Source organism: Vicugna pacos, chromosome 17 (genome assembly GCF_048564905.1).
Source record: "Vicugna pacos chromosome 17, VicPac4, whole genome shotgun sequence".
In the NCBI taxonomy this organism is placed as follows: Eukaryota; Metazoa; Chordata; class Mammalia; order Artiodactyla; family Camelidae; genus Vicugna; species Vicugna pacos.
In genome coordinates this window covers 39,540,597-39,828,954 of record NC_133003.1, presented here as the reverse complement: position 1 = coordinate 39,828,954, position 288,358 = coordinate 39,540,597, and the positions used below count along the sequence as shown (strand labels likewise).

At 45.7% G+C, this 288,358-nt stretch overlaps 1 protein-coding gene and 2 long non-coding RNA genes across 3 annotated transcripts; 2 read left to right on the top strand and 1 right to left on the bottom strand.

The window, feature by feature from the left end:
* Window positions 1-10,422: 10,422 nt before the first annotated feature.
* On the top strand, window positions 10,423-81,939 carry RYBP (RING1 and YY1 binding protein). Its single transcript, XM_072941711.1, has 5 exons — window positions 10,423-10,653; window positions 11,405-11,530; window positions 77,045-77,221; window positions 77,316-77,414; window positions 77,856-81,939. The coding sequence occupies exons 1-5, from the start codon at window positions 10,622-10,624 to the stop codon at window positions 78,106-78,108; spliced, it is 687 nt and encodes a 228-aa protein (XP_072797812.1). The 5' UTR covers window positions 10,423-10,621; the 3' UTR covers window positions 78,109-81,939.
* A 59,235-nt stretch (window positions 81,940-141,174) lies between these two features.
* Window positions 141,175-142,967, bottom strand: LOC140686597 (uncharacterized). Its single transcript, XR_012060432.1, has 2 exons — window positions 142,877-142,967; window positions 141,175-141,528 (listed from the first exon to the last, which is right to left on the bottom strand). It is a non-coding gene; the product is annotated as an uncharacterized lncRNA (long non-coding RNA).
* A 1,781-nt stretch (window positions 142,968-144,748) lies between these two features.
* Window positions 144,749-248,210, top strand: LOC140686800 (uncharacterized). Its single transcript, XR_012060730.1, has 5 exons — window positions 144,749-144,964; window positions 230,600-230,781; window positions 240,816-240,982; window positions 241,598-242,118; window positions 248,059-248,210. It is a non-coding gene; the product is annotated as an uncharacterized lncRNA (long non-coding RNA).
* Window positions 248,211-288,358: the final 40,148 nt, after the last annotated feature.

Sequence of the window (288,358 nt, the reverse complement as noted above, 5' to 3'; positions counted from 1 at the left end):
CAGAGGGACAATGACAATCCACCACTGCCCTCCACACCTTCTGTCAGCATCTGCCTAGGTCCCATTTCTCTGGGCCCAAGCGTTCCAGTAGCCAAGGCCTGCCGTGTGCTTTATCCCAGTGTTGTCAGCACCTGGTATCTGGCACACAGTAGGTCCCCATACTGTCAGATCTAAAACTAAAAGTAGGAAGAGAGTGGCCTTTGGAGTCAAGGAGACCTGACTGAGTCCTGCCAACTGCCTTCCTAGTTGTGTGACCTGGAGCCAGTCCCTGCCCCTCTGCCAGTGGGCAGCGGCCACAGGGAGGAAAGGATATGAATGGGGGGGCGGTGAGGGACACGGTGCTTCTTACAGCTCTGGTGTTTCTATGTCCCCTCCTCCCAGCCTTCCCAGACTCCAGCTCGACCTTACCATCTCTCCTCACCCTTCAAGAGGCTCAAACTTCTAGATCAGGTGCCTCTCCTCTGCAAACTCATCTTGTATGTCCAGAGATTTTTGCCCTGACTCCTCCAGGTGGATCATTTCTCTGGCTGCAGTGAATCAACTTCCAGATTCTCGAGTTCCAGGGATTCAATTTGTGATAAAGCTCAAAGAAGTTAAGAGCTCTGGTTGTGCCACGCCTTGGCTGGGGACAGTCGGATGAGTTTCTGAGTCCCAGTTTCCTCATCTGGAAGATGGGAATGATGCTAACTAACTGAACTAGATATTTCAGAGCCTGCCTTCAAATCCCAGCCCTGCCACTTTCCAGATATGCAGCTCAGGGCAAGTGACTTTTGTCTTAGCTTCCTTGTTAATAAAAGAGGCACTATCATGGAACCTACCTCACGGTGTTATTGTGAGCATTCACTCCATTAAAAAACCTAAAGTGTTGAGCACTTGGCCTGCTAACACTCCACGTATGTCAGTTATTAGGATCTCGCAGGTGGCAGGTGGCCTGTCTTCACCTACCCACAAATTCATGACATAGTATTAGTCTGCTTGGGCTGCTGTAACAAAATACTGCAGACTGGGCGGCTTAAACCACAGAAATGTGTTGTCTCACACTGCTGGAGACTGGACATCCAAGATCAAGCTGTGGGCAGGTTTGCTTTGTCTCGAGGGCTCTCTCCTTGGCGTGGAGACAGCCGCCTCCTGGCTGTGACCTCACGTGATCTTTCTTCCGTGTGTGTGTGTGTGCGTGTGTGTGTATGTGTGTGTGTGCGTGTGTGTGTGCGTGTATGTGTATTCCTGATGTCTCTTCCTCCTAAGGACCCTGGTCAGATTGGATTAAGTCCCACATGAATGGGCTCATTTTAGCTTAATCACTGTTTTGTAGGCCCCGTCTCCAAATCCACTCCCATTCTGAGGTACTGGGGGTGAGGGTGTTCCATATGAATTTGAGACAGGGGGACATCATTCAGTCCATGACAGCGTGTAAATAAACCCCACCATTGGATGGATGTTTAACGGCGGGCGAGCCTATTTCTTAATCTAATTCTTAATAAATGAATCCCAGGGCGTTAGGGTTTAGGGAATTTCGCTTGTGGTATAGTAGAGAAACTGTGCTCAGAAAAGCAGGTTTTGAAGCTCGGGCTTAAAACCGGCTCACGGCGTCCGTGGCCTGCCTGAGCCTCAGCGTGCGCCTTCTTCCTGAGGGGGTGGACGGCGGCAGCTCACGGCGGGGTGACTGTGAGGGTCCAGGGCACAGTGCGGGTGAGAGTCCTCCATAGTCCCCACCCCCTCACCAGGTTTTTGCCTCTGACCTAAAAAGACAGAACTAGATTGTTTTGATTCTTCTTCCTTTTTTTTTTTTAAAGCTGAAGTATAGTTGATTTACAATCCCTCAGATGTACAGCAAAGTGAGTCATTTATATACATACATATATAGTCTTTTTCAGATTCTTTTTCATTATAGGTTATTACAAAATATTGAATATAGTTCCCTATGCTGTACAGTAGGCCCTTGTTGGTTATCTTATATGCCTGTTATTCCAAGTCCCCAGTGTACCCCTCCCCTCCGACTTCCCCCTTTCCCCTTTGGTAACCGTAAGTTTGTTTTCTATGTCTAGGAGTCTATTTCTATTTTGTAAATAAGTTCATTTGTGTCATCCTTTTTTTAGATTCCACATATAAGTGATATCCTATGATATTTGTCTTGCTCTACCTGCCTTACTTCACTTACTATGATATTGACTTTCCTTTCCATTCTCAAAATTCTGTGATTCTGATTCTAAGGGTGGAAATTCAACATCAAGAACAAGCTGCTAGGGGAGCAATTCCCGGGCCCGAGGCTCAGTAAACACTGCTGAATCGAGGAAGGAAATGGGCCATCACAGGGAACCCCCTGCTCTGCATCTTCCCGAGGCCCAAACTGCAGCAGTGCTGACGGGCATCCTTCTGTCCCTGGGTTCTGCTGTGCGTGACTTGTCTGCTTTGGCAAGAACTCACAACAATGTGGGCCCATAAATTAGGTGCCAGAGACAGGAAACCTCCTTGTCTTTAAGAGGACCCCAGGATGCTCTGTCAGAGAGGACCACTTGAAATTCCACATCTGCCCAACTGCCTCCAGCTCCCTCTAAAACCGGCTGTTTCTTTTTCAATGAAAGCTGTGCTCTAGAAGCAGAAATGAAGGGATGGGGTTGAGAAGTTAGATGCCGAGTTTGATTTCAAACTGTGTCCCTGACTCAGGGCACATCATTTCACTGACTCAGTTTCTTCATCTATCAAATAGGGTAATGATAGTTCTCACCTCACTGGATCGTATGTGGCTTCAATGGGGTAGCAAGTGTAAAAGTGCTTCTTCTTCATTCCACAAATAACTTTTGAGCTCCTCCTATATGTAGGAACATTTCCTACACTGTCCTAGGCACTAGGGACACAGAATGAAACAAAGCAAAGCCATCATCCTAGGAGAAATTAAATTCTAGTGGAAGGGTCAGGTAAAAACAAATAATACGTCATGGATGACAGATTGTAAAGAAAAATAAAACAGGGTGAAAGGAATGCACTGACTGGGGTCATGACATGTAAGATACCTTAGTCAGGGAGGTCCTGGATGAAGACAGGGCGTTTATCAGACACCTGGACGACACAAGACGTGAACCCATGGGACTATCTGGGGTAAGAACAGGTAGAAAGGCCCCAAGGAATGGCTGGGCTTGGCAGGAAGCTGCAAGAGGCCGGTGTGCCCGGAGCTGGGTTGGGAGTGGGTGAAGTCAACGGGCCTTGAAGATCAGAGTCAAGATTCTGGACTTTAATTTAAATACTCATAAGAAGTCATGAGAGGACTTTGAGCAAGGGGAGTCACTTTGTCAACTACATCTTCAAAAAGGATCTTCTGACTGCTGTTTGGAGAAGAGACCTTAAAGAATCATGGTAATCACCAAGCTGATCGCCAAATATTTCCTGCATCTGCCGGGCACATGGTGGGCTGCGTTTCCTCTTGCTGAGTGGGGCCACAAGACTCTGACCCATGAGCTGCGGGCAGCTGTCATGAGTGTCACTTCCAGGGCCAGCAGAACTCCTTTTCCCTCTGTCTCGGCAACCAGCAATATTAGAGGTGAAGCCCGGGTCCCAGAGGGAGGAGCCAGAGGACAGAGCTGCAGGTGGCCTGCAGTGGGCATGTAGCTTCAGTAAGAAATCTGCCTTGGTCAGGATAGATCATGAAGATCTGGCAGTTGTAACCACAGCATAACCTAACACATCCTAACAGGTGCTGGGAGCAAGAGGGGAAGTGGGCAGCCAGTTAGGAGGCCCGAAGGTGATCCCAGCTTGGATTGGAGTTGACTGCAGTGGAGATGATGAGAAGTGGTTAGATTCAGGATATATACTGAAGGTTAATTGCAAAGGATTTGCCGATGGACGGAAGGGAGGGTATAAGGGAAACAGACGAGTCACGCATGACTCCAAGGATTAAGGCCTGGGTAAGTGGGTGAATTACTGAAAAGAACACTCAAGGAACACAGGATCACCCACAGTGCTAGGCACACAGCAAAACTAGAAAATGCTAGCTCTTGTGGTTACTACTATTAAGGGCGCAGGTAATATGGAATGTTGGGGACCTTTTCAATCCCAAGAGATCAAAAGTCAAATTTATTGAGGCATTATTTATTTAATTTTATTTTATTGGTGCTTCTATTTTGTTAGCTTTCTTTTTTTTTTAATTGAAGTATATAATCAGTTTACAATGTTGTGTCGATTTCTGGTGTACAGCTTAATGTTTTAGTCATACATTTACATACATACATTTGTTTTCATTTTCTTTTTGATTATTGAGGTATAATTTACATGTAGTAAAATTTACTCCTTTTGGTGTATTGATCTGAGTTTTGACAAATGCATTTTGCCTTGTAGCCACATAAACAACTGAGATGTAAATTACTTCCATCACCTGTCCAGTTCCCTTTTGTGGCTCCTCCCTCTGTAGTCAAAAACTCCTCCCACCCCTAACCCCTTGCAACCAGTGATCTGTTCTCCATCCTTGTAGTTTTGCCTTTTGCCTTTTCCAGAATGTCACCTAACTAGACTCACACCCTGTGTGACCTTTGGAGACTGGGTCCTTCCCCTCAGGATAATGCATCTGAGATTCACTAGTGCTGCACGAGTGTGTCAGCTGTTTGTTCCTAGCGCTCTTCCGTGGCGTGGGTGTACTTACCACTCTTTGTTTCTCATTCACCAGCTGAAGGGCCTTTGGGTTGTTTGCCAGTTTTGGTGATTACCCATAAGGCTGCTATAAATATCTCAGTTCAGGTTTTTGTGTGAACATATGTCTTTATTTCACTTGGTAAATTTCCGGAAGATTGCTGGTAAGTGCATGTTTAACTTTGTAAGAAAATGCCAAACCAGCTCCAGAGGGAGCAATCATCTTACACTCCCACTGTGTTGCATGAGGGGGGCTCCACATCCTCCCTGGCACTTGGGAATGTCAGGATTTTTTGATTTAAGCCATTCTCATGTGTAGTGGTATCTCGCTGTGGGTTAATTTGCATTTCCCTAATGAATAATGATGTTGAGTGTCTTTCCACGTGCTCATTAGCCATACAAATATCTTTTTTTGGCAAAATGTCCATTCAGATCTTTTGCTCATGTTTCATTAGGTTGCTTGTTTTTTAATTGTACAGTAAAAGGTCTCCATATATTCTGGATACAATTCCTTTATCAGCTATATGTTTTGCAAACATTTTTCTCCCAGTCTTTGACTTGCTTTTCATTTTCTAGACAGCGTCTTTCAAAGAGCAGACGTTTTTAATTTGGGGGGGGGTGGTTCGGGGAGAGGTAATTAGGTTGGTTTGTTTGTTTGTTTATAGTGTAAAGGAAGGTATTGGGGATTGAACCCAGGACCTCATGCATGCTAAAGCACACACTCTACCATTGAGCTATACCCTCCGTCACCCTCCAAAGTTTTTAATTTTGATGGAGTCCAAGCTACCAACTTTTTCTTTTATGGATCATGTTTTTTTGTTGTATCTAAGGAATCTGGATCTATCCAAGGCTACAAAGATTTTTTTCTGTATTTTCTTCCAGAAGTTTTATAGTTTTAGGTTTTATACTTAGGTCTATGATCTATTTTGAATGAATTTTTGTAAATGGTGTGAGGTATAACCCAGGACAAAACTGACAAAATATTTCCTACCGTGCAAGAAGCAGATCAATGAAAGTTTCTACCTCTGATAAGCACATGCTCAGGTGACATTGTAGCTGGTTGCAAAATCTGGTTAAGGTTCAAACAGATGGTCCTGGAAGCTCCACCTCTTTCTGGCTCCAGGGTTGCTTCTTCAGAAGTTGATCCTATCTTCAGAAATATTCTACAGATATCCCCAGTGATACCAACCCAGGCCTGAGTTTTTCCAGTGAAATGAGCTAGGTTTTCCCCAGTTCCTAGGACACTCCAGCTAGCTGGTTGCTTCAAGAAACAAAGTTGTCTCTTAAACCATTGAAGGAACACTCAGCATAAAGTAGGGCATTAAGTCTTGGCAATTACAATCTCAGTCTTAACCCTCCTAGCTTTTATCCATTTTAGGCAGCTTTTTCAGGCACTGATACTGTTTTCTCTTTCTCTTCCCCTTAATCACACTATCTTGGAAAGTTTCGTGAAAATTATTTAGATTTTGGTGCACGTAAAACATCAAGAATAAAATTGGTGAGGAGGGAGGGTTAGGAAGGCGACACAGATTTGTCAACTTGGGATTTTGTCAACTGAGGATGTTTTAAGCAAGGCAACTACTGTCTACTATTGCTAACATTCCATTTTTAAAAAGGAGCATTTAAGTAACCCAACCCTCTGAGAAAAGAAAAAAATTGGAAGGACGTAATCTCGGAATAAACAATAGTCTTTGCTGAGAACAAACTCATTGGTAATTTACTTGCACGTACAAAAGGATTCATCCATTTACCCCCTTAGTGTTCTCATTTCACTGCAGATTGGCAAAAACCTCACCCCAAACCACATGTGGACTCAGACCATAGGAAAGTGTAACCTGGGTGGGGCGGGGTAAGCCCTCAGGTATTTGGAGAAGGGCTTTTTTCTTTCACTTGTTTGTCTTACCTTTGTTGGGTATTGCTCAAGTTCAAAGTCCCAGTCTTAGTGAGTATTTAGGTTTTCTGCCTGGAGTAGCACTTGCAAATTCACAGGCAGGAGGAAGCTGAGATGATAATGTTCTGGACCCTCCTCTTGACAGCCACCAGTAGTTTTTGCTTCTTTCCTGAGCCAAAGAAAGGAGGGAAGAAGCTCCTGCGAACTGCCCTTCCTGGTCCAACTCTCAAGCCAAGTCCCTGCTCCAAGGGGTCTGCCTCTCCCAGCCGCTCATTCGTGAAGGCAGACCACAGACAGTCTCAGGCAGTCAAAGAGTCTTGGTACAACTATCAGTGGCTTCCGTGGCCCTCCGGATAAAGACTCCACTCCTATCTGAGCCCACCCTGCCACACAGGATCTAGTGGGGGTCGACCTCTCTGGCCTCATCTCTCCTCTCCCACAGGGCTCCTGCCACAGCTCTCCTCCCAAGCTCCAGACCCCTGAATGCTCTTCCTTTCTCTGTTCCGAGGCAATCTCACCTTGCATCCTGTACTTTGTCTTTGCAGCAGCTGTCACAATCATAATTAATTACTCAAATAAAGTCTGCCTTCTCAACTAGAATGTAAACTCCAAAAGATCAGGAATCAAGTCTACCTTGTTCATCTGATCTTCCAGTTCCTGGCATGGGGCATGGCACCTAGACGCTCCTCAATAAATTATTGTTAAGTGAAAGAAATTCTTTTCAACACATGTTTGCCAGGCACTGTTCTAGGCGTTTATATGTAACACTGTGTGTACTTGGGGGAGAGGGGAGACAAAAAGAGAAAAAAATCCTTGCCGTTATAGAGCTTACACTCTTCTGGGCAAAGATCTGGTACAGAAGATAAGTAAACGGCATGGTATGTTGGACGGTGATAAGTGCAAAAGAGAAAAAAGTAAAGCAGTTAAGGGACACATCAGTTGCAGGCTGGTGGATGATATTTTTAGATTTGGTAACCAGGGAAAACTGGTCACTAAGAATGTGACTTTTAAGCAAAGACCTGAAGGAAGTGAGACAGCTGAAAATGTGGTTATCCGGGGAAAGAGCATTCCAAGCATATGGAACAGCAAGTGCAAAGGCCCTGCAGTGGGAGCATGACTTGTTCCTAGAACAGCTAAGAAGCGTGACTGAGGTGGAGTGAATGAGAGAAAAGAAGGCAGAACATCAAAATGTGGTCTTTTAATCTGTCTTGTGTATCCGTGGAATCATTTAGATCAGACATTTCTCGGGGAGTGCTACTAGCCAGCATCTATGCTACAAACATGGGTTTCTCATAGTTTTTAAAGCAGTAGAACACTTCCATCAAATGAAACACGAGATGGAAGTTCAAGGTAGGAAACAGGAGCAGGAGAGGGGCTGTGTGTCAACTTCCACTCATCCCTTCACCCCATACTGGTTCAAGGTGACACCGTGGAAAAAGATTTGTTCCCACCCAGCTCAGGTTGAAAGCACCGCTCTAGAATCATAGTCTGATGCTCTGCCTAGAGCCATGCCCTTCTACCGCACGTTGCTCCAGAAGTAGCCATGTCTGGTTCCTGGAACTACCAGGAGACTTTCAATAGATATTTACCTCCAACATGTGAATTAAGTTAGAGCTTTTACAGTAACAACCACATGGTGATGTGTGGATCTGATATGTTCCTAGAAATTAGTTCTCTATTTGGGAACTTTTTTTTTTCTTAAAACCATTTTTTAAACTTTTTCTTTTTTTGAAAAGGTAAAACAGGTCAAAGATAGGCACACAAAAATATATTAAAAAAGTCAGTCTCCTGTGTATAACTAAATTATCATGTATTTGCTATGGAATTCTACACACTTAAGGAAACAGAAATGAACTACAATATGGGAGAATACCACAAATGTCATGTTGAGCAAAAAGTACCAGCCAGATGCAGATGGTACATACCATATGATCCATGTATATGACATTCACCAACAGGCAAAGTAAATCTTTGGTGACAGAAGTTGAAATAGTGGTTACCCACAGGGTGGGGAGTAACTTCAACGAGAAGATGAAAGTATTCTATATCTTGAACTGGAAAGTGCATGCAGAGGTGTGGTAGATACACATAAAAATTCATGGAGCTGCAAACTAACTTGTGCATTTTACTTTAGGTAAATAAGAATAAAGTCAGTCTCCTTCCCACTACCTGTGGCTCCCAGCTACCCAGCTTCCGTCCCCAGTGGCCACTCCTTCAGCTGGGATTTCTTAATGCCCCTTTTCTCTCAGTACCTTCACCCCAGGGACAGAGTCCTGGGAGCAAGCCAGGCAGACACCAGAGGCCAAGGCTGTGGGCACCGGGCCATGGCTTGTATGCACGCCCCTTGCCTTTCTCTGGCTTCTTTGGCCCTTAGCCCTGTGCCTCCCCCCTCGTCTTCCTCCTGTCCTCTTTGAAGGGTGGCTTGGGAGGTTGCTGACCCTTGCTAAACAGTGTTATCCCTGCTGGCCCTCCAGGGTGTGCCGGCCTAGAAAGGACAGCATGTGCTGATCAAGCTTATCGTTGACACATTCCCTCCCTCTTTTATTCTCTCTCTTCTGATCCCTGGACTGATCCTAGGACTTCTTGCTCCCTGGGCACTCAGTCTCAGAGAGCTTCCCTGGTCTCCTGCCCTGGTATGCTTCCCTTTTATGGGGTGGTCTTGATAACAACCTGCCTTGTGTTTGCATATAAACTGGGGTGGGGGGGCTACCTCAGAGGAAACCGAAGGCCTGTCTTATCTTCCCTCCATACCCTATCCCCACCCCCCACCTTTTAAGCATCATCCTTTGATTCGGTCCCTACCCCCACCCAGGGCTTCAGCCCAGCCAAGTCTTTCATCTTATCGTATGTGGTCCTCCCCTTACCACAATTCCCCATTGCCTGAGGACAGAGGGGCCTGAGTCACGTTCAAGTCACTCTGGCAAGCGTTCTTGGAGCAGGGCAGAAAGTAAAGGGTACTACTTGTTCCTCGCCTCCAAGAAGCTTTTAAAGCCAGGGAAATGGTGCACAACCCAGGCCCAATTGTAATAGTTCTCAACCCAATACTTTGTATCGGTCCTTTCTAAGTGCCAGGCACCGACCTGCATGCTTTCCGTGCATTACGTCTCTGAATTTCCCAAATAACCTAAGGAAGATGTTTTTAGCCTCTTTTTGGAGATGAAGGCGCTGAGACATAAGGTTAAACTGTTGGCATGTGGCCGAAGGGATCTGAACAGCAAGCTCCCTAGGGAAATGCCCTACTTAAGCTCTGGGGGGGGGGGGCTCAGGCAGCAGCTGAGTGTCCGGCCTTGGGGGACATTCAGTTGTGCCACACCCTGTCAGCACACTTCCCTCTTGCGTCAGGGGCCAGGGAAGGGGCTTCGGGGCGGGGTACAGGCTGGAGGCAGGGACTTCACAAGAGGCTGATACAAAGCTCCACGTGGCAGAGGAGCAGAAGCGCGCGGGGGAGCCCGAGCCAAAAGAGGCCCTACCGGCTCCCGGGGCACTGCAAGCCTCGAGGCGTTGCGAGCGTCGCGGCTGTTGCAAGCCCCAGCGGCGCGCGAAAACTGCGCGCAACTACTTCCCTGAGGCGGCTTCGGGGATGGGGGCCGGGCGAAAGCCCCACGGGGCGCCGCGTGGAGCCTGGAGCCCAGCGCCGGCACCCGGGCGCGGCCACGTGCGCCCCGCCGGGCTCGCACGCTCCGCCGCGCCGGGCCGCGGGGCCACCGGCAGGCACGCGCGCTCCCAGCGCGCACACACTCCCGGGCACGCACACCGACGGCCCGGCCCACGTCCGCCCCGCCCCGCCCTTTCCCGCGTCCCGCCCCCGCCCTCGCGGCGCCGGCCGCCGCCTTCCCATTGGCCGCCTGGCGCGTGACGCGAGGCGCCCGGCCCCGCCCCTCGTCAGTCACTCGGCGGAGGCGGCGCTGGCGGGGACTAGTCTCGTCCGGAGACTGGCAGCGGCGGCGGCGGCGGCGGCGGCAGCGGCGACGGCAGGAGCTCGAGCCCCAGCGGCTGAGGGCGGGCGGGCGCGGGGGAGGGAGGGGGGCCGGTCCGCGACGACTCCCCGGACGGCGTTTCTCCTCCGAGCGGCGCCGGGTTCGGCTTTGGGGGGGGCGGGGGTACAGCCCATCCATGACCATGGGCGACAAGAAGAGCCCGACCAGGTACCTGCTCCGAGCTGAGGGGGCGGAAGGGGAGGGAGGACTGGGGGCGGGCGGGGGCCGGCGACGACTAGGCCCCGGAGCCACCCGGGGCGGGGGGAGGCGCTGCTAAGATGGAGATCCGGGGGCGGGGGGAGGCGGCGGCGGCGGGCGGTGGCGGTGGCGGCGGCGGGAGGCGGTGTCGCTCCTGCTCGGGGCCGGCGGCTGTGCGCGCCGCAGCCATGGCGGCTCCTCCTCAGCCGCCCTCCGCCGCCGCCGCCGCCGCCACTCCTCCCAGACAAAGGGAGATTTAACCAGGTGGGGAGGGAGGGAGGGCGCGAGCATGGGAGGGGAGAGGGAAGGAGCCTGCCCACTCCCCGCCGCCGGCCTCGGGCTGCCCCTGCGCGCCCCCTCCAGATCCGGCCCGCGGCTCCCCTCCCGGCCCCCCCAGCCCCACGCTCAAGTCCACAAGTCCGCCCGCTTCCTGCGCCCGCCGCGGCCCTTCCCGGGGCGCCGCCGCCGCCTACTGTGCGAGGCAGCACGGCCCGGGCCCGGAGGCTGCGGGGCGCCGGTGGGGGCGCGCCGTCCCCTCCCCCGGTCCCTCTCCTCGTCCCCGAAAAAGGTGGGTGGGTGGTCGGTCGCCCGAGCGAAGTTTCCAGCGCCTGATTCCTGCGAAAATACGACGCCTCACCAGCGCCTGTTTTGCTGTCTTTCCTCCTTTTTCCTGCTCCCTGACTCTTCCCTCCCCTTTCCCCCACTCCTCACTCCGCCGAAGGCCAAAAAGACAAGCAAAACCTGCCGCAGATGAAGGCTTTTGGGATTGTAGCGTCTGCACCTTCAGAAACAGCGCCGAAGCCTTCAAATGCAGCATCTGCGATGTGAGGAAAGGCACCTCTACCAGGTACTTGAAGATCTGTGTTACCTTTTGTTATAGGACTTTTTTTCTTTTTTTCTTTTTCGAAGTGGGGAAGAAGGTTGTTAGCTCTACTTCTGCCCTCTTTCCAACTTGTTGATTATGGGTTTTTCTGCATTTGGGAGGGGGTGTTGATGTGTGGTTTTGGTTGTGTGTATTTCATGTTGGGTGCAAAGCCTCATGTTCACTGAATGATTTATGGGAGGGAATTTTTCCAGGTTTTGTCTTATTTCAAATAGATACTGAATTTATTTGACGCTTGAATCCTTTGGCTTATTGGTACTGGATCCAAACGTAGTACTTTTGCTATGGATTCTAGGACATTAGACCGTTTATTTTTGCCATGTGTAAAATGTTTTTAATTTGCTTGCTCTGAATTATTTTTCTCTTCTCTGAGAAATGGAGTGGTGGTTGTACGATAATGTGGTGGTTGTGCTTTTCCTGTCCTGAGCTGCAAATGTCTGGTTTTTTTCTTGCACTTGAAAATAAATTCTGGGGTTTGATAAAGAAAGTGCATTTTGGGGAAGACTGAAGGGTCAGTTTGTGTGTGGTTGGGGTTTTTTTTTTCTGATTAACTTATGCAGAGTGGTGATGGAGGACGATTTTTGCAAAGTGTGAAATGAACGGTGTGATTATGTTGGAGTTTTGCTTAAAGCTTTACTATGATGAAAAGAATGTTGAGAAAATTCCTTTTCATTTTGTTGGAGGTACTAAACCTTCGGGTATCAAAACGAGTTGAACTAGATGTACTTGGATGAAATCTCGAAGCTGATTTTTGTAGTTTTCCGGTCATCTTTTGACTTGTATCTGGAATGTGTTTCAGTGATGTTAAGAGTTTGAAGTTATACTATTCTTTATGCCATTTAATGGTCAGACATTGGAGTGTGTGTGTATGTGTGTGTGTTTGAAAGGAACACAGAAAGAGTGAGTTCCTGGTGGATCTTTAAAGTTGGTTGCCAAAAGTCTCATTTCATCAGGTACTTATTTTTTAATTGGTGGTGTTCCAACATGACCGTATAAGTAGTGCTCTGCATTGCTAACTAGGTATTTGTTCTTTGATTAAATGAATGTGTTCTGTTAGGGTTTAGATGCTTTATTTATACCTGGGAGTAAGTAGGGTATTGGGCAACTTGAGAATAACTGGGATGAATTGGTTCAGTGACTGGTGGATCAGTTCTGTGAATTCCACTAACTCTAAATAATGAGACCTTTGAATAAAAATACTCAGGAACTAGAAATATTTCCCCGTAAGTAGTTTTTAAAGTGAACTCATATCAATATTTTCTGTTATCATAGAGCAGAAAGAACACCCATTGGGAGCTTAGTAGATTTTGTTTTGCCGTCTAAAACAGGGAATTCCATCAAATGACATGAACGTTTAGAAATGTATTTGTTATCTAAAGCGGTAGTGATTGTATTTTATTTATGAGTAATGTTTTTTTACGTGTAGAATCCCTCAGAGGCCAAACCTCTTTATTGTGGTTTTGCTTTGAGTGTTACCGTAGATGATGTTCAAGTAAATGACTAGGAAACTCCTAAGAACTTGAGAACTTTACTGATGAAGAGAAACTTAAAGCAAATTTAAGTTTACATCCGATGTATTGCTGGGAAAAATTATCTCATAATAAAATGCATTTCAGTTTCTGCAAGTAGAAAAAAATCTGACTCATCAACTTTTTGGAAGCACGTGGAAGGTTTTGACTTTAAAAACAATATAGATGCTAAAATGTTTTGAGTCACAGATGACAGCAGTGGAATTCAGTTTTTTCAACAAACGTATTATTAATAATGAAAATATTCTATAGTCTGTTCAGGGACAGGATACTCACCTATTTTTGAGAGTCTCCTTGTAATTTTTTGATGTCTGTGGTTGTATAGAATTTGAACAGATTTTAGACATCTGAGGACTTAAAATCTTACCAACTCTTGATATTCTTACATAGCTTAAATTAGCTTCATCTTGGTTATTGTCAGTATTTTGGTGTGTTAGATCTAGAACTCTATAAAAAGACTTTACCCTAGAAGTCATTAATCGGAAGGCAAATAACATTTTGTGTTTCTTATGCAGTGAATGGGCTTCATGTGTAAATTTTGTAGGTTTGTGTTCTATCCAGTGTATTAACTTGGTTAATTTCTGTGTGCTGCTAGTTACTGCTCTGTTTTTTACCTGAACCTTTTTCTTGTAATTTTCTAGGATAATTTTTAAATAATAAAAGGAAGTCTAATCTGTTGACTGGTATAGAAATTGGGTTTTATTGCTCTGAGCTGCTGTTTCATATTTTAACAGCTTTGCTAGTTGGCTAGCCCAGTGGTCATTTGGAGTTTGTTCGTCACTCTTGTCATTGTTTTGCTGTCGTATATCTACCAGTAAAGCAAAGAAGTCAGCTTTGAATTGGTGGCAGTCCAGTAGGACACAGAACTGTGTAGACCCTTTGAGATTAGAATTGATGTTACTCAATTTGATTAGGAAAATATTGCCACTCATCCAAAGAACATTTAATTCCTAGGATGTGAAAGATTCTGCTCGACATGGTTGGGGGGGTGTTAAAAAAGGTTGATAAGACACGTCCAGAAACGACCATAATCCAAGTTATAACGGTTCTAAGAGAGGTATAAGTAAAGTGCTATGGGAAGTCCCAGCACTCAGGGTTGGGCATCAGTTAGAAGGATTTCCCCCTCCCTGCAACTCTTCTGGACAAGGAGAATTGATACCTACAAAATTACCTGCCATCTTTCACTGTTACTGCCATGTGTACTAGATAAATTTAATTCTGCAGGTAGAGTCATGAAAGTAATTTAGAAGGTCTTTTCTTTCTGGAGCAGCATAAAGCAGAATGAAAGATCAGAAGCTCCAAAGGCACGTGTTAAGAGAAGGAGGAGGCTCCACTTCCTAGGCTACTTAGAAGTTCAGGGGGCAGTAGAGATCTCTATTTTGAATGTAGTATCAATTTTATGTTGGGTATCTTTGGTTCTTAAACTTCTTTTTCCATCTACACTGTTCCACGTTCTACCCTTTGCCTGTTATTTTTTTAAATAGTTTTATTGAAGCATAATTTACTTACCATAAACCCCACCAATTGTTCAAGTGTACAATTCAGTGATTTTTAGTAATTTTAAAAAGTTGTACAGCCATCACCACAATCCAGTTTTAGAGCGTGTCCATCACTTTGAATGGTTTCCTTCTGCCTGTTCTGTGGCGTCCTTTTACCCAGTCTTCAGTACTGGAGCCCGGAGGAGGCACCTGCTGCTGGCCGGTTGCCTTCCCACCAGGCTGACGTGCTCTTAAGCCATTCGAGGTAGTAAATAAAGGAGTGCGCATAGAAGCTGGTTGTGGGTGGGGAAGAGACACTATCCTTCCCTAGGTGATAGCTAAAGTAGTATTTCCCAGCCCATTTTGCCAGTCTCCTGAAAGAGGGTGCCAGTTTTTAAAAGGAAAAAAAAGCAAAACAAAAGCACAAATTCACAGATTTACCTAACCGTTGTCCTGTTAAGTTGAAGTTCTTGAGTGTTGGGCAGAGCAACTTCCTAGACTTGGTGATAAATTAAATATACTTTACTTTTGTTCTTATTTCTTTGAATGCAGCGGTCTCTTTAAACATTGCTAAAACATTGCTGCAGCTCTTCTTGATTAGTGGTTCTTTGATAAATAACTGCATGTTGACCTTCCCATACTGCTTAACACTCATTGAAAAATCGGAAAATTTTTGCACTGGGTAATTACCATAGACTTAGAATTTTTCTCAGCTTCATCTCCAGGTTTTTATCATGCTGTTGAGTTGAAATCATGTTTTATTTAATTCCTGTTTATTTGAATACTATCTTCCTGAAAAGTGTACTGTATTTAGAGCTTTTTTTTTAATGGAGGCACTGGGGATTGAACCCAGAACCTAGTGCATGCTAAGCACACACCCTACCACTGAGCTGTACCCTCCCCCCTTGTATTTAGAGCTTTTACAGGAAAATAAAAGTGAGCAGTTTGCTGTAAGATATGTAATAAAAGTGGCTTTAAAGAAAAGTTGGTACTCAGAATATCTACTGGAAAGTTGGTACTCTGTTGATAGCGTATAAAACGTTTTCTTTGTTCAGGAACTCTCTGATTCTTCGCACTTACAGCTGTGGACTTTGTCTCCTCTTAAATTCAGATACCCAAGCATCCCAAAGTCTCTTGAATGGTTTTGGAGTGCTTTAGAAGTGGGAAACACATATTTAGTGAAGCGTGAGTTTTGCTCTTTGCTGAAAGCTTCAGAAGCGCATCATCCGGTGACACTTTTCAGATAGAAAGACTTCCAGAAAGCAGAGGGGGTTCCTAACCTGGAGCGAGGCTAGGCCCTTCCCCACCACGGTGGTTTTGCTCCTTAGGCCATATTGGGTTTACTGAAGTGTTGGTCATTCCTAAAACTTCTCCATAAAATACGTCGAAAATTAGCTGTCTTCCAAATCATCAAACCTTGTCAAACTTTCAGCCTCGAAGCTCGTACAAAAGTGGGAACAGTTTTAAAGATCACTCTTACTCAGAAATGGAGTGATAATTTATTTTGTATTTGCTATTACATTGAACTTAACTGATTTATTGGTACTGACTTGATCTTTTGTATACTGGGTGACCTTAAAGTAAATTACCTGGGTAGTTGTGGTTATTTGACAAGTTTTTATTGAGTATGCAGCCATCTGGGCTCTGGGTGTACAGTGGTGTAAAGACAGACAAGGTCTTTGTTTTCATGGAGCTTGAAATACTATGGAGAGGAAAAGAAAATAAACAAGTGAACAGAAAAATAAGATAATTTCAGCTAGAGACAAGTACTACGAAGAAATTTGAGCAGGATAGGGAACTGTAGAGTGATGAGAGCTGGGTGGAGTGACTGCTTTATAGACATTGTTGAAATGCACACTTGCCTTTTTAGGAAACACTGGTGCTGCTTTCTTATGGAGCAAGGGGACTGTGATTTCTGGAGGTTTTCCTGTGCCAGTTAGCTCATTTGGTTGGGGACAGTTTAGAGTTTGAGCGTTTGTACATAGGCTACTCAACTTGTCTTAGTTGCATGTTGTAGACTAAACTCAGACCAGCTAATGGGTCATTATATCCTATTATAGTTGACCCTTAAACGACTGGGAGGTTAGGGGCGCCAATATCCGCCCTCCTGGGCGCTGTCAAGAATCCATGTAACAATTGTCCCTCAGCATCCTAGGGGCACGTGTACCAGGACCCACCATGGGTTTCCCAGGATACTCAAGTTCCATAGTTGGCCTCTGTACTTGTGGTTCTGTGTCTGTGGATTTAACCAACCACAGATTGTGTAGGACCGTGGTCCATATTTATTGGGGAAAATCTATGTATAAATGGACATGGGCAGTTTAAACCCATGTTGTTCAAACCTCAGCTGTTATTAGGATGGGAGGTTTTGAATGGATTCAGTTGTGTATTGTTTATTCATGCTTTATATATTTATTGTGTGCTTCTGTAGATGCTGAAGAAATTCCAAGTGGCTGTAGTTTACCAAGATAGTTATCAGCACTAACTCAGTTCATCAGTACTTCTGGTAATAGTGGGTCTCCAGATGTCTCCTTCACAAGCTGAACTAAAACATTCTACAATCATTGTGGCTCTCATTTTTCCTTTTGCCCTGTCACCAAAGGAGGCCTTTTCTCTTTGTGGCATCTTCCTTTATACTTCCTATCACTAGCTCCCCGCCTGTGTTTTTTCTTTTTACCTTTGTATTTTTAAGTTAAACTTTTTTAACTCTAGCATGTGTATGGAGAAGTGCACAAATGATAAGGCTTGATAAACTTTCACAAAGTGAGTGCGCCTGTGTAACCAGCATCCAGATTAAGAAACAGCATTACCAGAACCCTAGAAGTCCTTCGGGTGCTCTTACAGCGTCTTCCCCCTACCCCAACGCTGTCCTGACTTCTAACACTGGAGATGAGTTTTGCTTGGTTTTGAACTTCATTTAAGTGGAGTCATACAGTATAGTTTGTACTCTTCGGGATCTGGCTTCTTCCACTCATTGTTATATTTATGAATATCCGTGTTGTGTGTGGTTCTTGTTTCTTTTACTAGTGCTGTTTATCCTAAGACTGTCTTAGAGCTCAACTCTGCATACAGGTCCCTAACACATTCTAGAGATAGGATCTCTCCTCAGCTTCTGGTCATTACCTACACCCTTGAACACAGCTGTCTCCTCCCAGCAACACTGTAAATCCACACACATCATTAGGTGAAAGGAATAAGACCTGGTATGGAGAACTTTCTAGAGTATTTAAACGGAGTAAATAAACTTTTGCCTTTTGTGAGTTGTATTGTTCATCATTTATATTTGACGGCATTGATTAAATTGAAAATTCCTGCTCTTAAGGAATCTAACAGACTTGTTGAAAGGATAAGACAATAAAAAGATAGCCAGTGGTATGAACTGCGTGGTGGGCTTGGAATAATGAGTAGTAGTACTTTTTAGAGGAGATAGAGATGGTCAGTCTAGGAGGGTATGATGAGGAGGGCCTAGCTGAATCTGGAGTTTAAAATAGGCCTTTTTGATTCTTGGATGTAGGATTTATTATGTAGGTTGATACAGGTTCTCTGTCCCTGCCTACCTCCTTTTTAACTGTTTACTCTCTTCAGATGTCATCCATACCTTTCCACTTCTCTTTACAGGTTGGTAATCCCCAGATGCTGTTTACTAACCACTTGTCACCACCCGCATGCACACATACATATGACAGACAGATCCAGCTGGTTCTTGGGCCTCTCCACTTGGGACAACTTAAGTTATGTCCTGGTTCTTCTCATTGCCTCTAGGATAAAGTCCAAATCCGGAGCACCGCAAAGGGCTTCTGATTTGGTCTTTTACCATTTCTGTAGGATTTCTGGAAGCAGCCTGCCACCACCCCATCTGCCCTCCATGCACAGCATGTGTGTTTCATGCCAGACTGCTTGGTGTTTTCCTAACATGGGACCGTGATGTCTCATTTCCATACCATCACACATTTCTTTTCCTCTGGATTTTCTTCTGAAGTGCAGCTCCTTCCTTTTGAGTCCTAGCTGACTCCTATTTGTCCTTCTAGGTGGCTCAGGATGCCTTTCCATCACCTGCAATCATGTATGCTCTTTGTAACACTTGAACTGTTTCTTTATTTGATTGCCTCTGTTATGTGTTCACCTTTTTTGAAGGCAGGACCTTTCTTTTCAAAGCCTTATTTTCTTATGTCTGTTACAATGCTGGGCACCTAGCAGGGGTTCAGTGAATGTATATATAGAGTAGGTGAAGACTGGAAGTTTCAACTGGAGTTGTCTTTAATACTGTTCCAGTTAGGAGTTCTAATACATACTTTTGCATATTGGGGCTAGCATCCTATATGTAAAGTTACTGGATTAGGGGAGATTTGTCTTTATGAAGTGTGTCTTTAAAAAGTAGTTTTCTCATTTTTCTGGCTTTGTTTTCTAAACATGTTCTAGAAATTAAACACATACTTACAGCCTTAGAGGCTGTGGGCCATGCACTTAAAGTACTTTCTGGGATGGTTTTGAGCTTTAGAGCTTTTAGCACACTTACCTACATGACAATAACTGTGAAGATTCTTACTCCCTTTTGGTTGCCCATTTGGTGATTTAAATAGCCAAAAGTCATTTCAAGAAGTCTGGTAATAAAGCGGAGGATAAGTCATGTTGTGCAAAACCAGTTTTGAGGTGTGATAAGGAACTCGATGGGTGTGCTTGTAAGCTGGCACCTAAAGGCAGTTTCAGAATGGCTGCAGAACACTCTGGGTGTTGTTGGAAATGTCATGCTACCTTGGCCATTGTGTTCGGTTGTGCTGTGTTAACATACTCAGCTTGATGGTTGTGCCTTGTACATGGTGTACGTTACTGTTCTATTGAATAAATTGGGTTAATTAGTTCTGTTAAGTTGAAGTCTTGACTCATTTATTTAGCTGTAATTTCAGTTCTGTGCAGTGATTACACAGACTGTGCTGCCAAAGATGAATTCTCAGTAAAGGCAATGCAGATAAACTTCTGTTACTCAGAAATCATAAATACAGATCTTTCTCAACCTAAAATGGGGTTATGCCCAGATAACCCATCATAAGTTGAAAACACCTAAAATTGGAAATGCATTTAATACACCTAACTTGCCTAACATCACAGCTTAGCTTAGTCTAGCTTAAACATGCTCAGGATACTTTTAACAGTAGCCTCCAGTTGGGCAAATCATCAAACAACAAAACCTGTCTTACACTAAAGTGTTAAATATCTCATGTAATGTATTGAAGACTGTACTGAAAAACAGACAGGTTGTCTGGGCACAGAATGGTTGTGTCGGGTATTTGCCTTCGTGGTTGTAATTGGATGGCTTACTGGGACCTGGGGTCTCCTGCCTCTGCCCAGCATCACCAGAGACTATTTATTGTACTACAGATCTCTCGCGCAGGGATAGATCAAAATCCAAAATCTGAAGTGTGGTTCTGCTGACTTTATATCACCTTTTCAAGTCGAAAAATGCTAAATCGAGCCATCTTAAGTCGGGAACTGTCTATAGTTGAAATCACAAAGTAAACGTGAAATTTTTATTTTTAAATGTGAATAGGTTTTTATTCTTCCTCTCCTTTCCTCACTCTGTCATTTTAGAAGATCTATTTAAATGATCTTTTGGTTGGGAAAAGAAACTAGGAAGGGGTATTTGAAAGAAACATCTTAAAACTTGTTCAGAACATTTTCTCTATAATTTAAGAGCATTAGCAATACAATAGAAGGTGACACTTTGATAGCCTTTGGAAGGGACAAGAAATTTAGAGTGATGTTAGGATGCCAGTTGCATCAGTGTATTGGGTCTTAAAACCCACTGTGTGTAGTGCTTTGTCAGAGGGAGAAAACAAACCTGGTGACTGCTCTCTTAAGAACAGGTCAGATGTCTTAATGTAGGCGATGAGTTTTATGCAGTGTTCATTTCTTTTACAAATTTGAAAATTGTTTAATATCATAAGTGCTGCAAGAATATTCAGGGTTGCAAGAAACAGGAATTCACCTCAAACTACCTTAAGTCAAAACAAAACAAAAAGTGAATTTATTGGCCCACATAGCCAGTAATGAAAAGGATACTACTGTCCGAACTCAGAATCAAAGGAAGAACTGCAGGAACCCCAGTCACTTGCCGAATTCCTGGACCATTCTTTGTTGCCTGGAGGTTGAGATACTGTGATTGTGCAGTCCTAACACATCTTCAGGGTTTGTTACTTGAAGGGAGATGGGACACTTAGAACTAGGTCGACAAAAAATAGCTATCATGGTATAGTATCCTGGCTTTGTTACTGGGCTCGTGGTCCTGATATATTCAGTTCTAGTTTCAAACTATAATGAACTCCTTGAATCAGGAGCTCTGTTTGTCTGATATTAAACCAGCACCTTACACATTTTTATCATATATAAATAAAGGAAAAAAAGATTACTAGTGACCATTGGTAAAATTTAAAGATACTGATATTCTGTAGGTTAACTTCCTTTATCGTTATATATGGTCACTGATTCTTTGTCTTTGTTACAAAGGTAATCCTTATTATAAAAAACTTGGGGACAAAACAGAAAAACATAACTAAACAAAGTCCACTGTCATTCAGAATTATTTATTCAGCAATTTATTTATTTGCTGGGTCACAAATATTTGAATAACTGGTTTTCCAGGTGCTTTGTTTTAATATGCTAGTTCATTGAGTTTTCAAAATGATGTAGGTGGTACGTGAATGGGGGAAACCAAGTATGAGGCAGTGTGTGATATGAAACAAATTGAATCTGATTGGAAAGACATACTCTAACCTGTTAGTTTATATGGTTCATTTTGGATTCTTCTAAGAGAAAATTTCTTGTGAACACCTTATGGTCTTAGGATTTTTATTTGTAGACCATAAAACTAAAATCCAGGCTTAGGATTTCTTTTTGGAGTGTTTTAACTTGGGAAAGAATGAAAATGTCACTGAATTCTTAATACTATCTGTAGCATAATTAGTTTTGCCCAAGTCCTTTATTAAAGAACAAATAACTATACAACACGACCCACATTTAATCTTTTTATACTGAGTTTGTTTAAAGTGGTGGTTCTCAAACTTTAGCATGCATCAGAATTACCTGGAAGGCTCGTTGAAACACATGTTTGGGTCCCTTCCCTAGAATTTTTGATTTCGTAGGTCTGGGGTAGCCTGATAATTTGCATTTCTTACAAGTTCCCACGTAATGTTGATGCTGCTCATTGGGGGAGCACTTTGAAAACTACTGATTTAGATGATGTTAAATTCTCCTTTAAAGAGAAGCCAGCTAGGCTTCCTGATGAAACTGAAGATAGTTTCTGATGCTTGTTCTGGAAAAACTATGTCTTGGCTTTTGAAGTGAGTTTAGGGAAAATAAGTGATCATTATTCTAGGAACCAGGTTTTTAATCCAGAGCTGGCATTAAAGATGATTCCTTAATAAATATGTTGTGTGAAGTATAGGAGGATTTATAAGTTGGACAATATCAACTAAACTTGTTTATTTTTTACTTTCTAAAATCAGCCATTATCTTGCATTACCAACATGTGGGTTGAGTTTCAGATAAATTTATTTTGAAAATCTCTCTCTTTACAACATATATTAAGAGAGGCAGAAACAGATCTTACAGTCAGTACACCAACATTGCAGTGAAATGTTGGCAAAGAACACTAACAGGTAGTTATGAAAGAATTACAAACTAAGTCAGGAAACATGAGAAATGTATACAACCTTCCCATTATTCAAATAAATACAAAATAAGATTATGTTTTTTGCAAGTCAGTAATTAAAGATGAAAAAAATTTTTTTAGTGAGGCTGAGAAGTGGGTATTCTCGCTGACCCTTGGTGGGTGGTATGCTAAGTTGACAAAATTTCCAAAGACCATATGGCAGTGTGAAAATTTGTGTAAAAATTTCTGTGTATGTATATTATTACATCATTATTGTTACAAAATATAAAAACTACCTACATACGAATCAGCAAGGAATTGTTAAGAAAAAAGTATGGAGTAGCCATGAATATGCTGCAGCTCTTAAAAATGTGTTGAGATCTCTCATACACTGATGGAATATAAAATGGTACAACTACTCGAGAAAACAATTTGGGCAGTTTTTTACAAAACTTTCCATATGACCTAGGAATTTCATTCCTGAGTATTTATCTCAGAGAAATGAAAACTTACATTCACACAAAATCTCTTCACAAGTGTTCATCGCAGCTTCATTTGTAAGAGCCTAAAACTGGAAAGCAATGTAAAAGTCCTTAAGTATGTGAATGGTGCATCTCTACCACGGAATACTACTCAGCAATTAAAAAGGAACAAACTGTTGATAAATACAACAGCTGGTGTGCATCTCAAGGGCTGAGTGAAAAAAGCCAATCTCTAAAGGTCACATATTGTAGGATGCTATTAACATCCTTGAAATGACAAAATTACAGAGAGAACAGATTAGTGGTTGTCAGGGGTTAGGGTTGGTGGAGGAAGGGAGGGAGGTGGGTGTTTTTATAGGGCTAGAAAGAGGGAGATCTTTGTGGTGATGTAATGGATCTGAATCTTGATTCGGTGATAGTTTCATTAATCTACACATGTGGTAAGATGTCATAGAACTGTTTACACACATTATACCAACATAAATTTCCTGGTTTTGATTCTGTACTATACTCAAGAAGGTGCAATCATTTCTGGGAAATTGGGTGATCGTTATGTGGGACCTTTTACTACCTTTGCAACTTCCTGTGTATCTATAATTGTTTCAAAATAAAAATTTAAGAAAAATTTTAGAAAAAATATATAATAAAGGAAAATGTTCGTGATATATTAGAAAAAAGTTTCAAAATGATAAAAATATGATTCTGCTCTAAGTGATATTTTGTACCATTTCATGTAATATACATACCTAGAATTAATAGCTGATCAAAATAGTAGCTCTGCTTGGAGGGATGATGGCTTTGTGTGTATGTGTGCTTTTCTACAATTTTTTTAGTGTAGATGAATTGGTATCACTTTTGTAGTTGGAAAAAACACTTCACATTTGGAAATTTTTTGCCTTTTTTTTAAAAAAGTTTTTATACAATTTTTAAAGGTTACATTCCATTTACAGTTATTATAAAATATTGGCTATATTCCCTGTATTGTACAGTTTGTCGTAATCTGTTACATCCAATAATTTGTATGTCCCACCTCTATAAAGCCCCTCCCCCCATAACCACTAGTTTAGTTTGTTCTCTGTATCTGAGTGCTGCTTTTTTTTTTGTTATTTTCACTAGTGTGTTGTATTTTTCAGATTCCACATATAAGTGATATACAGTATTTGTCTTTCCCTGTTTGATATATTTCACTTAGCATAATGCCCTCCAAGTCCATCCATGTTGCTGCAAAGTTTTTTTAATGACTGAGTAGTATTCCATGTGTGTGTATGTGCATACCGTATCTTCATTTGTTTATGAAACTTAGGTTGCTTCCATATCTTGGCAATTGTAAATAATGCTGCTGTGAACATTGGGGTGCATGTAACTTCTCGAATTATGATTTTATTTTCTCTGGATATATACCCAGAAATAGAATTGCTGGCTCATATGGTAGTCCTATTTTTAGTTTTTTGAGAAACCTCCATACTGTTTTCCACAGTGACTGCACCAGTATACATTCCCATCAACAGTGTAGGAGTGTTCCCTTTTCTCCACTTCCTCACCAACAATTTGTGTTCTTTTTGGTAATAGCCATTCTGACAAGTGTGAGGTGATATTTCATTGTGGTTTTGCTTTGCATTTGATTGGATGTTGAGCATCTTTTCATGTGCCTATTGGCTATCTGCATTTCCTCTTTGGAAAAATGTCTATTCAGTTCTGCCCACTTTTTAATCAGGTTTTTTTTTGATGTTGAGTTGTATGAGCTATTCATATGTGTAGGATATTAATCCCTTATTGGCCATATCACTTGCAAATGTTTTCTCTCATTTAATAGGTTGTCTTTTCATTTTATCAGTGGTTTCCTTTGCTATGCAAAAGCTTTTAAATTTAATCAGGTCCCATTTGTTTATTTTTGCTTTTTGCTTTAGGAGATGGATCCCAAAATATACTGCTGTAATTTATGTCAAAGAGTGTTGTGCCTATGTTTTCTTCTAGGAATTTCATAGTATCTGGTCTTACATTTAGCTCTTCATTCTATTTTGAGTTTATTTTTTGTATATGGTGTTAGAGAATGTTCTACTAGAAATCATCAATGAATTTGGTAGAGTTGCTGAATGTAAAATTAATACACAGAAATCTGTTGCATTTTTATACACGAACAATGAATATCAGAAAGCAATTAAGAAAGCAGTTTCATTTACCATTACATCAAAAAAAATCTAATAATAAACAATGCTCTAAAACATGTATCTGTAAATTTAAAATTGTTTTGTGCTCTTTGATTTACAAAATTCTGTATTGTGTTCTGAATCATTGTTGTCCAATATAAGTGTTACACATTGCAAGCCACATGTAATTTTAAACATTCTAGTAGCCACAGCACTGAGATATTTTACATTCTTTTTTGTCTTCAAATCTGGTGTGCATTTTACAATTACAGCACAACTCAATTCAGACTAGCCACCTTTAAAGTGCTCGGTAGCTACATGTGGCTGGTAGCTACCATATTGAAGAGTAGAAGCAGTAGTAGATGAGAGTCAGGGCGTTGATGTCAGACCTAACGCCAGCTCTGTCATTTGCTAACCTTGTGACCTTAGGCATGTTACTTTAACTTGTGCTTTAATTTTTCGTTTATGGTTAAGAACTTCTCCATAGGACTATTCTAAGGATTAAATGAGAGTGTATGTAGCATACTTGGCACAAGACCTGGCACAGAATACACACAGTAAACAAATAAATATATAACTTGGTAATGTTGTTATTCCAGTAGATCAAGTATTGGATTAAACAACTAATCATTCTAAATTATGTTATTTTATTACTGTTTTTTTAAATGGAGGTACTGGGGGTTGAATCCAGGACCTTGTGCACGCTAAGCGTGTGCTCTTAACACTGAGCTGTTTCCCTCGCCAACAGCTAATAATTATCAAGGCATGACTGATTTCTTAATAATATTACTAGTGAATAAATATATAAGGAGTGTGTGAGATAATCTTTGTTTTCCAGAATTAAAGATGATATCCTCAAATACGGTATCTATTTGCATAGTACTTCACATTTTGCATGCCAGTTTTATGTCTGTTTTCCCAATGCAATACTCAGAGCAGTCTTAAAGTAGTTATTCCAACTTTCACGGTTGAAGAAACTAAGGCTCAAAAAAGTGAAGTAACTTATTTGATTTCACGCCCAAATAGTAGAATAGAAGAAATAGGAAATTTACTTAATTAAATGGACTGATTAATATGGTACCAATGTGTTTTAACTATGTTCTTTTGATTCTTTTCTTTCCACCTTTCCCATCTCGGGAGAGAACACATCACCCTCCTTTAGGGCCATTTAAATTAGAAGAGGGTGAAAATATTTCAGTTGAATAGGTACCTTGCTCAGAAATGTCCTGCCGCTACTGCCCTAATCAGATCACCTATGATTGTAAAAAGTTTACATGAGCCTGTATAGATAGGTGATTTATATTGCTTGTTGTGATGTTTCCTTCTATAAAGTTGAGTTTCTCATTTTGTCTCTTGGTTAAATATACCCATAAAAGTGGGTTAAGAATATGCTACATACGCTGACTGCTTTGTCAGCGTAATAATCAGGTTCCCTAAAGTGCTGTTCATGGATTGACTTATTCAGAAAATCACACAGTTCTTTGGAAGAACATTGTGTGCCACCATTGAAGTCAGTGGTGAGAGGCAGTGAGTTTGTGAAGGATTGAATCTCCCAAGGCAGTGGTACAGTGGAAGGCAGTTGTCTCCTGGGCAGAGTCAGATGGAGCATATATCATTGGGTGTTTAGTCTCTCTGTTCTAATATGTAGGTTCTGCTTTGACTGTATGCATTGCTGACCTTACTTATGGTTTCTTCTTTAATTAAGAAAATTGAGGAAGTCACAGGACATCTGATTTGTTGTTGGGTACTCTGGGACAAGATGTATGACAGTAAACTATCAGTTCATCTTCACAAGGTAGTTTTGATGTGTATCATTGAAGCATATTTATAATAAGGGGAATTAAATTTTGGTGCTCAGGACAGGAGTGATGAATTGAGGGGTAGGTAGAATGTCCTTTGCCCCTTAGTTTTTTTCTCCTTTTTCAGATTTTTCTGCCACTGCAATTATATTGTGAATACAGGCTTTTAAAATATTATATTGTAAACATTATATGTGTACAGATTTGTGTGCTAGGTGGGAATGTAAAACTGTGGGTTGCAATTAACACTTGAAATTCCCTGAAATTCACAGAACTAGATGATTTCTATGTTTCCTCCAATTCTGAAATACTGCGATTTATGTCAATTTTGGCAGCTTATAATAATAAAAGGACTCAACTATCATGGTCAAATTACTTATCTTAAAATATATAGAAAATAATGTATTTGTAATATCTCACTCTCTAACCCCAAGATATATCACTAGATAAATAATCAGATTCTCTGAATAGGAAAGCTTTATCTATTAAAACTTTCTGGCATTCTCTAGTGTATGTGTAGCTGACTAGTTTCCTTAAGTTATAGTTAATATAAATTCTTACTTAGAAATTCATTATGAGTTAAGAAATCCTTGTCCCTGATTTTCCCAAAGAAGTTAAATTCATTGCAGACTGACCAAAACACTAGATTCAGTTAATGTCCTACGAAGGATCCTTAGTATAAGGCTCCCTGTCAGAACACCTGGTGTGGAAGAGGAGTGTTTTGTAAAGCACAGACAGGTGTAATGTGGCCCTAGGGATATTCTTAGTCTTTGTTGTGTCGTTTAATTAAAAGAATGACTTTGATGCATTTTTTTTTAAGTTTGTATTGGTGAAATAGTTAATACTTGTATCATGCCCTAAGGTAAAGCTTGTTTCTAACAGAACAGGTGTACATTGAACATTTTTCATGCTTAGCGTTTATTGAACAACTGTTTATTGAGTGAGCTTGGTACCGTTAAGTGTAACACAGATCCAGAAAGAGCTTCATCAGCGGTAGCAGGAAGAGCAGTGGGATACAGCGCCTCAAAGGTTTCATCAGGTCTGCACCCAGTACAGTAATAATGCTGAAAAGAGCCAACACTGAATGGGCTTTTAACATGTAGCAGGCAGTGTTAGGCCCACTTCATGCACTATCTCATTTAATGCCTTCAAGGCTCTGATGTATACATAGATATATCCCCATTTAATGGACAGTGCATTGAAGCTTAGAGTTTACATTCCTAACCCAAATTTTAATGGCACAGTTACACTTGAGTTAGTTCTTCCACCTTCACAGGATTTCCTAGTTCTGTTTAGTGTTATCTAAAAGTGGCATGACCGTCTGTACAGCCATTCAGTCTGTATATGTCAATTTAGACTCCCACCCATAGCAGTCAGATACAAAATTCTGTTGATGATTTCTCCTGTATTTCTGTTGTTACTACCTTAGTTTAGGTCCTCATTATTTCATTTTTTATTTCAGTATGAATTTAAATAATCACAAGCCTTGTAACTCAGACCTGCATCTGGTCCATTGCATTAGCTTTGAAACTTGCAGGTGATGTCTTTAGAAAACAGGTAGGTCATGTAGCTTGTCTGCTTAGAATCCTTTGTTGCTCCCTCATTGCCCAAGGAGGTATTGCCTTGTGTCGTTAAATACAAGGTCCACCGTGGTCTGGTTCTGTGCTGCCTACCAGCTCATCCATACCGCGTCTTACCTTGCACCTTCTGGTCGCTTAGTGTTCCCTCAACCTATTCTTTCATGCCACTGTGCTGCCTGAAGATGTGTCTTACTGCTGCTTGGGAAATGCCACTTTCTGCTTCAAGACCCAGCTTATGCCACCTCTTTGGGAAAACCTTCCTTGATTCTTCTGTGATCATTGAAGCACTTCGTGCACATCTCTAGCATAGCATATCATCATTTTGTACTGTAATTGTTCATTGTCCCAAATCTATATTTGAAGCTTTCATGAGTAGGCACAGTGATCTGCTGTTAAGTCTTCAGAGGTAGGGTCTTCTGTGCTGCTGTTTTTATATTCTTAAATGTACCTTTTAGAGGGTAATCTGTTCTCTTAATCTGTTTAAAATCTTGTTTCCTTTTAAAAATAATTGTGTCATATATTGGTTAACCCTCTCTGCAAATGGGTATGTTCATTTAAAAAAAACCCTTGGTAAATGACTTGGAAATACTGCCAACCCTAGTTTATTTCCTCTCTTCAGTTTCTAGTTTTACTCTTTGCATAGTCTATTGTTACTCTTAAGATAGGCCCCTTAATTATCCTCCTTTCAGGTTTATATCTGCTTTTCTGCTTACAGTGAGACAGCAGTTGATTGCAAAATAGAATTATTCTGAAGTAGTGTGTGTTTTAAAAAGTTGATCCTTCTCAGGAGATCTCCTAAAGAGTGCCTTCCTCCTAAATTCCAGTCTGTTCTCTGCTTGCTGGCTTAAGATTTTAGAAACAGAGCTATCTTGAAAGGTTTGTAGAACAGTAACCAGAGGACCCAGGCTCAAGAGTCTGACTTAAAGAGGGAAAGGTGAATTAAATTGATAAGATCATGAAGTCTGTATTTAGAATCAGAGAACCAAGTATCTTTGGGCTGCCTCTACTTCCACTGTGCAAGGTGAAGCAAAAGTAGGAGCCATGAATGCAGAACAACTAGTGCTGGTTTCCAGTCGTCTCGTATGACTTAGCATTTCCTCATCTAACTCCCAAATTCGTTTTAATCATTAGCGTCAACCTTTTTATCACCCCCCCCAAACAAACAAACACCAAATAGCAGACAAACCCAAACCCTGGAATTGATCTAAAAGAAAGGCTTCTGACAAATGGAAGTTGATGTACTTTTCTTTCCTTACCTCTGGCTTTTCAAGACTCAGGGATTCAAAAGTCGGGAAGGAAGTCCCGCCTCTTCCTGTGTCCAGCCTCATGAAAATTTTTAGATGACATGAAGCAAGGAAGAGCTAACTAGATGACTGACCTTTGAGTAAATTCAGCCTGGCTGTGTTTTGTTCCTTTCATATCTTCTCTTGTGCTGGACATAAAAACATTTGGACCAGATATTGGTGTGGAGATAAGAAGAGCAGGGTTACTCTACTGTAGGGAATATGAGAAATAGCACAGTGACCCCAAAATTACATGAAGTTACAAACAAGCTAGATTTATGATCTCTTCAGTCGGCAGGAAAACCACTTTATGCCTTGGTGAAATTCTGGTGGTGCAGATTGTTTCTGAAGAGATGCATGTTATAATTTATAGGGTGTGTTTTGTGTCTGTGTATGTTTTGGTAATGATGGTATTGATACTAAATTTACAGCTAAAATGTCAGGCTCTATTGCCAATTAAAATTACTAGGGATGAGGATAGAGTATCTTATAAGCAAGTAAGAAAATATGGTCTACAAAAGTATGTTCTATTTGTGGCATTTCTAGAATGTCATCAAATGGTACTAAATAACTAGATTTGATCTCCTGACTTTAAAAAATATTAATAGTAAAGGGAAACAAGAAGTTTATACTGTACAGCACAGGGAACTATCTTCAGTATCTTGTAGTAACCAATGGTGAAAAAGAATATGAAAATGAATATATGTTCCTATATGACTGAAGTATTGTGCTGTACACCAGAAATTGATACAACATTGTAAACTGACTGTACTTCAATAAAAATGTATTAAAAAATCAAACAGAAAAACCAGTAAAGGGGGAGGGTACAACTCAGTGGAGGAGAGCTTGCTTAGCATGCACAAGGCCCTGAGTTCAATCCCCAACACCTCCATTAAAATAAATAAACCTAATTACCTGCCCCCCCCTAAAAATGTGTATAAATTTTGTGCACTAATGTGTGATTTCTGTATTAACGCTGTGTGTTACTTAATCCTCTGTACTACTCAAGAAAAACCAGAAAGTATTTTACTGCAGTCAGGGGGGAAAGCACAACATCTTGTCATCTGTGTTTAATTTTTTTCCGTTTTATTAAAATATATTTGGCATGTAGAAAACTTCACAGTTAAAGGGTAAACTGGGAAACCACCACAAACCAGATAATGATTATATCTGTCACTCCTTAAAAGTTTTCTTTTGCCCCTTGGTAATTCCTTTTGCCCCTTTCTATCCTGAGGCAACCACTAATCTTTCTGTCACTACAGATTAGCTTGCATTTTCTTGGCTTTTATATCAGTGTAGTCATGCAGTATCCACTTTTGGGTGTTTTCTTTCAGTTAGCATGCCTATTTTGAGATTCATCCATGCTTATTACTTTTTATTGCTGAATAATATTCCATTATATCTGTATTCTGCTATTTGTTTATTCCTTCACCTGTTGGTGAGTTTCCAGTTTCTGGCTATTACAAATGAAACTACACCTAAACAAATCTTTGTATGGACATATGCTTTTACTTCTCTTGAGTAGGTAGCTAGGAGTGGAAACTTTTTTATAAGTTGCCATACTGGTTTTTCACAGTGGTTATATTATTTTAAATTCCCAAAGCAGTGTATGAGAGTTCTAGTTGCTCCACATCCTTGCCAACCTTGATGTTGTCAGCCTTCAATTTTAAGCTGATAGAAGGCTTCAAATGATCCGTCATTGTGGTTTTAATTTGTGTTTCCCTAATAACTAATGATATGGAGCATATTTTCGTGTCCTTATTTGCCATCTGTATATTTTCTTTTAAGTTTTTTTTTTTTTAATACTTACCCACTTTTAAAGTTGGTTGCTTGACTTACTGAATTGTGAGAGTTCTTTGTTCTAGATTTGGATATATGTTAAAAGTGTAGACTTAACTAATTTTGATGAAGTTTAAATTCTTTCTTTTTCTTTTATTTGTATTTTCTGAGGGGGAGGTAATTAGGTTTCTTCGTTTGATTTCCTCTTGGAGAAGGTACCAGGGATTGAACCTGGGACCTCTTGGGTGCCGAGCATGCGTTCTACCATTTGAGCTGGAGCCTTCCCCCTTATTTTTTCTTTTGTAGTTTTTTGTGTCATATTAAAAGAAATCTTTGCCACACATCATTGACAATCTGGTTTTCTGAGATCTTTACTTCTAGAAGTTTTTTTTTTTAACATTTTTTATTGATTCATAATCATTTTACAGTGTTGTGTCAAATTCCAGTGTTCAGCACAATACTTCTAGAAGTTTTGTAGCTAGAAACCTACATTTAGGTGTTTATGTCTTTCTTTCTTTTTTTTTTTTTTCTGTGCTGCTTCCTCAGTACTTGGTGTTGCCAGTTGTCATTTTGTCTTTTTTTAATAGTTGGTGTAGTAGGTTGTAGTGGTATCTCATTGTAGTTTTAATTTTCGTATCTCTAATGAATTGTGAAAAGCCCCATTTCAACCTACTTATGTACTTCCTTGCTTATGTGGGTTTTATAATTAGGTGTATGATCCATTTTGAATTAATTCTTACATATGGAGAATGATACAGATTGAGACTCCCAATTTTTGCATATGGACATTCCAGTTTTTTCCATTTGTTGAAAGACTTTCTTTTCTCTATTGAATTACAGTGTTATCTTTGTTAAAAATCAAATGTGTGGTTATATTTCTGGACTCTGTTTTGTGGATTCTATGTGTCTGTCCTTTTGGCACATACCACACTGTCTTTAAATACTGTCAGTTTTCAATCTTGGAATCATGAAATCATGAAAACCTGAAATCAGGTAATGTCAGACCTTGAGCTTGGTACAGTTGGCCTGCCATAACTGCGGGTTCCGCATTCGCAGATTAAACCAACCGCAGATAGAAAATATTTGGGAAGAGCCAATTCCAAGCAGTTCCAAAAAGCGAAACTTGGAGCTTGCTCCTCACTGACCGCTCTTAGGGTAGTGTCTACTTTGTATTAGGTAGTATAAGTACTCTAGGGATGATTTAAAATATATGGGAGGATGTGCATAAATTGTATGCAAACACTACACCATTTGTATAAAGAATGAGCATCTGCAGATCTTGGTATCCATGGGGTTTCTGGAACCAGTGTCCTGCAGATAACGAGGGACAACTGTACTTCAGATTCAAAGTTGTTTTGCGTTTGCTAGGCCCTCTGTTTTCTCACATAAATTTTAGAATCAGCTTGTCAATTTCTACAAAACTTGCTGAAATTTTAATGAGATTGCATTAAATCTAGAGATCAGTATTACCCCCAGATCAGTATTGCTGCCCCAAAGCAATAGGACTTTATAATGATAGTAATGCTTTGTGTCTGCACTGTCCAGTATATGGTAATCACTAACAATAGGTGATCATTGACTACTTGAAATGCGGATAGTGAGACTGAGGAAATGAATTTTGAATTTCGTTATGATTTTAATTAAATTCAAATGTAAATAGTTATATCACTAGAGGCTACTTTATTGCGGTAACTCAACTGTAGATTATTTTGAGGAGAATTGAGTTCTTAATAATATTGAGTCTTCCAATGCAGAGATATGATGTATATCCCTCATTTAGGTAAGTCTTCGATTCTCTCATCAGTGTTTTGCAGATTGCAGCATATAGATCTCATACGTATTTTGTTAGATTTATTTCTTTTGATGCAGTTGTAAATGGTACTTTTTCTTTTTTAATTTAAATTTCCAGTTCATTGCTAGTATGTAGAAATAAAATTGATTTTTGCATTTACTTATTTTAGTAATTTGGGGCGATATCTTGGGATTTTCTGCATAGACAATCATGTAAACTGTGAATAAAGATGGTTTTATTTTGTCCTTTCCAGTCTTTCTGCTTTTTGTATATTTGTTTTTCCCCATTATTCCATAGGCCGGGACCACCCAGTACAATGTTGACTAGAAGTCTTAGTTTTCTGGTTTTTTGAAAAGTATGTGTGGATGTTGAATTTTTTAATGCTTTTTTTTTAACTGCAGTTATTGAGATATAGTTGAATCTGTTGACATGGTGAATTATTTTGATTTTTAACATAGCGAATCAACTTTGTGTTCATGGTATAAATCCCATTTGGTATCACGTATTATTATTTTGTGTATTGCTGGATTCAGTGTACTAGGAATTTGTTAAGGAGATTTGGATCTATATTCTTGAGAGAGATTGGTCTATAGTTTTCTCGTGTTGTCTTTGTCTAGTTTTGGTATTCTAATGCTGGCCTTACAACATTGAATTGAAGATTGTTGCTCTTTTTTTTTCTGGAAGAGATTGTGTAGCAGTCTACCTTTCTTAAATTTTTGGTAAAAATTCACCAATTAAGTCGTCTTGGCTTGGAGGGTTTTCTTTTGGTCTTGTTATTTCGATTGTTGAAGGTTTTTAAGGTACAAATCAGTTTGTTAGTAGATGTGGGTGGGTCTATTTATGTTATCTCTTCTTAAGTGAGTTTCGCTTGTTTGGAAAAGTTTCTTGACACATACTTTATCTCAGCAGTCAACCTTAAGGGTAAAGTTGTAATTTTCCCATGTCCTGTTAATGTCTTTAAGACTTACAGTGATGTCTCTTCTTTCATTCTTGATACGGAGAATTTGTATCTTTTTTTTCCTTAATATGCTAACTCCTTTCAAAATTTAAGAAAAAACATCATCCTTCAAACTAGTAGAAAAGAACAAAAGAGTAATATAAAGTATCTATGTACTCACTACCTAATGTTAATAAATATTAACATTTTCCCGCATTATTTGCCTTGGGCGGTTTTAATTAAAATGTTTAAATAGTGAACGTTTAGTAGGGATTTAAATGATGAGTACACCACTGTTACTGAAGCAGGTGTGTATCATTCATGTGCATATTTTCCTAGTTTTATTACATGTTTATATGAATTTGTTATCAGTATAAACCTTTTGTTTTCTTTGTTTGGGAAATCTACCTAAATGATGTACTATATTGTTTTTTTCACTCAGCATTGTTTTGAGATACAGCCATGTTGATACTAGGTCTGGATTGCACATGTTAACTGTTCTGTAGCATTTTATTGGCTAATATACAGCTTATCTTAAGATGGGTTGCTTCTCCTTTTCTTTTGTGTATCTCCTTGTGATAAGTATGGGAGTTGCTGTAGATTAGAGATCTTTAAGTGGAATTGCTGAATCATAGGATATGAGCTGCTTCAATATTAAGAATCACAGTCATTCGTAGGTATCACCAGGGGATTGTTTCTAGGACACTCTGCAGGTACCAAACTCTAACGATACTCGGGTCTCATAAAATGCCATGGTATTTGCATATAAACTGCACACGTCCTTCGTCCTCCCATATACTTTGTCATCTTTAGATTACTTGTAATACCTAATTACAATGTAAATGTTACATAGATAGTTGCTGTCAGGCTGCAAATTCAAGTTTTGCTTCTTGGAACTTTCTGGAATTCTTTTTTCTGTTTCCAGTCATTTCAGTCCACAGTTGGTTGCATCCATGGATGCCAAACCTGCAGATGCAGAGGGCTGACTGTGGATTAAATTGTTCCCCACAGTGATTTTGCCAGCAGCAGAATTCCAGTTTTCCTTCGTATAGACATACCTTGTTTTGTTGTGCTTTGCTTTATTGTGTTTCTACTGTATTTTTTACAAATGGAATGTCTGTGGCAGTTCTATGTCAAACAAGTCTTATCTGTTTTTCCAGCAGCATTTTGTTTTGTGTCTCTGTCACATTTTGGTAATTCTCAGAATATTATGAACTTTTTCATTATTATGGTGATCTGTCATCAGTGATCTCTGATGTCACTACTGCAAAAAGATTACGACTCACTGAAGACTCAGATGATGGTTAGCATTTGTTAGCAATAAAGTATTTTTTTAAAACTATCATATAATTTAATCCTCGTGCTAGGTAAGAACTACTCAATTTCCATTTTACAGGAGAAGACACTGATTTAGAGAGCTATTAAGACACAATTGGAAAAATATTAAGATTTGCAATGAAGTATTTTCTAATTAAGGTGTGTATTTTTTTAGGCATAATGCTTTTTGCACACTTAACAGGCTACAGTATAGTGCAAACATAACTCTTAAGTGCACTGGGAGACCTAAAAGTTTATATAACTTACTTTATTATTGTGTTCTGGAACTGAACCCAGGATATCTCCAAGGTATGTCTGTAATATCAACACTTGGGGTTACCAGATTTACGTTTGAGAAGGGAGAATGGAATTACAGGATGGGAAAGGGTTTTTCATTGTTTTAATTTACATTTCCATTATCAAGAAGGTTAAAGATCTTTTCATGTGTTTGTTAGCTATTTGAAATCTTTCTGTATTTAACTGTGTTGGAATGTTGAGAACGTTTAATCTTCTGAACATGCTTCGCTGAGATATAATTTGAACTTTGGCATTCCTTTCTTTTAGTTCCTTCAGAGTCTCTTCCCCTGTTTTCTGTCCTTTGTCTTTAGTTACCTGTGTAATTCAGAGTGTGAAAAAGACCACAGTGCAAGCCCATTTTGCTTTTCTTCCTATTGTTGTAACTGTCAGGTAATGTTACAGTTTTTCCAGTGACTACCTTACTGCTGCCCCTTTCTTTGAAATGGAGAGGAAGGCTTCCCACCTTCCCAACTCTCCTTTTCCTGGCAACTGACCGTCCCTTCATTTGAAGACTTGATGGTGTAATCAGTAGATCACCAGATTGAAGGGGCTGGGCTTCACTGACCTTTTCAAGTGAGGATAATGGGAAAAGATGGAATCAGACTCACAGAAGACAGGTAGAAGCAGAATGACTGTGTATTGTGATAGTCTTCCCACTAACCAGAATGCTCAGATGTCCTGTCACATGCACTTTGTTACATGTCACGGTGCTAAGAACCCTGGTTAGTGACTTGAACTTGCTTGGTAAACCTGAAATTCATAACAAAAAGTGTGCCTGTTTGTGTGTCTTACAGTTTTAGAGGCATGGCTTATACCACGCTGTAGTAAATACCTTTCTGATAGATAAGATTGTTCTTGTTTCCAGTGAAAATTTTAAATCCACCTCCAGAGATTGTTTTATGTGGTTTGCTATAGAAGTGTTGTAAGGGCTGAATTTCTTTCTTACCTTTTTAGTCTGGTGTTTAAGAGTCAATAGTTAATGATTGATTTTGATCACAGCATTCCTTCTGGTGAGGAGGTTTTTGCCCCATGAAAAAGAATAGTGTATTGCAAGACTTAAACATAATGCAGCCTTGAGAATATGTGATCTATTGGTAGTCCACAGAGGTAGTAATGCAAATATAGTACTTTGATTTTTTTTTAACTTAAAGAAACTATATCTTGAAATAATTATAGATTCACATGCAGTTGTAAGAAATACTACCGAGAAATCTCAGATATTTTTAGCCTGTTTTTCCTGGTGGTAACATTTTTGCATGACTAATAACACATCCAGAATATTAACACTGATATAATCTACAGGCTTCATTGAGATTCCTATAGTTTTACTCTGACCTGTGTGGTGGTGATGGTGGCGGCGGTACGTGTGAGAGAATGCATATTTACTTCTTTGTAGTGTTATTACATGTGTAGCTTGTGTGACTACCACACAGTCAGCATACAGAACAGTCCCATCACAGGAATCCCTCATGCTGCTCGTTTATAGCCAGAATCATGTCCACCACCCCCAGCCTCTCTGGCAACTACTAATCTGTTCTCCATCTCTGTAATTTGGTCATCTCAAGAGTGTTATGTAAATGGAATCATACAGATGAAATCTTTCGAATTTGAATTTTTTCACTTATCCATAATTGCTTTGAGATCCACTCAGGTTGTGTGTATCAGTAGTTCATTCCTTTTTATTACTAAGCGATATTCTGTGGTATGAACATACCACAGTTTTAACATTCACCCACTGAAGGACATTTGGGTTATATACAGTTTTGGTCTGTGAACAAATAGCACTGTTGTAAATGTTTGTGTACAGGTTTTTGTCTGAACATAAGTTTGCTTTTCTCTAGGGTAAATGCCCAAGAGTACAATAGCTCGGCAAAGCATTGAATTTTTTTTTTGACTATATAGATAAGACTGGAATATGTATGCTATGTTAGAAATTTCTAAATATGTTGTTTCCAAAGAGTCTATTGTCTATTAGTAGATAAAGACTAATAAGTGAAAATATTTTAAAAATTAAATTGGCTTCTATATATTAAAAAAGTTAGAGGATTGGGTTCAAGTTAACAGCTTTATTGCATTATAATTTACTATACAGCTCACCTATCAAACAATTCAGTAAGCTTTAGTGAACTTGGGCAGTTGTACTGCCATGACCATAGTCCAACTTTAGAACACATACAGCACCTCTGGAGAGTCCCCTTGTACCTGTTTGCAGTGAGTCCCTGCTCTCCAGGCAACCACTGATAACGTTGTGTTTAGTCTCTATATAAACTTTATGTCAGTGGAATCATGCAGTATGTAGTCTTTTGTGTCTGGCTTCTTTCACTTAGTACAGTGTTTTAGAGGTTTGTCCACCTTGTTTCAATAAAGCTGTGTAGTATTTCGTTGCACGGGTGAATCACATTTTCTCTGTTAACCAGTTGATGGATTAGGATTGTTTCCAGTTGTGGCTGTCATGAACAGTGCTGCTATAAACATTTGTATGGATATGTGTTGTTTCTCTTGAGTAGGTAACCTAGGAGTTGATTGCTGACTTGTACAATCATTGTTTATTCCAAGAAACTGTCAAAGGGCTTTCCATAGCAGTTGTACCATTTAATATTACTACCAACAGCATCGGAGGGTTCCGGTTTCTCTGTGTCCTCACCAGCACTTGGTAGTCCTGTATTTTTGTGCATAGCCTTTTCAGTGAGTGTGTCTTGGAACCTTATTGTGGTTTTAATTTGTAATTCTTGAATGACAAAGAACATCATTTCTTGTGCTTAGTAGCCATTTGTATATGTTTGGTCAAATGTCTATTCAGATATTTTGCCTGTTTTTAAAATAGAGTTGTCTGTCTTTTTAGAATTTTAAGAGTTCTTTCTGTATTTTGAATATATGTCCTTTATCAAATATATGTGCCTTTTCATCTTATTGATGTCTTTTGGAGAGCAAGAGTTTTTAGTGTATCATTTCTTCATACTCTCATAGAAGAATTTTTCTTTTTTTGAGTAAAAGTAGATTTATTTAGAGAGATGTACATGGAGGGGGGGTGCAGGGGGAGTGGTTAAAGTAAAGGTAGATACACACTCCATAGACCGAGTGCAGGCTGTCTCAGAAGGCAAGAGAGAGAGCGCAACCAAGAATACTTTTTAAGAAGGCAATCTTACCAGTGAAAGCATGATATATTCACATTGTGAGCCTATATTATTGTGTTTCTAAATTATACTGTTATTGCCTTGAATCTTTTCTTGATTTTTAGCTTTTTTACCCAGTGATGAAACAACAGCTTACAGTGGCTATGTTTTTGCCCCATAACCTTCTGAATGTGTTATAAATCTTGTGTGAAAAGTTAGGCTTTCATCATTTTACTTTATAGAGAAAAAGTGATAAATAATTCTACCATAGGCCTGTTCAGGACAGTTTCTTGAAGAACAAGTAATTAATCTTGATTGAGATACACGATATATATGTTAAAAATGATGCCAAATGCCATCAGATTTTTATGAGAAATTCAGGCTAGTGGGGAAATCAGTGTCTATTTGACCTCTGTTATATACCCTCCTTCTGTTAAGAATTCAGCAAGAAATAAAAAGGCTTTTATAATTTCTCCTTTTGCAACTTTTTAATATAGACTTCATTCTTGCAACAAGCTTTTAAAAAAACTGCCATCTGGACATTGATTACAACCGTTTATTTCTGGCTTGAGAGGTGTCAAGTTTTTATCTTTTCTCCTGTCATCATATCTCAGTTTTGTCTTTGTTTGACATTGGCTCACTAGTAATAAAGGATTAAAGTGCACAGTAGATACTGAGTAAATCCCCCCCCGCAAAAAAAGAGAAAATTTGGTAAGAATGCAAACTGTACACCTAATTATGGCATTAGATTTGGATTGCTTATCCACTCATCGTCTTCATATGCCAAAGACAGCAGAATGATAACATGTGATTGAAAGTGAACTTCTCAGGTGGATTTCAAGATAGGTACAGGTGGAAGATTATTTGAGGACTTTTCCCACTGCTTTGCATCAACCGTCTGTTAGGAATCTCCACTGTGCGAAACAGTCCTGGGTTTCGGGCAGTGTGTATGGACAGCAAGTCATATAAGTGACTCAGTAGTGAAGATCAGAAATTAGAGGGGCCTGAGATCACTGCTCAGATAGGACACATTGCTATGAACTGAGTGTACCCCTCTTACTTCATATGTATTTTTGCCTGTGAACGTTAAGATTTTTCTTGCTAAGAAGTAAAATGACCTATCTAAACTTGGTGACAAGGTGAGGGGAATGTTGATAAATTGTTGCTTCACTGAAAAGCCTCTTAAATGAGAAAATTCTATGGGGGAGATGTGTGTGGCATAGGAATGTTGGTGGAATACCATGTTAAGTCCTTGTGTGAGATTATTTCCATCAGAGAATTAGCTTTGCCCCCCTTTTTTTGAAGAGTTGTCTCCTTTGGTTTGCATTGTACACAGTTAAGGGGAGATTCGCCTTGTAGATGTGGAGCATCTGCTTCTGCAGACATTTAACTTGATGCGTTTTTTTCCAAAATAGTTGATGCACAGAAGTGAAAATACATAAGCGTTTTAATAAGCATGCTGTAATCTTTTAAACATACTCTCCTGGAGTTTGCCAGATATGTACTCCAAGTACATAGTGGTTTTCAGGCCTTCTCCGGTGATACGTCCTGCTGAGTTAACCACAGACTTCTGGTTAGGCTCCAGTTAGCAAAGCAGCACTGAGCTATAGGCAGTCTGATCCTGTCCCCTTACCAGCCATAGTCTAGTAAACTTAGGGCCTTCCAACTTGATTTAGATGCTTTCCTTCAATTACAAATCTGAATGCATGTTTTGCAAACTGTTGAAGAAATACGGATGGTTAACGAGCAGGTGACTGGACTCAACCTTCTGTCTTTAACTTTCTTCCAAGTGCAATAGTTTTGCTCTCATTGAGTATGTTACCGCTATATGATTAGTAAGATTTTCTTCACAGCATTCAGAGCTGATGATGAATTTTATTTTTCTGTTTTTGAAGCGTATTCTGTAATACACCTGTAGTGTCTTTGGAAGTAAGTAGGGAAGCTATTTTGGGGAGGAATTCTCATTTGACCAGGAAAATTGCACTAATTGATCTCTAGGGCACTCTATCCCATTTAAGCATGAATGTGCATAAAAAGATAAATCTAACAAATCATGGAATCCCATTTGCTGCAATATAGAAAGAATGTTGGCTTATCTTTTTCTGTTTTATTGTTACCATTAGTATAACTGCATAAGGATTGATTTGGAACCCTTCTGAATCTTTTGTGAATGATCAAGAGTGAACCATCCTTACTCTTGCCTCCCTGCAGATCTTGGCCCTTAAAGCTGCCAAGGTGCATATGTAATCCTGGTCACCTATTAAATGATTGCACAGGGCTTGGGAGATCCCTTTTTACGTTCAGTTATAGAGATAAATACTGAGGTGGCTTCTCATCACAGATCTATGAATTGACTGAATTGTTCTTAATTTTTGCTATTTGTTCTAGAATTTAGGCTAAAGTTGATTGCTCATTTTCCTTATATATAAATTGTACTTAAGTTTGTGTTCTGAGTTGTCTGTATAGTTTAGAATATACTTTAAAGTTTCTGAATAGGCCATGGGAAAAGATTTTAAGTAATAACCACGATTAAAACCTGTGGCACAGTGAAAATAAATTACTTTGGCTTGAGCCGAGTAAATTGAGTCTTTTCTTATTCTGAAGGTATAAATGAAATGTTATTAAAGTTGAATTTGTAAAATATCTTATAGAGGTCTTTTTTCTTAAATTTTAAATCAGGCAGAAAGCATTTATTTGGGATCAAAGAATTGCAGTTCAGAGCACACAGATTCAGGTAGCATCCTAAACAGTATCTAGCTAGAGAGTAAAAGTCAGATTTTTTTTTAAAACCTTTATTGTATGATTCCCGTACAGTAAAGTACACGTATTTCAGATGTACAATTTGATGAATTTTGATAGATGTATACACCTGTGAAACCACCACCACAATCAAGATAGCTAGCATTTCCATCACTCTCTAAGAGGTGCAATATTCGAATTCCCAATTTATCCCTTTACTCTATGGTTACCATAAGTTTGTTCTCTATGTCTGTGAGCCTTTTTCTGTTTTGTAGGTAAGTTCATTTGTGCCCCCCCTTTATTAATATTCCACATAAAAGCAGTATCATATGGCATTTTTCTTTCTCTTTCTAGATTACTTCACTTAGAATGACAATCTCCAGGTCTACCCATGTTGCTGCAGATGGCATTATTTTATTCTTTTTTATGACTGAATAGTATTCCATTATATATATGTACCACATCTTTATCCAGTCATCTGTTGATGGACATTTGGGTTGTTTCCATGTCTTGGCTACTGTAAATAGTGCTGCTGTGAACATTGGGGTGTGTGTGTCTTTTTGAATTATATTTTTCTCCAGATACATGCTCAGGAGTGGGATTGCTGGTTTTATTTTTTTAAGGATCTGCCATACTGTCCTCCATAGTGGCTGTACCAATTTATATTCCCACTAACAGTGTAGAAGGGTTTATAGGAGCCTTAAAGATGTAATTCATATTTTATTTTTAACTTTAATTTTCAAAATTTACTGCAAAATTGGATATCTATAAATTAGATGTTCTTAGCACATTAGAGAATATTTCTCCTGATAGTAATTAGTTTCTCTCTGACTAGAACAACAAAGTCATTAGTACAGTAAACAAATCTAAAAGTATTTTCAGGCTTTAAAAAGTCGACGTGGAAATACAACCAGACAAGCTTAGTTATTATAATGTGTGTTCAAGTGACTATTAATGCTGAATTTGAGAAGCATTAATGCTTCTTTCTTATCATCACAATTGTAAATTACTGCTCCATTCTAAAGTCCTTTTTCCTTTTCTTGAAGTGTGATGTGTATCAGTTGTAAAGAGGATGAGCAGTGAACAGAACTGGAGAGTACTTGGAATGACTTGCCCTCTCTGTGGCTTCTGCCTGAGCCCTGTGTGTGACTTCCCTTCTAATCTGTAAAATGAAAGGCTTATATTTAATGTATCGAATGGATCGCAGTAGTGCTACCCAGCTCTAAATCGTCAAATTTGTGGATTATAATTTTTTTTTACCAAGCTTTGTTCTAAATAAGTACATCATCTAAGATGCTTAGCAATTATATTATTTGCAGATACTTTACAGACTTGAAACTCGCATATCTTGTTGCTTTTCCCCCTTTCACCTCTGAAAGAAGACTATGGCAGCAGTGGAAATTCCTTACTGTTGATTAGCTTTCAAATAAGAGCAAGTTGAGTTTTTATACTCTGTGTTCAGTGTTAAAATAACTGCATGGCCAAAGTTCTTAAACCCAACAGTCTTTCTTAACTCGTTCTGAAAAAGAGTTAAGCTCTCTTGCTCTAAGGCTTCCACTGGAGATAGTGAATTACCCTCTCTCCCATGCATTCAGAATCATAGTAGTTTATATGCATATCCATGTCGTTGGGAGACTTGAGAAAATAATCCGTGAAATAATTGTTCATGTTCTGTGGTTCAGTCAGAGAAAAGGCTGCGGACACTGTGTGATATAGTCAATTTTTATGTGAATTTACAAATGCAAAACAAAACCGGGAGCAAAGATGTTCTTTGTGCTTGCGTCACCGCTTGGCATGTGCTTTTGGTTTTCCAGTAACACAGGCACTCAGTGAACACCTACAGGCCTTTCTGTCTGGTGATAATATGCTTTGGCCGAAGTTCCCCACACTTGTTTGTCTCTCCCCTTGTGTATTTTTCTGTCTCCTAGATGTGTTTCCTTTGTTCTCCTGCTTCACTGATTGAAGACCCCCTGGTCAGTTTCCATTACTGATCTCTCAGGGCCAGGAGTTGGGATTCCTTCTTTTGTGTCTCAGTACCTGGTCCCATAACCATCATCCCTCAGATTTAAAAAGTAGTATTTTACAGAATTGTGTCACCAACCCTGTCCCTGTCCATCCCCAGAGGGCAGGGACTGTTAGATGTGTCAACACCTGTTATGTGTTGGTTGAATATGTGTTGGAATGATCCATTTACACTCTCTTGCTCAGTGCAATGATGGGCTTTTATAGTAAGGTTTTACAGTAGTAACAGCAGCAGTGTTTTGGGGTACCAAACTGCGGAACACCTTGATCTGCATGAAGATAGACGCAGAACTATGGCTTCATTAACACCGTGCTCAAACCACCTAACCTGTAACTGCTGTTACTGCCTGACAGGAGCATAAAGGCATTAAAAAACAGCTTAAGTGATGTAAAGACTATAATACATCAAACCCAGGTATGTAATTGGTGGCAGACAACACGCCAGCAGGGTCTTTAAAAAAATAAATAAATATAATAGAGCTTCAAAAGAGGCATGTACACAGAAAACCTAAAATGAGATTGCCTTCGTTGTCATTGTCTAGAAGGTCATTATATTAGGTCAGCACCATCCTTGGGCTTCTCATACTTTTCTCATTTGTGAAATTGTTTGCAGAGAATTGCTGGAGAATGTCTGAGCAAGTGTGTTGAAAGCGAGAAAGCACCAAAATAGAAGTGTGACTGTGAAGTGTTAGTGAAACTGAACAAATTCTAAGTTTAAATTGTTGGGAGGTTTCTAGCTGTCACTTCTTTTTATCAATCAAAGAAGTTAATACATAAGGCCTTGCATATAGTGGATATTCAGTCATTATTTGTTGAGTCAGTGAAACAAGTGAGACTTCAGGACTTAATTAACAAGGTGACACTGTGGATTGAATTGGGGTACAGAAAGAGTGGCCCAGGCAAAAGGTACCTCTGGAGAATGTCTTGACGTGCCAGCGCTACTTGACAGTGGCTTGTGAAGGTAAGAACTTGGATCTGGCTCAGTGCGCATGGGAACTCCTGCTGGTACTTTGAGGAAGCGGGTGGTACAATCAGTGACAGTGAAGGAATGAACACTCCTTGTGATAAGCTGAAGAACAGTGCTCGAGGCCCAGAGGTTTGTAGTAGGTGGCTTAGGTGAGCTGTGCTTCGTTCAGTCTACAGTGGGAGCTGGGATAATAACCGTTTATTGAGGGACCGTTATATGCCGGGCCTGGTACGAAGCACGTTGTAGATGCCTTTATCTTTACAGCAGCCATGGAGACACCTAGTATACTCCCATTTTAAAGAGGAGGATAGACTCCCCCCAGAAATACACTGAGTCAGCATGCTATACACAGGCATTACATAGAAGAGTGGGGGTGGCGGGTTAGAAGTTGTGAAAGGTGCCCTTAACTTGTGGGCCTCTTCAGGCTTTGCCTTTGCAAATTTGGTGGAGAACTAAGATGAAGCTGGGTTTGATTTCTTTGGAAACTCACTTGTTCTTATCCAGATTATTTACTAATTATTATTTAAATAAGTCAAGCCTTTGATCTGTTACTTTGAAGAGCAGAACAAACATTCTTACTGTGATGAAGAATCTTTAACCACTTTGAAAATGCGTATTACCTGTGTTAAAAAGATCATCTGATGAATCAATAGTGATAATGTACTGTAAAAATTCTGTGTTTGGGGAGATAAATGATTACATATATTTGAAAGCAAAACTAAGCTCTATACAGTAATTTAACTTCCCACTTAGTAACTTAACCATTATTAAAAAATGAAGGAAAACTTTTTATCACTCAGGGATTTGGCTGTGTCTGCTGTGTCCCCTTTTTGGACAGATTACATTTTCCCCTCATGTCTTCACACTTCTTTGCCTTATGTAGAGCGTGTAGATTTATGCACAGCAATCCACTTCATTTAAGTTTTCTATTCCTGCATGCACTCCTCCCTTCTAATTGCATTTATTTCTGAAATGCCTTGTATCAGCCTGTCAACTTCCTTCTCAGTAACCCCAGAGATCGGAATCAGGTAGATTCCTATATATCAAGAGTGTTCAGCTCTTCTACAGGAAGGCGCAGTGACCTAGTGCAACAGACTGCTGTTCCTCCTTTGCCTGTTTACTCACCAGTCTGCTGAATGCACTGTTGAGCTTGCATCGAATATTTTATTTTGTTTGTTTCTTTGTATGCCCTGAATATTTTTATTTATAAGTGTAGATTGTAATCTCTGAAAGGGAACTGTAGTGTCTTTCATTTATTTGGCCTTGAGTTTACTCCAGTGTAAACAGGCTCATTAAAAAAAAAAAGTTAGTAAGTAATAGTAGTTTAGTGTTTTTTTTATGTTTTAAGCTACACCTGTTGGATGAAATACTAGAAGTAGAGGAAATGGTTTTGGGAATATTAAATTTCTGAGTTTATAGAAACAACTTTTAAGTTTCACACGAAAAGCAGTATGTTTGTATAAGGTGTCTGATGTATTTACTGTAAAGTAATTTTGATTTAGTTCTGTTGGTCCTAAGATTTATGTTAGGTCAGTATTTTAAACACAAAAACATGCTGTTGGTCTTAATGGTGGTGATGATGGAATAGAACACAGTTCCAAGAATGCAGCCATTGTTAAAAGAAGGACACTTTTAAGTCATCTTTTTTTTTCATAGTGTAACTGTATTTGGGGAAGGAAATAAAAATCCGAAAGGTGTTTTATATTATGCCATCAAAACGCGAAATGGAATGTTCCTATTCCTGGATTTAAAAAACACTTCATGTATGTTTGACACTTAGACATTTGGAGGTTAGAGGCCTTTGCTGAGCAGACATTGTTTTTTATTTCATTAATTCCTTCAAGATTCTCCCCTTAAGACACTTGAAGTTAGGCTGACAGTTCCATGTGTTCATAGTTTAGGCACAGTGCCAGATGTTCAGCCTGTAGCTAACGGAAGTAAAGGTGTTGAGAGCCCCAGTGATCCACCCTTACATCAGCTCTGTGTGTTTTGATCAGTGGAACTGGGGAGAAATTGTGGGCATTAAGTGGGATAGATGATGAAAGGCACTTCTGCCTTTGGTTGTGAGACTCTAAAAAGAAAATGACTTTAAATAATGGTGCCAGCATGATGTGATTGATTTGCAGTTGGCCCAGAATGGAAAGTTCTTGGAGGGAACTGATTCTTCTCATTGTTGTCACCTGTAATTGTTCTTAGACTGGGTTCACTTCTAAAAGTAAAGAAGGTGAAAATTGCATTGCATCTTTTGAGATGATTTTCATTAAACAAATCCTGATTTTTTTTAATGTATAAAACTGCCTGCTTAGTGCTTAAAATCTTCTTTATGCTTTCTATACCTACCTCATACTCAAGAGATAGGCACAGAAAATCCAAAGTTGCCAGTGAAATCTAAAATTACCCATAAGATGCATTTAGTTTTGAATTATTATAAACATTACCTTTGTATATAACCAGTATTCGGGTCTAGAATCCTATTATGACAGATGAAGTAGACGAGCAGTTTTCTTAAATAACAAACACAAGCAGTAACCAAAGTTTCTCTGCTTAAACTCAGGCAGCATTAATAGCTTAAAAGTTGATGTGTATGTGATTTGTATTTGAGTTCTTAAACCTGTTAGATGCTTGTAACTTTATGAGCAGTTTTGAATGCACTCCTTTTTCTCGTTCTTGGGATCCTGCTGTCTGATGTTTTCTGTCATTTTCTCAAAGCTTTTTTGCGTGGAACAGCAAGCAGACACGAATCTAGTGGTTTTCCTTGCCCTGTTCTTTTTCCTATTTTACTGATGATGGAGGTGGTGAGGGCGACGGGCGTGGGGGCTTCTCTTGGACAGAAGTCACTCATCTTCTTGTGTGGTTTATTTGCTAGTTCAACTCCCTGTTTAGACCTAACTCCTTAAGAGCAGGGATCAGCCTGCTTTTACTCACCACTGGATATTTTTAGCATCTAGCACAGTGTTTAAGACAGCATCTGCTGAATGAATGAATAAATGAAAGTGCAGAGTAACTGGACACGTTCCGTTAGTTTGTATGTGTCTGTAGAATCAAATATATACAAGAGCTGATAGGAACTCAGAGCCTTCTGTGGCTAGAGATTCTGAATAGGATATGGGTTTTATCTTTTGAGGATTCTGGAGCCCCATGTGGGCCCTGCCAAGATTGCTCTGGATTTGGGACGGAGAGAAACTGTGCGAGGTATTTGTCCTCCATGGGCTTTGCAGGATGGAAAATAAAGAGTCAGTGTGGAGAAATAGTGGTTTTATTAAGAGTGGTTATTTTTACAGGAATTGTTATCAAATGGTAGCAAAATCTATGGACATAAATAAGGTAGTTATAACTTCTGAGTGGCTTTTTTATTTTTAAGAGATAGGTGTAAGCCACATCTTCTTAAGTTTAAAATTGGCAGACAAACCAATTGTTCATTAAATCTTTGATGTTCATTAATAGCCGATGAGTCATAGGGCACATCTCTAATATTTAAGAATGTATTTTCACATATCTGTGAATATTACTTTCAGAACATTTGTGTGAATTTTATAAGAAAGTTAGTGTTATGGGATAAAAAGAGTAAGACCACTATACCCAGGAGTTAGAAGACACTAAATAAAAGTAAAACCTTGGGCAAATCACTCAGTATCTGCATTTCATTTTTGTCATCTGTAAGACAGAAAAATTGAACTAAATTTTATTAACTGGGTGGAACCAGCAGAACATGGTTACCTACTATTCCTTTTTGTCTGGACTTATCTCACAGCTTAAAAGAAAACACATACTCATACATAAACCAAAGAAAAAAGATAATCATGGTTGGCTTTTCCCCACCTTAAATTCCTGTTTTAGTTGTCCAGTGAATAAAATGCACAGGGATTTACCAGTGTTCTTTGCCAGTGAGCAGCCTTGTAGGACGCCTAAGCCTTAAGCTCACCGGAAGGCGCTGGCAAAGCCGAATATCCATGGTGGCAAAACGAGGACTTCCTGTGATCCTGCTGGTGGGCACCTCTTCTAAAAATTTCCGGGAAAAAAATCATCTCTCATGGCCTGTCCTGTAGAACTTTTGGGGTGCAGTTTAGTAATTGTCCACATACAGGGTGGGATCTCCAAATAAAAATATGAGGCATTCCCCACCACTCCCTCTGCTTGTTCTCCCTAGAAGGGCGTGGTTGACCTGGTTTAAGTGCCTTAATAGTTGTCATGCCTCAGGACTGAGCTCTGCATCTGGTTGCTAGTATGTAGGCCCTTGTCAGAAAGTTCCTCCTCCACCTGATTCTGTTCAGCTTCTCTCAAAAATTGCCCCCCCCAATATATATATGTAAAGTAAAAGAAGATTAGAGAGGCTGAGCAGGCCTTTTGCCTCTCAACTTTCTTCCTTAAGGATCCAACAGCTTTAACCAGAGGCTGTTGCCCATTGATTTTTCAAAAGTACCAGGGAGCCCTGGGAAACTCAGAGCCGACATTTGAATTTCAGTCAACTATAGCGACAGTGTTGTATATTCTTTTTCCTATTGCTAATGTTCTGCTTTTATTTATTTTTTTTTACTAGTATTGATTTTTTTAATATATAAACATTTAATTTGTGATTGAGAAGATTTGTAAGTCATTTCCTCCTTTATGGTACACTATGGAGGTAGAATAATGGTTAGAATTTTTAAAAGTCCTAGACCATCTCATTTAAACATTAGTTTCATTTTCACTCTTTTACTTTGAAACATTTAGACCTTTGCTACCCATCTCTTCAACCGTCATTGAAGTAACATACGTAACAGATTTATTGGTGAGGAGATGATTAGCACAGCATTCATTTCTTAAGAAACTTAAAATGTACGTTTTCTTAAAACATTGAGTTTCCCGAATTTACATAGTATTTCCCGTTTTTAAAGAGTTTTACATCAGCGTGGATTCCCACTACATTCACAACGTTATGCTAAGTATGTCGAAAATATTGAAGACCGTAAACAGTATCTCAGCACGTAGGGTACCTGGATTCACACTGGATCCTCACCTGTCACCAGATGCCCAAGGTAAGATAATGAGGTCTCAGCCCCCAAGCAGGAAACCTTATTAACCAAGTGAGTGCAAGACGTTATGTATCATTGTGTGATGAGTTCCCGGCTGCCCGTTGGTGGCAGATGTAGCTTGAGCCTGTTATTTTTCCTGTGGGGGTTTTCAGGGTCGTTGATGGGCCCACCAGACTGATTTCAAGTGCTGTCAGTGATATTTCCACTTAAAGGACATTTAACAGGAAACCTTTATTGGGGGAAAATGAATTCTACTGAGAAGATTAATGGGTCTATAATTTTAGAGTCAGAGACAAAAAACATTGTCTTAAGGCAGATTAAACAGTGAGATTGGCATTTCCTTTAGAAAACACTTCACTGGCTTCTTAGAAAGAGAATTTTCCTAATACGAGAACCTAAGCAAGTGGGGTATTTCCCAGACCTTAATTTCTCTTCATTGTCCAGCCTCTTTACAGTATATGAACACCTGCTTGCCACCTAATAGCAAATAAAGAGAATTAAATTATTTTAGGCTTATTCATACTTGTTTTGAAGTTTATGTTACAGTTTTTGCCATTCAGAGGATTTAGATGTAAGACACTTTAGCTCCATTGTGTGGAATCTGAATCTCAGAGAAAACAAATGACAGGGCAGAGGTTGAACAGCTAGTCACAGAATGTAAGGGCTAGACTTTGGAGTCCCTGTCGTATTGTTATGAGGGCTAATTTAACATGATTAACCTCATTCCAGGCATCCATTGGTCCCGATAAGTTAAATTTACAGAAATGCATGTTTGTTTGTTTGTTTGTTTTAAAAAATTAGGAAGCCTCTAGCTTGAGAAATTTTAAAGGCAGAGGATGTGATAATGGCAGTAGTTGAAGGTGAATTTTGTGATTCCTTGCTATATGGAGTAACTAGTGTGCCATTTTTACTACTCAAGCCCCCTTTCCCTGTTCTCTAATATCACTCTCTTGTCCCTAATATCCTGACTGAAAACAGACTTGCATTTTTCCTCAGTTTGACAGAAATGTCTGTTTTTGTTCTTAGCACTATGGTGTTAAGATATTGTTAACTTTGGAATGGTAGCCTTGCTCTCTTAAGAAAAAGCAGCTATTCTAGTTACAAGTTTTGTTGCTGTTTTAGTAAGATGCATAATATGCAACCTATGGGAAGTCTCTTGAAGTACAGACACTGGAAGTTTTGGATTTGCATTTATATGAGAGGCCATATACTCTGTAGTCTAGACTTGTGATTGGCAAACTGGCCCGCCACCTGTATTCTGAGCCTGGGAGCTCAGAATGGTTTTATATTTTTAAATGGCCGTTGTTTAAGTGTGTACATAATCTTGATTTTACCTCTTGGCCTACAAAACCTAAAATAGTTACTACTTGACTTTTTACAGAAAAAGTTTGCTGACCCCTGGTCCAAAGGAATACAGTAAATATTGATAATGTTTAAGTTTCTGAAGAGTTGACTGTGAGGTTAGGGTTGGGTTACTTATATTAAGATTCACTTCTGGCTTCCTTGAATTAACCATTATTCCCTCTAGAGTAGATCTGACCAGGCATTTTTCTGTACTTTTAACCTGTTGTCTGTTTAGGAAATGTGGGAAGCATGTGTTTGGGTGTGAACTAGCTATAGCTGTGTAACAGATTATCCCCAAGATAGTAACTTAAAACAAATGTTATCTCATACTTTTTTCTTTCAGTTTTGCTAAGATATAATTGACATATAGCACTGTATAAATTTAATGTATATCATGACTTAACTTAATTATATTGTTAAATGATTATTACCACAGTAAGTTCAGTTAACATCTGTTGCCCTTTCTACCAAAAAAAAAAAAAAAGAGAGAGAGAGAAATAGTATTTTTTCCCTCATGATGAGACTTTTAGGATTTACTCTCTTAGCAGCTTTCATATATACTGTACAGTAGTGATAGTCTTTATGTTGTACATTACATCCCCTGTACTTATTTAATCTTATAACCAGAAGTTTGTGCGTTTTCACCACCTTTATCCAATTCTCAACACCTTTTAAAAAGGTTAGGAATCTTAAGAGTATCTAAGCTGGGTGATTCTGGCTCAGGGTCCCTAATGAGGTAACAAAATGTTGTATGGGGCTGCAGTCATCTGACGGCTTGACTGGGACCCGGAAGATCTGCTTTTCAAGATGACTTCCTTTTGTGACTTTGCTAAAAATCTCAGTTCCTTGCTGGGGTGTTGGCAGGCAAGGCAGGAAGTCTTAGCTGCTCACACCATATGAACCTCTCCTTAAGGCTTTGTAACTGTCCTGAATACCTGACTGCTATCTTCTCCCAGTGGTCCGAGGAAGAGCAAGGAGGAAGCCACGGTGCATGTGCCTGTGAGAGGTGTGTGTACTTGTGTGGGGTGGATTGGGGAGATTGCTAGAGGGCCTGGGTAGGTATGTGTATGTCTGTTTGTCTGAAGGGGTACGTGCTGATGTGTCTGAGATGAGATTGAGACAGAATAACACTGGGATGCTGTTTTATCGAGAAGGGGTAGACTCTTCACTCTCACAGGCAGGTTGAGACTTCATTTGGAGGCCTCCCAGAGTAGCTACATCTCTGCTTTTGGGAGCTGCCTTTGCTGAGAATTGGGATTATTTCGTTACACATAGGCATAAATAGCTTTGTATATACATACATGAATTTTATATGGATGGCTTTTCTGCACAAGCCGGTGGAATTTGTCTCACCCAAGCTCTGTCCCATTTTAATCTGCCCCTATCAACTCATTCAAAGATCTGCTTGAAAGTTTATCGCCAAACTCTCTTAATAGTCACATTTTCATATTGGACCCAGGAGTTTCTGCTTTGAAGGAGACTGAATAAATCTTTGCATAAAGACTTACTTCCTCATGTTAGAACATTCCAAAATATTTCTATTTTGAGAGGATTTTAAAGTACAGATTTGGAATTCAGGGCTGTTGTCCAGTGTATTACAGGAGAAAAGAAAAAACACAACGTCCTATTATTACTAGACATTGGTAATTTATCTTAATCTTTAAGATAATATTTTACAGAAGCTCAGATTTCAAAAAAGAATAAAAACCATTCGTGACAAACTATTTAAAATTTAGTTAGGGAAATTAAATACACAAGCAAAAACTCAATGTAAAAATAGTTAAGCAGTGAGTGGAGAGTATATAGCTCAGTGGTAGAGTTGCACGCTTATCATGCATGATCCTGGGTTCAGTCCCCAGTATCTCCATTAAAAAATAAATAAATAAAAATAAATAAATAAATGTAAAAATTAAAAAAAAATAGATAAGCAAGTGGCACTCATCACTCAGTGTCATTTGGTTTTGGACGTAGTGATGGAGCTGTCTGGGTCCAGCCGCTGGTCAGAAAGCATTTGTCAGGGGCCTGGCCAGGAAAGAGGCCTAGGAGAGCCTCAAATTAAAATTAAAAAAAAAAAAGCAATAATAAAATAAAATAAGCAAGTTAAAAAATCTAAACTCTGTGGCAGTTCTTCTATAATAAAAGGTAATTATGAGCCAGAGTGGAGAGGGAAAGATGGAATGATTCTTGGATATGGATGTTAAATCGCACCCTAATGGGTATACTTCAGTGACTGTATCTGTGGGAAAAAAGGTAGGATGTGTGTGGCCATTTTCAGTCATTTCCAATTAGCTACGTTTTTGGATACTGTTCAAGGCATGATCCAACTTCAGTGCTGAATTTGCAGTTTTCACAGTTGATAAGAAAAAGATCAGACAGCTTGAATGGTAACACCCTGAGATTCTGCAGGTCCCAGATGGAGCCTTAGCCAGTCATCGCTGTTGTTCTTGTCTCTTTTTATATACACTGGTAGTTTCTGGATCAATCCTAACCATGGGCTCTGCAAATCTTCTGAAATTGTATGCTGACATTTTCTTGTGTGTATGTTTTTATCTGAGTAGGAAAATAATTTTTGTCATATTCACGATGGCTCCCAAGAAGGAGCCACTTATCCTCCCAGGTTAAGAACTGCTGAAGAATTTGAGACACAGATAATGTTCTTTCTCTGTTTCCTCAGCACTTAGCACAGTGAATAAATATGTCTCAGAGATACAAGTCTGGAATTTTTCTGGGAAAATTTGCTACTGTAGATGTCCTGTAATTCCCTCCACTAAGCCATGTTTTGCTTCCTTTCTTGGTCCCCAGAACCACAGAATAACAGAGCATTTTAAGGAGAGCACTTTTCCTGGATCATTTTGAAAATTATCTTTTAGGTACTTTTTAAGGATAGACATTCGGTAACCTCTGAAGCTTTCTGAGTGTTAAGGATTAATGAAAGTTAACTATTTCAGATTAAGTGGGGGTGGAAGGGAAGAAATCCAATCTGACCTTAAAACGAGACTATTAAGAATATTTTAAAAATTAATTCAGTTTTATTTTTAAGCATTGTGTCTTTTTGTTGCAGTGGTAACGACTCTAGACAAGTGTTGAGTGATCCAAAGGAGTAAGTCAGATCATGCATGGTTTTGCACCTCTTCTGATATGTCACATTGCCATACTTCAGCCTTGCTGAAATGGTGACATACTAAAATTGTTGTCATCTCAGTTGGTGTTAAAAAGTAGAAGTGTAAAAATTTCCCTTTGACATCTGGTAAGATTAAAAAAACCACATCCCTGTTGGGGCGAAGTAGATGCAAAAGAGTTTCAGTTACGCACTGACCTTCTGTTAAAAGCTGGGAACATTTTTTAGGAGTCTTGGTTAGGCACTTACCTGGTTGTTACTATTTGAAGAGCCATATTAAACCCAGATTCTTGAGAAAATTACTAGTTCTCTCTAAGCTTGTTTACTCATCTGTAAAACAAAGGAATTTTTTCATTATGAAAAAACACATTTACTTTCAAACTAAGTGAAGGAGAGAGAGTATCCAGCGTGCTGCAGCAGCCTCTGCAGGTATTCTCATTTCTTTATCTGCGTTTCTGGGTGGCAGTTACAATCTTCAAGACAGTATGATTACCTGGGAATTGTAACGTGTAAAATGTGTAAACCCGTTACCCTCTTGGTTACTAACTGAAACTTTTATCACAGACACATAGCTTCGCTTCTTTTCTCTTTTCTCTTCTTTTCTCTTCTTTTCTCTTCTTTTCTCTTCTCTTCTCTTTTCCCTCCCCTCCCCTTCCCTTCCCTTCCTTCTTTCTTTCCTTCCTAGAGATAATTAGATTTTTTTTCTTTTTCTTAACGGAGGTACTGGGGGTTGAGCCCAGGACCTCGTGCATGCTAAGCACACGCTCTACCACTGAGCTATACCCACTCCCAGCACTTTCTGAAATTAACTTTTATTATTTAAAAGAAAAAAAGGAAAAAATTAACCACAGCTTCCTTTGGGATAATAGAATACCACTCAGCTCTCCTCCAAAAACACCAGTCTTCATATTTTAATAGTTTGATGATGAGACAGATGGAACACAAAAAGAAAATCCTATGAAACTTAGAAATTCAATGAATATAATAAACAGGGAAAATAAAACCAGAGAAGGTTCTGTGATCAAATAAATGTGAAGTTAATTGAGTAAAACAATGCTATGCAGATTGATTGTAGAGCTTTTCGGTTTTTACTGTTTAGTGTCTGTTGTGGACCTCAAAGGGGATATATGACATATATTTCTCAAATTTATTTTTTTAAGAAGCCTATTTACACATAACCCAACACTGCTTAGTAACTGCTCTATGTTTCTGTAGTCACATTATGACTACAGTCCAAGCTAGGTCTTCAAAAGCTTGAAAATCCTGTTTATTCCTTACAGTCCACTTAAAACCTTCTCTTCCTTAAACATATTTTTCATCACAGCAGCTGGATATATTTTCCCCTTTGCATGAAATTTTGCTAACCTTTATACTTTTGGAGTATTTATCCCACTATCTCATTATGGTCCCTGTCTTTTCACCTTTATTTTGTAACATCTAGTAAGGGGCCAGTTTTGCATTTAGTAGGCCCTTAAAAATGTGTAGACTTGAGCCCCTCCTCCCTGATTAGGAACAAAAGTGAGATAAACAGGCATCTATTTTTCTAAGCACTGTTGATTTCCTCTCTCAGAGATGCAGCAGAATTGGGGCTTCAGGCAAAATTGCGTTGACCATTGGTTTCTCAGAAACTTAGGTGCCCGTGGTAGAGTTTGTCTGTCAGCCCCCATGTCCAGTCTAGTCATTGCAGCCTGTGGAACTTGAACTGTGGATAATGGAATGATCACAGCTCCAAAACCTGAGTGTGGAATTGGCTGTGTGCTGTACCTCCCCCCATAATTGAACCTCTTGCTCTCTTTCTCATTTCCTCTATTTTAAACATGTTAATATTTTCTTAACTTTATGGGATTGTTTAGTTTTGCCAAAACCTGGTCAGCAAGCTGTTCATATTCTTCAGTTCTTGAGAATGTTGAATGAAGCTAATTCTGTTAAAATGTACAACAAACAAGTTAAATTAGTAATTAATGAGTATTATTCAGTTTGTGCTTTTCTAAAAATTCCGAATTGAATTTGCTAGTTCTTTCGGAGAAAATGAGTCATTTGTTGGGTAGGAAATATCTCTTCTGTGATTATTTTAATGGTTAATTTTGATGGCTCCCTCCCTGTATCCCTACCAATCAAAAATATATTTCCTAGCTGCTGTTTGAAGAGAAGGGTTTTGGTCTTGATTTTTTGTACATGTTGTTCCCAAGGGATAATACTTCATACTTATAGAATGAATATGGCTATTGATGAGTTTGTGTCTTCTAGACGTGTTTTCCTTACTAGATTTTATGTTTGGGCTGTGCATTCATATTGAGATAACATGGCTGTGGCTTACTTATTAAGAACAGTTACATAGGGAAGGATGTTTTAAATTTGTTTTTTTATGATTGCTGGCTTTAATGCAGTAGTAACTCATGTAAAAGAACAAGTTTCTTTAAAAGACACTTGGACAAGATCTTGAATTAGTGGTCAAAAATTGAATGCACTGTAATCTGCTTCTGAAACAATTGTGTTCTTAATTCTAATATATTATTTTAAGTGCATTCCAGTTTCTCAGAATGAGGGCTGGGCATGGGTGTGGATGGCTCTTATCTTAACAGCAGGCGCAGTGGACAGCTGCTGGGATAAGAGAGATGGCATAACTATGGGACACTGTCATCTTAGATACCATGAAAACTATAAGCTGTGTACGGCTGCAGCAGCTCTGCACACCTCTTCAGGGAATTTCACTGCGGTGGCTGCCTAAAGTAACCAGAAGAAGGTTAAATTATTTTCTGTGAAGTGTTTAATAAGACGAGGAATACAGAATACAGTTTTTTATAACCTTTAAAATAAAAAAACTGGTGAATTCACTCATAAATCACCAGTGGTGCTCAGTAAATGTAATGTGGCCAATTAAGTCTTGTCTCATTTTTCTTATTGAATGAGTATATAGCATCAACCATCTAAGGCAGATATTGGTATGAAACTTGGGGAAAGTAGTCTTCCAAAGCTTTTAAAAGTTGAATTTGCTTATGGTTACGCATACGGAAGCATGTGTGTGAATGTGAAAACCAAAATAGCTCTTCTATACTTTTCCCTTCAAGCATTTGTTTTGCTGATTCCAACATTTTATCTCAGCTGGATTGAGAAAAATGTAGGACAGGTAATTTCTCTCCTTTAACAGTTGGGAAAACTGAAACTGAAGCCTGTGGTTTTTATGTCATTCTGTAAATTAATAAAAGAACTGGGGGTCAAATTCCATTTTCTTAACACCTATGACTTTTTCACTAGACCAGTTAGGTTCAGATTAAGAGATACAGCAAGCAGATTACTTCCATAAATGTTGCTAGCCTGTAAAATATTATTGTCTGGTTTCAAGTCCATTTATTCCAAACCCCTACAGATTTTCATTCTATCATCCAAAGTGATAAATGTCCCTCCAGCTAACCTTCCTAGCCTTGTCACCAGTCTACTATGTCTACATCTAATGCATTGATTTTTTTTTTAAACAAACTTTTATGTAGTACATCCAGTCTTATTCATCTGGGTCAATTGGGTAATTTTAAAGAATTAGTCTACTAGATTCTTGAAAGTCTGTTTAGCTTAGAGTCAAAATGCTTTTATTTCATTGCTCTGTGCCTAATTAGACAAGTAGTTATCTTTCATTCTTTCCTTTCTGAGTCCTTGTACCTCTATAAGACATTAAGATACTCTCTGGGTGGGTTACCTACCAGGCTTCTGGTTTATTTTTAATTTCTTTTCAGTAGGCACAATTTGAACACAAAAGTAGAAACAACAGTCCCCCTGCCTATCACCCAGCATTGATAGTTACCATATTGGCAAGTTCATTGATCTTCACAAACACTGTGAAAGCTTATTGTTTCTGGTAAGCTGTCAACTGCACTTGTACACAGCGCAGAAAGTTGGCTTAATGTCATTAATCATTGGGGAGTTGCAAGTTAAAGCCACATTGAGATGCTACTGTACCCTCACTAGAATGACTAAAACCAAAAAGAGTGACAGTAGCTAGTGCTGTTGAGGATGTGGAGCAGTTGGAATGCCCATACTTAGCTAGAGGAAACGTGAAACAGTACAGTCACTTTTGGAGAAGTTTGGCAGTTCATAAAAAGTTAAGTATGTACTTGCCATAGGCTTTTTAAGGCAAGAGAAATGAAAGCATGTCCACACAAAGACTTGAATAAGTACATGAATGTTTGTAGCAGCTTTATTCATGAGAACTGAAAATTAGAAACAGCTCAAGTGTCCATCAGCAAGAACATGGGTAAACAAAACACACAGCAACACGAATGAATCTCAGAAAATACTATGCTCAGTGAAAGTAGCCATACACAAAATGAAGTATATGTGCCATCTAATTCCATTTATGTGAAACTCAAGGAAGGACTCATGTAATCCACAGTGACAGACAACAAATCTGTAGTCCCCTGGAGTCGGGAGTGGGGATTGTCTGGAAAGGGACCTTGATTGGCAGTGGTAATTACAGCACTGGATACATTTGTCAAAACAAACCATACTCTTAAAACCATGTGCATTTTGTTGTATGTAACATGTGCCTCCTTCAAATTTATCCCGACTGAACGACCAGTGGATCACTGAGGAAATCAAAGCAGAAATCAAAAAATACCGAGAGACAAATCAAAACCAAAAGCACAAGGGTCCAAAACCTGTGGGACAGAGCAAAAACAGTTCTAAGAGGAAAGTTTGTAGCGATACATGCTTACCTCGGGAAACAAGAAAAATCTCACAACTTAAGCTTAACACCCAGAGCAAGTAGAGAAAGAAGAACAAACAAAACCCAAAGTTAGTGTAAGGAAGAAATCATAAATATCAGAACAGAAATAAATGAAGTAGAAACTAAAAAAAGCAGTGGAAAAGGTCAATGCAACTAAAAGTTGGTTCTTGAAAAGATAAACAAAATTGATAAATCTTTAGCCAGACTCGTCAAGAAAAAAAGGGAGAGGACCCAAATCAGTAAAATCAGAAATGAAAAAGAAGTTAACAGCTGACATCACAGAAATAAAAAGGATCATGAGACGCTCCTACAAGCAACTCTGTGCCAATAAAATGGGCAACCTGGAAGAAATGGACAAACTCTTAGAAAGATACAATCTCCTAGGACTGAGCCAGGAAGAAATAAAAAATATGAATAGACTAACTACCAGTACTGAATTTGAATCAGTGATTAAAAACTCCCAACAAACAAAAGTCCAGGGCCAAACGGCTTTACAGGTGAACTCTACCAAATACTTTGAGAAGAGTTAACACTTATCGTTCTGAAACCATTCCAAAAAATTGCAGAGGAAAGAATGCTTCGGAACTCATTCTGTGAGGTTACTGTCACTCTGATACCAAAACCAGATATAGATATCACAGAAAAAAGAAAATTGCAGGTCATTATCACTGATGAACATAGATGCAAAAATCCTCAACAAAATGCTAGGCAGCGAACTCCTAGCAATACACTGAAAGGGTCATACACTATGATCAAGTGGGATTTATTCCAGGGATGCAAGGATTTTTCAATTTCTGCAAATCAGTCAGTATGATACATCACATTAACAAATTGAAGAATAAAAATCATATGATCATCTCAATAGATGCAGAAAGACTTTTGATAAAATTCAGCATCCATTTATGGTAAAAACTCTCCAGAAAGTGGGTATAGAGGAACATACCTCAACATAATAAAAGCCATTTATGTCAAATCCACAGCTAACATCATACTCAATGGTGAAAGCATTTACTCTAAGGTCAGGGACAAGACAAGGATGCCCACTCTCACCACTTTTATTCCACATGGTTTTGAAAATCCTAGCCACAGAAATTAGAGAAGAAAAAGAAAGAAGTAATCCAAATTGGAAAAGAAGTAAAACTGTCACAGATTGCAGCTGGCATAATACTATACGTATAAAATCCAGAAAATTACTACAGCTCATCAGCGAATTTGGTTAACTTGCTGGATACAAAACTTAATATACAAAAATCTGTTGGCATTTCTATACATTAACAACGAAATAACAGAAAAAGAAACTAAGGAAACACAACAGTTCTGCTTACCATCTGATTAAAATGAATAAAATACCTAGGGGTCAACCTACCTAAGGAGGCAGGAAACCTGTACCCCCAAAACTGTAAGACATTGATGGAAGAAATTGAAGATGGCCAAACAGATGGAAAGATATACCATGTTCTTGGATTGAAAGAATTAATTGTTAAAACGACCGTGCTACTCAAGGCAATCTACAGATTCAGTGCAATCAAGATACCAATGACATTTTCCAGAGAACTAGAATAAATAATGTAAAAATTTTTATGGCAACACAGAAGACCCCAAATAGCCAAAATAATCTAGAGAAAGAAGAATGGAGCTGGAGGAATCACACTCCCTGACTTCAGACTGTACTACAAAGCTACAGCAATCAAAACAGTATGGTACTGGCACAAAAACAGACACACAGATCAATGGAATAGGTTACAAAGCCCAGAAATAAACCCATGCGCTTATGGTCAGTCTACAACAAAGGAGGCAAGACTGTACGGTGGAAAAAAGACCTAAATATAAGACCAGATACTAACTCCTAGAGGAAAACTCTTTGACGTAAATCACAGCAATATTTTTTTTTTCGGATCCATCTTCTAGAGTAATGGGAATAAGCAAAAGTAGACCAGTGGGACCACTTAAACGTAAAAGCTTTCACACAGCAAAGGAAATCATAAACAAAATGAAAAGACAACCTGTGGAATGGGAGAAAATATTTACAAATAATGTGACTAATGAGATCAGTTTCCAAAATATACAAACACTCTTACAGCTTAATATAAAAGCAAACAACCCAATCAAAAATTGGGCAGAAGACCTAAATAGACATTTCTATAAGGAAGACATCCAGATGGCCAGGAGGCACATGAAACAATACTCAGTATTGCTAATTGTTAGAGAAATGCAAATAAAAAACAACATCAGTCAGAATGGCCAACATAAAAAGTCTACAAATAATAAATGCTGAAGAGGGTGTAGAGAAAAAGGAACCCTCTCCTGCACTGGTGGGAATGTAAATTGGTGCAGCCTCTATGGAGAACAGTATGGAGGTTCCTTGAAAAACTAAAAATAAAGTTACCAAATGATCCATCAGTACTACTCCTGGGCATGTATCAGGAGAAAACTCGCGGTTGAAAAGGTACATGCACCCCAATGTTCATAGCAGCACTATTTACAGTAGCTAAAACATGGAAGCAACCTAAGTGGCCATGGACAGATGATTGGATAAAGAAGGTGTGTGTGTGTGTGTGTATAATGGTATATTACTTAGCTGTAAAAAAAGAATTAAATGATGCTATTTGCAGCAACATGGATGGACCTAGAGATTATACTAACTGAAGTCAGAGAAAGACAGATATCTTATACCACTTATGTGGAATCTTTATAAGTTTTCTTTAATTCTGTTAATTTCTTTAAAAGACATGTTTAAAGTAAAGATTAACACTGCATTCTGATGTTTATGACAAATGTAGATGATACTTGTATCTACAGTGACACAAATTATAGGGAGATGTAGCTGAACTATATATATCTTTATTTTTTGTCTGCTATGGTTTTCATTCTGTTGTGGAAAAACCACTTAACATGAGGTCTACTCTCTTAACAAATTAACAAAAAGTGCACTATTACTTATGTGTAGAATCTTAAAAAAATGATATGAATGAACTTATTTACAAACCAGAAATAGATTTCCCCAAAATAGAAAACAAACTATGGTTACCAAAAGGGAAAGGCAGAGTTGGGGGATGGATAAATTAGGAGTTTGGGGTTAACGTCTCCTGTATATAAAATAGATAAATAGTAAGGACCTACTATAGCACAGGGAGCTATATTCAATATCTTGTAATGACCTATAATGAAAAACAATCTGGGAAAGAATATATGTATATAGGTATAACTAAATCACTCTGCTGTACACCTGAAACTAACGCTACACTGAAAGTCAACTACAGTTAAAAAGAAAAAAATTTATCCCAGGCAAAGATTGTCCAAGTCAGCGAACCTGTTAGTCTTTCTGGGCCCCCCAACTCACCTTTTTTTCAGGTGGTTGGATGGTGGGGATTATGCCCCTTAAGCAGGGAGTAACTTTGGAGGTACCACTGTTTTTCAGTTATTTTAGATCTGTGGGAAGAGCTCGATCAAGTTGGGAGGAACAGTAACGTTGTTTTCCTTCACCACAGGCTGTTTACTCTTTGGCACGTGCACTCAGCCTTGGCGCGTACCCTTATTCCTGCGTAAAATAGCTTCAGTTTTCTTCCAGAGTCTGAAATCTTTTCCCTTTCCCTCCGCAGAATGCCAGAAGAATGTATTTTAGATCTTAGAGGACGCTTTTGTCTAACTAGACTCTTCTGTCATTCCACCTGGAACTTTTACCTCTGGCCACAAAATGGTGATCAAATACGTCTTAGGACACAGAAGTAGTCTGTTAATAGATTAGTGAGTACATTCTGAGGAAATGTACTCGGAATATCCAGAGCTCTCACTTCCTTAGATACCACCCAACTCTTGTTACTGGTTATGCTGTCTGAAATACAACACTAAATGGCATAGGATATAAAATGATTTATCACTTTGAGTGACTGACAAGTGTTTTTTTCCTTTAGCTGGACTGTAAAGGTTTTCTGTGAGTACAGTGCTTAGAAATATAAAATAATCCAAGGAACTTTGATCATAAAAACTTCTAGATTTTTTAAGGGAAAAAGGATGAGGGCGGGGGCTGTGAGAACTCATTCTGAAGGAAGAGCTCCTAGTGTATTATTTCAGCAACAAAACAAATGATAGTATGGATTTTAACTTGTAGGATAAGGTAAATATCAATGAGTTCATATTGACAAAAATAATTGAATGAATGAATAAATGAATTTGAAGAGACAGCTCTCACTTAAGGAAGAATTCCAGTTAATAAATGTGGAAGGAAAAAGAGAACTAGAAAATCACCATTAGGCCAAAACAGAACAGTAGCAATATTTGCAAGGTCTGTGTTTGATTGCTAAAGTTAGTGTGTGAAAGTTTGAGGAGAAGCAGCATATTTGTATATATAGTCACAAGATAACTCTTCTGAAGTCTTTTATTTAATAGATAATAACTTTAAGGTGGAGAAACCTGACAGATACCGCCTTACCCAAGTGGTCATGGTTAACATCTCTGGGGGTGAGACTTGGACACATCAGGAACCCCTTGCTGTGATGCACTCAGGAGGACACACATCTTTGCCATGATGTTGTCAAAATATATAACCTCATTCTGATCATAAGAGAGCCCCAGTTGAGAGATATTTCTACAAAATAACTGAGCATTACTCTTCAAAAGTGTCAAGGTTGTCAAAGACAAAGAGACTGAGGAGCTATTATAGGTAGAAGGAGGCTAAACATGTGGACGCCCAGAAGGGAGGCTGAAGGAGAAAAGGACGTTCGTGGGGAAAGTAGTGAGAAAAGTGGCCAGTTTAGTTAACAGTATTGTGCCCGTGTTAGTTTTCTGGTTTTGATGATTATATTTATATGAAATGTTAACATAGAAGGAGCTGGGTAGGGATATATGGGAACTCAGTCCTGTTTTTACAACTCTAAAATTAGTTTAAATTTCTTTTCAGACCTCAAAAAAAAAAAATCTCCGTTGTACCTTTGCAAGCTAGTGAATCAAATTTTCAGCAAATCTTTGAAGAAAGTGCACTTGCAGCATTTTAATTTAAGAAGGAAGAAAAGCCCTTTCAAAGTCATTTTTGGAACATACAGAATCCTTACCTTGTCGGAAGCTTATTATAGGCCATGCAGATTGGCTTCATTTTGATGCCAAAGTCAGATGCTTTGGAGTGGAGTACCAACTTGTAAAGTGCTTGTATCCGAATGATGCAGATACATGCATGTATGCACTGTACCGTCATCCCAGTTTATCTGAGTGTCCCTTTTTAAAAAGCTAAACGTTTAGATAAATCTTTGTAATTGGAGGGCTTGCTGGTAGTGTGAGAATCCCAGGTGATTCTACAGTACTTACTCTAGTGATAATGTGGTTTCTCCAAGGTTAAATAAGTAGACTTAATAATTGTGCAGCGCTTTGAGAAGTCAGTTACTACCCAAAGATCTTTTTTCACTTTGATAGAGAAACAGAAGACCGAGAGCATTCCTAAAGGACTTAGACTTGATTTCCTAAGAATTTTGTGCCGGGTATTTGAAAATATAGGCATTGCAGTACAGAATGTCACAGCACAGCCTGCATTTTTCATACCTGTATGGTTGTAGGTGGGATGTGGTTTTTTTGTATCTGTGTGGAGTGTAGGTGGAATATGTGAAGTAGCTGAATTTGAGGTAAGAAGAAAGGTGAAGAGTTGAGGGGCGTGTATGTGACCTAGTGAAGGAATGGAAGAGAAACCCTTCGTTTGGATGGGCACATCCTTGCCTGGCAGATTCAGACTTGTTTTCAGTCATCATTTGCTGCATCTTTCAATACTGGAAGCTTGCTCTTTCTCTTTTTAATTGGTATACTATTCTTTGTTTTCCTCACTTTCCCTGGCTTCATTTCTTCTTCTCAGGGTTCATTGGGTGGGCCGGGTGGGTTAGTGCAGAGCGCGTAAAGTTGGGATAAACGCCTCTAGCCTTTTTGCTGTTGGACCTTTGGGCTTTTTGGTCCCTTCAAAAACATCACAAAGTTATTAAAAAAATTTTTTTTAAATACCACAAGGTTGTGAGAATTACGAGATGATACATGTAGGGCACTCAACACAGTGTTGCTCCATAGGAAGCATTTCCTCACCTATTAATTTTCTTCAGTTCTAAACTGGGAGCTGTTCGGTCTCTGGGGTAGGTAAATTTTATTCATTGAGAACCTACTATGTCCTAGACTTTTTGCTCCGGCATGGCAGTATCAAAGATGAGTTACAGGGTCCCTCAGTTCTGAGGCCCAGAGAGACTGTTAAATACAAAATTTGAATAGTGTTATGTGACTTGCTGATACAGCATATGGTGTCTGCACCACACTGTACAGAGAACACACATTCTTGCAACCAGCATCAACTGAGCTACTGTTGGGAAACATGTAATTATTTTGAAGCAGTTTGGAGAGCGTAGCATAAAATGTGAAAGGCCAGGACTGCCTCAGAGATGTACATAATCTGGTGGGAAGAGACAGATGAGTAGGTAATGATGTAGAACATGTAAGTGGTGGAGGTGTGTCAGGGTGGTCTGGGAACCCTGAACATCTGGCCATAGACTGTTATTTGTGGGAGAAATTGGAAAAGCAATGGTGTATAAGCCGCTTTAAAGTAGTTGTGAGCTTTGCAGATGAAGTATGAGGAAGGACATTTCAGAAGCTAAGGGATCAGCAGGTAGGCAAATACAGCCAGTGATAAAAGGTGCTGTCTGAAAAAGAGAAGGTGGCTTGAGGCAGAACTCAGGAGCACCCTGGGGTGGTGAGTGTGGAGGGGTGGTGAGCTAGTGGGCAGTGTTGGCACTAACTCGTGAGGAGCCCCACCTATCATGCTCAGAAGTGAAGATGGACTTCTGTGAGCCACAGCCAGTGGCAGAGGTTTTAAGCAGAAAAACAGGCATTGCAACTTACTTGTTTGGACCTTTGGTCCCAGTGGCCTCACGTAAGATAACTAGAGGGAAGACTGAAAATGAGCAGATAGGACATTGTGGAGGGAGAGGTGTGAGCCCTGAACTAGAGCGGAGGATGATGATGGAGATGGAGAAGTGGAGGTGAGGTAGCTGACGTGGGTAGCCCACGTTCTGAGATCCTGTGGCATGTGGAGAACGAAGAAGAGGAGAGGATAAACCCAAGTGTTTCCAGGAAGCTGTTCTGAACATGGCAGCAGTCAGTGTTTGCCCCTGAAAACATCAGATGGCACCCACTATGGTACTGCACTTGACTTCATTTCATCAAACTTATTTGCTTAGGAAAGTTCTTTTGAGAATTTTGCTGAGACAGGAAAAGGAAAGGTACTCACGGGGAAGGGCTGCACAGAATTACCTTTTTTAAAAAAAGAATTACTATTTTATATAGAAATGTTTGCTAAGGTAATGTCCTAAACACCACTTTCTCTGATCCTCCTGAATCGAGTAGATACAATCTACAAAGAATTGATAGTCAGAATTTTTCAACAGATGTTTTCTTTGGCTAAAGTGGATTTTGGTACTTGTATGTCTAATTTCTTAGGCACTGAGATGAGATGTATACTGGGACCCTCCAGGGATATAATATGTGACTAGCATCAGTCCCCTGTAGCCGAGGGTTCCGTGTCTGAGAATTTATTCAAGGTTGGATTGAAACTGTTTTGAAGAAAGGAAAAGAATCACAGAAAGTTTCAAAGAGCGAAACTTGAATTTTCCGTGTGTTGGCAACTATTTAAATAGCATTTAAATTATAATAGGTTAAGTGATCTAGAGAAGATTGTAAAGTATACAGGAAGATGTCCATAGGTTATAAACAAATACTATGTCGTTTTGTATACGGGACCTGAGCATCGCGGATTTTGGTATCCCTGGAGGTCCTGGAACCAGTCCCCCTTGGGTGCCAAGGGATGACTGTATTGATGGCGTATCACAAAATATCCTGGTATTTATTCAAGTTTCTATTCCTGTCAAAAAAATTCTAATTATTTCGCAGTGTTCTGAGAAGTGTTTCATCCACGTGTAGCAGTTATGACCATCGTTTAATTCAAAGGCTTACTGTACTGTTTACATTGCTGTGTGGATCCCTCTTTTCACCTGTGCCACACAGTTTTTCTGTCCCAACACAGCAAAATCATGTCTATTGAGTGAAAGGGATTCTCAAGCTCAGTGCTAGTGTCTCTAGCTGATAGAGTCTTTCAGAGTCTTCACCTTCATTCACATCTAATTTTTTAACCATTTGCAGTAATAAAATACCCTAAAAATTACCTTCCCTTTCTGGAACTAAAGACCACGATTAGCCTGAAGTGCCTGAAGTATAAGATGACATTAGTTGTCAGAGTTCTAATTGTATAGAGACCATCCAATAGTCTTCCCTGAAGCATCTGGTGATAGATCAGACTCGTCTCTTAAACGCAGAAGTTGCTTTACATTTTTACCTTTGTTTTTTCTCCCTAGAATAGGTGCTACATATTAAAATAATGATTTTTTTATATTATTATTTAAGATCTGAGCAAAGATATGTTTCCGACCAAATGTGTGGTGCGTAGCTCTGTAGAGTTACCAAAGACATGTTTAATCAGTGCAACTGATACATCTTATGATGGGTAAATCTATGTGCTGCTGTATACAATGCAGAATTTTATTTAATGAAACTCTTGCAAAATGTTTGGGAGGCTTGATCCCACAACTTAATTTTAAAAAAGGTGGAGGGAGGGTGTAGCTCAAGTGATAGAGCGCATGCTTAACATGCAGGAGGTTCTGGGTTCAATCCCCAATGCCTCCTCTAAAAATAAATAAAATAAATAAACCTAATTACCAACCCCCCTCCAAAAAAACCCCCACACAATATCAGTATATTCAGAGCTCTTAGAACTCTTGTTTCTAAATCCTACCCTCTTATTAGACTGGAGAAAATATTACATGTGTTTTTGGCAGATACCTTTTGATAAAGTTTTGATGGGAGAAATGCTGTTTTTTTGCTAGGCTGCCTTCCCATGTTTGTCCGTATTTCTATTCTCCTATTTTATGTTTTTGTATAGAACAGTGGTTCTCACCTGGGAGTGATTTTGCCACCCAGAGAATTTTTGACAGTGTCTGTCAGAACTTGGGGAGGGAGGTGCTGCTGGCATCTGATTGGGCAGAGGCCAGGGATGCTGCTAAACACCCCTCAGTGCATAAGCACGGCCCCACAGCTAGGAGTTAGCACATCTAAGATAGCAGCAGTGCTTGGTTGAGAAGCCCAGCAGTAGACATCCTTAGGAAGCAATGAGAGGCTTTCGGAAAGTTTTGATTGCCAGTGATTTACGAAACTCATTATAACGTGATAATATGACCATGAACTAGCCTGTTTTTTAGAACTGTTATCTTCTAGTATGTATGTTTTTGTTTTAAGGATTAGATTCAAGGGAATCCTTCTGATTACCTTAATTTAGTCCAACCTTTCAATTTTACAGGTGAGGAAACCAAGACCTGAAGAGGGAAATGATTTGTTAGACTTTGGATTTCTTTGAATTATCTAAATAGTTTTTTTTTTCCCTTTGAAGAATTACTAATTCTTTTGTGTGCTTTGTAAGTGCCCATTTTTGAGCCATGAACTATAATTTCAAAATGGTTAAATGAATTTTAAATGGGATCTCTGATAGCTGTAAAGTAATTTGCAGAGCAGATTGGATTGCTCTAGTATAGTGTTTCTTGGAGAGAGAATGACTTGATTCATCATCAAGTTTATTTGCATCTGAAAATATGGTTTGCTTAGAGATTTGTAGTTTCTGAGATCCCTCTTAAAATTATTGGTGTGATTTATAAGGTAATTGGGGGGGGGATTGGGAGAGATCATTTCCAAATCACTAAGCCAACAGTATACTTAGTAAAATGTACCTCATGCAAACTTGCCTGGACCTTAAGAACAAACACTCTATTTAGTTGTCTTTATTAAATATTGAATACAAGTATCTGAGCTAAAGGATCAGTGAGATCACTTACTAACTCTGTTCTAATGCCTTTTATCAGTAAGGAAACTGAAGTTTGAAGAGAGCATGTAATTCCTCCAAGGTCACTGACTTAGGAGAGGGCTAAGGCATCGCACCTGCTGAGTCCTGTGGTCCGGCTTGTTTGGCAAGAAGCAGCCCAGAAAACACAAGGGACCCTTAACAGAGATCTGGGCCATTGCAATCTAATGCCTTGTATTTTATCAGTTCTTTGGAAAATAAGCATATACCCAGACACATGCAGAGTGCGTAGTACCCTGCCTTGGCGTAGAGTAGGCACCAGGAAAGGTCTGTTTAGTGAATTTGGAAATGTAAGTGAGAATGAAAGGTGGAACTGGAGGAGGAGATGGCACAAGGAATGTTACAACTTTTCTGCTCCTTTACCCAAGGGCGCTTTGGGAAGCGGGATGCTGGCCCGGAGAGGAGGGATTTGGTGCCTGCAGGGGCTTCCTCCTAAGCGAGCTGTGTGTCCACCACTTCTGTGGTCACAGTCCCAAAAGCTGCCGTGACGCTTGTGCTGTCTCAGGTGTAACGGCGGCCCTAAAGCACTGCTCACAGCAGCTCCTCAGTCAGCAGAAGTCTCTTTTCGATCTTACATCAAAGTGTTTTACTGTAGAGTATATTGAAAATAAGGAGTAGCGGTTAGCTATCCTTAAAAAAAGAAATGCAGTTAGCCATCTTCAAAACAGGTCCGTTTTGAAAACAGCTGAGGAAGCATTTTTCTTTTTATGATGCCAACCAGCACATTTTGTCAGTGGGCTTGCTTTTGGGGAAATGCTGTGAGAGATCTACAGGGCGTACTTATTATGAGACATTTACTTAAAATACTTGAATGACCACAACAAAATTCTGATATTTTAGGCACCACAAGGGAGAGGAAATGAAACAGAGCCAGGTTTACAGTCAATGGTTGGAATACTTCAAGCCCACTTCTTGAAAGTTGTTCTTATGTTTACTAAATTTAAAATTTTTCTTTATCTTCAAAACGTTTTCTTGACCTTCATTTGGAGGTGATGCTGCTTTTCATGGTTTGTTTGTTTGTTTGTTTGTTTTTTAAGTTTTCTGAGAGACAATTTAAGCTTGAGGTATTTTAGAAGTTGTCTTCTAAAGAAAGCCTCTACTTTCCTGGCCTGTGATGAAGCAGCAGACTTGCACAGTAAAATAATTGATGTGGTCCTAGGGTAGCAGTTCTCAAACTTACTGGTCAGAGGATCCTTTGCACTCTTTAAAATTATTATGGACCCCAGTAGCTTTTACTCACGTTGGTTATGTCTATAGATGCTTTCTGTATTAGAAATTAAAACTGAGCAGTGTTTTGAACACAATAATATACAGACTTGCAATTCACTAGTTGTCAGAGCAGTGGTGTCATGTGTCGTTTAGTCTTTGGAAAGTGAAAAGGTGAGTAATGTCTTAGAATTATTATGGAGATGATTGTTAGGGAACTAGTTTGGGCCTTATAGACCCTCCTGAAAGTGTCTTTGTATACCCCCAGGGGTCTCTGGGCCATACTCCGAGAACTGGGCTCAGATATCTGTACATTGCTGCACAGAGGTTAGTTATAAGATAGAGGTTTTATTTTCAAGAGTCAGAACCACTTGTAGCCCCTTTTACTTTCTGAATATATGCTCCTCAGTTGCAGAGAAGTTAGAATACAGACAGTTACGGTGCTCAAGTATTTGTTAGATAAGTGTGTTTTCAGGGCGTAAGAGACATTTGAGTACTCAGGAAGACAATTTTAAATCTACAGTAGAACTTTTCAGATTCTGCTGTTTATTAAGTTAAGGAGGCTTATGTTAGTTCTGTTGGAGCCACTTGTCCTAACCAACTTGTGTCTGGTAAGGGTTTGTGTAGTACCACGTATATTGTAAAATGAAATCTGGTAGCCTCCCCTAAAGGCATCTCCTTTTAAAAGGAATATCTGCAAAACCATAGTTCTCCCCAAAATAATGCAGAAAAGCTGGCAGCTTTATCAGTGAGGCTCCTTAGTGTGGCTGTTGCTACCAGGCAGTGTGATTTAACTTCTGGACACTAACTTGTTCCAAGGAGTTCTGTCTCTAGAACCATTTCCTTAGGGCAAGGCTTACCAGCTTCTTTCACTTGTAGATCTTTTCATTTGCCCTCCAGTATCTGAGGAAGGGTGATAGACACAGCTACTGCTGGAAAAAGTAGTGCTCTGGAATGTACGTCACTTTAAAGGGAATTACTCTATCTGCATGTTCTGTCTAAGTGTATGGTGACAAGAGCCAAGTGGCCCTTACCCAAGCTCAGTAGCACAGTCTGGATAAAGTCCAGAGGCTGTCCTTACTCCAGAGTCCAGCTCTTCCTTTCACCTGGGAAGATGACAGAGGGAAAGATACGTGACTTAAAGGGAGTGGCTTTTTTTTTTTTTTTTTTGATAGTGGAGTCAGATTTGAGTAGGAAACCAGTTTTCTGATACGGAGTGGAATAGTTCTTCTGCCATTCAAGGATGCCAGTCGAGGATGTATACTGATGGGTAAAAGTGATCTGGAATAAGAACTGAGACCCCTTTGGGCCACCCAGTGGCTCATTCTAGAAGATGAGCCAAAGGCTTGAGGAATTTCATGAAGACAGGTGTTTACATGAGAAGGGAAAAAACTATTTAGGAGAGAAAAGAACAGCAAGAAGGGAAACTATTTGGGGAGCAGAGGGAATTAAATAATGCCATGTAGTGTATGATCTCAGCAAAGTTAAGTGACAGAGCATTTTAAAGTACCCACATTATAATGGTAATAGGCTTCAATGACGGTCACAAGGCCATGGAGACTCCGTATTAAGCTAGTGCAGCATGACCTGACATTGTGGCAGGAGCAGCTCTGGGGAGGGCTGTGAGTCTTGATCTTTCCAAAGCAGAGCCAGCTAGGTCTGAGTTAAGTTGACATGGGCCTAAACCAGCAAGCTGAAAGGGCACCCTAGTCACTGGGACTAACAGCTGGTACAACAAGGGCTTAAATTTCCTGCTTCAGGGAAGAATTTGATTGGAGCTGTTGTGTGGTTTTGTCTTCTCGTAACTGAACACATGAATATCTGTCCAGCGGTCTGTTAAGATAACCAGTCCTTTAAAATAGTGGCAAAGAAAACACCTAGAAACTCCCTGGGAATTTACTGAACCAGATTATCTGCCGTATTTATTTCCTCGTCTGTCATTCTTCATTGGGCTGGATTGAATCCCATTGGTGATTCTTAGTAATAACTGCATCAAATAGGAAAAGGTGCAGAAAATTTTATGAGATTAAAATCACTTATTGCAAAGCTCTCAACCTAGCATACCAAACTAATAGTCTAGAGAGTCTGTTTCTCTAGGGTCTAGTTGTGAATCCTCTTTTTTTCAAACTGGGAATATTAGTGGCTGTCTAACATACCTTTTAGAATTGCTGAGGATAAAGTGAGGCAATAAGTTAAAATATAAGTTCAGCTGGAAAGGAAAGAGCTCTAGAGGGAGCTTAGTTACTTCATATCTGTTCTGTCTGTGCATTTCTAGATTAAAAAAGTCTTACATCACCTTTAAAGATCTCATGGTCGGTGGTGTTGGAGCTAGAATCCTGACTTCTGTGTTCTCACAGCATTTCTCTGCTTTATTTTTGGTATTTAAAAAATACATAGTGGATCAGGAGTGGGGAGGTAAAATGGACAGAAGACAGGTTGTTCTTGTAGGGCCTTTTTTCTGTACCCCTCACCAAAGCTGGAAGCCATCAAGTTGTGGTTGACAATGTTGGGATGGACAGACTCTGATGCTGGTGACACTTATTGCCTTAGAGGGAACTACAGGCATTACCTGATTTAAAAATGAAATATATTCCACAAATGTATTTGCAGTTTAATTGTTTCAACTCAGAATACATTATTGTATGCAGACCAGTGCAGATGAAGATCAGATTTACTCACATCATTTATGGTTTTAACAAGGTACTTTTGCAAAGAAAAAAAAAGTGCAGTTTATAAAGCATTTGTACACATTTGGCCTGTGCAGTTCTCTGAGGTTGGATCAATTATTCCTATTTCATTTTCAAAATACTTCAGTTGGCAGATGTTATCGAATATTAGCTGTGCAGAGTACTTTGCTACATTCCCAGCTCAGGGAGGGGGTTTCGAGGGCATCAGTAGTACAGAAATTCCGTCATTGTTAGATGGGGGTAAGGCCGACCCAGTGCACGTGTGCAGGATGAACTTTTGAGCATAGAGACAGGAAAATAGGTCCTGTGGAGAAGTCTTCTAATTGGTGTGATCTTTCATAAAGAATCCTGGGCTCCTAATAGGGTAAGCTAAGTGGAAAAGCATTCTCAGAGTGGTTAAATCCTTGAAGTTGCTAATTCTTCAGTTAACAGATTGCCAAGGCAAGGAATTGATTGGGGGGAATGGAAATGGAAAGGCAGTGTCCAAAGAACTCATGTTGACTTGGTGAAGACATTTTGTAAGTTGCAAAGTACTCTTTTTTTTTTTTTAATGGATGAGTTGATTGTCTGATTGCAGAGTCTTCCGAGTATTCTAACTAAAAGTGGAATTCTGCAAGTGGGCAAAATGCGCAAATGATAGTTCAAGAAAAGCTGGACGTAATCAAGGAAAAGAAATGATTTATTATTGTTCTTTGTTGCCTGAACAACAGGAAGATGCTTTTGTCTCATTGCTCATTGTGGGAGCTAAGATGTAAAGCAGCGCGTGAGAAATGATCTCAGAGCCCACATTGTGCTGAACACACAGTGGAATAGGACAGGGTTTGCCCGTGTCCCCACAGTGCCCCTTGTGCACATGTCAGAGCAGTCCAGGAAGATAGCTTGTTTCTTGCTCTCATTTATGTTCATGCATGCTTGAACTCTGCAATTTTTCCTTGTCAGAAATTAACAGTGTCCCTAGATAAAGATTTGCTTCATGTTATAGAATCAGCTCTTCTCTGAAATATTAGCTGTTTAAATGCAAATAGATGGACAAGATTTCCTGATGTCTGATTTTGAAGTTTGACAGCAGATTTTCATTTTTAAACTCTATTGAAATGGCAACAATAAGCTTATAAAATAATTTTAAGATTTTTTTCATTAAAAAATACAGTTTTGAAGAAGAAAACAGAAAAAAAAACTTGTTGGTTGCCAAACATACTCATAAAGAAATCCAGGCGCCCTGTTATATACTGTAGCGTTTCTGGTCCAGTAGGGTTTTTTGCTTGTTTTTGTTGGTGGTGGTTGATTGGCGTCAATTTGAGGCTTAGGCACCAAAACCTATAAGCCATGTGCTTTGATCTAATACTTTCCACTGTATTGTGAAGGCTCTTAATTACCTACTTAAGATATATTATTTGAGAAATTTTATGATTTTGTAGAGCCCAGACTCTCAACTTTGTGTGGAAGGATTGACTTCCTGCAGTATGTTGCCAGTTCTGCCCATTAAAGGAGCAGTTCACAGTGTGTTGTGACACTTAGGACTTCATTAAGTACTGTAAATCTGTGGGAGGTAACTATTTCTCACTGATCAGCAGTGTTAAATATCATGATAAGGGTTCATTCCTTTCAGGAAATGCTGCATAGGCGTTGGAAAACATTCCTGCCAGCTCCTCTCCTCCTGCCCTTGTCTCTTCTCTTAAGGACAGCCGAGTAGGCCTCTTCTTGCGGGGGCGGGGGGGGGCTCGTGTGCGTGGTGGGATTCTCGGCCAGGTGTCTAAGGGACTGTAGCCTGAATTGACCTGGGTCTTTCATCCCTAGTATCCTGTGCCTGAGTCACGTCACCCTCCCTACCCACTGCACAGATCACACACACACACACACACACACACACACACACACACACACACACACGAAACTGATTTGAGGTAAAAAGTTCTGGTACATCTGGGTTAAAAATCCCAGCTTAGCCACTTACTGTGAGCCTTAGACAGGTTTCTTAATCTTTCTGCTTTCAATCATCTCAGTTTGAAAAGTGAAGACGACAATGCCTGCTCTCAAGGATGTGTGCTGAATTTAGCTTCTTAGCGTGCCCGTCCTGTGATGGCTGTGAGACGGTTCTGCCTCTGCTGCTTCCGGGGCAGGTTGGACGGTCTTACCTGGGGAGCCCGGCAGGGCGGGGGCCGGGCGGGAGTGGGGTGCGTGTGGCCCTCCTTTCACAGGAGATCAGAGGGCGTTGACCTGGAAATAAGGAGGGGACGAATGACAAGGGCTGCCGGGGCAGTTCCGACAGTGTGGCATCTTTACTTCCTCTTAGAAGGAGTAGAACGTGTTAGAATGGCTGCTGCCGCCTTTGTTAGAACCTGTGTGAATTCAAGGTTACCTTTCACACGAGGGCGTGTGTGTGTCTGTCTGTCTGTCTGTCTGTTACCGGGACTTAGAGTACTCTCCCCCGTTCCACTAGGGGCACTTCACATCTGCTTGAATCCGTTGCTCAGTGGCAAGCGAGGCCGCTTGCGGTCCAGGCTGAGGTGTCGGTACCTGTGACTGGGTTTCATGCTGCGCCACCCGTCACCAAGGCCTGTGTTTGCTGCCGGCCGACAGGAAACTTGGCCCTTGGTTTGCTCCTTTGTTTTAGGTTTTGTGTTAAAGCCACACTCGCACGGATCCGGCACTGGAACCCTCAGGACAGGCCCAGTGGCTTGCACGCGCGGGCTCGCCTTGATGACGTCATAGGCGTCTGTCCCCGCCTTGTCCTGTATCCTCATCTTTTCAGCCACATCACAGCCCCTCCTAAGAGGTGCTCCAGTACGTGCTTAACTTAGGTTCAGTGTGTCATGTAACTAGCAGCTCTCCTTGTTGGTTTTCCTGCAAAAAAAATTGCAGAATTATTTGAAAAAGAAACTTGGTGGCTTGGTTTTCCATAGGTTGGTTTTTGTTTTTGTTTTTGTTTTTTCCATTTCTGTTCCTCTGCCACTGGCTCTCTCATTGATGAGCCAGACCAAGTCCGTCTGGTTGTTTTTCTCTGGCCAGTGCTCCACTGAGGGGAGTGAGAGGTGCTGTAGGATCTGAAGGGAATCCTTACGTAACGGCGGGCAGTTACTTCACCTCATTAGTGACCCACTTGGATATTTATTTCCTGCGTTGTGCTTAGAGAGCTTATTATATTGTAAACGTCAACCTAGATAGGAATGTCTTTGAAAATTAATAGTGTATAGGAATGGGCATAGGCTTTCCTTTCTCCCTTTTTCATTTGGGTCTGAATGGTAATGCATTGAGAGAAGCTGTTGGCACGACTTACTGTTTGTAAACAGTAGTGTTAAGAGCCAGTGTCAGTTGGAGATTGGCACGGACATAATGGTTGATGGCACAATGAATGTATCACTTGTCTAAGTTTTTTTTATAGTGACTTTCAATCTTCACCCCCTTGGGAGCTACTATGAACCACAGTTACCTTCTATTTATTGCTCTATATGTGTTTTCTATGCCAGTCACAGAGCTGCAGGGGAGCAGATCAAGTCAGAATAATTAGATTGAGGAGTGAATGTCACACTTTTAATTTCATTCTCTTTTCAAGGGATTACCAGTGTCTATTTAATAAAATGAGATTAACGCTCTGCAGCAGAAGTATTTGAAAGCTGTCAGTCAGTATAATCTTGACAGCTGAAAATAAGTAGTGCTCTAACCACTGTTAAATGTTTTATTGGCTGAAATTCTTGACTGCACAGGGCTGTGTGTGTGTGAGTACAGGTGTACACATCATCAGCGGTAGATGTACAGAGTGTGGATATTAAACAAAAGGTTTATGGACTTAACCATACTACCTAGAAATAATATAGAAATAACACCATATAATTTAGCCCTTTTTTGAAATATAGTTGATTTATAATACTGTGTTAGTCTCAGGTGTATAGCAAAGTGATTCAGTTTTATTTTTTTCAGATTACTTTTCTTTATAGATTATTACAAGATACTAACTATTTTTCTCTATGTCATAGAGTAAATCCTTGTTGCTTACCTATTTATATATAGGGTGTGTTATCTGTTAATCCCATGTTCCTAATTTACCACCACCTTCCCTTTCCCCTTTGGTAACCATAAATTTGTCTTCTGTATCTGTGAGTCTCTCGTTTTGTAAATAGATTAATTTGTACTGGTTTTGTTTGTTTTAGATTCCACATATAAGTGACAATATTTGTCTTTCTCTAACTTCACTTAGTGTGGTGTTCTCTAGGTCAGTCCATGTTGCTGCAAGTGACAATAGTTGATTCTTTTTTATGGCTGAGTAGTAGTCCATTGTATAAATATACCACAACTTGTTTACCCAGTCATCTGTCAGTGATTGTTTCCATGCCTTGGCTGTTGTATATAGTGCTACTGTGAACACTGAAGAGCATGTATCTTTTCAAATTAGACTTTCCATCTTTCTAGATATGTGCCCAGGCGTGAGATCGCTGGATCATACGTATAATTTACTTTTGAGTTGCCAGATACTAGTAATAAAAATACCTAAGAAATTATGAGGCCAAAATGTTAAAAACTGAAGAAATTAGTAAAGCAAATGATGATGCTTTTTTTCCTTGAATGTTTTAGAAAACCTCGGATCAACTCCCAGCTGGTGGCACAGCAAGTGGCACAGCAGTACGCCACCCCCCCACCCCCGAAGAAGGAGAAGAAGGAGAAGGTAGAGAAGCAAGACAAAGAGAAACCGGAGAAGGACAAGGAAATTAGTCCTAGTGTTACCAAGAAGAACACCAACAAGAAAACAAAGTAAGATCCTGGGTAACTCAGTACAGTACTATATTATTTTGCAGGTGAATCAGAAATGTGATTGAAATACCTCTTTTTGTATCTCCCCTTTCAGACCAAAGTCTGATATTCTGAAAGATCCTCCTAGTGAAGCAAACAGTATACAGTCTGCAAATGCTACAACAAAGACCAGTGAAACGAATCACACCTCAAGGTATTTGAAACTAGAATGAAGTGCCACGCTGCTGCCCTGATTCACCTGGTCATAGGCAGGCAGGAGCCTGGGGTGGTTTTATGCCTATGGGTTTATAGGCTGAGAAGGGTGTGGGACTGTTAACTTGCAAAATACACGCACATGTACATGAGCTGCTTTTATATCACTGTGGCCAAAACAGGGGAAAGAGAAATTGATCATAATTTTGCAGTGGTCCAAAGCTTTGCTAACTGTTGGTGGCTTCTATTCTTGCTAAGCTTAGCCAGCAGATTTGATACTAAGGGTTGATATGTGTGCTGTTAGTGTGGGTTCATTGCCACAGTGTTATGAAGTCTGTGTGTGTGTGTGTGTGTGTGTGAGAGAGAGAGAGATGTTTGGCCAGGAATCCTTTTTAATCTGTAGCTTATTGAACAGACTGTCCCCCTGTGGTGTCCCTTTCAGGCCCCGGCTGAAAAATGTGGACAGGAGCACTGCACAGCAGTTGGCAGTAACTGTGGGCAACGTCACCGTCATTATCACAGACTTTAAGGAAAAGACTCGCTCCTCCTCGACGTCCTCATCCACAGTGACCTCCAGTGCAGGGTCTGAACAGCAGAACCAGAGCAGCTCGGGCTCAGAGAGCACAGACAAGGGCTCCTCCCGTTCCTCCACGCCAAAGGGCGACATGTCAGCAGTGAATGATGAATCTTTCTGAAATTGCACATGGAATTGTGAAAACTATGAATCAGGGTATGAAATTCACATCCTCCACCTGCCCATGCCGCTTGCATCCCTGGAGAATCTTCTGTGGACATCGACCTCTTAGTGATGCTGCCAGGATGATTTCTGCTTGCCATGGGCATCTGGCCACCAAGGAATTTCGCACCCTGACGATTACTCTTGACACTTTTATGTATTCCATTGTTTTATATGATTTTCCTAACAATCATTTATAATTGGATGTGCTCCTGAATCTACTTTTTATAAAAAAAAAATCTGCTGTGCACAATTTTCCATGTACATTACAACTGGTTTTTTGTTTTTGTTTTGTTGGGGAGGGGGTGGGCTGGGAGGGGGAGGGATCTTTTATTTATTGTGTTCACAGACTCCATCCTTTCAGCATATCCTTTTAAGTTTAGTTCTTCCTTCCAGTTATACTATGTACTATCAGTTTTGATATAACTATATATATATATAAATATAAAATTATATATAAAGGGTTATTTGAAACCAATCCATGGCAACGCTGGTGCTTGATACACTGTGAAGTGAATACAACATTGAACAGTCACAGATCTGGGACAGTCCCTTCTATGAAAGTGCTGAAATTAAATCAAAATCAGTCTTACGTGAAGTATGTTCCAGCCCACATGGGAACTTGACTCTCATCTGTCTAAAGAGTACTGGACGATAGAAAAATATATATTTTTTAAGCAATGTGAGCTCACATTTAAAGACTGCTCCAGATAGCCTGCATTTGCGGTGGAATAACTGACAAATCACAAGCGGTTTAGTTGGGAGGGCTTTGATCGTTCAGAAGTAACTAAACTAGCTCCAGAATGCCAAGTATTCGTGTAAATTACGGTTACATGTTAACATTGCTGTTCTTACATAAGCACTCATGAAAATACGGTATTCTGTAACTCGAATTCCATCCATTTTCCAGACTTCTCCTCATGTCTGAGGTAAATCTATGAAGTGTCTCTTAGTTTTAGGATTAAAACCGTCTAAACTGTTTTTGGTCCATCCAAGAAGCAAACCCCTGTGTCCACTTTGCACGTAACATCGCAGCAGTGGTTTGTGTGATCATTTGAAATTTGTTTGCCTCATGTCTCCTCGTTTCCCTTACCCTACCAGCTCAGTCGCAAAATGTCTTTCTCTTAAAATTTAGCCTTGTCTGTTTGACTGCACAAAGGTTATCAGCCACACAGCCAGTCCCGACATGGAGCTTGTCAGTGTCTGGAGACATTTCCCAAGTCCCCGCCGCGGGAAGGACCTCCGTGGTGAGCGGTTGAAGCGCTGGCAGGCAGGGCTGCAGGGGGGAAGCTCCTGCTTCCTGAGAGTGTGTGATCTCTTTCTTCCTCGACATAAAGACAGCTTGAGTCAACTCAAAAACAAAACAAAACAAAACTTTTTTTCACTTTTTTTTTTTAAACTGTCTTGCAAAAACAATTTAAAAAAAAAAAAACAGGAAAAGGAAAAGGACCACTGGTACGGATCCACCCCTCCTCATTTTTGAAATGTTTTATTTTGTCTTACTTTGTTTGGTTTAGGGTCTGTTGTGTTTGACTTTTACATTCATTCGCTGAATTCATAGACTAAATTTAGAGTCATTTCAAGCACGGGAACTTGATGTCACCTTCCTTTATCTGACCATTCTGTTTAGGGACTTTCTCGGGAGGGCGGCAGGTTGGTAATGAAATACCATATTTTGGTGTGAAAAACCTGGTTTGCTTAAGAATAGAAGTAACTTCTGTCTGTGGAGGCAACGAGTAAAAAGAACAATTAACAGCTTGATTTGAGTAGCCAACAGGAAAGGCTCCTTTCACATTTACATTAAAACTATTCTGTAGTCACTAATGTACCATCATTTAAATTCTGTTCTCAAAGGTGTAGATGATAAAGCAGTGCCATTTGTTGCTGTGGTCCTACTCTCAAATGCACGGACAATGTTCCCCCCTTTTAAAAATACCGCTTGTATCTGGGATGCAAGCTGTGCTTACCTTTTTAAATACATTTTTAAAGTATTTATTAATGAACCAAAGGAAATCAGATGCTTTCTGTAAGCATCAGGCTATATAATACATAGTGATTTGACTATGACTTTTAAATCCACATTTTAATATTAGTGGGGTATTGCAAAGACATTCCTTCTAAAGTTTTAATATTCCTTTTATTAAGGGTCTCAGGGAGGGTAAATTAGTCAGCCATATTTATTTTCCAGAGATGTAAGGAATTGCTAAGTTTTTTAATTAACTTTTTAAAAAAAAAACTTAAAATGCCACCAAACTCGTGGGTTGCACTGCTTTTGGAACCAATAAGTGTTGGTATGCACTTTGTTCAGAAACACTGTGTACTTTTTCAAAATTAGTTTCATGTAAAGTGATTGGACCCCTAGATTAGTGGAAAAAGCTGATTAACCAGCTACTCATAGGCTGCTAATTAATTCATTGCCAGTGTCTTGGTTTTTCAGTTTTGCCTCCATGATAATTCAAGAATAAATTAAAGGATGGGGAAGGGTGAAGGAAGGGAGGATTGCTTTAGAACAGGTGAGATGACGAAATTGCCATTTTGCTAGAAACTGCAGCTCACAGTGGGACTTCTCAGCAATCGGATGGTATTGGGCCCGTTTTTCAGCTGCTGTTGTGAATTCTTTTACGGTAGGTGATAGGGACTTAAGGCTTAATTTCTGAAATGATGACATCCCTCAGGCATGTATTCTGGAAATGGAATTCCTGTAACTCCTGCGTTTGCAGTTTGCCCTACAATTAGTAGGCAGCGCGTAAAACACTAGTGTAGATGATAAAGGTGTATGTTAAAAGAGGACCAGAAATACTTGGTATTCGGCGGCACAGTAAGCAGGTTATGAAAACAAACAAACAAAAAGCACAGTGTTAACACTTGCAAGTTTCCATTTGTTTTAATACCACAGGATCTTTTCGATCTTTCACACTCGTGCGTGCGCACACACAGAGCTTAACTGACCTGCTCTGCTTGAGTCATGCAGTTCGGAAAGGGGAAAAAAAAAAAGGTAAAGACATCTTGACACCCAGAAAATATTTTAAGCAAAATCTTTCAGTTTCAATTTGGATAGTTAAAAACATTGGCAGAAGCTTCTGTGAGTTTAGTTCCACTAAGATGTTTCACCTGCCTTATCAAGACCATTCTCAGTCTACTTTTTTAAGCTACCGTATCTTAAATTATTGAAAATTTATTAATTGCTGAATATATAATAACCTTTGCTTGTATGTAACCGAAAATGGTTTAAGAGCCAACATTTAGAGTATGACAATGGAGCTGAACAGTTTTTAATGCGCAAGCAGTTCTGTTCTTGTGTATGACTTGTAACCTTAATTTACTGTGTAAAGATGGTTACATTATTTCCTTAGCTTTGTTTGTTGGAGACAAATAGAGAATGCTTGTTAAGTATGTCAAAACATAATCTTGTGAATTTTTGTTAATGTATTATACGAGCTATATTTTTCATTTGCCCAGAAAGACAGCTTGTATAACGCTTTTGGAAGTTTCTGCTCTGTAACGTCTTTAGAGCTGACAGTCTGTTAGGTTTGTTTTTTTCTTCATGCTAAAGTGTCAGTTTGGTGGTTTTGTGAACTGGTCAGAGATTCACAGGTCTTAAATGTTTTGGGGAAATTTATATTGGACACTGCTCTTTGTCTAGCAAATAAAAGATGTTAATATATTCCTGTTACTGGCATGTGCACGACTATGTTATTAGAAGCCACTTTATCATTTCCCTGCTTTAAATAGAAATGTCTATTTATGAATTCTGCTTGTAGTTTTTTCACAAATAAAATAGTAAAATTTACATTGAAATCTTTATTTTTGTGTGTGTAGATTTTAACCCGGAGGAAAACAGTTACTTTTTACACTCATTTTTTTTTTTAGCTTGTGTAGTATTTCCAGTGGAATAGGAGGTTAAAAACTTGAATTTTCAAGATACTGAAGTTGATTTGGGTGTCTAAGTCCATGGCTCAGAGATGCAGCAGAAAATATAATTGAACAAGAGAAAAACTGAATTTTGGAAGAAAACGAGCCGGTGTCTCTAGGCGGAACCTTTGAGATAGGTTGCTTAAGGACATGGAGACGATGGCTAACTATGATTAATTCAGTGTATGACTGAAAACCCTCAAAAGAACTGGGTTTTGGCCATCTCCAGTTAGATCAGTTGTGACTCTGAGGTAAAGGAGGTGCACTGTTTAACCTAAAAGCCACACAAACAAAACCAGCTTACTGCCCTGCGCTAGGGAGACTGCCGCCGAGACAGTCAACGTGACCTTCCAGAGATGCGGCAACCATAAGAATGTGGAAACCACTTAAAACACTTGGAGGGTCCATCCCTGATGACTGTTCTTTATCCTGGGTCTGCACTTGAACGAGCACTGAGAGGAAGGGTACATGTGCTGCAGAACCCTGATTTGAAAACGAGTGTGTCCTGGTAAAAGAAAACTTAGCAAATTCTATACTTTTTTGTCCTTGTTTTCAGTATTGAGTCACAATCCAAATCTGGTTCCTCAGGAGTCTTGGAGAGGATTTGGCTGTTGAAGGGCAGGGACCAGATGGTGTCTCTGATGTTTCCAGGGCCCTCAGGCCATCGGCTGTACCCCCACCTCTTAGCTTTCTTTGGCACGCGAGGGGTCCTTAGTGAGGGTCCCCACTGCTGATGGCACTGGTACCACATTTTGAGGAGGATGGAGGCTGCCTCATACACTGATTGGAGGGGTACAGCAAGAGATTGGTCCTTAAAACAGTGAAAGTGGAAAGATGTCTTTTAGGAAGAGTGGATTCCTTCCAGTTGTGAAGATGAGAAGGGAGGTGAAGGAGCCTTCCCTCAAGTCTTCAGCTAAACCTCGCACTTTCAGACCCTGACTGAGGAATACCGTGGCCGGGGTGTGACGGCATCGCGGTAAGAAGCTCTTGCTGAACTGATCTTGTTAAAGGTAGTATGCTGTCTTAAGCCGGAAAGTGCCCAGGCTGAGCTCTGCTTTCCTAGTCCTGAGACACGGAAGCCAGCCAGCCTCTGGGGCAGCGAGGAGGTCAATCCCTGACCTCCCAGCAGTTCTCAAGATCATCTCTGAAACCTTCAAATCACAGCAAGGAAAGCTCCAGAGCCATCCTCGTGTTAGGATTAAAAACTCCTGATCAAGGTCTTTGTTTGTTTGCCAGTCCTCACGAGAAGCCAGGTTCTAACCTGGCTGCCCTTAATGGTGTTTGTCGGGAAAGGACCATCTTCTTCCCGGCAGCCTGGCCTCTGTTAAGCAAGGCAGAAATGGACCACTGAATGCTGCAGCGAAAGCTCTGATTCTTCCAGAAATGATCATAGGCCATGTCTGGAAAGATGGGGAGGGAGCTCAGGTCTGGGGAGACCCTGGAGTGAAGGGAATCCAGATGTGTTCTGCCTGGTCAACCTGCCTTCTTTCCAGGCATCTAACTGCAAGGCTGGAGTGGAGGCTTGCTGTAAGGTATCCAGTGATTGGACGATTCTGTGGTCCCAGTTACACATCTGGTGCTGTCCTTTCCCAAAAATTGCTGTTAGGGATGAGAGTGTGGAGAGAAAGGCACAGGCTCACTCCTCCAGGTGCTTTTGACCTGGACCAGGCAAGTAAGAGCCTAGAGCTCGCGCCGGGCATCACCCAGGGCTCTCGACATACCTTTTTTAAGCTGAATTCAGACTCGGAAACCTCAACACAGCTCTCCAGGTATCCTGACCCCACAGTCCTGTGAGGTGAAACTCATTTGCCCTTCCCAAGCAACTGGGGAACCCTGCAAGGCAGTTTTTAATCAATTCTTCAGTTGTGGAGCACTTCCTGGAGCCATGGGACGTCTGAGCAAAGGTGGGCTGAGAGGCGTGGAAGAATCAGCAAAGAAGAGAACTAAATATCCGACACCAGCTCTCCAAAAGACTCAGGAGCAGATGGGACGGCCCATGCTGAGCACTGTCACTTTAAATGCCAGACCCACTAGCCTGCCAGCCACGATGGGTGTCACCTTGTAGGCCAGACCAGGACCTGCTCAGGCTGTCACACCAGTTCCACCGACCTCAGGGACAAATAACAGGACAGAACACCAAACGGATGTGACTCCCGGAAACAACAGGATGCACCTTTGGAACCAGAGCTGGGTGACTCTCACCTCCACCTGGCTGGGCGACCTTGGGCAAGTCGCCTCCCTGGGTTCATTTTCCTCATCTCTGAAACAAACGTCTTCTGCCTTGTTCTCTGCTCCACGGGGTCGTGGGCCAGCGGCTCAGAGGTTGCTGATAATGGAGAGCAAAACTTTTCCGGAACACTCATTCTAATGCTTCACTGATGTTAACACCCGGAGTGAATGAGAAGGATTTGTTTTGTTTTGTGATTGTCTTATCTTGTTCTTAAATATTTATTTGTCTGTTTTTGTAGCTTTTTTTCTTTCTTTCTTGGCCCAGAGGGAGGAGCAACTGGTTGAAGGCCACATGTAAATAAATCAAGTCAGGTGGCGTTCTTGACAACGGCTTTCAACTTCTGTGTCTATAAACAGTGTTACAATAAATACGGTTTTCATCATTAAAAGTTTGATTTTTTTTAAATGATGTTCACTGCCCTCTTATTATCAAAAAAGAGAAAGTTGAGAGGTTACGGGAGAATTAGAGAGCCGTGTTGTACCTGGCATCACCATGCAGTAGGAGCTTAACAAGTGTCCCTTGCTAGGCTGCACACACACACACACACACACACACACACACACACACTTACACACATGCGCATGTATGTACACATAGACGCTCTTACTTAATTGAGAATAGGACTTTCCATTCATGCGTAAACGTCACAAGTTCCTAGCACAGGGAGGTTTCAGCTACAAACCACTAGATCAGCCACACATACTCTCGTGGAGTGTGAATTCTAGATAAGAACCGTTTTGTCAGCCTGAGTAGTTCAGCGTTCACAGCGGCCCCAGAACGTGGGGAGCTCCATGTATGGGAGAGGCAGATAGATATATTTAACTGTATTCTTTACCTCTTCTCATTTAAAGGAATTTATACCCGTTTGGAGAAGTCTACAGTAGAGTTATCTCATTGCCTAGAATCATTAACAACTTGCCAGAGTGTAAAATATGTGAATTTGCGGTGTTCCCCTCCAGGCAAGACCCTCCAATAAATTACACCATAAAGTTTCCAGCAACTCCTGCTTGAAAGATCATCCTGATGGTGCAGACGAAGGCAGCAGACCAACGGGCTAACACGAGGGAGGATCGCAGCATCTCCCATTCATCGTGCTGTTTGTGGTGGACACACGTGGACCAGCTCACCTGTGAGGCTAGGAATAGATGGGGACCACTTTGGGGGGCTGCTGAGCAGAGGCGGGGCTGCCAGCACCTAGCCGGGCTCACCCCTCTCCTGGAGAACTGGATGAACTGGGAATAGAGACCCATGTGACTGGGAGGTGGTGGGAATGACAGTTCACTCTAGGACCTTGTTTATGTCCCCAGCCTTAGGACAGTTCCTATTTCATTCCGACTCTGTAAACCTGTTCTACTCAACATAAAGGGGCACCATCCTAGCAAAATGGATTCGAGTAGCAAGAACAGCAGCTGTCACTGGTACTGTTTTTAGCGCCTTACGTGTATTATCTCCTGTCATCCTTGCAGGAACACTTGATTACGGCTGAGGTGGGGAAACTGCAGCTCCCAGGGCCACCTCCTTCTCCTCTGCCTGTTTTTGTACAGCCCAGGAGGTAAGAATGGTTTTTTCAGAACAGTATTTGTGACATGCAAAAATTAGGTGAAATTCGAATTTCAGTGTCTGTCAGTAAAGCTTTATCAGCCCACAGCTGTGCCCAGTCATTCGTTTATTGTGTGTGGCTGCTTTCCCTCTGCAACAGCGGAGCGGGGTCATCGCGACAGCGACCATACAGCCCACAGAGCCTGAAATATTGATTATCTGTCCGCCTATAGAAAAAGTGTACTGACCCCTGGAATACACACCTGTCTGTTGCTTCCTCTGAGGTGAGCACTGTCATAGTCCTCAGTGTCTAGAACAGTTACTGTTGGGGTCAGCCTGTTGTGGAATGAAGGAATCACTGCCTGTCTGATTTATGAATGAGGAAACTTGAGCACAGAGAGGTCGAGGAACTTGCCCAAGATCACCCAGCTAGTGAGAGGCAGAATCAGGATTGAAATCAATGCTGCCGAATCCGGAGTCCTGGCTTTTAGTTTTCTAGAGGCTGAATGGGCATCGATCCCAAAAGCATGTTCCTTGGAACACCAGTTAGGCTAGACACCAAGCTGTGGCCAAGTAAGTTTGGTAACTACTGTTTAACATAGAAGCCCTCTTGGAGTTTCACAGTGATCACTAGTATATCAGAGCTCCAAGAAGTCCTTTAAGAAATTAACTTTCTCTAATATGGTGTTTAAACACTTATTTGACCTACCTTCCACCTTCTGATGAAACTCTGGGCAAAGCATTTAGTGAAAAGACTTGTCATTAAGGCATACTCAGTACAACTTGCATCTCTGTGACCATGAGAAAATTACTGAGCCTCTCTGAACCTCAGTTTCTTTCTCTGTAAAGTGGTGAGGTAGCCGTAAGGATTTAGTGAGCTGAGGAGTTCCTGGCTCCTGGTAGATGCTCACAAAGTGTTGGTTCCCTGTTCTGCTCTGGGTAACTCAGGTGTCCTGCCTGCCTGTCACTTCCCATCATAAAGACCACATATGGGTCCTTGCACAGTTGCTTTGCAAAGGGATCGCTCATTTCACGTTAGGTGCCTGTTGATTACAGAGTTGGCACCATTCACAGCCGTTAACAAGAACCCCCACCACTGAAGAGGGAAGGTTCTAGCACCCTAACTGCAGACAAAAAAAAAAAAATCCTCCCGGAGCATTTGGGTACCAACAGCATGGCCGTGGCAGGGGGCCGGCTCTCCGCCTCATGGGTTTGTCCTCGTCACTTTCTGGAGCGGATTTAACAGTGTGCTCTGGCTGTCAGCCACACTCTTGAATCTGCTCTCATCTTAGTCACACTCCTGCTTAAGTGAGTCGTTCTTGACTCCCTGGACACCAGAAGCCTTTCTTCCTGACAGCAGGTGAGATGCTGGCAGCCTTTTGACGTGACCATCCACTTCAGTGCCTGCGAAAATCCCCACGGCCCCGCGGCCCAGACATCTGAAGATTTTGCTTAATAGAGTCGGCTGTCACTGGAGGGAGGTGTGCCTCCGGTGTGGGAGCCCAGCGTGAGGCCAGCTCTGCCCCAGCCCAGCCGGTGACCCGACCCCCATCACTGCCTGCCTGGGAAAGGCTGGCCCTCCCAGAGGGGGCCGAGGGAGGTGACAGGCCACCTGGCACGCAGGAGGTGCCAAATACATAAGGATCAATGCCAGAAGCACAAGGGTGGTGTAATACCACTTCAGTGTGTATTTTAACAATAAAACGCAGGACCTCCAAGAAATTTCAGGTTTTTAGTATCCACTGCTGCTTTGATGAGTGCTTTGTTGAAATGTTTGAGGAAGCCTGCTGTTTTCCAGTCCTGCAACTGCATGGAGCCTGGTTTGGGGAGAGGATGGGGAAGGGGTAGATATGTATTTGGCAAGGCGTGGGCTCCAGGCCCTGCTACACGCAGTTTCTAGCCTCCAGCCGGCGGCAGACACAGCCTCCCGCCCTCTCACATGTGCTGAGCACCTCTTAGAAGCCTGGGACTCAACCACGAGAAAGCCGGCCCGCAGCCCGCCTCCATTCTCAGCTCTTCTCTCCCCCAACAGGAAGCCACCCCCCCACCCCAACAAAGCCCAGCACTAACTCTGCTGCTGTTTGATGGTAAAAGGACACAGTTCCAGGACAGCGGGTAGCCGATACCCTCGCCCCCTTCCCGCCTCCTCCCTACACGGAATTTCAATTCTCCTGGAGAACAGGCTCCCCCGATCCAGGGCCACCAGTTCCACTGGGAGCTTGCACCCCAAGAGGCAGCAGGCCCTGTGGAAGGAGCCCAGATGACTGCCAGTCTCCCACCGTCATGTTGAAAGGCTTGGCATTTTATTTCCCGAGGTTTGTTTGCTTGGCTTGGCTGATTTTCAGTTTGTCAGATACTAGCATGTTTACCCTCTCTTCTGTCCACCCTGAAGTCTTTGCCCGAAAGGAATCCACCCTGGAAATGACAGTCTGATCTGGCCTCCCACTGAACCACCACTGTGGACGGTGCACAAACACGACGGTCCTTACGTCCAGACAACCCTCACCCGTTGTTACAAGCGGCACGGCCAAACTGACTCCAGATCTGTCTGATTAGAAGGGTCACTTGTGAATGTAAGAACAATGACACCTCCCAGTTATGCAGTAGAGACTCTCAGCATCCTTGAATGATGGAAGAGAAGTAAGCATTTTTATAGCTTTGCCTGATTCCTCAAGCTTCCAGCCTGGAACTTGAACGTAATGGCTGGAACTCGGTCATCTTCGGCTATAAGGTCACCTGGAGGCTGGAGGCTGACAACAAAAGCTGACAGGTGGCATCCTGGGGACCCAGCCTGGCCCCTGACCTCCTACAGGTGAGACAGAAACTTCCTTTTTATTTAAGTCACTACGTACCTATTAGTTAGGGGTCTCCAGGGAAAAAGAGCCAATGGGAGATACACAGTGGACACTTGAACAACACGGGAAGTTTAGGGATGGTGACCCTCCCCATTCAGTCCGAAATCCAAGTATGACTCACAGTCAACCCTCCGAATCTGTGGTTCTGCCTCCACGAATACAACCAACCAGGGATTCCACCAAACACAGACCATGTCGTGTCGTAGTATCTATTTATTGGAAAAAAAAATGTCTGAGTGGACCCACGTAGTTCAAGCTGTGCTGTTCAAGGGTCAGCTGTCTATAAATCGATATGTGTATTTATGTATGGCTGTATCTATTTTTCCACTGGGCTATCTGTCTGTCTGTCCAGAGATTTGCTGCATAACCACGGCTCACATGCTTATGGAGAACAGGAAGTCCCACAGTCTGCCGCCTGCCAGCTGGAGAAACAGGAAAGCCAGTGGCTTGATTCAGTCTGGGTCTAAAGGCCTGAGAGTCTGGGGGGCTGGTGGTGTAAATCTCAGTCTAAGTGCATAATGCCTAGAACCTGGAGCTCAGATGGCCGAGGGCAGGAGAAGAAAGATGTCCCAGCTTCAGCAGGGGGAGAGGAAACTGGCCCTTCCTCCACCTTTTTGTCCTATCCAGGCCTCTGTGGGCCGGCCGGTGCCCTCTCACGGTGGTGAGACAGGGTCTCTACTCACTCTACTGATGCAAATTCTAATCTTTTCCAGAAAACCCTCATAGACACACAGACACACAGACACAGCCAGAAATACTGTTTTACCAGCTATCTGGGAATCCCTTAGCTCAGTCAAGGTGACGCATAAAATTTAACCCCCACACACTAGTATTTTGGGGTTTTCTCTTATGCAAAGATGAATTTAATATTAAGTGATAAAAACCGTTTCTGGTGAAACTGACACCCCAGAAAATGTGCTACGTTTCTCCTGCAGCCTCCTGTACCCACTTCTGAGTAGTTTGAGCCCATCTATGGACAGTACCCGGGTCTAAAGTCAGTAGATTTGGGGTGCAGATCTAACCATCATTTCATCACTGGATGACCTTAAGGCCTTCTCCTATGCAATGGGGATGCCTTCCCCACAGGGCTGCTGTATTTAGTCTAACAGACATTTTCTGATTGCCTGCTTTGTGCAAAGTATAGTAATGATTCAGAACTGAATAGAGTCCCTGTCCTTTAATGGAAGATTTCTTCAGTGGTATGTCAGGTCTGACTTAGTTCCTGCTATTGGGAAGTTTTGAAGAAGGCGAGACTGAAATTAGACCTGAAATCAGGGTTACATGAATGGGCTGCAGAGAGTCTGTGAGGTGAATTCCTTGAAATCATTTCAGAAATGTGTGTGTGTGTTTTATTGCAATTGTGCTTTTTTATTGGGAGCAGTATTCAGAGTTTTCATTGGATTCTAGAATGGTTCCATCATCTTTAATTGAAACACCAATTAAGAGAGGAGCCAAGAGCATCCAGATAATTTGGGAACAGCTCTCACTTCTCTTCCTCTGAATGACTTCCCCTTGAAAAATAAAGAATCTGTATTATGCAGAGAATCTAATGGCCAAGTGAGTCAGTGGGGAGCTGTTGGACAGCTTCAAACGGAAGAAATCCCCACCTGAATTAGCACAGCTAGGGCTGTGTTTTGCTGCTGTAACAAGTGACCTCAAACCCCAAAGCTCACAGCAATGAGTGAGTCTCTCCCAGCTCTGCTCCATGTCACCTTTACTCTGGAACCCAGGCTGATGGAGCAGCTTCTCTTGGAGATAGTATTACCATCTTAAGGCAGAAGGGATAGGAAACCATCTGCTTAGAGTTGACACACATCATTGCTGTTCACATTTTATTAGACAAAGAGTCACATAACGACACAGGATAGGGATGTATAGTCATCCCACAATATGAGTATCACAGGGAGAGGCAGCAAATATTTTGAGCATTAATCTACCACACCATTTTCTTGAAATATAAGAATATAAACAGAAATTGACCAAGGACTAGATAGACCTGAATCTAACCTAGCTTCCTCCATTCCAATCCCTTCACTGCCCCGCCCTGTATCCAAGGAGAGGCACTGGACAGAAAAGTCTGGTTTTCCATTCGGGCGGCAGTATAAAAATTGGAAGAAAAAGGAAGCCAGGTGGAGGCACACGGAAGCCTGGGAGAGCCAGGCTGAAGACGATCACAACTTCACTCTCCCAACCTTCTTTTTGCATCTAGTCGGCTACACTCCTCTAAAGTGAAGATTGGGAAATGTTGCTGAAGCTGGGAAGTTGTGTGGTCTAAAGTTCTGGGTAGGAGAAGAGATGAAGTTTCAGTTACACATATAATTCCTTCTCCTGTGGAAGGTCTTTGGATGAGGGAGGTCCACCTCTGTAGCCCTTGACCATGAGTCACCTGTGATGATCCAAAAGCAGAACTCACAGGAAGTGTATGTTTAACAAATGTCTGCCATTAGCCCAAGTGTTAGCACCCTCCCTCCTGGCCTTTATATCAAGATGTTTCAGCACATGCTGGATACTCCGTGGATGTGCCTTCCTCCATGTGCCCACAGTCTAAAGAATCTCCTGGATCAACAAGACATGTTAAGTGTTATGGGCCAACTGTGTTCCCCAAATTCATTTGTTGAATTCCTAACTCTCAGTGTGACTGTTTGGAGATGGGGCCTCTAAAGAGATAATTAAGGTGAAATGAGGTCATAAGAGTGGGATCTGTTAAAAGGATTGGTGCCCTTATAAGAACAGGCAGAGACACCAGAGATCTCTCCCTCACCACCCACAGAGGAGGGGCCACGCAGAGACTCAGCAAGAAGGCAGGTGTCTGCAAGTCAAAGAGAGAGGTCCCATTACAGGCCAGCCCTGCTGGTGTGTGATCTTGGACTTACAGCCTCTAGAACTGTGAAGAAGTAAGTGTCTGTTGTATAAGCCACCCAATTGATAGTATTTTGTTATGCAGCCCTGGCTGACTAATACACTGTGAGAAACAGCAGCCCCACCTTCCAGCCGTGCTTCCCTTCCCTTCCATTTTCCTTTCTTCAGAGGAAACTGTTTTAATTCCTTATTACTATTTCTCTGGTGCTTCTTTCCTTGTCTCATAAGAATCATGCCTAGTATACCTTCCTGTATTTTCCATCTGAAGTGTTATGTCTTGACTTCCACTGTGGAAGATGAGATTTTAGCTCTTTCCTTCTGCCTTTTCTCACCCCACAAATGTAGACTCCTCCTCCACCCCCTGCCCAACTCTTCCTATTGTTACATCATATTTGGTTAGATCAATATTGAATATGTATATAATTTTGTCTAGGATATTACACTGGAGTTCTATGATAAAATTAGGATGACTTCTCTTTTCCTGCACAATTTGTTTTTCTGGAGTTTATAATTATTTTTGTTTGTTTGCTGAGTTTTCTATGCATTTATCACCAATTCAAACACACATGCAGGCTTAGTCAGGGCCTGATCAAACATAGCATTTCACTCAGAGATTTCATCCCCAGAGCTATAAATGAAAGGGCTATTGAAAGAGGTGTGGACAAGGATGAAGAGGCACATTGGGACTTTAGCAACAATGGGAAGCTGTTACCAGGGCCAGGCCAGAAGAGCAAGGGGAGTAGGTAGGTTTCCCGGAGCCCAGGAGGTTTGATGCCATGGAGGAAGGGCTCCCTGAGGGATCTGTGGTTGGGGAGGGATAAGGAAGCTGAACCCGAAATGATAGCATCAAACCCAGCAGGGAGGGGCATGAAAAGAACAAAATGAACATGCCTCCTGTATTCAAAACTTACTGCAAAGCAACAGTAACCAAGATAGTATATAGTACTGGCATTAGGATAGACACATAGAGCAATGCAATAGAACTGAGAGTCTAGAAATAAACCCTCACATTTCTGGTCAATTGATTTTGACAAGAGTGCCAAAACAATTCAAGGAGGAAAGAACAGTCCTGGGTTCAATCCCCAGAACCTCCATTAAAAGAAATAATTAGATAAATAAACCCAATTACCCACCCCCAAAAGAAAAAAGAGAGCGAAAAGACCACCCACAGAATAGGAGAAAATATCTGCAAATTATGTATCTGATAAGGAACATGTGCATAGAATATATAAAGATTGCTTACAATTCAATAATAAAAAGACAATGCATTTAAAATTAGACAGAGGACCCGAATAGACATTTCTTCAAAATATGTATACAAATGGCCAATAAGCTCACAAAAAGTGCTGAACATTGTTAGGTATCAGGGAAATGCAAATCAAAACCATGATGAGATGCACCCGTTAGGATGGCAATAACAAAAAAAGACGGGCAATAATACGTGTTGGTGAGGATGTGGAGAAGTGGGAACCCTCACACACTGCTGATGAGAATGTAAAATGGTGCGGCTGGCAGTTCCTCAAAAGGTTAAACACAGAGTTCCACATAAACCAGCGATTCCTGGCTATGTACCAAAGTAGTGAAAACATAAAAATTTATACACAAATATTCATAGCAGCACTATTTACAATAGCAAATAGTGAAAACAACACAGATATCCATCAGCTGATGAATGGGTGAATAAAATGTGATCTATCTGCACAATTTCCAATGCTGGCAATAAAAAGAAACTAAGTACTGATACGTACGACAACATGGAGGAAACTTGAAAACATTTTTCTAAGTAAAAGAAGCCAGATGAAAAGCTCATCTATTGTATGATTCTATTCATGTGAAATGTCCAAATCTGCTTAGCAAATCTGCTGAGGCAGAAAGTAGATTAGTGGTGGCCTACGGCTGGGCAGAGGGTTGGAGAGAAATGAAGAGTGAGTGATAGAGATGCAGGGTTTCTTTTGAGGTGATGAAAATGTTCTGAAGTTGACTTTAGTGATGCTTGCACCAACTCCATGAGTATACTAAAAACCATTGAATGTTATACTTTAAATGATTGAATTACATGGTATGTGAATTATGTATAAATAACTATATTGTTAAAAACACTAATTTCAACTGTCTTGGCATCTGCATTTTTACTCAAACCCTTTATTAATTTTGGAAGTAGTTGGACTATGCATTATAAATCACTATGGATTTGAAAGGAGATAGCTGGGGCCCTGGACATTGGGTCAGACAAACCAGAGGGGACTCTTATCTAATCTTAAGTGACTTAGCCTCTTTGGGCCTCAGTTTCACAGTCTGTGGAATAAGATTAATAATGAAACCACAGGAAGAAATTTTATGTTTATAGGCAGGGCCCTGTTAAATAGACTATGGGAAACACTAAGATGCTTTTTGCCTGTCTTCCACCCAGGAAGAATGTGTTGGAGGGATGTAGTAAGTCAAACTCCTTTGGTTGCAAGAGACACACAACAGAACAGAACAGAACAGCTTAGGCAAACAAAGGTAATGAACTGGCTTGTATTACTGGGAAATCTGGGATAGCTTCAGGCATAGCTGGATCCAGGAGCTTAACTGATATACTCTCTCTCTTTGCCTTGTTCATTCTATGGTAGTGGTTAAGAGTGAAGACTCTAGAGCCAGACTGCCTGAATTTGAATCTTACTTGTCAGGTGATAAAGGACAAATTATTTAACCTTTCTATGCCTCAGTTTCCTAGTCTGTATAAAATGGGCAGGACGGTAAGAATGCTGACCTCAGAGGAGAGTTGTGGGGATTCAGGGAGGCAGTAAACATAATATGCTTAGAATAGTGCCTGGCATAGTAAATAGGATATAAGTATTTAACTGTTATTATCATTATTATTTATTTTGCAATCCAGGAACACACCATCAGGCAAGAAAGCTGGTTCCTAGAATCTTGGGTACGTATCCCATAGCATAGAATTTTTAAATTTTTTTTCTTTTTGAAAAGAGAGGACCATCTTTACACACTAACTGTAAGTCCCAGGGAATTTGGTTCATGTGCCCATCCTTGACCCAAACAGAGGGATACAGTCTTATGATTGGCCCAGCCATGATACCCGGGGTCTGGGTACCATAATGACAGCCTGGTGAGACCACATGGAGACACATGTTGTTGAAGAGGCCAGAGGAAGCAGCAAGTGACCAGGCAGACAGTAGAGGCAGTGGCCAGTACTGCCCCACTTGCTACGAGGAAGTTTCCAAGCATTGCTGGAGAGAACTGAATTCTGGGAAGGCTACAGTGGTGAGCAGGGAGCTCTTCGGCACAGCTGATGGTGGGGAAGGGGTGAGCCTTGGTGCTAGGAGCCTGCTCTGTGCTGTGCCATTCCAGTTATCGCTGGGAAAGTGAGGCCTTGCAGGCTTCCTTGAGGCTGAGGAATGCCATGTGGTACGAATTACCCACCAAGTAATAGGCCATTTACCTTCCCCAAGGCTGGGAGCAAACAGACCTAATTGGTACAGCCACTGGAATATTGTATGTCTCTCATTGTGGTCCCAGAATTTGAGACCCTCTTACTTTTGCAACCAGGACAACATGTTGAAAAGATGGTGGTCTTCAGTCTAAATGGAAAAAGCAACAAAACCACATTTTAGATGGTTTGGGGGGCGAATTGAAGTGGTTTCTGGTTAATCCCAGCTGCATCAGGCCATCTGAGAGGTCTGCTCCAGCGGGGGGCTGCTAGAATGAGGAAACGATTTTGCTAAGCCAGCCTACGTCTGCACTCCCAAATATGGAGTTCAAGGACTCATCTTGGAGAAAACGAAACAGAAGCTTCCAACAAAGGGTTCTTGGAAGTCGGTTTGTAATTAACCTTTCTGTGTAACATGAGATTTCTCAATTAAATGGAGGGGGGAAAATAGATTCAATTTTAATAATTAACAGATACTTGTAAACAGCAGTTCCAGTGTGCTTTAGAGAGTATTGATCACCGTATGCTGGGGGTGTTAGCTGAGAGCCATGTCTAAACGGATTCCATCTATCTCTTGCCTTTAATTCGGGTTGTCTCGTGTATTTGACAAACGGGCTGCGGCCGACCACACAGCTTCTGGGGCCTGGGGCCCCGTTCCAGTCTCTGCCCTCATTTAATCTGTGACCTCGCCGACTCTTCTCCAAACCATAATTGAATTCCCATTTGATCCGTTTGACCTCAGCTTCCCATGGAGCCGATTCCCCCGCGGACAGAGTGCGCTCTGGGGACGCACGAGACTGCTGGGGTTGCCACCTGTGCCCTCTCCGGCAGGATGTGGCCTCCGGATAAGTCGTATTTGCCCAGAGGGGTGGAAAAACAGTGTTGAATGTGAATGCCCTCCCTGCGGCATTCGTTTGCTAGGACTGCCGCTATAAAGTACCCCAGACCCAGTGGCTTAGCAAGAAATCTCACAGTTCCAGGGCCTGAAAGTCCAAGGTCAGAGTATTTCTTCAGAGCGCTGTGAGGGAAGGATCCGTTCCAGGCCTGTCTCCCTGGCTTGCAGGTGGCCATCTCTCCCTGTGTCTCTTCATGTCATCTTCTCTCAATGTGTGCCAGTCTCTGTGTCCAGATTTCCCCTTTTAATAAGGACACCAGTCATGTTGGACTGGGGCCCACCCTAACATCCTCACTGTAACTCAGTCATCTGCAAGGACTCTCTTCTAATAAGGCCTCAACCTCAGATACTGGGGGCTAAGACTTCAACATGTGAATTTTGAGCGGACACAATTCAACCCAGAACGGATGCCGTGGCGCTTCGTTTGCCATGGTCCTGTCCATCCACTGATGCCTTTTACTGGGTGCCCCTCACTAAGAACATTCCGTCCTGGCTTCTGGATTGTGGCTCTGCCCTCATTTAGAACTTCATTCATTCATGTATTCAATCAAACATAAATAGCGCTTACTTTGAAAGATTGCTGAGAAAATGAAATAACATATTGACATTTTCAGCTTCGTGTCTGATGGATAGCAGGTACTCAACCGTATTTATTCATCCATTCATTTACTGGTGTTTATTAAGCAGCGCCAAATACCAGGAATGGGACTGGGCTAAGCCTGGGTGGTGTCTGCCCTGATGAGCGAAGAGTGAGGTAGAGGAGGCTGACTTGCTCCAGGAGCCATAGCAGAAGTGTGTCAACCAAGTGTGCTCAGTGTGCTGTGACGTGGGGTCCCAGTAAACACAGAGCGAGAGCAGGAGGAGAGAGGCAGGGAGGCACAAAGTGGGCTCCCAGGGGCAGCCCTGCCAAGCCCGCGGCCCAAGGAAAGGCAGACGAGCATCCTCTGAGTGTCCCAGATGATGCTAATGACAGCTTTTCAGCAGAGGGTGATGGAATCAAAGTTGTCCTGAGGGGATCAGGTTGGAATGGGGAGAGAAGGGATTCTGGGAGAGCCCCGGACAAGCTGCAGCAGGTGCCCCTGAGGACAGAGGTGCAGGCTTGGCCTGGAGGGCGGTGGTCGAGACAGGGAGAGGAGGTCGGCTCTGAGAGAGGAGGGGTAGCATTGGTGGGACGTGGGGTTGGGTTCGTGAGGGGATGGAGGGACCAAGGATGGACTGGCCAGCGGAGTGGGGTGGTGGGGTGGCTTCCCTCGGAGAGAATCAAAAGCGTCTGGTTTGTGATGAAATGTTGAATTTGAGGCAGAGGAGCCGAGACTCGATACAGCAGCAAGAGTTACTGTCAACCATTCACTTCTTCATTCCAGGGCTATTAATGGAGTACTTGTCTGCGGCAAACCAAGTGTTGGATGTCAGGGATCCTGCAGTGAACAAGGCGGAGCCTCATGCAATGAACATTCTGACGCAGAGACACACAAAACACACATGAGCACATAGATACAACCATCCCGGACTGTGATAAGGAAATGAGGCCACAAGAGGCCATGGGGAGAGATTAGGGGCACATAAGTTGGAGTGGACAGAAAAGGCTTCTCTGAAGAGGTGACATTTGAGCTAAAGCCTAAAGGTGAAAATCAGTCAGCTATGAAAGAATCTGGGGAAGTTCTCAATGGGCATAGCATGTGCAAAGGCCCGGAGGAGGGAGAGGAAGGCTCAAAATGAGGTCGGAGTGAGAGCCAGGGGCCAGGTCACGTAAGGACTTACATGCTGAAGGAGCGTGTTCCTCATTTCCCCGGGGACGGGGGAAAGCCATTCAAGAAGGCTGTACGCAAGAGAGGGCCAACTTTGAGAAAATCAAAGTGGCATTCCAGGGACCCTGCCCCTATGTTGCCCTTTTTGCTTAACTTAGTTTGAATTGAGTTTTTGTCATTGGCACCCCAAGGGAGTTGATGCACACATTCAGGAAGAAAAATTTTTCTGAGGGGCATGTGCCAGGATCTGACAACAAAATAGTAGCACTGGAAGGGGTGCAGAGCTGAGCTTGGATATAGCATTCATGCTGCTCCCCTTGGAGACTGAGGGGTGCTGAGATCCAGGCTTCATTTATCTGGAAAAGCTGATCTTTCCTCGGTTTTACGCATGGAGGTCTGTGTGCTCTTTTACTAGTGTAGTCCTTGCCTGAAACTGTTTGGAAACCACTGGGCCAAGTGTGTGATGGGGAAGCTTTTACAGAGGGGGGAAACAGAGGCCCGGGGAGATGAGCGAGTGTCTGGGGCCAGAGAGCGGGGAAGAGGTCACTCCAAGAGTGGGACGTGGGTCTGCAGCCCCTTATCGCAGCGCCCTTGCAGTGGCGAAGGCCGCCTGCTGCAGCGGCTGGGGTGGGGGTTTTGCTACGAGGGCAGAAGGCTGTAGTTCCGAGGATGCCTTTCCTGGATGTGGCCAGTGAGGGGCTTGGAGGAGATGTAGCTTTGGATCCATCCCTCCCCAAAGAGGACAAAGCCCATGCATCCAGGACCATGTAGTGAAGCCTAAGATAGGGCTTTGGGGGCAAACGCTTTGGAATCAGAGCTGAGTTCAAGTTCTGGAGCCTCGGAGGGAAACAACGCTCCTTGTTCAGTGCAGTAGCAGAGCAGTGGCTAACTCAGGGCTCGCCGGGCGCGTGCTCAGTGTGCAGCCTCACTGAGTCCTCACTACGTCCTGCCGGGCTGCTGTATATTTTATCTCAGATGAGGAAACTGAGACTCAGACACTTCAAGTGATGTACCCACATCCCACAGCTAGCCGGGGGCCGCTCTGGACTTGAACTCAGCTCTGATTCAGAGCCCGAAGAAGGCTGGACCAGGGGCTAGCTCATCAGTTGGCATTAAAATCCCACCTCATAGTAAATTTCCGATGCAAACAAAGCATGGGAGTTCAGTGCTCTCCCGCTTAATGGAATTGTGACTTTTTTTCCCACCATGGCTCTTTCTCGTGTATCAAAGTTGTAGCAAATGCTGTCGCTGTTTGCACATCTTTGTTTCATTTTTATTTGTGTGATGAATGATCAAAATAAGTAAATTGGCTGTGTAATATGATTTCAAATAACTAAAGCAAAAAACAAAACAAAACAGAGAGAAAAGCTGCCTTGTCATGTTCCAGACTCCTCTTCTCCCAGGTTTAGGCACCTGGGGGCTTCTTTGTCATGAGTATGGACATGCTTATTGCGTGATGTTCCCAAGGCTCAGAGGAGCAGACTCGACATTCAAGCACATCTTTACTCCTCCAGTAATTTAAAAAATTAGTAAAGAGAAAGCTAACATTTATTGAGCTGTTTCACTGCACCAGACACTGTAACTATGTTTTGTATATATTCCCTTGATCAGCTCCCCATAAAGTGAAGGATTAGTACATTGGGGCATCCTTTTACAGATGAGGAAACTAAGGCTGAGAGAGGGCAGATGATTTGCCCAAGGTCACACAGCCAGTAGAGATCCTGAGAGACTCCGGCTGCTGGGTTAAACGATGGTGGCTGCGCCTTTCTGGGTTCCTGGGGCATCTTGGCAGAATACAGACTGGCCACAGTTCAGAGTACTAACTCCCTGAAAGACAGTTTACTTTAAAGAGTAGTGGCCTCACTCCACATAAAACCTCCTAAAGTGTGATAGTCAGGTTTTGCTGTGATATTGCTGCATGACAAACAACTCCCCTAAAATCTCAAGAACTTACAGAAATAGCCATTAATGGATCTTGCTCTTGGGTCTGTGGGCCTTCTGAGGTAGCTCTGCTTTAGGCTTTGGATCTCTGATCAGGTATGTTCCATGTATTTCTTCTTTCTGGAGTAAGTGGTTACCCAGAGGATGTCTTACGGAAAATGGCAGAAGCACAGAAGACCAAGCCAAATGAAGTCTGCCTTCATATGCTAATGTACACTTTGCTGGCCGAAAGCAGTCAAATGGCCACGTACACCATCAGTGTGGATGACGTATGTTCCACTTCTACCAGTCTGATCTGTCACACAAAGGCAGCTCACCACAAGGCCATCTTGCCTTTCCATGAGGATAAGCCTGGAGATTTTTCCAAAGGAACTTTATCAAAGACTGAAGGGAGAAAGAGAGGCTGTAGTGGCTGTCTATTGGTTCTGCTTGCCAAGAATCCATTCTGCTAGTAAGTGATTCCTGCTTTTCGCTGGTGAATCACTTGCCCCATTCTAAGTTTCTGTGATTTGGGAGTGAGAGGTTGCTGTCCTCAGCTGCCAACTGATCCATTTCTGGCCAATGGGACTACTGCATTCTTTTGACCAAATGATTGGTTCTGGACTGGTCATGTGACCCAAGCTGGGCCAACAAACTTGTGCTAGAACTATTAGAACAGTATGTCACATTGCCAGAGAGTTTGTGAAGCAGAGAAGAATTCTGGAGCCTCAGGTAGTCATCTTTGTACCTCTGTGTGCCATAAAGTGAAACTGACCCTGAGGTAAACAAGGCTAAAGGATGAGACAGCATTATGAGAACATTGTTTGAGCACCTGGATTCAGCTGTGCCTGAAAGCCCTAAAGGCTGTAATAAATTCTTTTTTGGGATGGAGGTGGGCTTAAGCTGGTTTAAATTGGATAGCTGTCCCCTGCAACTGAAAACACTTTACGAATTCAGAGCTAGGGCTAAAGGTGGTAGAACTGTTACCGTGTCCAAACTCATTCTGCTTATCTCATGACAGGCCAATAAATCGGGAGACAAGGTATTGGGGCAAGGAATAGCAACTTTATTCAGAAAGCTGGCAGACAGAGAAGATGGCAGACTAACGTCTTGGAGAATCATCTTCCCCAAATCAGAATTAAGGCTTCTAAAAAGGGGAGGGGGTGTGGTTGGTGTTGCCAACTTCTTGCTGTAGGAATTCTTTGTTCTTGCAGCTGTCCATGTGGGTCAGGTCATGGTGCCTCTGTAAAAACCTCTAACAAAACAGATTTTATTTTCTATTCTGCAACTTGTTATCTTTATATAAATGCAAAAGTGTTAATATCCTTAACGGTCAGAGCCTTGAAAATAGGCTCTTCTGTATATTTCAGGCTAAAGGCAACATTCTTTTGCAAACGGTGCAGAGCTAGCAAGACTAAGCCTAGAAAATAGGGCACAGGGTTAAAGCCAAAGGAACAGATCTAATATGGAGTCAGATTTGTTCTTTTCTGTTACAGAACGAGATGGCTACGATCCACCTTGGGTTCAAATCCTAGCCTTGCCACGTAGAGCTGTGTGGTCTTGTTGAGCCTCAGTCTCCTCTGTAAAATGGGAATAGTAACACTCATCTTGATGATTGTCATGCTGGTAAACCGTATGAAATAGATCGTCTGAGTTTGGCAAATTGTAGATACTCAGGGAGTGGCTGATGTTTATTATAACCAGAGGATTCAGAAGCAGACTTCCTATCCTCCCTGGGCCAGTGTCCAGCATCACAGTGTGTTTGCCCACAGATCCCACAAGTCACACGACATCCGTTCCTGTCGCCTGCGGGAGGATGGGGTTGGCTCTGAGCTCTGGCAGGCTGCACCTCCTCCCCCCCTCGCGCGTCCTCCCGGCCCTGCCGCTGGGCCCAGGGGACTCAGCACCTTGGAAGCGCTGCTGTCCCAGCCCCATCGACGGGCCCCAGCTCCGACCCTGGAAGGAGGCCCATCTCATTCCAGAATCGCGGGCCCTTAGAGACAGGGAACTAGTGTAATAGATAAGAACAGATCTGACTCTATATTAGATCTGTTCCTTTAGCTTTAACCACTGTGCCCTGTTTTCTAGGCTTAGTCTTGCTAGCTCTGCACTCATGTAAAGATAACAAGTTGCAAAATAGAGAATAACATTTGTTTTGTTGGAGGTTTTGCAGGAGTACCATGAGCTGGTCCACGTGGACAGCTGCAAGAACAAAGAATTCCTACAGCAAAAAGTTTGCAACAACCAACCACACCCCCTCCCCTGGTTTTTTGTTTTGTTTTGTTTTGTTTTTTGTTTTTTAATAAAAGGAGCCTATATTCTTACTTGAGTAGGATGGTTCTCCATCCTCTTGGTCTGCCGGCTTTCCGAATACAGTCGCTATTCCTTGCCCCAACACCTTGTCTCCTGATTTATTGGCCTGTTGTGCGGTGAGCAGAACGAGTTTGGACTTGGTAACACCAGGAAACCCAGGAATTCCTTCTGCTTTGGTGCAGGGAAGGCTGAGGCTTCAGGGCTCAGAGACAGGGAGCGGCCCACCTAGAATTCAAACTCTGTTCTCTGCCCCCGCCCCCTCCGCCCCCTCCTCCCCCTCAGTTGCTTCCCTGGGGCTGGTGGGAGTTTGTCAGAATTTCCCCACGTGGGGGTCACTGACAATTTTAGGGGCTATGCCACTGAACATTTTTAACTTTAACAGCTTTGTATTTATTTGGGTAATTATCCTCCCACCCCTTCCACATTAGAAAGCCAGGTCCCTGAGGACAGCAGTTCGTGTTTCCAGAGCTTTGAACCGTGCCCAGTACCTAGTGCTGCAGCGATGTTTTGTTGACTGAATCAATGAATACAAAGGTGGAGCGAATGAATTGCCAGCGGTGCTGGTTCTCCTAACTCAGAGATCAAGTTCTCTCTGGAACTCCGTTTGAGGAAGGGCAACGTTAGGTCGTTTTGAAGACAGATACTTGGGGATGAAGAGCAGAGTGTGTGTGGAGGTGGAAAGAGCAGTCAGGTGGAGCCTGGGTGCCTGGATTCAGGCCATGCCAGGTGACTCAGCCCCCGTGTCCCTTCCAGCAAAATATCCTGTGATTCTCTGTGGGCTGAAGCAAGAAAGGAGCCTGCCCTTCCCAGGGTTGGGGGGATTCATTTCCTGTGGCTGTTGTAACAAATGAACCACTACCCGGCTGGCTCACAGCTGTAGAAATGTGCTCTCACCATTCTGCGTGGGAGATAGCCAAAATCAAGGTATGGGCAGGACATGCTCCCTTTGAAGGTCTGGGGAGGGCCCTTCCTCGCTCCTTTCAGCTTCTGGAGGCTCCATGTGCCCTAGGGCATGTGGCCACACCCCTCCAATCTCTTGTCTTCACAGGGTCTTCTCTGTGTCTGTGTCTTCTTTTCTGCTGTCTCAAAAGGACACTTGTCATGGGATTTAGGATCTCCCCCAGTAATCCAGGGTGATTCCCATCTTGAGATCCTTAGTTCCATCTGCCAAGACCCTTTCCGCAAAGCTTCCTGGGTTAGGACATGAACGTATCTTTTTGGTGGCCGAGTTCAACCTATTACACCTGGGGTCGGGACCCTGTTCAGTGCCAACCCCAGTCCTGCAGCGCCACCTTCTCCAGGGAAGCCCAGCTCTGTCTCAGGGGAAGGGAAGGTGACAATCTTGGGGACATTTGGCGGGGTCTGAGTGAGGAGAACCTGCCTCCCTCCTGGGGAGGGGCTATTAGCGGGCACGCACCCTGGGGGCCTCCCTTCTTTGGCCGGCATTTCTGAGGATGGAGGAGAGGGGTTGAGTTGGGCGGATTTGGTCCTGGAAAATTCAGTGAGGTTTGGGGTCTGTTTGTCCCCCTCTCTGGAGTTGTCTAGTGCCTCTGCAGACCTTTATGAATACTGCTTTCTGAATGCTTGAGGGAAGGGAGAAAGAATAGGAGTATGCGCATGAGGAATGTGGGTCATGAGTCCCTCAGGCCTGGACGCCAACGTGCCTGTGCTGCTGTCACTCAGCAGATACTCACAGATCATCCACTGTGTGCCAGGCAGTGGATGCAGCACTGAACCACGCAACGACAGTGCCCGCCTTCCCTCAGCTGGCAGCCTAGAGCAAAAGAGAGAGTAAAGTTGAACCTATAGATGAAACAATGACACAGTATTATCACTGCTGGGAAGGAACTAGATTGGGTGTGGGGCTGGAGAAAAACAGGGGAAGACTTTCAAAGGAAATGAAATTTGAGCTAGGACATATAGCTGGGGAAAAGTAATCCAGCAGGGGGAACAGCATATGCAAATGTCCTGAGGTTAAAAACAGGCCAGCACATTAGATAAATGGGAAAATGTCCAGTGTGTTGGAATGTCGTCCATGAGGGTGAAAGGGGAAGAGCTTGGTAGATGCCAAACCCTGCTGGCTCTGTGGGCTGAGGGAGGAAATTTGGATTTTATTCAAAAGATTTTAAACAGGTTGTATCATGACTTGAGTTAGCTTTTTAAAGTCTCCCTTAAGGGGAATGGGCAGAGAAGAGATGACAGGGCAGGGGTTGGCAACCTTTCTCTGTAAAGGTCCAGACAGTAAATTTTGGGGGCCAGTCTCTGTCATGACTCATCAGCTCTTCTGTGGTATAGCACAAAAGCAGCCAGAAGCAATTTGTAAACAGCCAGGTGTGGCTGTGTTCCAGTAAAACCTGATAAAAATGGCAGCAGCTGGCTTGACCTGTAGGCTCTGGTTTGCTGATTCCTTTTGTAGGGGAGCAAAGGTGGAAATGAGAAGAGCATTGTGGCCCTGAGCAAGTGACTTAACCTCCTTGAGTCTCAGTCTTATCTGTAGAACGGGCGCACCTTGCCTCAACAATCCATGGTGAAATTTCTGAGAATTAAAGGAGAAAAACTGTTGAGCGCAGAGCCTGAACTCATGGTAGGAACTGGGCGCATGGTGGCCACACACTAGTGGCTTCTCATCATCGCATCAAGTGAGGATGGTTGTATGTGTAAAGCAAAGGCTTTAAAACACGGGGTCGGTAGTGTTAACCACACGCTGGTCCTCGTGGTACTTCAGTGGCTGATTGAAATGCTACGGATGGAATGGCACGAACACAGTGTGCCCTTGATGGGAGCCTCCTCTTCAGTCAGGGGACATTCCTTCTGCAAAGTTTCCTCCCTCTTCGTCAGTGCGGGATCAGTCGCCTCCTGCCGTGTCCGCCGCAGCTGACCCTCCTGTCATCCTCCTCCCTCTGTGGGGAGATATCTTTGCAGCCCCTCTGGGCTGCATATGGGGTTTGATGACATCATCCTTGTTTCCACTTTCCTCTAGCTTTTTTCCCCTCTCCCACCAGGGGAGATTTGTAGACCTCTCTTGAGAGAGTCCGGGAGAGCACTTTTACCTGCACCTTCTGCCAGTCCTGGCGGTACAGAGCCACGGGAGAAGCAGAGAGGCTGATGTGGGGCCCTTTCCACCATGTTTCCCCTTGTCGTTGGGGTCATTAGCATGGGCACTGAATTCTGAGAGCAGGTACTTCAGGGGAGGGCGGGGCTCATTTTGAGATACCGCTTGGGGGACCCTGTTGTGAAACCCGGAGAGGTAGAGGCGACAGGGATGCACAGAGAAGCAGGGAATGTGGCCAGGAACACAGGGCAGAAAAATGCATGGTCCCCAAAACTCAGAGAGAGACAGATGACAGACAGATGGACAGATAGATACATAGACAGATGCATCGATACATCAGTGCATCGATAGGTAGATCTAGAGCACATCTTCTCTATGGAATTAAGTTAGAGCCACTCATTCATTTGTCAACTAAGGTTTCACAAGCACCAGTGATATGTCGGGCATTGTCTGGCACTGATGACACAGTGCCAAGTGAAACAGGCATGCTCCCTGCTCTCACGGTACCCTCAGTCTGTTGTGAAATCTAATGCTCTAGGCCAACAGAAACTATTTTTATTCCTCTGGTTATTTCCTAGAGTGAGTCACACAGCAGCCCACAATTACCCCATCATCAGCCAGCAGAAGGCAGAGGGCAGAGCCTGATCACCTGGTATCCACCACGTAAGTGTATTTGAAGAGGATGACGGGCATCGTTGAGCTGAACCATGGAGGTATGGGAGTCAGACCCATGGAGATTTGAGTCCCTAGCTTTGTTACTTGCTAGATGTGGGACCCTGCGCAAGTCATTCTACCTCTCTGAACTTCAGCTGCCCCGTTTGTTCATTTGTTATTGTGGGTGCTGAGGATATGGCAGTGAACAAGGCAGACAAAATCCCAGTCTTAGTGCAATTTCCACTCTAGTTGGAGGAAACAAGACAATACACAAATACATGAATTTCTAATATACCGATTGGTGATGGGTGGAATGGAGAAAGCTAAAGCAGGATAGAGGAATGAGAAGTTCTAGGATGTGGGTAAGCGGTTTCATCTGAGGACGTGAAGGAGGTGAAGGAATGAGCCATATGGATATCTGGGGGAAAAGCACTCCTGGCAATGAAATAAACAAGTGCAAAGGCCCTGAGGCACAAGGGGCTTTCAGATCTGATTAACTTAAGGATCTTGAGATGGGGAGATTATCCTGGTGAGTCCAATGTAATCACAAAGGTCCTTATTAAGAGAGAGGCAGGCGATTGGAGGTGTAGAAAGCAATGTGAAAATGGAAGCAAAGGTTAGAGTGATCAAAGGAAGGGGCCAGAAACCAGGGCACGTAGCTGGCCTCTAGAAACTAGAAATTAGAACCCATTTCTCCACTGAAGACTTCAGAAAGAGTGCAGACCTGCTGACACCTTAATTTCAGCTCTCAGATCTCCAGAACAGTAAGAGAACAAACTTGTGTTGTTTTAAGCCATTGCATTTGTTGCAGTTTCTACCAGCAGCTATAGGAAATGAGTATAAGATGTAGCTCTTTTCTCCTTTTGTGAAATGGAACCGTGAGAGCCCCTGCCTGCGGTGCTATAGACTTAGGGTGGGGGAGGCCAGCAGCCCTGCCCCAGGAGGGAGAGCTGCTCAGAGCCTCCGCTGCTGACCTGGCCAAGGCCAAAGGATCCCTCCCCTAGTGTTCCTGGGAGCCAGGAATGAGGGCCTTCATTCTGCCCCCATCCCTCCCCAACCACTGCCCTGGGGCCTCCTTTCCTGCCCCGTCCTGCTGGAACTCCAGCTCCAGCTCCACTAGCTGGTCTGGGTGCCCCAGATGCTCCACTCTCTCTAGCCTCCAGGCCTTTGCACAGGACTTCTCCTCTGCCCAGAACCCCCAGCTGGCGCAGTCAGTCCCTTGGGTTAGCCCTTGCTGTCTGGGACCACTTCTTGTCCTTCCTCAGTCCCTCCTCCATTAAGTGGAGGTCCCTCTTCTGCATTCTCACCCACCTGGACTTAGCCCTTAGCACACCCTTGGTATTTAAATATTTATTTCCTTCTTTGCTTTCCCCTTTAAGAAGACAAATAAATAGGTCCTATTTATTGGGCCTCCATTGCGTGCCAGTCAGGGCCGCTATGAAGAGCTACAGAGGCCGTGACTGATCAGCTAGGATGTGACTAGCACCTTCTGGAGCTGTGCAAGGCGGCAGCCACTATGCTAAGTGCTCATTAACTCATCACCATGACCTGCGAGGTAAGGCTAAGCCCATTCTGCAGATGAGGAAACAGTTGTGGGGCAGAAGGGACACATTCTCAGCTCTCTGAGAGTTTTTTAAGTATTTATTGAGCATTTTGTCCAGTCCTCTCCATGACTCTGAGATTGATGCTACAGTCACCCCCACTTTGCAGATGGGAAAACTGAGACTCGGGGGAGAAGTCACAGATCCAAGGTCACAGGTCTAGGAACTGGCTGAGCTAGGATTCAAATGCAGGTCTACCCAGCTCCCGAGTCTCAGGTCTTAAGCCTCATGAAGACATGAATGAGGAAGGAATGAGTCAAGAGGTGAACTTCAGTACCTTGGCCGTGACCTTAGGGATGTTTCATTACTTGTTTGTTGTCATTTGCAGCTGTGGGTGGCTCTGAGGGTCCAGTGAGCTCATGTCCTCAGCAGCCCTTTGAGAACAGGGCAGCGGCATTAGTGAGGCAGGGATTTTTCTGGGTTCACACCCAGGTTCTCAGCCTCCTGGGGAAATTCCACCTCTTGGCCCGCCCTGGCTCAGAGGAGAGCCTGGCCTTTTTTCTTGGCCCTGGAGGGCCTGAGTCCCTGGGCCTTCCTGGAAGAGCCCCCCCCCCCCACTCCCCAGGGCTATTCAAGACCACTGGACCCTTGGCTGTTCCCAGGGGAACCCCAGAGAATTTCCTCCTCTTTTTGCCTCCCTGACCATTGGGGGCCAGGCCGCAGTGGCTGTGGTGTCAGGAGCAGCTGGTGTCCCCAGAGAGTCAGTTGGATCCTTCAGGGGCACAGGGGGCATTTCAGGGCAGCTGGGGAGGGCCTGGCCGGGCTCAGTGAAGGGGCTCGTGCCACACTGAGCAGTTGCCTCCCCCTGCTTTGGGGTGAGCTCCCCAGCTTCCCTTGCAAGATCCCCGTTAATCCTAAGACAGCCCCCGTGATAGGAGTATTAATAATCACTAAAGTTCACGTTTCTTGGTTGTTTACTTGGGGCCAGGCCCTGAGCTGCAGTCTTTACCTTGATTATATTTCTTTTCCTCTGGCGACAACCTTATAGAGTAAGAGCCATTGTTGATAATACTCCCTCAGCAGGTGAGAAAACCACACATTCAGTAAGTGGCAGCGACATCCGTGAATCCAAACAGCCTCCTATGAGAAGTATCTCTTTAACAGGAGGAAACTGAGGCTCCGAGAGGTGGAGCGCCTTGCCCAGTGCCGTTAGCTTTGCCCCTGAAAACCTGCTGCCCAGGGCCCTCTGGGAGAGGAAGCCGGGGCGGGAGGTCACCGTTTTCCTGGGCTCTGATGGGGTGGCCCCGGGAGGGCTGTGTTGTGGGAAATGCCCTGGGCCCTGCGGGGCACGGGCCTCTGGTTTCCTCGGCTCTAAGACGGTGGCTGGAACAGAGGTGCGCCTGACACACACAAGCTCCTTCCTAAGGCTTCCTCAGCCCTGCATTACAACGTCTGAATTTTCTAGGGCCGCATCTGGCCCCCATCCAAGCCCAGCAACCGGCAGTCAGTGGGCCCCGCCCCGCCCCCACCTGGCTTCCCTCCTCCCCCTCCCCCACACCAGGCTCCTATAATGGGAGTCCTGTCTGCAAGTTGTTGGCTCAATATTTTTATAAGTCCCCCCAGCTCCCCTTCCCCTCACTACCCCCCCTAATAAAGGAGCTATAAGACTTGAGCCAAAAACGCAGCTCAGAGCACGTGTGCCAGTGACGCAGCCCCTGTGAGGGTGAGGTGGAGAACTTTCCAGCAGGGCCCGGCCCTGGGCAGGGCCTGGTCCTGTTCTCCTCTTCCTGCTGCCGGCTGCTCCACAGAAGCTGCTCTGTCCCCTCAGGCTGGGCCTGCTCCCTGTCGGGCCCTCCAGTGGTTCTGGGACAAGTAGGGACTGTGTTCACCAGCTGACCCGGAGGCAGCCAGCCAGGAAAGTCAGTCAGTCTGTCATGGTCTCACAGTCAGACTCTGACACACAACCAAGGCCACACAGTGAGACAAGGCCACTCACAACTCAAGTCATAGCTGTGGGCAGCTGGTCGCCAGGCCAGCCTCAGGCAGCCAGCCAGTCAGCAGCTAGCCACTGACTCACACAGAAGGACTCGGTTACACCCAGTCACAGCTGTTCACGCCAGGGGTCACAGTCACAGCTCACTGGTCAGTCTGTCACCTAGCTAGTCTCACTCAGCCCGCCAGCCAGCCCGTCAGTCATTGCCTCACAGCCAGGCCTGGTTATACAGTCAGGGCTGCACACTCAGACACGGCCACTCACCGTGTGGGTCACAGCCATGGTCAGCAGGTCTCCTGCCAACCGGTCGATCTCAACCTGTCAGCCTGCCAGCCAGTCAGTCAAGGCAGGGTCAGTCAGCCCACCTCAAAGCAGCCAGCCAGTCACCTAGTGTCACCGCATCATCTGTCATCCAACAGCCCATCAAAGTCAGCCAGCCCACGAGCACACTCCAGTCAGTCAGCTGGTAGGAGACTGCCACCCAGTCAACCGGCCAGTCAGGTGGCACTCAGTCAGCCTAGACCGTCTCATGCAGTCCCCAGCAGGGAAGGTCGCCGGATACTCCCTTTTCAGCGACTGAGTTGGGTAGTCGGTGCCCTCAGCCAGAGCAGTCAGTTGGACACAGTCAGTTCCTGTCTACTGAACAGTCAGTCACTGTGAGTCACAGGCAGCCACCGTCTGTGGCCTGGTCAGTCCCAGCCCTGAGGAAACACCAGCCAGCCAGTCGGTCAGTCTCAGCGAGCTGGGGGGGCAGTCAAGGTGGCCAGCTCAGGCTCTGGGGTGGCAGTCACACATCCCGTCATCCAGTCAGCCTGAAAGAGCTGGTTATCACCCCCAAGTCGGCCACCATCAGTCACTCATCTCACCTCACCAACACCAAGGAGCAGGCAGGTGAATATTAGCAAATCCCTGGCAGAAATCCTAAATCAAACTAAAAACATGCCTTAACTCCCTGCAGCAGTGTCCAGAATGAATGGTCCCCAGTCAGCCTCTGCTCCCGATTCATCAGGAAAGGTGGGGTGAGGAGGGGCAGGTAAGCTGACTGAGGATTCCAGGGAGACCTACTTGTCAGCCAGAGAGGCTGAAGGCCCCTGGGACAGGGCAGGAGACACCTGGGACCGCTTTCTACCCATACCACCAACGTGCTCCGTGAGGGTTTCCTCAGAGCAGGGGCCCCCAGAGCTCTTCCCAGAGGGGGTAGGCGGGAGACAGTGGGAGCATGAGTTCCCCTTGAAATCCCTGGTGCCTCCTTTTCCTCATGCCCCTCCCCCTCCCCTAGTTCTCCACGCCCTCCTCCAGCCTCACCTCCTCCTGCTCTGCCCAAATCAATGCCGAAACCTCCCCCAGTGTTTCAGATTGTGTCCTTGACATCTCATAGTGCCACTCACCTCCCCTGTACACACACACACGTGCACACGCAGACACACGGCCCGCATGCATCGCTCCCTCACGTGCCTCCTCATTTCAGAACATCCTGATCCGAGCAGCCCAGGGTGGAAGTGGGGGGCACTCAGGCCCCCTCTGCGCCCCATCCCTCCCTTTCTGCTCTCCTGGATTCTGCTGCCCAGTGGTGCTCTTGCCGGACCCACTCCTGGCGTGAGCATCAGGGACTTGGATGTGGCTTTTCTGGCCGTAAGGCCTCCCCTTCCCAGCTCTCCCCGAGAGGGCTGAGGAGAAGCCTGGGGGCGGCGTCCCACACGCTGAATTCCTGTGCCCACCCTGGGCTTTCCCTGGAGCTAGGCAGTGGTCCTCATCACGGGGCAAACGCTGGCTCCGGTCCAGCTGGGGAGTCAGCCAGGGTTTCTAAGCCTGAGGGGAGAACTGTTCATCTCAGAGGCGCTGAGGCTGCTTCCTGCTGGAGTGGGGCGTGCTCTGGGCGGAGGGAACTCTCTGGGCTCGCCCCCTTGTTGGCCTGTGACGGCACTGGGCATGCTGGTTAGCTGGCTTTCATAGCCTCAGATCCTCCCTCCTAGGGTCTGGCTGAGCATGAAATTAAGAAAGTATGGAAAGGGGTTAAGGTCCCTGCTGACTTAGCACTAATTTTTTCCAACCAGGCAAACTGACAGTCCAGGCTAAAGAGGCTTCTAGAAGCTTCTTCCTCTCCCTTCTTTCAACTTAGTTCCATACGCACCTGGCCTTGTCATCGATTCCAGTTGCTCAGGGCTTCCTTTGTGCCCAGCGCTACTGGATGGACTGTTGACGTTTCACTCTCGCAGTAACCCCATGAAGTCCATGGTTTTACTGTACCCATTTTTCAGAGGAAGAAACTGAGGTTCCAGGAGTTGGAGTGATTTGCCCAAAGCCAGAATGGTGAGCAGCAGAGCCAGAATTGTCTGACTCTTAAGGCCCAGGGCCACCCCCTCCTTGTACTGAAAGCCGCGTGTGCATCCCGTCCTTGCACCCCCCCAACACCCTGCCCCCTAACATTTCACCCTGGCCTTTCCTTCCCAGGAGGCCTTTCACTCAGCCTCTGTTTCCTTCTGCCTCCCCTCAACCTCACCTTCTTGCTCCCACTCTCTGGGGCTCTGCTCCCCTTCAAGATTTGTTCTTCCTTCTTAAGAAATTGAACTTCTAAATGTGAGGTGAGCACATGACCCGCCTAGGGTAACAGCGACATCCCCCAGCCGACCTTGCTATCCAGTGTGTGAGCCAAAGTTAGGGCAGATAGGCTGCAAAAAGGCCACTTTCCTGTGAACCAAGAGAAGCCACTGCCTCTAAGAAGATGTGGCACCAGGGCCCAGGGCTTGGCGAGTGGCCGGCTCTGTGTGGACTAGAGAAGCAGCCCCATTAGGGCACACAGAGGGGGGCCGGAGTGTGGACTGGGGTTTCAGTCTTCACTCATACCCTTGAAATCTAGTCCTAATGCTGGGGGCCAGTAAGGGGGTTCTGCCCCAGGCATGGGGGTCAGGCAGCATATGAGCGGCTGTGGAGCATTTGCCAGGAGCTGTGTAGGCTGGGACCCCAGGGCTGGCTGTCTTGGGTCCTGTGATGGTCCTTATTTAGCTTTCCCCCATCTCCCCGATCTTCCCCATCGGCTGTTCTTTCCCTGCCCTCTCCCCCTCTCCTTCCCTGCCTCTCAGTTCTCCTCATCTTCACTTCCTCCTCCTCTCCTTTCTGCCCGGTCCCCCTCTCGCCCAGCTTCTCCCCTCTCCCCTCTTCCCTCCTCCACCCTCCTTTCCAGGGTCTTTCTCCCTCTGTAGTTCTTCCATCTCACTCCTGGGCCTGTCAGTTTTCTCTCTCAAGCCTCCGCCTCTGCTTCTCCTCCCTCCCTGGCTCCTTCTCCACCCCTCCCCCCACCCCTTGTTTCCTTTCATCCCCCTCTGGTGAGTCTGCAGCCGTGACCTCAGGTATGCAGGAGCTGTCCCTCTGTCTGTATGTTCTTAAAGATCACCTAACCCCGACTCCAAGCCCGTGTGCTGGTGGGACTGGGAGGCTCCATCTCATCTGTCTCCATCCCCACGGAGTCTTCCCAGCATCTTTCCTACAGGGTTTGCATGCAGAATAGCGCCCCTCGGCCTTTCCCCACCCTGGCCGCCTCATCGTGAAGTCCAGCCCATCCTTTGAAGTCTCCCAGGGCTGCTCCTTCCTAAGCCGCACTGGGGCTGGCATTTGTTGGTGTCAGATGTGGGGGATCAGCTTCCTTAGGGATCCCACGTGGCTGCCAGCATCTGCCCATCCCAGCCCCGCCCACCGCGCTGGGGGTGCTCTGAGCGCTTTCAGACTCCATCCCCTTCTGAGGCAATCGTTCCACTCTCTTCCCTCTGGGAATCCAGCCTAATCTTCTAGATTGTACAGCAGCCGGAGGCTGTCTCCAAGCCCTGCAGTAACCCCAAAGGGCCTGGCTCCCCATGGGGCCACTGTGAACAGCCACAAACAGCTCTCCTTCCCAGCAGCAAAGACAAAACACACACACAGAAACAGAGGTCTCAGTTCAACATCTCCCCAGCCCCTCCCTTCTTTGTGCTCCCACGTCCCACTGTGCATGCCCTTGACCTCCTTTGAGCCTTGCATCCTGACTGGATGGGGGCGGCACACATGTGTCCTACGGGAGGGGGGATGTGTGCAGCAGGAAGCTCCTGTTCACCCAGGTTCCTGTCGGGACCACCACCTTGTCCTCCAGTCTCTCCTGACAGCCCTCACTGGGACAATCGGAGGATTTCAAGACAACTCAAGCTTCTTGGAAAAGACCACTAGGGCCTTTGGAGAAGGGCTGGGTGCTGTGTTTTCCTTGTCTCAGTTACCCCCTCTCCCCCCAGCATCTGCTCCATCTTGTAGTTACCTGATGGGATGTTTGCTGACAACATTTGCTGGCCTAGGGTTGGTGAACTGTTGAGTGGCTATCAGTGGAGGCCGAAGGCACTCAGGAGGCTGGGAGGGGGAGATGACGGCCCCAGGGAGACTTGAGAAACTCTGGTTTGGCTGAGGAATTTGGATATGAGAGGAATGTAGGCAAAGAATAGGCGACACATGGAAGCTCTCGGTTTGTGGGCGGGGGAGGTGGTAGGAGAAAGGCTTCTGGCATCCACATCCCCTCACCATGTGGGTCTTGCTCCACATAACAGGACTCTTCACAGGCCCCAGCTCTGTAGGGGGTGAGGGTTGGATCTTAATCTCTAAACCTTCCCATGAGCAGCAAGTCTGGGGACCCCACCCCGTGCCTCCTGAGATGGGGCTGCCCCGTAGGTGAGCTTTCTGTCAGGCACCCTCTGATGGCCTCCCAACAAACCCCACCCCCAGCAGCTCTGTGGAGGCTTTTCTTTATTTGGATTCATGCTTGGCAGGGATGAGACTTTCTGAGGGGCCACAGGGTGGAAGTCAGCCTCAGAAGCCCTTCATTCCCAGACTGGAGGGGGCTTTGCAAAGACAGTTCCTCCCCTGCTGAGCGCAAACCCACCATTCCTCTCACTTCCAGGTTCCAAGTAGGAGGGCCAGGCCGCAGTGTGAAATGCTCTTAGAGGAATCCTGCTGGGGTGACAAGGCTTGGAAGAAAAAGGCAGATGGTTCCCCACTGCCCTCGGGATGACATCCAAATGGCCTGCCTGCTGGATTCACAAAGGCCATTCTCATGCCTCCTTTGGGCCCTGCTCCAGCCGATGCCCTTGCCACATGCAGCCCATTCCAGCCCCTAGAGCTTCTTCAGTCCTTGGAGCAGGTCTTCTGGCACCCCAAGCTACTCGTCTACAGAGAACACTCTTCCCTCCCATCACCTCTTAGCCAGCTCCTAGGCATCCCTCAGGACTTAGATGTCACTTCCTCCAGGAAGCCTTCCCAGAATGTCTCGGGAGAGAAGCAGTAGAGGATAACTGTTAGGAGTTCAGACAAAGCTGGGTTAGCCTCCCACTTCCTAGCTGTATTAGTTGCCCAGGGCTACTGTGACAGAGTACCACAAACTGAGTGATTCAAACAATTGAAATTTATTGTCACATAAATCTTGATGCTTGAAATCTAAAATTAAGGTGTCAGCAGAGTTGATTCCTCTGAGGCCTGTGAGGGAGAATCTGTTCCCTGCCTCTCCTCTAGCCTGTGGGAGCCTCGAGCATTCCTTGCCTGGCGGATGGCCTTCCTCCGTACCTTAGCATCGTCTTCCCTCTGTGTGATGTCTCTGTGTCCAGGTGTCTCCTTTTTATATGGACACCGGTCCTGCTGAATTAGGGCTCACCCTAACGACCTCATCTTAGTTTAATTACCTCTATAAAAAGCCTATCTCCACTTAAGATCATATTCTGAAGTACTGGGCATTAGGATTTCAACGTATCTTTTGGAGGAGACCCAATTCAACTCATAACACTACTCTATGACCTTGAGTGTGTTACTTACTTTCCCTGAGTCCTTTTTCTCATCTGTCAAACCAGGATTGTGAAAGGGAAAAGCATTGCTCCAGGAGGCTGGGGACTTTGGTTTGAGGCTTAATTCCACTGACCAGCTCTGCGACCTTGGGCAAGTTCCCTTTACCACTCTGAATCAGTTACCTACTGCTGCAAAGTGTTCCCCAGCTTAGTGACTTAAAACAACAGGTATCAGATATTTTGCTTATAAATCTGCCATTTGAGCAGGGTTGAGAGGGGAGAGTTTTTCTCAGTTCCATGTGTTAAAAGCGGAAGCAGCTTGGCTGGGGCTGGAGGAAGAGTTAAGACGACTCATTCACGGGGCCAGCACAGAGATGCCGGCTGTGGGCTCGGCGCTCTGCCAGGACTGGGAGCCAGGGGCCTTGGCTTTTCTTGTGAGCCTCTCCATGGGGCTTCTTGGGCTTCCTTACAGCAATGGTGGCTGGGTTCCAAGAGGGAGCATCCCAGGAGAACCACGTGGAAGATGCATTGCCTTTTACTTTGAAGTCACATAGTGTCATTTCCACCAAAGCCACAAGCCTGCTCAGATCCCAGAGAAGGGAACAGAGATTCTGCCTCTTGCTGGGAGGAGTATCAGAGTCATATCATAAGAAGCATGTGTAAACTGGAGAAGCGGCTGTGGTCAGGTTTGAAAGTAGAGTTGACCACACACTCTTATTGCCCTGTGTACCAGGAGGTACCACTTCCTTCCTAGGCCGTGAGCTGAGGCCATGACACACGTTATCTCACGTAATAATCCTCACAAAAACCTCATACTACAGATGCTACTACCATTCCATTTCACAGATGAGGAAATTGAGGCTCAGGGAGGTAATTTGCCCAAGGCCACTTGGCTAGACCATGGCAGAGTCAGACTCTGCCTCCGAGGCTTCTATAACTCCAGTGGGCATCACCACTCACCGCTTTCCAGAAGCCCCTGCCGGCCCCACACACACTGGGTGGCCCCTGACTTCAGAGCGTACCACGTTCTTGGCCTTATGAATTCTACCTTTTGTGCCCCAGTCTTTTCTCATGCAGGAGAGGCCAGCCGATACAGTAGGGTAAGGCGTGCGAGGTTCTCTGAACCAGCCTTCGGCACATCGTGGATTAAAGCAGCTCTGGTGGACTGAGAACACTGTTTCCACAGGAAAAGGATTGAGGTTCAGCCCACTGCTTTCCAGACACTTCTGGAAACACAGTTGGAAATTACGTCTTATCAAGAGTCACCTGGCTAGATCTGTAGGTAAACGTGTGTGTGGGGGGTGTCATGGGGAGGTATCTTCAGATACAGGGTTTAGAGCCTGATGAATTGGGTCCAAGTCCTGACTGTGCTAGTCCCAGGGCATTGGTTCATAATCAGAGCCCAAAGCAGCTCTCACCACCACCCCGTTTTAGAGATGAAGTGTTGGGCTTCAGAGAGGTGATCTGACTTGCCTGAAGTCACAGAGTGAGTGTGGAAAGAGAGGGATGGGGAGTTGACTCTTGAGCGTGAGCCCTTTGGATCTAAGCTTCTCCGCAGACCATCAGACTGTGAACAGCAGTTGGACGAAGGCTGCTGGGCTGGGGAGGGAGCCTGGGGCAGTGGGGGCGATGGGCCAAGTGCAGCTTGGTGGTCAGGTCCAGCTTCTGCAGGGTCAGGATCCCCACATACCTCGCTGGTGCTGCTTGCTTGTTGTGTCTCCATGGGAAAACACTTAATCTCCCCGACAGTTCACTCCCCTGCCTGAAAAAGGAGGCTGAGAATCGTTGCTTTGCTGGGGGTGGAAAAAGAGAGGATGCGCGTGAGGGTCTTTGCCCAGGACCCGGCACAGGGGATGCTCTCGATAAAGTTGTCTATTTTTATTCATATCCATCCCTCCAGGCACCTGAGTAGAGGCAGGGCCCATGGTAGCGCTCCTTGAAGTCACTTTACGGGCCATACAATGGCAGAAAGGCCAGGAAGACCTGTAACTTACATGAATGAATGGATGGATGGATGGATGAATGAATGAATGAATGTCTTCTGTCTTAGGCTGGGTCCTTTCAGAAGCAGATGCTGAGGCAAAGATTGGAGGGGACCCCAGGAAACACAGGAGAGGTGTTTGGGGGAGAAATGAGAGAGGGGAGGCAAGCAGCCAAGATGGGGTGGGTTAAGGAGCAGGTCACTGCTGTAGGCAAACAAGACGCAGTGCCATTGGGTCCTTAGGAGAATTTCCCCCTTGGGGTGCGAGGAAGTTGGATATTTGAGCCCCACCTCCCAGCTGGCTTTGGTTGAGGCTGCTCCTGGGAGCATTAACAGCATAAACTCTGCATGGCCAGGCTCCCTCCTGAGGCCGGGGCAGCTCCCGTGAGAGCTTGCCTAAGAAGCTGTTGGATGTAGGTGATGCACCTGCAGACTCGGTTAGGGCTCTGGGCTCCGGGCTCCCTGATTCCGGGCGTCCTTCAAAGGCAAAACATGAATCTGTACAGTCTCCCTGTGGCCCTCCGCCCTCCTCTATACTCTGAACGTTCCCCTGGACCGGTGGGTATCTGTCTCACGTGAGCCTTCCTCCCCCCAGCAACTTCTCCAGCTTTATCTCCCCATTGCCTCTAAAGTAGGTCATCCCACCTGAGACTCTGAAGCGTTGGGACAGGCTGGGAAATTGATGGGTAAGACTGGGAGAAGCTGGTTTGCACAAGGGCAGTTAAAGCGTTTTTGGCTCAAGGAGCAGGGAGGTTTCCCACATGGATGTCTGGAGGTTGGGTGCCAACCACTGGCCTGTTGTTTGCCCTCCCTGCCCCCTCCCTGCAGCCCCTCTTCTGGCTCTGAGACCTATGGCAAAAGGGGCTGCGGTGGACACTGGAGTCGCCCTTCTCTGTGGGATGAAGGGGTGGCTGCCTAGCACAGGACGAGGCCTGACGGTCGCACCGCACTTGCTGTTGGGCTTGGATTCTCATCGTGGCTGAGCCACTTTCTGGCCATGACCTTGGACAGGTTACTTTCTTCTCCAGGCTCATTCTTCTGCATCTGTAAAATGGGGCCGTTTCTTCACATCCGCCTCACAGGGCTGACGTGAGCACGACATGAGAAATGATGGAGTGGGGTGAAGAGTGTCTCCCCACTTCGGCCTGGAACTGGGGCTTCTTGGGACGTGTTCTTGGAGGATTTGAGCCTATGAGGATCTTGAGAATCATACGTGCTATTGGCCGTCTTGGCATCGGGGGTATGACTGAGGACCCCTCCAGAGGCACGCTGTGTAATTTGCTGGACCCCTAATTGGTAAACTAAGATAAGGGACTGACCCTTTGTTACAAAATGATTAAGAATTTCAAGATGGTGACAGCAGAGATTAAATGTGGGGCCCTCGTAAATGCAGGACCTATATGTCATGAAGTCATTGGCCCTATACCCCTGCTTTGAATAGCTAGTGAGTACAGATGGGTTTCTCTGTGGCAGGATGAGTATGGGGTAAGTTCCAGGGTCGAGTGGCCTGGGTTCGAATCCTGGATTCACAGCTCTCTAGCTCATGACCCTGAGTCGCTTCTTTAACCCCTCTGAATCTCAGTTTCCTCATCTGCAAAATGGGATGTTGATGGTTCTCGTTTTCTAGAAGTATTGTAAAGTGGAAACAATACGATTCAGGTCAGGTGCTGAGCACAGTGCCTGGCCCATGTACGTGCTAGCAGTACCAGGTCCCTCCGCCCACCCACCTCCCCAGGCCACGGATGCCAAGGAAATGCCAGGTCCCAGCTGTCATTCCCTCTGTGCAGCTCAGCCTGGGTCAGAATCTTGGAGGCTGCAACCTCTCTGCTCAAGGCAGCCCCTCCGTGCCTCCCCACCCCCCAGGCTTTTTAATGAGTTTAGTATTTTCATCAAATCATTCTTCCTACAACACAGGGCTGGGGGAGGCTAAAAATAGCTCCCTGAGTCATGTGACAGCTCCAAATGCGGAGGCTCCCAGCAAAGGTACAGTGCGACTCCCTGTTTCCTAGGAAATGAGAGTCATTGTGATGCCTGACGCCAGGCCGCCGCCAACGCAGCCAGGGCGCTAGCAAAAGCACATTGTTTCCTGTGACATCCCCGCGTGTGACAGGCGGAGGGGGAGGGCACGGGGGAGTCAGACCCCCACAGCTGGCAGATCCCTGGCCTGGTGCCCTCCAATCTGAGCTGGAAGCTATCCCTTGCCTTCAGGAGTTAAAGGGACACCAAGGGAAGAGCTTCCTCACTCCTGGACACTGTGTCCCCATCCCATCCCCCTGGGAGCAGGCAGGGAATGGCTTTGCCAGCAGGAAAGATGGTTCTCTTCTGTTACCAACACTTTCTACCCTTTGTTTCCCTGTCAACATCTTGCAACTAAAGGCATTCTAGTGTTCAGCAATGAGAGTAAACCTCTTGGCAAACATTTCCTCTGGGAATGTTTCCCCACTCTGGGAAATCTTGCTGGGCTCCACCCTGCCCTCCTCCTCCCAGTATAAAATAACTCCCAGTTCCCCTAAACCAGTCTCAAGAAACTTGAGTGCATCCCAGTCACCTGGAGATCTTGTGGACCACTGGATGCTGGTCCCAGCCTGAGCTTCTCATCTAGTAGGTGTGGAGTTGGGATCAAGAATTTGCATTGCTAGCTAGTTCCCACAAGATGCTGGTGCTGTGTTCCAGGGAGCAAACTTTGAGGACCACTGCCCTAGACACTCTGGCCCATATTTTCCCCCAGTCCCTCCTTGCCTTCCTTCTGGGCTCTCACCATGTCCTGTAGCAACCTTACATCCCTTTTAGTCCCCGATGCCCTGGTCCTGCACTCACCCAGCCTTCTGGCCTGGATCTGGCTCTTGGTGCCTGGAGTGCCCTCCCTTCCACTTCTCACTGGCTAACTTCCTCATGCCTTAAGTGTAAATAATAAGAATGGCTGCTTATTGATCAGTAACCATGGATGCCTCCCTCTTCACAACACTATGTGGTAAGCACTGTTATTTCCTCCAGTCTGTGGTAAGAAAACTGACATTCAGATGGCAAGTCATAACCCCAAGTCACAGAGCTAGGAGACAGCTGGGATTCCAGGTGGTCTGAATTTCAATCTCGTAGGTGCGTCATAGCTCACCTGACTCCCTCGGAAGCCTTCTCTAAAGTTTCTGGATGGGATTTTGCACACCTTCTTGGAGCTCTCCTACACTCCTGTGTGTCTGTCAATTCACTAGCACTCTTGTAGAACAGTTCTCTTTTGATGGGTCTGTCTGCTTGCTTGGAATGTTTGTTGCCTAAGGGCATGGACTTTGTCCTAATTCTCACTGCATCCCATGTGCCTGGAACAGGGTCTGGCATTAGTAAGTGCACAATAAATTCTCACTTGCTGACTGACTAACGGTTGCTTTGCTGTTTGTTAAGTGAATGAATAAATGTTTGCTGCCTGATCACTATTAAGTGAATGCATATACAGTAGGTGCCCATTGCTGGAATAAACGAATGAGATAATAAGTTCTTTATACATGTTGGTTGAATGAATGAATATAATGGTAGCTATTAATAAATGCTTGCTGGATATATTGATGAATATATGAATGGCTAGCAGGTGCTCATTAAGTGTCTACTTGCCTGGCTGGGTCAATGAATGGCTTGGCTGGTAGAGGCATGGTTGGGTTCGTTTGGTAGATGGATGGATAGGTAACGTTCAGTGGTAGAAGGAGTGGATAGATAAGTTGGTTGATGGATGGATGAGTGAATAGGTGAAGAGACATGTGGGTGGGTGAGTACGTGGATAGATGGGTGCATGGGTGGGTAGGCTGGTGTATATATAGTTGGATGAATATGTGAGTAGATGCATAAATGGGTGGGTGGGTTGGTGGGTGTATGGTTAGACAAGCAGGTAGGTGGGTTGGTGGGTGGGAGGCAGGCCATGACTTTGGCCTTGTTGGCATGGGGCATGCCCTGTGTGATGCCACTTTGCCAGATACATGCCGCAGAGTAAGTTATTTGTGGAACCCCAGGGCACGTGGAGTCTGCAGCCAGCACGGCAGCCTGAGGGTTCTCTGGGCCACCAGCTATGACTGGGGGGACCAGGCATCTCAGCATCGGGAGCGGGGAACTGTTTTAAATGTCAGGATGTCAGCCAGCCATGAGACCAGGTCTTGACGTTTGTCATGTTCCTGAAGCACTTGTTTTAATGACTAATTATTTTCCCTCTTCTGACATGGCTCCATGGGAGAAGAGCAGGGGTGCTTGGCTGGAAGCTGGGGATGTGAGCTCAGCAACTGAATTCACTAACGAGCCAGAAGTGAATTAACCCTGATCTGCCAGGTGTGGAGCAGAAGCTGGGGGGCCTGACTCCCAGGCCCAGCCAGGTGCCACTCAGCTGGGAGTTCCTTCCAGGGCTGGCAGGCACCTGTGAAGAATTCAGAACATCTAAGCTAAAACCCAGGTGGGCATCTGAAAATCTAGGAAAAGGCCGGTTGTTGGCTGGAAAATTACTAGATTTTGATCTAAATGACATGATTAACCATGTGGTTTTTTAAAAAATACTTACTATGTATGTATTTAGTATACATTATATAAATAAAAGCATTGTATAAGTACTTCACTTGAATTATCTCATTTCATCCTTGCGATGGCCCTTTGAGGTGGACTGTTAATATCATCATCTTTTCCATTTTACAGATGAGGAAATTGAGGGACAGAATTTGTTATAGTGGTTTTAGAACATGCCTGAAGATTCTTTGATGCTCCCTTCAAGAGGTGAAGCCGGGTTCCCTTCCCCTTAAAATATGAACTGGGATTAGCAACCGGATGCTGAAGATGAGAATGAGGTAGAGACCGCTCCTGTGACTTCTGAGACTAGATCAGGATGGTGGTACAGCTTCCTCCTGGCTCTGTCTTTCTTGAGACGTGTGCCTTTGGAGCCCTCAGCTCCATGAAGGAAGTCGGGCTGCCTTGAAGCTGCCGTGCTGGATGGAGAGCCCATGTGGGGAGAACACATCTGCACAGAAGGAGCCCCAAGGACCTCCAGCCTTCCAGTCTCAGCAGCTCTGAGTCTTTCTCACCCTGGGACCAGACAGGTGAGTGAGGAAGCCTTGGAGGTGACTCCATCCCCAGCCCATGTCTGACTTCAGCTGCAAGAATGGTTCTCAGGGAGAACCAACCAGCTGAGCCCAGCCAGCCCCCACACCATGAGCGACCACGATAAAATGAGTATTGTGAAGTTTGGGGTGGTTTTTTATGCAGTCCTGACTGGAGAAATGGTAAAATCAGCTGCCCTGGGTGATCCAGCCGGAGAACGGGGGAGCTGAGATTTGAACCAGACAGGCTGGCTCAGGAGACATACGCTTAACTGGGAAAGTGGTCCAGCCCTGCCTCCATAGTCTTATTTCTTTAATCTACCCATTGCGTGGACTAGTCTCAAACTTGTAGGTTTGGAAGAAGATTGAATTAAACAATTTGTTCAGTGCTTGGAACACAGTCAATTAATCATCTTAGTTAAATTCACTGACTGCATCCTTACAGATACTCAGCCATAAACCTTGCCCTTATCTGCAAATTGCTCTCTTTCTCTCACATCACACACCTAACATGTCTCCAGAGCCACTTGGTGCTACTTTCTTTGGATCCAGAAAGCCATTCCCCCTCCCGTCCTCCCTCCCCCTAATCCCTCTGTTTTACCTAGTGATCCGAGCCCCCACCCTCTCCTGCCTGCCTCACTGCAGCAGCCTCCCAATTATTTACCCTGCCCAGTTCTGGCCCCTTCAGTCTCCTCTCAACAAAACAGCCAGAGAAATTCTGATAAAACTTAAGTCAGACCTCTCACCTCTATCCCAAACCTTCTGGGACCAGCCCATTCTCTCAGCATAAAAAACAAAGTCCTTTCAATGGCCCTCAAGGTGCAACATGATCTGCAACTCCCTCCCTATCAAGTACCTCCCTGATTCATCTCCTGAGATGCCCACTCGGCTCTTGTACTCATTCCAACTACAGGAGCTCTGTGCTCTTCCTAAAACAAACCGGTGCCTCCTGCTTCAGGGCTTTGCATTTGCTGTTCCCTCTGCCTGAATTGCTTTGCCCACTGATGTCCACATGGCTCACTTCTTCACCTCTTTCAGACAATGGCTTAAATGTCATGTTCTTTTTGCGGCCACTCCTCACCACCTGTTTAAAATGGCAGCACCTCTCTCTCCTTCCTTCCTTCCCCTTTTCATTCTTCTCCGTAGCTCCATCACCTTCTAACACTTGAATGTCTTTTTTTCTCATTCCCCTTGTTTTCGTAACTCCCTCCACTAGAGTGTGAGCACACGAGGACAGAGATCTTGGTTCATTTTGGTCGCTGCCCCTGGGAGAGTGCCTGGCATGCAGTAGGTGCTCGATAAATACTTGCCAAATGCCTGAATGAATGCTGTTATTCTCAGGTGGGAAGCTACTGAGCTACTCCAGGTGAGGACAGACTGTGCCCCAGAGGTGAGGGGCTGTGGAGTCTGGTGCAGGGAGGGAGGGGTGGTGGTGAGTCCTGGTGCTCTGGTTCACGAGGGGAGGGGGGGAGATGGCGTATTGGTGCAGGACAAGGGGGCGGTGCTGCAAGGATGTCCAAGTGAGGCCCAGGTAAGTGACAGAAATGAGGACCGGGGGTGTGTGAAAAGTCTGGCATGAGAGCGTCCTGGGAACCCCAGGAGAATGGAGCCCCGAGGGATGGGACAGTGAGAACAAAAAACAGTGGGAATAGAGGCCCTCACTTTAATGTCCATGGGAGCCAGGCTGGTCACATTAGGAAGGAGCATGGCCTGTGGCAAACGGAAGTGCCCACATCACTGCTGGAAGAAAATGCAGCTTCTCTCGCTCCCACTGGCTGGTCACCAGGTAGGAAGACAAGCCTGGGCTTGTTAAGAGCTCCCGGTTTGTTGAGGGAAGCTGGAAATCTGGATTTTTATGTGAAATTTATTGTTGTTTTGGGAGAGTTTTTTCAAGCTTCGTGAAAGTACTATATGGGCCAAAGAATCCACATCTGTGAGCTGGATTCAGCCCATGGGCAGTCAGCTGACAATCTCTGGGGAGAGTGAGGGAAAGGGCCAGGATGGGGGTTGGTCGCAAGGGGTGCTGTCGGGCCGAGGGCCCAGGAGGCTGGTGGGTGTTCTGTAGGCGGTGGGCTGGAGTGTTGAACGTCACAGGAGGGCCCTGGGTCTGAGTACAGAAAGTTGGCCCTCACGACATCACAGGGGGTTTCTCACAGAGCAGGTTTATGGAATGGCAGGGACAGAAGCCAGACTTCACTCGATTTCAGAACCTACTGTTGCTGTACCAAGGGGAGACAGATGGCAGTTTCTTTGCTTCAGACCTGGGCTGCCCCTGGAAGAGAGTGGGGCTGGGACCCACCAGCCAGTGTGAGGCCAGTGTCCCCGCCCACTTGAAGGGCGGCTGAACTGTTGAGGTCTTTCAGAGGCCTCCTGCCACACTGTGAATCACAGTCACTTTGAAATTAAACATTAATGATGCTCAGAAGAAAAGAGTCCGGTTTGTCACTCCCACCCCCAACTCCTGTACCAAGAACAGGTCTGGGGAGGACACCGCATCCCTCCACTGGGAGTTATTGTGAGAGCCTAAAGCAGCATTGCTGCTGGAACTTTCCACGTCGATGGCTGTGTTCTCCATCTGGGCCGCCCAGTAGGTGAGCACTGGCCACAAGTGTCTTCTGAACACGTGAGATGCGTGACTGTGGCTGGGCAGCTGGATCCCTTATTTAATTTAATTTAAGGCAATTTAAATGTAAGTGGCCTCATGGGGTTAGCAGCTGCCCTAGTCTACAGTGCAGGCCTAGAGATTTGGAGGAAGCTGTGTTGGTTATAAGGACAAAGTCTGCTGTCCTCTGCCTCGGTTCTCCTCCTGCGCCTGGAGTAGGGGATGTGAGTAGGAAGCCGGGTTTCCCGGTGGGCGGGGCATTCACGGGGGGCGTGGCTTCCCTCTCATGGGAGTCGGGGGTGGAGAGCCAAGCAGAGGCTGAGCCCGTGTGCCCACCTCCCTCGGCCCCTCCCTTTTCCATTTCTCATCGGCATCCCTGACACTCTGGTCGCCATCAGGCCCAGCAGAGAGCTGGACACTGGCCCCGGGCTCAGCAGAGAAGCCCTTGTGTGTCGTGGGCCTGCGCCTCATGCTTCAGCTCGGTTTCCTGCCCCAGGGCTCTGCCTGCCTGGGCACCAGCCCAACTCATAATAAAAAAGCCACGTTTAGTGTTCTTTCCTGATCTCTCCTGGGAGTTTGTCTTCCAAAGGGACTTTGTGGTACAGAAGTGTGTATGGCCAGCGGGGAGGAGAGAGGGTGGCCCTGGTTTGGCAGGGTTCTAGCATTCCTGAATCCCCAGAATATTTGCGTGTAATTAGGTCTTAAGCCCCTAACAATGGTATTTTCATATTCTTTTCTTGTGGTATTCTAACCAGAAAAAGAGAACTTCATGTATAATATATAAACATATTCCCTGCGTAAAAGATTACAAGAATTCAGAAAGTTTTCCCCACAGGTAAAACTGCCCATGACCATCCTCCCAGTCTTCCTTCTGTATACACACAGACACACATATACACATACATACACACATGTACACACACATACACACAGACACACATATACACAGACGCAGTCACACAGATACACATACAGAGATCCACACGCATACACAGCGACACATACAGACACACAGATATGTGCACGCACAGAAATACACACACAGACACATACAGATGCACACACATGGATACACAGGTGGAGTGTTTTTCCCTCTAAAAGGGATCATACTGAATCTGTTTTTCTGTGACTTTCTTTCCTCACTTACCATATCTTAGGGAATGTTTCTCTATCAGTTGATGGAGACAGGCCCCGTTCCTTTTGACTGCTGCATAGTATTCCACTGTAGCCATGTGGTGTCATTTATTTAATCACTCCCTGTTGATGGGTCTTTCTCTCTAGGTTTCAACAGCACGGCCTCTGCTGCAGCAAACATCCTCACACACACAAGCAGACATGCACACATGTGACAGAGTTGTCCAGACTAGATTACTGTTTAGGATGTGTTCCCTCCTCCCTTACTCCAAACTTTGTGACAGGGCGATGCCTCCTTGTCCCACTGACTTGGCCACAGGCTTGGCCACAGGACGTGCTTTGCCCAGTGGAGCGGGGACAGGGGTGATGGTCGCCTGCGCTGAGCCTAAGCCTTAAGTGGCCTTGAGTGTTTCTGCTTATCCTTCTTGTACCTCTGCCATCACCACAAGAAGGACATTCTCCAGGGAGCCACGGATCCAAGGAGGACAGGAGACATGGCCTGGATCAGTCCAACCCCAGCTGAACTGCAGTTAAGTGAGCTGAAAAATAAAGGCTTATTGTTTTGTGCAGCTCAAATTTCAGGGTTATTACCCAGTAGAAGTTGCCCGACATAGGAGTGAAAACTGGGAGAGCCTTTAGGATCCATCAGAATGTTTCATGGCATGCCCTCTGACCCATGTTTTGCTTCCAGGTGTCCAGCCTTCCGAAACACTCCACGCTGAAACCTATGAACAGTGATCTTTAGGCGGACGCCCACTGGGTAAGAGCCTGTGTCCCCCTCCCATTGAATCGATAGGGCTGTCCAGGCATCGAGCTGTGAAGCCACTTAGCAGCTCATCCTGGGCGCCCATGGCAGGTGGGGAGCCTCTGGTGCTGGCTCCCCTTCTACTCAGAGCGACAGCCCCAGGGCCAGCAGCCCCTACCTTGTGCATGTTTGGGCACCACCTGGCCTGTCAGGGAGACTTGCAGTTTTATCATCTTGGGAGCCTTGTCCCAGCAGGCCCCGCGGCCCCGCACAAGCAGTTCCAACCCCCAGAGGGCTGCCGAGGGCTCAAGATTGGCCGAGAAAACTCATCAGATAGAATGCCTTGGGAAAGAAGAATTTCCCATTGGATTGAAGTTGACTGTTTTCCATTCAGCTTCCAGACAGCCAATCTCTTTTCTCCTAAGAACTGCATTTTTCAGACTCCTTTTATTCCCCTGGTCCTCCAGCGGCCTCTTGGATGGGATCGCAGGATGTCTTCCTTGGGGCGGAGAGATGCTGCAGGCTGCAGCAAGGGGTCTGCTAGCTGGAGTCCTCCTGCCTCCTCCCTCAGCCCCTCGGCAAAGGCCTGGGGAAGAATATTGACTCCACCACAAGAGCCTGTGGACACCTCCGCTGAGAAATTCGTCTTTTGTTGTGGGGGAGCCCAGATAGAATCTTGGAGCTGGGAAATAGATCTGTTTGCTGGCTGTCCCCACTCGCCTCTCGGTCCATCTCTCACTGTTAGCTCAGTGCTGATAATTCTGCCAAGTTGGAACACTCGCTGGGCTTGGCAGTGAATTCAAAGGAGAAGCAGTTTTTCCCCAGCAGAGACTTGTGTGTCCATGGTTATTAGTGGCAGATGCTGTTGCTGGAGTCAGGGCAGCAGGAGTCGAGGCTTCATGCAGGGGGTCGGAGCCATCAGCATCTCATGCTCAGCCGAGGTGATGGGCATCTGGGCATCCACCTGCAGCACCTGCCCCAACAGGGAAAGAACAGCTGAGCCGAGAAAATGGTACTCCTCAGCCATCCTGGACGTCCACAAGCCCGTCCAGAGGGACCTGCTCCACCTTTCCGTATCAGGCTGTGGAGGAAGGTCTTGTTCCATGTCACACTGCCGCCTTGTATTCCACTGTAGATCTGCGATGTGACAGCTGTGATGGGGGAGGAGGCGGCCACTGATTCCATCAGTGTGGGCACAGGGCTGATCGTCCACAGGCTGGTCAGCGACTTGGGAATTGGCAGGTATCACAGAACTCACCTCGGGGCCAGACGCACCCTTCCCTCTGCTGTGGGGAACAGGGAGTACCTCATTTCATCCTCAAAACACTCCTGTGAGGTAGGTAGCATTATCACCATTTTACAGATAAGTTAACTGAGGGACAGAGAAGTTAAGAAACTTGCCCAAGATCACACAGCTAGTAAATAGCTGAGCTGGGATGCAAGCGCAGGCCTGACCCACCCCAAACGCCGCCCCTGTGTAACTACTGCCTCCTTAGATGGCCTGGTTCTTGGGAAATTTGTGACGTCATGCTGTTGATAGGGAAGCTAGGAGAACGCAGCTGTGCCTTAGACCCTGGGCCTCTTAGGGTCCCAGGTATGACAATGACCCTCCCTGCCCACATTTAGCAGCTTTAAGTAGCCAAGGTAGGGCTCTAGTTTCAGTCAGCAGTCTGATCTGTAGCCCATGGCTTTTGGTTTGCTTGCTTTTGCCTAAAATAACCAGATCACTGCAGCTGAAGGAAATCACTCAGCCTGAGTTGCAGAAGCCAACTGCCTCCCTCCTGGACTTGGCCGTCCCGAGGGAAGCTTTGCTTTTCCTTTGCCTGCTCTGGGCTGATCACTGTCAAAGCCAGGATCTTGGACCCCAGTGTCAGCTCTTGTTCCCCTGCAGTCAGACACCCCAGGCCTGATGCGGACAGACCCTGGATGGGGGCACAAATGTTGCCAACTGAGTTCTCCCCAGCCCAGACCTCCTGAAAGCAACCTGGAGCTCGGGGAGGCAGGGCCGGGGGGGCCCTCTGACTGGCAGCTCTTGGCAGATGTGCTGCCTGGGCTCCCGCACGCTCGCTCTCTGCACCCAGCACTTCCAGGCTGGGCCAACACTAATATTTACATTTGAAGGCAAGGCTGCGGCTTGAGGCTGCTTCCCGTCCCCGTGGCTCTCCTGGGCCCAGGAGACGGAATTGCAGAGTGGGGTGTTGGCGACTGCTTGTGTGGGCTGAGTGGGAGCCATGAGATGGTGGGCAGGGAATTAGGCCCAGGGCCTCGAATAACAGAAATAACCATGGTGATCATAATAGCAATTATTTAGAAAGTTCCTACCCTATGTCAGATGCTGAGATAAATCTTTCCCATGCATTTTAATTTTAGTTCTCATCCTCATTCTTTAAGGCAGGCCTGTCATAGTTTTACAAGCTGGAAGACAGAAGTAGCTTGCCCAAGGTCACGCAGCTAGTAAGTAATGAACGGAGGTGGCCAGCTGAGCATCTGGGCCTTGGCGATTCTAAGGCTCAGGGTCTACAGGGGCCAGGGAGTGGAATGTAACAAGTGAAGGCTAGTAAGTGCAAGGCAGTAGGGAGTGGTGGGGACTAGGGTGCACTGGAGGGGAAACCCCTTACTAATTCTCAGCTCAAGCTAGCTGTTGCCACAAGGAAATGTGGACCCAGTGGGGCCAGCTTGTCTGATTTTTAAGAGAAAATCTTGGCATGTTTGTTTCTATAATCGGAGGGGGGAGAATACATATTTATACATCTACAAGTTTTTATTTGAAGTATTCTGATTTTTAAATGTTGGCAACACATTCCTTTTCTTAAAAAAACACAGTAGGAGCCAAGTCAAACATGGCTTCAGGTTCTCACTGCAGAGCCTGGCTTGTTCACTGGGCCCCTTGCTCCTCCACCCAGAAGGCAGGAGTGAGAATTTGGCTCAAAGGCCCACAGTCTGGACGGTCACCCCTGAGCCACCTTTGGGCTGGGTGCCTGGGGGCAGTGTCACCCTTAGACACAGAGACACAGGGCCACCTCCATCCAGCTGGGCCCCTCCCCATGAAGAAGAGGAGGGTCTGCTGGCAAGGGGCCTGCCCACCCAGAGCTTGTATCCCCTCCTCTCGACCAGCCTCTGGGTCCTGGGGACCCCAGAATTCCCTCTCCCAAAGGCCTGTGCCCACTTTGGGGACAGCGAATCTGTTTTCCTTTGCTGTGAAAAACTACCGAAGCTGCATAGTATCTTATTATCACCTCTCGCAGGTCTGGGGCGGGTCTGGGGCCGGCTGGGTCAGCACAGTGGCACGCTCTCAGGTCTTCCTGCCGTCCAGTCCATGGTGGCCGGGGCTGGAATCATCCGGAGGTTCTTACCCACACGTCTGCGGTCCATCTGGCTGTTGGCTGAGGCCTCGGCCGGGGCTGCCAGCCAGCACATCTGCATGTGGCCTCTCCAGGGCCGCTTCCTCCTCATGTGGCGACTGGTGCTCAGAACAGGGGTCCCAAGAGGGAGAACCACCTTTATGATCTAGCCTAGGTGAGACTTCCGCTGTACTTAGCAACAGACGTCTGCCCAGGTTCAGGGGGAGGGATGGCAACTCTCCCCTGTGATGGGGGCAGGGAGGGCAAGATGACATGGTAAGAAGGGCCTGTGGAGTGGGAGGTGCTTCCGTGGCCGTTTTGGAGAGTGCTTTCTGTATCCATCTGCACATTTGTCTTCCCCAGGTGCCTCCGAGGATGGGCCGGCAGCAGGGGAGGCCAAGGGGCGGCTGCAGGGGCTGGAAATGGATGGACAGGCCTGCTGTGCACACGCCAGCCCATGGGGCCCTCTGACCTGCCCTTGTCGGGGGCAGGCTGCCTGGAGGGCAGGGCAGGCCTTCTGGATGTGCTCTGAGGAGTCCCCACCGAGAGCTGCGTGTGGACAAGGCAGAGGCCAGCTCCTGGGGGATCGGAGTGACAGCCCCCGCTGAGCAGGAAGGGCGGAGGGGAGGAGAAGAGAGACAGAGATAAATGACCCCTTGTGTGTCCACCAGCCTCCTGGCCGACCGGGCCTGACTGAGTGTGGGAAGGAGGGTCAGCACTTGGCTTGCCGGGAGTCGTGAGGGATTCCACATGGCGCTTCCTTGCAAGAACTTGGTTTTGCTTGGAGCATGAGACAAAAACATACACAGGCCAGCTACCAAACAATGAAAGGCACTGGGTAAATGTGGGTCAAACTGCGGGCCTTTGTCACTGGTTCTCCAACCTGCCTGCAAATCAAAGTCACCTGGGGGAGCTTGACGACCTAGTGATGCCAGGGCCCTGCTCCACTCCATTCTGAAGCAGGCTCCCCTTGGGGGCCAATGTGTGGGGATTTTTTAAAAACTTATTTTTTATTGAGGTAACATGAGTTTATAACATTATAAAAGTTTCACACGTACAGCCTTCTATGTTTCCTTCTGTAGGCACTACAGCACGCTCGCCGCCAAACGTCGAGTTTCCACGCGTCACCCCGCAGTTGATACCCTTCCCCCGTTCCACCCTCTCCCCTGCGCCTTCCCCTCTTGGTAACCACTCCTCTGTCCTCTGTATCCGTGCCTTTGGTTTGGTTTGTGCATTTATTTTGTTTTGTTTTTCATATGCCAGGTATGAGTGAAATCATGGAGCATTAGTCTTTCTCCATCTGACTTACTTCACTTAGCATCATGCCCTCAAGCTCTTGCATGGGGATTTTTAAAAGCTCTCCAGTGATTCTAATTTGCAGCCAAGTTTGAGCCAGTGGAGACATAGCTGGAGGGGAGAGAGTCCCAGGCTTTAACGAGGGAATGGCTTGAATAGACAGAGAAGGCATCCCAGGCAGGAGGAACAGCTGGAGCAAAAGAGACGGGGTGGGAACGCGCTTTGCAGTATTAGGGAGAAATATCACATGAGGTTGGACACTCTGAGGTACCAGTATTGGTGACAGTGACAGTTAAAAAAAAAAAAAGACTGACGTGCGCCAGACACTGTGTTATGAACTCACTGATTCAACCTCATTTAGTCTTCACTACAACTCTGTGAGGTAGCTATTTTAATTCCCGTTTTACAGATGAGAAAACAGAGGCTCAGACAGACTATCTGATTTGAATGTACCCACATGGTGGTGAGCATGGCAGGGCAGTGTGGAGGGCAGAAGGTGGGAGGTGTGTGTGCAAGAGACAGGAGCCTGTGAGCGAGGGAGCCAGTAGGAATGGTGGGGCAGAGTCCTGGGGGAGGGAGAGCAGCTCTGGTCACAGCTCTGGGGGCCGGAGCAGCCCTGTCCAAGCTGTCTCTCCCTTTCTGCATGGGGTGGGTCTGTTGAGGCCTGGGCAGCCTCCCTGGCCCATGTGGCCTTCCTAAGCATCTCAAGCCTCCTGGCCTTTGCATGTGCTGCTCTCTTTGCCTGGAACTGTCTCGCCATCTTCTCCACCTGTCTCACTGAGCATCCTTCCATGCACAGCCGAGATACCACCTCCAGGAATCAAACAAACTGAGTTTTGAGTTTGAACTCTGAAACTTACTGGTCCTATGTCCTTGGGCAAGTTATTCAATCTCCCCAATGCTCAGTTTCTTCATCTGTAGAGTGAAAAAAGTAAAAATAGTCCTTACCTCAGAGGCTGTTGGGAGGGTTAAACGTTCTCATGCCCATAAAGCTCTTAGCAGAGCAGCACGATCGATCGCTCAGGACTAGCTCCCGAAGTCAGCACCCGGTACCGCCCTGGTGCCTTCACATCTGCATTATAGTTGTTTGTTTCCCTCTTGAGACTGTAAGCTCCCTGTGGGCAGAGGCTGTCCTGGCCTTCCTGGAACCCTGTGCCCAGCATGACGGGAGGGTCCTTGGCAAATGTGGGGACTTCTGGACTTGATCTAGAGGTGACCTGATCTAGGTGTGGTAGAGATTGCTAAGCAGTCACGCCCAAGATGTTACCTCTTCTCTCTTACTTTTTTTTTCATTTTATTCAAAGATTTCTTTCTTTTTAAAATTTATTTATCTTTATTATTTTGGGGGGGAGGTAATTGTGTTTATTTTTAGAGGCGGTATTGGGGATTGAACCCAGGACCTTGTATATGCTAAGCATGTGCTCTGCCACTTGAGCTATACCCTCCCCTTCTCCCTTACTTTTTTTGTTTTTATTGAGTTATAGTCATTTTACAATGTTGTGTCAAATTCCAGTGCAGAGCACAATTTTTCATTTATACATGAACGTACATATATTCATTGTCACTTTTTTTTTTCACTGTGAGCTACCACAAGATCTTGTATCTATTTCCCTGTGCTATACAGTATAATCTTGTTTTTCTATTCTGCATATGGCTGTCAGTATCTACAAATTTTGAAATCCCAGTCTGTCCCTTCCTACCCCCGCCCCCTTGGCAACCACAAGTTTGTATTCTATGTCCATGAGTCTGTTTCTGTTTTGTATTTATGTTCTTTTTAAAATTTTTTTTAGATTCCACATATGAGCGATCTCATATGGTATTTTTCTTTCTCTCTCTGGCTTACTTCACTTAGAATGACATTCTCCAGGAACATCCATGTTGCTGCAAATGGCGTTATATTGTCGGTTTTTATGGCTGAATAGTATTCCATTGTATAAATATACCACAGCTTCTTTATCCAGTCATCTGTTGATGGACATTTAGGCTGTTTCCATGTCCTGGCTATTGTAAGTAGTGCTGCTATGAACATTGGGGTGCAGGTGTCATCCTGAAGTAGGGTTCCTTCTGGATATATGCCTAGGAGTGGGATTTCTGGGTCATATGGTAAATCTATTTCTAGTCTTTTGAGGAATCTCCATACTGTTTTCCACAGTGGCTGCTCCCTTACTTGTTGATGGGAGCACTAAAATATACATTTAAAGGATCACACCTTCCAAACTCTTGCAGCCAAAGTGATCCTGTGATGCAGTCTGACTCATCAGGCTGTCTGAGTTTGGGTTCTCAGAAGCAGAATCTTTAAGGCAAAGATATAAGAGCCAATAGTTTATTTGGAAGATGACTCCTGGAAGGATTCTTATGGAAGCAGAGAAATAAGACTAAGAGAAAAGGCCAAACACAGGTCCTAGAAGTGAGAGAGTTACTGTTAGGGGCAACTGGGGCTCAAGTCGCACCAGGAGCCTCTGAGAGGTAGTGTAGAACAGGCCCCAGGCTTTCCCATCTGCCGGTGGGAAAGCTGGAGTATTTTCTCACCAGCTGCTGTGTGTTATTGGTTGAGGCTGCTCCTGGGCCGCATTAACTCTGGCACTTCAGGCCTGCTCCAGTACCTGAGCAAGCTACTGGAGCCAAAGGAAGTTGCTTGTAGAAGGAAATTCTTGCTGCCTGACTGATGAGTGTGCCGGGGACATGGGAGGGACAGGCACCAACAGTGTCTGTTACAGAAGTGTAAGTGTAAGATGTTGCAAAGGACTTCCTGAAAAGCCCCACAAGGGGCTGATTTAGCTGATAGGGGCTCTTTTGCTCAAGACCTTCCCATTTTCCTCTTGCTTAGAATATAGGTTAATGGCTGGAGCTTTGGCAGCCATATTATGTCCATGAGGAAGAGACCAACAGAACCACAAAGATTGTTCTCTGTTAGAAAACAAATTATTACTAGACATAATGTCATAGAAGGGAAAAAAGCCCCTAAACTTTATAGTTTAAGGTAGCCATTGACATTTGAGTTTCATGTTACTTGCAGTCTAACCCAACCTTAGTTCAATAAATTGTACATGTTTAAAAGTGAATGAGTAAACCCTGGGCGGGGGGGTGGGGGGTAGGGGTAGGGTAGAGAGCACCTTTTGTTTACAGAGATGCCCAGAAGGTTGGACGATATTCCTGGACGATGAGGCTGGATCATGATTATTTTTGCTCATTATTTTATCCTCAGTCTGTGCAGAGGGGACTTGTAATAATTGTTTCCTGAATAGATAAATGGCCAATGTTTCTCAGGGAGGAGAGGGAGCTGCAGATGCTCTAGACAGAATTTATCTGCATTTACATTTATGGAACATCTTTTCATATACCAGATTGTATTCCTTTTTTTTTTTTTTTTTTACTAATGGGGAGAGGGAAGAGTTGGGGAGGGGAAGGAAGGGAGAGCAAATGAGCTAGGATCAAGTATGGGCAGACCTCAGAGACGTGCAGGCTCAGTTCCGAACCACCACAATAATGTGTATGTCACTGTAAAGCGAGTCACATGAAGTTTTCGGTTTCCCAGTGCATACAGAAATGATGTTTACACTCTCCCACAGTCTGTTAAGTGTGCAATAGCATTATGTGTAAAGAAACAATGTACATATCTTAATTTAAAAATAATTTATTGCTAAAAAATTCTAACCATCATCTGAATCTTCAGCGAATTGTAATCTTTTTGTTGATGATGGGGGTGGGGGTGTGGGTTTAAATATTGCTAGAATTACTAAAATGTGACACAGAGGCACGAAGTGAACAGATACTGTTGGAAAAGTGGCGTTGATAGACTTGCTCGATGCAGGGTTGCCACAAACCTTCAATTTGTTTTTTAAAAAGCCCAATATCTGTGAAGTGCAGTAAAGTGAAGCATGATAAAACGAGGTATGCCTGTATTAAAATCAAGTAGGTTAACGTTCTTCTCTCTGAACCTCAGTCTCTTCATCTGTAAAATGGAAATAATAACCATACTAAACTGAAATTTGTTGTAAGGATTGAACGAGATAATGTGTGGCCAGTGATTAGCGGAGTTCCTGGCACATAGTAGGTCCTCAATAGAGGGTACTTTCATTATTGTGGTCCTTGTTATTACTAATGGGTACCTCTCCGGGGCCCTGGGGAAGATAAATATGACATGGTCTTTGTCCTCAGATGCCTGATGATCTGATAGAGGGACTCACTGTATTATAAGGGAGGATATGTAGAATTATTCGCATTTTATGGCTGGGGATATAGACTTGGAGAGGTTCTAAGATGTACCAGAGATCAGCTGAGTGGTTTGTGGAGGGCTCCTCACCAGCACCATGCGGGAACCTGGGAGGAATACAAGAAATGCTGTTACTTTGGGACAAATTCAGCAGAGAAATTCTGTGACTTACCCTTGCACTGAGGACCAACATTTGGGTCCTGGTGTGCTCTGTGACGGCAGCCCCCGCTGCATCTCATGGCACCTGGTTCCCTCAGAGACCTCCAGAGGCCCATTCCAGCTCTGAGCTTGAAAATGCACTTGTTGAAAGGAGTTGAACTGGCATGGAACGACTGAAGGAGGTGTCTTTTAGGAAAGCTGTGGATGGAGATGTCTCCCAAATTTGCATGAGGCGCTTTATTTTCCAGCTTAGTCCCTGAACAAGCTTCTTCATTCTCAGGGCTGTCCCAGTGCTGCCGATGGCGGAGTTACTCTCATCGAGACCACAGACCACGGTGAACTGTCTGTTGGTGGCTGGTCCCACCACCAAGGAGGAAAGAGACTTCCCCTTGTCACCTGGCTGGGAACCTTCCCCAAGTGGGTGAGGATGTTTCTGAAATATTTTTATGGTAATCGATGGCATTATTAAGATTCATTGTGTAAATAATGCTCCTGTTTGGAAGCTCAGGTCTGAAGCACCTCTAACTTCCCTGGAAGTGGCTTCCTTTGAGCATCAGAGCCCTGCCAATTCTCACGGTCTCCATCACAGACTCGTGACCATTGCACTCTCTCAGATAAAGGGACTTTCCTAAGGATGAAGGTCTGGGAGGGGACAAGGACGGGGCAGGGGGGTGGAGAAGCCACTGTCCTCCAGCATCTTGTCCCCTGAGAGATGGTTTTCCTACGGTGACACATACCCACAGGCATAGCTCTACTTTTCGGGAAACAAGTAAACAAAAATCATCCTCTTAAATCTTGACAGAACTCTTTGGAGAGCATGTGGTGAGAGGTGATGTGCTCTTTGCTCGGGGTGTTCCTACCTCGCCTCTTTCATGCTGCCCGGTGAGGTGCGTTTTGTACTTACTGCCTCGGGGAGGGGATGACTCAGCAGAAACTGAGAGCAGAGTGTCAGCTCTTGGCTTTGGAGTTTCAAAAGCTTAGGGCTCAGGGGGATGGGAGGGACTGAGGGCATAAATAATAGATGTGGGAGAAGGGTTGGGAAGAGAGAAGCTTCTGGGCAGGGGGAAGGGAGAGAGATGGAGGGATACAATGAAGGGCAGTGGACATGGGGCCATGTGGGCATGGGGAAGGTGGGGGTACTCAGCTTCCAGGTACTGCCCGGCCCCCTGAGTTGTCAGCCAGGGATGCACCAGGGAGCTCAGTCAGGACCTCCAGACCCTGCATCTTCTTTCTGTGGTCATCATACACCATCAACACACAGAAACTATAAACTAGAGGTGGGTGGGGCCCTGGACACCTGCAGGGGTAATAGTGATGGAACAGACACAGCCCTGTCCCCCGACACCCACCCCAACTGGACTTGCCAGGATGTACCAGCTGGGGTGCCACTGGGCAAACCTCACGGCTCTTAGAAGCTCTTTAGCTTACAGGGCAAGAAGGGAGAGATTGGATGGTGCATGGCTTCATGCACGTCCCTGAGGACCAGCTGTATCTCCACTTTTTCTGTTCCTCTCTGGAAGGCTTAATGGGGTGCAAATCTAAGAGAGAAGCCCCTCTTCCTGCCTCCCTTGCAGAAGCTCTGGGGACTTGGTCTGTTTTCTCAGCCCGACACTTCTCCCCCTGGGGACTCTCCTCCCCAGCCGGCCGCCCCAGGGGTGGAGTCTCCCAACGGCCCTGCCTGGCCCTGCTCCCCACCCCCCACCCAAGTCCACAGGCCTTTTCATTTAGAAAGCTCATCGTTGCAGGAAACAGATGGGAGTAACAAAAATAATAAACAGTGAGAATTTCAAAGGCTCCGGAAGCCTCGAGTCATGATCTCAGGCCTGCAGTTAAAGACTTCCTTTGAGATAAGTCCTGAAAATGATTGTAGCCACTGTTACTTGAGCTCCTGTGATGGTCAGGCAGGTACAGGCCATATCATGAATCGTGAGCAGCTGGACTGGTCTGTAATCCTCACAGTGAGTCCTGCGGAGGGAGGCATTACTGCCTTTTTTTTTTCCCAGATGCAAAAATTGAGTTCAGAGAGCAGGCCATGTGGTTTGCAGGGTCCAGTACAAAATGAAAATGCAATACTCTTGTTCAGAAATGACAAGAATTTGAAGATGGGACATCAGAGCATTAAACCAAGAGCCAGGGCCCTTTGGAGTGTGGGGCTGGGTGTGACAGCACAGGACTCGGGCCCACGAAGCCCAGCCTGTCGGACAGATGAGGCAGCCAACCCCAGAAGACCCAGCTGGAGGGAGGAAACCCAGCTCTCAGTGCAAGGCCTCGGACAGCCTCAAACTGAATTTCGCTGTCTCCTGTCCTTTACTGGCAGGCACCCCACTCTCTCCCCCCCACCCACCACAGCTGACGAAAGCTTGCTTGTGACCCTTATGTCCATGACTTACAAAGAAGAGTCAAAAGCAGAGCCTGACTGGAAGACACGGACACCACACAAATCCTGACGCTGTTCCAAGAAGCCCTTTGGCTTGTGCTGAAATGGAAGGGAAAGAGACGCGGGGCGGGCTCTGCCCCATGCCTGGCCTTCCCCATTCAATTAACTTGACAAGTAAACATTTTGAGACAGATGATTCTCATTTCCAATGCAGTTTGAAAGTCCCTGAGGGCAGGAAGAACATCCAGGCTTACCTACATCAGGAAGTGGTGTCTTCACTCCAATTTATGTGGACTGTATTTTAAGGGACCACTGCAGGCTCATCCCAGGGAGATAAGCCTCCCTGACAGAACACGTATGTATAATACAGGCTTTACAAATGACATTTGATACAATAGCTTAAAACACGTTTATATGAGCGTGTATCTGTATTTTATTCCATGATCACAGCGATTCTCAACTGAGGGAGTGACTTTACCACCCCTCCTTCCGCTGTTGCAGGGGACATTGTCTGGGGACATTTTTGTTGTCACTGCTGGGTGGGGGGAGCAGCCACTGGCTTCTAGTGGGTAGAGGCCAGGGATGCTGTTTGACATCCCATGAAGCACAGAGGCGGCCCCCACAACCAAGAATGATTCAGTCCCAAATGTCAGTCATGCTGAGGTTGGGAAACCCTGGCCAGCAATCATAATCCATTTTGCTGTTTTCAAGGAATGAAATAGATCTCTAAGACTGGAAGCCCAGTTTGTGAAAATCTACCCCCTAGGGAAAAAAGGTTTGAGAGATGCAACCATTATGTAACTAACTGGACCCCAAATCAAGGGTCCACGGAATCTCAGGTAATCCTCACAATAATACCAAGGAGTCTGAACGGTTACCCCCATTTTGCTGATGAAGAAACTGAGGCTCAGAGAAGACAAGTAACTAGGGAAGGACTCCCTGGAGGTTAGAATCACCCAAAGATGCTGCCACAGTCAGGCAGAACAGTGGGGGGGGGGGTTCTTTTGGCCCTAAGGGATCCACTTTTGTCCCTTGGCACCCCACCTGCTTTAGTTACCACACTACCTGGGGCCCCCACTTCTCTGTCTCTGGCTCAGGAAATCCCTGCTCTGCATTTGCTCACAGCAGCTTCTGTTTTTCTTCCTCACATCCACCCCACCTCTAATTCTAAGTGCATTGTATTCATTACATCTGGACTTTGCTTTCAGGGAACCACCTTCCTCCTAGGAGCTTGGGATAAACTGACCCCAGACTCAAGAGTCTGAGGATGGCGCAGGTAAACCAGGTGATAGCAACCAGTGCGTGAAGCTTCTTAGACCACAGTGTTTGCTTTGGGATGATCCAGCCTGAGCCAGTGAGGAGCTCTGAGAGTTTTGCTGCCCTATTGCTACCCAAGAGGACTCAGCCTAAGAGGCTACCAGATAAAATACAGGAGGCTTGATTAAATTCAAATTTCAACTAAAGAATGAATTAAAAAAGAATTTTAAGGATAAGTATATCCCACTAAATGTTTGGGGTATACTTATACTAAAGAACTTAGTAGGATATACTTAGACTAAAAAAGTAATTCTTGTTTATCTTAAATTCAAATTAAATTAACAACCTGTATTTTTTAATACAAATATTTACAATATTATATTAGTTTCAGGTGTACAGCATAGTGATTGTACTCCATGAAAAATTACAACATAATGGCTCTATTTCCCTGTGCTGTACAATATATCCCTGTTGCTTATGTATTTTATACAGAGTAGTTGGTATCTTTTAACCCCATACCCCTCATTTGTCCCTCCCCACTCCTCCCCTCTGGTAACCACAAGTTTGGTTTCCGTATTTGTGAGTCTGTTTGTTTTGTGTCTACATTCATTTGTATTATTTTTAGGTTCCACATATAAGTGATATCATATAGTATTTGACTTTTTCTGCCTGACTTATTTCACTGAGCACAATATTCCCTAGGTCCATCCATACTGCTGCAAATGGCAGTATTTCATTCGTTTTAAAAAATATATTGTCTATATATACCACATCATTATCCATTTGTCTGTTGATGAACTCTTAGCTTGCTTCCATATCCTATAAATTGTAAATGGTGCTGCTGTGAACATTGGGGTGCATGTATCTTTTCGAATTCATGTTTTCATTTTTTTTTCATATGTATAACCAGGAACGGAATTGCTGGATCATACAGTAGTTCTGTTTTCAGTTTTCTGAGGAACCTTCATACTGTTTTGCGTAGTAGCCGCACCAATTTACATTCAAACCAAGACTGTACAAGGAGTCCCTGACACTCTTTTTATTTGCTTAATCTAGCCGCCTATCAGAGGAAGCTAAAGAGGAGATGGCTCGTGGTGACACCCTCTGAGCCCTGAATCAACCTTACCTAAAGCCAGTTATCTATGGACTCACAGCTGCAGAATTGCCAAGGGATTTTCTGGACCTTCTCGACGTCTCGGCCTTACAAAGCTTGGAAAGAAAGCCTCCTAAGGGTGTCCTTGTCCCTCCCAGTGCTCAGTGTCAGGGACAAGAAAGCCTTATTGAATAATAAGTTTCTAGGCTTAGCTCCCTTATAATAAACTGCTTTTTTTTTTTCTTTTGAGCACCTACTATGTACCAGACACTATACTGGGGCTTTCACTTAAATTACTCCCCACTCTTCAAATGTCTTTGAATTAGGTAACATCACACCCATCTCACAGGTGGGAAAACAGAGGTCCGGAAAGGTAGCATCCTTTCTTTTAGAACACAGGCTGAGAAAGTGAGATGTGGAGAACTTGAAACATCCTCACACCTGCAAAGCCTGTCTCTTTACAGCTTGTCACCTCCTTGCCCCGACACCTTGCCTGCCCGGCAGCCCTCTGGAAGGAACCCAGTGTCACCCATGACCCTACCTTCTTCTCTCAGCCCCCGAGGACCCCCTTCATTCCCACCTCCTGCTTGAAACAAGCCTCTGAACATCTGGACACCCTAGGAGGTCATTTCTTTGACAACCCTCACTTAAGGGCTCATGGAAATTCTTGCCCCAACCTCTGTGCTGTGAGTACCCCAGGTACACAGGCTTCTGGAGGCCAGACAGGCTGGTGGCATCTGCTTCTGATTACCCCGAGGAGGGACTGCACCGCCAGCCGCTGGTAACAGGAGCCCCTGGCCTCTGATTTATGACCCATTTGGAATGAAGCCGCAGGAGCAATTACGTGTTGGATGGAGCCTGGCGAGGGGTGAGAGCTTCACCAAGCCAAGAGCGGATCTTGACTGGCTGTGGTCCCTCCCCAGGTGGATGAGAATCACCTAGTGAGTTCCTTCTTATTTATGTAAGTTACCAAGCTCTTATGGACCTGCCCATGTGCCAGGTACTATTTTAAGCGCTTCATGAATATTCATTCAGTTAAATCTCCTTTGGGGGAGATGCTATTAACATCCCATTTTATGGTTGAGAAACTGAGGTCCCCAAAGCATAAGTTGCTGTAGTCACATAGCTGGGAACATGGGCTCAGCTGGGTTTTGAATTCAGGCACCAGGACCCATGCTCCTCACCACAGTGCTACCCACAAACAAATGATCTTAAAAACGTGAAAATAGGACCAGATTCCTGCTTAGAACTGGCAGTGGCTTCCATTCACAGCATAAAATCCAATTTCATAAGCTGTAAGGATCTCTGTGAGCTACCCAATGTTCTCTTTTCTTGCTCACCCAGTTCCAGACCCCTCTGCCTCTTCTGGATTCTTTTTGTTCGTTGAGTTCTTTCTTAAAAAAAGAAATTTGAGATATAATTAATGTAGCATAAAACTTATCCATTGAAAGTGTACAGTGCAATGGTTTTTCCTTTTCTTCGCAGAGTTAACTATGCCCACAATCTAATTTTAGAACATTTTCATCATCCCTAAAAGAAACTTCATCTTCATTTCCAGTCATTCCCATCCTCCCTTCTCCCCAGCCCTCGGCAACCAGTAATCTTGCTGTCTCCCTAGATTTGCCTATTCTGGGTATTTCATATCAGAGAAATCTGACAACATGTGGTCTATTGTGACTGGCTTCTTTCCTTTAGCATCAGGTTTCAAGCTCCAGCTGAGTGTCAGAATCCGGACTTCATTACTTTTTGTGGCCAAACACCATTCTGTTGTATGGATATACCAAGGTTCACTTACCCATTCATCAGCTGGTGGACATTTGTTTGTTTCTACTTTTTGGCTTATGAATAACGCCACTGTGAACATTGGTGTAGTTTGTGAAACTGAGAAGAAAACCAATAATCCGATAGGGTAGTGTGTAGGAAGCAAGAACATTGTGGCTTTTGAGAATGGGCACTTTGGCTGGAAACACGTGGGTTGTGACTACTTCTGAGCTCTGTGACAGTGAGGGATTCATTTTATGTTTTCTGTGCCTCTGTTTTCTCAGCTGTGAAATGGACGTAGCAGTGGTACCTTCCTAACCTGGTGGTTACGAGGGTTGTGTTCTTCAGAGAAACAGAACCAACAGGAGTTTTATATCTGTAAGGAACATGATTCCTTTACATATGTAAGGAATTGGCTCTTGTGATCACAGAGGCTGAGAAGTCTTATGCTCTGCCATCTGGAGACCCAGGAAAGCCAATGGTTCTCAGAAATGGGGGGTCCGATGGTCTAAGTCCCAGTTGAGGACAAGGAAGACCAGTGTCTCAGCTCAGCAGACTGAAAGCCAGTTCCCCCTTGCTTGGCCCTTTAGTTCTATTGAGGCCTTCTAGGGACTGCGTGAGGCCCACCCACACTGGGGAGGGCTGTCTGCTTTACTCAGTCCATTGAATTAAATGCTAATCTCTTCTGCAAACACCCTCACAGGAACACCTAGAAATAATGTTTACTCTGGGCACCCCAGGTCATCAAGTTGACACAGAAAACTAAACGTCATAAATGACGTGTGAAATAATTTATGTTGGTTGTTTTTATGTGGATGAATATAGTGATCAGGAGAGCAGAGAAAAGTGAGGAGGATGGACAGGTAACTCGGCCAGAAGGAAAGGTGAGAGGGAGAAAGCGAAGGCTTCCTGGGGGAGGTGGCATCCAAGCTGGGGCAAGTAAGAGGTAGCTGGGGGAACATGGCATCCCCTCTTCCTCACCTCCAGGTCAGATGGAAGAGCCCAGCCAGGCGGACAGCCATCCCACACCGCAGCCTCCCTGCTGGCAAGTTTGACATTTGAGGGGAAGACTCCTGGGAGAAGAGGCAACACAAGACTGCGGTTAAGCTCAGGGCTCAGGTCAGACCAGGTCACCAAGTGTACAGATCCCCTGGCTTTCCGACTGTCTACCTGGGCGCCCCTGGGCAACATACTGAAACTCTCTGAGCCTCAGTGCCCTTATCTGTAAAAGGGGATGGGTGGTGACAGGACAGACAGCATGGGAGAGTTGTGAGAATTTAGTGAGGTAATGCAGGGAAGCAGTGGGACAGGCTGGGTGGGTGGGGTCAGTGTCAGCTGTCAGACGTGGCTGAATCCCTCGCGTCTACTGTCTTCCCAGAGTGATGACAAAGTTGGCAAGTATTTTAAAATCTGGGGCTACTATTTAAAGAGCTGGAGCAGAGACTGGGACAAGGGGAGTCCAGGTCAGACAGGAGCCCCGCTGTGTGGTCTTGGGAAAGTGAACCAGCCCTGCTGAGCCTGGGGGGGTGGGGGACGGCTGACGGGTGAAGGGGAAATCAGATAAAGAAGGTCAAGCCCTTGCTGCTTCCTGTCTCCCTGGGAATCCCTAAGAACATTCCCCAGCCTCCTCCTCTGCCCTCATCCCTCTCCCGGGGCTTAATTGGGCAGCTGCAGTCACTCAGCACTTAACCTTCTTCCCATCTGCCCTCCAGGGGGAGAATTAACGTTAATCCCCCGGAGCTGCTTCCCTGCTCTGTCGGGGAGCCGGTGAGTGTGGGAAGCCAGGAGCCAGCCCAGCCCGGGCCTCCCAAGTCGCGCAGCCCAGCTCTGGAGCCCAGCATCACGGCCCCTGGTCCTGGAGGACAGCCCTGCAGCCAGTAAGCCCCCGTCCTCTTCACCCCACCTTTGTCTCTCTAGCCCAGCACTGCCCGACAGAAATATAACATGAGCCACCTAAATAATTTTCAATTATCTCGTAGGCATATTTTAAAAAATGAAAAGAACCAGGAAACTTTAATAGCGCACTCTAATTAAGCCAAAGCATTCCAAATGTGATCTTTTCAACATAGAGCCAATATGCACAATTATTAACGAGATACTTTACTTCCAAAAGTGGCGTGCGTTTTACGCTTTCACAGCGCTTCTCAGTTTGGATACTAAGTTTTCATGGGAACACTTGATCTCTATTTAGGTTTCACAGAATTTACAGCTGAAAAAGAAGCTTCACCTACCCAAGTTGTTCTCCACCCAGAGGAAAGTTTTCCAATAATTGAATCAAGTATCTGTCTTTTGATTTAAAAGTAAATTAATTAAAATTAAATAACATGAGCAATTCAGCTCATTAGTCACACTAGCATCACATTGCTAGGGCTCACCTGTGGCCGGTGGCCCCTGTACTGGGTGGTGCAGCTCTGGCTTTTGCACCCGAGTGTCCATAGTGAGGCCGGAAGCCCCGTAAAAATCCGGCAGGGCCCCCAAGCAGAGCCACTACTCTCGTGCTGGCACCAGCCGGTTCCCTGCCCGGGAAGCTCTATCCCACTTTCTGCCTCTGAAACGGCTAACTTACACCTAAAATTCTATTGGTTCCCTGAGCTCACTCCTGATTGGTTACTTCCTTCACTCCTGATTGGTTATTATTCTCACTTCCGATTGGTCCACTTTCCTAACTTCTGATTGGTCCATTTGTAGTACTTCATTTGTATGGAGCTCACTCCTGATTGGTCTATTTCTACAAAGCTTGTTCCTGGTTGGTCAACTTCTGTTATACTTTATTTGCATACGATGTTGCAGAGTGTAAAACTGGCAGCCTATAAAGGCCTGTGTAACCCTACAAACGGGGTCCAGAGCTTGGAGTGTTAACCTGTATGGGCCTGCTGGCGTAATAAACCTGAGTTCTCCTACTCTAGGAGTGCTGCTTGGTCTCTCGCCCGGATCCAGGTTGCTGTTGCGACTGAGCTGTAACATTTTTCGGCAACAATAGCAGCTTCTCAGTGGACTCCCAGCAAAAGCATGTGGAGCCGCAGAGCTAGAAGAGATAGAAACTGCCTGCAGTTTGCTGTGTGTCCTTGGGTAAGTTGCTAGCCCTCTCTGGGCTTTTCTTTTCCCAGATGTCACTCTTTCATTCAAAGAAATTGAATCTTCAAGCTCTGTTGTAGTCTCTGAGAGTGGCCAGGAAGGAGCTCACGGTTTTCCTTTCAGAGTTTCGTCCTAGCCTGGGAGAGGGTAATAATAATAATAAAGGACAGCTAGCACCCATTGTGCCCCTACTGTGTGCCAGGGGCTGTTGGAAACCCTCAACGTTTGCCATCTCCTCTGACCCTCATGGTAACTTTTTGGGGTGGAGGCTACATGACGTGGGAAAACTGAGCTGCACAGAACAGTTAAGAAACTTGCCCAAGGTTGCCCAGCGAGGAAGAGGTGGCTCTGGGATTAAAATCCAGGCTACCTAGCTGTAGTGAGACTGCTTTCATCACCCCATCTGCCTCTAATGAAGAGAGTGGCAGTGATGGGTGCTGGGAAGAGAAATGGGGGCACAGAGCCCACCCTGCCCTCCAGCTCCACAGATGCTCCGTCAAATCCATAGCAGCTTGTCAAGGGCCGGTCCCGCCCTGGCTTTGGGAGGCTAAGGGGGGCCCCGAGGGCAGAGCGTGCTTTGCTAGAGTCTTTGTGGTGGTTCCAGGCTCTGATCTGCCCTGTGGCACTGAGGGGCTGGGCCCCTGAGCTGCCTGGCCCTGCCAGGCAGGTGTGTCACGCAGGCTGGAAGCCGGCGGCCAGCAGCTGCTGGGCTGAGCCGGGCTTGTGCCAGGGACTGCAGTCTGGAGAGCGACCAGCCCCCAGCACGTACTGAGCACAAGTCTCCTTCTTCCCTCGTCCCCTCCTGTTTCTTCCTTCCCGTTTGTTCATCTCCCTCCCCCCCCTCCTTTTCTCAACCCCTCCCTCACTCCTTCCCATCCATCCAGCTGTCCACCCAGTATTTATTGAGGATCTACTGCGTGCCAGACATCGTGTTAAGCTCTGGGGACACTGCGGTGACTTAGTTGCTCCTGTCCTCACATAACACTATGGACACTTAAGATGGTAACCATAAGTAAAACCACAGATCAGCTCGGAAAAGAGATGTGTGCTCTTGGAGAATAACACTGAGATGGACTGTGGGAATTCGATCCTCTTTGTCTATGGAAAGATAACCACAGACAAAGTTAAAAGACAACAGATTGGAAGACCATTTGCGCCCTCTGGGAAGCACAGGGAACCCACATCTGAGTATGGGGCATGCCGGGCAGCGAGCACCACCCCTTCATAGCAGGGCCCACTCTCATCTTTTCTTTCTTGTTTTTTTTTTCTTTTTAAATCTTTTTTCTTTATTGTTTGCTTTATTTTTTGGATTCATCTTCTATTCTACCTAAAATAATAGTGCCCTGGGAGTAGATGAGGGCATTAACTTCCTGGCTCAATGACTCTGAGGTGAGATCCATCAAGAACAAATGTATCATGGGCTCAATTCCCAGGAATTCCAATGTGGAACATAGTAGGTGCTCAGTAAACCTACTATGTAGCTTTAGAATGTAAATTAATGAAAATTAAATAACATGAACTATTCAGCTCATTAATCACAGCTAGTGATTAATCTGTTAATCACTATCCATTCGGTGACAATTTATTGAGCACTTACTGGGCTCCATGGGTTGGTGCTTCAGTGTTGGACAAGAAGGAATTCCTGACCTCATGGGTCTAGAGATGTGTGCGGGTGACAGGACACTAAGCACAGGTGCTTTAGAGTGATGAGTGCGAAGAGGCAGGACAGGTGCTGGGGAGCCTCATGGAGGTCACCTCAGGGCAGACTGGGGGGGACAGGAAGGGACAGTGAGAAGAGTGACACTGGAGAGAGCCCTGAAGCATGGGGAGAAGTTAACTAGATAACAAGGCAGGGGCAGTTGTTCTAGGCAGAGGGAATTGCTTGGAAAATTTTAGTCCTTGATACACACACACACACACACACAGAAACACTGGGCACAAAGTACAGCTGGCCTTCCGTATCTGAGTTTCTCATCCGTGGATTCAACCAACCATGGATTGACTCTGTAGATGCAGAACCCACGGATATGGAGGGCTGACTGTACTCTGCCATTTTATACAAGAAACTTGAGCATCTGCAGATTTTGATATCTAGCAGGGAGAGTCGGGGGTAGTGTTCTGGAACCAATCCCTCTGTGAATACCGAGGGACAAGGGACAACTGTAGTTCCTTCTTGCAGGTTTTTGAATCAGAATCCCAAGAGATGGGAGTGAAGAGGTAAATGGGTCAGATTACAAAGGGTGTAACAAGCTATGCCAAGGAGGTTGGACATTATTCAAAGATCAATGGGAAGCCTTTGAAGAATTGTAAGCCAGAGAGTAGCAATTTCAAATTTGTGTTTTAGAAACATTGTGTTGGCTGCATCCTGAATAACGAAATTGGAGAACCTGGAGATGGAGAGGTCAGTTAAGGTGCTGTTGCCAAAATCCAGGGGAGAACCTACTGTGGCTTAAAACAAGGAAATGGCAGTAGGGATGGAGAGAAATGGATGGAAGTCAAGGTCAAGATAAAGGTGAATGGTCCTTGGTATTCCTTCTTCGGGGCAGGAGGGATCCAAGATGACCCAGCTATGTGGCTTGGACAGTCACGATTGGGGTAGCTGTTAGGGATGGGGACACTAGGTGGGGAACTGTTTGGGAAGAGGAAAGGTTGGATGAGTCTGGTGTCCCTGTGAATCTCCAAATGGAGGTTTTCACGAGGCAGTTTTTTGGGAACTGAGATGGAGATTTAGGCTGCAGATCTAGACATGGGAGGTGCAGGCAGACAGACAAGACTAGAAGCCAAGGAGACTGTGTCACTTGAGGAAAGAAGGGACCAAACACTTGGTAATGGGTTGGGTGTTTGGATCAAGAGCCAGGGGATTCCTGGGTTCTTGTTTGTCACTCGGTAGTTGTATGAGTTGGGGCTGGTCACTCCTCCTTTTTGGGCATCAGACTTTCCATCTATAAAACCCATGAGTTGGATAAGATGGGTGATCTTCCACTGTCCTCAGAGCCCTGGGAGTTTCAGGGAAGTCCGTCAGCAGCCATGGCAGCGGCTGAGGTGGCATTGGGTGATGGTGACTTGGGGCTGCTACCTCCTCTTCAGGCTCAGCAGTTCCGCCTCGATTTGTTTTGTAATTTGGCCGCTGACTCAGTTTTGATTTGAAGCAAGGGCTCCATGAGTCAAGAGAGGTGAATGAGGAGATGGCTTCTCATGTTCCATCTGGCAGAGGGTAGAGTCACACCCAGTTGGGAGTTTCCCTGATTCTAGAAAGAGTAACAGCTCTGTGAGTTGGAGGGAATTAACAACTACAGACCTTCCAGCATCATTCAGTGCTGGTTCCAGATCCAGGGTAAACGCATGATCCCTGCACCCAGGAGGTCCCCTTGGACACATCTAGAGGATTAGCACCACCAGCCCAAGCACTCCAGGGATAACAAATGAGATTCAGCTCAAGTGGCCCTTGAAATTGATGAGAAGGTTGCCTGGAGCTGCTCTGAGAAGGATTCTGAGGCAGTGTCTTGGTGAGGATAAAGTGCTGTGATTGATTGGTAATGTCTGCCCTGGGTGGCAGATGAGTGGTAGTGGTGTGTTTGCTTTGTATCTGCTACTTTGATCTAACCTTCACTCTTAACCAGGACATGATTTCTTTCACCCCTTTCATATTCCCCAGCTGCTCAATTGTACTTCCTCTTCCTTCTCCTCCTCTCGCCGTTGAGGACTTCAAAGGTTCATCCTGGCCCACTTCCCAGTGGACCAGTCACTTCAGGAAACAAATGGGCTACTCTCTGGAGGAAGCCAGATCACTCAATGAGTTCCCATTTCTCCAGAATTAGCTGGTTAGTCATGCTGACCAGGGGCAGTAGGTGGGCTCATGGCCAGGGAAGTACAATGCTTCTTTGCTGAGACCCAGGGTGTGGGCCTTCCTTCTGAAGGTATTCAAGGCCACGTTCAGGAGGCTCTTGAAACCACCCTTGATCCTGTTTGTTGTTTTGTAATGGGGGCCTGCTCGCACTCATGATGAGCGTGAAGGCAGGAGTGAAAAAGAGGCACTCTTTTTCATCTCAGGAAATTCAAAACCTGCCATTATCCTTAGCGTTTAAAAGAAGTAATCTTGATTATGTAAGTAAACCATGTTTCTTGTAGAAAGTTCGAAAAACATGGATAAGCAAAAAGAAGGAAATAAAAACTACCTGTCATCCCAGTACCTTGAGAAGAGTCCTGTTTCATCAAGTTGGTGTGTGTCTGTCTAGACCTCGGCAGCATGCAGACCAGTCCCTCAGAGTAAACGGTGGCTATACCCCGGGGACCCTGCTGTGCCTGGCATTCACCCTCCAGCTGCTGGATCTGTGGTCCTGGAGGTGGGAGGGGGCACACGCCGTGTGGGGCTCAAGCAGCAACTTTTTACCAAGGAGGCTTGGAAACACTTTAATTTTTAACAGCTTGAGCTGGTACTTTATGGATGATACCAGCAGTGTCCATCCTCACTCCTCTGAGGGTGTGATTGGACACATCAGCTGATTGGTGTGATTTGGGTCTCGGATTAAGCATAGGGTTGGTGGGTGGCATTCCCAGACATCATTTCTTGTTTGTATTTGGAGCTTTGTTGCTCCTAGAGGCTGAGCTGGGCCACACATAACCCCTTGTCTTTTAAAATTAATGATACTCCCCCCCACCCCCCACACCACCGCCCTGCCCACAGAGACCAAGGACTTCCCTGGGAGAAAATAATCCAGGATTCTGGCCTTCACTGTGGGACCCAAATGTAAAAACCTTCTCACCTTGTGGGCTTCGCTGGCTTCCATCAAGGCTATATGGTCAGAAAGGACCACAGAACTCTAGATTCTAGATTCCCTTATGAGGGAAGGGAGAGCCTGGACAGAGCCAGGACTCCAAACCCAGGCCCAAGGAGCTGAAGGTGAGGGTTCTTCTGAGTGAGGTTTGAGGCTGATACTGGAACCCACCTTGGCTGAGCAGGGACCCCACAAAGCAGGGGAGCATGTGAAATGCACAGGCTCTCATGCTTTGCACCTCAGCCTATGTTGTTGTAGGGCCCTTCCCAGCTGTGGGAGCCTTCTCACCAGGATCTGAAGGGCCAGCGAGGTCTCCCAGGTGTGAGGTCCAGGTGCGATCAGATTAGGGAGGGCCACATATCCGGCAGCAGCAGCTGCAAGGGGCAGTCTCAAGGGCTGGATTCTCCCCCTCTACCAGGTGGCAGGATATACTGGACTTACTTGACAGGTAGTTTAACTTAGTGGTTAGGAGTACTGCTTGGGTTTAAAGCTCATCTCTACTACTTATTAGCTGTGTGACTTTGGTCACGTGACTTAACCTCTCTGTTCCTCAGTTTTCTCACCTGTCAAGTGGGGGAGACAGTATTAATCTTACAGAGTTATTGTGAGTATTAAGTTAATTAACATATGTAAAATTATATATAACTGATCGTTAGAATTAATTGTTGATGTGTACATACATTTCTGAGTGGTTTTGAAAATGCAGCATTTGAGAAGGGGAACCCTGGGAAAAGCTAGAAGTTCTTATTAATTTGGAAAGTGGGGCTTTGAGCTCCTGTGTTTTTAAGTGAGTGGTTCTCAAACTTGAAAGTGCATCAGGATTGTCCATAATGGCTTGTTAAAACAGGTTGCTGGGTCCTACCTACAGTAGGTCTGGGGCAAGGGCCAAGAATCTGCATTTCTCAAAAGTGCCCAGGTGATACCCAAGCTGGAGGTCCACAGGTGGCACTTGGCGCAGCACTTGGCTTTGAAGTTGTTGCACGTGTGTTTCATTTATTCTCCCAGATGTAAAACTCATCCCATGCTAGTTATGTCTCTCTTTTTACTAAAATGGGGTCTTTCCCAACGTTTGGTAACCAGCTGTAAACTTGACAGGGGCAGAGGCCGTGACCTTACTCCACCGTGTATATGTAGCATCCGATACATAGGAAGTGTATGTTGAAGGGAAGAAAGAAACATGCTCCTTGCACTCAACAATATTCTTGTGTACATTTTTCCCGTTAATAAATATTCTTCCCCAACATTGTTTGGTTGGTTGCATAGTTTTCCCTTGTATGGATGTAAGTGAGGGAACGGCTTAAGCTAGCTGGAACAAAAAGGGGAGATGCATTCTAAGAGGCGGAGTGCCTCAGTGACTGGATCCCTGGACGGGAAGCTAAGAAGCCACGTAATGATCTTTCCCATTGCCTCTCTTCTGCACCTCCCTGCGGCCGTTTGGTTCCTTTTCTTTGGCTTTTGTTGCAACTCTGTCCATGTGACATTCAAGAGGGCTGCCCACACCTCCCAGATCTCTTACAGGTCCTGCCATGTGGCTAGTCAGTCTGTCCCTCTGCCCCTTACTCTGTCTCCTAGTTACCCCAGTTGGGACTCTGATTGGCCCATCTGAGGTCAGGTGCTTACTCCTCATCCAATCAGGGAGAAGGGCCACATTTTTCAAATATGGCTGCCAGGTACTGGGGCTGGGATGGGTACAGTGAAGTGGGTCATGATCATCCCCAGATGATCCGGTCCAATTGCCTTACATTCAGCTCTCCTTCTCTCTACTTAAACCTGATTTCATTTTCAATCTGGTGACCGGGCTTTGGTTTCTGTGGACTTTTCTGGGCTCTGAGCAGGGATTTGACTGACTTAACCCCATCTCCCATTCATTAGTGATAATGACCCCTGGCAATATCTGAGATTTGTCTGGTGTCTTTGAACATTTAATCCATGCAACATGATTTCGAGGGAGGCGGGAGGTTTCACCCAGCAAGGCCTGTTTAGCACTAGCAAGTCTGTTCATGATCTACAATGCAGCTGAAAAAATAAATATAATTAAAAAGATAACTCAGGCCAGCGTTCCCGGAGACTGTTTTACATGGGTGCATAATGAATGCTAAGCTTAGTGCAGCAGTGCCAAAAAGCAAAATAAATTCTTGGAGTTGGTCTGTTTCCTGCCTGCAATACATTTGCTTGTTCCAAACAAATATATTTGTCAATACAACACAATTAGGTAGACTGAGCCAATCAGACCATCAAATATCTGGAGAAGCAGAATGTGGCTTCCATACACCCTGCTAGATGGAGCCAAGGCCTGAGCATATTATGGCCAAATCAGTGATGGCCCAGGCAAGCCTTGCAGCCTTTGCCAGGACAAGTTGTTTCATCTCCCCTGGTTACTGAGAGAATTCAACGTCTTTTTTCTTCTTTCTCAATATTACTTATAACCCTTGAGGCAGCACCCCCTTCCCACCCCCTGCCTGCCCCAAACTTTTAGGTTAATTTGCTTTCTTTTTTTTGCCAGCGGCTAGAAACAGTTGCTGACATGTACAGTTTTTAGGATGAGGGCCTGCCAAAATGGGGTTAATAACGAGTTTTGATAATAATAGCTACCATTTATTACACAGAGGTCAGGCTTTTGGCATCCATGCTTTTTCCTGATCCTCACAACAACCCTGGGATAGGCATTAGTAGTCCCATTTTATAGATGAGGAAACTGAGGCTCAGGGAAGCCAAATGGCTTGCCCAACTCCACACTGCTAGTTAGTAGCTGAACTGAGAGAGCCAAACTCTAGTGTCACTAAGGCCACAGCATTTATTAAAGCTATTGATGTTAAGAGACATAGAACCCAACTCAACTTGGCTTTAAACGATTAGAGGATTGAATGGCTTTTGTGAACTGATAGCCTTCAGTCAAGGCTTAATCCAGCCATTTCACTGATGTCCCCAAGGACCTGGTTTCTCTCTGCTCTGCCTGCCTTCATTCTTAAGCTCCACACCCCTTGGTTGACAGCCCAGTGCTCTGAACTCTTCCCTCGTGGAAGGAAATCACTGCAGCAGATACATCCTTTCAGTCCTCAGCCTGGGGAAGAAAGAACTTCCCTCCTGGGAGCTCCCATGGAAGAGAGAGGAACGTCAACTCTCAGTTTCCGGTTTGGTATCCTGTTTGCTTGACTTGAGTTAGCTGCCCAACCCTGAACTGTCGTGCCTGGCTGAGAGGTGCGACGTGCTGATTGTGGTAGGCTGGAGTTGGGGTGATGTCTCATGCAGGCCACGGGGTTGAGCAGGGGAGGGGGTAGCGTCCTAGAGCAAACCTGGGTGCTGTCATCAGAATAAGGGGAAGGACTTAAAGAGTTAACCAGTTAACTAATCAGAACTGATGTGGCCACAAAGACCCACTAACCATTTGCTACTCTGAGCAAGCTACTGGTTTAACAACACTGGCATAATTTGGGAGCTGCTGGAAAGGCAGATTTTGGGGAACTTCCACTGATGTACTGAATCAGAATATTCATTTTAACAAGACCTTCAAACCTTTAACAAGATTTAGCAGGTTGGGGGACCCTGATTTAGCAGAGTTGTGTAGCAGTGGGACATATTTCTGCGTCAAACACGTGGGGTCCCAGTCTTCGCTACATCACTTAGCTGGGTGACTTCGGGCATGGGGGTGATGCTTCCAACCGTACAACATTGTTGAGGAGAGTAAAGGAAATAACTTTCGTATGGTGCCTGGCATGTGGTGGGTGCTTAATAATCGTAGCTCCCTTTTTCCCACCCCAAATGTTTATAAATGAGGAGCCTGACTCGGGTCGCCGTTGGCCCAAGACACAGAACTGGACCTCGGGTGCCCTGAGCGCTAGCCTGGGTCTTTGCTTTCCTCAGCACAGCAGCGATTCTAAGCCCTGGCTACCCATTGACATCACCTAGGGAGTTAAAAAAATCTCAGTGCGCAGGCATTCTCCCAATTAAAGTCGGTCAGAATCTCTTGGGGGAGACCCAGGCATTAGTACTTTTTCATTCCTGTGGGTCATTCCTATGGGCAGCCAAGGCAGAGAACCAGCACCTCCTGTTTTCTTGCCTCCTAAATTAATTCCACCATAAGAAGGCTCTGCTTTGAACACTTCTGAGTGGCTGGCTGCAAACTCACTGCTGGGTGAGGATTCTTGCTTTTAGACACTGAAGCATGTGCCTCTGGCTGGACTCTGGGAGGGAATGCAGGGGAATTTGTGCTGGCTGGTTCCGGCTCGCACTTCTCAGACATTCAGCAAAGGTTCAGCTTTTGAGCCAGGAAGCCAACCGGCTTGGACCCTTGCCCTTGACTCCACGGATTCTGTGGGGCCGGTGGGAAGCAAAAAGACCATCTCTGCATTGAGCAAGAAGGGAGTAGACCAGACGGTGTGTTTTAGATCCCTTGGCATCTGAGGAAGCCCCCAGATCCTTCTCAGAAACATGTTTTCATTTAACACAATAGGACTAAGGAAAGCAAATGTTTAGAAATATAATTTTCAAGATATTAAAAAGGAAAAAAATTACAATTTAAAATAGATGTGCTTTATTAACACATTAAAAAACAGCTCTTGCAGTGAGTTTAATAACTGCCAGAAGTTCAAAGTGGTGGTGAGCAGGCATAATATTTTGAGATGTCTGTAGCCACTATCCTGCAATGTAAAAGTAGCTGCGATTCCCAGTGGAAACAAATTTGCAAGCACTGCTAATCCTAGTGTGGGATCTTGCCTACACTTACATTGGAGGCAGATGCTGAATTTTGGTTAGGGATCAATGAACATAATGATCTAATTTTTTTCCACCTGAATCTGCTGACCCTATGAATTCTACCCATGGACTTCTGGGGTTCTGTGACCCCAGGTTAAGAACCCTGGGAACAGAAGCTGAAGGCACATCTCTGGCTGCAGCGGTGCTGGAGGGGAGGTGCCCTGCAGGTAACAGCATCGCTTATCTCCATGACAACACCCAGCCCGGTTTCCTGCTAGGTCCCAGATGCTGAGGCTCTGGGGACGGGGGGAGCGCGGAAGGTGTGTGTTCATGAGTTAGGGGTGTAGGAAAGCTTTAGAGGGGAGACTGCCCAGGCTCTCCTCCCGTTTCCATCAGCTCTGTAATCTGGCGCTGCTACTTAACTTCTATGACCTCATTTTCTTTATTTTTTAATTTCATTTTTTTTATTGAGGGTTAGTTGATTTATAATGTTAGTTTGACCTCATTTTCTTAATCTATAAAATAGGGGTCCTAATACTCACTTCGAGCGTTTCTGTGCTAATGAGTAAAAAAATGCCTCATATAGTAGAAGTCAACCTGCCAGTTAAGTCTGCTGGCTGTGTGACCATGGACAGGTCCCTAACCTTTCTGTGCCTCAGTTTCCACCTCTGTAGAAGAGGCTGCTACTAGTGCCTGCCTTACTGTGAGGACACAGTGCCTGGTACCATGGGCGTGTTTAGTAACCTTGACCTTTGTGGCCGTTAGACCAGGGCAGCACACACACCACCCACCATACATAGTGGCTGTTGAGCTGAGGGCCTCAGACATCCCACAGGATCCAAACAGAGTGGCTTTGGAGCCTGCTTCCTTGGCCAGACTTCTTGGCCTGCTTCCTTGGCTGGACCATGTAGGCTACCGGTTGCAAGGGGGCAGCCCTGGAGGATGCTCAGTGACCTTACCTCCTGAGGCACCAGCCTGTCCCTGTGTGGCCGGTGGGGTGGGGTGGGGAGGAGTTTGGTGGAAATCTTGGGCGGGAAATGGGGAGCCACTGCAGACACGCCCTTTCTCCAGTTCTCCCCTCCTTCTCTGCTGGGCTGAGTTTCTTAGGGCTCTGGCCTCTCCCAGTGTCTTGGCCCTGACTCAGCTGGGCCTTGGGGACACCTGGAGCGCTGGCCAGGCCAGACTTCAGCCACAGGGACTGGGTTTCTTAGGAAACACCTCAGCTGTGGGCATCACCCACCCAGCCTCTGTCTGGAGTCTGCATGCATCTGTATCTCTCTGCCTCTCTCCTTTTCCCCCTCCTTCCTTCTCTTTCTCTCTCTCCGCATATGTCTGACTCTATCTTTCCATCTTTTTCTGTTATTATCTCTGTCTCTCTCCTTCTGCCCATTTTTCTCTCCACGTGCCCTATCTCCATCCTGTGCATTTCCATCATCTCATAAACCCCACAGCCCTCTGGTGCGTTCATGCCGACTCCCGCCCATTTGATGTAGGGGCATGGGTTACTGTGGAGGGCAAATGCTTCCTGAAATTTCTATTCACCCCTCCCCCCAATCCCTGCTCTGGAGGCAGAGGCTTGAGAGGCAGAAATGGGATGGAACATGTAGTGTCTGGGGGTCATGAGTGTACAATAAACCTTGGCTCTTAGAACTCCTTGAAGGCAAGACTGTCTGGGCTGCCTTGAATCACCAGTACCTGGCCTAGGCCTGCTCCGTAGCCGATGGTCCGTAAACATTTATTTACACAAACAGAGACAGCGTGAAAGAAAGCAGTATTTTTTATTAGGTAAAATGCACTTATGACAATGTATGGCTATTGGTACCTCTTTGTAGATTTAGATACTGAAATCTGTAGTGAATTCCTCCAACCTCATTTGCTCCTTTAATTCTAACCTTCCCAACCCCCCACCATCGCTGCATCCTCACTTTCCAGAACACTCCAGAATATGCCAAGCTGTTTTTGTGCTTTCGGTTCTCCCTACTCACTCCTACCCCTTCTTCACATTGCCTCCTGGATGTCCCATTCTTCACGAAGCTTCCCTGACGGCCAAGCTGGGTGAGGTTTGCTGCTCCCAAAGTAAGCCACATGCACGCATCCTTCCTCCTCTTCTGTTGATTTGCCCTGCTCCCCACTGGCCTGGAAGCTGCCCGAGAGAAGAGAGTGGGCTTCTCTCCCCAAATCCTGGGCCTTGCACAGAGCCTGGCAGGTACCACACGTCCAAGCAGAGGAGCTGTGTTGTGTTGCGATGCCCGGGAATGCCCAGCCTCTCAGCTCTCGTCCTCCGCTCTCTCTAGTTTTTAGCTGTTAAAAGACAATCCTGTCCAAGAATAAAAAGACCACACAGACTGCAGGCAGTGAAGGCCGGTCTGGGAAGTCACTCCCAGGAACGCCAAGCTGGCTGCCGCCTGCTGCCTGCACAACAGTTCCCTGGCCTTCAACTTGCACTTTTGACATATTGGTTCTCAGCCAGGCTGAGCCCCAGGCAGAGAAATAACTACCTGTTCAGACCAGTGGTTCCGCCCTCACCCCCCATCCCCGCCCCCTGCCACATTTTTTCAATAGGAGGAAGGGAAATGAATGAATTATGAGCTGCGTGTGTTCACAGGCATGCGTTTGTTGGAGAGCTCCCGCCCTTGAAACGTACAATCCCGGTTGCAAATGAAACTCTCCGTCCAGCCCCCACCCCTGTGCTCCGAGGGTTTTCCTAACAGCACCTCTGTGGGCCTCGAGCATCTGCCATGCCTGGGAGGCTGCACATTCCTCCGGTGGCCTCGAGGGGCTTGGAGGAAATCTGCTGGTGGCAGCCCCACTTTGCAGGGGGTGGGAGGGCGTGTCAGAAACACCGATCTTAATCTGCCCATCTCTGCTGGAGCCTCCAGCAGCCCGGAGAGGAGGGGCTGAGATAAAGCCGCAAGAGGCAGGCAGGAGATTACAAGCTGCTGTGTTTATCGCTGGTCTCATAGTCTCCTGTCGTGTGGGCGGGTGGTAGTTAGCCAGCTGGGCGGTGGGGGTGTGAAGAGGCGGGGGACAAGGGCCAGTGCCACCAGCCCTCCAGCCCATCAGGTCCCTGCCTGGGATCACTGGGGCCAGTGGTGATGAGACAAAAATGATCTTGGATTGTGGCTTGAATATTAAGCTTTGTACAGCAGCTCACGCGCCAGTGTTCAAGGCTCAGGAGTGTTAAGTGTTGCTGTGATGACAACAGTGGCCAGCCTTCCCTGTGGGCTTGTTGCCTTCCCGGCTCTCAACTTCGTGTTTTTCGCATGTTGCCCTATAATCCTCACAGTGGGAAATGCTGTAGGTGCTGTTCTGATCCCCGATTTCCAAAGGAGGAAAGTGAGCCTCACTGGATGTCAGGAACCTGCAAAAGTTCTCACAGAAACAGTCAACAGCGGAGGTGGGCTTTGACATTGCATAGTCCAACTTACATGCCTACGCTTTTCCCGGCTGTTCCTTCAAAACGGTGTCGGCCACAACAGACGCTGCTTTTCCAGGCCTCTTCCGACAATTTTGGCAGATTGCCCAGCTCACTTCTCCACTCCAGAGTATACTGTGTCAGCTCACAGAGTTTGGACCCACCTGGACCCTGGCTCTGTTGCTCTTTCCACAAGAAATTCTGTTACACGCATGGATTTTGTGGTTTAGTCATTTTCAGGAAGACGTACAGAGTCCCTGGGATAGGGGAGGGCATTGTGCCCATGATCCAGCCTCCCATTATCTTATTCATCACCTCTGCCCGCTTCCAGGAGCCCAAGCTGTTAGGTAGGGGTCATCGGTTGGGAGCCTGGGACCACACAGGCTGGGATCCAGGGGTCTAAGCCAAGTTGACCCAAATCCCAAGGGACAGAGTAGCATGGAGCAGGCTTGGTCATTTGTGGCCGTCTAACGGCTAGGAGCCCTGTCCCTACATTTTGGATAATTTCCCCCCTTTAAAGTCCTGCCTTAAGGAAGAAGACACCCATCACTGAAGTCCCTTACTTTCTGGAACACAACCTGCAAGGTTTTGCAAATTTGTGGCACGCGAGGGAGCCTTCCGTTCAGAACTGAGCCCCAGAGGAGGTGGCCCCACATAGGGAACCTGACTTCTGGCAAGCGCGTGCTTTAGGAGTTCTGCCCTCTGGGGACAGCAGTGTGGAGCTCCTGGCTCTGGTTCTGAGTCTGAGGACTTCCTGTAGTGACAGAAGAGTGATGTGCTCTCAGGGGTGGTCCCCACAGTGTGGCCGGACATTGCTCCTGGCGGCCATGCTTGCAAGTGTCCTTCCCCAGCCCTCCCAGGGATTCCGCAAGCCAAATGATCTTGAATTAATGCTTTTCTGCATAAGTAAACTGGAGTGGGTTCTGTCATTTGTCCCTAACATCCCTGTCCAGTGTGGGTCTGAGTGATATCTGGACTTCACCAATCATAGTCGAGCTTTCCTGGGAGGTTATGTTGAGGCTGACATGCGGTATTTACTGGTGTACCTGAAACGTGTTATTTCAGTAAATCATCCCAACAGCCCCAAAGGACAGAGTAGGGAAGGGATGGAAAACTGGGTGGCAGGCTCAGGTTCATAGACATCCAACACTTGTGTTTTTCAACTTCTCCTGGAATCATCGGACCTGTAACATCCCTCGTGGACCGTGATGGGTGGTGATCACCTACCTTATTTTGGTACGAAAGCCCAGGTGAAGATTACATCCCCTCTTTTTGCCTCCTTGGCACATCCCTCTGCTAAAAGAAAAGAAAGCCTGGGTCCTGGGCTTAGTGCATCAAATTAAGGGAGGGAGGAGGGTTGGAAGTGGAGAGGGGGTTGTTCTTAGAGAATCTTCATATTTTCTACATTTGGCTAAATCAAAATGGCATCACGTAAATTCCTGCTATCAAGTATGAGTCTCCCCTACGCAACACACCATCCAGAGGCCACAATCAATACTGGGGAGCACTATAGAGTGAGCTCAGAAGTAATTATTTTTGAAAACTTTCTGAAGCCGGCAGTACTGTGGACACATCAACGATGCTGTCCATTTTTAGATACACTGGCAATTTAATAACAGCACGCAGAGGATAAACAAAGAAATAAGAGCTAACATATGTTGAGAGCTTACTATCTGCCAGGTGCTACATTCAATCTCTTGTTCATTTATTATGGATTCAGTGCTGTTACAATTTCCAGATGAGGCAAGTGAGGTCTACAGAGAGGTCTGCAATTTGCCTGGGGTCACATGGCTGAGAAGTGGCAGAACCTGGAGTACGAGTCCAGAACCTTGCTCTCAGCTGTCACACTGAAACACCTCCTGAGCAATACCACCTTAAATCCTCCCATTGATTTTAAGTCACTTCATGATTTCCAAAATGTTACAAAATGAAGAAACACTTGTCTTGGAGGTGAGGAAATACGGAAGCTCTCAGCTTATGTGTGGAGGAGCCCCGGGAAGATCTCCATAACTCACCACCATCTCCCCCTCCTCCCTCCTGGAAGGAGAAGGCAAGGCTGGGACGTCTCAGGGGCTGATGGGTCCGCAGAACTGAATCCTCCATCTCCCTGTGAGGCTCCATCTGGTTGGACCGCATCTACCCTCATGATGGATGCCAGTGTGATGAGTCTTGATGGGGATGGACTCTGCTGTTCCATGGAGGCCTTTTCCTGGGGTAATAGTCCCAGGTTCTGTGCTGCGTCTAAAATCCCAGAAAGCCCTGTCGAGGGGCTGAATCGCACTCCCCTTCTCTTTTAATTATTCAGAAACTGACATGCTGACTGGGAATACATCACTCAGAGTACATGGCTGGTAAGATTAAATATTAGAGGAAACTCTTTTAATTAATTTTTAATGCGTTCTTTAGAACAATTCTTCATACCTAACCACACACTGAAACAGAGCACTTAAAAGGAAAATTAACGTTCGGGATCTCAGGGGCTTGTAGGTCTGGACAGCCCCTACTTTGCTTCCCTCTGAGCTACATGTCAGGACGTGCCAGAGATGACATCCATGGCACAGAAGTAGAGTGACCATATGTCCTGGTTTTATTGGGACAGTCCCAGTTTATGCCTGTCATCCTCACGTCCCCGTTAACAGTGCCCCCTTTTCCTCCCCAAGGTGTTTCAGCTTGGATGCTAAATTATATGATCACCCCACTTTAAGGCCACCACTCCCCCTTCCTTTGCCAATGACAGGTATCAGTAGTTGATCACAGTGCCCACTCTTTGCTGATTGCACATGCATCCTCCAAGGCATTCTCAATCCAACCCTCCAGGCAGCCTCTCCGGTGATTAAAGTTGGCATTAAGGTGAACCAGATGAACCCTATTTTTCCTTACTGAGAAAGCAGTTTACCTTAAGTCCTTATATTTTTATTTCATCTTTATCTTTAAGACATTTTTCCATTCAAGCCCTTAATGTTGTGACTTACTGTTTTTCAGTGGGAGTGTTATTGTCATTTCATGGGGAGCAATTTATTGTGGGTGGCCCTCTTAAGCATTCTTGGCTATCTAGTGTATTTAATACCCCTGGATCCATGGGCATTAAATGCCAATAGCACAGTCTCCTCCACTCCACAGACCTGGTCATGGTGACAACAAAAATATGTCACACCCCCACCTCCCACTCCCATTTCCAGAGCACTCCCAGGAAAGTACTTCTGCCCTGAGTTGGAAATAAATGTAAGTACTAAGAAATATACTAGTCCGGGGAGAGGGTATAGCTCAGTGGTAGAGCGTATGCTTAGCATGCATGTGGTCCTGGGTTCAATTCCCAGTACCCCCATTAAGGAAATAAACAAACTGAGTTACCTCCCCCCACTAAAAAAATAAATAAAACTATACTAGTCCAAAGGATGGTGCTCTGGTCATCTATTGCTGCACAATAGCACCCTTTTCTTCCTCCCTCCCAAGGATTTGGTGATTTGAAACAACAATAGTTTCTTAAAATTTTGCTCACAGTTTGGCCGTTTCAGCAGAACTGGAGGGGGGCAGCTCAACTGGGCAAGAAGCTCTTCCCAGAAAGTTTATCCACACAGCAGACAAGTTGGTGCTGGCTGCCAGCCGCAAGCCCAGCCCGGGCTCCAGCTGGAGCTTCTCTTCTTCCTGTGGGCCTCTCCACGGGTCTGCCTGGGCTGCCTCCCGGCATGGAGGCTGGGTTTCAAAGGGGAGGAAGCAGATGCTGCTGGGTGTCTTAAAGGTTACGCCGGGAACTGGCTTCTATCACATCTTCCATATTGTACTGGTTAAAGCCATCACGGGTCCAGCCCAGACTCAGGAGATGGAGAAAATAGACCCTACTTCTCAAGGGGACAGTGACGAAGGACTTTCTTTCACCACACGGCCCTTCACATCATCTCGAGAATCACAATAGTCTTAGAAAGCAGACTGGGCAGATCCCAGGAATTTCCTTACTTTGTGTTTGAGCCCGAGGTTCAGAGCCTCGGGTGGCTTGCCTGTGGCAGATAGATGGTTTGTAAGCTGTGGACTTGGAACAGAGGGAAGGGGTATGGGGAGTTCTGAACCACTCCTGTGATTTCTTTGGAACTAGTGTAGTGAGAAGCAAAGCAGATGGAATCAGAGGATGTCACTTGGGTGAGGACCCGTTTCTTGGAGGCCCCACCCTGACATGGCTCCGGCTGTGTTAGACACGTCAGCGGTGCCTGGGTTCCTGCACAGTGCGGAGCCTCCGCCCCTTACTCTTCTCGTGTCTGTTGGGCATCACCAGAGGCTGGATACTGTGGGAGACGTGGGGGATGGTGAGGTGAATGAGGCAGCAGTGGTGTGGGTGTGTCCACAGTCGAGAGATGAAAATGATTTTACTGCACACTCTGAGGGACGGCTACAGCTGGGAGGACAGCTCTGAAGGGACAGTACAGGGTGCTCTGGGCATGCGCCAGAGGGGAGCCGATCTGTCAGGACATCACAGAAGGTGTCTCTGAGGAAGTGACCCTTCAGCTAAGATCTGAAGGATGGAGAACAAAGAGGCAAAGAGAGAGGGGCGGGGAAGGATATTCCAGGCAGTGTGACCCACAGGCCATGGTGGGGGTCTGCAAAAACGTGAAGGAAGCCCCGGGGTGAAACCACAGAGAGGGGCATGAGAGAGGGCGGAGGAGGAAGGAAAGGCCCCAGGGGCCGGAGTTTGTGGACCAATGAAAGACGCTCTTTTGCTTGTTATTCTTGTAAGTTATTCTGAGAACAATGGGGAAGCATCTTGTTTGGGAGAGATTGTTCCAGCTGTAGCTTGGAGAATGGATTGAGGGGCGGGAGTGAGTTTAGGGAGAGCAGGCCACCAGCCCCCACTGAGAAAGCAGCCAGAGACAGCGTCAGGCATGCCGTCTGAGGTGGTCCTTCCGGTTCCTCTCCAGGATGAACCCCCTCCCCACCGCCGCCTCTGCCCCATCCGTAGGGATGTATTGATGGAGATGACAGCTCTGCTCTGAGGTGTTAGCAAGGGGTCCCCATTCCAAGCATATTGTCCTCATCCATGGGGTCCACGACGCAGGGCCAGGACTAGGGTGAGGTTAACTGAGCAAGGCATTGATTCTTTATTTTTTTAATTAAAAAAAATTTTTAATGGAGGTGCTGGGGATTGAACCCAGGACCTCATGCATGCTAAGCATGGGCTTTACCACTGAGCTATTGCCAACCCCCATTTTAAAAAATTGAAGTACAGTTGATGTACAATGTTGTGCTGGTTTCTGGTTCACAGCATAATGATTCAGTCATACATGTATATATTCTTTTCATATTCTTTCTCATTATAGATTATTACAAGAGACAGAATATAGTTCCCTGTGCTATATGGTAGGAACTTACTCGTTATCTGTTTTATATACAGTAGTTGGTATTTACTAATCCTATACTCTTAATTATCCCTCCCTACTCCTTTCCCCAAGGCACTCATTCTTATCTGTGCTGAGCACCCCTAAGAGTGAGTTCCTCCTTACGTTTTGTGCCTGAGATGCCTCCCTTGCTTCCCTCTTGTCCTGGCCCTGCCGGGATGGTTTATCTCAACTCACAAGTCTGGCAGGAAGAGGGGATTGGGGGTGGGGGGATGGCGGGGTAGAGGGTAGGGGGCAACATGCCCCGGCTTGAAATGTCTCGACCAGTGGCTTGACCTATCACCCCTACACGTCCTGTTGGCTAGAATGGAGTCTGTGCCGCATGCAGCCGCCAGATCCTGGGCAGCCCTGAGGCTGGCTGATGTTCGATGTGAGTTCTGTAACCATAGAAGGGGAATCAGAGAGCCCTGCAGCACGCGGTCAGATGAGAGAGGCTTTATCGCGTGGTGGTTTGGGAAGCTGGGGTTGCTTCCAGGCTGTCCAGCCTGGATTCACTGCCCAGTCCTGCCAGCTCCTAGCTGAGTGGCCTTGGGCAAGTTGTTTATATTCTAAGCCTCCTTTCTTCATCTGTAAAATGAAGATTGGGTTAAAATCTACTGCACAGAGTACTAGAAAAAGTAGATTTTGATTCTCAAAGCATAGGCTGAGAGAGAGCCAGCAGGTCATTGAGTCAGCTCCCTGATTTTAAAAATGAGGACACTGGGGCTCAGAGATGGGCGAGGTTTGCCAGGATTACCCAGTGAGTGGAGGGTGGGGGCTGGACCCCCTCAGCGCCATGGGAGCCCTATGACCACTTGTTCTCTTGGCGGCTCCTGCGTGGAGAGGTTCCAACAGACCCACTCCGAGGAACAGGACGCTCTGGGGAGGGCACTCCTGTGGGAAGTGAGTGGGCTTCCTGGCCTGCCTCGAGGTGGGCGGGGACAGGCGGGGGAGGATCCAGGAGGGACCCTGGGAGACTTCTGGGTTCCGGCTGATTTAGGAAGGAGCTGTTCCTCCTCCCATCCTCCCCAGTCCTCTGTCCCTTTTCTTACCCTCCTCTCTTCCCCCTCTTCGTCCTCCTCCCCTCCTCCTTTTTTCCTTCTTTGCCTCCATCTCTCCTTCCTTCTCTCCCTCCTCCACTCTTCTCTCCTTTTCCTCTCCCCCTTCCCTCCATGTGCCTTTTGTCCCTCCCTGGCATTGGTGACAACTGAGGAAGCTCATGATGGAAAGCCCCCCATTTGGTGCCTTGAGGCACAGAGGGCCTTTGGACTCCTGCACCGTGGCTCCCTCCTGCTGCGTGCTGGAGGCTTGGAAAGCAGGTGAAGCTCGCTGCCTCTCCAGCCCTGCACCCCTCATCCTGTTTGTCAAGGAGCCGGGCTCAGGGGCTCAGGGGCTCAGGGTTTGGATGGGCCCCTTCTCTGGTGCACCCTCCCTGGTTTTTCCTCATCACCCTTTCCATTCCCTCCCATTCTTTCTCCTCTCTCCATCCTCTACCTGGCTCCCAGCACCCCTCTGCTGAGAAGTTCTGTGTAGAGAAACTCAGGATGCTGGTGAACTGGGGAAGTTAATCCAAGCTCTCGTGGGTGCCCTTACGTTCCTTGAGTGAGTAAAGTCGCAAATTCTTTTTGGCTTTGGCTTTGCATTCAACCCGTGGGAAGTGAACCATGGTTTTAATGGGATGATCCTCCTCCTTCCTCATGGGCTTCTCCCCCTCCCCACTTCCTTCCGTTCTTCTTCCTTTCCTTTCTCTCCCTTCCACTCCCCGCCCCATTCTGTCCTTCTGTCTTCTCCCCAGTAGATCAACTTGCTTGCCTTTCAGTTTTTTTTCTTCCTTTCTTTTTTAAAAAAATAATAAAATATTAGCAAACATCATGCGACAGGGACTGAGATGAGCACTTTGAATGCATTCGTGCATCTAACCCTCTTAAGAATCCTGTAAGTGGGCACTATTAATATACTCTTTTATGAATGAAGACAGTGGGGCCCAGGGGGTCGCTAACCAAGGTCATGTAGTAGTAACTGACAGAGCTGGGATTTGAGCCTAGGCAGCCTGGCTTTCGTCACCGCCCTCCCTCCATGCTGCCCTCCATCTGTGACCACAGGGCGGGGTGTACCCCTCTCCCTCTCTCCCACTCGTCCCCTCCCTCTGATGTCTTCCTGTGGCATCTCACACACCATAAGGATTTCTGGCCCCACCTCCTTTGCCCCCTGCCTGACATGGTGTCCTCTGGACCAGGCTAGGGCCATGGTTTGCATCAGCTCTCAGCACTGTGAGCAGAGTAAGTGGCCCGTCTGTAGAAATGAGAGTGGGACCAAGAGAACCCAGGCCTCGCCAAGGCCTCCAGTGACGGAGATTTCAGGTCAGGGTCAATCCCAGCACGCTCCATGGAAAGATTAAGGAGAGGAGTAAGATTAAGGAGTAGGAGGAAGATGGCATGAGCATTAGTCAGGGCTGGTTGCCAGTGTGGCTGTTAAGTATTTGAAATGTGGCGTGTCTGAATTGAGATGTACTATAAGTATAAAATACACTCTGAACTCAATGATTTGGTTTGAAAAAAAAAGAATGTGAAATAACACTAATTCATTAATAACTTTTGTGGTGATTATATATTGAAATAACATTTTGGATACATTGGGTTAAATAAAATATATTAAAGTGAATTCCAGCTGTTTCTTTTTACTTTTTATGGTGACTAGAAAATGAAACATGACATATGTGGCTTGCATTTGTGGTTTATGTTGTTTCTATGTGATGGCATAGGCTTAGGGTGTTGGGGGCTTCGAGAAACAAAAAGCCTGATTCAAGTTTTAAACAATAAGGAGTTTATTATTTCACAAAAGCAGAAACCTGAAAGTAGGATGGTCTTGAGTTAGTTAATTTAGCAGCTTACTACATCAGCAAGACCCAGGCTCTACCCATCTTTCTGCTTTGCCACCCTCAGCATGTTGATTTCCTCTTCCTCATGGCCACAAAATGGCTGCCAGAGCTCCTGGAAGTATATATAGAAATGACAGTAACCAGTAGAAGAGAAAGAGCTCTTCCTGCATATTTCTTTCTGCTTATCCAATGCTCATCAGCAGACTTCTCCCATCATATCTCATTGGGCTGAAATGAGACATAGAACAATGCTTACACTGATCCCTTGTAAGGGGAAGAAATCACCATGAATAGTTGAGAGAAATCATATTTTACTTCCTCCTGCTGGGGCTCCACATCTGCCTCTGGGAGCACCTGTCCTTTGGGAGGAAGATGAAGACCTTAACATTGGGACTGTGAACAGGGAGAGAAGGGGCTGAGTGGTATCGGCATCAACAACATTGTCTCCACTAAGAATGTTCTGGTTTGGCAGAAGCGCCTCATTCCTTTGCCAGGCTGAATGTCCCCTTTTGAAGGTAGCGATGAATGCACTTATCGTATATGGTATTGATATGGGTGATCCAAGGGCACTGGGGACATAATGAGAAATACACATTTGGCCTTTGTCTCATTCCTGGCACACAGCTCTTAAAATCCTTGGACTCTCAAGTAATAAAAGTGTTTTTTGCATGCCAGTGAGACGACTGGTGGTTGTGGAACCTCCACAAAATTTCCCAAATAACAGAATATGGAGAACAACTAAGTTGGCTCTGAGTTGGTGAGCCCATCTAGGTGCTGGGGTGGGGAGTAACCTGCCCTGAGCATGGAAGATCTGTGCACACCCCACCACCGTCTTGCCATGTGTACCTCTTCCACCTGGCTGTTCCTGAGCTGTATCCTTTATAATAAACGAGCGTAGCCAGTAAAACACTTTCCTGGGCTCTCAGTTATTCTAGCAAATATTCAAACTTGAGGAGGAGCTTCTAGAAACCCTCTGAATTTACAGCCAGTGGATCAGAAGCACTGATGACAGCCTCAGACTTTTGACCAGCATCTGAAGTAGGGGCAGTCCTGTGGGACTGAGGCTTTAGCTCTTGGGATCTGACACTAACTCCAGGTAGACAGTGTCAGAACTGAATTGAATTATGGGATGTCCAGCTAGTGTTAGAGAGGCAGGGAAGTGGTGCTGGAAAAAAACAGAGTGTATCTGGTGTCAGAAGTGTGCGAGCAAAAACAGCACAGAGCATGGATCCTGTTCGTCCAGCATCTTTATCCTGGCAGGGCTGTCAATGGCAGAGTCTGAGATAGGCACCCGACCCGAAATTGCCAGGTAGAGGGCCCGAAAGAGCATGTTTATTTCTTTACCAGACCAAAGTCTCAGGGAAGGTTCTGAGGGCCCAGCTGGAGTGTGTGGGGATGGTCTGAGTCTACTGTCCCCTACCTCTTCATCGTGGGCAGCTGTGCTGTGTGAGGATCATCTGGATGCCTGACCGATACTGACAACAGCTACTGGGGTATATTAACTTCTCACTAAATACGTGATGACTAAATGTCTTTTTTTTTTAAGTTAATTTTTTTCCCGTTCCTTTCTTTCTTTCTTATTTTTTTATGGAGGTGTTGGGGATTGAACCCAGGACCTCCTGCATGTTGAGTATGCGCTCTACCACTGAGCTATACTCCATCCCTCTAAATTTCTTTTTAAAGCCTGTCTTGGCAAGAGCTGGCAGCCTGGACTAGAAACTTCACCTGATCTCCTGCCCCTCTTTGCATCCTTGTGAGTCTCAGATTTTTCTAAGAGCAAATCAATCAAAATGACAAATCTGAGTTTTAATCCAAAATTTTGGATTTTGAGATGTTTGAGGTAATCTGTTCTGTGGCTATGAAGCATTCAAGCTTTTGTTGCTTTTCTGTTCAGGACCTACTAGCTGGGGAGACAAAGGCAGAGTTAGCTCTGGGAGGCAGGTGAGCATGATGGCTAAATACTTATTTCCTAGAACCAGATCAGTTGGGTTCAAATCCTGATTTTACACATTTACATCTTGTGCCTCAGTTTGTTCTTCTGTAAAATGGGAATGATAGTAAAGGTGCCTGTCTCACTACGATTTTGTGAGGATTAAATGAGTTAAGAAATAGCCAGCCCTTAGAAGGATGCCTGGCCCACTGTAAGCTCTCAGAGTCAGATCCGTGATCTTAGATATGCTATTTAGCCTTTGCCACATGCTGAATTTCTGAACTCAGGGACGGCGGCACAAGTTAGATGGGTGAAAAACCTTGTAGGTGCTGGATAAAATGGACAGAGCTAGAATTTGGGGATCACTGATGTGAGAATGGTGGGGTTCTGATGCAACAGATGGACCTCCTTATACTCTTACTTAAGCAACTTCTCAAAGCAGCTCTGTCCTTTTCCCACTTTCTCTTTCCTCCTAGATAATGAGTTGCTTGCTTAAATGGCCTTGGCCGAGTGCTCACGTGACACCATTCTGTTAAAAATCTCTGCATCACTGTAGTACAGTGAGAGACATTTGCGGTAGATTTGAGGGGGAGGCACCAATTTCAAAAGCAAAAAGAGACAAAGTCCTTTTATTTCCGTTGAATGAGAAACTACTTCCAAGACTCAGTGTCAAATTGTTTCCTCACTTTCTCTGTCAGCCGTTTGCCAGAGACCCTGGCAATGAACCGCTGTCTTGGAATAATTGTGGTGAAGATGTTTCCTGTTTGACTTCAGTTTAAAGGGTGGATCGTGTCCTAAGGAAGCACGTTGATCAGCCGAAGGTTTTTGACTTTCTTAGAGCATCTGTTTTGGGTAACGACAGCTGAGTCTTCATTCCACGAAGGTTCCCCCCTGGAGACGCAGAGGCAGAGAAGGAAATTCTCTCTGCGCTGGTCCTTTGGGGAAAGTGAGAGGGACTGTCTCCCTGCAGAATTTATTGCTCCTTCCGCAACCCAGCCTGCCCTCCAGGTGGAGAGATGGGCACTGTTTCTGCTTCCAAAGAACCAGGAGATTGGAGGCTTGTAGCCAGCCCAGGCTGTGTCCCCTTGGCCAAGTTGCTTTCCCTCTCTGATTTGCACATCTGTAAGAAAACGTTTAGGAAAAGCACCCCAAACTTGGAAGTGAGGCAAAAGGATGACGGAGTGTCCTGTGCTCGCTGTACCAGACCACCGGCTGACAGACCTGCTCAAAGATTACCTAATTCTTTAGGGCTCAGGCCAGATCTGGCTGCCGCCTGTTTTTGTAAATAAAATTCTGCTGGAACACAGCCTCGCCCATTCGTTTATGCTTATGGGTGCTGCTTTCACTTTACCACGAGGCAGAGTCCAATAGTTGCAACAGAGACCAGATGGCCCACAAAGCTGCAAATTATTTACTGTCTGCCTCTTTATAGAGAAGGTTTGCTGACCCCTGCTCTAGGGGAATGTCGTGTTATCTGATTTACTGTTTACTACTGATTCGGACCCAGGCTCTGGAAAGTGTGATGCTAATTTGTGGAAGATTGATAACTTGCAAATGATTTTGGTCCAGTGGTCATGAAAATGATTTCTGTCCGATATAAAAGATACCCCCAAAGAAAACGATTTTATTGACCTGTAGGACATTCATCATCGCCGTGTCTAGCTTGGCCGTGTTTTTCCAGCATGCTCTCTGTCCTTTACTGACTTTGGTCTCTCCCATGAGCCTTTGAACTGGCTTTCCCAGCCGGCTGGTTCCCCTATTCACAGGTGACAGAAATTTCTGCCACGTGCTCATTTTCTGTTTGTGTGAGAGTCCTGGTCTGAACTTTTGGGAAATTACTCTCTGACGTGCCCAGTGAGGGCACTGGACCAGATCTGCAGTTAACAAACTGTGCTCTGGGGAACCCCAAGTGTCTCCCGGAGGTGGATGCTAACGAGATACGGGAGGTGAGACATTCGGGTCCTCAGCCTCTTCCCCAACCAGAGATGCTCCACTTATCAACCTGCCTTGTATTTTGATGTTTCAAACATAAAGTTCCTGGAGAAAAAGAAAAAGCATTTTGCCACCAAAAAAGTAAAAACCGTTCCCCAGGATGAGGTGATGGGGAAATTTTCAAGTTCCTGAGAACTGTGTGTGGAGCAGACAGGGTTGGGCTGGGCCCTGGTGGCTGCTGGTGGCTGGTTTTTGCCGCATGTTTCTCGCCGGGTCTGTGACAGGCTCCCGGTCTGGCTGTGGCCAGTTGGATGCCATGTATTTATGTTCCTTCAGAGGAGAGCAAGGCCTCCAGAGACGCGGCTTGAATCCCCACAGTTTCCCCAGGTCTTAACAAGGAAAAAAAAAGTGTGTCTTTCCTTCCTAATTGTGTTTCTTAAACAAACCGAATGGGAGTTGCACAAAGCATGGTCTGTGGTGCCCGATTATGGACAGTTTCTCATGAGAACATTCCAGAAAGCAGCAGGTCTTGGTGCTTGCCAGAGGTGCTGAGAGGAGGGGGTGTCTGGGCCCCTGGCCCCTGGCCCCTGCAGGGGTGCAGTGGGGGTGAGAGGAGGGGAAGCTGGTCCAAGTTGTGTGTGTGTTTCCTCTTTTGTGTCGGGGCTTAGTTATGAATTGCTGCTCAAGGGGAGGGGAGAGTCTTGGAGCTCAGTTCAGCCACCGTCTTTCTGGGACAAGCCTGCCTTTTCCCTGGCCGGCCAGGGCTTCCTGAGAGCAGCTCCGCGTGGGGTAACTTTGATTAGCGCCCAGAGTCTGAGCCATGGGTGTTGGGCTTAGCGTGGGTTAGATGAGCCTCTTGTCTGGGCCTTTCCATGCTTGCCAGATTGATCTTTTTTCTTTTATTTAATTGAGGTGAAATTCACACAATAGAAATTGGGATGGATTTCACGTAATAAAAAATTTACATAATACAATTCATCGGCATTGAGTGCCTTCCCCCAAGGCTGTAAAATCATCATCTCTATCTAGTTCCAGAACATTTCTATCACCCAAGAGTAAATATCTGTTAAGCCGTCATGCCCCATTCTCCGCCCTAACCCCGACCCCAGCCCCTGGCAACCGCTAACCTGCTTCCTGTCTCTACAGATTTACCTGGATATTTCGTATAAACGGAGTCACACCATGTATGACCTTGTGGTTCTGGCTCCTTTCACTCAGCACAGTGTTCTGGAGGTTTTTCTGTATGTGTCAGTGTCTCGTTCCCTCTGGTGCATTGTCTGGCTAGACCTCAGTGTACCGGTTCGTCCGTGGATGGGCATTTTGGTTGTTTCTGTCTGCTGGCCGCTGTGACTAGGGCTGCCATCTAGTCCCCGCAGTCCCTCAGCAGCCTGAATGCTCACACAGTGACAACCCCCACCGCAAAGTCACCCCCAGGTGTTTCTGGGTGTCCCTGGGGGTTTTCACATGACTGAAGTTCTGTTCCAGGTGGCTGGTTGCATCCTCTGTGTCAGGGCCTTCTGGGGGCACACAGCTTGGCCACACCCAGGTGGTACCGTTGGAGGCCCTGCACCTCCCGCCTGCTGAGCGCGTCCTGTGATGTGCTGGGTGCAAGGTCTGTGTTGGGGCAGGACCTGGTGACCCCTGGTTTCATTACAGGATGGGAACCTTGCTGTCCTGTGAGTGCATTTCCTTCCTCTTACTCAGCCCACAGGTCTTTTTTCCTGGACTGGTCACTTTCCTCAGAAAGGAATCTTCTGGTCTCAGAGAGATCTAAGAAGGGTGACAACTCACCACCTTGGGTGACCTGGGACTGAAAGTCCATCATCCTGGGAAGCTGCCTCAGTCCCAGGCAAACCAGGACAGTGGGTCCTGGAGGTTCGACCTGGTTGAGGGGAGTGTCATCGTTCAAAGTGTTGAGTTTCACCTCATCCTTATATTTTGAATCTGACAGCTGAAGTGTGGCTCCCCGTGGTGCCCCTAAGCCCCAATCCAGAGCCTAGTTGCCTGCAATTGGCTTGAGATTAAGCCTCTTTCCTTCCACTGGACTAGTTAGTTATCTTCCTGGTGGGGTTAGGAAGAAAGCTGGAGATCTAAACTGTCTTTTTTAAAGATTTTTTTCCACTGATTCTCTTGCATTCAGCTTCAAAGGTCCCTTGCTTTCAGGGCTACCTGGTGCCTCTGGTTCTGGATATTTTCTGGGTCCTGAGGACACACATTGACTGGCTTCCTCTTGTTTTTCCCTTGGGCGTGGCTAGAGCTTTCCAGGCTCTGATATGTCACAGTTCTCACCCACCTGCTTTTCAGCTCCCTGCATCACCCCTCTCATCCCCGCTATAATTTTTTTTTCTTTTGACATCTCTTGCTTATTCCTCCCTCCTATTCCCTTTTTCCTGGCTGGCTTCTTTATGACTTTAAATCTCCTTCTTCTCATGTTAGTGATTCTCAGGGAGGAGCAGAGAAAAACATGTTTTGCCTGACATTTTAAACAGGAAGTCTCATTTCCTGCACATATGAGGCCAACCGGGGTCTCCATGTTGGCTCAGCCTCTTAGCTAATTGGCCTTGGACAAGTCCATTGATGTCTTGGAGCCCTGCTTCCTGTAAAGCCTGGGTCCCCGTTAAAGTAAGAAGAGAGGAGTGGGACAGTGATCACAAACCAAAGATCACGTGGGAGGTGCTGAGCGTGGGTCAAGCGTGGGTGGCCATAAGTAACATGTTCAGGCCAAGTTCTGCCAGGGTCTTAAGTTTCCTCCCCCACCCTCTTGTAGGAGCTCAGAGCCCCTTCATATCCAAAGGGGACAACACCGCCTCCCATCTTCCACCCTTCAAATTTATTTCCCCTAGGACTTCAGAGTGAAATCTTCATCCCCCATCTACCAAGGGGTCACCCGCCCACCCTTTCCTCCTCCATCCTAGCTTGGGCTCAGCTTGGACACCTGTCCTCAGCTTTCCAGCCTCACCTCTGCCCACACACGCACTCATCTTTGACCCTCATGGCCCAGCTCAGAGTCATCTTCTCCTAGGAAGCCTTTCCTGTACGTGACGGACTCCACAGAGACCCCCTCCTCCACACTCACATTTGGGGGCAGGCAGTGGAGCCCAGAGGCTCAGTATTCAGGCTCTCAATAAGTTGCCCACCTGGGTTTGAGTCTCGGCCTCCACCACTTATGGGCTGTGTGCTACCTTGGGCAGGTAACCACACTGCTCTGAGCCTTATTTTCCTCATGAGTGAAATGGGGATTGATAATAGTACCTAACAATCACGCAGGGAGTCCATCATTCCAGAGATGAAAGAATGTGATGTAAGTTGAAAAAAAAAATACAGTGGCCTGTGGGTATATGTAAATACTCAATACAAGTTTATTTTTATCTCTGCTTCTGCCATATTTTGATTTTGATTTGATTTCAGTGCCAGGCCGTCTCTAGGGGTGGGGACCCATCTTCTTCCCCTCTCTCTACCTTGCAGCCTGGCCTCAGTGGCCCAGGAGTTGGTCAGAGCACTGGAGCAGGAATCTCAAGTCCTGTTTGTCTTGTGTCATTGGAGGGGTAACCTTGGGCAGGTCACAGCACTTCTCTGAGTCATTACTTTTGCAGGCAGCTGGGGGACAGATTCCTGCTGAGGCGTGCAGAAAAGAAAGTGAAAAAGAGACTGGAGATTTAATGTATGTTTCTTCCCTCTTCCAGCAAGTTCATCCTCCATGAGCTGGATGGACTCCTCAGGGTCCCTGGCTCTCAATCTCCTCTTTACGTGAGAATAAGCTGGGAGGATTTCAAAAGTATTAATGCCAGGGCCTGACCTTGGAGGCAGGAAGCTGGAACTTTGGAGGACGGGATCTGATTCAAGAGGTTTTTAAAAGCTCCTAGAAGCTGCCGATGCTTTTGGACCCAGGCCTGCATTTGAGTAGCGAGGCTCTGTACAATCCCCTCATTCTTCCTGGAAGCATCGATCCGGCTCCTTTGTGCCAGGCAGAAGGAACACTCTCTCTCGACAAATCCCCACTGAGCTTCGCCTTGAATTCCACGGAACCCCTCCGTTGCTGGACAGCAGCTCTGATGGTCAGCGAGTTCTGCTTCTCATGGAGCTGAAGACAGCGTCTTTGGAAAGCCTATTCCTTCATCCCCCTTGAGGGTGGCTCAGCCCAGCCCAGGGAAACCACCTCGCATCTGAGCTGCCCTTCCTCCGACTGGCTGTAGCAGGGGTCAAACATCAGGGTCACTCAGAGAGCAGGACTCCAGGGATCACCTCGTGGATTTCACAGGGCCTTGGATCCAGGACAGAGGCCATCCTCCTAAACAGGCATTAGTCTCATGTTCTCCAAATGTGCCTTCACTAGAATTTTCTGGGCAACACATTCCAAATATAACCTACCACATCGGAATCTCCAAGGGAGAATCTGGGGGCATTGTCTATTTAATACTTTCCCCAGATGAAGGTTATGATCTAGCAGGAAGGGAAACACCTTGTAAGTTGATTAGATTAGCTGGTTCCAGTTACAGAAGGTCCCAGGGAACAGACTCCAGGATGGGAAAGAGCCTGGGGCTTAGCAGGGGGTGGGGGTGCTGAACAGGCGAGGGCAGAGGGAGCGCAGGCCTGGATGGGCTCCCACCGTGGCCTGGCCTTGGCAGTTGGTCTCCCTGGGAAGATGCTGGTCTGTGGCTGTTGTACCAGAATCCTTTGCTCCTCCTTTGCCTCAAGGGGTCCTTCCCTTTCATCCTCAGTTCTCAGGAGGATGGAGGAGACAGTCAAGACCATTTACGTCTCAGTTATGTCCCGGGAAAAGAGTCACTCTTGTAGGGATCAGTTCTCTGTTTTAGTTTTTTGCTTCTTCTTGACTCTCGAAACAAGAAAATTAATCCTTAATTAAGTGATGCGGTTTCCTGTACTAGCTTGCTAGGCCTGGGACAAAATATAGACTGTGGACTACTTAAACACAATGGAAATTTACTTATCACAGTTTCGGAGGCTGGAAGTCTGAGATCCAGGTGTCGGCAGGTTTGAAGCCTCTCTCCTGGCCTTGTCGCGACCGCCTTCTTGCCATGTCTTCCCTGGTGTCTCGGTGTGTGTTCCAATTTCCTCTTCTTATAAGGACACCCGTCAGGTTCGATTAGGGCCCATCCTAAGGGCCTTGTTTTAACTTAATTACTACTTTAAAGGCCCTAATTCCAAACACAGTCACATTCTGAGATACTGGGGTCAGGGCTTTGCCATATGAATTTCAGGGGGAACACATTTCAGGCCATAACATTCTCCTAGGGCTGTGTTAAGTGGGCGGCCAGTGGCCATGTTAAAGGAGGCCTGCGTGGAGCATTTGCCAAACAGGAGGAGGGAAGAAGCACAGAAGCAAGGGCTGGAGAGCGTGACCACACCAGCTCATTCACTCCACTCACCTGACCCTTCTGCTCGCTGGTTGTCAATTTCCAGATACTCTTCCATTTTCTATTTACTTCTGAGAGTATCCTGTTCTTGTTTCAAGGATCTGTTATCTTTTCTTTCTTAGGGTGCTTTCAAGAACCTTCTTCTGCTCCTTGCATCCTCTAAGTCTGAATTTCCCCCTCTGCATCTGTTTTGGTTTCTGTCATCAAGGTGCTCTTTAAATGTCTAGGGGATACAGCTGTCTGATTGGAAAACCTGTTGGATGGGCATTTTTTCTAAGGACCTCAAATACCAAATTCTCTCAGTCTTGGCTTTCGGCTCAGTCATTCTCCCTGGATCAGAAATTTCTGATGATCTCTGTGTGTGCACGTGTGTGTTGGAGGTGGCTGCAGGACAATGATGAGCTGGACAGTGGACATTCTGGGGCTGAGCTGTGGGAACAGTTCTGAGCCTTACTCCCTGTTTTCAGTATAGCTCCTCATTCTTACCGTTGGTGGGGGCTGGTGTCCCCAAGCTAGAGTCTTTGGCGTAGCCTCTTCTGACAGTCGACTTCCCACTGGCAGCTGCAGAGCTGGGCACCTGCCTGGCAGTGTGGCCTGGGGAAGGGAGCTGGGGCGGGGGGGGTTCTAAGCTCTCACTGACTTCCAACCCACCCTCCTGTTTCAATGCCACCCCATGCACCTGTCTCCAGAGGTACCTGGTGCCTCCAATTCTCGAACCTCCCAAGATTGTGTGGTACATCATCTCTGCTTCTTACTGAAGGTACTTGGCCGGGAGGAGGAAGCTGAGATCCAAATCTCTTGTTGCTTATCTGTCTTTTCTCCATCCTCCTAAACAGAGTGGACATTTGCTGCTGTTCCTTCTCCTGTTTACTTTCTTCCTCTTTGTTTATAGCTTTGTCCTTCCTTCTTCTTAACTCTAGTGAGTTTTGGGGCCTGAATCGAGGTTAACATCTATGTGATCAGCTGGAAGTTGACCTCTCTGCTAAGCCTTCGTCTTCTCATCTAGAAAATGGGCTAATAATACTTTCTGCCTCAAAATTTGTGGGAATTAACTGAGATGGTGCCTGTGGAATGCCTCGAATGGTTCTGGCAAAAATACCCAATAAATACTGAAAACAACAAAATAAAATTATTGACCCTATCCAAGAGCCTATGGAAATCCTGGAGAAAAAAAATGAGGTAATTAGAATACCCCAGTGGCCCGTGTAACTTAACATTCTGTTTGCAGGCTTCTGGCGCTTACCTTTTCCCTCTCATTACTGAAAAAAGAAGCACAATTTGGCATTTACCCAGGAAGAAAGGTAGACTGGAGTCGTGCTCCTCAGTCTTTACCATGTACACCAATCCCTTGGGCTCTTACTAAAATGTCGATTCTGACTCTCGTGCTCGGCGGCGTCTGGAGCCTACGCATTGCTCTTGGCCCTGCTTCTCCAAGGACCAGACTTTGAGTAATACGACTCTGGATAGTAGAAATGTACACAGTCGACCAATGAGGAGCAGGTAAAGGGAAGATACCCTCTTTCAGCTCCTTTGGGTGGCGGCCTTTCAACGGGGCTTTCCTCCTTCAGGATGGAAACCCAAAGGGAATAGTGTGGGTTCCTCTAAGTGGCCACAAGATGTCATAACGTCATTACACGAATTCTCCCAGAAAAGTTCAAGTCTGGGTGTCAAATTACATTATTTAATCAGTGCTGCTTCAGGAACCAGCCCCTGGGAAACCTCCCCTCTGGGGTCTAGGAGAGACGTCAGGTCGACAGCAGGATCTTCATCTTACCCATCTTCTTCCACTTGCCTTGTTCTTAGTGTCACAGAAAAGTCATTCGGACACTAGCAATGAGACCAGTCAGGAGGGGAGACTGCCCTTCTTAGAAACACCAAGTGTGGTATTTCCACAGGATGGTTCCCAGAATCACAATTTGAAGGGTTGCTTTGCACCAACAAAGATCTTCCTGCACAGATCAGTTAAGAAGCTGCTTTATGCTGTGTCTCCATCTCAGTCTTTGGAGAAGCCCATTAGCATGTCAAAAGCTTTGATAAGACCTGCAGGGAACCGGCCTGTTTAACAACAGCTGCTCCAGTGCTCCTCAAACCTCCTCAAACATGCCAGTCCTCTCCCTTCCATGATGCAGGGAAAATCTAGAAAGCCCCGGCGTAATCTCCCAGACACCCAGGGTTGCACGTTTCGTATTGGAAATGGAGGCTGACTTAATGCATTTCGGGCTCTAGGTGGGGCGAAGAGAGATGGGTTTGAAGTCATGTGGCTAAAATTGTCAGCTTGCTCAGAGATGGCTTGGGAAGAACCGCCAACTCTACTGTGATGATGGCAACTTCATAATAGAGTCGTCTGTGTCTCTTAAATCTCCCCCACTGTTGGGTGGAACCCCATGAAACTGCTATTTGTGGAGGTCAGGCCAAATAACCATCTCACGTGGTTTCACTTAGGCTGGCAGTTCGCAAACAGGGCCACCTCTGTTTCCGTAAATCAAGTTACACTGGATTGCAGCTCCCCTCGTTTACCCACACGTGTTGTCTACGATTGCTCTCCTGCTGCAGCGGCAGGGCTGTGGAGTGGCCCTGTGGACCTTCTGGCCTGTAAAGGCAAACTATTTAGTATCTGGCCTTTTGCAGAAAAAGATGCTGGCTTCAGTGTAGGTGGAAGCTTCTAGAAGAGAATCCACAGATGAGCCATTTTTGGAGCTTCCCTGCTCCCCACCCTCAACACCACAACCTGAAACCAGTAGGCGCTTAATAAACGTTGGGTATGGCAAAGCACCATGATGAACCTCCTTCCTGGAGAAGGATGATACCTGATATGCCATCTGCTTCTGCAGACCTCTGGCTTCTGTCTCGTGACTCACTCTCTGATGTTTGGCAGGCAAGCTCTTGCTGCCGCCAGTGAAGGCAGCTTCCTCTGTTTTTGAGGAAAAAAATGTCTTCCAGAAGTCTCCGGGGGCCTTTGGATATCAGTCAGCTAACTCTTAAGAGCCGTGTGGATGAGGATGTATAAATGAAGCAAACATATGGATTATATTTCCATCAAAATACGCATAAGTCTCCAAAATGAATTGGGAAAGTGCTTTGCGGGGTCGCTCCGTTGCTTGGCCGTTTCCAAGACTGTGTAAGGGAAGTTTGATATATTTGATAAACCTTGAACGCAGTGTGGAATTAACCTTTCTCTCCCCAGACAGACTGTGTGGAAATCTCGGAGGGGGCAGGCTGAGGTCCACCAAACTGAATTACTCATTTGAAAACCCTTCTTGAGTCTGATGCAACAAATGGTTGGCAGCTGCTTTTGCCTATTTGGGGGTATTTTTTCAGTCCCCTGTGGAGAGATAGAAGGGGGGCAAAGATATAATTTGCTAGGGTGGCATTTTCATTTCCCCTCTGATGTATGCCTGGTGTGATTAAAAAAAAACAACTAAGTGAAAAAAATGATTACACATCACCCACGTTCATTATCAAGAGAACAAGAAGAGACAGAGGAACACAGAGAAGAAAGTAATAACAGTCTGGTGTCATTTTACAGTGATGGGATGGCCACGTGGCCCTATGCTTAGATATTCGAGCAGAGTTGGAAGGGAAGGCAGATTTAGGAGAAAAATTGCAGAAGAATGATGTTTCTTTCAGTGCAAGATACATTTGGAGACTGAGAAGACAGGAGTATCCTGAGGGTGGGAGTGGGGAGCTCAGAGGGTGGGATCCAAATTTGGATTCTGTTTTCAGTCTCTCAAGTTGGTAATCCAAAGGATTCTGCCTCTTGCCCTAAACTTCTGTGCTGTGCAGCTATGGAGTGAGCCTGGAATTTGGCTCTGAGGACCAAGAAAACATGAATTACTTTAACTTTTTTGTGGGCCTATTAGACTTTCAAAATACTAGGCATCTGGCAGCATCCTTGAAGGGACAGAATTGCTGGCTGAATAGGGTCATTTATTGCCTTGACCAGCAGAAGTCTCATTTGCTCCAGTAAACACAGGAAGTGGGAGGTGGCAGAGGCTGGCTTGACCCTGAGTTGTGTTGCTCATTCCAAGTCGTGCCTGTGTGATTCTTTGGTGCACCTGGAAGACCCTGCCGAATAGTTACTCTCACTCAGTTTGCAGGCTCCTTTCCCTTGCCCCTCCCTGTGTGAAGGATAGAAACCCAAATAATTCCTTTTCCTGCTTCCCTTGCAGCTAGGGCAGTTGGCAACAGTTCTAGCTTGTGAGAATCTGCTGAGTGGGGCCTCTGGGAAGTCTTTCTCTTTCCTGCACAGAATTGACTGAAGCTATCCCTTTTTCCTATGGCCAGTTTATTTTTGACTTGAGCATGGATGAGATGTCTGGAGCTGAAGCAGCCACTTTGTGTCCATAAGAGAAAGGCCAAGAGAATAATAGAGGTTGGCCCTGAACTCATTAAAATGTATGTCAATGAGTATCTACCCCTAGACCTTCTGTTATGGGAGGAAATAATCCCCTCTCTGTTTAAGCCAGTGTGAATCTGGTTTTCTATTATTTGCAGCCAAACATTTTCGCAGATACACCACATAACCTGCCCAGCTTGGCACTGAGACCGATGCATATTATGGTGACTGCATATAAGTTTAGTTCTGGCAAAATTAAACTTGACAGGGTGCTTTGAATTTGGTGGCTGTGTCTGGGTCTCTGCAGGAAATTGGTGATATACTCAAACAGTATATTTGAGGAGCGATTAATAAAAGGACCATTTACAAAGGTATCCAGATTGTTTAGGGAAAGCACAAGGGGATTGGTCAGTGCCCCAGGGCCACTAGCCTGCAGCTCTCACACCCCTAGGCTTAAAAGGGCAAGGGAGTAAGTGATGATCTGAAGCCAGGGAGAAAGGGGCCAGGTGGAGGAGGCAGTCTGCCAGGGGTATCACCTGGGGCAGAAGGATGCTGCTCGTTTGTGGTGGCCCAGCTTGGGTCTGTCTGTCCTTCCACCTTCCACCTCCCAGTGTCTTGCCAGTGCTAACAGGAAGCCAGAGGGCAAAGGAGCTTGTGGATACGCTCTGTACAGGGTGGCCTCCCAGGACATGGAGCAGGGTGAACAAAAATGGCTGGTGGATCTGGAGGTCTCCAGCTCGCTGGCCCACCGACGGAGGGTCTGAGGCCCCCCCAGTGGAGAACTACCACTCAGGAATCCAAAAGCTACCCTTAAACTTTGAGGGCTCTTTGATCTCTATCTTCTCCCCAGGAAGAGGCCTCCTTGTTTCTGGCTGGTGGCCCACTGGCTGCGCCTCCAGCTCTGACTGGCCTCCAGGCTTGGGAGGCCCTTTGTAGAAGCAGCTTATCTCTGGGCTTAACCCCTGGGCTGGCACAGTTCGGAAAGTTATTTGGGCACTGGGAGCTGCATACGGTGCTCTGGAATCAGACTGGTTTTTAAAATTCTAACTCTATTTAAATGCCCCTGGGGGCTCAGATCAGCCTAGTTAAAAACAAACCCTGAGAAGACAGGAAAGCAAGGAGAGCTCCCGTTCCCGAATCCAGACCCCGGCCAACTGCCTGCTCTTCAGGGTCTGGTTTTATCCATGCGACACAACACACCCAGACTCCACCCAGGCAGGAAGCAACTTGCCCCAAGGCTGGAGGCCAGTGAGTGGCAGAGGGACCCGTGCTCCCCAAGCTCCCCTGGCCCTGCCCCTTCCACACCGATGTCATCTTACAGGAGTGCAGGGTCCAGGGCACCTACTGAGCAGCCGGTGCTTTGAAGTTTCACCGCACCAGGGAGTTGCCGTCATCTCCCTTCCCCGAGGAGGCTCAGAGAGGTTAAAGGACCTGCTCAAGGCCACAGAGCCAAGTGGCATCTCCAGGAAAACAACCCCAGGCCTCTTGATGCGAAAGCCTGCCTTCTTTACCAGTTAGGCCTAGGTCTGGTTTCCTCAGGGCAGCCCTGACCTGCATGCCAGAAGCAGCCCTTAGTGGGGTTGCCTCCTCTGGGCTTTTTCTGGCCTGAACTAAATTTTACTCGGCACCCAAAGAATTCGGAGAAGTCATCGTCATTACAGTGGAAAATGGTCATTAAGTGCACTCAGAGTCAGGCAGGACAGGGTGACTACTTGAACCCCGTGGGCCTCAGTTTTCTCACCTGTAAAATGGTGCTGTAACTCTTAGGTTGGTTCCCCCTAGAAGCTGACCTTGGGACAAGGATTCTAGCACAAGTAGCTTATTGGGAAGGTGACCCCAGGAAACACTAGGAGGGATATGGGGGTTTTGAGACTGGGAAGGAAGGGGCATTATCAAGCAAATGACCCTGCTGGGTGACCAGACATTTATCCCATTGGGATTAAACCCAGTGGGGAACCATTGAAGACCACACATACACACACACACAGTTCTCCGGCTCAAAAGAGCAGAGGAGCTGGGGTATTGATCCGCCAACTCCATCCCTCATTGGCTAAGGTTGCTCTGGGGGTGGGGTTCTTAATTCTCTGGTACTTCCAGCCCACTGGTGAGTGGGCAGAGCCAGCTTGAGTAGGAGGAAGTCTTTAGAAAAGTGACACAGAGGTTGGCAAATGACGTCAGCTGGAGTACGTTGTACATAAGGTGGAGATGGGGGTGCTCCCAGTGTCCCTGATGCAGACCCCTTGGAGTTGTGAGGAGGCCATAAGGTACTGCGTGACACCTAGTAAGTGCCCATTAAATAGTGGCCATTATTATTACTGTTAACATTCATCGCCATCGCTATTATTGTGACTACTCCCTCCTCGGAGCAGATCAAGCAGCCATTTAAAGCTTAGTCTCCCTGTGACGATTTTGATATCAAAGTGTTTGGAGGACCATCCAGCAGGAGAAAGCTCTGTGCTCCTGGCCCAGGGCATGCGAACTCTAGCCAGGTGTGTTTCCCAAGCACAGGAAAGAATTTGCCTCGTGGGAGGAAATTGGGCCTGGCGAGAGTCACGGGACCAGGCTCTGTTTTCTCCAACTCTTCAGAGAAAAGAAAAAAGCACCAACCCTCTGCCTTGGGAGCCACAAGAGCCTGTTTTCCCTCCAGCTGGCAGCTGATGCCAGCGCGTGTAGCCAGGACCCGCGAGCAGCTGTCTCCTCCTCGGGCCCCCTGCCCTCCTGTTGATCCCCTGAAGGCCCAGGGACAGAGAAAGGCCCTCTTTGAAGCCATAAGAGGGTGGAGTCGCTTCCTCCAATTGCCCTCCTTCCTTCCTTTGTATTTTCTGTTGCTTCCTCTTCCGCTTCCACCCCCCCTTCCTCCCCCACCATCCTCTTTCCTTGTCACCCTTTCTCCCCTGGGCTCCTTGGGGAGGGTTTCCGTCAGGATTATTCCCACATCTACCCTTTAGAAGCCCTGCCTGGGTTTGGAGTATGTGGAGGGGGGCTCTTCCCTCCTCCTCCCTTTTGGGTCTGTTCCCTCTTGTGTTTGCTTTGATCTCCCACAGACACCGACAAGTGGACAGGCCCACCCGCTGCTCCCACTCAAGATGGTTGAGAAGAAGTGTTTTCCTGTTCTTGGGGCTGCTGTCCTTGCTGCCTGCAGGAGGGAGGGGTGCCGGCTGGCCTGGGAGCCTAAAGAGCCCCGCAATAGAAAGGGCTGGCCGGCTGCCGACTTGCTGTTAGGAAGCTGATGGCTGATGCCTGGCTTTGCTGCCTCCTGAGGGTTGGAGACAAAGCAGCGGGGTGGGATGGGGTGGCTGCCGGTGAAATAGGACAGGTCCTCAAGAAAATGCAGCAGGCTGTCTCGGGAGGGATCTCTAAGGGCCACTGTTGAGAATCTTCTCATGCACCTGCATTTCTGGACAAGATGCAAATGAGAAAACAGGCCAGCAGGACACTTGGGTTCTAGTTCATCTCTTACTGCCAGACTGTGGGGCCTGGGGTAAAACACCTAGTCCTGTGCCAGCATTCTCCAACTCCTAAACTGGCTAAAATGATGTTTCTCCCACTTAGTTTGGGAGTTCAGGGGATCAGCCCTTACTGGATAAAAAGACCCACCTAAACTTAGGGGCTCATAACACCCAGCGTTTTGGGCTGGGTTCAGCTGGGCACTTCTTCAGCTTGGACTGGACTCACTCATGCACCTGGGGGGCTGGCCATTCTAGGTCGGCCCAGATCAGACACCGGCCTGCCATCCTCCAACAGCTGGCCCTGGTGGTGTCGAGTCCCAGAGAAAACCAGAGTGCACATGGCCTCTTGAGGCCTTGACCTCGACCAGTCACATTGTCACTGCTGCATTATTCTTTTGGTCAAAGCAGGGCAGCCTAGCCCAGATTCAAGGGGTGGAGAAACAGACTCCACCCCTTCACGGGAGAGGCTGCAGTTCCATTGCCAAGGGGTGTGAATACAGGGAAGGAAATAGTTTGGGCCATTTTTGCCAACAATCTGCTACACCCATGAAATGACTTCAGAGTCACTTGGAAGAGCAGAAAGTCCCTCATAATGCAAAGAAAGAGGCAATGGGCAGAAATTCAGCTTAATCCTACTCCTAGAGGGATGTGTTACTGATCTATTTGCATAATCCAGTCATTTTTCTAGGCTCATGTGATGGTGTCCTGACTGAGTAGGAACCCAAATTTGAACATCCAGGTGAACAGAATTAGATGAGCAGTCTCTTTTTTCTGGTGGTCTGTGATCCCTGAGAAATCTAGGCCTCCTGACTTGTCCACCTTTGAGTTTGGACATCCTGTACTAACAGGATAGGGCTAATCAATTTAGGTAGCTTGGATGGTGGTCCAGTTTCAGGGACCCTCATCATAGGGGAGGGAGTCTAGCTCGGTACCCCAGACGTCTGACGGAGCAGAAACATCAAAGGGAGGGGGAGTTCTGGATACTGTGTAATTAACACCAGCACCTGCTCTGGCTCAGGGTGGCCTGTGTGTCTTCTGGGTGGAAGGGGCCATAGTGTCACCTGAAGAGGAGCTATTGCTCAGCTGTTATACTTTGGGGACTTAAGCCACCTTGCTGTGCGACCCTTCCATGTGACTGTCACATAGAGGGCATTCCACTCGTTTCTCCCACCTGATGATGGAAATTTCTGGCCACCAGGAGCTGGTGCCAGTAGAGATCTGGGGCTCTGGAGGATAGTGAATTTTCAACTCCACCGGCATCAGCAATGAGAACCCAGTTTCACTGCAAAGAGCATTGCCCGAGGCTGCAAAATCCCATATTTACTAGCTCCGTGATGTCTGAGTCTCATTCATGGGTCCAGAGAAGCAGTCTTGGAGCCCAAGCTGGCCTCCAAAATGTTGGTCTAGTGTCACCCTCACCAGCAATCTCCTGGACTGCCTACTTCCCTTCTGCTTTTGCTAGCTCTGAACATGCTCATTAGAAGAGAGAAAAAAATCCTGCATGGCTCTAAGTGGACTCTCTTTATGAACACATGCTTAGAAGCAGACGTGTCCAGAAGCCATTCAGAGTGGGAAACAGTTTGGAAGACAAGCAACGGCAGCCCCATGGTGGGACACGGCCAACCCACTGCCATCCTGCGCAAGAGGGTCATTATCTGCATGTGTTTTAATGCTCGTCGGGCAAGTCCTTCTCTCTTCCTCTCCAATTACCCTGCATGGGTACGTGGTACTTTTCACTCATCAAGGTCTGGCCAACCCCAGATCCGTTAATGACTCCGTGCAGGGCCTTTAACCAGCAGGAGGTGTGCCCTGGCAGTGTGGCGCCTGCATGTGGCCATTCCAGATGGGTGGCACGTCCCCGCCCTCACCGGCTGCTGGAGTTTGCTCTGTTTTTGTTTATGTTGGCTCTGTTTCAGTGCAAGCCTACAGATGTGGTCAAACTGGGGGTGGGGGCAGGGTGGGGACTGCAAGCCAAAGGGAGAATAAAGGAGCCAATCATTTCTGATATAATTTGACCTGACTAGACCTTCTGGAAGAGGGGCAGTGAGAAAAGCCAGGCTCGGGTGGGACCCCTGCTGGCCTGTCTTCTGGGTCTCTGTCTCCATCCCACCCAGAGAGGGGAAAGCCCCAGGCTGCCAAGCAGCCCCAGAGAACCCTGCATGGCTCAGTCACAGCAGCTCTAATTTCCAGGCCACAGGGCATGGCTTGGCTCATTTGCCTCCTCTTCTTTTGGGATGCTGTGGGACTGGCTCAGCCCTAATGAGAGGAGACAGTTGAGAGAGGGAGCCAGTTTGACAGAGACCTGACTTCCCTGCTCCTGCTCCGACTTTTCACCTGTCAGGTGAAAAGGATCCCAATTAACCACCTCAGCAAAGCAGAGCCCACCGCTTCCCAGCCCATCCTGACACCTGCTGTCTGGGGCGGTGGAAACAGAAGCAGGACCCCGGGGGCCGCAGGGGGTGGCGTGGGAGGAGTCAGGCCCCAGAAGAGGCTGGCCCCTCCTTGGGGTTTCCTGGCCTGTGGTCAAACCACTCAGAAAGCACAAAGCCCTGGGACTGTTTCTACAACATTCAGGAGGCTACTGATCTCTGGCTCCAGCAGGCTTTGGGGGAGTGGCCATAAACAAGTTAAGAACATACCTCCCTCCCTCCTCTGCTGACCTATTATTGCTTCAGCTGGTGGGCTCCCTTCCTTCTGGGGTTCCCGTGGCTTTTCCACAGGGAGGCACACAGGGGCCTGCCCCTGGCTCCATCTGCCAGATGCAGATAGTTGCTAAAGTTACTTAGTGCGTCCTCCTGTCTCCTTCATGTCATTGGCGTTCCCTAGGCAGCTGCTGCAGGAATGCAGTCAACTTCTAGGGGCTTTGTGCACAGAACGTGAAATGGCTCTTGCTCACTTCTCGTTGGGGGACATCTGGGAGTGGGGTCCCCTCGCTGGGCATTAGTCATCCCTGTGTCTTATTTGAAAAGAGAGCAGTAAGAGAAATGTGCCCCAGAAGTCGAGGCAGTGGGAGCTCAGTGTTCTTGGCTGAATTTCTCTGGGTGGGCATGAGAAGGGCTTCGGAGAACAGGCAGTTCAACTCTCTGATGCGCTCCCACCAAAACCTTCTGTTGGCGTGGCCGTGGCAAGAGAGAAGGAGAGGATACTCTCTTTTCTTTCTAAAGACTCTCCTTTGTTCTAAAGCTACTTTTTTTCTTAGAGAAGCGTGAAATGTCTCACAAAAAATTAGAACGCATAGATAAGGATTAAAAACAAGGGAAAAACTCGACCCCAGTGACCCATAATCCCATCATGCAGAGACGATGACTATTAACATTTCTGATGTGCATATAACTGTATAAAAGTTTTTAAACACAAGCAAGACTTGTGCAATATTTTATGACTGTGTGAAAAAGGCACTGCAGAATAAACTTTCCTTCTCAGTCACACACACCCACATTGTGTCAGATACGTGCTGCTGTGTAACAACTTACCCCCAAGCCCAGTGGTTTAACATGTGGGTCTCAAACATTTTTAGTCTCAGGATCTTTTTATACATTTGAAATCACTGAAGACCTCAAAGAGCCTTTATGTCAGCTGTATCTATCAAGACTTACCGTATTGGAAATTAAAACTGAGAACATTTTGAAATTAAGAATACATAAGCATATATTCCATTAGCTATCAAAGTGATGATGTCATCACATGTTATATAGCCTCTGGAAAAGTCCTCTGTACATTCATGAAAGAATGAGAGTGAAAGGGCAAATAATGTCTTCCTAGTATCAAAAAAAGTGTTCTGAACTTTAAGACACTTAGGATCTCAGATTCCTCATTGGAGTCCCCCCTGGACCACACTTTGAGGGCTGATGGATTTAAAGAATTGGACTTACTATTGCTTACAAGTTGTCAGGTCAGCTGGATGGTTCTACAGAGCTTCACCATGCTCACTGATGTGCCTGCCATCAGCCGGCCTGCCATCAGGTGGCCCTGCTGACCTTGGTCCAACTCTTCCATGTTTAAGTCAGCTGGTTAGAGGCTGATCTAGGATGACTTCAGCTGAGACACCTGGGCTCCCCTCCATGCGGTCTCATCCTCCAACAGGCTAGTGTGGGTGTGTGCACATGGCGAGGGCAGGATTCTGAGAGTGAGAGATGGAGAGAGAGCGTTGAGCAGGAAGATGCAGCTACCAGTCCTAGGTGAGAATTCCCACCATGTGGAGGATGGCAAAAGTCATAACAATGCCCACAATCAGAAGTTGTAGCCTACGGACGTGGCCCACTGCCACTTTTAGAGGTTTGGAGTCACCAGGGAGGACCCAACACACAAGGCACTGGTTGGAACGATGCTTTACTCACAGACAGAAGAAGAAATGCAGCAAGGTCAGTGTGGCCAGTGTCCCATGGTCACAGGTAATGGACTGCATGGACCCTTCTCATGCTGCTGGTGAAGACCCTGTTCCCTTCCCTCAGGTGTGTGCTGGCCAAGTACCATATGATGCACACGCTGCGGGTAGGTCATGTGATGGCTGCTTCCCCAGCAGAGAGAGGGGGAGGGAAGGAGGGAGAGAATGAGAGAGAGAGAGAGCAGGAGAGCTCAAGTTCTAAGCTCAGAACAGGCACACTGTCAGTTTGTATTCTGTTGACCAAAGTGATTTGTATGGTGGCCAGGAGGGTGCAAAACAGACCCCATCCCTAGAGGAGAGTTGCTGCAAAGTCATGTTGCAAAGAGCACACAAGAAGAGAACAATTTGGGCTATTTTTGCCCTGAATCTACACAGACTTCATCATGTTTCATGGCTGCATCATTTTCTAGTGAACAGACAATGCTATAATTTACTCCAGCCCCAACTGCTGGATGTTGAGGTTGATTTTAATTTTCTCCTAATATAAATGAGGCTGGAACAAGCATCTCTGGGCATTTGTCTGACTCTTCCTGAGGACAAATTCCTAGAAGGGAAATTGCAGCAATCAAAGTTCTGAGCATTGTTAAGGTTCTCATGCCTACTGCCAAATTTCTCTCCAGAGAGTTCCCACTGGCTTATGCTCCCACCAGCAAGGAAGGTGGAGCCTGCCTGTTGAGAGACTGATGTCTGGGCGGATGTCTGTGTGTGCACGGGTGTGGGGGATCACTTAGAAAACATGGTTCTCTATACCTCGTGTAGTCAAGGCCTGCGGTCATCAGTGATGAACTTGACTGAGTAGAGAGCTGCTCTCAGCATTTCTCCAGAGCTGTGACCACAGCATGAATAGGATGCTGTGAGGGGCATGGTAGCCTGTTCCTAGACGGCTGATTCTGTTTACCTAAGTGCCCTGTTTTCCTTTCTAGCCCCTCACTGACCTTAATTAGTTACTCATTAGAGATTCAAGATGCACCTCTTCCCAAAAGAAAAAGAACGTATTTTATAGATTATCAAGAACAGTGGAATGGGCTGTCACTCAGAAATGGACTCCTTCCTGAGCCCCTGGGGAAGCAGGCCATCCCTGGTTGCCAAGTGATGATGCTCTGAATATGGACCAGCTGACTTTGGGCAAAACATATAAATCAGAAGTTCCTCCCAGGAAGCTGTGTGTCCTTTCTGCACGATGCCACCTCACGTCCTCCTAGTGTTCCTCAGTCAGTGATCAAGCTCAGTCTATGAAGCCCTGTGTGAGTTTTTACTTTATTTCTCACCTGTGCTTCACATGCCTCCTTGACCCTGTTTCTGCCACACTGTGTTCCCTACAGTCGCCAGAAGAAACCAAGATGAATGGGTCTGACTTCTGGGTTTCTGCTTCTGCTGTTCCCTCTGTCAGAAATTCTGTCCCCACCGTCTGTCCATCCCATGTTTCATCCAGCCAAGTCACAAATATTCTTCACAACTCAGCCTAAAGGAACTTGAAAGGTTCACCTTTGAATCTGGGTTGAGCTCCAGGCCCTGAACTGATTCCTCCTGTGATAGCAGCTCAGGCTGAGATGGGGAAGTCCTGAGTCTCGCTATTTCCTAGCTGTGTGCTATTTAGCTAGTCAATTGACCTCTCTGAACTCCAGTTTCTCTCTCCTCTAAAATGAGGTTGATGTCGGGCTTACATATCATTCCCCATTGCTCTCAGGGTCAAATGAATTCATAGAAGTCCGTGTCATTTTAATTGCTACAAATGCAAAGCTCTATTGTTATTTTTTTAAAAGTCCTACTTTGGATTCCTCTAAAAAAAGCAGAGGATGAGATGAGAGCTTGTGTGCAGATAATTTCTTTTGACAAAGTGATTCTTGGGGAAGGGCGTGGGACTGGGGAGCTGGGGAGACAACAGGAAAGGCAGGCAGGGCAACCCAGGGTACACTGTTGAGTGCCCCACTGTGGGCACGTGACCGTCTGAGGGGCAGTGGAGGGAGGTGTGGTCCACTGGGGACACACCAGAGGGGAGTATTGACTCCCGCGTTAGATAAAGTTGCTCCTGGGGGTTGCAGTTAAATGTTTGCCTGGGGCCACGTGGCTGCAGTGAAACCCTTTGGTGAGCAGACCCCTGGTGCAGCTGAAGCAAGGTGCCCTGGGGTCACCACGGCTCTGGACAGGACAAAAAAGTGGTTGGCGAGAGTCTGAGATGGCACATAAAAGTCTGCCTCTGTCATCTCTGAATCCCCACTGGTGAGCACGGTACCTGGCACAGAGCAGACACGAAGCCAACAGCAAATGAGGAAGGAGGAAAGTTTTCCCATTGAACTTGTTCGTGGCCGTCAGCCTCTGGTCTCAGTGGCCAGAGGCTCTCATCCATGGTGCTTCTATGCCTCCTTAGAGCCTGGAGGGAGAAGTGGGTCTGCTCAGGGAGTGAGGCTGCTTGAGCTAGCCTCCATGGAGGGCCGGGTTAGACGAGGCTTTTCCAAATGCCTCCTCCAGGGACCTTGTGGGAAAAGTTGCAGGGAGGGGTGGGGAGACCTGGGCGTCCAGGAAACGTTCCCGCTTCCTAGTTTCTGAGAATCATCGGAATCAGCAGTAATCAGTGTTTGCAAAGAACAGCAATTGCCAAAATGTATTCCATGGGCTTCGGGAGTCCCATCCTCACCCCATCTTCATCCAGGGCAGCTCAACTCTGACTTCTTTGATATTTTGAGTTTGCATCTGTCTCAGGTGGTATTTGGGTACAAGCAGCAGTAACCAACTTTTCTAACGAAAGAGCAAAGGGGTTTATTGGAAATGTACGCAAACCCAAGATTTGTGGGCAAAGATATTTGGGAAACTGAGTTGAATGAAGTAAAACAGGTCTGTGTATTCCAGGACTTTTCAGCATTTTTAGTGTGTCTGTGCGAGCCTGCAAGGGGTATACAGTTGGCAAAGCTTTCCGAACGTGTTTTTTTTTATTCCAAGATAGGCCGATGGGAAGATGTATCAGCAGTTTAATAACAGCTTTTTAGGATTCAAAACAAAAAAGGCAAACTATCACATCAGGTATACAAATGGATTTGAAAAAGCAACCTGATTTCATAATCCTGTTTGTTTTAAGGCAACAAGTACAGAGTGCGTCCTATCTGCCAGCTGTTATTTTAAGAGCTTTTATGTGAAGTGACTCACTTAATCCTACCTTTTGAGGCTGGTGTGTGGCCATGAAGGGCCTGAGAATGGCTTCTCGAATCTCCTTCTGCAGGGGGTGGGACTGACCGAGGGCCCAGTGGCAGGGCTCTGAATCCTCCGCCTTGGGCAGGGGTCTCGTTTCCCACAGGCTGTTCCCAGTCAGTGACCCAGCACATCAGGGAAAGCGAGGCAGGCCCCTTGCTGGGAGATGCATAATTCCTGATGGTAACTTGGGCTCAAAACTTTGGTTTGCAATACTTTCTTAGAACTGCACTGCAATCTAAGGCTTTTTCTTCCTTTCCCCTCTCTCCCTCTCTCTTTTTTTCTTTTTTGTGGGAACTCAGTGTGCATGGAAGTTTCACAACATTCCCAGCCTCCCCGGCTTCCCCCCACCCTCCTTCACAGGTGTTTCCCCCATATACAGCTTGTATGTCTCATCTCATCTTGGTGCCTGCTTTTTGCAGAACCTCAGCTAACACAGTTAGATCTTTTACTTTATTCCCAATTCATGGATGGGAAAGCTGAGGCCCACAATGGGTTAAGTAACTTGCCTGAGGTCACACAGCTAGGAAGGTGCAGAGTTGATAATCAAACTCAGTTTATCAGACTTCAGAGTACACGCTCGTAACTCCTTCATTGCACAGCCTCTCATTTAATTTTAATCCGTGAAAAAAAAAAGTGCATTGGAGGATCTAGAAAATGAGGTTTTGGATCATAGAACTCACTTTTCTGCAGAGCATCTTGTAGGATGAGGATTCACGGAGCTATGACCTGGGAAAGGCTGGCACAGTGTTTTGCAGTACATACCCGTTGTTATGGACCAGCTGTCATCAACGAACGGGAAGAGCAGAGGACCAAGCCTGCTGCTCTGAAGGAGCCCTCCACATCTGCCGTGCATGGCTGCTGACTGTGCCTTTGGGGAGTGTAGGAAAGACCAGTCATGCTTTTGATCTCTGCATGGCCTCTTAGCTTCATTCCTCTGTCCACTTGTCTCTCAGGTTCTAGTGAGCCCATCACGGTGCTGTGGTGGGAAGGCCGGTGCCCCGGAAGGCAGGTAGGAAGCTGGGGTTTCCAACCATCGCTGAACAGTGAGGGAACTTGGGCAAATGAGCGAACATCTCTTGCCTTACTTTCTTCATTTGTACCAAAGGGATGGGATGAGATGGAGAGTTTTCAAATGGAGTTCTTTCAGGCCCCAGTGGCCTTTTGGAGAAACAAAGAAGCCACTGTAAGCAGGTATGAGAGGGGAGAGCTCTCACCCTTCTCCATTTCAACAGAGAATCTCCATTTTTATCCACTTTAAATATCGGGATTCTGTGGTATCTGTAAGCATTATTGGTTGCAAGCACCAGAAAACTGACTCTCCTGGTCAAGGAGAAAGAAAACTTAATAAGAGGATATCAGAGCCAGGGACAGTCTTGCAAAGATTCAGTAAGAGGCAGAGGACCAGGCTGGGGTCAGGAGAACAACACCCAGAACGTTCTGAAAGGCTGCCTTGGTGGGCTTACCACCATCGTGAAGACCACCTGCCGGCCAGTCCCCCGCCTTCGGTTTCTTGTTCAAGACAGACTCCAGGGAGAAGGCATGCAGTTGACTGAGCTTGCCTCTGAGCTGGGAAGCGAAGACATTGCCTCTTGGAATTCCAAAGTGGGCAGCAGTCATGTAAAAGTCCTCCCATCTAAGACCTCACAAATTGGCACAAGGTATTTCCCATGAGGTAAGCCAAGTTCTTTAAGAAGAAGGACCAGATATCAAGCGCCCATATGTGCACGGGATCTGGTTTGCCCATTTGAAAGGCACTGGCTGAGAGCCCATCCTGCGTGACAGTCAGACATTCATCCCATCCAGCTGTCCGGGTTCCAGCTGGGAGAGGAGCGAGCAGAAACTCTTTCATCTCTGGGCCCCAGAACTGCCACACGTGCCACCGAAAGCCGCACGGCTCCTGACAGCTGGTGGGGAGAGGGCAGGAAAGCAGCTGTCTTGGCTTGGGTTCTCCCAGGAAAGAAGAGCCAGAGGGTGAAGGCTTGAGTGCAGGTAGTTTAATGAGGGGATTGACCCCTTGGAGGGGGGACAGGGACCAAGGGAAAGCAATGTCAGGGTGCATTACTGAGACAGCCACCATTGTGCACCAGAGGCTGCTGAGGACCCTTTGAGGAGTCATTTAGAAATAGCCCCCAGCATTGTCTAGCTGAAGGACAGAAGAAGGAAGTAGTTATGGACCGGCTGCTGCCTTTCATTGGTCAAGTTCACCATGGCTCGTTGGCCGCACAAGATGGCAGCTGGGAATCCCTGGGTGGAAAGAAGGGAAGGTGGATACAGGTGAGGTCAGGAGTGTCCAGGTCCAGTTGGGTGCAGGTGATGGCTGCAGCATCACCTGGAGGCACAGGTGGGCAGGGAGGACGTGGGGTGGGGCCCCAGAGGTGTTTCTGGAAACCCCTTGGCACTTACCCTGGCCCCAACCCTCTTAGGCTGACGTGCACACGTAGTGCCTGAAGTCAGGGTAGCTAGGGGCCTGGTGTGGTTTGTATGTTGGCGAGTGGGGACTCCAGTGCATGAGAAAGGCACCACATTTGACTAGCTGCACAGCAGAGCATATCTCACTGTTTGGTGACAGATGTTTCACTGGGGACCTCACACTGCTTTCCCAGCATCTTAACATTCGTCAAAAGGCAGCGCTTTTGCTGAATGTACTCAGAGGACGAAATTTGCATCCCACTCACTCTGCAAGCAGGCTCTGCCCCAAGGGTGAGTGTCAGTGCTCTCTGGCCAGGGCTTGCCGTCTGCCGGGATGGTGAGGGGGGGGCCATGCTGGCCGGGTCAGGCCAGCAGAGGCTTGAACAGGCGGGCTTCCTGACTTTTGCTCAGGCTGCCGAGAGAAAGGGGAGAAGGCTGAGGTTGGAACCTGGTTTGGACCCCAGCCAATCTGTCCAGAGCTCGTAGGAGAAGAGGTCCCGGGAGCTTTGCTGCTTGAACTCTGCGGTGTCTGGGGACTCCAAATGGCCTCACCAGGGGCCTGAGATATTTTTATGGGTTTTTATTTTTAAAGTCCACTGGCCTCTCTGGCTCTCTTCCGAGTGAAGACAAGACAGCCTCTCTGCCCGCACGACTGCTCAGCCGAAGCCCGGCACTCTCACCCTGGATGGAAAAAAATCACCATTGTTACAATTCTATTTTCAGTGATATTCATTAATAATCATTCCACTTGCCAGTATTTATCAGGTCCCAGCACTGTGCTAAGAGCTTAATAATGTCCCTTCTCTTGTTGCCCCCTGTTTAACTCCCCAGGCATCCTTCAGATCTTAACTGTCCCTTCCTTGGGGACATCTGCAGCAATGCTCCTTTGCTCCCCACCCCTCCATCATATGCTCTAATCACACTGCAAAGCTGCCCTTTGAGCACTTATCTCAGTTGCCATTTTGCTTTTATTTGTGTCGGTGTTTGATTAACGTCTGTCTCTCTCACTGGAAAGAGAACTCGATGCTACGCAGTCAGGACCATGCCCCACACCTAGCACAGTGCCCTGCACGTGGTAGACAACAGAACGCTGACTGAATGAAGAGGGATTGAGCAGCCTCAGCAGAACGCTGCAAGGTGGATTTTATACTGACGCTCAGAGAGGTTAAGCGCTGGCTCAGGGTTACACAGCTAGTAAAGGTAGAGATAGGATTCAAATGTGGGTCCATCTGGCTTCAGGACCAGCCCTTCACCATTGCGCCCTGCTGCCTTCCAGCATCCAAGTGCGTTTTCTCTCTTCCCCTGCCCTGTCCTGCCTGTGAAAGGCAGAGAGGTCCTGCCCCTCTTTCTGGCCCTCTTGTTTTACCTCCCAGCTCTTTCACCTAGGAGCCTGGCAGTCAGCCCTATGACCCGTCCAGCTGTGAATCCTGCCCTTTGCAAATGCCTTCCATACCGCTTGGCGGTCTCTTGGCTGCCAGCTCTGATCTCCATCTGCCGCAATGGCGTGGTGCCCGCTCACAAGATGGCATGCTATTTTTACCCCGCTTAGGTGCCAAGCCAGCCAGATGTTTTTCAGCAGCACAGGGAAGCAGAGCATTGCTGGGGTGTGGAGGGAAGTTTCCAAATGTCAACTCCTTGGGGGGCTCTGTGACAAGCAGAGGAAACTTCCCAGAAGTTTCCAGTTACTGGCCCCTGTCTGGGGCCCCAGCCGCACGTGTGGTTGCTGGTTATGGGCACATGCTGGGGCTCTGACGGGTCTGCTTCAGGGAAGAGATGCCCGGGTCAGCGTTCCCAGGAGCACGTGGGCTTCACCCTCCTGCTGGGGCCCAGGTAGTGATGCCTGGAAGGCTTCCCTTCCACAGCCGGACCGGCTGTCTGGAAAATTCCAGGTTTGGCTGGCTGCCCGAGGAACTGGCCAGATCAGGCTAGTTGGAAGCGCCAGCATTCCCTTAGAACAGGCAGATCCAGGGTTCTGGCGCTCTTAAGCCCTGCTCTTTCCTTCCTGTGAGGGGGTGGCCATCCGTGGAGGCACAGCCCCCGGGTAGCAGCCAATTCGAGACGGGTATGTGTGGCCCTGCTGGTCTGGCTCCCTGTTCTCCAAGCTTCTCCACTCCTCACCTGTGTCACTTTGAGCAAGTCGCAACCTCCCTGAGCCTCAGTTACCTCATCTCTGGCCCCTCCCCGGCCCCTCGCCCCGCTCTGGGAACCGGCAGTGCCAATTCGCTGCAGTAAATCACAGTCTTTCCCATGCTTTGCTGACCTTTCCCCAGGACCGGCCATTCTTGGAGCTGCAGCACAAGAGCCAACTGCTGAGATGCATGCAACTCTCACACCCATGTGTGAATCCCATTTTCTCACCCTGAGAGAGCATTTCAGAACTCTCAAACCACCTGGAAGAGGCTGCCTCTCAGTCCAATTTTTTGGACAGAAGGCCCCATATACCCCGGAGGAGGGTATAGCTCATTGGTAGAGCGCATGCTTAGCATGCATGGGGTCCTGGGTTCAATCCCCAGTACCTCCATCAAAATAAATAGGTAAATAAACCAAATTATCCCCTCCCCAAAGATATACATGATTGCATGTACATATATATAAAAAAAGTTTAAAAAGGTTTAAAAAAAGACCCCATGTGCCGTTATGTGCTGGGGTTCCCGTGGAAAGAGGAAATGTTTGCAGCTGTGGCAACAGAGCTGAGAAAACCAGACTTCAGGAGGGGGTCCTTGTGACCTGATTGAGCACGTGAGTGTGGGGGTCCTGAGCCCCGCTGAGGCCTGAGAGATGTGTGCCCTGAGGGCCACGAGGCTGGGGCTCCTCCTGCTGGGATGCACGCCCGAGCCACTGCAGAGCTTGTTAAGGGGCAGGTTCTGATTCAGCCGGCCTGGACTGAGCCCGCAGTGAGATGGGCAGAGTAGTGGCCCCTTAAAGATGTCCACGTCCAAATCCCAGGAAGCCGTGGCTGTGTCAGGTGACATGGTGGAGGAGAGTTCAGCGTACGGATGGAACTAAGGAGAAGGGAGAGTCCCCTGGGTTATCCAGGTGGGCCCAATGGAGTCACAAAGGGCCGTAAATGTGAAAGGTGGGTGGGGTGCAGAAGCGGAGACGAGAGTGAGGCCATGTCAGGAGGGAGCAATCCTCTGTTCCTGGCCTTGAAAACACATTCCTGGCCCAAGGAATGTGGGCGGCCTGCAGAAGGTGGAGAGGTGAATGGGGTGGCTTCCCCCCTGCGGCCCCCATAAGGAATCGTGCCCTGCCGGCAGCTTGATCCTAGCCCAGCGAGACCTGTTTCAGACTTCTACCTCCAGATCTGTAAGCTAATACCTCTGTGTGGTTTTGAGCTACTAAGTTTGGAGTCATTTGCTGTAGCAGTTAAGAGCAGACCCAAGTAGCCTGCATTTGTGACAAGCTCCCAGGGGATGCTGGTGCTTGAGGCCTAGACCTGGGCTGGGTGAGGACCTGGAGGTGGGACAGAGCTGTTTGGTGGCTTCTATGGAAGCTTCTCATAACCCAGTCTTGTCTCTGTCCCCTGGTTCCTCCCGGGGCATATGTAATTTGAAGTTGCTTGGGTGTCTCTGGATGTGTTCCAAGTCGGGGGTTTTTCCTGGTTTGTGGGCTGCAGCCCCCTGAGAGAGCTGGGGGAGTTACTGTAAAGCCCCTGTACCCTTGCTGCGCTGTCCAGTATCCAAATAAGTGAGGCCTCATGCAAATCACACTTCTCAAATATACTCAGCTGCCATGAACAGGACATCAGTGGAGGGTGTGGTTTATTTATTTCACTCTTTCTTTTTAAACCTTTATTGTGGTATGGTTTCTGTACAGTTAACTACACATATTTCGGATGTACAATTTGATGAATTTTGATAGATGGACACACCTATGAAACCACCGCCACAATCAAGATACCTAACATTAGCCTTCTGGCTAAAATCTAAATTCTATCAGGACCCAGGTGTCCCTGGTGATCTGGCCCCTCCTCCTCCATCCCCACCTTGCTTTTTTCTCCCCATCACACCATCCCATGTTAAATAAGGTCCAGCCCCACTGGCTTCTTTCCGCCTTTGAATCTTGAGTCTTTCTTGCTTCAGTATCCAAGGGACCTCCTCTTTCTTCCCCCTGCATGGGTTGAAAGGCATTTTCTTGGGGGCCCTTTCCTCATGGCCCTGAGCAAGCTCACCTGTTCGTCTTTCTTATTGCTCTGGTGCATTTCCTCTTAGTGGTTATTACAGTTTGTAGCAGTGTATTTACTTGAAGTGTTTGCTAGATTTTCGCCTGCCTTTCCTTCTGCACTGAGTTCAGCAAGGGCAGGGCCAGGGGAGCTGGGGTGCGCCTGGACTGCACTCTCAGATGTTATGTGTTTAAAATATATCTGACTAGGGAATGAATCTGTAAACAAGTGGATGTATGTCTAAGCCCCTATGAGGAGAATTCTGGGGTGTGTTCACTTTCCTTGGTGCTCTGAAGTGACAGCTCAGGAGTTATTCTTGCTCCTAGAGCACTGGTCCCCGAGCCCCTCCCGGGCAATAGGAGCCCCATGGCCAACAACACTGGTCCCTGTTCTCCCTCACTTTCTCTTTCCCCTTCCCATCTCTCTTCCTCTCCCCACGGTTTACCTCTGTCACGAGGAGAAGAAGCTTTTCTGCTCTCATCTGTGTGATTGGTTGTCTCCCAATGGGGGAAAAAAAGCTGCGTGCTTGGTGCCTGGCATCCTTTCTTCCATTTTAATCTCAAGTCAGTAGGGCTTTTGTATGGCATGAAGCTGAATACTAGTATTTACTTTTGTTTTATCCCAGAGCTTGCCTGGTTTGCATGAGTCCTGGCAGCTGCTGGAAATACTCTTGTTTCTGGTCTTGCATCTCATCCTGGTGGAGAAAGAAAAGGCTGAGAACACAGGAGCTGACTTGTATTGTCGTGGGCAGGGCTGCAGGCTGGACCACAAGGAATAGCTCCCTGTAGATAAAGTGGTACGGTGGGGACATGTGCTCTGAACTGCCAGGGAGCAGTTGTCCCTGAAGTTTGGGGCAGAGATGACCCTGTCATTTGGGGCTGATCTGAGTACAGTGGGGTCCAGAGACAGGTGATGGGCAAGATCCAGGCACAGGGAGCCAGGATGATGGCTGGCTTGGGTTTACTCTTTATACTCTCTTATCCAAATTTCCTGCCAGGAGTGGGAATTACTGAAAATCAAATCCTTAGGGATGAGGACACTGAAACTCAGGGAGGTTAAGTAACTCATTCAAGGTCATATATTCAGACGGTTAATTCAAGTCTGTCTGACTCTAAATCTTTTGCATTCCTGCTGCTTCCTACTTCCTTCTGTGTATCTAAAAACTTCCTACTATGTTCTGCAGGTGTTTGCCTGTATATTAGTTCCTTAAGAGGAATTCTTCCTTCTGGCTTGGGTATCTGGGACTGCTTCCCGGAGAAGGCACAGTGTTTGGATGTGTGTGCAGAGGGCTGAATAGTGCATGACTGAGCATTGTCTTCTCAGCATCCATCCCTTCTGCTTGCAGTAATAGTGCCTGATTTGGGGGGGGGGTGGAGGATGGGGAGAATCCACTCATCACCAATTCTCGGTCCTTATTATTTGTAGATTCCAAGCTTAGCTCCAGGAGGGGAATATGGGGCCTGAGCCTAAACCAGTGTATCCCATTCTTTTGGCCACAGGTCGAGGATGGTCATATGTCCTAAGCAGGTTGAAACAGAGTGGAGCTAAAGACTTTTGAGGGAGCTATTAGAAAAGATTTTGGCTCTATCTTGCTTGCTGTATTTGAACTTGAGTGGAGTTGAGGTTGGTACAGAGCTGACCATAGTCATCTTGAGGGGAGAATTTGGAGTGGAAGGCTGAACTGTAAGATGGCTAGAAATTAAGTCCCAATGTCACGGTTTATCCTTGATCCAGCCATACCTGAAGCTAAGCCTACCTTGAAACTTTTCAGCTATATAAACCCATAAATTCCCTTTTGTTTGTTTAAACCTGTCTGAGTCTTTTTCTTTTTCTGTCACTTATAATGGTGACAGCCCTAGTTGATACAGGTAAGGTGGAGGTGGGCACATGGTACCAGTTGGAGAGAGCAGTACAGAAACACATCGTGAGCTTGAAAGCATGGGCATGAGGAAGTTTTCATGTCTCAGTAAGTTCATGATATGAATCCAGGTGGAACAATGCATAGGATACACTGTCTTAGGGCTCCCGTACCCTGACCCACAAGAGGATGAAGACATTAAAACTGCTTGCGAGAACTTGAGGGTCCCGGAGTGTTAACAGGTGTTTCACCAGAGAAGGGGTCGTGTGGTGCAATGAATTTGAGAAACACGGAAGCAAATAAAGAATTCACTACCAGGCCTCTTGAAGCCTTTAAAATGCTAACAGGCATTGTGAGCTCCAAGGAGAAGAGAGTATGTGTGTGTGTGTTTTCAGAACTTATTTTTCTTGAAGCATCTCCTGGGACCAGTGTTGCAAAGAATGTTTTAGAAAACATTGGTTTAGAGGGCAGTTACTGTGCAGGCTTCAGGGAAGCCACTTTCCAGAATGAAAAAGCTCCGTGAATGCATGAGTGCTTGTTCAGATGTGGGAAGGACCATGAGGATATTTCAGGAAAGGGAGGTAGCTCTTGATTCAGAGAGCCCAGAAATACTTTCAGTCCTTGAGTTACTCTCTGACCAGCTAGTAACAGGATTGAATTTCTTATGAGTAGAGGCAAAATTTGAGACTGAAGGAAATCTTGAAGAAATTCCCATTGAACTTTAAATGTGGAACTGTGTGGGGGCCATGTTTAGGTGGCGTTCGTTCATTTATTCAACATTTATTTACTGAATTCCTACTGTGGGCCAGGTAGTGTTCTAGGTGCTAGGGAATTCATCAGTAAATCAGGCAGAAATTCCCACCTCCGTAAAGCTTAAATTCTAGCAGATGGAGGCAGGCAAGTAAATACATATACAGGTATTATGTTATGTGAGGAAGGAGGAACAGCAAGTTTTAGTGCAGCTGGATGCGGTGAGCCAGAGAGAGTGGTGGTGCTGGGGGAGGTAACTGTCTAGGTCGTGCAGAACCTTGGAGGACCTTGGCTTTTACCTCGAGTGAAATGAGCAGCTGTTGCCAGGTGTGAGCAGAGGTGACCTGTGATCTGCCTTGTATTTTAAAGGATCGCTCTGGCTGCTGTGTTGAAACTTGAGTGCAGGCGCCAAGGGTTGCAAGCTAGGAGACCAGGGATGAGGGTTTGAGTTTCTCCTGGGGAGAGATGCTGGTGGATTGGCTCAGCGCTGTAAACAAGTGGAGGCAGGAAGCAGTCACTGGATGCTGGATGCGTTTCGAAGTGGAGCCACTGGCTGTCCTGAGAGATAGGAGGCAGGGAGTGGGGAGTGAGAGGTGAATGAAGGGTAACTTTGGATCCGTGGAACTGGACGGATGAAGCTGTCACTGATGGAGATGGCTGGGTCTGTCTAGAATAAAGTGAAGCTAGGGTTGAAAAATTGGGAGATTTCACATTTTGGGAAAAATCCACATTTCCAGCCACTTTTGAAAAATGGAAAGATCTGGCCAAATCAGGCCCACCTTCTGCCTGGCTTCCATTGGTTGGTGCTGGCTGGCTGCTCCTCCCTGAGATGGGCAGACACACTCCAGTTTCCTCAGTAAGAGCACCTGCCTGGCCCCTTGGGGATTTCATGGGGGGACTCTAGGGATGGGGAATGAATAGCACAGTGGTTCTTAGACTTGGGTGCGTGTAAGACTCACCCAGAGGGCTTCTTGAGACAGCTCACTGGGCCCACCTGCAGAGCTTCAGATGCAGGAGGTCGGGGATGGGGCCTGAGAATCCGCGGTCCTTCCAATGTCCCAGGTGATGCTGATGCGGCTGGTCCAGGGACTAGCCTCTGAGAAGCACAGGAGGAGCCCGTTGTCCCCACAGCACTCCGTCTCACATGCTTGTGGACGAGGTTCTTGGATGAGCTGGGAATGGACAGATGAACTTCGACAGGTTTGGGAGGGTTGGGCCGCTCTAGGGAGGGTGGGAGCAGTCTAATCAGCCAGGAGGTACTTTGAGGACTGGGGTACGTCAGGGTTTGTCAGGCTGCTGAAGGCACACTTGGTTTGTTTTCTGGTTCTTTGGCAATAGCTGGCTCTTCAGGGTCAAGGTCACCAGCAACTGGGACAGTGAGTCCAGGGCCCAGGGGAGAACCAGCAAGGCCCCAGCTGGCAACTGTCTGCCAGAGAATCCAAGGGAAAGATGGATTTCCTGCAGGCTGCCCAAATTGCTTGCACAAGCTTTCTCCTTATTTATTTCAATTAAGCTCCAAGTGCATCATGCAGCCCCAGTGCTCACTCTTCTATGTGGAGAAGCTGAAATCACATTTCCATCTGCTTCTCCAGCTTCAGGAGCCCCCAGAGAGAGGACAGTGGTCACGACAGCACTGGCCTCTCAGGTCCCCCAAGCACACAAGGCTGGAGAAGGTTCTGGAGTCTCTTCAAGCTGTTGAAGGTAAAGGTTGGGAATCCGGCCTGCATTTGAGAGGCAGCAGTGTGAGAGCAGGATAAGCAATTTTTTCTTTTTTTCTTTTTTCCTGACAAAGAGAACGATTTCTTTGTACATCTGGTTTGCGTTTTTCTTTAGGGTTCTGCCAGAAACAATTGTGAAAACAGAATGCAGCCCAGGACCCAGAGAACCTATCCATTCCTCTGGAATTCTCCATCTGTCTGGTTCAGCCTCATATTAAGACTTGAGGAATTCCTTACTTTCAAGTCATCAAGCTGTAAAAATACCGCAGGCAGTCTTTCGTTTGCCAATGGTGTCTTACCTTACAAGATACTGGCCTCAGGCCCTCTGTCCCCCTAGGATGTTCTCCCTACCCCCTGCCTATCATAATCCGACCCATTCATTCATCTTTCCAACTATCGCACTCTTTTTCTGCGTTGGACAGTGGTACGTTGTGGGCTTGGTGTGAGCACAGCAAACAGTTGCTGCCATCTTGAAACTCAAGAGTCTGTGCCGGAGCAGACCTACTAAAAATAGCGTGTGAGTGGTGGTGTCTACGAAGCACTGCTTCTCTGACACCTGGGGAAGGAGCAGTCACTCTCCACCTGTTGTCCATCACAGACTGAAACCTGGTCCTACTACGTGTACATGAGTTGTGTGTTGTTTGTACCCTATGAATTGGGCAATGCTTGCGCCCATCTAAAGCCTGTACCAAGAGATGAGTCCATTGGTTGCTTGCCTGTGTGACAGCGATGCCAAACTGCAACCCAAGTTTCTAAACACTCCAATTCTGTCTGTTGATGGGGCATATAACAATCTGCTCACAGCCCAGCACTGGTCTCTATTAAGGACAAGAGAGGCTGTTAGAAGAGAGAATAATAGGGGCCTTATTTAGACTGGATGATTGGCATAGGAAGTGAGACCTGGAAGATGAGTAGAGATAGCCAAGGGGGGAAGGGGGCTTCAGTGTTTCTGGGAAAGGAATAGCATGTGTCAAAGCCCAGAGTAGGGAAAGGGTTCAGCTTGTTGAGGAATGGAAAGACTGCGTGTGTGTGTGTGTGTGTGTGTGTGTATGAGGTGTGTTAAGAACTAGGGGTTGATCAGAAATGGAATGCAGAGTGATGGGGGAGTGATCTACTCCCATGTTCATTTTAAGAAGCTCCCTCTGGTTGTGACTGGAACATTCTCTGTAGGTCAGGGTTCCAGGGTGAGGGATGCACCGAGGGAAGAGGTGCTGGGAGCTGTGGGGATTTGGGTATGTTATTACTTTGTGAGGGCTGCTAAACCACAGGCCGGATGGCTCTAAAACAATAGAACTGTATTCTGTTACAGTTTTAGAGGCTAGAAATCTGAAATCAAGCTGTCCGCAGGGTCAATCCTGTCTGAGAGCCATGAGGGCGAACATTTTCCATGCCTCTCACCCGGCTTCTTGTGGTCTGCTGGCCATCTGTGATGGTCCTTGGCTTCTGCTGCATCACCCCCATCTCTGCCTTCATCTCATTCTGTCCTTATAAAAAGTCTCCGTTTACTGATGTTTACCATGGGTGTCAGACACGTTCTCTCACTAAATTCTGTCACCCCACCAGTAGTACTGACATCATCACACCCATTCTAAAGATGGGAAAAATGAGGCCCAGAGACAGTGATGAGGCTGCTCCAGTCTGGGCAGCTAGAAAGTAGCAGGAGTGGGATTTGAACTCAGCTCTACCTGGGTTCAAATCAAACTCAGCTCTGTCAAAGCTAAAGATCCACCCCCGGGCTGTACATGGAAAAGAGGCAGACAGGAGAAGAGGAAGCCGGTCAGGGCGCGGTGGGGGATGGAGGGTGGAGGAGGAAGAGAGTGTGTGCAGAATCACCTTTGCTGCTCCCATCAAGAGTCTTGTGTTGCCACAAGCTAGTCCATCTTTTCCAGCCAAGCTCGTCTCATCCAGGGAACAGAAGCTGTGGCTGGTGAGGGTTAGGCTGGTCACTGGCCGAGACTGGTCCACCGAGGGTCAAAGGACATATGTTTGATGAGAAGCATGCTTGCATGAGGCTGGCAGACTCGCCAGCGCTTCTGGCTTTCCAGAACCTTCCCTGACAAGAGCTGCTTCTCCTCTGTCCCTTGTCCTCTTCAGTCCCTGTGCCTCGGCTTGCATTCACCCCCACAAAGTATAAAACAACTCCCAGCTCCTCAGCACCGTGGCCTGGAGCTTGAGGCCGTAGTTTATCAGCCCTGCTCCTCCCGAAGCTTCCACGGGTGGAGCCAGCCTTGTTAAGAGGAGGGGAACTAAGGTAAAGTGAAACAAAGCCCTCCCCAGAAATGTTTCATTTTTATGGGGCCATTAGCACGCTAATCTTCCATGGGGCTCCGCCAAGCCCTCGTACGCCCAGGATTCTCAGCCAAATCCCAGGAAGTGGGCCAAGGTGGAGGCGTTCGTAGCTCTTCCCCTCCTCTGGTTTCTGTGATTTGTGAGAGTGTGTGATCTGGGGAATGGAGATCCCACTGGGAGAAGAGAGGAGACTGGGTGACTGCATGGGGTCGTGCTATGGTGCGGAGTGAGGGGCCAGAGACCCCTGGGGAGAGCAGGGCCGGGAGCTGGCCCCGGGGGTCAGAGCTGGATTCCGAGTGGGACATCCTGCCAGGGTCCACTGTTCTTTGACTGGAGCTGCCAGGTCTGGCCAGAGCTCAAGACCCTGCTGTGAGCAGATGGGCAGGGACCCAGGAAAATGGGTAGAGAGGGAAGCAAATGTGGTATTAATTGAGCGTTTACTATGGCCAGACCTTTCCCATCCGATCTCATTTAATCCTCACAACAATGTGGTATGCGCAGCGGTGGGGGTGGGAGTGGGGGGGTGTAGAAGAAGTAATGGTAGTAATAGAAATAGTAGTATTTCTACTCACACATCCTTGGTAATGATTAAGCTTAAGTCTCAAGTACTTCCCATGTTGCCAGTGCTGTGCTGTTCGCCTTTACCTACATTTTCTTGTTGTTTATGTGAGGTTGTGTCCAATAAAACTTCATTTATAAAAGCATGTGGCCAGCAGGCAGGGTTGCCAGATAGAATAAATCTGGCGATCTTAGGTGGGCCAGCTTTGAATGTGGGCCATACTTTCTCAACTTCTAATCTAGTGAGTGCTGAATTTTAGCACTTCACAAGCATTCCCTTAACTCCTAGCAAATCATCAGTGAATCAGGAATTTTGGTTCCCATTTGACAGATAGGGAAACTGAGGCTCAGTGGGATTAAGTAACTGGTCCAGTGTTATACAGGTGGCAAGGGCAGAGCTGGGCTTGAAATTCCTTAGCCTTATTGTACCCAAAAGACTTGAGACTCTGAGAACAAAGAGGCACTGCTCCTGGCAACTTTATGGAATTTAGACAAAGCACATCGACCTTCCTGCTCCCCTCCCACCTCTGTATCTCTGGAACCAGGCTCCTCTTTTGCTCGTACCTGGTTTCACCTGGATTAACGGGGGAAGAGAAACAGAGCCTGGAGGAGCATGGCAGGGAGATTTAGTGGGGCGCCACACTTGGTGACAGCTCTGAGCCCTTGGCCTAGTTGTGGCTGCTGCTTTTTTTAGAGCAAGTGGCAGGAACTATATTCCTCATCTAAGCTTACTTCTTTGGCTTCCCCCAAGCTAATGCAGCAAGAAGAATGATTCTGCTAGTGCGTCTAGATCAGGGGTTCTTAACTGTGGGCAGAGTGAGGAGGTCATCTGCCAGTGGGCAGTGTCTGGAGATCTTTTGGGTTGTCACAATTTGGAGGAGGCATTATTGGCATCTGGTGGATAGAGAGCAGAGATGCTGCTCGGCATCCTACACAGGCCAAACACCCCAGCAAAGAGCTGGCTGAACAAAAATGTCAGCAGAGCCCAAGTTGAGAAACCTTGGTCTATGGTAAAGTGGCCAACAGAATGGGTCTGCTTGGAACCTACTGGCCTCTTTCCTTTGGTTCCAGCTCCCTTGTTATCACACCCCTTCCCCACTTTTTTCTGTCTTTTGGTAGGTGGAGGTAGGGAGTTGACCAATGAAGGTTCTTCAAGGTGAGGACCTCCAGTTGTTCCCGCCTCTTCCCTGTTCTTTGCAAAGGGTATATCCTCCTCCCCACTATATACCTCATGCCTATTTGCTAGACCTGCTATATTAATGAAAGACAGCAATCTCTCAACCATTTGCAACAGAGAGAATTGAACACAGGGAACTGGAGGAGCTGAGAAGACAAGCGGATGAGCCACCACCACCATTAGGCTGTGGGGACAAAAATAGGAGATAGGGTAACAGGATCCCAGGGGCAAGAGGCATCTAGAAAGTGGGAACCTGGTGTGTCTCTCCAGTGGGAACTAGGGCCTGGAGGAGATGGTGCTGTTGAAATGGACAGGATGGAGAGGGAGAAATACTCCCAGTACCTCCAGTTGGGCAAAACAGCTTAACTGGAAGTCAGATGACCCAGGAACTTGGTTGGGAAATGCAGCCCTGAGAATTAGCTTCTTTGATACACGAAGCAAAGCTGGGGAGAAGAGGGAAATAGATCTGAGAACAGGCCTGGGAATGGCCTGCGTACTTCTTTTGCTAGAAGGAAGACATGGAGGAATTCTGGTTGTGCACAGACTTCCTCGAGAGAAGGGGTTTGAATTAAGAACTGAAGTTACCTCAGAGTTCCTAAAGGCATCTCAGGGAGGACTCAGAGTATGAATCTTTCGTATATTTGGATTCAGAAAAATCCTGGATCCAATAGAGGGTTGATTCTCCGAGTAGCAAGATCATTTGCCTCAGAATCCCCTGGGGACTGTTAATAATGCCAGTTGCAGAGTCTCACCCAGAGATCTAGGATCAGCATTTCCAAGGAATGAAGGGGAGAAGCCCGGGAATCCGCATTTTCAACAAAATTTCCCACTGATCCTTCTGTACTCTGCAGTTGTAGAACCACTGCTGAAAGGTCCTAGTCATGTTAGCACTGATGTGGGGGACATCTCCCCTCCAAATTGCCCACTTTGTTGATCAGCTATGGATATTACTCAAACATTGTCATTCTCTACTTTGCAAGTTTCCCTGGAGTCTGGGAGGGTTTCCCATGAGCCCGTTATCTTGATAAACTAGATTCTTAAAGAAAAAATTTGTTCAGCTGTGGTTTTTCTTTCTGCTTGAATGAATTGTACACTGTGTGTATATATGTGTGTGTGTATGAGAGTAGAGGCATGGAGGACAGAGCATCCCAAGAGAGAGCTGATTTGTGATCAAAGAACATCTGTGAGTTGAAGCCAGTCTTAGGTATTCCTGACCCTAAGATCCATCTCTTCTATAGGTCCAATTCTTCTTGGAACCCCCTCTCCTGATAATAAAAACCAGTTCATTTTGCAAAAAAAAAAAAAACCAATTGTGTGTCCAACACTTCAGATATATTATTTCAGTTCCTCACAGAAACTCTACCATGTAGGCATCTATTCTCATCACAGTAGATGAGGAAACAAAGATACAAAGAAGTAAAATCATTTGCCTGAAGTCACAGAGCTGGTAGAAACAGGATATGCAATATACTTTCAAATAAGTCTCAGAATACATCGCCCTTTCTTGTCACTCTTCCAGGAAGATTATGAGTCAAATTAATATTTAAATGCTCAGCAGCGTTCAACTTCTGGCATAACAATGTGACAGCCTCTGTTGACCCACCCCCAGTGAAACTTGTGAAAACTATAAAAGAAAAAAAATTTGCATCTCTGGAAATTATCCCAAGAGCACACAGCAAATGAAGAAACATTTATTGAAGAATATCTAATGTCCGGTAAGAACTCAGATTTGGTGAGAATATGTGATATCTGAACCTTGACCTGTTCCCTCTCAACTCAGCAGAACAGAAACTCCATTCCAGTCTGATAAAGCCAAGAATGCATAGCTTCCTCCTGTCAGCATTTCGCAATCTGCCTCCCACTACTTGTTCCTGAGGCAAAGTTTTTGGAAAGTGAAGCTTTCCAAAAGCTCCTACCATCTTCCTAGCCACCACTCATAGAATGGAGGTCCTACATGGAACACAGCACCACTGTGAATACTGGGGCCCTAGCCCTTAATCTGGCTCATGAGGTGGGGTATCCATGCTAAAAGAGACAAGATAGGGTGACTTGGGACTGCTGGCCCTCCATCCACTGAATGTTAGTTCAGATAGAAGCAAGCCATTGTCCTTGCCCTACGCATCAGAGCCTTGGCTTAGAGATTTTGTCTGGGAGGGGGAAGCAGGCCATAAAACAGAGAGCTCCAAATATCTTTCCAAAGGAACTGAGTTCTTTTGCAACCAAGTGTGGAAAAGTTCAAGCCCAAAGGGCCCTCTCAAAATGGTGATGGTTGTGGTGAAAGACAGTTTGGAGATTTACAAATTTGTTAGAGATAGAGGCTAAACTACAGGCAACTCATTTGTTGGTGAGAAACAGGGAAAGAGATAGCTTGGAAGAGACCTTATAGGATCAGAAAAAAATCTCAAACACCAACCCCAGCAATTACCTTGTCAAAGGAAATGGAATGTGATTGGATCAGACCAGGAAGCAATTTATACCCCAGGGCATTGTTGAAAACAATAAAACAGTTAGTCAGCAGTTAGTGGCACTTAACAGCTGGGTGTGGTCAGAGAAAGAGAAAATTTAAAGAAGTGCCAAAACTATTGTCATCCCAGGGTGATGGTGGGTGGGCATAGCATAGGCTGTGACCCTTGAGGAGAAACTAGTTTACACTACAGGGTGAAACAGACTTAACTAAAATAATTCAGCAGTCACTAAGCAAGTAAACAAGCAAATCACAATAACAAATCTCAGATGAGGGTGGACTAAAAAGCCAGAGTTGCTACAATATATACTTTGAAATGTCCAGTTTCCAACAAAAAATTATAAGATATGAAGCAAAACAGGAAAGTATGGCTCATATGCCTGGGAAAAAATGGCAAAAACACTGCTTATGACCTGATGTCAGATTGAACATATTAGACAAAATATGTTTAATATTAAATATTTAATAATTACTATTTAAAACTTAAAATTTAATATGTTTAAATATGTTTGAAGAACTAGAGGAAATCATGATTAAAAAATAAAGGTGCGATGAGATGTCACATCAAACAGATCGGCAATAAAGAGAGAAATCATAAAAAAAGACAAAATATAAATTCTGGATTAAGAAGTACAATAACTGAAGTAAAAACTTTACTAGAAAGACTCATCCATGTATTTAAACTGACACAAGAAAGAATTAGTGAATTTGAAGATAGATTAATAGATATTAAGCAATCCAAAGAATTTAAGAAAAAAAGGAATGAGAAAAACGAATAGAGCCTCAAGAAATGTTAGGCACTATTACATACCAACATATGTGTAATGGGAATACCAAAAGGAGAGAAGTGAAAGGAGGGAAAAAAAATCCAGGTAATAATGATTGAAACTTCCCAAATGTGAAGAAAACTTTATACATTCAAGAAGCTCAATAAACTAATAGTGAGAGAAACCCACAGACACATCATAGTTAAAATACAGAAAGCCAAAATAAGGAGAAAATCTCGAAAGAAGCAAGAGAAAAATAACTCATCACTTGCATGGGAACCCCAGTGAAATTAACAGCTAACTTTTCATCAGAAGTAATGGAAAAAAAGAAAAAAAGAAAAAATAAAAAGTAATGGAGGCCAGAGGCAGTGGAATAACATATTCAGAGAGCTTGAAGAAAAACCCCCAAACCTGTCAACCAGGAGAGCTTTACCCGGCAAAGCTGTCTTTCAAAAATAAAGGTAAAATAAAGACATTCCTGGATAAACAAAAAGTGAGAAATCTGTTGCTAGCAGACCCACTTCACAAATTCTAAAGGAAGTTCTTCAGATGAATGCAAGTAACTCAGGGTTATAATTTGAATCTTCACACATACAAAAAAAAAGACTAGTAAAGGTAACTCGTTATAAAAGGCAGTACAGTTGCATATTTCTTCTCCTTTTTGCTTTTAATTTAAAAAGCAATTGTATAAGACAGTATGCATATTATATATTGTTGGACCTATGAGATGTAGAAATGTAATGTATTTACTAATAATTGCACAAAACAGTAGGTTGGAGTGAGGCTGTATTGGACGAAGGAAATTAGTCTGGATGGTAACTCAAATGCACAGGAACAAATGAAGGGAACCAGCAATGATTAAAAAAAAAAAAAGGCTATTATAACAAAAACTATAAATATCTATTTTTTATTCTTCTCTTAGTTTCTTTAAAAGACCTGAAAATACATAAAATTCTAAAAGTAATCACTCTATCAATGCATTGTTGGGTTTCTAACATACATGGATATAATATGTATAAAATAACCCAAAAGGGGGAAAGGGGAATGGAGCTATAGATGAATAACATTTCTGTATCTCACTGGAATTAAGTTAGTATAAATCTGAAGCTGATTTTAATAAATTAAGATGTATGTAGTAAGCTCAAGAGCAGCCACTAAGGAAATAACTCCAAAAGTACAATGAAAAAAAAATCACTAAAGAAATTAAATTTCTTTTTATATATGTTAAGAGATTTACTGAAAAGAATTGGCTTATGTGATTGGTGGTGGCTGGCTAGGCTGTATAGGATTCACAGTCCCTTAGGCAGGTCCTCAGGTAGGACAGGCTGGAAAGTCTTGGGCAGAAGTTGGTACTGTAGTCACAGGTAGAATTTCTTCCTCTTCAGGGAAATCTCAGTTCTGCTCTGTAGGCCTTTCAACTGATTAGATGGAGCCCACCATCTAATAGAGGGCACATTCGTTTATTTAATGTTAACTGACTGTTGATGTTAATCATGTCTGCAGAATACCTTCACAGCAACACCTACATCAGTGTTTAATCGAATAACTGGGGACTAGCCACACTGACACATAAAAGTGACCATCACACATCCCAAATAAACTCCTTGTGCCTAAATGTTTGCTTAAGAGTCAGCTTTTGGAGGAACTCAGCGTAAGATGCCCCGACACCACTATGTTCTTTTTGACTCAGCACAGCATGAGGTTCGCCTCCCCAAGGCAGGAAAGCGTGTTTTGAACACCAGCAATTCCCATGACAGCCCACACTCTCCAAACCCCATGGCTTCTCGTGTTTTCTCGTCCAGAATGTTACACGTTGGGAGATTGTGTCAGTTCTCTCTTGGCTGGTGTTTGCTCACGCAAGGCCAAGTTTGACACATTATTTTGGCTGCCACAGCCCCCTGTATCCATAAGCCAGTGTTTTCTGTCATCACCTTTGCTAAGCGTCCCAGGATCCGAATAAATACCGCATCCCCTGAGTAGTATTTACAGCTGTCTGAAGAAGGTATTCACAGGAAGGTTTCTGATTTTAAAAAATCTCCCCTATTTCCCCTGAGCCCAGCATTGAATGTTTTCACTACAAAGCCTGACTCAGGACAGAAAAATAGCAGATAAACGTTGCCATATGTTTTTAAAGCCATGTAGGTTTTTTTGGGGAGTGAACTGATAGTCTGAAAACTTCACATGAGGATCTCTTATCATTTATAGTTGTTAGAAACAGGAGGGAGCAATTGGGTTGGGGGAGGCCCCATTTTTTCCTTTCAAGTCTTTTATAATATGTCCTGGAAAAATGCAGCAGGAGCCTGAAAACGGAGTACATGCAGGGTGGGGGCCAGGAGCCAGCAAAATATCCGTGGTCTCTATTTATAATAACAAGAGCTAAGGCTTATTGTCAGTGTCTCCGTCTCCTGCTAGGCACCACGCTACGTGTTTTGCATGCTGAATCTCATTTGATTTTCAAAACCACCCTGTGAGAGAGGTGCTGTTTTTATCCCCTAGTTTCAAGATGAGGAAATGGAGGCCCAGACAATCTGCAAACAATCTCATAGGTGTAAGTGTCAAAGCTGGCCTTGTACCCTGTCCCTGTCTGATTGCAGAGTATGTGCCCATAACCCACTGTGCCTCTTGCGGCTTTCGATGAGTTTCTAATGCCACCTGTGAAACTGATGTTGTAATTCCCTGCTATCCATGGAAATGCTCTCCTTTGGACGTCTGTGTCTCAGGGCCGGCGTTGAAAGTCGTTGTCTTTGACTGGGCTCACACAGAAGGGAGTACAATTTTGAGGGAATTCAGTGTAAAAATGAGAATCCTATAGTTCCACAAGAAAAAAAAAAGTCTATTTCCCTATCACTAGCAACATGTCATCCAAGGGAAATAACCTTTGTGACATGGAAACAATGTCGCTTAAGACATGGACTTGTCTCCCTACATTCAGTTAAATGATTAATTTTCTTCGTATTAACTTAAAATGAGCCCATTTAAAAGAGTACTTTTTTCCTTGAAAGCATTGCTCATTATGCTATCATTTTAAGTAATTAAATCAGAATAAATGGCTCTGTGAAGCTATTTTAATGTAACATCTAATTATATCTGACCTAGACTGTGAACTATAATCATTAAGTACATGAACTGTGTAATGTTCTGCACATTCTTTAATCATTTATATGGTGGAATTCAGCTGCGTGGAGCCGTAAGCAGGAACGGCATCTTCCGTGACACCTGTTACCTGCCTGGGATTGCCGTGGTGGCCTGTCAGCTGCCGCTCACCCTAGCTCAGCATCCTTCCCTCTCTGTGGGTGCTCAGCTCTGCTGGAGGGAAACTGTATTTATATTTTGGATGCACGTTAACTACTTTGACAACAATCTCAGAACAAGTCAATGAAATGGGTAGCGATTATGACACTTTTGGCAATTGAAATGTTTTCTGGGCCTGACAAAAGGTGGCCTCACCAGGGAGGACACCTCAGCGGATGAGCTAATTATGTCCGCCAGAAGGTGTCTGGACCACCAGTCATGCTCTGGCTGTTACTGGAACGGCTGCTCTGTGTTTGCATTTGCATTTGCAATGTTAAAGTCTTCAACTTGGCCATGGGAATGTGTCCTTGGCTGTGGCTCAAGAGAAGACCTCTCCAAAACCAGGAGGGATGTTTCAACCAAATTTGGGAAGACACGTCAGTATGACAGTTTTTTGTTTTTGAATTTGTAAGCCAGAAATTAAAAAAAAAAATTCATTGCTGTTACTATAATTAGTTCCAGTTTTGGACCATTTTCCCCCCTCTGTCTTCTTTTGCATTTATCGTTCGTATTGGGATACTGTCCAAAGTTTTTTCTCTTTTTAAAATAGTTAAGCATGTCATGCTTTGGGAAATAAAGATGTTTGTTTCCATTGCCTCTTCTTGGGGGAGTGTGAAGCAAAAGATTTGGGTCTCTAAAATGGAAGTTCAAGTACACTGTCCCTTCTCTGCAAGTCTGAAAAGTTCTGAAAACTGGAAGTTTTTTCGTTGCTCATTTGGTATTGAAACCTGCCCTGTCTTCCGATCATTTGGCTAAATCTGAGCTTTACCGACCGATGTCGTTGGTTAAGCCACGTGGTTGAACACACTTCTGTGAATTTCCTCATGTCTCACTGCAGAAGTATTGATGTGCTTGGTTATCACCTGCTGCCTTAGGCCCACTAGGAATACCACATAGCTCCCTGTATATGCCCCTTTCTAAAGCCTGGAGAAGTTCTGATTCCCTGAACAGTTCTGGGCCCCAGGATTTTAGAGAAGGAGCTGTGAAGCTCGGAATAAAGATGATATCAATACCCATCATTTAGTGAACCGCCACCTGTCCCAGGTGCTTTACATATATTGTCACTTTTAATCTTTGTGATCACTCATTGGATAGATTGTTCTCATTTAACAGATAAGAAAACTGCAGTTCTGAGAAGTGATTTGCCCAAGGACACACAGCTAACATATTTATCAATTTTATAAATATTCTTTTCGACAGACCAGTTATTACCACAACATTGTTTTCCTGGCCAGATACCCAGAATGCAGTGACTGTTCAGAATGTCTAATGGAGAGGAGACCGATTCATCTAAATCGTTCGTTACTTGTACTTTATTTTGTGTCCCATTCTGGGCATTCCAGCCATCACCTCTTTCAGTACTCACGGCTCGTAGTCAAGGAACACTGCCTGCATGTCAAGCACGAACCAGGTGTTTTTGCTCATTTCGCCATAACAACAGTCCTGTAGGATGAGGACTTTTATCTCCCCTCTCTCACCCCATTTTACAGATGGGAAAACTGAGGCTTAGAGAGGTTACTTCAGTTGCTCTAAGATCTTGCTGTTGTTGAACCCACGTTTGTGTGCCTGATGCCCAGTGAGGCCAAACACACGGAAACATGGGGGTTTGGAACAGAGGAACGTTTATGGCAAGGACCAAGCAAGGTGTACAGGCAGCTCATGCTTAAAAGACCCAAACTCCTTGATGGTCTTTTGGGGAGAGTTTTTAAAGGCAAGTTTTGAGGTGACGGCTGTAGGATGCATGGCTGTCTTCTGACTGGTCGGTGGGCAGGTAACAGGGTGGTGCCCCAGGAATCTCAGTATCAGCCTTCTAGTTCCAGCCAGTCTGGGGTCTGCATGCTTGTGCTTAACCTGAGGTTATCATCCCCGACCTGGGTAGGACCTTGGTTCCTGTAGAAGAGCTCAGAGATCTGTATCAGACTGTTACGTCCATCGTGTGAGGACGAAGTGGGACTCTGCTTTATCGCTGCTCTGTCGTTTCTTGACTACTTTTCCTTTCTTTCTGCATTCCCTTTCTTCCCTAATTGCTACGTGTTTGAATCTGCCCTTGGGAACTCAGGGAAGGCCTACAGACAAGGAGCGGGGGACACGGAAAGGCTTTTGTTTGGTTTTAGTGCTACCCCCAAGTGTCCAGGCTGAGACACGGCCTGCACTTTCTCATCTCTAAGCCGAACTGCCACCACCTCGTCAATGCACTCTCAAGTTTAGAAGTGTTAAAATTCACCAAGACACAAGTAGAGAGTTCAGTCACTGCCAGTGTCACCCACAGCAAAAGAAAACTTTCAACCGTAGGCCCATAAATCTTAAAGTCTCCTAGCCCAGTTTATGAAGCCAGCACCCTGAGAGGGGCCTCTTTTCTTTCCGGGTGGAAGACTGAAGGCCAGGCCCTGAGGACCTGTCTGTGTCGTCCGCACAAGGTTCACGTGGGGTGGAATAAATCCATGACATACCATTTCCGGGCTTCCGTCTTGACTCAAAATCTCAAGTCAGTTTCACGAAGGTGGCTTCCGGTTCCTATGTTAAATCAAATTAAATGTTTACTTGAATTACTGCCATGTAGACCAGGCCTTTTCTTAGGACTGGAGACAGACCAGTGAACCAGTCAAAGCCTCTGCTTTCAAGAAGCTTATGTTCTGGTGGCAGAGGTGCAGTCATCGAGAAGATAAAGTGAAATGTAGTGGCCAGTGACTGCTCATGGGCGCAGGCTTCTTTCTGGGCTGATGAGAGTGACCTGGAATTAGCTCATGGGGATGGTCGCACAACCCTGTGAAAATATTAAAAGCTAATGCATTGCATACTTTAAATGGGTGGATTTTATGGTACGAGATTTATATCTCAATACAAATACGCCCAGAGGTATTAAGGGGTTAGAAAAAAAAGTCAAGCAAGGTGAAGGGTCAGAAGGTGCTGGGTGGGTGGGTGGGATGGTCGGGACGGCGCAGAAGATGCTCTCAGTGTTCCCTCATCTCCCCTCTGGCCCCCTTGGTTCACCCTGGGAGAATTTTGGTCCTGCCAGCAGCTCCCTGCCTCCAGCACCTGCATGGCTCTGATTCTGTGCCCAAGTGCCTTCTTCGTATCATGGAATTTGTCCTGTACGAGTGGGTACAATCAGGACAGGTACCACTGGGGAGTGTTATGGGCTGGATTGTGTCTCCCCCCCAAATTCATATTTTGGAGCCCCAATCTCCAGTACTTCAGAATGTGCCTCTGTTTGGAAATAGGGCCTTTCAGCCTGTTAGGATGAGCCCTAATCCAGTCTGGCTGGGGATCTGGTGAGCAGAGAAAATTTGGACACACAGAGAGACAGCAGGGATGTGCATGCCCAGAGGAAAGCCATGTGAGGACACTGGGAGAAGGTGGCTGTCTGCAAGCCAAGGAGGGAGACCTCAGAAGAAACCAAACTTCTGAGATCTTATCTTGTGCTTCCAATCTCTGTAGCTGTGAGAAAATGAATTTCTGATGTGTAAGTCACTCCATGGTATTTTTGTTACAGCAGCCCCAGCTGACTTTGAGAATAGGCAAACCCACAACTCAAGCACATGGTGTCAGACTAATAATGTGATGAAGGCACGACCAGTCTTTGCTGGCTTGGGAGATGGAAACAGGGCCCAAGGCAAGGAACCCGAGTGGCCTCCAGAAGCTGGTAAAGGCAAGAAAACAGCTTCTACCTTAGAGCCTCCAAAGAGGAATGCAACTTTGCAGATACCTTGATGTTAGCTCAATGAAACCCATTTTAGATTTCCGAATTCCTGAACTGTAGGATAATAAATGTGAGTTGCTTTAAATCACTAAGGTTGCGGTCATGGGTTACAGCAGCAATCGGAGACTCATATATATCGTTTCTGTCCCATTCCCCATCTCTGCTGTGGAAGCAGGACAGCAGCCACAGACCATGTGTAAGCATATGGGGGTGGCTGTGTTCCAATAAAACTTTATTTACAAACACAGGCAGTGGGCTGAATATGGCAGATGCCAGCATCTACTGAAAAGACCATTCTTTCCTGACTATATTGCAGTGTTCTGGACTGGACTTTCAAAATGTTTAGGAATTAAAGTATTTTACACCTGAAAGTGACCCAAAAGTCTAGGAGATCTGACTGGTAGGTGGTCTAGGGGCAGGGATATGAACCTGCTCGCTCGCTCGCTCTCAAAGAGTGTGTGTGTGTGTGTGTGTGTGTGTGTGGTTTGTGTATGTATTAGGAGTGTGTATTAGGTATGTGTGTTTATGTGTAGGTGTGTGTATATATTAGGTAGGTGTATGTATTGGGTGTGTGTATAGGTGTGTTAGATGTGTGTGTGTGTACAAGAGCATGTATGTATAGGTGTGTGTATTTGTTGTGTGTGTATTAGGTGTGTGTATGCATTAGGTGTCTGTGTGTGTGGAGTCAAGGCCCCCTCTCTAGAGGTCCCCAGGAGAGGGTTTCAGGCCCAGAGGAAGGAAGGGGACTGGGGTCCAGCTATCTGACCCAGTAAGTAGGGCAAAGGGCAGGAGCCATAGCACCTGGTGTCTGGGAACAGAGTCATGAGCTGACCGGCTGAACAAGAGTCAGAACCTGGCTGGTTTCTTTGTGTGCCTTTTGCCTCAGGCCAGATTGTTTCTCAAAGTGGGGTCTCCCCTCAGAGGGATTTGGGATGGCTGCACCCATTGGGAGCCAGATGCTGGTATGGGATGGGTGGCACACATTGGGCTGGTGAATCCCGTGCTTCTGGTCAACCCCACCCCCAGAAGGAAAGACTAACTGTGGACTCTCTCCCTGATCAGCGAGGCAGGAAGTGGGCGATCAGCTCAGGCCACTCTCTCATCACTCAACTGGGAGCCCGCTTTTAGCTCAAAAAATAGATATGTTTTAGTTTCAGTAGGTGAATTTTCTCCACCTCGACTTAAATAATACAGATTCTGCCACCAAATTTTTCTAAACGTCTGTCTTCTGTGTAATTTGTATGTCACGCTATCGAGACTGCTGCTTGAGATACTTCAGTGGATGAATTATTCTCTACTCCACTTCTGCAAAAAATTACACTCTTTGATGTGAAAATTATATGCACTTAGAGATATGCTAATACGAAAATGATTTGAGAAGGGTAGAAAAAGAGGAGCAGCTGACTCAGAGGCTGCTGCAGTCATTTGCACCTGCACTGGGCGATTCCTGAAGGGGGGGTGAGAACTTGCCAACTCTACTCACCCCAAAGTGGTTGTTAGTTTCAAAAGCCATTGATTTCTTGAAATCTGATGGAGGCCATTCTAATGCAAAATATGACCATTTAAAAAATATTAAGTGCCTGGGAGGTACTAGTGGAGATTAGCGTGTTATTAGGGAAACTTCCATACATTCATTCATGCACGTTATTCAGTGACTATTAGTGGTACACCCAGAGTTGGATGCGGAGAATAAACCAGATGGTGTGTCTGTCCTCTTGGAGCTGTCAGAACTTAAAGATAGTGAAGGTCTGCTGGAAAGGAATGCTTGAAATCTACTCTGGGTGAGGCTGTTTCTTCTCAAGGGGTGGTCCATATAGCATCCTCTGGGAGATGCAGCTGTTGGGCACCAGCTCCCCTAGACCTCTCGAGTCAGAATTTGCATTTTAATAAATCCTCGGGTGACTCATATTCACGTTCATCCTTGGCTACTCATTAGAATCATCTGGGGGAACTTTAAGCAAGTTCTGAGGCCCAGAGTGCACTCCAAGCCAATCAAATCAGAACCTCTGGGGGTGGGACTCAGGCATCGGTAGAAAACCACTTCTCTCAGTGCCCTGAGACAGAGTTGCTGGAGGCGGGATCCAGGAACCTATTTGTAGCAAGCCATTCAGACAAAACCTGTTGGGTAAGTGCTCAGAACTCCTTGAGAGAGGAGATGGTGGAAGGAGAAGTGGGGTAAGGCAGAAAGGAGAATTCAGTCTGGGGATGGGTGGCTGAGGAGAGCCCTGAATCTCACAGCTTGCTTTAACTTTTAAACATCATTTCAGACTTTCAGAAAAGTTGCAAGAACTGTACAAAGAACTTCCTTATATTCATCACCGAGACTTCCCAACCCAAATGTCAACACGTTGTCACGATTGTGGCTCCCACTTCCCACTCTCCCGGGCTCTCTTGAGTATACGTGCATATAATATGTGCGTATACACATATGCACATACATATTCCCCTCTTCCCCAGCCACTGACAATAAGTTGCAAACATGAGTCCCTCTAACTTCAGTATGTATTTTCTAAAAACAAAGACGTTCTCTTTCAAAGCACAGGACAAAATCAGACGGTTAACACTTGATACAAACCTATTGTCTAATCCACAGACCGTATTCAGATCTTGTCAGTTGCCTTCATAGTGTCCAAGTCAAAGAACATGTGCTGCATTTCATTCTCATGTCTCTTTGGTTTTCTTTAAGCTAGAACAGTCTTTCTTGGGGTTTGATGACACAGATGTTTTTGAAGTGCACAGGACAGTTGTTTTATAAAGCATCCCACACTTTGGGTTTTTATCTGGTGTCTCCTCGTGAATGCCCTCAGGTTATGCAACTTCAGCGGGGGACTCCACTGAAATGATACCATAGCCTCCTCAGTGCCTCAGATCCAGGTGCCCTTGACGTTGCCTGTCACTGGTGGCATTACTCTTGATCACTTGGTTACGATGCCCTCTGTCAGGTTTCTCCTGTGGAAAGTTCCATTTTACCTTTGCAATTCATTATTTTGTGATAAGAGACTCTGGGACTCTGTAAGTAGTGTTCCTCCTAAAACTTTTACCCACTGGCTTCATCATTCTTGACGGAATCAGTTACTATTACCATGTTGGCAAAATGGTCATTTTCTAATTTCATTATTCCTCTAATTTCATTATTAGTTTTTTTTATTATGAGGAAGAACTTTCTCTTCTTATTATTTGTTTATTTATTTGTACAAGTTCATGGAGTCTTAATTTATTCCATGTGTTAACATTTGTTTATTACTTCATATTCAGATGATCCTAGATTTAGCCAGTGGGAACCCCGTCAGCCTGGCTCCTGTGTTCTCTGGACATGTCCCCATCAGTCTTTGATCACTTTCTTACTTTCTGGGCCAATAAGACTTTCCAGGTTCCTATCTCTCTTTAGGTGGATTGAAATGCGTTGGGGTGACACCTCCTGGGAGGACTCTCACAGCTTAACACTGCCTGATAGAATGAGGAAAATGTTAGTGAATAGCATGAATAAGACAATCTCCTCCCCTGGATTTTTAGAGCATATGAAAATGCTGTACTTGACTTTCAACAGCAGGTGTTCTCCTGAAACAGTGTGCAAAAGTGAGGATTAAATTCTGTTTAAAATAATACAGTTGTCTTGTCTACACCTAACTCCATAACATCTTTTGTGTGTGTCTACACCTAACTCCATAACATCTTTTGTGTGTGTGTGTAGCGAGGAGGTAATTAGGTTTATTCATTTATTTTGTTTTTGGAGGAGGTACTGGGGATCGAACCCAAGACCTCGTGCATGCTAAGCATGCACTCTACCACTGAGCTATACCCTCCCCACCGTAACATGTTAAGAACAATTTTCATTTATGGACCCTTTCCATAAATTTCCATAAGAATTTAACTTAGTTCTCACAGAAACAGCAACTTTTATTGCCATTTCAGTTTTTGAAGTGAGTCCTCACCAGCAATACCATCTCTTTTAGCAAATAACAGTGTTACTAAAACAGGCTCCAAAAATGGGCTAAGTATTCATACCCCGAGAGAGAGAGAGAGAGGTCTCTTGAGTAGTCACTGTATATTTTCTTGATTCCAGAACTTTTCCAGATGGGAAGTTCTGGAGTCAAGTATTCAAAGATGGATGGGGACACAACCCCAGAGAACACAGGTGCCAGTTTGACAGGGCTCCTGCTGGCCAAATCTGGAATCACTTGAATGTTAAATAGTACATAAGCGTAACCCGTGGAAGAAGCTGAGAACCCATGAGCTTGTGTAAGTAAGTAAATAAATAAATAGGGAGATTCTCATGTGAGAACGATTTTGCTCCAGGGGACATCAGATGATGTCTGGGGATATTTCTGGTTGTCACAGCAGGGTAGGGGAGGAGTTGTTACTTGATAGAGACCAGGGATGCTGTTAAATATCCTGCAATGCACAGGACAGCCCCAGAGGAAGAATTACCCCTCCCAAAATGTCAGTGGGGCCGATGTGAAGAATCCTGCCCCAGGGGACAGCGTCCGTGGTTTCCCAAGGTACACTCTGGAGAACACTAATCCCCAAAAGTGCACACTCAAAATGGGGCTGAGGTTATTTTGAAAATGTGGCAACACATGGCTCGAACATGTGGATTCACAGTGTGTACAAGTATATTAAAGGCTCTGAGAAGACCTGCAGTCACACAATGAAAAATAAAGAAATGTTATTGTTTGAGCTAAGCGTATCCCAAATGAACTGGCCTCTAAAACCCTTTCTTTATGGAATACTTTGTGAAATATTGAACTAGTCTCTGATCTGAAAGATGTACATGTCTGCTTTCTGTCGAGTTTGATAAATCTGGCTTGTGGCCTCAAGGACATCACAAGGAAAGATGGAGTTGGGAGCATTTCTAAATTCCTTATGCAAGATTCCCTGTAGATCTGGTTGTCACCAACTCAATCACTTGATTTCACGCAAAAGTCTAGACGAAAGGTGTGGCACCACTGAGACAGTTTTAGCAGCAGTGGTGTTCTCTTCTCCAGTTATCCACGGGTTTTAATCACCACTTGTGATGGACTTAATTCCCCCCTGCAAAGATCATACGTTGGAGGCATAACCCCCAACATGACTGTAATTGGAACCTCTAAGGACGTTGTTAAGCTTAAATGAAGTCATAAGTGTCCAGTCCTAATTCCATAGAACTGATATCCTTATACAAAGAGGAAGAGGCACCAGAGATCTCACTCCTGGTGCACATGTGCTTGGGGGAAAAGCCTGGTGAGGACATAGTGAGAAGGCGGCCGTCTATAAGCTATGAAGAGAGGCGTCACCAGGAAACAACCCTCCCAGCACCTTGACCTTGGGCTTCCCAGCCTCCAGGTCGGTGAGAAAATGTCAGTTGTTTAAGCCGCCCAGTTTGTGGCGGCTTTTTCTGTGGCTACCTGCATCGTCTAAGACACCAATAAATGGTGATGCAATTGGAGTCATGATTTTAAAAGTAGAGGAAAATCTACTGTAAGGTTAAGTCCACAAAGGCATGTACTTCTCTAGGTATTTGACTGTTTTCAGATTTGCATTTCAGTTCTTAAAATGTGTCTACTCAGGTTACAAATAGAAACGAAGACAAGTGATTATTTTTAACCTCCAAATTATAGCCAATCTCTGTTCTAGACCTTATTGGACTCAATAATTCAGTAAGGTTTACTTTTACTTTCCCATGTGAGGCAGAGATTGCTGGTTGCCGCCCATTATTGATTCTCCCCTCTTTTCTGAGTAACAGAGGCCCTCCTATTTAAGGTGGCAATGCACCCAACAAAAGACAACATTTCAGTTTTGCTTACAATTAGGGGATGTATGTGACTCTGGAAACCTTGTGTGGGACTTTGGGGAAGACTGAGAAAAATTGACACACCTGGGAGAGGAACTCCTTTGTCTTTCTTGCATCCACTGCTGGCCTGGAATGCACATGTGGTAGCTCGGGTGCCAGCAGCCATCTTGGGCCACAAAGTGACTCTTAAGGATGGAAGCTACTCACTTTTGAGTTTAGCAAAGCAGAAAGACAGGAGCATGCATGTCTGATACCATGGAGCCACCATAGTAACTCTAAAGTATCTGGCCCTGAGTTTCTCTTATTTATGTGTAAGGAAAAAAAAAATCTAACTTATTGTTATTTTGGGTACATATGTCTTTTCAGTTTTTAATAAATATAGTTAATAATTTTCCAGCTTTGCATTCAATACACACATGTATACATGCACAACAGACACTCCTTGAATTAAAAAATGTGTTGAGAACAATCCTCTCCTTTAGGAAAGCATGCACTTTCCCCTGAAGATAATTTATTTTCATTGAATACCTTCCCACAAGAGGTATTTTACCCCCAGCAGAGGGAATGGATTCTACTGAAAATGGTACATGTTTTGTTCCGCCTATTTTGTATACATTCCAAAATAAATGAGTACGCTAATAATTTGGTGCATGCCAAATGATTTGCACCATATGCCTGTGTCAGGAATAAAGGGGTTCAGTGCATTTTCTTATCTGAGTGTTGAATTGGATTCCTAAACCTCCTGGCCAGCTGCATCAGGTGACCTTTTGACTGCGGCAGAGCGGGTCTAGGGCAAGCTAGCCACACTGCTTCATCTGGGCAGAACCGTGCAAGCATCTGTACCCAAAGAGAGGCATTTCTCCCTCTTCTAAGAGATTTAAGTTAAGGGGCCTCTGAAGTGCTATAGCGGATAGGTTATGGAGAAGGAAGGCAATGTGTCTGCTAAGTAAGCTCTCCATCCTGCACTCCCTCAGGACGCTGCGCTGTTCATTCAGGGTTACCAGGAGTATTAGCTCCGCTCTCATCCTTCCCTCCATCTTCTCATGAGTAGTGATAATTGTCAACATTTATTGTGCATTTATTATGTGATAATATGTGCTCTATATCCTCTGCTCATTTTATCTGTAGGTATCATTATTAATATCTTCAAGCTGGCAAGCTAAAGTTTAAAATATTATGTAAAAATCACATCTGCAGAGGGGGAGGGTATAGGCCAGTGGTACAGTGTGTGCTTAGCATGCATGAGGTCCTAGGTTCAACCCCGAGTACCTCCATTAAAAATAGCTAACTAACTAAAAACCTAACCTAAGTACTTCCCCCCAAGTTAAAAAAAAAACTTTAAAAATCACATCTGCAAAGACCCTATTTCCAAATAAAGTCACATTCTGAGGTCCTGGGTGGATATAAATTTGGAGGGCGTTGATCTTCAACCTACTGGAATGCTCAAGTTTTTAACTCCTGGGGGAATCCTGTCTATGTAAAAGCCTTCCCCATACAATGTTTAGTTTTGATTGTGTGTATGTATGTATGTATGTATGTGTTCATTCCCCTGGGGAGAAATTTCACATAGGATGCCTAATGCGTCTCCAAATGTGAGTTCTATCCTAAGAGACCAAGATGTATTCCCCTTCACAGGCGTGAGGACAAGTCCAGCCCATTTGGCTTTTACTGGGTGTCACCGCTCCATCCATCAGGCTTGGCTGTGTCCAGAAGGCTGTTTTCATGCATTTTTATGGCTGCTGGAGACTCCATTAAAGGCACGTTCAATCAGCGCCCTGACAGTGACGGAGCCCAGTTGCTCACCAATTCTCTCTCTTGAAATTTATAGAGATCATAAAAGACTCATACGAAATCCTTTGGCCTCTGCATTTGGGTTGCAGAGTGTCTCCTTTAGAAGGAAAAATGCCACTGAAGACCATTTAGACGTTTGGTTTTTACATTTCCTGGGGTTGGGTTCCTAAGCCGCTCTTCCCACCCAGGCCCTGGGCCTCTTGCTACAAAACCCATGCTTGGGAAGCAGGGACCCTTGTTAGAAGGGACAGAAATAGTGCTTCTTGATCTTTTTTATTTTTCCTTTTCCATCTTCCCAGGGACTGGAAATCTATCAGCAAGGTCCTGACCTTGGGATCACAGCAAACCTGCAATTCTGCCATTTGGAAATAACCTGAGCGGGGCCGTTGGCATCCATGCAGCCTCTGGTATCCACCCCTGGGATAGATGTGGTGGATGTCTGAGTTTGCCAACCCTGCCTCCACATTAGGAGAGAGCACTTTGCCTTTGCTTTGGGGGCTGTCCTGCTCCACTTACTGCTGACTCCTGGCCACCAGCCTCCCTGATACCCACACCTGGACAGATCAGACGCCTTTCCAAGCCTTCTGTTGGAGCTATTAAAAAGCTCACGTGCCACAAGGATTGTGCGTGGCCTTTTGCCCTCAAAGCGTTTCTCCTACTTTCTTATTTTTCCTCTACTCTAGTCTATATTCTAGAGGGGTGGCCCCGGCAGGCTGTATTTCCCTAGCATCCTTACCATCTGGCTTCTGGCTGGGTTGGGCCAATGAGAGGCACCAAGGAAGACTGAGGGTGAGGCCAGAGTAGTTCTCCCTCCCCCTCCCTGTCATGGGCAGCACCTCCAGCAGCATCTGCAGCTCCTCTGTAGCTCCAGCCCTCAACAGGCTGGTACCCAGCCTCTGGGCTCCAATTACATCATCCTGCTCTCTTTGTCTCTCTGATATAAGGGAGGCAGTACTTCCTAATGTGGCTGATCTCTCTGGATTAGTCATCATCCCCAGTCTCTTCTAAGCAATTCTACCACCTCTGTAACCAGTTCCCTGCATTAATTTTTTTCTGATGTAATCACTCGAGGTGATTTGTCTTCATGAGTGATACAAGAAAAAAGTAATCCAGAAATGCAGCAGGCCAACACATGGAGAGTTAGTCTGAGAAGGAAGCTGACAGGGAGGAGAGCAGGGTTGAGAAAGAAAAAGAGGAGAGGCTGAGTCCTAATGCTATTTGAGCTCCTGGATACAGCTATGCCTGAAGTCCCTAGGCTTTTCATTTGTGTTAGCCAACAAATCCCTCTCTGTCTCCACTTTGTTTTTCTTGAGCCATTTTTAATTGGTTTCATGTCACTGCAGCTGAAAGTCCTGTCACAGCAATATTGAATGTACTAAAATGCACATTAAGCATTTTTTTTTATTTTGGTTTTGTTTTTAGCAAAAGGTCTGCTTCTGAAAGTTGATTCATCAGAGGCAGCAAATCACCTTAGAATAGACATTTTTTTTGGAAAAGTCATTGAAGATTCTCTGATTAGCCAAATGTGAGGAAAATACTCACTTAGAGTTCCCAGAGGAGACTTAAAGGAATTATTTTACCATGCTAAGCTGCACTGTTTTTTTTTTTAATTCTGATTTGTAAAAATCTATGTGTGTATCATGGATATGTGCATATATTACAACTAATCAAATTATATATCTTCTGTACAGTTTAGTCCATGTCAATTATTCTTGAATAGATTTGGAAAATGCCAAAGAAAGCACAGAAAAAACCAAGTAGACAGGAGTACTATTCAGCAGTAAAAAGGAACGAACTACTGGCATGCAGGATACATTCTAACTCTGCAGATAAATCTCAGACTCATGCTGAGTGAAAGAAACAGACATAAAGGCAGATGTGTTGTGTCATTCGACATATATGAAACTGTACACAACACAAATCTAATCGATAAAGACAGAAAGCAGATCAGTGGTTGCTCAGGAGCAGAAGTGCAGAAAATTATTTGGGATGAGACACAAGGAAACTTTTTGGCATAATGGAAATGTTCCATGTCTTCACTGTGGTTGTAGTTACACAGGGGTATAAACTAGCCAAACTCACTGAAATGTACAATTTGAATTTTACAGTATATAAACTATACCTCAGTAACTTTGGTATTGTAAAAAACAATCAATGTGTAAATTCAGTATGACAGTATTTTCCCCAAGTGAAGAGCTATCATTAAATCCACAGTATGCAGTCCCATGATTGGTGCATTAGGATGGAGGAAATAAGGTAACACAAATGAAACCACTACATCCTGGAGGGTGAGTGTTGTGTCCAATGAGGAGAAGGCTTGGCTAGGCCGGAGAAGGCTTGGCTAGGCCAGAGAAGGGAGTATGTCTCAGAGAGTCCTTTTAACAGGGCTCTTAGCTGGCAGTTCTACCCCAATTCAAAAGCCTGTTGGAAGCTGAGCAGAAGCCTCTGACAATAACTTTAGGGTCCATGAGTATAAAGTAGAACTGTGCAAAAGCCAGGCATGGATGGAGGTGGGTGGATACAAATCCACATTCCCAGCAGGTTGGGGTGGAGTCCTGAGAGCTTGGGTGAGGACAGCTGGTGGAGGAAACTGATCATGTCTATGTGATTTTTATGGGCCAGGTGTCCTCACTGCCAAGAGTCTTAGAAATTCTCTGGGAGTCAAGCAAATGTTCATGAAATGGGCTTTGTGAAATTCACTGGATGGGCTTGAAGTCACTACAAGAACATTAAAAGAACGCTAAGCGATTTTGGCCTCTGTCCTGATGAAGTAAGGCATTTGGTTACAATGAATTCTTAGAATGAGTCACTGAGCCTGCCGTGACCATGGCAGCAAAGTTCAAATAGTCCCCAAGGAATGCACCAGCACAGGCAAGGCTGTGCTGCAGTTACTGGGTGTTGAGGGGGACAAGAAAGAGTCAAGAATATGGGTGTTGTGGCATTAAGGAGTGACCCCAATGTTATGGCCAAAGGGGAGATGGTGACAGAAAGTTCTGCCCTTTTGCACTTTCTTTCCCTCTAGCCCTTTCTCCTCTTTTTCTTTGTTCTGATAGCAATGTATTGGTTATCTATTCCTGAGTACTCAATTGCCTTCCAAAACATTTAGCAGCTTGAAAACGACATGCATCAATTCTGTCATAGTTTCTGTGGGTTAGCCATCTGAGCATGTCTCATCTATTGGTGAAGAAGCCACTGGCACTGCTAATAATGTAGTTTATTGCCTAGATTCAAAATAGAAGGTGACGCTAAACTTTAGGTAAATGTTAATGAGAAGGATATGTAATTTTTATTCCCATCCAAGTTCATACACCTCCTAAATGCTGTCCAGAGACCATGGGCACCAGCTACAGTGGGAAGAACTCTCCACTCTCCATGGGTAGCTTTTCTCACTCACCTGCTCTCTGCGCTATCCTCAGTGACCCTCACAGAGAAAGGAAGGCTAGGCCAGAGAGTCAGGCAAGTGTGGACTGACGATTGGTTCAACTGCTTTGTGGCTCTGTGGCCTTGGGCAAGTCACTTGACCTCTCTGAGCTGCAGTCTCTTCATACCTATTAAATGTGGATGTGTAGACAAATAGGGTCGTAAGGAATACAGTGCCTCACATCAAGACCCTAGTACACAGGAAATGATGAGTTACAATTTATTATTACTCACCCTCTGAATTCTCTGTATCCAACTTTCAAGAACCAGATTAGCCCACATTTCCTCTATGAGGACATCCCATTTGATGTCTTATCTCAGTTTCCTCCTTTGGAATTCCTCTTTGTAAATCTAGACTGGCATTTGGATATCAATTTGTGAGTATAATTATATGTGTATGTTAATGGGCTGGTGAAAACAAAATTGCTTCTACCATCTTCTAAGAATAGACCAGGTATTTTACACACCTTATCCCCTTTAAACTTACATTAGTCATCTAGTCATCTTTCTTTTCAATCCCCACAGTAACCTCCGAAAGAAGGTGCCAACGTCATCCCATTTTATAAATAGAGAAACTAAGGACCAGATGAGTGAGGTGATCTGTTCAAGTTTATAAGGTTTGTTGATAGCAAAGCAGGAGTCTAACACAGGGCATCTGGCTCTGGGGTTGCTGATAACACGAACCACGACTTCTTTCAATTCATTTTTGCTTTGCTGTTGTTTCCTGTGAGCATATAGCACAGTTCCTGACATACAGGCAGGCCCACATTCTATGCCCCGTTGCTGAGGGAGAAATAGGGAGAGAGAATGGGGCAGTGTGGTATGGTGGAGGGGGTTCTAGAATGAGGAGAGAGCCCTGGTTATCATTCCAGCTCTGAGACGCCCTATAGGTTGGTCCTGGGAGGCTGCTGCTTTGCCCCTTTGGAAAAAGGTCCTCAGCCTCTACAGGTAAGAGGTTAAGTGCCTGGGCTCTAGGGCAGCAGCCTGGATTCCCGTCCCCAGATCTCCTACCTTGTCGCGTGACTTTGGCCAGACCCAGGTTAAATCTCACTTTCCTAGTGTGTAAGATGGGTCGTGACTTTCAGAGGCTGGGAGAATAAAATGTGCACAGGCACATCTACGAGCTGTAGCTCTGTATTGTGTATTACACAGCGCTCTTCGCCGGGCACACGTGCCGTGCCGTAAGGCGAGCGTTTACGCCTGGCACGTACGATGTACCGTAAAGCGAGCTGCGGTGAGGCTGCTGGGATGATGGTGATGGCGGCAGAGGTGCTGTCCTGTCTGAGGGAGAGCCAGACGCGAGAGACGACATCCCAGGAGACTAGTGCACTTGGCAAAGAGGAGGCAGGAGGTGAGGCTGTGCCGACTGGCCCCCCTGAGCTGGACCACACAGCCGCTGGCGCCTCTTCAAGCCAGTGGGTCGCCGTCCCCACGGCCGAGATGCTAAGATGACTTCCGCTGAAACCACAAGAGAAGGCTGGGAAGTTAAGAGTTTCAGTCAATTAGCTTTTTGCTATGTCTACATGGTATTTGGCAGCCAGTTTTTTTTTTTTCCCTTCATGGACTTGTCCACATGAAATAATTTGGGGGAGAAGAGCATTTTGAAGGCATAGGCCACGACGACAGCAGAGCATCGCTCGAGAGGGACAACCCTTGGCACTGGACCCGTTTGCCTGTGAGTCCTGCCTCTCTCAGCACCAGCTGGGGTCTTGGGGGATGTTAGTTAGCAATGTTGAGCCTCAGTTTCTTCATCTGGAAAATACAGGTTATTCGTTCTTACCTCTCTAGCTTTTTTTTTTTTTCCTACTCCACGTTATTGGGGCCAGAGAGACTAAAACAGGTATTTTCCTCTTCAGTACTCCAATACACTGTGCATGTGCTTGGATCAAAATAAACTTTCAGTAAATGGAAGCTATTAATATTGTCATTAACAACAATAATAAATGGTGGAGTTTCGCCTTGGGTCCATGTTGCCCATTCTAGGAACAGATTCACCCCTCGGATGGCCAATGACATAAGCACAGTCCAATAGGAGAGACAGATGATACTTTCTTGGTATAGTATATTTTGTTGTAAAAGATATTTTGGCTCTTCATCTGGCCAGCCTTCTTACTAAAATTCTAAGTTTGGTGATGCAAACCACGATTAATCTCTTCCTATGAAAAGATTCAAATAATATAATCTGTGCATGAAAATGTTTGAAATGGTATCATTTTATCATCCAAATTAGCTTTGCATGAGTTCCTTGGAGAAACTCAAAGGAAAAAGATCCCTTTATTCATGCCAGAGAGACCAGCAGGAAACATTAAAAATGTCTCTTAATGTCAAACAAAGCTCCATTGTGAATGGGAAACGGTATGGGTGATAAATAAACGTTATCCAAATCTCGTAAAAACCATAAAGGTAACTGGCAGAAAGACTGAACTGGTCATTCGCTCATAAATAAATATACGGCCGTCTTAAACATCCTGGCATATCCTGTTTCGGTGATTCATGGCCATTCACCGAAGACAAGGATTCCTGCCTTGGAAGATTTAACACCCTGGGCTATATGTCATTGTCTTGTTAACAGTCCTGGAGGTGGGATGAGCTCTGGTTAACTGGCCTTGCTGACACCTGTGTTTAGTTAGAGGTTTGGCTAAAGATGCCTAGAACTGTGTGAAAATGACCCCCCTCACTGCATGCTTCGCTCCTTCTCTGGAGAAAACCTCTTTGCCTTAGGGAAGCCAATGCCCAGCAAAGCAATACAGAGAAAGTGCAAAAATTGTGTTTTTGGAAAGAGCCCTTCAAACCTGAATTTCATGGCTAATTGCATGGTTTCATCTAGATTTTGTTAACACTCGTGCAATTAGTTCTTGTGGGCTCTTGGTAGCTCAGCAATCGATCTTGGTTCCCCCCTACTGTTATCTCTCTGACTCCCTATTCACCCTCTATGCTAGACCACTCCAGAGAGCAAATGTTTATGGTTTGATGAATAGGTTCCTACTTGCATGACGTTTCTGATTGATTGGTGGTGTCTGCCGGAATACTCTGTGGGAATGGATTCTGCTGCTTTGCCTGAGATCAGTGGGAAAGAGTGCTGATTGATTTGTGATGCCTGCCACAAGTATAGGACTGGACAGTAGAGGGATGTATGCCATCTATATGCATCCTAGTCATGCATTTTAGATATGAATGGAGCATATAGAATAGTCTGTTAGCCAGCTTCTGATTTTCTCCTGGTCGACTAGAGCAGGGTAGGAATTTGGGTAGTTAGGGGATTTGGGGTTACACAGGGGCTCTTTTAAGCATTGGATGAAGGGGTGATATCCCCTAAGGTACTGTGCAGCTCCAGTTACTAGGTCCACAGTGGGTCCTACTCTGAAATCTCAAGCTTGTTTTCCTAGATTGTTTCCACTGCAAATTTTATACAGTGGCCCATGTGGAGAAGTAAGATGGTAAGGTCAGTTTCAAGGATTTAAAATGGGTACTGAGTGACTTTGAAGATCCTAAAAGGTGTGGTTCCAGATATTGAAGAGGGATTGAGGGAAGGGGTATTGTGATGCCAGGCATTTTACTCATAACTTCTTTTACATTTTTGAGGTCTCTGTGAGTTAGGTTTCAAGAGTCTCCATCTTCCAGGTGTGAAAACAGGAGCTCAGAGAGGTTGAGTTATATTGCTATAGCCACACAGCTGGTGGTATGTGCTGGAGCTGGGAGTCAAACCTAGGTCTCCATGACCTCCAGATTTGGGCTCTGTCCTTTCTGAGACACCCACCACTATATTAACCTCCAGGATTTCTGTCTCTAGGAAACAATGGGCAAGGACATCCAGATCCCTGAAGCTGAGGAAGTCTGCAACAGAGGCTGATTTCTTACTCTGCGAAAGCTCTTCCCCTCACCCAGCCCTGCCCAGGTACTGGCACACCCTGCCCCTCTCAACATGAGTGCGTCTGCCTCCTTTCCTGCGTGCTGGATGGAGTGGTTCCCAGGGTAAGATCCCAAGGCTGCGTTATGCAGAAGATACCATTTTAGAGCTCTAATAAATAGCTATCAGATTCAGTCCTCCCAATCGGGGAGAAGTCACTCCAAGAATATGTTCCCTGCTGAGCTGATTTAAGTGCGACTAACTGTCTTGCTTGGTGGAAACCAGGCTAGGCAAACGGAGGAGGTGTTGGGAAAGTGGAGGATTCTTCTCCTAAAGAGGCCTCAGGGATTAAAGTAGTCCCTTCTGAGGTCTCCTGTCGGATGAGTGATGGAATTTTATCTCCTTGTCAGTGGAGCGAGCAGAACACGATGGGCTAGGGAGCTGCCTGCTGTCCCTCTGCAGAGAGGAAGCGAGAATAGAAGATTCCTGCTTCACCCTCTTAGGAGACTGAGGAGGGCAGGGCCGGCCCTCTGACCCATTCTCTCCTTTCTTCTGGGAGTTGTGACACACAGTTTAACTGGTATCGGTAAATTTCCTGACAAAGGCGTCATTTCTCCCTGGTTTGCTCTTCTTGGAGAAAGAAGAATAGCACAAAGGCTTTCTGCACCCCATATGTTTGTGTTAGGTAAGAAGGGCTCACTGCTGCAGCAGAGAACCCTGAGTCTCAGCGGTGTAGGGTAATAAAGCCTCATTTCTCGCTCTTGTCACAGTCCAGTGGTGGTGGAGCACCTGCTCCACTCAGTCATTCAAGGCCCCAGGCCCCTTCTGCCCTTGGCTCTTCCATCCCTTAGGGTCTCAGCATTCTCCCCGTAGTGTCTGGGGAAGAAAGCACAAAACGTTACGTAGGACATGGACCAGGGGCTAGGCCTGGAAGGGGCGTCCTTCACTGCTGCCCACATTCCATGGAGCAGATCTGTCATGTGGTCCCATCTCTCTGCAGGGGATGGGAAATATGGTCTATCTGTGTCCCCAGAAGGAAAGGGAGATGGAATTTGGTGAACTGTCTCAACCTCCACCTAAAATGGCCAAATCCCTAAGTCAAGAAAACAGAACAAACCGACAACAAGAGGAGTAGCCCTAGCCCAGACATATTTGCCTACTTATATTTGAATAGAGAAATTTTCCAGCTCTAGAATCGAGGTCCTCACTTCTCGAAATGAGTTACACAGTCTCCTGAAAGTGTGTCATCAGGGCCAAAGGGCAGATGTTCCCACCAGGGCAACTTAGGGCATCATGTTGGCACAGCAATTTTACCTGAAATTTTAAGGGAATTAAAAATGTTGAATTTTTACTTTCTTCAAAGTTTTAGATACAAGCATACCTAAGGGAAGCTACAAGATGTCTGATATTCCTTGAGTTAGGAGCCTCACACAATGACGGGTCCTTTTATGAACCTTAGGGCTATTCCTCCTCTTTTCTTTACATTTAGGGGAAGTTGAGGAAACCGCTTGTGAAACATTTGACTCAAGATGTGTCCTTTCCTCAGTACTAAGTAACCAGCATCCAAACTCGATGGGGAAAATGAACTGGGAGATGACCCGCAGTCTAATGATACTAGAATATTTTCTGAATCAACTGTGAATCAGATACAGTGCTAAAGGCTCATGTGTGACCTGGTTATCTATTGCTGAACAGCAAACTACCAGACAACTTAGTGGCTAAAACACCCATTTGATTATCTTGTGATGTTGTGCACCAGGCTTTAGGCAGGGCTCAGCTGGGCGAGTCTTAGGCTCTACAAGACATCAGCTGAGCTCACTTGATGGTCCTGAGCTGACAGGCTCCTCTAATGGATTCACAACGGCTTTCCTCAAATATCTGGCACTTGGGCCAAATAGCTAGAAGACTGGGTTCAGTGGGACCGTTTCCCCTTACACGGCAGCTCAGGGCTCCAAGAACAAGTGTTCTGAAAGGGATGGGCAGAAGCTTCAAGCCTTCTCATGACCTTGCTTCAGAAGACCTGAAACTTCTGCCACATTCTATTGATCAAGCAGGCCAGTAAAACCAGCTGGTTGAAGGCAAAGGGAATTAGAGTCTACTTCCAGTGGGAAAGCTCACCAAGAGATTGCTGCCAACCTACATCGACCATGTGTGGATTATCTCATTTCATCTTCACAGCTTCCCTAAGAGATAGACATTACTTTTATTCCCATTTTACAGTTGTATAAACTTTATTTACTTGGTCACTGATTCCAGAACCTAATAATCCACACACTCTCTAAATAGAGTTTGTACTTTCAGAGGCTTAATTTAAGTGACTGCTGAATAGAGGGGCTCATTTATTAAAAGTTCCTTGTCCTACCAAGTAACTTAGAACTTAAAATGATGGCCCTGATATTAATGATAGCTAACTTTTCGGATACTTTCATGTGCTCCTAACCTTTGATCCCTGTAAGAGTTGTGCATGTTTGTTTGGTAGATTATATTCTTATTCAAAACATAGGCCCCTCCTCCACGTGGGAGGACTTTGCTTTCCACCCTATTGCTTCAGTCTTGGCTGTGTGGCAAGTTTGAGGCTGCGCAGCATGAGGAGAAGTGATGTGCGCCACTTCCAAGCAGAAGCTTTTGCGTTCGTTACGTGGTTCTGCCAGGATCTCTTTTCTCCCAGTGATGCCATTTCAGCCTGCATCACAGAATAAAGATCCTGTGAAGCCAAGCCACAGCCAGCCCACGATGGACACGAGTCTGGCAAGCAATCAACTCTTGTTACCAGCCAGCCACTTTGATTTGGAGTTGTTTGTTACTGCATTATAATTTAGCTGACTGGTACTATTAATTTTCCCATTTTACAGATATTGAAACAAGTAGAGAACAGTTAAATAACTTGCCCAAAGCCTAGGACTTAACCCTAGGCTGTTTGATTCCGGAGCCCTGATCTTAATCTTTTATATATAACTGGTGAAAATGAAGACTCAGACAAGAGAAGCCACGTGCTTGAGTTGTGTGTTTGGCTACAGTCTTCATCAGTTTGGGCTGCTACAACAAAAAGACCACAGACTTCGTGGCTTGAACAACAAATTTATTTCTCACAGTTTTGGAGGCTGGAAAGTCCAAGATGAAGATGCTAACAGATCTGATGTCTGTCAGGAAGGCCCCACTTCCTGGCTTACAGACAACTGCCTTCTTGCTCATTCTCACATGGCTACGAAGTAGAGATGGAGAGGGAGAGAGAGAGAGATTAAAGCAAGCTGTGTCAAGTCTCAAGTGTCTTCCTTTAAGGGTAATAATCCCATTATGAGAGCTCCACCCTCAGGATCTGATTCCCTCCCAGAGGCCCAACCTCCAAAAACCATCACCTTGGGAATTTAGGCTTCACCATGTAAATTTGGGAGTAACACAAACACATATTCCGTAACAGCTACCTAACGATCAGCTTGTCCGATCTTTTGCTCACTGACGACAGCTTGGGTGCCAAAGGCAGGCATCTCGCAGTTTCAGGAGAGAGCCACTGACGTGCCTTATGGCTGAGGGTGCAGCTGAGTAGTTTATTTTATCACAAGAAGGGCAACACTGTATAAATATTTTTTGAGCCTCCTATAGTATAGTATCATAGTATTTACGAGGTAGACATCACTTGGGATGATTTAGCCTTTCCTGGCCTGACATGTTTCTCTGCTCCTTTTTTCTAACTAACAAGAAAGAGATGGAGAAAGTAAAATAGAGGTTTGGCTGGTGTGAATTACAAGGTGTCAAGGGACTTTCTGGAACTTCCTTCTTTCTCGGAATCGTGTACACAGACACCCACTACTTCTTAGTCTCTGGCTTTGCAGGGCCAACAGTGGCATGAAAAGAAGAGGGGAAATAACACTGGGTTAGGATGCGGGACTTTGCCCAAAATTGGAGGAGCCTCCCGGCTAGTCACCCAAGTGCTGGATTTCTGGAACCAGTGCTATTCCCAGCAGCATTTCTTTTCTGTCTTAAGAGTACTTCCCTTTACCTACTACTCTTCTGTAGTATGTGAGTTCAAATGATTTTGGCCACAGGAAACATAAACCCAACTAAAAGAGGCTTTATCAACAAGGAATATTCTATTTTTATTTATTTTTTTAATTGAGATGTAATTGACCTATGACATTGTGTTCGTTTTAGGCAGACAGTGATTTGGTATATGTGTGTGCTGAGAAATGATTCCCAGAATAAGTTTGGTTACCATCCATCACCACATATAATTTTTTTCTTATGATGAGAACTTTGAAGATCTAGTCTCTTAGCATCTTTCAAATATGAAGTACAGTGTTGTTACCTGGCTTGACAAGGAATTTTTATTAACTGGCATAACCAGAAGCCTAGAAGTAGGGCAGTCCCGGTGTTGCTTAATTTAATGGCTCTGCAGCATCATTAAAGATGTGGGTTCTTACCATCATTTTGCTCTGTCATCCTTAGATTGTTGACTTTGCTTAGGTTGGTTCCCTTCATGGTCCCCTCAGGGCTGTTGTAGTTCCATGTGCACAAAGCAGTGTCTTCTAGTGAAAAGGGAACTTGCTTCTCCTGTGTCGACTTAGAGCAGTTCCTGAGGTGGAGATGTGCATGCAGGGAGGGTATCGGCCAGTGTTCTCAGGAACAGGACCTGATGGGGAGTGATGGGCAGGACTGGCCAGCAAGAGGAGTTGAGCTGAGATGCGGTTGCGGCTGGCCCCACAGGGCACTCTCGAGCTGGCTGGATCCTCGGAGTTTCCCAAGTGGAAGCAAGAAGCCGAACTTTTGTGCCTCTACCTTGGTCAGTCACTGGATGTGGGCTGACACAGAGGAGGGGGCTTCACCTTGGGCAAAGCCCTTCTGGAAGGTACTGGAGTGAGAGCCTCTGTCCTGAAGGGGAATCTGATATGGGTGGTGCACCCAGCATCCACTGCACATGCTTCTCTTCATGAGCAAAGACATGTTTCCCATATGCCCCTTGGTGCTCCCCTGGCCGACACTACATCACATGTCCATTTGTAAACCATTTATTTGGTAATGGCAGTGGAGATAGCAGGGTTGCCTTTGACTGAAAAAGAGTCCCACTCTGGGGATAGGATGCAGCTTCTCTGAGGAAGGTGAATAACAAGGATATGTTACCAAGGAAGATGGTGGATGGGATGGCAACAGAATCTGGCTCATGCAATCCTGAATATTTATCTGTCTGATGGATTAATGCTGAACATGTGGAGGGAATCACAGATACAAGTTGTCTAGAAATGACTGCATCTCTGTGTTTATGGGCACAGCATGCAAGGAGGAGATAAAGGGCTGCTTCCTGCAGGAAGTGCCAGGCTGTGATGGCAGTGGTGATGTGGGAGGAAAGGTGTCTCTTATCTATGTAATTGACCTTGAACAACACAGAGGTTAGGGGTGCCAATCCTCTGCAAAGAGGGAAATCCACCCATAATTTATAGTAGGCCCTCCCTATCCGTCGTCCCTCTGTATCTGTGGTTCTGCATCCTGGAATTCAGCCAACCTCGGATCGTGTAGTGCTGTAGTGTTTACAACTGAAAAGAATCCAAATATAAATAGACCTGCACAGTTCAAACCCATGCTGTTCAAGGGTCAACTGAATAAGCTGTATTCAGAATGGTTCGAAAGGAGGTTGGCTGAAGGCCCCATTTTCCTGGCTCCCAGGGAATCCAGATGGACTTGAAAACATCAGTAAAAACTCTGCTGTGGGCAGACGTGTTTTGCTTCTTATTATGTCACCCTGCCACCATCTCAGTTTGAGGTCCCCCGGCACAGAGTCTGAGACCAAGATACAAGAGCAAGCCATTTATATGGGAAGTGTAGGTTAGGAAAGGAGGATATGACACAGGGAAGGATGGCGGCAGGGGTGCCAGATAAAGTACAGGACCCCAGTTACATGTGAATTTCACATAAACAACCAATTTTTTAAGTATAAACATGTTTTGTGCAATGTTTTTCAGATAAGTAAGAATAAATTTTGTAAGGTATGTCCCAAATATTGCCTGGGGGCATGCTAATTTAAAACATAAATCGGTTTTATCTGAAATTCAAGTTTAACTGGGGGTCCTGTCATTTTTATTTCTTGACTCTGACAGTCGGAGATGGCAGCTAATAATGGATGCATGATCAAGTCAGCTGCCGCTGGGGTGACTGGAGCTTTATCTGCTGGGGGCTCTGGGAGCCAGTGTAGAACCCATGCACCCGAGTTACCGCACCCAGGAGGCAAAAAGAGCTGGGGTATTTATATACCCACTCGGGTAGTGTTTGGCTGAGAGCTGGGTGGGGCGAAGTGCTGGTCCTGTGGTGGTGATTTCCTGGCTTTGGCAACCTTCCTTGAGCACAGACAGATGAGCATCCCTGGGGCTTGGGGCAAAGGCCCCAGGCAAAGAGATGCAGGTCCTGACTACTAGATGTTGGCTGACGACCACAAAGTGATAAGGCGTAAGCAACATGTGCAGGGGACTCCCAATGCCCTAACCGTCAGTTATGGAATGGGTGTCCCAGCATGAGAAATGGCTAGAAGTCAAGAGGTCTGGGTTAGAATTTTGTTTCTGTCAGTGAATATATGCCCTTAGACATACTACTTAACTTTCTGATCCTTTCTCTTTTACCGATAAAATGGGGCCAATGAGACCTGCTTCATAGGGATATTGTGAAGATTGAAAACACAAAAAAGTATATACAATGCCTGGCACTGATCAGGAGGATGTTAAAATGTATGGGCTCTGAGATCAGACCTGAGTTTGAGTCCTGACTCTACCATCTGATAAGCCGCATCCCTCTCTGTCTCTTTATCTGGAAAAGACAGGCGACACCCACCTTCTGAAACTCTTACAAGGGTAGAAAGGTATGAGGTGGGTGAAGCGCCATTGGCTGGCACAGGGCGGGCATTCAGCTCCGTGAATGTTGGTACTGTTCTTCCTTCAGAAGGTGTGAGGAGGAGGTGAGTTAATCACTCAGTGGTCCAGGCCTAACCTGGGATACAACTCTGCCCAAGTCTATTTGAATCCTCGGTGGAATCGTAGATGGGATTCTAGAGGGGCAGATCTGGGTAGTCATTAGGAATTGCTGTCCTTCTGGGCACAGATCCCCCACCTTCTTGAAGTTAGGCACAGCCACATAGCTTGCTTTGGCCAATAAAATGTGAGGGTTGGGTGGCACTTCAGAGGGCACTGCTTCCACAGGGCAGATGCCTGGCTGGATGGTCTAAAGTTGAGTAGTTGAGTCAGAGATCACCTGGACCTCAAAACCTGTGGTATTTACTATCTGTCCTTTTACAGAAAGCATTTACTGACCCTTATGTTATCCTAGCCTGACTTGGCATCTTTGTGGGACTTGAGATTCTGCATTTCCAATAAGCTCCCAGAAGACATCCATGCTGCTGGTCCATGGACCATCCTTTGAGTAGCAAGGCTCAAGGGCAAGGTTTCTCACCCTCAGCACTATGGATATTTTGGCCAGAGAGTTCTGGGTTGTGGGGAACTGTCCTGTGTCTTGTGGGTTAACATCATCCCTGGCCTACATTCGCTAGGTACCAATAGTTCCCCCTGAGATGTGACACCCCAAAATGTCTCCAGATAGTGTCAGACATTCCTCTAGGGGATAAGTCACCCCTAGCTGAGAAATACTGCTCTGGTGTGTCCAGGGTGTGGCCAGCATGCTCAAAATTGTCCAGGGTCTTGATAACCAGCTCTTGGGGAACAGAGCGGGTCTATCTCCTGCCTGTCTGGGCCCAAAAAGAATGGGAAGGTGTAGAGGATGGAGAACTCTTCTGGGACAGAATAGGTAAGGTACTGGGGAAATGCAGAGGATTCCTGGCAGGAAAAAGAGTAAAGTTACATTTTTTTGCTCTGCTTAAGAGTTGTGTGGATTTTTAAAAAATGTTACCCTCGAATAGCTGGATAAGACAGGTGGACAAATGTGACTGATGAGAAAGTTTAGAATCTGGAAAAAAAAACCAAGTCTAATTTGTGGGCTGATTCACTGATGGCTAAAAGCCTTGCCCAGTGTATCAACTGGCCAGACATTTGAAGTTTGGTCACTGTGGCCTCTTCTGTCCGTCCTGTCTCTGACCTTCTATGCAGAGAAGGACCGATGATCATCTTTACCCAACCCTGTTTTAGGGGAAAGAAAGGGAAAACCACCATCCCACCCCTTGCTGCATGTCCCAGGGGAACGCTGACTTACATCTGCAAAAGCAGACCTCAGGCCAGACACAGCAGAGGTGGGTGGCTCTGCTGCCTTCTCGGTGAGGGTGCTTTGAAATCAGGGGGAAAGACTCCTCCACGTGTCTCGATTTTCACCATTTGCATCTGACCACAAGAAGAAACTCCCGACAATCTGTTTTCTTTTTAGTATCTTTTGCAGGCCCTTTGGCACGTAATATGGTTTATTATTCTGTTTATTTTTCTGGTTTGTCTAAAATTACTAAAGCCAGAAATGACTGTTATTTTGAAACTTCAAACAGTGCAGAAATGGGTAAAGTTACAAGGGAAGGTCTCTTTACCTCCCTCCAATCCTGTGGCCCAGAATGAACCATGTGACTGTTTGGGCACACTTCCCCACCAGCACTTTCTCTATATTTAATACACGTGTAGAGTGTTTACACGTGAGGTTATACTGCAAGTGTGACAGATGATTCTGCGCTTTGTTTTTTTTTTCATTGAATATCAACCAGGATGAGGTTGAGCTGAGCAAGGCAGTGAGAGTGCAAAACTTAAGGAGAGCTTCACTCCTAGGTGCACCCTGGGGCAGGGTCAGCACCCCTTTAAATTGTGTGCCCCAGGCACCTCACTCTTAAACACTTAGTCTCAGGGTCCTGCAGATGGGCCTGAGGCTGGCCTCACCCTAGTCTCCTCTCTGCTTGGTATATCTTAGATATCAGTTCAAATAGCTCTGCTTCACTTTCTTTCACAGTACAGTTTAAGTTTAAAAGGGAACTAGTTCCAGGGGGAGGGTATAGCTCAGTGGTAGTGTGCATGCTTAGCATGCATGAGGTCCTGGGTTAATTCCCAGTACCTCCATTATAAAAATAAATAACGCTAATTACTTCTCCCACCAAAAGAAAAAAACTTGGGGAAAATGAAGAGGGAACCAGTTCCTCAATTTTATTTCTAACTGCCCAGTGAGCGTATGACAGGAACAAAACGATTTGTGTATAACTTTTAGAGATGGTTTGCCTCCACTACCTTCTAGAAACTTCCATGCTGATGTTGCCTCTCTCCTCAGCCCCTTCCTTGAACTGCCCACGTTAATGAGGTTGGTCAGAAGCTGAGAGAGGCCAAGTAGATTTACATCAGAAAAGGCTCAAAGCTTCTTGGGAAAAAGGGATAGAAAAGGTGGGAGAAAGGAGCAAAAGAGAGTCTTTAGGAAGAGGCAGGAAGAGGCGGTTTGGGGAGAGCAGCTGCCTCTGTGGGTGAGAATTTGGGAAAAGCGACGTCTGTAGAGGAAACTTAGCACACGTGACGTAGTGAGATTCAGTCTTCGCTTGCCTGTCCTGTCCTGTTGGAAGAGCCTTAAATGACTCCCCCCAGGTTTTCTGGAATTGAGTTTGTGTTGTTTTGAGGTCATCCTGGCCTAGAACCCAGCCCCCAGGCTAATTGACCATAACTGGGTTACACGTATCTCCTTGGGATCATTGGAGCCTGGGAAATTTACTCGTCTTTCAAATAATCAGCTCTCCTACTAACAGCGGGTAATTAAGATACAGGGTCACAGGCCACTTTGAGAAGATTTGGGAAGCTCCGAACCTGCTCGAAATAATGCAGGTGAACAAATGCGCACAGAATTTGCCAGCAGTATTCAGGGGATCCTTGACCCCCAGAGGCCCAACCTTAGACCCTCTGTCAAGAAAGCAGGGGGAGGGTTGTGCCTAATGCTGTAGTCCCAGCCACCTGCAAATCAAATCATGTTGAAATTTTGCCAAATCAGTGAGCCTCAGTCTCCAAGAGGATCTGGTGGAGGCAGATACGAACTTGAAACCTGAGTATTTTGGAGCCTGGATCTCTCCTGCTTGATGACAGGAGGAGTATTTGGGAGTTTGGCAGAAGTTTCTGACCTAGAAATCTTATAATGGGAGTTTGTCTCTGAAATCCCAGTGGAGACCATTAGTGGAGCGATTTGTAGCCCCTTGCTCTGCTAGGTGTGCCAAGAACTGTTCTGTTTTTAGGAGGCAGCCATCCAAGACTCGGAAGAGGCAGGCAAGAATATTCTAAGCCCCAGTGAGGGGTCCCTGGTGGAAGATGGAGAAAAATGAGGATGTAAATCTTTGGCGTCAAAGAGAAGCCTGGAAGACTGGAGGTTAGGACCAGCCGTGGAAAGAAGTAACAAGTGACTGTAAGTGGAGGAAACTTTTTTTTTCTCTTCCTCTTCTCCTTGTTTAAAAGCTTTTCTGTCCTCACTGGGAGAGGAGGGGACCTTTCCCCTTTCCAAAGCCAAGCGAGAGGGATTTCAAGAGAATCGTGGGTTGTCTTAGTTTGAGTTCCCCTCGAAGCTTGCCCTAAGGAAAGATTGTTATTGCAAGTAATTTATTTGAACCCCAGGAAACATTGGGAGTGGGGATGGGGAAGTGAGTCAGGGGAGGGAAGTTAGCCTCTAAACGGGTATTTTGTAGAGTGAGATATCTCTGTGGACAATGAGAGCTTAATGCCACTAGAGATCTCTGAGCATCAGTAGAAAACATGCCCTCAGAGATATTCTAAGTAAGAGGCTGGGTACTTATTTACCAACTGTGGAGAGCCATTGATTAGGGGTGATCCTGGAGGGTGTTAATTCCCTGGCAGTTTTAGCCTGCTGCAGGCTTCGGTGGGGTGGGCTCCAGGAGTCAGAGAAAGCCTTCAGGCAAAGAGATTCAGGTGTTGGCAATTGGAACTCTGGCTTGTGTAGACTAAAACAGCAGCAGCTGAAGAGATCCACGGGCACCATAGCTTTTGTTCTCTTTGTAAACATTAGCAGAGCCTCCAAGGAGCCGGGACTGGCCTCATTGTCCCCAGTTGCTTGCTTGCTTGCCGAATTGCCAGAGCCAAGATGTACTCCCGGTGGAGACAGCGGAGAAGAGTGTATTGACTTTACCTGCTTCTGGTCTAGAGATGACCCGTGACAGCAGCTTGAAGGGGCCATGGTGTATTGCAGTTGGAAGGTGCAGACCCCAGTGCTTCCTGCAGCTCCGGTTGAGAAGGCATGGAAGTCAGAGTCTGAGAAGAAACTGCAGGGCTTGCCTATGAGGCCACTGGACCACACAATGTGATGTCCAACATGGAAAAGCAGTTGTCAACTTGAATTGCTGTTGGTGCTGAAAGGAGACATGGTACCCCTCTGGGAGAAATCATCCTCATTGGAGAGGGATTGGGGAATGCTCAACACAACCACCTGTGTGGTGGTTGCCATGGCAACAGGGATGATCAGCATCAATGAGCCACAGGGAACCAGTAATGCCCGGGACACTTAGCCAGCACTGACACGTGGACGTTCAGGTAAGGAGACCACTGCCTCCTCCCTCCTTCTTGCAGGCCTCAGCACCGAAGAAGCTCACACCTAAGCAGGTAGGGATGAAGTCTTTTGTTTTTCTTTCTAGTGCTTGAGATATAATTGGTATAAAACATTGTACCAGTTTAATGTGCGTGATGTAATTATTTGATATACGTATGTATTGTGAAAATGATCACCACAATAAGTTAACATTCATCCTTTCACACAATTACAAAATTTTTTTTCTTGTAGTGAGAACTTTTAAGATCAAATCTTTTAGCAACTTTCAAATGTACAAAATAGTGTTGTTAGCTACAGACATCATGTTGCATATTACATCTCTGGGACTTACTTGTCTTATAACTGGGAAGTTTGACCACTTTCACCCAATTCCTTCATCACCATTCCCCACCCCCTGTCTCTGGCAACCGTAAGTCTGATCTCCATTTATATGAGGGTTTTTTTTAATTGAAGTATAATTGATTTATAATATTGTGTTAATTTCCATTGTACAGTATACAGATTCAGTTTTATATATATATTTATATTTAGACTCTACATTTAAATGAGATTATACAGTGTTTGTTTGTCTTTCTCTGATTGCTCAGTGTAACACCCTCAAGGGTATCTATGTTGTTGCAAATGACAAGAATTCCTCCCCCTCTTTTTTTGGCTGAATAATATTCTGTTGTACATATATAGTCTGTTAATGAATGTTTGTTTCCATGTCCTGGATATTGTAAATAAGGCTGCCGTGAATATGGGGGTGAAGATATCTTTTCAGGATAGTGGGATTTCATTTCTTTTGGATACATACCCAAAAATGGAATTCCTGGGTCATATGGTAATTCTGTTTTTTTATTTTTTGAAGAGCCTCCATACTATTTCCTATTATGGCTGCACCAGTTTGCATTCCCACCTACAAAGATGTGCCAACACTTATTATCTCTTACCTTTTTGGTAAGAGTCATTCTGACACGTGTGAGGTGACATTTCATTGCTGTTTTGATTTGCATTTCTCTGGTGGTTAGTGATACTGAGCTCCTTACATGTACCTGTTGGCCATTTGAATATCTTCTTTGGAAAAATGTCTATTCAGGTCCTTTGCCCATTTTTAAAATTGGATTACTTGTATTTTTGCTATTGAGTTGAGTATGAATATTGAGTTAAGTATTGAGTTGAGTATGAGTTCTTACGTATTTTGTGTAATGATCCTTTGCCAGATCTGTGATTTGTGGTTATTTTCTCCGGGTCTGTAGGGTGCCTTTTCATTTTGTTGGTGGTGTCTTTTGCTGTGCAGAAACTTTTTACTTTGATGTGCCTCCCACTTGTTTATTTTTTTTTCATATACAGAAAAATCATTGATGAGACCCATGTCAGGAAGTTTTTTCTATGCCTTAATCAGTTTTGTGGTTTCAGGTTTTATATTTAAATCTTTAATCCAGTTTGAGTTATTTCCTGTAAGTGGTTTATAGAGTCTATTCTCATTCTTTTGCATGTGAATGTGCAATTTTCCCAGCACCATTTACTGAAGAGACTGTCTTTTCTCCATTGACTGTTCTTGGCTCTCTTGTCAAATATTAGTTGACGATAAATGCAGGAATTTATGTTTGGGCTCTTGATTCTGTCCCGTTGACCTGTGTGTCTATTTTTATGCCAGAACCATACGGTTTTGATTACAGTAGCTTTGTAACACGACTTGAAGCCAGGATGTGTGATGCCTCCAGCTTTGTTCTTTCTCAGGATTGCTTTGGCTATTTCGAGTCTCTTGTGGCTCCATGCAAATTTAAGGATTTTTCTTCTATTTCTGTAAAAAAAAAATGTCATCGGAATCTTACAGGGATTGCATTAAATCTAGAGATGGTTTTGGATAGTATGGACATTTTAACAATAATTCTTCCAGTTCATGTATGGGGGTGTCATTCTATTTATTTGAGTCATTTTCAATTTCTTTCATCAATGTCTTAAAGCTTTCAGTGTAGAGATCTTTCAACTCCTTGGTTAGATTTATTTTTAATGCTATTGTAAGTGAGATTGAGGTGGCCCTAAAAGAGGACCCACCATTCCCAAGTTAAAGCACCTGGGGGCCATATTGTTGGCCTGCATTGAATCTCTGAATTGTGTTTGAGAATGAAATTTTTAAAAATCAAGCATGAGGGGAGTAGAAAAATGAAATGTAGTATGATTATGTAGTGGAATATTATATGGCAACAAGAGTGAACAAACTCTTAACAACAAGCAGCAATATGGGTACATCTCATAAACCCAGTGTTGAGTGGGCACAGCCAAATGTATGAGTAATCACATTGGCTGATTCCATTCATGTAAAATTCCAAAAGCAGCAAAACACATCTGTGGTGTCAGGGGTCAAGAAATTGGCTACCTTGTGTGGAGCAGTGATTATAGGAAAGGGGCACAAAGAGGCATCTAAGATTTTGATCTTGTTTCATTTCTTGATGTTAATAGAGTTTACAGATATGTTCTTTTTATGCAAATTCTTTGAGCTGTACATTTGTGATTTGTTTGCTTTTCTATATGTCTTTTGTACTTCAATACATTTATAAACAGTTTTTAAAATTTTACACACACACACACACACACACACACACACAAACCAAGTCTTAGATCTTAGAATGAGCTTTTGCAGTAACTAAAAGTAACTGAAAAGTTCAGGAATTGGACCAAGATGTCACCAAGGGAGCTATTACCCTAAAGGAAGGTGGGAACTCCGCCAAGCTGAGATGGCGGCAGCAAAATCCAGACTGTGGATCCAGACATGACAAATGACCTTTTGCTTCAACCAAAAACTTCAAGAATCAAAAGCAAATAGAGACAATGGATAGGAAGAAGTCGATTTTGCCATGACGCTTCCCAACAAGCTGTGATTTCTTGATAAATTAATGAATAGTTGCAAGTGTTTGGCAGTAGCGTTGCCGAGATTGTCCTCAGAGAAAAGATTCCAGATGAGAGGATATCTTTAAGCAGACTCCCTTGGCTCCAGGCTCTGGCAGATCTGGCAGAGACCTGGTTGGGCCATGCAGCCCAAAACATAGGAGGGACCCGTCGGCTTCTTCACGTTTCCCACAAAATGTTGTGATGAACCACACGGCAGCGGCAGTTGTGTCAGATAAAAGCAACATGTTGAAAGAGTAGCAGTGGGAGGTCCTGTGCGTAGTATTAATGAACAAGTTGCAAATCTAAGTCTTTTGGTGAGCCTGATAGAGAAGTGTTATGTGGAACATGTGGAGATGAAGGCAGAGCCTGCTGGTTTGAGGTGTCATCTGAGCTTGCCAGGGATTGGGGAAGGGGGATTAAAATGATACTAAGAAATAACAGCAAATTTTTTCAGGGCTTCTTATGTGCCAGATGCTGTGCTGTTTAGCTGGCAATACCAATTAAGTGAGTTATATTAGCCCCATTTTATGGAGGAAACTGTGGTCCTCAGTGGTTAGAGAATTGGTAAAGATTAATAAACACTTAACTAGTGCCTGTGTCTGCCTGAATCCATAGTTCACCTGCTTTTTAATTTTTACTTTTTAAAATTAAAGTGTAATTTATGTACAGAAACTTACACACATGTTGAGTGAGTATGCTTGGTGATTACCTCTGTGTACATCCTTTGAGCCCCTACCCAGATCAAGATAGGGAACATTCCTATCATTCCAGAAAGTTCCCAGTCATCACCCCCAAAGGAAGTACCCTTCTGAGTTCTATTGTCATAGATTAGTTTTGCCTATTCTTGAAGTTCATAAAAGGAATTATATAATGTGTACTGTTTTGTGTCTGGCTTCTTTCATGCCACATAAAGGTTTTGAGATTCACCTGTGTGTGTACTGCTTGAATCAGCAGTCCATGCATTTTTCATTGCTGAGTAGTATTCCATCTTATGAATATATTGCTTTTTGTCAATTCGTTCTGTTGATAGATGTTTGTGTGGTTTTCTGTCTTAAAGGCCAAGTGCTTTTAACCATAAATATTTCACTGCAGATTGATGAAGACAGCTGGGTTACTTGTCATAGCAGGGAGGGCACTTCCATGGTGAAGAAAACGGGGGTTTTCAAAGGCTGAGACTATGAGCAGTTAAACTAAGGAAAAATGAAAGCAGAGCTGGTCCCTCTCACCCTTGGATTTCTGCAGAGCTCCCTCACTGGCTTCCTTCACTCAGGTCTCTGCTCAAATGTCACATCCTCAGAGGGACCACCCTACTTGAAAAGGCACCTCCCCACATGTTAGATGACAACTCAGCGCTACAAACAGCAAAATCTAAATGATTGTAGAACCAGTGACTTGGTCATTTTAACAGAAAATCTGCAAGAAACAAAAAGAAAGGAAATGGATGGGGAACCTGTAGACAAAAAGGTATGTTTGAATCAGAATCGAAATAAGGTTTCTACCAGGTCAGCCAGCAAAGTATGTAAGATAATGGAGAGATGTGAATACTGATGGACTCTTACAGCACAGTAAGAAATTCTTTTTCAATGTTTTAAATGTGATACTGGTTTTGGGGTTAAGTTTTGTAGTGGTTCTTTCTCTTTTAGAGTTAAAATAAATGACACCTCTCCACCCTCACACTCTATCCTTCTTACTCTGCCTAATGTTCTTTACTTGCACTTACCTCCCCCTGAGATTGGTCCTTTTTGATTTTTGAACAGAAGCTTCATAAAGGCAGAGTTTTTGTCTTATTCAAGGCAGTGTGTTCCCGCACCTGGCATAGAAGGTGCTGGTTAACTGTGCATCGAATCAATGCAGGAAGTGTTTGAGCAAGGTTCCCCTGTAAACAGAGTGTCAAAGAATGGAAAAACAGCAGTAAAATGATGAACCGTGGGGACACGGTTTCTGAAATCTGATTTTCTTGCAGCGAGAGGCTGGTTTCAAAGGGCAGGTTTGTCAGAATTGTTTAAGGAGCTTTCTCCTCTGCTCGACCAGAGGGGAGACAAAAATCACCCTCCTCAAAGGCCTGGAGCTTGAGTTGGGCCAGGCTCTCTGTGTTTTTAGCAGCTGGAGTGTATCGGGCCAGCCCATGACCAGCATACGGGCTGCAGCATTTGAAGACATGCTCTGTGATTACTTAGCTGCCTCGTCTTGGACTTGTCCCTTAACCTCTCTGAGCCTCAGCTTTGTCTGTTAGAAAAGGGGTTCATTCGTATGGGGACCCCACAGCATTTCTGGGAGAATCAAAGGAGAGTATTCCTGTGGGGCAGGGCCTAAAGACAGGCGTTTTATTAGCTCCCCCAACCCCCCCCCATCATTCTAGCAGGTGTCCCTGGGACCACCCTTTGAGAGATGACTCTGATCCAAGTCACTTGATACACAGAGGGACAGTTTATAAAATAGTATCTAAAAAATTGCTAATAGTCAAAATTGCCTTTGAAAACTCTTTAGGAGGGGACCTCATTGGAGAGGACAGCTTTGTCTCCACATGTGGGACAGCTTACTGTGTCCTCACTGAGCCTTGGATACTTGGTGTCCACCTTGGTATGGGGAGAGGCTCTCACTGAGGGGGACACAGGGGGACTGGGACTGGCTAGGGAGTACCTAGCTGATGGCATGGTCACGACCTGAACCCAGGCTGCCTGGCCCCAGAGCCTCAGCCCTTAAGTGCTTTGCTACAGGGCTCGAAGGGAAAGAGGGCCTCCAGTATCCTCAGCTGACAGGGCAGTGCCTGGGTTAAAGCGGTCTATCTGGATTCAGCACACACGCTGACGGAAGACTGGGAGGGGGATGTGGAGCATAGTGGAGAGGATCACGGAACTGAAGGTGACGGGAGGTATGAGGCCTCCGCCCAGCCTCCAGTTGTCACTGGTCCCCCGGGGCAGGACCAGGGCAGGTCAGCCTCATATATAAATTAGCTCAGCCACAGCCCTTGGTCTGTGGTCTGTGCTACTCAAAAATCAGAGAGGCTGGCTGCTTTGAGTTCTCTCGTTTCTTTTCTTTCTTGGTTGTAGGTGTTAAAAGGTGGTAGAACAGCCCCATGCAAGACCTGGAGATGGATGGTGACAGAAGGGAGTTGCCCAGAAATATCCGCTCATCTTTAGAGGGTCAGGAAGAGGATGCAGGATTCCTGGGTTCCCTCCAGATTCTCCAACCGCTTCCCCTCCTCCTTGTCTCCCACTATTAAATTTGGGTCTCTTTCCGGAATATTCTAAGCCTCTGTAAAGGCAGTAACACTCTCTATTTCTGTTTTGGCTGTTACCTTGGCAAGAATTACCTTTGGCTATTACCTTAGCACACTGGCAAGTAAATACTGGTGGACCTGACCCTGGACTCTCAGCTGGCCACTGGCTGGTCCTCTTAGCAAGGACCCTCGCTCCCAAGACCCCCAAGCTGCTTCAGACTCAGCCATCAAAGCGCGTATGGGCGTTTCTCTTGTCTTTTCCTCCTTGCTCCAACCATCCCACTGCTCATCCCACTGGCTACTTTCAGCACCTCTGTCTGGATTTTAGTTCATTCACTGAGTTTGATGTGAAACCTGGTGGTGCCCTGCTTATGTCTGCCTCAGGTGACCAAATAGCCTCCTATGGCCATCATTGCCTGAGGGCTTTCTCTGGCTGCCCAAGCCAGCACAGCCCCTAGTACTGGACAGTCCAGGTGTCATTGTCCCTCAAGTCTCCAGTAGCCCTCAGGCAATGCCTGGTGGGAGTTGGTGGATAGATGTCCCAGCTCCCTTGCCCCTCTGCTGGGGTAACCCTAAGTTGTGTTCCACACCATGTGCCCTGGGGCATACACGTGAGTGTAACGATGGAATGACTAAGGAAACTTACCAGTTAGAAGTGTTAGGCTGAGTGTAATAGGCTACTTTAAACTGGGTGCACAGGGAAAGTGAGGTTTAGGCTGAGCTATGAATTGCCAGAAGGAGCCAGAGGAATAAAGATAAGACAGGAAGAGATCACAAGTAAAGGGGAGAAAACAAGAGCAAAAGCCTGGAGGGAGAAGCTGTGTCCATGTGTTAGTAATGAAATGGTTTCCTATAAGCAGGACAGTGACTAAAGGTAGTGCAGGCTTGACCAGGGAGGCCAACCTAGTCTAAGGATTAGGGCAGGCTTCTCTGAGATAGAGGGGAATGTAAATCTGGAGAATCAGAAGGAGTAATAGAGGACTGGGAAGGAAAAAAGCCTTCCAAGCAGAAGAACATCATGGGCAAAGGCCCTTTGGCTGGAGATAGCATGATGCATTCAGTATGGCTGAATAGGAAATTAGGGGTTGAGAGCTCAAGATGAGGCTGGAAGAGTAGAGTGATGATTATGTAATAGTTGAACAAATACTTGCTCACCTCCCTGTCCCTTTAGGCATGAGGTTGCTTCCCATTGACCTGGGGCTTGGTCTGGTGGCTTGCTTTATTTAGTCAATGGAATGTGAGCAGCCGTGACATAAGTGGAGACCTTAAGTATGTTTGAGCAGTTAGGCTTGGAGTCTGGCCTGAATGCAGGAGGCCATCAAGATGTTATGTAGGAAGTCTTTCTACTTCCTGCCAGCCTGTTCAGGTTGGTCTTTTGGGTTGGGAGGCCACTTCTACATAGCTGACCTATAAAGGGGAGATGGTGAAGATGGGTGGATGATTGATGGGAAGCTGAAAAGGCATCTTTTTGGTAAGAGAGAGGAGCCAGGCTGCTGGGAATAAGCCTTCATGTGACATAAACCCTGTCTTTCCTCATTTGTCCCTGGGGATTCCATGTAAAAGGACTGCTCTTTGTGGACAGCCTATGGTGGTGGTTTAGTGGGAGGTTGGGTCAGAATCTCATTTCCAGGGTGGACTCCTTGCGGGCAAAGATTTAAGAGTGGACAGATGTAAGAAAGTAAGCATCCTGACAGATGAAGAGAAAAGCAGCCAAGCCGAGCATACAAAGCTCTCAGCAGGACATTGAAAGTCTGATCACCATCTTGGATCCCTCCCCAAGTGCCTACTGGTTCTTGGGATGTAAAGTCCCAGCATGGTCAGTGGCCCTGGTGTAGGAGAGCCTGCTCTCCAAGGCAGGACAGGAATATTTGGTGTGGGGAAGAGCCAAGGGAAGATAGTGGATGGCTTAGGAGTGATAGATGAGGTACTATCTGGGAGAAACCGCTTAAGACCAGTGTCAAAATTCCAACCCTCTCTGGGTTGGTGGCTGGTTGGGGATGGGGGAAAAAGGGTTATGTATTCATAAGCCAGGATGTCTCTACAGAAGTTACAGTGTTTTCTTATCAGCTCTTGGAAGAACTAGGTTTCCCTCATCATCTTAGAAAAATACTTCTAGATCAGTTGATAGCAATAGGAATAGAAAAGGTGTTCGATTTTGTCAAAATTCTGCTTTCGTTGCCTGGGTGTTGCCCTGAACATTGGATCTAGAGCTGATTCATGGTGTTTAGGGGGCCCGTAAAGTCGTATTTGCCCCTTTGCAGCCAGAACAGAAAGAGCGAGAAGGGTGAAGCTGGTGGAGGACCAACCTCTTGACTCACTCGGGATGAAAAAACGCCTTCTACTGCCAACACACACAGGTATGGGAGTCCTTCTGAGGAAAGTATTGAAGCCTGTATTTGAGAAGGTTCTGGTTTCTTCTGCTGCCATTTAGGACCAGAGCATGTTTTCATCTCCAAAGACTGGACCCCTGTTTAATGTCTCCCAGGCAGCCCCCAGTTCACCTTGCTAATCTTAGTATTGTACCGTTCTCTGTCTTGATTATAGAATTAGAGAAACTTGAGGCACAGATGCTCAGTGGATCAGGTAAGTTGCATGGTCTCATGCACTCAGCTTGTTAGAGGTTCAGAGCATTAATCAGTTACTCCTCCTTTTTTTTCATGCAACAAATATATATTGATAATCTACCATGTACCAGTCACTGGAATTACAGATGTTAATGCTTAGTCTGGTAGGCAAGTACAGTGCTTCTCAACATTTTTGATGTCACAGCACATAATGAAAATGATAATTCTGAGATGCTATCTTGCTAATAGAATATCTTTTCTTGCTCTACTTTACTAAAGACCTACTTTTGTTATCTTATTCAGTTTAGACCATGGCCCCAAATGTGCATATTAATATGCTAGAACCTATCAAGGTGGTTAATATGAAAATAGTGAAAAATTTAAAATAATGTGAATGGCCATTTTCTCAGAAGCAGATCCTGAGACAAATACTTGAGTGTGATTATTGTTTGAGGTTCATGTGTCAGGAGGGATGGACTCAATCCTGGGAGGGAATGGAAAAGTGGTACAGAGAAGAGCAGGCAGCCAGTAGAAGACGTATTGTTAAACTTAGTGCCACTGTTGGCACCTGGACCTTATTTCCACAGGAGAAACTGAGTCCCAGTGTAAAGTGGGCTCATCCAATGAGTCAGGGAGCTGGGGTATTGATACACCAAGCTCCCCTAGTCATTGGCCAAGAGCTGTTCCTGGTGGGTGTTAATTCTACAGCACTTGCCCCTGCTGCATTCATATACAGTGCAGCATTCCACTCTGGAAGAAGACTCCCAACCCAGAGTATGCAGATGCCAATAGTGGCATTCGGCTGGACCACACAGAAATGATAGAGAGATGAGTGGAGCACTGACAGAGACTGCTAGACCCATCAAGAAAGGGCCAGTATAATATTTGATAACCCTTGATTTCAAGCAAAGGATAATGTAGAATTATGTTCATCAACACAGAAATGCTCAGCTACATATTGTCAAGGGAACAAAAGCAGCATATAGAACACCAAGTAGTGTTAGACCCTTTGGATAAGTTATTTTCCTGTGTGTATGCATGAGTCACATGTACAGGAAGGCAAGGCCAGGACTAGGCTGAGACAGAGGTATTTGTTTCGTGTGCAGATTCTATGGGGGTGTCAAAAACCTCAGAAATCAAGATAAGTGCTATTTCCATGCAGTATTTTTAAAATGTCAAAGTTAATGAAAACATTTCTTGATGAACAAAATAACAATTTTAAGTAAGATCAGGATCTGACCCTGTATTTGCACAACTTGGCCTCATTCACCTTCTCTTAGTCTTGGCCTTGTTGGACTCTGACTCCTTAAAACTTTGATCACTTGAGATGGAGAGCTGGGGAGGTACTCTGGTCTCTCGCCTCTCCTGACCCTCCAGCCTCTTGCTCATGCCTCCTTTGGCCAATCCCAGTCACCAATGCTGATGTCCAAGCCTGAGGACACCCAACCAGCAGGGGGCAGCCTCGCCCCCTGTCTCCCCCTTGCCCTCTCTGTTCGCTCACCGCTGGACACAGAGCAGAAAAGCTGAAGGGTGAGGAATGTATGTGAGGACTCCAAGGCCCAGGACCAGCACAGTTTCCTCAGGAACCACAAACATTTGCAGGCCAGAAGAACTGGCTCCAGAGCTGGCCACCAAACTCCCTAGCAACCGAGACGTTTGTCTTCCAGACATGGTCAGTAGTGGGTAGTTAACTGCACATGCTAGTTCACAGTCATCTGGGGTGACAACCTGGGGTCAGGCTAACCTGGCCAGACTCCGCTTGGTGGACTGAGAGCCCACAGCGAGCGCCAGGTCATAAGCCAGCTTGTTGAAACCAAGCCATCCTGACCCCTCTATCCCAGACAGCCGGTCCAGTGCCAAGAGCTTTCCAATCCCAGCTCCTCCGGAGTCTGTGTGCTGCAGGTGTGTGCAGCCAGTCCCTTTGCTGGTGGGGTTCTCAGTTAATCAGGCATCAAGGACCCGGTTTATGTAGCTCAGCGTCTTGATGATCATTGACACATGTGGAACAATGGAGCCCCGTGAGTTCTGACAGGTCTTTGTAGGGCAGTGGACAGAGGGATCAAAGTAACTTGGGGAGAAGCATGAACTGAAGACAGGGGGAACTTCTGTTCCATTTGAAGATGTCATTGATCCTGAGCTGTGTTTTTTTTTTGGGAAATGTTGGCCCACGCCAGTGTGAACAAAATAATGTTTCCTCCTTGACTGAGTCATTTGGCCAAAGTATTAATTTCACAGCCAGCATTCAGACCGACTGTCTCACACGACCTTTAGTTTTCATCCACGGAAAATGAGAGCACAATGACTTGTTTCCGGGTTCCTGGCAACTGGCGGTGGTGGGCTTTCTTCATCTTGTTCATAGTGGTTTCCATTTCCCTCACCTGTCAGGAATGTGTAGGGGTGTCTCCAAGGCAGAAGCATAGACAAAGGAGGAGGCAGGGGGTTGCAACATTCCATAATGTGTGTCAGCACCTTCTTGAAATGAGAACCAGAGAAATGCTCTTTCCCAGGATGACTGAGCGGTGACCTTGTCGTCCAGCTGTTAGGAGAAGGCAAATTTGATCTATAGATCTTCATCACACTTTGCTCTCCGGTATGTTGATGGCCGTGGGTCAGGAGTGTGGCTCTGAGTTCCAATCCTGGCTGCACCACTTGCCTGTGCTGTTTATCCTTAGACACGTAACTTAACCTCTCTGAGGCTCAGTTTCCTCATCTGTAAAATGAAATAGAACATTACCTATCACATAGTGGTGGTGTGGCCACTAGATATGACCATGTCTTTGATCTCAGTATCTGATGAAGAGGAAGAATTTAATCAATGCTTTCTTTTATTATTACTATTATTACTATTTTATTATTACATTAAACCTCTGCTCTGTTTTCTCCAGCAAGCCTATCACTCTGTGTCTTGGTAAAATGCTTGCAGTCAACATTTACAAGTTTGATAAATGAATTGCTTGTCATAGCCCAAGAAGGATGGCTGGAGAGCAGAGAGGAATTACTCTTCATCTGAATTCCCTACCTGCTTTGCCGCTCTTCATTCAGCTCAATTCCTCTTCTTTCATTAATCTTATTCCACCTTCTGTATGATGCCAATCCACAGAGGAAATCACCAAATAATGTCTGGCACATAGTAGGTATAGACTAATTGGCATCCATTTGCCTTTGGTTAGATTCCCTTCCAAAGGCCGACCCTGAGATAAAGCAGTGAGTACCAGGATGTTAGTTGGGAGATGAACCCAGGAAGCACTGGATCAGAAAGTGAAGAAGTGAGGGAGAGAAGGGCAGGGTGACATGTTAAAGAGCAGGTCACCACTGTGGGCACCTGGGCTCAATCCCAAAGGTAACCTCTAGGAGGCGCTATAGAGCAGACCTCGGAGTTGTCTCACTGGAAGGGTGAGGAAGCTCGGTGAGGAAGTTAGTCACCTACTGCCCCCAGTCACTGGCTGAGGGCTGCTCCCAGAGGCATGATCCTGTGGCCCAAGTTGTGGTGGGAAACCATCAGCTATGGAAGATTTGGTCCCAAAGAGACATGGGTGGAGCCCTGGCAGCTCCAGCCACACCGTCCTAGGATTGCTGCCATTTTAGATCATCCCTTGCATTAGACTCAGAATACATATTGCATGATTAAATAGTTGCCAAATCTGATGGGATGATTTCGTGTCCCTGTAATACCCCAGAGGCATGAGTCTTAGTCTCGGGGACATTGAGATTTCTGCTACCTGGGCATGGCCACCTGCTAACAAATCTGCCTTGAATGGACTACCTTTTTTTTGAAGGGCATCACAGAGGCCAAGTGCCAGTGCTCATTTCCTTTTTGAGCTCTGCACAGAACCAGCTAACACCTGGAGTCTGGGGTTTCTATGTGATTCACATGGAGGTAAGATCAGCAATTAAGCTTCTTAAGAGCTCACCCAGAACCACAGTTTTGGGTCAAGGCGACGTGATAGGGCTGGGTTGACAACCAAAGAGTGAACCATTGAGGTGAAGTCTGCTGACATGGGGCTACCATGACAGTAGTCAACAAGACCGTGTTCTAGGACTTGCTGTTTCTTGGTTCTTCTAACTATAGCTAACATTCATTCAGCTATTTCTGTGACAGGCACTGAGCTAAGCACTTCTCACATTTATTATGTCAAGAGGCAAATGGTGTTATCCCTGTTTTACAGATGAGGAAATAGAGACACAGAGAAATTAAATAACTTGCTTAAGGTCATGGAATCAATAAGTGAAAATACAGTTGAACCCAGATCTCTCTGATTTTAGAATACATACTTTTAACCACTGCATTATATTTCATTTGTTGGATAGGTCTTTTTTTTTTTTTTTTCAACTCTGATATGTTAGTCCCAGCATTGTGGTTCTGGGGAGTGGGGTTGAGGCAGTGGGATGAGGAGGGGATGGAGGTGGGAAGATCAACCCTGATTTGTAGCATCTGCCAATTTCTGTGGTGTCAGTACTCCCACCATGGCCAATTTCAAGCTACCAAGGGTTTAACGGTCAGTTTGCAAAAAAATTCAATCCAGACTAGAAATAGATTATTTCAAATCAGAATAAATGACATGAGGAAACATACAGGGTCATGGGAGAGCATCTACAAAGACAGGCGCCAGATATGGTCATGGGGATGGGGTTAGGGAAGGCACCACTCAATTTGACAGGATAATCCCTGGCTTTCAGTGAGGGTCTTAAAATAGCATGCAGGCCAGAGGCTAGTCCTCTCTTGTCTTTGAGCTTTTTCCAACACGAGAGGGTCCATGCAAAAACACAATAGGTATACTCAAACCACAGATTACTTATGGTGATTGATGATTAATGGATGAATCACCTACTCCAAATGATGTTGTAATTACTCCTTAGCAGAGCCCTCCAGATTAGTCATTTATAACTAGTCATTGTGTGTTTATTCACAGAGAGCTTGGGACTTTCATATGTTTGGATGACTATGAAGCCTGCAGACTACAGAGTTAGAGTACCTAGGTTCACAACTTGCTGGGTCATCTAATGAGCTGTGTATCCTTGGACAAGTAGCTTAACCTCTCTGTGTCACAGTTTCTTCATGTGTAGAATAGGGGAAGTTTCTTTTGCGAAAAGTGAAAAAAATGAGTTGAGGTATGCAAACTGCTTAGCACAACCTCTGAGCACATCCTAAGCACTTAAGGAAAGGTAGCTAGTATTTATATTGTTGAATATTATATTTGACATGAAACAATTTCCTTAGTACTTTTTAAGTGAAAAAGTGGGTTTATGCATAAAAGAGTTTAAACAGATGTTCTCAAACTTTGTTCTCAGAATTCTATACCCTTAAAATTGTAGGACTCCAAAGATGTTTTTCAAATGTGGGTTAGAAAAAATTATATATATATATATATATGTATATTTTATATATATGTACATATTTAAGTAACAATAATAAACTCCTCACATGTTAATATATTGTCTTAATCAGTTTGGGCTGCTCTAACAAAGTACCATAGAGTAGGTGGCTTATAGGGAAATTCATTTCTCATAGTTCTGAAGGCTGATATTCCATGAAAAATGTGGCTAGTTCAGCTGGTAACTCAAAGATCACACGAAGACTTCCTTGAGACAAGCATCATACATCAGTATGCAGGAGAGGTGCTTTGTGAATACTTCCCATTCCATCAGAAAGAATATCGCAAGAAAAAAAGATCCTCAGGGGTAGAGGTTTACTGAAGTTAATAATCTGCAGTGCTTCATCAAGGACAATCTTTAGAAAAATCCAGTTTCACTTGGCTGCAAGTGTGTGGAGGTGAGGCACAGAGGGTTTCCTGGTGTAGGTTGGTGCTACTGCCTTAATTTGTGCTGAGGTGCTAATTTTAGCTCTCATTGCTTTTGTGCAATCCATGCAAATAATGCAGTGGAAAAGACAAATCGTATGCTAGAACTGTGATGAAAACAGCTTTGACCTGAGGACTCTTCTGAACAGGTCTCAGGGCCTTCAGAGTCTGCAAATCACAGTTTAAGAAGTGGCTGGCTTAGAAGACTGCACACCAGGCTATTGAAGCATTTATTTTGAGGAAGAGGCATATGACACTCGGCACATTGGAAGGGGTGATAGATTTTTACTTCTGTATTTGTTGCAGTTTTCACATCAGTCATCTGTTGTCAGAAACAATGCAGAAGATAATTCTGTTTAAGAAAAATGAGTAAAAGGACTTCCATTCTGGTCTCAGGTCCTGTTTACCCATTAGGGAAACTGGCATCTCTTTCCCTCCTTCTTCGGGGGGCTGTTAGACCCTATATCCCCAGAGTTGGAAGAGGCATTAGACTTGATAATCTTTTCCATGAAAGATCTGTGGGGGAAGTTCATGGATGCTGAAGACCAGCACTTGTGAAGATCTCCAGGTCCTTGGATTACCCTCTGGGGTGGACTTCCTGAATTCATAATCCCAGGTCCAGTCTTGCCTAGGTATAACCTTGGGAACGTTACCTAACCGTTTCATCCTTCAGTTCTTCCTTGGCAAGCTAGGAATAATATCACTTACATCTCATAAGGGTCTTCTGAGGATTAACTGTTAGTACCTGAAACGTGTCTGATACACCATTCATGCTTAATTAACATCAGCCTTCATGAGGACGGTGCTCCACCAGACAAGGTCATTTTTCTTGCTGCAAGTTTCCAACATGGCCAGCAAGTCCACGCTTTCCTCCCTGCTGGCATAAAGCTAATGGAAAACGTCTCTCTAGAGATGAGTCATGGCCATTGAGCATGACTTCCCTTGTGGAAGCATCTCCCTTGGGCCTCCAGGGGCTGGAGGGATTGAGCAGAAGTATGGTCTGTGTCCCTCCTTGCCTCCAGAAGCAGGCCCCAAGGACACCCCAGTTAACTGGATACCCTCCTTGGCTGCCTTTGACAGGTCAGATCTGACTGGGGTGAAGAGAAGGCCATAGGATTTCCACCCAGCATTCATATCACATCAGCTCAAAGCTTCCATCCCATGATGTCTCTCTTCCTCAGTGTCCCTTACCATGTGCCAGAGGCCAGTGTCACCAGCAGGGTTCACCAGGGCCCTTTTCCAAGTGTGGTGATACTGAGCTTTGGCGAGTCGCTGCTTTTTTTACCTTGTTTTTCCCGTGTAGTCTAGATAAGGTTACTTCAGCATCCAGTCCCTTTGAGTTTCAAATGGCATTCTCGTCTTCGCTGTGAAGGGCAGGAGTGTTCCCATGAGCAGTTAAAGGCAAGACAGGTGACAGTATGAGGTCACTTACTGAATAGCCGTTCAATCAATGGCTTCTCTTCCCGTGACCTCCTACAGCTTAGCCAGAAGTCACTTTCTTTGTTGGGATTTCGGCAACAGCCAGGTCACTGGTCTGCAGGCCATGAGTCTGGAGGCCTACCTCAATCTAGTCCCCTCCCTGAAGCCAAGGAGCGAATCTGTGACAGTCCTGTCCCTGATATTTGCTGGGGCCTGGGAGAAAGTGTAAATGAAGGCCCAGGCCTGCCACGTTCCCACCTTCCCCTGCCTCCCGCACAGACACAGCTGCCTCTCAGACCAGCGCTCTGTCCCAGGGCTGTGGACAAAGGTCACAGCAGCCTCGCTGGAGGAGGAGGAAGGACCAGAGACAGAGGCTTGCATAGACCCTAGAGGTGGGCTTGGGGTCTTTGGAGCAGGGAATTCCAAATTCTCGGTACTTAGAGTCTAGAAGGGGGCACTGGCGCCATGTGGTGTATCCTTTGGCACCACTGACCCCTTGACCCCAGAGGAGGCCCAGCCTGGGACACTGTGAAGTGCCCTCTGAACAAGGGCCTTGGGTGCCCATGTCTGAGGGTATAATAGTCTGGAAACCTAACATACCACTTGTAGTGCACATTCCTGCGTAACACCCTTCAGCTGCTCTTCTCTGGCCATGGGCTCAAGTCCTCACTGCTTGGTCTACCACGATCCTGCCAGGCTGGCTCCAACCTGTCTTTCTGTCTTGCCCTTGACCACTTCTGGCTCTAGCCTTCCTCTTCCTTTGGCAGCCCTCGCGTCACATGTTCTTTCATTGCAGGGATGCTGCAGAATGTTGCCTTCTCCAGGCCTTACCCTGACTGATGTCTCATCTTCCTGTTCTGCACAGGGACAGTTCTTCCTCTGATCCCTGCCAAGTCTAAGTTGGGTCCTTTTCTTCAGCCTTCATAGCTTTCATCTCCTGGCTCTCTCTCTGCCCTCTCCCAAGAATCTGAGCATGATACTTCCAATTCAGGAGTGCTAACTGCATTTATGCCCATTTTACAGGTGAGACAAATGAGGCCCAGAGTGAAAACTAACTTAGTTGCGTGGCCAGCTGAGAACAGAGCCCGGCTCTGAGTCTAGACACCAACCTTTTAACCATAGCACCCATGGTTGTTAATTCTTAAGCCTTTGAGTACAGCAGAATCACTGGTGCCATTGGGGCTTGGGGGAGGAGAGCTTGTTAAAAATGGAGACCCCTGGGCCCCATCACTTCAGTGATTCTGATTCTGAAGGGCAAGGGTAGGACCCAGAAGTGTGCATTTTATAAGCTCTCCAGGGGTGTCTGATGCAGGTGTACAACACCTGCAATTATGGTGAATCACAAGATTTACTGCCTAACTGTGGGCCCTAAATGGCAACCTGCTAAGTAAAGGCCTTCTGGGCTCAGCAGGGCCCACAAGGGGAGGAAGGGGATAGAAGATATTGCTTGTGTCCAGCCAGCTCTCTGTGCTTTCTATGATGGTACTAGAATTGGGGTCGGGGTGCCCTCCTCTTGGGGGAAGATACAAGCCTTGTTTGTACCCTACAGACACCACACCAGAAGCCATCAGCCCCTCATCTCACAGCCTGTCTCTTCCAGGAGGAGAGGAGGAAGCACATCTCAGGGACATGTTCAGCTCTGGCTTGGCCTTAGCTACCTGGGACCTGATCTGTCTGGTTGACCCACCCCTACTGCGCCCCACCAGCTGCTGCTGTTCACTGGAAGCCAGTGGCCAGAGAGAGAGCAAAGGCTGAGAGCCTAACTCCAGAGACTTGGCCCATGGCTCCTGGAGCCCATTCAGGCTTGTTTGCACCTCCGTCTCTTTCTTCCCTGAGACTTGGAGACACTGAAGTAGGTGAACCACAGCTCCCACTTAATTGCTATAAAGTGTGGGGTGGGGAGGCAAAGGCACTGAAGGGAGATGTGGTGGCCTTTGGGGTGGGCCTCACTTAGGCTTGGCAGCTGTGACAGCAGGAAGAGTGACAAGGCCGCTCCTTGGAGAGGAGATGTGTCCCCATCACAGAGGACCCCCAGGAGAATCTGAGACCAAGGCCCTTCTTCTCTCTGATCATTTCCTCCACCTCAAATGTCTCCTGCCATTCGATTCCTTCCTTAGTCGTATCTTCCTTCCTCCCAGCCCACTTCCCCCTGGTCCTGGTGCTCCTGCGGAGGGGTGAGTGGTCCTTGACTTCTGTCTCTTCATCCTATTGATGAAGGTTACCTGGCCTTAGGCTCAGACTTAAATCAAGCAGCTCCATGGACTAAGTCTTTCAAGTGTATGGACTTGGGCTGGGACTGCCGCATTGGAGCAGCCAACATGTTCCCCCTAAAATACATGTGTGCAAGCCTACCCCTCTAGGTGACCATGGTAGCAGGTGGGGTCTTGGGAGGTGATTAGGTCACGAGGGTGGGGCAGTCACGAGGGTGGGACCCTCATGAATGGACTTCGTGCACTTACCCAAGAGGTCCAGAGAGCGCCCCTGCCCCTTCCACCCCGTGAGGACGCAGCGAGATGCTGGCGGACTGCAACCCGATAGAGAGCCTTCACCAGAACCTGAGCTTCCTGGCACCTTGACCTTGGACCCCTCAGCTTTTGGAACTATGAGAAAGAAATTTCTGTTTAATTCTGCTACCTAGTCTGTCATTCTTGTTACAGCCGCCTGGGTAGACTGGCCCAGCCATACCGGGTGGCCGCTTTTTGGGCTGTAAGTTCGGAAGTACAAGCAGAAGGAGCTAGAAAGCGGCTGCAGCAGCACTCAGGAGAGCGTAGCAGGGAAAGAGAAAAGTGTTCCCCAAGGACCCAAGGAGAAAGAGGATAAAGAGCCGACTTGATTCCCGCCAGCTTCCCAATTCCCAGTGCCAATCTCTCCTGAAGAACTTCTAGTTGTAAATGAGAGGGTCCCCGAATAAATTCTTGCCCTCAGGGCCCAGGAGATAACCTAACTCCTTATAATTGCTTTCCCTTTACTTAAGTTAGCTCAAGTGAGTTTGTTTTCGCCAAGCAAATGATCCCTGATTAAGACAGCCCTTCCGGGAGAGGTGAGGCCTGGCCTGACTCCTCTGAGTTAAACACTGGTTGAGCCTGGGTACCAGGCAGGCACTAGGATTGGACAGAGGCCCTGCTCGCTCTGAGCAGTGGGGGCAGGAGGCATAGAGAAGAGGGCTTCATGCCCAGGGGAGGGCCATGGGAGGAGCACAGCGGATGAAGGAGCACTGGTGAGCAAGCCTAGCAGGGAACATTTGAGTGGCAGGTTGTTTGTGTTCTGTGCTGGCCAGAACGTGAAGCAGAAGGCTCCGGGGTCAGGGGCAGAATGCCGGGGTTTAAGACAGAGATCTGCCAGGTGCTAACCGAGTGGCCCCCGACATGGTTTTTAGACTCTAGAAACCTCAGTTTTCTCAGCTGTGTCTGGGATAGTAACACTCTGAAGGGACTTGCCTTTGAACAGTGCCTGACATGTGGCAGGCGCTCAGTACTTGTCAGCTGTGACGGGGTTGGAGGAGGGGACTGGTTAGAGGCAGATTTCTCACAGGGCCATATCACTGAAGATTTGATGGACCAAGCAGAGGAGTTTGGGTTTTCTCTGGAAGAACCATGGGAAACTTGAGAGATTTTAAGCAAGCAAGTGGTCTGATCTGATTTATGCAGGGGTTTTCAACCAGGCCATGTGTGTACCTCCCAACCCCCTCCCCCAACATACACACACAGAGGGAACCTGGGGCAGAGTCTGAAGATGCTGTTGGTTGTTAACACAGGAGATGGGGAGGTGCTGCTGGCATCTAGTGGGTTGAGGCCAGGGATGCTGCTACCCCCCCGACAACGCATAGAACATTCTCGCACAGCAGAGGCTTATCCACCCACAATGTCAGTAGTGCCCAGGCTGAAGAAGCCTGGATTAATGTGTTATAAAGAGATTAATCACTTCCCATCTCGGGGCCTTAGTATGCCCATCTGTCAAAAGATGGACTTGGGAAGACTTGGAAGAGGGGAGTGATTTGCTCCTTCCATAGGAACCTGCATATCTTTCTGCTGTGATCGATGCATGGACCCTTCTCACACCAGCTGTGTGGCCCTGGGCTGGGCCCTCTGAGCCTCTCATTACAGATAGTCCTGCTGGAGGCAGAGAGCTGATAAAGAACAGAGAGGCTTTGGATCCAGGCCACCCAGGGGATCAGAACCTGGCACCAGTCCTTGCCAGCTGTGAGACCCAGAACCATTTTCTTTGCCTCTCTGAACCTCAGTTTGTCTCTCCATAAAATGGGGCTGATAATAATGCCTCCCCTGGTAGCACAGGTGTGAGGCCTATCCCAGGTGCTGCACCCACATCAGCTACGGGGGGAGGGGGCACTGTCTGCCCCCGAGCAAGGGTGCGAGATTGATAAACACACAGGAACTTGTGAGAAATGCCCCAGGTGGACAGTCAGACAAGCTCTCTCCAGACGCCTGTGACAGCCCCTATCAGTCAGCGGGAACTCAGGGAACACACGCGCTTTTGAATATTTACTGAACTAATCAGGAAATGCCAGCAGGGAAGGAAACAGGAATCCTCAGGGCAGTGCAGGGCTCGCAGACTCAGTGCCTCAGGGGCGGGGGTGGGTAACCCCAGACTACAAGGTTAATCAGTAAATTAGCACACTTCTTGACGAATTGGTGCCAGAGACGTGAAAACCAGAATCCTTTTTTCAGAGAGCTGGAGCCTGAGTACTGGGTTCAAATTCCTATTTGGCTACGAACCAGCTGTGGGAACATAGGCAGGTTACTTTACCTCTCCAGGTCCCAATTTCCCCAACTGTAGAAGTAGAGATATGGAGATAATAATACCTACTTCAAAAGGTAGCTCTGAAAATGTAATATATGTTATGTACCTAAGCACAGACATCAGCACCTGGCACAGAATGGGTCCTGGGCATGCCATTGCTTCTAGCTTATGTTCCCATTCTTACACCACCCGCAAACGATCTCCATCAGCCTTGGTGTTGAGCAATGTGATCCGCAGACCCACAGCATCAGCATCGCCCAAGAGCTTGTTAGAAATACAAGTGCTCAGGCTTCGCCCCAGACCTACCAAATCAGAAACTCTGCCTTGACTGGCTATGTGACCTCATTTGGAAAGATGAGCCCCCTTTAAGCTGTGGATTCCTTGTATGTAAAATGGAGATTATAATATAACCTGCCTTCTCCCCTGCTCTCAGCTCTCTAGGGTGACATTAGCCTTCTGTCAGTTTCAAGACTGTGCCAAGCTCTTTTCTGCCCCAGGGCCTTTGCATGGACTGTTCCTTCTGCTTGGAATGCCTCTTCCTTGGCTCTCCCCATGGCTGACACTTGTTATCTTTCAGGCTTCAGCTTAGTGTCACCTCCTCAGAGAGGTCTTCCTTCACCACTGCCATTCCATCCCCCATTGCTCCATATCTCCTGATGCTCATCTCAACCTACAATTATCTTATTTCTGAATCTGCTAATTTGCTTCTTGTTATCTTCCATATCAGTAGGTAAGCCCCAGGAGGGCAGGAATTGGGTCTCTCTCTGCCCAATGCCTGGCACAGTGGGTGGGGAAACTCCGCAAACATCTGTAGAAGGAATGAATGAGGATGTCACATAGTCACATAGTTAATATAGAGTTCTTGGTGCAGAGCTAGGCACAGGGCAAAGTCCCCATCCTAAAAATAGCACTGTGGTGTTATTATAATATAATAGGCCGCCATGAAGCCCTGGGCTTCATGTGACCACAGACCCTGATCTGTGCACACAGCTACTCAGGCAGTGCCCAGGCTAACAGAGGCCTTTCCACCCATGGCTCCAGCGCTCAGCCAGCGCCTGTGTGACCCTCCTGCCAATCACATAGCTGCACTGAAGATAACTGCCTCATTAAAATATGGAAATAGCTGTCATGTTGCTATCACCCATCCCAAGCCATCAAGTGCTCCAAATTGGTTTGTGCCGTTTTACACAGCACAGCATACATTTGTTAACTTTTCAAACAGTAAACACCACCTGCAAAATGCCTTTAATATTTAATGTAACTATAAATTGTTTTGAAAATAAATCCACCCATGTGGAAAAGCGGCAGAAGGGACAGGAAACAAATCCAGGAGCCTGTTCCACGTTGGGCAGAGCAGCCGCGGGGCTGAGACTCAGGTGGTGATTCCAATACCCGATTATCTGATGGCTTCGGTGCCTGGACGGTCGTGCTTTGTTGGCGAGTGGGTGACGCTCTTGCCCTCCAAGCTGTACTGATTCTGAACTCACAGCAGAGCTGACTCGGTTCTACAGAGGAGGTGGGAATAAGTCTCTGAGGTCCATCTTGACTGGGACCATCCCAGGGACCATCCCACTGCTTAGAGGACATTAGCCACCACCCCGGTGGGAAGAATGATTGGCAGTGAGGTTTTCCTGGCCAGCCATGCCATCCAGAACGGTGGTGTGAGCGCGCGCATGCGCGCTTGTGCCTAGTGCCGGTCTATTAACTTGCCGGCCAGGTACCGTTTTTGCTCCGCCCTGCCCCTCTCCCCTTCTTGCACACTGGTAGAGAGCCTCAGTCTTTTTGTCTTACTCCCCCCACCCCCATGCGTAAAATTAAGATGCTAATCATATTTATCTCGTTGGTGACTGTAGGTTTGAATGGGTGAGTATATGTGAGGCAGCGCCTGGCATGTGGGACAATACATGCACACTTGTGAGTCTGCTGCTGCGGCTGACAGCTCCCCAGGGCCCTGGCCCCTCCCCTCCAGCTGTGCTGACCTCTCCGTGCCTGGTGTCTTGTGTGCTCCCTCACACCACGAGGCCTTTGCACCTGCTGTGTCCTCTGCTTGCTTTGCCTTTACTCTCTTTGCCTAGTTCTCTCAGCTTTCAGTTCATTGGACTGAAATGTCAGACTTTTGGGAAAATGTAAGCTCCCTTCTCTTGATGTCACAGGTACTAAGTCTCTGGGCCTGGGAGGGAGGAGGAGAATTCTCTCATTGGCCCACACTGGGTCATCTGCACACTTGGGACTAGGGCTTGAGGACCAGGAGCAGCAGCCGTGTCACAAGCCATGTGCTGGGGGTGGAGGGGCTGAGCAGTGTCCTCGGAGAAGGGAGCTGCTGTTCTTGGCATACAGAACTCTCATTGTCTATTACAATGAGACATGTGTCCTAGGACAGTCACCCCAGAAGCCACGTGAGGACCAACTGTGGTGGGTGACCCATGAGACAGCTATTACTCTGATCACAGCTGGAAGGATGAGGACTGATGACTGGGGGACATTTCAAAGAACTGAGAGAGACAGGGACAGAGAGGAGGTGAATTCTGAGGCTTCTAACTTGGGTAAGAGGGTATATGGTGGTATCAGGAAGGCTGGATGACAACATTCATATCTTAACAATGACCTTGTGTGATGTAACCCAAAGAAGTGAGTGATGACGTGAGGGTCTGAGGCAACACTATTCACCTTAGAGAGGGAGACTGCTTGAGGGGGTAAAAAAAAAATCCCGAAATCTCTCAACTTGCAGCTTTTAAGTAGGTACATAAATATAGTGCTAGTACTAATTCTGCTAATTAACGAAGGGTTATTACCACCATCTGACTCACTGCTTGGCTTTTCCAGCCAAATTTAAAGCTAATGCTCATTATGTCTCTCTGTTAATGTTGACCTTGCTGAGCATAGTGAGGGCTCCATGCAAGTGCCACTGAATGTCTGTCCTTTTGGTCCTTGACCCTCCCAGTGATGGTGCTCCTCTCAGTGAGAAGGTCAGGTCCCAGTTGAGCACTTTGCTGACAGCCGCTGAGCTCTGTGAATGGCATGAGAATCCAAATGGACTCACGTGCAGGAAGATGGTCTCTGCTCTTCTCATCCCTGTGCTATGAGGACCCTAAAATAACCTGCCCAGAACACTTCTCCGTCTTCCCCTCCCAGAGGTGATCTTCTGTCTCAGTAAACGGCGTCACCATCCACCGAGAGCCTCAAGCTGAAAGCCTAGAACTTGAATCCCACCTTTCCCTTCCCCCTGCAGCCAATCTGCTAGTAAATCCTGTTGGCTCTACCCCTGAAATCCATCCCAGTCTCTCCCCACCCAAAATCTATCCCATCTATCCCACCTCTCTAGTCCAGGGGTTGGTGAATGTTTCCTGTATTGGGCCAGATTGTAAACATTTTGAGCCTTGTGGTCTATAGCATCCTGTTACAAGGATCAACTTGCCTTTGGTGCAAAATTAGTCATAGACAATACAGAAGCCTGAGCATGTCTATATTCCAATAAAACTTTATTGACAAAATCAGTGGCCCACAGTTCATAGTTTACTGACTCCTATTCAAATCTCAGCCCCCCCTGTATCTTGTCTGGACCAGTGCACAACCTCCAAACTGGTCTCCCTGTGTACCCTCTTGCCACCTCTACCACATATGATCTGCCCAGTAGCTGCAGTCATCTTTTAAAAAGTAATCAGATGATGTCTCTCCCTGTTTTAAAATTCTCTGTAGCTCCCTATTGCTCTTCAGTGAAAATCCAAAGTCTTTCCTTATTGTCTTTTCACCTGCATGACCCAACTCCTGCCTTCTCTCTGATCCCACCTCCTGCCCCCGTCCTTGTCCACAGGGCTCCACGTTCACTGGTTTCCTTTCTCTTCTGCTCCCTTCATTCTTTGGCTGCAACATTCTTCTTCTGGTCTCCCATGTCTGCGTCCTTTTCATTATTTAACTCCTGACTCAAGAACTCCTCCCCAAAGAGAATGCCTCTGACGTCTATCTAATGCCGTCTGCCCCTTGCTTATCACGCCATTTGAAACTATCTTATTTGTTGATTTATTTATTGTTTTCCCAATCTGACATGTAAACTCCATGACAGCAGGGACCTTGTTTGTTCAGTGCTAATGTCAGCTCATGATGTATAGGAAGTCCTCGAATATGAGGGAATCAAGTGAGGCTGCTGATCTGTATTTCCTGGCAGTGCTTGTTCCCATGTCTCTTCACTTCCGACTTATCCTGCTTTTACCAAGCCCTTCTTACGCTGGCCCAGAAAAGCTTGCCCAATAACTCACCCAGTGCATGTGATAAATCCAGGGAGGGAGGGAAAAAAAAAATGCCGCTTGTCTGAGTCATTGGGCTTGCCCACAGACCCCTGTGCAAACTTCTTTGTCATCCCAAGACCAAGCCAGGAGCAAAGATGCTCTTCTGACAGCTGGACTCCACACGGAGGCCTCTTACCAACAGCTGTGACGTTGTGGAGGGGCAGTGGGGATGCTTGGTTCTCTGGAAACTTTGATTCAGAAATCCTACCTTGTGTTCCTGGTGCTCCCTGACGTGTGATACAAATTTACTCAGTTTCCTTGTTTCTCCAGCATTCTCTTTTAGGCACTCTCATTCCTTCCCTGTCATTCTCTCACTCCCACCACTATTTCCTTTTTCATTAGGATCCTGGGGCAAGAGACGGCTAGTTGCCACCAAATATCCTATCTTCTTTGGTCATAGGACCCTGATTTTATTTGAGTTGACAATGAACTCAGCAAAAAGCCTACATTTGCCAGCCTCTTTTGCCACTAGGGGTGGCCATGTGAGCGTGTCCTGTCTAATGATGTGTAAACAGAAGCATTAATGGAATTTCTGGGAAGGGTGACGAAAGGATGCTGACTCAGCTAGTGTCTTAGACTGCTCAGGCTGCCATAGCAAAATACCATAGACTGGAGGGCTTAAACAAGAAATTTACTTCCTTCCTATTCTAGAGGCTGGAAGTCCGAGATCAAAGTGCCAGCCAATTTGGTTCCCTGGTGATGACTCTGTTCCTGGCTTGCATTTGGCCACCTCCTCACTGTGCCAGAGACTTCTCTTTTTCCCTCTTCCTTTTCTTCTAAGGCCATCAATCCTATCAGATTAGGACACCACCCTTATGCCCTCATTTTACTTTAATTACCGTCTAAAAGCCCTATATCCAAATACAGTCACGATGGAGATGAACAAACACATCAACATATGAATTTTGAGTGGACAGAATTTAGTCCATAGCAGCTAGGCATTATGTCATTTGGTCCTTCCATTCCCTCTACCTTCCTTCCTACCTGGAATGCAGATACGATGGCTGGAGCTTCAGCAGCTATCTTGGACCTTGTGGTGAATTTGAGAATAAGTGCCAGTGGCTTAGGATAAAAGTGTAGAAATATGGAAGGGACCGTGGTTGACTTTGTGGAGCCACTATAGGATCACTGGAATAATGTTAGAATTTGGTTTATGTTAGAGCACTGATTCTCAACTGCAGCCCATTGGAATAACCTGGGGAGCTTTGAAAAATATTTGTGCTTGGATGTAATCTCCAGGGCCTCCAATGTAATTGGTCTTTCAGGGTGCAGCCTAGGCATCATGATTTTTTTAAAGCTCCTCTGGTGATTCTGATGTGTTAAGGTTAAGAACACTGTGTTAAAGAATAAACAGTTACATAAGAGAATAAACTATATTTTCAACTATGGTATTTTAGTTTTGTGATATGAGGCTAACACAACTCCTAACAATCAGAAATCTAATTTTGGGAGATGAATCACCTCCATCTTCTAAGATTTTCAGTGAAGGAGCCACCCAAAGCTGGCAGGAGCCCTGCTCACACCCTACCATGTTCAAGAGCATATCCAGGTACATCAAGAGCATATCGAGGTACATCTTTGAGCTGTGAGTTATTAGCTACAATTTTCTATCCCTTTTTCCACACCAATAATACAGTGTGTACAACTAAAAATAAATTTCAGAATTAAACTAAGCATTCAAAGTAAAAATAGCCAAAAGCAGCACTTTTGTCAACACGTATTTTTCCTGAGAGTGAAATTCATTGGTAATGATCACTGGAGGCCAATGAACTCTTCCTTCCTGTGTCCCAGACACCTCTCCCTATCCCCATCTCCAATGAGATGAGATCAAGGGTCAGAGGTCTGCCAGTGGGTGAGAGAGCAGGTTTAAAATAAGCAGGTGCCTAGGTTCGAATTCCAGCTCTACCACTTAGAAGCTGAGTGCTCTTGGGCAGGCATGTCACCTCTCTGTGCTCCACACAGCCCTGTGCAAGATGGGGCTTAGTGTTGCTCCCAGGTTATGGCGAGGATTAAACCACAGTATACGGGAAGGCACTTAGCATGGTGCCTGAATATAGCAATGGCTCAGGAAGTGTCAGCTGTCACTTTTAGGCTTGGCCAGTTGCTCTTCCTGAACTGTGTGTCCTTCCTGTTGAGTGGGGAGGTTCTCTGTCCCCTCCCCACCACCCCGCCTTTCTGGAAAACAGTGGTGAAATCGGGCTGCTTTTATGAATAGGGAGCTAAATGAGCAAACACATGTCTGGAAATAAAGGTAATTCATCCCTGGGGAGATACCGTCTCCCAGGTTCAGGGGTTAATGGGCTCAGAGGATTCATAACAAACGGTGCTGCAGACAAATTGGCTGAGCGGCTATTGTTTCCCGGACAGCTCTTCAGCTCGGTCTCATTTATTAGCATGGCTGCCCGAGAAATAAATGAAAAGGCAAACCCCCTCAAAGATAGCCGCAGCCCAGCGCAAGGGTCAGAAGGCCCTGGAAGTTTGAGCCGGTGACACAACCCGTGTGTCTTCCCGGGCTGCCAGTCCCCAAGCGCTGAACTCTGGAGGATGCTGGAGCAGAGCCAGCTCTGACGGCGAGCTCTCTCCTCCGTAAACAAGGGAGCTGCCAAGAGCCGAGCCCGTGGAAAAACACTTACAGATGAGAGGGAAACACATGGCAAGCATGACCCTCTGCAATCGTGAAATGAGTGGTGCAGGAAGACTGGAGGAAACAAATCATTCTCCTTGGGACAGTCCATCTGGAAGTGTGTGGCCAGGAGCATTATTGCAAATAAATATGTCCAGCCCAGCAGTGTCTGGGAGTAATTGGATGTTTTCATCCTCCTGGAACCTTTGGAAAAGCTTTTCATACAAACACAGGTCCCCAAAACCACAACTTACCCCCACCCGACTGCTGCCGGCACGCTGGTTCTGCTCTTCCCGGCCTCTCATTTGGTTCAGCCCATATTCTAGGGAAGGCCTGGGAGTGGTGAGGGCTTAAGGCTTTCGAGGGGGAGTATGAGCCTGGGAGAGAAGACATTAATCCTTGTGGACCCGTGGGAAATGTGACCAGATGGCGTGCTGGTCTCTGTGTGTAATTTGCTTCTACAGGGTTTCTCAAAGTTGGGCCCTGGGACCATTTTTATGCTAGAGTGCCTGCAGATCACACAGATTTCTGGGTTCTACTCCAGAGCTCCAGGATTCCTGAGTGCAGGAATCTTGTATTTTATTATAGCTTTTTGAGAGATTCCTATGCATGATAAGCAGTGGTTCCCAAGTTTGAACAGGCATCCAAATCACCCAGAGAGCTTACTAAACACAGACGGTAGAGCCCCACCTCAGCATCCACTCCTGATACAGTCGTCTGGGGTGGCAACTGCAGACTTGCCTTTCTAACAAGCTCCACACATGCTGCTGCTGGCCCGGGGACCGCACTTTGAGTAACACTGCATGAAAGATTGCACGCCACTGAGTTATAGGCTGAGCAAATTCCCTTTGTCACGGAACATATCTGGAGCCCCAGCTGAGTGCTGGACCTCTTTGTCCTCGGGCAGCATTCTGTCATGGGTGGGGGCCAACCTTCACTCCCAGGCCCCCAAAGGAACCTGAAGAAGCAACTTGAGTTAATAATGACTCCAGGAGGACTTTGTGGGACTTCCCTCTTAGAAACCAAGGGCCTAGTCAGTGTTCTCAGCTGAGTGAGATTTTTAAAATACCCCAGTGCCTGACAAGAATGCTAAACCAATTAATTTAGGCTCTCTGGAGGCGGGACTCGGGCGTCGTCAGGGTTTTCAAAGTTCCCTTGGGGAGTCCAGTGTGCAGGTGGGGCAGAAAGCCACATGCAAATACAATCAAGCCTGAATACTGTTAGAGTCACTGAGGGAGTGGGGAAAAGACACCGCCACTGGGCCCCACCCCTCCCTGAAGATTCTGACTTGCTGATTTGGGGTGGCTTCTGGGCACTTGCTATTAAAACAAAAGCCTGCAGGTGATTCCCAGGGCAACCGGGGTGCACACCTGTTGGCTTATTGGAAACGGACTCAAGAGGGCAGATCCTGGGAAAGATGAAGAAGTGGGAGGAGCCAGGGATGGGGCCAGATTCCTTCAGGTCACCACAGTTAGTATTGGTAAAGCACATCATAACAGCGTAAAGCAGTTTTGTGAAGTGTGATCAATACAAATTTCTTACCCTAATACCAGAAACAACTGCAGGCTCACACTCTTTTTTTTGCCGGCCTAAGCAGGTCTTTGCGCGGGGGAGGGGACAATAGAAAGTGTCTCTGCAGACTTCGGACCTCCCTCCCCCAGGATGCACAGAGAGGAGAGTGACCCTGGCAGAAGCCACGCCCCAGGCACCTGGATTTCTCCTTTGCAAGGAGGGCCAAGGAGGAAGGTCTGCTGGAATTACTGCCTCATGGGGGTTATTCTTTATTCAAATGAAGATCCTCTCGGTGCTATTTCAGCATTCTAAACCTGAGTGTGGGAACCTGGAACCTGCATTTTTAAGCAGACATTCTGAGCGATTTTAATCTGCATTATAATCAGAGAACCACCTGCCTGAAGTTTCTAGCTTCAAGGAAAGGGGACGTTTAGAGGGGTGAGACAGAGAACAGAAGACATAATTCTTTGCCATTTTTGCTTTACTTGAGGTCTCTGCTGGGCACAGGATTTCTCAAATAAACCCTTCCCCAAAGATAAGAGCCTGACCTTTGAACAAAATTTACATCTGGGTCCAATAAATGGAGCTGACTTTACCCACAAGAGCCTGGGTGTCATACTCAGCTGTCTTTGTTTTGATATGTTTTTAAAGGGCCCTCTAAAAGGATGAGCTAGATTTGCTGGCCAAGAAATGGATTTCTCTTCTCTCTGGAGAATTCTAAATCTCCTCACTAGAGATTTAAGCTGGCGGTCCCAACAATGACGAATGTCTAATGGCCTAGCTTTGGTCACTGGTCCTGGCCTGCAGTGTCTGCCCATGGCAAGTGTTTCCTTGTAATCTGCTCACTCTTGGGTTACCAGGGATTTCAAGTTGGGGGGTGGAGGGTGTGGTGAGGGAAGCCGGGAGAAAAGGTGGAAACCATTTTACGTCCACTCTACCTTGGCATTTGCAAATTAACTCTGAAGCATCCGAAGATCTGTGACTCCCAGCCCTTTGTCATTTGGATGAGGTGCAAATGTGGGCAGTGCGCCATCTCAGAGCTATTTATGGTGAGGGGGTCTGGTAGCACGGGCAGGGGCGGAAATGGCCACCAGCATCCTAGCCTTGTAAAACTCATAACGTGGTGGAAGTTTTGTTTCCTGGTGAAAATGTTCGTGTGGTTGGAGAGAGAATCTCAGAGAATATGGAAATACCCATCAACTCGTGGTAAGAGGATGGGACAAAGTGCTCTTGACTCTTTGGAAGACTTGCGACTCAGGGTAGAGCTGGGAATCTGGGTCATCATTTCCAGTACTCAGAATCTAGGATTCCTGGAGTTCTCAGAATCAGCCCTCCCACATACCTGGGTTCTGCTACGTGTGAGGTCATGAGGGAAAGGACGGTCATGAAAGTTCCAATTTGAGGTCATATTATATGCCAGGCGGAGTGCTGAGAGATTAATACACATCATCTCATTTAATACTCACAGCAACCCTAGAGGTGCATACTTGTGTGATCACCCTTTGCTAGAGGGGGCACAGAGAGGTTCTCCAGTTCCATTAAGGCCACACAGTTGGACAGTGGCAGGGCTGGGATCTGAATTGACAGACTCTCTCTTTGACCAAACTTCTTGTCTGCCCAGCCCAGTCTTAGCAAAGAATCTCCTGCAGCCTCGATAGCTGATCACCTTGAATATCTGATCACGTTCCATCTTCCATGTTTAGGTCCTTGACCTTCCTTTAGTGAGAATCCTGTGAGGTCAGTTTACAGAAAATTTCCCCTGTCCTTAATGTCTTCTCTTAGTAATTTTCCACACATCAACCCCTGGCTTTGCTCATTGGCTGTGAATGCCCTCTTGTCCAAGCTGTATTCCGCAGTGAGCCCAATTTCTCTCCCCTACTGATATCTCCTCTTTCAGTCATCTTGAATCAACTTTTCCTTACCATTTTTAGCAAGCGGCAGAATAACTTTTTCTGTAACAGAGAATAGGCAGTTGTCCTCTAGTGCCTGGATTCTTAATCCCTCCACTGTCCTGCCACACCAGCAGTATCCACTAGAACTACAACACAAGTCCCAAAGAGCATTTTAAATTTTCTGGTAGCCTCGTTGAAAAAGGAAAAAGAAACAGGTGAAATTAATTTTTAAAATCTTTTTCTTACCGAATATATCTGAAATATCATGTCTAGGGGACACCAGAAAAGTAGTAATGGGATATTTTACCTTCTTTTTTTTTTTTTTCTGCTAAGTCTTTGAAACCCCATGTACTTTTTGCATATCAAGCACATCTTACTTTGGACGAGTGCATTCCAAGTGCTCCATTGCCACTGGTGGGGAGTGACTACAGTATAGGACAGTGTGGTGCTGGGCGGTGCCCGGCAGGATGCTTGAGTTGAAAGATGTGTTTGTGGGAGTGCCTGGGGCAGAGGGAGCAGTGAGAAGGGAGGGGAGAGGAGAATCAAGAGACAGGGAACCTGGCTGAGCAAAAGCACTGCAGACATCTCTGTTGGCAGAATCCAGGGGACCATGCGTCTGGGATTGGCTGAACTTGGGAGTCTGGGCTGTTGGCTGGGGATTGTGCCTGGCATGGAGATAAAAAAGATGACTTGCATTCAATGTGAGAACAGGGGGTGGTGAGAAAGCTGAGGGAATGGGCTCTGAGGCTGGGATAGAGCAGGCCTATGTGGATGTGCAGGGCAGGCCAGAGATGAACAAGGACGTTGGCTCTTGTGTTGTAATGTACCTGACATCCTGTTCAAACGCACATTCTGATTTCTTTGGTCTGAGATGAAGCCTGAGAATCTGCATTTCTAAAGATCGCCAAGATGTGGTGTTATTGCTGGGATGTGGGCCCCACCATGAGTAGCAAGGATCCACGCTTTGAATGCTGGCAAGTGATATGGAAGGAAATGGAGCTGAAACTCGCCTAAGCCATGGAGAGCTTTCGGCTCGAGTGCCCACCAAACAGGGGCAACGATGGCAGCTCACTCCACCTGCACGCCTGCTACGTGCCAGGCACTGCGTTGCATGCTTTATTCCAGCAGTCAGCAAATGGTGGCTGCCGGGCCAGATCTGGCCACTTCCTGTTTTGGTAAATAAAGTATTGTTGGAATCCTGCCACACCCATTTGTTTACACATTGTCACAGCTGCCTTCACGGTGCCATGACAGAGTTAAATACCGTGTGCAGGGCCTAAAATATTTACCATCTGGCCCTTTCCAGAAACATTTTGCCAACCCCTCACAGATTATCTCATCACATTACTCGCTGAGGTGGGTGCTGTTATCGTCCCCTTTTGCAAATGAGCAAAGGCTTAGAAGAGGCATCCAGCCACCTGCCCAAAGCCTCATGGGTTATGGAAGAGGCAGAGCAGGTTCTCCTACCCAGGCTGACTTGGGCTACGAAGGCCGACGCCCGGGCTCTCTGCACCATGCTAGTCTCCTGGAAACAGGAGTGGCTTCTGGAAAGGGAAAATGTGTGTGAGCAGCAGAAGTCAGAATGAGAACAGGCCATTGTTTTGTGGAAAGAGCCAGACACATGTATTCCTTGAGCACCTACTGTGTGCCAGCACAGGCTGGGGGCTTTCTGTTGTCACTCTTGGTCCCCCCCATCCCCTCTTGCCCACTCCTGGATGCACCTGCAGCAGTGACTGCCTCCCACTTCACATGCCTGCATCTGTCTGCCCGAGGCCTCTCTCCCTACAGTGGGATGGCAGTTATTTGGTAAGTACCCCAATTTCCCTGTCTCTCTGTGGGACAATTCAGAGGCATGGTCTTCATGCTTCTCCGAGGTGCACTCAGTGGTAACTTGCTCACTACTGGCTTTCCTCCTTCTGTGTCCCCGTCACTTTCTTAGTCCCCTATTTGTGCTTCCTGGATCACCTCTGAAATAAACTACCTGCACCCAAATCCTTTGTCACATTGCTCTCTAGGAAGCCCTAGCTGAGACACATATTTTGAGATTCAGATGTCACGACAGCTGTGAAATTGCTGTGGGCTCACGGTTTACAGGTGAAGAAACTGGGACCCAGAGAAAATGGTCCAGTTACAGGGGTTCAAAGCCTAATCAGTCTGATGCATTCCTTCATAAGTCTCACTCTCCATTCTTTGTTGATGGTAATGACAGTGGCCAAATGCTTGCTGTGGGCAGATGAGGAGTCCGTGGCTCAGGGCAGTTGGGTGGCTTTCCCAAGTTTCATCCACATTTTAGAACTGAGATTTGATTGAAAGAAGCCAGCAGCAGAGAGGTGGAGACCCAGACACGCAAGACAGCCATGGGTATGGAATCGTCTCCCTGGGGGGATGCCCTGGTGTGGCCTGGCATCTCTCAGCCCTGCCCACTGGGTGGGATAAACATCTTCAGTGATTGCTCCCAGGACCAGTTGCCATGGTTACCACTGGGTAACCGGCTGAATAATGTAGGAACGCGATGGTAACTGCAGCTACCGTCACCCATCTGTTTGACATTCTCCACTCCCCACCCCCCACCTCCAATTCCTAGTGAAACTGAGCTGGGGAGCAGGAAGAGGGGTTGGCCTCATTGCCATGAGAACAAAGGGGAACAGCTCCGATGACCTCATCTCTAGAAATCTGGTGAACTTCGCCCCAGTGCCTGGAAGTTATTATTGCCTTGCTCTCTTCCCTCCGCTTCTAATTATTCCTTAACCGGACATAAGCAAGAGCCTGCCTGCCAAGTGTGCGTGCCGCTGCTCACGCCCTTGCTGCTCTTTTATGCGATTATTCTCTAGCCCCAGTCTTGCCTGTGTCTCTCTCTTCCTTCTCCCGTTTCTTCCGCCCTCAAAGAAATGCCGTCTTATAAAGGCTGCACACTTCTTTGTGGGGAGTCACTGGGGCTGGAGAGAGGCTTACAGAGTCTGGGCTGCTGCCCCTGAGGCTCTGAGAATTTCAGTGATTATCGAGTCTTCTCATCTGTAAAATGGGGATAGTGGCTGTTGTGAGGAGTAAACGTCAGGACAGTTGCAGTAATGTTAAGAGCCTGATTCTGGAATCAGACAAATGTGCTTCTACATCCTGGCTCTGCTGCTGTGTGTGCTCCCATAGGAGAGTTCATTTTCTGAGCATCCAGTTCCTCTTCTATACGACAGGGACGATGGTGGCATCTGCCTCTCCTGGATTTAACGTACCCATGGTTCTAAAGTGTAGAGTGTCGGTACCTGTTTGCTTCTCTTAGTTCCTGTGCCCCTACCTGCCCGGGACCTTCTAAGGCTTCTGCTAAGTACGGTTACTTGATCTCTCTTGTTCCAAACCGAGTGTGGTGACATGAGCCTGTGCCCTTTGCTGAGAGAGAACAGCTCGCTCTCCAGCCGGATGCAGGGAAGGGAGATAAGACACCTCTGTTTTCTCTCTTGACTGACTGTGGCTGTCACCAACATCTGATAAGATAGTAGCAGCTGGGTGGGCCCCAGTAGCTCCACAGGGAGATTAAGAGCTTGAAGATGACGGGGACGTGGGGCTTTTTGAAGCCGGTGGTCGCAGCACCCCTCCATCACTTTGAGGCATGGGGCAAGGGTGGCAGAGGTTGAGGATGGGAAGAAGGAAGGAGCTGCAAAATTCCTTCCCCCAAACAACGCTGATCCTCCCTCCCTCCTTCCTACCAGCCTTCAGGATGCTCTGACAGAGCTGGACGAATCAGGGGATTCCCGATTCCCTCTAAAATCCACGAGAGGCTTTGGGATGCTTCGGGATGTCCTCAAAATCTCCAAGAATTTCATGAAAAATGTACAAGTATGCACTTCCTGTTCGAGAGAGTAGGACCAGAATATTCCTCCAGATCTTGTAGGCAGAGTTCTTCAACTCTGGTCCCTGGATCAGTGTGCTGGGCTGTCTTCTACCTGACATTGGCCATGGTGGGAGAATTTGTAGCAAATACTACAGACCAACTCACCCCCATGCCCGAGCTCTCATTAAACAGTTACCAGCACATGGAATTTCCTCTGCCACCCACAACAGAATCATCTGAGGTGGTCGGTTACAAAGACAGATCCCAGAGCCCCTCTCTAGACCTAGTGAATTTCTAGGCTGGGGTCAAGAATCTGTGTTTTAAGAGAGCTCCACAGAGGATTTACAAACACACTGTAAACAGTGACAGACAGGAAGGGGATAAGAGTGCGAAGGAGATGTGAAGGGAAAACAAACAGGAGGGAAGAAAGGGTTCCCAGGAGAGTTTTCCCCAGCATCCGTCACAGGACAATTGTAAAGTGGGTGAAGGCTAAGTTTCAGTCTATGCCAACTTTTATCATTACATCTACTGAGCATTCACTATGGTTTAGGCATAGTGTGAGGTGCCTTAAGTATATGTTTCATGTACAAGTCACCTTGGTGTAAAAGCTACTTCTCGTCCCCGTTTTGTAGGTGAGGGATCTGAGGCACAGGCACCTTGCCCAGGGCCCAAACCCAGTAAGAGCCAGAGACAAAATTCAAATGGCAGGACTGAGCTGACAGCAGAAGAGCTGGCCTCACTCCAGCCTCAGGGGCTGGCACACAGGAGGGTTCAGTAAATGTAGTGGATGGACTTATCCAGAAGTCGCCACCCTGCCACAACAGCATTTCCTCTGTAGTGGGTTTAAGCCTCAAGGTTATTTCGTAAGCACCATTTGCCATCTCCCATAAGCAAGGAAAAATACAGCTCATCCCTAGATGCAGAGGATTAAGCCAGAGCACCCCCATCCGGCGTCAAGCAGGGGAGGGGTGGCCCATGTTATGGCTCATAAAGCAGAGGGCTGTTCACACCTGGCTTCTCGCTGGCTTGTTGGAATCCCTTTGTAACCCTGAAGTTACATGGTACTGTTTCTGCAGAATTCTGTGCATTAGAAACATGTCACTAAGACTGGCCTATATTTAAGGGGAAAATAAAAGTCAGGAACCTGTGGGCATGTTTTAAAACCTCCGCCAAGACTCTTCCCCAAGAGTAAGTTTTCAGAATTGACTTATAGAGAAGCCAGAAACAACAATGAAGTGGTGGACCACAACCTGCCCCAGGCTTGGGGGGCAGGGGAAAGGAAGCCTGTGTCCTCCTCCCTCCCCATCATCTGAGGGCAGATGTGAAAGGGGAGGACCCCCTCCCTGACCACGCAGAGACCTCGAGACCACTCTTGGTGTCTCCTGGGAAAGAGGAGGCAAGTCCCAAAGTCAGATGCCAGATCGAGCTTTAGAATGAGTGGGGCTAAGTGTTAAGATCCAAAGTGAGACTGTTTTAGTGATGAGCAGTGATGGCAAAGTTATGAAATGAGATTAAAGGCCATTTAAGGAATCCTCTACCACTCGGGTCAGCATGGCTGGCTGGGGGTGGGTGTCCATGGAGCACTGGTGGTAGCAGCAATTGCAAAAGTAAAAATGGTCCTTATTTGTAGCCCAAGATCGGTAGTCTGAGACTCCTCTCACAATGGTTTCATTTGAAAGGCCTTCCTCGGTAGTCTGTCCTCCTGAAGTTTGCTTTTTTAGACCCTGTATCTGGGAGACATTGGTAGAACTGGGTAAATTGATCCTCAAGGGATCCTTCCAGGACTAACACTCCTTGATTCTCTTGCTAACAGGGGCTGGATGCTGACAGTTTACTTAGGAAATGGTCAGTAAAAATGTATTTGCTTAATTAAAGCATCCCTCAGTAGAGAAACCATAATAGTAGCAGGAGAAATTAGCTCTGTTCTCTAATTTCACTGAAGGAGAAATAGTTACATATAGTCCTAGGTAGACTCTGTCTCTCTCTCTTCACCCTCTCCCTGATCTCTGTCTCACACATACCTTGAGTGGTGATTTGACAAATTTAAGAAGCTTCCAGTGGAACCAAACTCTGGCCCAGACTTCTTGACTACTGGAAGTCAGTTATACAGCCCTTTGTCTTGAGGATTTACCACTCACAATGTGGACAGGGAACCACTAGCATCACTTTGGGAGCTCATTAGAAATGCAGACTCCCAGGCCCTATCCCAGCCCCCTTGTCTCAGAATTTGCATTTTTAAGATTCCCTGGGGCATTCAAATCAGTGCGAGACTGTGAGAGGTACTGTTACCAGGATCCCAGTCTCCTGGCTCTTCTTAATTCTTCCTTTGTCTGTTTCATGACATCTGGAAGTAGAAGGTTCTCAGAGGTAAATGAAGCCTCAGTTTCTGACCCCTTCAGCCCCTGGCAACCCTCTTTGGAGCTGGCTTTTCAGCTGGAGAGCCTGCGCTTGGTTTACCATCAATCGAGAGCTAGGAAGGATCAAGCCACAGTTGCCCTGGAACTGAAAATACTCCTGACTCAGCATCTGGAGAAAGGTAGGATGGAGATACTCACGGTAAATACTTTATATTCCAATGGCCATTTGTGGAAAATGATCACCGTTTCTTCTGAGTCCAGTCTGGTTCCTAAACTACTGTACCAAGGTGTCCGATCACTCCGGAGCCATTTCCACCCCATGTACTTCAGTCTTTAGTTACTGTCAAAAGGCTTGTTTTGTTGCACGTCTCAGATGCATTTCTGTTAGAAGGTCACTTGCCTATAGCTCTTTGTATAAAAAGCTAAATGAGCGTTGGGAAGGTCCAATAAAGATCCTTCCGTCTCCTGGAAGAAGCGCACCACTGTGTTTGGCTGCTGTGCAGACTTCTTTTTTTTCCTTCTTCCATCCTCACACTGAGGACGTAACCGACAGGGGAAGGTTTGTCATTTTAGACACTCACAATCCTATACCGTTAGGAGAGGAAAAGGCTCTCATCTGATCTGATGAAATACCTCAAGCTCTACCAGGCATTTCCATTTTCTACAACCTTTGGGTTACCCATGGGATAGCAATCTACAGGTGGGCTCAGTCTGTTTTTAGGCCTGTCACTGAAAGGATATTGACCCCTTTGGGAACCAGACAGGTACCTTAGATAGCTCGCCTTAGAAGCAAGATTTCCCAGCACCCATCAACTGTAGACCCCAGACAAGCAATAATACCTACGGGCATTTTTAAATGTCTGCTTGGCATTTACTAAACCTGCTTGTGATTCTTTTAATCCTCCCCAGTTTAAGTTTCCCTGAAAGCAGAGCCTGAGGCAAGGGTTTGGGTGCAGGGGATTTATTTGAGAGGAGGCATGAAGGTGGAGTGTGGGGGGTGTGACGTGGGGACCAGGCCAGTAGAAAGGGCTTCTAAGTGTGCTGCTCTAAGCCCATTGCAGCGGGGTCCCTGAGAAGTACAGAAACACCTCTGAAACGTATCTCAGGAAAGGCGAGGAGATTGGAGCTCTCATCCACTGCTTTTGAACCTGATTGGTGGAAGGTTGCACCCAGAGGCCTTGAGCCCTTTGCCATCTGGCCTGAGCTGCTGTTCTGGTCAATCAAGTTCTGGAGCCTGAAGCAGAAGGGCACTTGGCTTTGTGGGAGAGGGACGCAGGCACTGCTGCGGGGCGTCAGCTTAGTTGGAACCGCCCACTGTAGGTGCTGCCAGAGGCTACGGCCTTGTCTCTCAGTACCTTTAAGGGGCAACTATTATTACTTCCACCTCAGAGCTAAGGAATGTGAGGCTCAGCAAGGTTGGAGAGTTTGCCCCGCTAGGAAGCAGGGCCTTGGGGTCCCCATCCCGGCTGGCTGACTCCACAGCCTCTTCCCAGAAGCCACCACACTGTCCTGCAGAGGGCTGGGAGGAGCCCCCCAGGCTGTTGGCCTGGGACTGGCCCAGGGTTAGCACTGACTGCCACATCCTGGAAAACCCTCAGTCCTGGGCAGATGGGGATGGTTGGTGGCCTTCGTGGGGTTTCTCTGCCTCTACAGCTCCTGGCTTCCTGCCTGGGCTCCTTCCTGGGCAGCTGCGTGCAAATGGTGTCCAGACGGTCTTTCTCTCTTCTCTTGTTCTGCTTCTGCGTCCCAGTGGGGCTGTTTCTAAGTAAAACTCACATAAAATTGGATTTCATATGGTGGTTTCCCCTGAGTGAACCTTTTATGTAGAAGCTGGGAGACCAGAAAGTTTTGTTTTGTTTTGTTTTAACTTCCTTTCATTTATTCTAATGATGCTGGGGGAGGGTGTGCTGACTATAAATGAAATTTGATTTATTTGCTAAGTGTCCATTATTATTGCATTGTTTCACTAGGCACTTTTTCTTTTTAATGAAAAGTGTGTGTGTGTGTGTGTAAGCACACTCACAGTCAGTCTGTGTATATAGTTTCCAAGAGCTGGCATAACAGACTACCATAGATGGGATGCCTTCAACAACAAATTAATTTTACCATGATTCTGAAGGCTGGAAGTTCAAGATCAAAGTATGTACAGGGTTGGCTTTGAGGCATAATCTGGTCCAGGCCTCTCTCCTCGGCTTGTAGACGGCCGTCATCTTTGTATGTCTCTTTGCCTTTTCTTCGCTTTGTCTGTATCCCTGTATCCAAATTTCCCCTTTGTTGAGGACACCAGTCATACTGGGGCAGGCCCACCCTCATGACCTCATTTTGACTGGACTGCCTCTGTAAAGAGCCCCATCTCCAAACACAGCCACATTCAGAGGTATTTAGGGGCTAGTATTTTAACACATGGATAAGGGAGCATAACTCAATCTATAACAGTACGTTACCCAGCTGTAAGCTGGTCTTGTTGAGGGGATGGGTTCCCACCAAGTTGGCTCCATTTCCTTTCTGAATATCTCAGGAAAGAAGCATCTTGTCTTCCCAAGGGGTGACATCTCTTCATTTACTCATTCACATGTTCAGCTCACATTTATTGAGTCCCTGCCTGGGGCCTGGCAATGGGGTAGATGCTGGGGGAGGTCCAAAGGTATGATGAGACTCAACCCCTGCCTTAGCTGAGCTCACACAGGGTGGTGGGAAGACTCTAGTCTGTAGAGCCAAATGGCTTTTGGTTCAAACTCTGCCTTTATTTTTACCCCAGCTTTGTGTCACATGATGTCACTGAACCTTGTTTCCTCCGTCTTTGGTGTTGGGGTGATGAAAGTGCCCAGCCTGCAAGGCGGTTGTGCGGAGTAAGACCACGTCTGATCAAGTGCCCAGTACGGCGTCTGGCACACAGTAGGCATTGAGTCAGTATCTGGTCAATGAATGGAAAGTAAGTGCTCATGGAACAGAGTCAAAGAGATAGTAGTAACAGCTGATTATATAAACAGATAAAGAAAATACCAAGTGGGAAGCTCTCTCCCAGGCTGTGGAGGGCTGTGGCAAGTGTGAGTTTGGTCTATTGAGCATGGTCTTTAGGGTTCCCCTCCCCCACACCAAGGGTCCCACTGACGCTGACCTGAAGCGCCCTGCCTCCTCAATGCTGTGTCAGGCCCATGACCCAGGGTAGCCGGTGAAGGAGAACTTTATCCTCCCCAGTGACGGGTGGGGAACAGCAGGGGCAGTGATGCCTCCCTGGGAGTGACATTTGTGTGTTGGGAGAGAAGGTCCTGTTTTCCCCTGGGATTATATATAGATGATCATCTTTGTCCCCAACTGCATGAAGAAAAGGACAGAACTAAGAGATGGGGAGATGTAGAGAGAAGGAGAGAGGAAACTAATGAAAACCAACAGTGTCATCTAAGACCCTGGATGCAGACATGCTTGAAGCTCATCCTACTCCTGAACAGCAGATGCATGAGTCAGTAAGTTCCTTCTATCCCCGTAATTTGAATTGGGCGTGGGCATTTGCACCTGAAGATCCCTGCCTATAAATGGTTATAAACAAAGTTGTTGGGATCCCAGAGGGCAGTCCCATTAATTCTGAGGAGAGGAATTAACTTAGATTTCCTGAAGGACGTGATAGTGATACCTGGACCATCTTCAAAGATAAGTCTGTTCTCACCCAGCCAAGAAGCCCAGGGGCATTTAAGCGGGGGTGTGTGCAAAGATAGCGAGTTGTGAAAGGACAGGGTCTCTTCAGGACTGGTAGGGGACTGGCTGGATCATTTTGTTGGGGATGAGGGAGATGGTGGTTAAAAAAGTCAGAGTCAGACCACAAAGCACCCTGAATGCCGCGACAGAGGGTCACCCTTCCCCCAGTCCAGCCCTTCTGCTTTGTTCTCTCCTGCCCCTTCTGATGAAGGCATGGGGGGAAAGTAGCAGTTTGAATGTGGGGACAATCCAGTCTCTAGATTGTAGAATGAGGGGGTGCCCACTTCCCCACATTTCTCCCATATCCTAGTACCCAACCTGAGGAAGGTAAATGAACAGTAGGGATCAGTTCATGGTGAGGCAGAGGACCCTATTCGCTCAGGGCCCAAGTTTTATGTGCCCCCAATACTACAGATACATGTAGGCAAAGTTCCAGAAACGGAACCTACCTGCATGCAAAGAGCTCAGAATGCTTAATCACAACTTCCTCTTCAGACAGAAAGATGGGAACATGAAAGTGCAATTAGGTGGTGGGCCCCAAAGCTGTCCACATTGAAACCCTGGAATCTGTAGGTATGTCACTGTATACAACAAAGGGATTTGGCAGGTGTGATTAAGCTAAGGATCTTGAGATGGAGAGATTATCCTGGATTATCCGGTGGGCACAGTGTAATCACAAGGGTCCAAAAGAGGGAGGCAAGGGGTCAGAGTCAGGGAAGGATGTGATGCTGGAAGCAGAGGCCAGAGTGATTTAATTGCTGGACAGGACCACGAGCCGAGGAATGTCGGCAGGAAATGGCAAGGGATGGATTCTCCCCTAGAGCCTCCAGAAAGAACGCAGCCCTGTTGACAACTTAATTCCCCCCTCCCCAAGTCCCATTTTTGGACTTCTGAACTGCGGAACTGTAAGATCATAAATTACTATCATTTGAAGTTCCTAAGTTTGTGGTGATTTGTTACAGCAGCAATAGGAAACTAATACAGTGCAGAAGCAATGTGGATCATGGTTATGAAACTGTAGAGTGAAAGGTTAGGTGTGTGGGCTTCAGAGCTAACTTAACCCAAGTTTACACACCAGCTCTGTCCCTGCCCAGCCTGAAGTTGTCCAAGCTCTCTGGGGCTCGGTGTCCCCCACTGTAACTTGCATTTACTGAAATCCACCTCATATGAGCGTTGGGAAAAATCAAATGGGATAACGTATGCAATAATAATCACAGTGCCTTATATGTGGTAGGTGATCAAGAAGTGTTAGCCATTTTCCTTTTTATTTTTTTTAATCATGATACACAGGAAAATTTATAAAAGTTTGGTAAAAATTTATAAAAGTGTTCCATGTAAAAAAAATACTTATTTCTCCTCTTCTTTAAGGTGTTAATCTTCCAAATCCTTTTCCCTATAGTGTGTAGGGATGTCATTTGTTGCATAAAACAAAAGAACTATGAAGGAGGTTTTATGAACTCTTTTAAAAACAGTTTTTACACTTATATGATGTTTCATGGGCTGTGCCTAAACATGGACACCGATGTGAAAAAACAAAGCAGGGACAAAACAGAGTTATGTTAAACAACCAAACCGCAACCTAATTTTATAACAGATGCTCATAATAAAACATTTCCACTGACTGGATAAAGGTAATAGGTTGTTTCAAATTATTTACCTTTTGATGCAGAAATAAGGACTGTCTTCATGCATTTATAAACCGCAGATGTGTTTCCATTTTACAGATAAGGGAACTGAGTTTTCCAGGGATCCATGTCCTTGGTTTCAGAGTCAGTACAGGTTGGAATGCCAGGAAGTCTTGTCCTTAGCCCCTCCTCCCTCCCCTCTCCCCACCTCCTCCTCCTCTTTCATCTTTACCTTCCTAGGTGATTTCACTTAGTTCCACAGTTTTAAATGCCATCACATACTCAAGAATCCTAAAAATACATCTCTAGTGCTGACCCTACCCTTGCACACCAGATGATGTATTAGCTGCCTACCTGACCTCTCCCTTTGGGTGCCTGCTGGGCACTGCTGACTCATCCTGAAGAGGACTTGATTTTTCCCTCCATTGGTTCGCTCCTCCTCAGCCAGTCCCACTCAGTGAGTGGCATCCCCATCCCCAATCCCGGAACCTTTCTGAGCACTCCTCGTATTCTCAAACCTGTATCCAGCGTATCAGAAAGTACAATATGACTTGAATTCAACCATATCTCAGCATCTCTATTGCACCTTTATCTAGATGCCATCAGGGTCCCATGATGTACTGCAGTATCCTCCTGTGTGGTCTCCCTACATTCTGTTCTATAGAGTAACCGAGGTGACCTGTGAAAATGACAGATTTGATCGTGTCACTTATGCTTAAAATTCCATGATGGCTTTCCATTGTACAAACTAAACTCCTCATGGTGGCCTCTGTAAGCACATCTTAACAGGGCACATAAAGAGCGTGTTCTAGCTGAGATCATGTGAGAGGGAAGGAGCAGAGACTGTCTCAAGGTCTGTTTTAGGGGATCTCAAACTGAGACATCTTAACCAGGCTCTCTATCTAAGGGAAAAATGAAGCCCCTGTTAGGAAATTGCTAATGTGCTCTGTTCTCTTCCTCACTTCTACTCTATTTTTATTTCTTTGGAGTAACAGCTCTGACTTGTATTGGGCACATGACTGGAATAAAGACTATCTTTCCAGTCTCCCTTGCCACCAGGTGTGGTTTTCATGACTAAGTTATGGACAATGCAATGTCAAGGTTTGTGTGTACAACTCTGGGAAGTGTCCTTTAAAGAAGAGGGCATGATCTTCTTTGACTCTTCCTCATTTCTGTTAGTTTCAATGCAGTGCAATGGCTGGAGCTCCAGCAGCCACTTTGAACCATGAGGTGACCTTGGAACAGAAGCTACACAGTAGAACACAAGAATGAAGAAGACTGGGTCTCTGGTGATTTGACGAATAATGCCGTATCAAGCCTAGATTGCTGGTCTCCACACTTTCCTACACTTTTATTTTGAGTTTGTCTCTTAAAGCAGAAACTAATGTTTGGCTTCTCTGGGAGAGGGGCATGACAAGAGTAGGACCACAAACAGTGTGGAGATGTCTGTAGCCCTCTAGGCAAAAAATCCAAGTGGGATGAAGAGATATGGAAAAAATTGCAAAATGTATAGGCTCGAGCAGCCTGGATTCTAAATTAGAAATGAGGCATGAGCACATGAATGAGCAAGGTCAAAGTTGCCTCCCAGTTTTCTGACCTGAGCAGTCACACAGTTGCAAGTGCCAGTTGCAGAGTTGCAGAGTTAGGGACCCAGAGAGCACATTTCTGTGAAAGGGCTTTGTTATGCTGTTTATGCCTGGCATTTTGTCATCTGAATCAGTGTATTTGTGTCACAAATTTGCCATGAAATGACCCATTATTTAAATCAATGCATATGATATTGCTATTGTATGAATTTATGCTTTTCCAAATATCTCTGTAATTTCCATTTCTCATGAAGAGAAATGCTCTCATTAGAGTCTGTTTTCAGGGGCTGATTCTCAGGTAACGATGTTATTCTCCCTTTGAGCTCTAGGTCGTTATAATCTATCACACACACACACACACACACACACACGAATCTATGACACACACACACATTAATCTACCACACACACACACACACGCACGCGCACACACACACACACACATATTAATCTATGACGCACACACACACGCACGCACACACAGCCCTGGGCTCTTGATGAGTAAAAGGAACGTGGTGAAAGATGGTCTCCCAGGCCCTAATCCACCAGCCTTACTTACATAGGATTTATGATCAGTGAGGGGAGGGCGAGTTCTGAAATGTGCTCGGCACTTTAACTCATTTGGCCTTTCCTCTTATTTGGGTTGGCAGAGTCACTCATCTTCTTTATAAAAGCTTGGCACATTGAGGATGGTATTTTATATTTTTTTATGTTAAGCTGGAATTTCCGGATTGGGTTCTGCAGCATATGGCTCTGTTTTTACTAGGTTCTGGTGGGCTTACACAGGAATTTTTTCTCTTTTGTTTATTTCATGCTGGAGTTTAGGATCTAATCCTCATAGGAGGAGGAGGGGAGAACTGGCAAGGGAGAGCTCGTCTGTCCAAACACAAGTCCATCCAGCAGAAATCACATTCTGGTTCCAACCCTGGAGATCTGGTTATCCTCAGACTCCAGGCCAGAAGCATAAGCACAAGGGAAATGAACTGAACAGAGGTCCTTATTTTCACAAAACGATTTGGCTTCCCATTAAACTGTTACCTTAAGGTATGTAGTTGTGGATCAACTGGATGTGGGATGGGAGTCCCTGACTCCGCTCCTCAGTAAAATTGTTTATCAGTCAGTCAGTCTCATAAAGACTTCCAAAATTGTTGACTGCTTTAGAAGAAAATGGTCCTGTGTAGCCAGCCTCTAAGAAGGCCCCCAGCCTTCTCCACCTCCTGAGATTTATACCCTTGCATAGACCTCTTCTACTTTGAATCGGGCTGATTGTGTAACCACTTGGATTCTACAGAAAAGAATCATGTAGCTTCTGAAGCAAGGTCAGAAAAGACATTGCAGCTTCCACCATCATGCTCTTTTTTGATCACTCATTTGGGGCAGCCCACTGCCATGTCAGGAGAACACTTAAGCAGCCCTACAGGGGAGTCCCTGTGGTGAGAACTGACACCTCCTGCCAACAGCCCTTGAGTGAGTCATCTTGGAGACCCTGGTCAAGCCTTCACAGATGACAGCAGCCCCTGTTGACACCTTTTTTTTTTTAATTGAAGTGTAATCAGTTTACAGTGTTGTGTCAATTTCTGGTGTACAGTATAATTGTTCAGTTGTACATATACATACATATATTTGTTTTTATATTCGTTTTCATTATAGGTTACTACAAGGTATTGAATATAGTTCCCTGTGGTATACAGAAAAAACTTGTGTATCTATTTTATATATACTAGCTAATATTTGCAAATCTTGAACTCCCAATTTATCCCTTCCCACCCCCTTTTCCCCTGGTAACCACAAGTTTGTTTTCTATGTCTGTGAGTCTGTTTCTGGTTTGTCAGTAAGTTCGTTTGTCTTTTTTTTAGATTTTACATATACGTGATATCATATGGTATTTTTCTTTCTCCTTCTGGCTTACTTCACTTAGAATGACAATGTCCAGGTCCATCCATGTTGCTGCAGATGGCAGCATTTTATCCTTTCTATGGCTGAGTAGTACTCCACTGCCTGTTGACATCTTGACGGCAACTTCATGAGAGACTCCAAGCCAGAACCACTCAACTAAGCTGCTCCCAAATTCCTAACTTACAGAAACCAAGTGATAGTAAGTGTTTGAAGCCACTAAGTTTGGGGGTAATATTTTACACAGCAATAGATAACTAATACAGGTGTACTTCTAAAAGACATGATGATACAGCTTCAGAAT

Coding starts and splice junctions, on each gene's coding strand:
- RYBP (XM_072941711.1), top strand. CDS start 10,622: ATGACCATGGGCGACAAGAAGAGCCCGACCAG. Junction 11,531..77,044: donor AGGAAAGGCACCTCTACCAG/GTACTTGAAGAT, acceptor TGAATGTTTTAG/AAAACCTCGGATCAACTCCC. Junction 77,415..77,855: donor GAAACGAATCACACCTCAAG/GTATTTGAAACT, acceptor TGTCCCTTTCAG/GCCCCGGCTGAAAAATGTGG.